The sequence below is a fragment of the Haliotis rubra genome, unplaced genomic scaffold, assembly GCF_003918875.1.
Source record: "Haliotis rubra isolate DU_JTF1 unplaced genomic scaffold, ASM391887v1 Scf15, whole genome shotgun sequence".
NCBI lineage: Eukaryota > Metazoa > Mollusca > Gastropoda > Lepetellida > Haliotidae > Haliotis > Haliotis rubra.
The window spans coordinates 32778-307420 of NW_025765447.1; the positions used below are offsets into that span (position 1 = coordinate 32778).

At 40.0% G+C, this 274643-nt stretch overlaps 9 protein-coding genes and 5 long non-coding RNA genes across 16 annotated transcripts; 9 read left to right on the forward strand and 5 right to left on the reverse strand.

The window, feature by feature from the left end:
- Positions 1 to 6960: 6960 nt before the first annotated feature.
- Positions 6961 to 15361, reverse strand: LOC124270126. The gene is made up of 3 exons (XR_006896683.1): positions 15253 to 15361; positions 12912 to 12916; positions 6961 to 6975 (listed from the first exon to the last, which is right to left on the reverse strand). It is a non-coding gene; the product is annotated as an uncharacterized LOC124270126 (long non-coding RNA).
- On the forward strand, positions 11691 to 20840 carry LOC124270125. Of its 2 annotated transcripts, none has more exons than XR_006896681.1 (7): positions 11691 to 11724; positions 12324 to 12533; positions 14445 to 14730; positions 15931 to 16005; positions 16977 to 17013; positions 17741 to 17785; positions 18913 to 20840. It is a non-coding gene; the product is annotated as an uncharacterized LOC124270125 (long non-coding RNA). The 2 variants fall into 2 exon arrangements; XR_006896682.1 differs by having other exon boundaries at positions 16977 to 17004.
- Positions 20841 to 46286: 25446 nt separating this feature from the next.
- LOC124270127 lies at positions 46287 to 61963 on the forward strand. 2 transcript variants are annotated; one of them, XM_046705145.1, is made up of 8 exons: positions 46287 to 46533; positions 49047 to 49206; positions 56264 to 56383; positions 57333 to 57560; positions 58897 to 59076; positions 59761 to 59898; positions 60802 to 60939; positions 61749 to 61963. In XM_046705145.1, exons 1-8 carry the CDS (start codon positions 46498 to 46500, stop codon positions 61946 to 61948), a joined length of 1200 nt encoding a protein of 399 aa, XP_046561101.1. In that variant the 5' UTR covers positions 46287 to 46497; the 3' UTR covers positions 61949 to 61963. The 2 variants fall into 2 exon arrangements, with proteins under 2 accessions (XP_046561101.1, XP_046561102.1); XM_046705146.1 differs by having other exon boundaries at positions 46291 to 46533; positions 49117 to 49206.
- Positions 61964 to 66942: 4979 nt separating this feature from the next.
- On the forward strand, positions 66943 to 83563 carry LOC124270128 (receptor-type tyrosine-protein phosphatase T-like). Its single transcript, XM_046705147.1, has 18 exons — positions 66943 to 67178; positions 67859 to 67926; positions 68483 to 68715; positions 72079 to 72166; positions 72795 to 72856; positions 73559 to 73595; positions 74290 to 74387; positions 75634 to 75759; positions 76399 to 76532; positions 77311 to 77446; positions 78022 to 78168; positions 78796 to 78895; positions 79472 to 79545; positions 80171 to 80302; positions 81439 to 81570; positions 82326 to 82468; positions 83201 to 83336; positions 83481 to 83563. The coding sequence occupies exons 1-18, from the start codon at positions 67051 to 67053 to the stop codon at positions 83550 to 83552; spliced, it is 2046 nt and encodes a 681-aa protein (XP_046561103.1). The 5' UTR covers positions 66943 to 67050; the 3' UTR covers positions 83553 to 83563.
- Positions 83564 to 86628: 3065 nt separating this feature from the next.
- Positions 86629 to 90076, reverse strand: LOC124270129. Its single transcript, XR_006896684.1, has 2 exons — positions 87134 to 90076; positions 86629 to 87032 (listed from the first exon to the last, which is right to left on the reverse strand). It is a non-coding gene; the product is annotated as an uncharacterized LOC124270129 (long non-coding RNA).
- An 845-nt stretch (positions 90077 to 90921) lies between these two features.
- On the reverse strand, positions 90922 to 99143 carry LOC124270130 (transmembrane protein 168-like). The gene is given in 5 exon segments (XM_046705148.1): positions 90922 to 91437; positions 91439 to 91749; positions 92472 to 92746; positions 94237 to 95670; positions 99062 to 99143. Coding segments are annotated over 4 exon segments (2094 nt in total). The 5' UTR covers positions 95508 to 95670; positions 99062 to 99143; the 3' UTR covers positions 90922 to 91200.
- An 8077-nt stretch (positions 99144 to 107220) lies between these two features.
- LOC124270104 (protocadherin-like wing polarity protein stan) lies at positions 107221 to 117912 on the forward strand. Its single transcript, XM_046705124.1, has 9 exons — positions 107221 to 107278; positions 109815 to 110243; positions 110622 to 110701; positions 112259 to 112416; positions 112533 to 112726; positions 113854 to 114096; positions 115182 to 115414; positions 116709 to 116886; positions 117566 to 117912. Exons 1-9 carry the CDS (start codon positions 107221 to 107223, stop codon positions 117910 to 117912), a joined length of 1920 nt encoding a protein of 639 aa, XP_046561080.1.
- Positions 117913 to 130660: 12748 nt separating this feature from the next.
- Positions 130661 to 131398, forward strand: LOC124270106 (neurogenic differentiation factor 1-like). Its single transcript, XM_046705125.1, has one exon. The coding sequence runs from the start codon at positions 130661 to 130663 to the stop codon at positions 131396 to 131398; it is 738 nt and encodes a 245-aa protein (XP_046561081.1).
- Positions 131399 to 143071: 11673 nt separating this feature from the next.
- On the forward strand, positions 143072 to 153756 carry LOC124270086 (thioredoxin-like). Its single transcript, XM_046705106.1, has 6 exons — positions 143072 to 143109; positions 147907 to 147944; positions 149513 to 149614; positions 151290 to 151349; positions 151911 to 151976; positions 153655 to 153756. Exons 2-6 carry the CDS (start codon positions 147924 to 147926, stop codon positions 153715 to 153717), a joined length of 312 nt encoding a protein of 103 aa, XP_046561062.1. The 5' UTR covers positions 143072 to 143109; positions 147907 to 147923; the 3' UTR covers positions 153718 to 153756.
- Positions 153757 to 162275: 8519 nt separating this feature from the next.
- On the forward strand, positions 162276 to 163664 carry LOC124270087. The gene is made up of 2 exons (XR_006896675.1): positions 162276 to 162343; positions 163425 to 163664. It is a non-coding gene; the product is annotated as an uncharacterized LOC124270087 (long non-coding RNA).
- A 4654-nt stretch (positions 163665 to 168318) lies between these two features.
- Positions 168319 to 170299, forward strand: LOC124270088. The gene is made up of 3 exons (XR_006896676.1): positions 168319 to 168380; positions 169311 to 169376; positions 170056 to 170299. It is a non-coding gene; the product is annotated as an uncharacterized LOC124270088 (long non-coding RNA).
- An 11557-nt stretch (positions 170300 to 181856) lies between these two features.
- On the forward strand, positions 181857 to 199282 carry LOC124270089. The gene is made up of 5 exons (XM_046705107.1): positions 181857 to 182323; positions 189870 to 190090; positions 194934 to 195091; positions 195843 to 196027; positions 198579 to 199282. Exons 1-5 carry the CDS (start codon positions 182017 to 182019, stop codon positions 198626 to 198628), a joined length of 921 nt encoding a protein of 306 aa, XP_046561063.1. The 5' UTR covers positions 181857 to 182016; the 3' UTR covers positions 198629 to 199282.
- Positions 199283 to 205685: 6403 nt separating this feature from the next.
- Positions 205686 to 211535, reverse strand: LOC124270090 (thioredoxin-like). The gene is made up of 6 exons (XM_046705108.1): positions 211457 to 211535; positions 211133 to 211173; positions 210691 to 210795; positions 207350 to 207409; positions 206568 to 206633; positions 205686 to 205840 (listed from the first exon to the last, which is right to left on the reverse strand). Exons 2-6 carry the CDS (start codon positions 211151 to 211153, stop codon positions 205775 to 205777), a joined length of 318 nt encoding a protein of 105 aa, XP_046561064.1. The 5' UTR covers positions 211154 to 211173; positions 211457 to 211535; the 3' UTR covers positions 205686 to 205774.
- A 38656-nt stretch (positions 211536 to 250191) lies between these two features.
- LOC124270091 lies at positions 250192 to 257560 on the reverse strand. The gene is made up of 5 exons (XM_046705109.1): positions 256147 to 257560; positions 255306 to 255529; positions 252568 to 252725; positions 252118 to 252302; positions 250192 to 251219 (listed from the first exon to the last, which is right to left on the reverse strand). The coding sequence occupies exons 1-5, from the start codon at positions 256448 to 256450 to the stop codon at positions 251170 to 251172; spliced, it is 921 nt and encodes a 306-aa protein (XP_046561065.1). The 5' UTR covers positions 256451 to 257560; the 3' UTR covers positions 250192 to 251169.
- Positions 257561 to 274643: the final 17083 nt, after the last annotated feature.

A 274643-nucleotide genomic window follows, 5' to 3' on the forward strand; every position in this document is an offset into this window, starting at 1 on the left:
GTCTGTCAGTCAGAATTGGTCCAACGTAAGGACGTCGAGCATGGAGCCCTGTAGCGTGTAGACGGCGTCGCATGGAGTCAGCGCTGATGACCCCCACATCAACCTTGAACTAGTGCAGCAGTCCTGGCAGTCGGCAGTTCAATCACTGATATGGACAAGGTCAATATGGCGATCCTGATGGAGCGTCGTAACACGTTGTTGCCAAGGTCATTGAAGGTCACTGGTGCTGCCTGTCTACTGATGTCGTCTATGGAGCCTACGATGGTGGAGTGGCCAAGTCCGAGTTGTCGAGCAATATCACTGCTGCTGGTGCCAACCTGAATCATGCCTAGTGCACGTTCTCTTTCGTGAGGTGTTAACCCGCTTAACACCTCACCCGCTTTTAATGTCACAGTCAGTATGATTTCAGAATGAACTTCGCGCTTTTTTCATGGCGTGGCTGCACGTTGATGCGTTTTGGAATTAAGATTCATACTGTGGACAGGAATTTGTTTCTAAAGCATTTTATCAATTAGACATGCCCTTCGACTTCATGTTAGTTATATTCATTGATCATTGTCATGCTGAAATCCATCTTGATGAAAATATCGACAATTTTAGACTGGTGCGTTTTCAATGATGTTCAGTATATTTTATACTTATGAAATTCAATCATATCTCCAAACATTTTGTTTTCAAACATTATAGCTGAAACATTTTAGAATTTATCATTGAAAATGATTTAGTGTTTCTCAGTTCTTTTCTGGCCAATCTAAAATAAAGGTTCAATGAAAAAGACGCTGTGACAACGTAACATTTCGTTATCCATGTGTTCACATGTTTAGGAATATCAATAGCATGCAGGAAGTCCCTTGTCCTGTTTCTCTCCTGAACCTATTCTTTGAAACGGGAGATGGAAAAACGTTTTCCGCAAACATACCTATTTATGTTTCTCATCCAATATTTTCTTGTTTAATCTTCTCGTGTACTACGTGGAGTCGAATCATGCCTGAGAGTATTCATATGTGTATGAGTCATTGTCCACTCACTTCCGGTGCTGTCATGCGCACTGATGTGGTTGACAAAGACGGTCACCCAGTCTCCATGAGCCATCGCCATGGCTGTCTGTCGCATATACACCAGCAACATATGTTTACCGGCTTCGTCGTTTTCTTAGGGGATTTTTCTTGAAATGCCAGGATGTAACATGGCATTGATGTCACTCTGGTTACACGTCCGTTGTAAGTGGTCAGAAATATCATAATATTTTATGTGATCAATGGACAAAGTTCTTCTGTCCAGAAAGTGGAATGTCATGGTTCGATCATCAGCCGCGTCATGCCAATATACGTTAAACTGTAACACGTGTTACCATTCCTGGCATCCCTGTGGGGACAAAACAGGCACTGGCGTTCTCGGACAAAGTAAAACATGTCTGACTGGTGTAGCAGTTAGACATCTCAGTGTGCACGTGCACATGTTTAGGAACATCTGTTTTTTTATAAGCGCTCATGCTGTTGATCACTGGCCTGTCTGGTCCAGACTCGATTATTTACAGACCGCCGCCATATGGCTGGAATATTGCTGAGTGTGGCATAAAACTAAACTCACTCACTTTTTATACGCAACATATACGGATATCATACACAATACACAAACAAGTTCCATTTGGATTCCGGGTTAGATTGTGTTCCTTGCAGGTGATACGGGTCTAAAGAGGCGACCAAGTGGATCGGATGGTCAAGTTCGACGACTGGGCTGGTTGCGTGGCAACGTTCACAATATCAATCACTAAATTGGCTGGCGGACAGAGGATTGGCAGGCTGAAGTCGTATATAAGGATTATTTGTTTTGGGTGTGGCATCAAACAGAAAAAAATACATATACTGGACAAAAATAATTAGGGATATACATGTATGTAACTTTTATTTATTCATTGACACACTGATAAAATATCAATCATAAAAATTCCAATATAAAATACTTATTTTGTCCAGTATATTATGTAAGCACAGCAGGTGAGCTACAGACCCTGTGACTTTAACAATCAGGATGGAGACGTTTTTCACTTAGTTTCCTGCTTCGTAACGAACAGGCGTCACTTTTTCGGAATTCTCCTTTAAACTGTTTATGTGCCTTGTCAGCCTTGTTGCTAATATACAGCTGTCGTGATTTATTACATCATCGCAAACTTTTGGCGTATAAAAGTTAGACAATTCTCGACTGTATTCACTAGGGGCCTATTGATCTGGATGTCTTTTGAACCATTCCCCATCTGAGCATCAGACTTCCATCAGCAAGTACGCACGACATATTCCTTAAGATGGTGAAGCTATAAAACCGGGATGTAAGATGAATATAATCATTGCAAAGTAAGGGTCCTATACAAAAGTGGCGATTGTGGTTGTTAGGGATTTCTTAGATACTGTCAGAAAATCAAATGAGAGTCGAAGTTGAGTTTTTGTCGTGCTGAACTACCATTGTATCCCTCACAAATATATACTGAGCGGAAAAAATAAGGGATCACATGAAAGCACAAGTGTTCCTTTATTTTTCCCCAGGTTTCTTCACAAGCGTTGTTTCGCTCAACTTGTGAAGAAACCTGGAAAAAAGATAAAGGAACACTTGTGCTTTCGTGTGATCCCTTATTTGTTTCCATGAGTATATAACGTCAAGGCCCAAAAATAATCACTATCTAAAACCTAGCGAAACTGATCCTACTGGGTCAGATGAAACATACATTGAAATAGGCGTGAAGGTTCACTAAATGGACCACTGATATTTAGAGATAACACCAAATGTTTAAGAAAATGTAATTAATTGACCAAGAGCCCAATGATCATCCGTTGTCGACATCGGATTAAGGCGGACACATTCATGTCACGTTTAACATGAACTTTAAAACACGTGCAGCACGCGATCTTCTGGAATCCTTAGCTCGACGTTAAGTCTCATCTCACCTCAGTGGAATTGAAGCACCTGAACATGTGCACCATGCAATCTTATGGAATCTTGTGCTTGACGTTAAAGTTCATCTCCTTTCATCTTTACTTTTCAACGTACAAGTACAAAACAACGCTTTCCGCAGTGTGCACATAACATCGTTAGACACACTGATCAATGTCATAAATTATCTACAAAACTGACGCAACGTGGTTCTTTGACTTTCCTTCATGGTAAACATCTTAAAACCTAAAATGGCTTCAAGTTCAATATTCTGGTCGATACAAAGCCAACACGTCATCACGTTATCTCAGCCACTCTGGTCTTTGTTGTTGAGTTTGTGTGTGCTGAGACATTTTCATGAAAGACAGAGTGCTCTGTAAAGTTTCTTCAGCAGCGTTTTAAAATGAAAATCAATGTAGACGACGTTATTTTAACATATCAAGCTAAGTGGCCTTCTGTTACGGATTTTAACGTGTGTTAACTTATGTCGTCGTTTAAGTAGCTTTGATGGAATAGTTGCAGGGTTTTTATTCTTTTTCTTTGTATTTTATCGGGAATTATCCACTAAACATGCAACAGCTTTAGTGACTTAGAATGGAGTGAGAGAATACAGTTTTACGTCGCTTTTAACAATCTGTCTGCAATATCACGCTGGGGGACAACAGAAATGGACTTTACACATACTGTGTACCCATGTGGTGAAGTGGAATCCGGGTGGAAGGCTTTCCCCGTCCGAATATCAAATATTCCACCATGCACTATCAGCGGTGAATCGAACCCGGGATATAGGCGGTCTCGAGCTCACGCTTCAACCAGAGAGAGACGGGGATTTTTTGGGATCTTTACAGTGGTACGCAAATATCTTGTACACTTTCATTTGTTATCTTTTTCGCCGTTGTTTCTAAGAATCAATAAACTGTAGGGCCTTCAAACCGCAGAGAACCTTCTAACCGTAGTTTTGAATGGATGTACTTTCGAGAACCTTCTATAGTTTTGAATGGATGTACTTTCGAATAATTGTCTTTGATGCTTCGCTGAAAAAGAAAATCTGTCAGGAAGAATCGCGATACACTCGCAAAAGTTTGAAAAATTCTGATCTTGTGTAGTTGTCTCCAAAATAAATAACCCCGGTTAGAAAAGTCTAGTGTGCTTTGATAACCTAAACGTAGAACAGGACAGTAAAAATGTTTTTGTGATTCACGCCTATTCTATTCACGCCACGCAGTTTGATTATATTGTATGTCTGGATACAAAACCTCATGGCACCAAGGCTGCTCGAGTTGTCTCCCCTTTCTCAAATAGAAAGTCCTTTTCGGCGTGTGTGCGTGTCTTGACTATATGCGTCTATACAATGTATTTTATTTTATTTTTTTATTTATAATATTATTTTTAGTTGATTAAGCGCTTGTGGTGTTATTTTCGACTTCTAGCGCTTGCAATTTATCGTGCATAAAGAAGAATGGGCAGATAATGCCAGTAAATCGCAGTGGGATACACCAGACCAGGGCTTCATCAACGTGTTTCTAGCCATGTCCACGGAATAGAACCCAGTCCTTGGGCGTACAGGAAGGAACGATTTCACCACTTGGCTATCCTATCTTTGCTATATGCTCATGCATCATTTGTCATGAATATTGGATGTGTAGCCTAGTGGTTGGAGCATTCGCTTGTCACGCCGAAGACTCAGGATTGATTCCCCACATGGGTACAATGTGTGAAGCCCATTACTGGTGTCCCCCGCCGTGATATTGCTGGAATATTGCTAAAAGTGTCGTAAAACCCAACTCACTGGATAAATGATGTTTGCATCCAGTGAATTTCAATGTTTGAACATTCCATCCACGTGATGGCAATGCACTGATGCGCACGTACAATATCTTAACCCGCTCCCTTTTTTGTTGCGCAATAATCCAAAAAGGTATGTTGCTGTTCAACACTTTGCATTACTCAAGCTCTATGACGGCGGTCTGCAAACAACGAACTAGACAGTTCAGTGATGGACATAATGAGAACCGACCTACGCAATCGGGATACGATGGCATGCATCAATAAAGTGCAACACACACCCGAGCCCACCCAGCCCCACCCACCCACCCCGATCCCGTTTGCCATCCGCATTTGTTATGTTTTCATCTCCAAACTAAAACCTCATAAATTTTTGTAAGAAGATATGATTATGTTTGTAACTGGAATAAACACAACATAAAAGTTATTAGAAAATGCTTTTTTCAATAATTTATGAAAATTAAAAATTTGGATTATTTGATAATCGTCCTTAAATTAGTTTATGATGTAGATTGAGTTTCTTTGTCTCAGAATATTTTTTTTAAGAAGTCTTGATAATGAAAGATCCAACTGAAATATATTTTATGAGTGCGCAAGAGTAAGAATATACGTTTTATCACACAGGACATATATTTCCACGGCTGTGGGGAAATTAAGATCAGAAAAAATTATTATTTCACGTCAAAATGACGGCGGCGGAAGATGGGAAACACAGTAAAAGTACGGACAGTCTTTGAATATCGTGCTCCGCTGAAGACAAATTGCAATCCTGATCTTCAGGATGGCAAAATTTATTAATAAAACTCAGGAACAATCTGCGAGAAGGATGGCCATGGAGTTCAACGTATCTACGTGTTCAACGTTCGTTTGTGCCTCCTTCGCTTTAGCTATTTTAACAAAGACTATTTTAAAATAAATACTGTTTTTGAGGCTATATTCGGTGCTTTCTTGAAGAGATCCACAACACATTCAAAGTATTGGACACAGCTCCAGTTAAAATCAATATTTTGACTAACATCGAAGAGGGAGCATTAACTTTTGTCATTATTCAAGACTATTTAGTTGCAAATTCAGTTTAGTTAAATATTGTGGTGACCAGCCCTGCACTGAAATCACAATGTGTATATATCAGTAACGCAATAGTTTGACATTTCCGAAAGTGCCAAAACTTCAGTCATAATTTTAAAAGACCAAAAAAACAAATATGAATATATCACCAGGTTACATTTGATCAAAATGTCCAATATCAGTATATATGAGTTCGGTGAATTCTTATCCGAGATTTATGTTAATAAAAGAATCACAAGTTTATAAATTTAGCCCATTTATTGCGAGAAGGAACATTGAAGGTTGTGTAATATATTCTCTGCTATACTTACAGACAATTACGCAGAATGTCGGGGTATTTCCAAAATGACCTTCCTAACCTGTTGACTGTGAAGTGACAATATAACTACAGTAAACGCACATAAAATCGCCATGACTGTGCATGGGATAATGTCGGCAGTCGTGACGATTGCTTGAACAATGAAAATGACAAATGTAAACAAGAAGTGAAATGCAACATATTTCATTTCAAAAACACACCAATTTAGTATTTTTTATAAACTGAAAGACTATGTATTCATATTTCGTTTTAGAAATCCGATGAGTAATTTTCTTTAGTAATATCTTCCACGCGGCATTTGTAATACAACGTGAACAAAGACGTCTATTGGACTTCAGAATAAACAAACTCGAAACTGAACTTGCGTACATTTTGCATTTCTTACCATAAAGACACATATCATCATATATCATTTTCCCAATCCCATAAACCGATGACAATCACGGGATTGTCTGAGCCATTTTTGCACACTGGAATATTGCCGCGTGCAGCGTTAAACAAATGCACACTTAAACAAACAAACAAACAAACAAACAACACACACACACAAACACACACACACACACACAAAACAACAACAAAACAACAAAACAAAAACAAATACAAGAACCCAGAACTAACGAGCAAACAACTCCAGCCTCACAATATGAAAAGGTGGTAAACGCCAGAACTATCCATCACTTCACCCCACCCATCCTCGATGATCTCCAGGGTATACGTTACGATCACTCTCCACTATAGAGAGTGATCGTAACGTATACCCTGGAGATTATCGAGGATGCACCCCACCTCAAGCTGACACGGCCTGACATACCTAAATACTGCTCAAAGTGGCGCTAGACATAACTCACTGTCAATCACAGCCACAAATCTTGTACCTACAGATATTGACATCTGTATCTTCTTTTGACGTTTATCGTTTTACGTTAACAATGATCAAAGGTGTTAATCCGCCTTTAATCCGTGTTAACTATCGTCTCTATCAACGTCACCTCTTGTTCTTCGCCCTTCGGCAATGTATCAGTAGTGTTAATAGACGGTTTCAAATAATTATTGTAATGGTGTATTTAATTGTTTCAACAATATGATGCTTCTAGAAAAGTTGTTATGATAATGATATTGTTTATTTGTATGTTATCATATCTAATTTTTAAATAACAGTTAAACCGATAATATTTTCCCCATTAAAGCACAACTCTTGTCGTTGTTTCATAGGAAATACATGAGGAATTACAACAGTATATACAAGGGTAATACACCGACTTATGATATGAATTACAATCAATAACACATGTGAACAACAATATGTCATTTTGCATATATGTAAATACATGTACATCCAAACGGGGTGAAATTGTTCCGGGTGTAAAATGGAAATTTAATTGTGAGTAAACCTAAATTTACACTACACAAATTTTAGATTTTTTGTCGACAATATATTCATTCTGATTAATATTTGGTAGTTTTCTATTTTTTTCTTCCCGCAGACATTTCAGAGAAACGTCATATCAATTATGTGTCCGTTGTAATTGTATAAGGAGAAATTTCCTTCATGCATGAACGAATGTATGCTTTCTTTCAGTCCTTTATGACGTTGAGATAATGAACACGTCAACAGGAGTTGCTATAAAATCTTAGCATGGTTACTAGTCGTACCCCATATAGCACCAAGAGCGCCGTCTGCCGGACGTTGATAAAACTTTCCTAAGTTTGGCAGTGAAATTGATATCGCGGATTACCCAAACATGTCTACGATAAACAAAGTGGACATGTCACTTGGTATGTATGAAATCTGAAATGATGCGTTGTTAATATAATACGCTTATTTGAAATGCAACTGTTCTTACTTCCGTTGGTGTCTGAAATATTCTCATATTCGCTACTTGGCCAAGTGAACAAATCAACCTCGTTTGGCTTCAAAGTTTGACATTGTTTTCGTCCTATTATGTTATTGACTACCTTATACAGTAGTGTTACTTCCAAAAATAAACTGTTTATGTGTAGCCATGTACATTTTGAAAAGCTCATTCCATAGTTGCAACTGAGGTGATATTTTGAGGGATTCTCGTCAAACTGATCCGTTTCGTACGACATCATGTGTGATATTTGGACAGTTTCATAGGAATATGATAGTAATTTTCAACAGAATAACAATTTAGCCCGAAATCAAGAATTATCTTTTGTGTGTAATGGTATTACTAATCATAGGGATATCACAGGAGAGCTCGTGTTTTCGACAACGTCACCAAATGCGTTCCCCAAACACATGTTGCTGCGATCAATAGGTGGAGATCGTTATACACGAATACACCTCACCATCATTCAGGCATAGCTGTTGCCATATGAATAGGGCCACACCCGCTGAACAAACACTTAGTCGGGTGGAACAGGTTGTGTCAATAGTGAACCCAGGGCACATTGGGCTGACACGAAGAAACCAGGGCAAGCTGTATACAAAAATGGCACTGGAAAGTACACAAAATTCATTATGTTGTCTGAATTATGAGTTGCAACAGTTGATCCTTAGAGTGCCATGTTTAGGAGTTCCATGTACACCAATTGCTATTGTTATGATGACATATAATAATGATGACATATCCCGGTGTCAGGAGTTTTCGACATTTTTATCTGCAATATCATTTAACATGTTTAAAGTTTATGTTTTACTAACCTTGAGTGATAAAGGATATATTCATCTATTTCACACAAAAATATCAAGTGTTTCCTACAAAAATAGCGTTGATGACATCATATCGGCGAAACTGTTGCTGCTTGTCACATCCAGGGATTTTGTATGGGTTTTCGATTTTTCATCTGAAGTGTTATTAATAATCTCGGGTAAATGATATTGATGTTTGTTTGCTTTTTATATAACTTTACTTCCCGATTTCCATTGTCAATAAAACTTCTCATGGCGTAGCGACTGGGTATCCATGTTTAATTGATCCTAAACTGCTTGTGCACTGTTGCTCTCTGGATATAGCATAAAATGCATCTTAATTTGAGAATATACCAAATGTATAAAATTTGATTTTGAATAAAGAGTTTGCCTGTGAAGAATACATCGTTTGGAATCGTAGATATTTCCTTGATATAATATTTGCTGTATTATTGCCATGCATCAATACAAGCCTCAAATTCTGGGCAAACCAGCAAGTATGTATGTAATCTTTATAAGCACCATGCATTATTGAGAAATTAACATGGGGCATATTTTGTTGATTATTTTGGGTCATTGAGTTATGTACTCGCTTGTGTTCATCTCATTTGGGTGTCCTAATTTTCATTTGAGTAACCAAATAAATTGTACCCACCTCACTCAAACTCAATTGGATATTTTGCCATTTTCCATTAATTGTAAAAATTGTAAAGGTTAAATGTTATTCACATTGGATATGTAATATGAGAAACGATAAGAAAAGACTGCAACTAAGTTGTCAAGTTATGTGTTGAAATAGAACCTCTTAATATACCTCAGTTATTTTATCTATGCAAGCTAAGATTTGCCATTTCTCTGTGTACGCATGTAAAATCAAATTGAGTATTTTCAAGTGTAGACTTAATAAGAATTGAGTTTTCACATAAATATTTGCATAATTTATGCAGATACGCAGCTTATCTGTACCTCTGTTATATTCCAGATTTGTTTAAAGCTATCTAGCACAATTGAAAGGTGTATCATTGTCTCATGACCAGATGACTACTATTCAAACTGTAATAGTTGCATGAACATTCAAACATGTTAGACTAGGTTACTAGACATGATCTCTGACAATATATTAGCTAGCTGTCATTGTAATAAGCACCCTCATTTGTCAATTCTCTTACTTCTCAGGTCACTGTTATGGTGTATGTGATACAATAAGAATTGCTTTGTCTGTTCTATTTACATTCTGGACACTCTGGGGCGGTGGGGTAGCCTTGTGGTTAAAGCGTTGGCTCGTCACGCTGAAGACACGGGTTCGATTCCCTACGTGGGTACAATGTGTGAAGCCCATTTCTGGTGTCCCCCACCGTGATATTGCTGGAATATTGCTAAAAGAGACGTAAAACTAAACTCACTCACTATGGACAAGCTATGCTGACAGAGGTGACACAATGGACTGGATGGACAGATTCCTTGACTTGGTTGACAACATGTCATCATTCCTTGTTAGCATCATGTAGATTGAATTTTGTTAGATATGCTGTGAAGTAATATAAAATCAAACAGTATCATGTGTTTACCAAGACATCCAACCACTGATCCGAACCACAATGCATGGATATAACACAAAAGGTATACTTCCATTTCCTGCCTGGCTCAGTACCATTAAACAAATCATCGCATTTTGATCATGGTAATCAGTACTTTGTTGAGAAAGTGTAATCCTAAATCTAACATTTGTTAAATATGACCACTTTGTAAATGGCATTACAATGTGTTTTCATACCTATCGGCTGTGGGACCCGTGTATCTTCATGTGTTTACCAAGACCAATTTGCATGGATATAACACTTATCAGCAGGGAACACACAGCCCGTGGTCCAGACAACCAGTTGTCCGACTTCCATTTTTGTGGAAGCCGTGGTGGTTGACTTTGTGTGCTGGCAGTTAGGTGCCTGACTTTGAGGGTGTGGGTTCGATTCCCGAATGGGATGCAGCAGTTGTTTATGTATTGATTTAACAAACATAGCAATATGAAACATATAAGTTTCATTTGGTGTTTGCTGAGCTCATCAATAATCACTGATGGAAATGAGATCGATTGAAAGTCTGCTTAGTAGATCAGTCACTCCAGCATTATAACATACTCAAATGTATGCTTAGATGAATTCCATGTTAAAAGACATGCAGGGGTTCAAATTTTTTAATAAAAGTTTAAAAGCCACTATGAAAGACTGCTACAGGGCAAGTGACTTTAAGAAAGTAACTTGTGTTGACTAATTTTCCACTTGTCCTGATTTTATGACATAATTATGATGATGTAATTATGAAAGAAGAAATCAACATGGTATTTGATGTTAATTTTTACTGGACTATTTATTGAAAAGTGATAAATAGCAAAGAAAGATAACTCTACTTTATTATCATTGCAAAATTTAATAGCTACATTTTGAGCAGATATGAAATTAAATCCAAGTTTATTTGCAGTTTGAAACCATAAGTGGAAATTGTCTAGTAGCCCACAGACAAGTAAGATACCATTATTTGATTGCCCAAAATGAAAACTGACTTGTCCCAGGCGTCGGGCGATTGGATTTTTTAACCCTGACATGTCTGAAATCATGGACATGGATATAAAGACAATGAGGATTTTAAACCGTCACAATTTCATACGAACTACAGTACATTGGCAGTATTTTTATATTTTATGGGAAAGGACGTTTAGAGTAGAAACATGACATGGAATGGTTGTTTCTCTGCCCCAGATGACATCATTAAGCTGAACAAGAAGCAGAATCGTGGTGGTAGAGGTCGTGGCGGCCTGAATCGGGGGTCCAGCCGAGGACGGGGAGGAGGAGGGGCAGGAGTGAGCAAGGTAAAACAGTTCCGCACCAACCTACAGAGAGGAGGAATGAGAGGACCTGGTGGACGGGGGCGACTGCGGAGGCTATCTGGAATTAGTCCCCTCAATAGAACACAGGTACTACTGATTGCATCACAAGCACTTTGTATGAGGTGGTAGATTGATGGGATGGTCCACCTCAGTTTTCTGGCTGTTTGTATGTAATTGTACCCCAGAAGTGTGGCTAGCTGTTCATAATATCAGCCACTAAACTGCCTGGTCCACTACTGATTGTTTGCCCTGTTGCCATTATATTGTGTGCTGGAATATTTCTGAGTGTGGTATTGTGGTATTTAAATGTTAAGATGATGATTGTAAGGGGGGTCACCAATTTGTTTCTGGGGTGTGGGGTGGGAGTGGGGGTGTATTCAATTTTGTACACATGGACAAGAGGGGGGTGTCATTGATTATGTAGATGGCATGGGGTGGTGGAGAAGTATCACTTATTTTGTACATAGATTTTAGGTGGGGGTCATTCACAATGTACATGCTTCTCCATAAAAATCATCATCATCATCATCATCATCATCATCATCATCATCATCATCTCCTAGCCATGGATTATGAACGGTCACTAAGTCCATGTTATACTATAGCAGACAAGATGTTCACCTTAACCCTCTATTACATGTCTTGATGTTGGCCTTAATCATATCTAAGATGTCATTGGCTTTCAGGAGCAAAGTTTGAAGAATTCTACAAATCCTAAGTCAACTAGAGGTGGCAAGTTCAACCAAGGTCAAGGTCGGCAGCAGCAACAACAGTCTTACAAGCAGCAGAGGCTGAAGGCCGTCTTAGCCCTGAAGAAAGCAAAGAACCAGCTTGCTCGAATAGACGCACAGGCAGCTGGCAGACAGAATCATGTCAACCAGCGCCGAGGGCTTCAGGTAATACCACAGTCGACAAATAGCTTCTCGTCTTGTCAGATGTTCATGAAGATCCTTGTGTGCACTTTACACTTTTATCACCTCTGGGATGCTGGGTGGTCTGCAGCAGCCATTACAGTATGAAGTGTCAGACTGGGTCACTGCAGGCCTACCAAAGAAAACTTTGCCACTGTGCAGAAAAACGCAGAAAAGCACACATTAACCGTGGAAATAGCAACATAAACATAATACCTCGCTACTGAAACAGTAAAAACGGCAACTATAAATCGCTAAAACTGCATAAAAATGAAGAGCCTGCAACTTGGATTTTGCGCATGCGCTCATGGAAGAGGAAGTCTTGACCGCATTGTGACATTTTCCAGCTTGGACAAAAGTTACATTCCCTTTTTAAGTTTCTATTGTGTTATTTGGCATTTATCATCATGATACTTGTGTGCACACTTGTTTAGTTTACTATCCATTCGTATGAAATGATTCACAGCAATTATTTCGACATATTTAATACTTTTTCTACGCGAGGCGATTCACGGTTGCTTGCAGAATTGGAAAGAAGCTTGATCGTAGTGTGCATGCACAGTAGAGGTCAAAGCTCGCTGATAAAGAATGTTGCAGTTTCATAGTCTTTCTGCCGTTTTTACTGTTTCAGTAGCGAGGTATTATGTCTATGTTGCTATTTCCACGATTAATGTGGGCTTTTCTGCGTTTTTCTGCACAGTGGCAAAGTTTTCTTTGGCAGGCCTGGACTGTGGGGATAGTGTGCCTTGAATAAATAGACCATCATATAGCTAGAATGTTACTGAGTGCAGCATTAAACAACAAACATTAGGCTCACTCTCTCTCTTGTCTTGTTCAGCAATATCTCTATCTATTTTTGGGGAGAAGTAGTGAAAGCCTTCGATTGGAACGATCTCAGTTAGAATATATGAGTCTAGGACATGTTTAAAAACTTAAACATAGTACCCCAGGGATCATTGTACAAACCAAGCTAAGGGCCATGACTACTCAGGGCTCCAGATAAGGGTCGTATCGGCGTATATACAGATATAAAATAAGTATGGGTAGGAAATAATAAACGTAGAAAACGTAGCAGATACGCACCACAGCAATGGTGTACGGTCTTAGAATGTATTTATCTGATAAAGTATTGTTTATTGATCTGTTTACACAAGAGAGCAATCTTGTGGTGCATATATGAAACGAAACACAAGATTACTGATGCTCCATTAAATTCCATTCGGTACTCTAAATGTACTCTTATTGTTTTCAAGTACTCCTATACTGAAAAAACAAGGAGTACGTACTCCTGATCATGAACAATTATCTGGAGCCCTGAATACTGTATGCCCCAGTTAACATATGGAAGTTCAGGGATGAGAATTCTCTGAGGAATTTCTCAGATTTGATCATGCTGGGGTCATTGGATCTGGCGTGGGGATCTGCAGCCACCTAGACTGACCCCGGCTCATTTTTCTCTTTTTTCACTCCTACCCATTCTCATCCCTGGAAGTTACAATCACCTTAGCTCAAAGATTTGTTCAACAAGGGACGGAGTCTTTAATTGCTTAAGATCAGAGGCCTTTAGTTGAATGTATACTAGTCCACTTTTCATAAGGATACTTTTACCTTGCTATGATGCACAAATGTCATCTATACCATGTCTATGCATATTTCAATAGAATCATGTCTATTTATCCCTAACAGAAGATATGGCCTTGCGATCCAAGTGGAGGCACTATGTTTTTGATTGTATGTTTGCAGTTTCTGATTTACATCCAATAAATCAATTGTTATGTCTCTGCAAAGGCAGTCCATTATTAATGGCAGATTACTGGATGTCAAATATATATATTTGAGATGTGATGACAATGTTTGTCAGTATTCTCAACTTTTCGTTGCTGTTTTCTCTTTCAGGCATCATCACAGCAGCAGCAGCAGCAATATCAAAACACTAACCGAGGCCGGGGCCGGGAGGGGCGGGTGGACGGGGTCGTCTCAATCGACAAAACTACAATGCAAGGGGAGGTAACCAAGTACAGAATCAGGTCGATGTCGCATCATATGGGTTTGCTTATCAGAACGTGAGTCGAGGGGGAGGTCGAGGACGTGGCAAACTACGTCGTCTTGGCAGCAACTACAGCAGCACCTTATCTCTCAACTCCTCTGTGTCAAGTGGCACTGTCAAGCAGAAGAAGAGGCAGTAAGTAGTGGTCAGGGCTCCCTATAAATTTTCAACATCAGGAGTACGTACTCCTTATTTTTTCAATATAGGAGTACTCGAGAACCTTAAGAGTACATTTAGAGAACTGAATATCAGTAATCTTGTGTTTCATGTCATATATGCACCACAGCATTTCTACTCTTGTGTAAACAGGTCAATAAACAATAAAACAATACTTTATCAGATAAATACGTCTGTAAATGATTCTAAGACCGTGGTGTGTATGTGCTACGTTTTCTAAATTATTTCCTACCGTATCGTGCATATTTGTTATCCGTACATACGCCGATATGCGAGACAGGTGTTGCTACTTTGGATCAATAAGCAAAGGTATTTAAAGAATTACAGGTGCACAATTTAGAGGCTATATTGGGTAATTGCGCAGATCGTTGTACCGATCATACTATTGTCTTTTGTAAAATTCATACGTACCTCCAAGGGCCTCTAAGTTGTGTGTGTTTGTTATTTGCATTTCAACTAAACTTTTCCACAAGTCTCCACGAGCTCCTTTCACGAAACAACCTTTACTGAGGTTAACCTCAACTCTCATTCTTTAACACTGCACTAAGGTTATCTTAGTGACTTGTAAACACCTTAGTGACTTGTGAACACCTTAGTGACTTGTGAACACCTTAGTGCTTTGTGAAAGGGGGTCCGGGATGAAAACAGTTTATGTTCGTCAGTGTATTATCAGTGTGTGTGGGGCGGTGGGGTAGCCTAGTGGTTAAAGCGTTGGCTCGTCACGCTGAAGACCCGGTTTTCGAATCTCCACATGGGTACAATGTGTGAAGCCCATTTCTGGTGTCCCCGGCCGTGATGTTGCTGGAATATTGCTAAAAGCGGCGTAAAACCATACTCAGTCAGTCAGTATTATCAGTGTGGCATTATAAAGATAGTGCCCTGTATTGGTATGTTAACAACTTAGAATTGTTTTGCATAATCGTGATGTATTGTGCGTATTTTATGCAAGTACACAGCTCACCTGGAACGCTGGTGGACATGACTTGTATCTCGATGACATGAGGAAATGGTTTGATAGCAGCTACAACTCCACCCATATGGGCTACTAGTATTTGAAAAGCATAACTTAGTATTGACATGTTCCATACATATTAGTACATGAATGGGAATTGAAGCATTTCATTTTTACCCTAAGCATTCATGTTTGATCTATTTCAGATGGCGCAGTCGGCCTGTTCAAGCTCCTTCATCACAGAATGATGGAATATTGACGATCTCCGTACAAAACCCTAGGTAAGCTTGACCGTGGGTCAGTAAGCGATCATTACCGGACAACAATAAGTCTGATGGCAGCGGTCACATGTGTCAGTCTACAGGAAATGAAAATTTATGAAACAAATGAACAATTGTCACTGCAAACTACAGAAACATTTATTTGATTATTTCCATCATTTTTACAATGGTGACATGAGCTTTATGATAGTGTCATCAACCAGGCTCTGAACCCATGGTCTTTCATATAGCCTCGTGGTTAAAGTGTACTTCGATCAGGATACTTGTCTGACTCAGTTCAGAGTTATCCCCAATAGCATGCAGCTGCTTAAAGCATGCCATTGTGTTTCATGTGTGTTAGTTGATGTTCGTCCAAGGTTTGCACAGATTTGAAAAGTGCTTGAATTTAACTATGTTCAAAGAAATTTACCACGATAGTACTTAAAAAGTGCTGGATTTTTTATCATGTCCTTGAAAAGTACTTGAAATTTCATTAACATATTTGTTGTGGTTGCACTGATGATCAATCAATTGTTTTGATAAAATTGTGTCTATTTCCTGGTTCCTTGAATCATAAAATAAGAAAAGGGCTCTTTCTGTGAATAGGGCATTCGCACTGCGTTCTGATAGATTGTTGTTAATGCTGGAAGCGGACAATGTCAAAACTAAAAGTGAAACTTGTCTGCGATACTTTGGGAAGAAAGTGGTGCTTGAAAACACATCATATGTCCATGAAAATTCTTTGAAAAGCCCTTGAATCTAATTGGCTGTATGAACCCTGTAGTCACTGGCTTGCCTGGTCCAGACTTGAGACCATGTGTACCTGGAATACTGCTGAGAACTGTGATAACTTACCAGAAAACCCACAACTTATTACTCTTGTGAGAAAGACTCAGGGCATGTTTGTTCGTTTGTGTGGCCAGTTCTGAGATATTTCTGCAGAATCGTTGACTATTTTGCCTCTCACTAACCAGTCTCACATTGCCTTTCAGCTATGAGTCTCCTCCACAACAAGAATCGGTAAGCCAGGTGTGTCACAATGTATGTGCCTGAAAGGCATTTTCTAAAGATGTGAGATATTTAATGGTCTCCTGTCCACTCTCCCTCCAGCTTCTGACTAATTAATACCTAAAAATTCTGGACATACAGATATGAGTCCTTTGATTTTATTAGTTAACCTAAATAATATTCCATATTGTACATCAGTCACTTAACTACAATATTGTATTCGTGAATAATTATTCATATTCGTTACCCAATATTCATGATACATATCATATTCGCCACACAGTGTATTTGTTGCATTCCAACAGCTTGTTCAGCTTGGCCTGATCAAGTGAATACTAATGCATTTACGCGTGACCGTGTCAAAACTGATTGGGTCTATTATTTTGAAGGGGTGCACCTCTGTCAGTTGATTGTCAATGTGTCCGAACAGCCGAGACATGGTCGCCATTTAACATTCTCTGCTCCCCTCTTTAATGAGGTTAACTCGACCTGCCATTTGTGCCATTTGACCTCCTGGGTCATGCATATGTAGAGTAGCTCAGGTCAAGCTGAACTAGCTGTACTAGATAATAGAAATGGTGTCGACAGTAACCATGGTCTGTTCAAGAGGCATTCTAGAAGTTGTCAGCAATGGGAATGACAAGTCTTTATGGATAATCAAGTATTGTACAATAAAGAAGTTGATCATCCATAAAGATTTGTCATTCCTAGTTACCATGGTAACTGACTATTGCTTTTGTCTTTACAGTCCAAGAAGTATAACTACAACAAAAGGCTCTTCGCACAGTCAGGGGTAAGTTGTTTGTTCATGCAGTGTTTTGTTAGCTATTCTTAGAGTGTCTAGGGCGGTGGGTAGCCTAGTGGTTAAAGTGTTCGCTCGTCACGCCGAAGACCCGGGTTCGATTCCCCATGTTGGTACAATGTGTGAAGCCCATTTCTGGTGTCCCCCCACTGTGATATTGCCAGAATATTGCTGAAAGCGGCGTAAAACTAAACTCACACACTCACTCTTAGAGTTTCTGCCTGGAGAGTGGATGGTCAGTGCTAGATCTCTTGCTGCACCTTGACAACGGACATTGATAGTGCTTGTTGAAATTCCAATTTTAAGCCATTTGATGCTTCATCCAAGTTTGCCTCCATCTTATGTGCTACAAATGTGCATGTGGATTTACATCCCTTAGTTTATTTACTGTTATGTCGATATGTTCGTGGATTCTGTCCATGAAGTGTTTTGGTTTGTTGTTGAACGCCACACTCAGCAATATTCCAGCTATATGGTGGCGGTCTGTAAATAATCGAGTCTGGGACAGACAATTCTGTGATCAACAGCATGAGCATCGATCTATGCAATTGGAATGCAATGACATGTGTCAACCAAGTCAGCGAGTCTGACCACCCGATCATGTTAGTCGCCTCTTAGGACAAGCAAGGGTTACTGAAGGTTGATTCTAACCCTGATCTTCACGGGTGTTATACAAAGGAAGTAGCTCAGAATTAAGACGAAGAGTACGTAAGTCCAAACTTCTTGAACAGGCTATCGTGCTTGTCCTTACCCAAGCAGTACAACAAGCATGGGTTGATGAAGACCAATTCCAACCCGGATCTTCACCAGGCTGTTCATGAAGTAAATGTTCATGAAGCAGAATCTCATGGTGCAACTGTGTAATTACTCTTTTGTCATTCTCAACCCCCTGGGGAGTATACAAACCAAGCTGCCATGTATGGTTAAAAGTTATTCATGTGATATGACCATGATCCTTTATCCATCACCATGTTTAACACAATATCTAAGTTGGTGGGTTTTGAGAAAGTGGTAAATGTCAGTGACCTGTTGAACACTGGATTTCTGCAACATTAAGTTGACTCACTGTGTGCAATTTGAAATAACCAACGAGCTCACTCCTTTATTCTTTAATTCAGACCAATGCTCCTTTAAATGAGAGGTTCCGAGACAGCTCCGGGTCTTCCAGCAATGGCTCCAGACAGGTGTTTTTGTGATCACTCACTCAGCATTCCTCTTAGGGAGCTTCAGGCCAAAGATGTCTACCAACAAAGCTGATGTTTCAAGGTCAAGGCTGTGCTACAAGATCACATCTGTTATTAAATGATCTGTGAAGCGTGGAAGCATCCGTTGCTATGGTTACAGGATTCCTGGCGTTCCTATGTTTTCGGAGATTGTGATACTGTCATTAGTACTGACAATTCTTGGAAAGAAAATGGTTTTATGCGTTATGAAACAAATGGTGCTAAAACATGAACAATATTTGCAACTTTGGCCGTTTTGTCAGTTAGACCAGAAGTTTAAAGGGAGGGATAAAAATGTTACATGACAGTAATGCTGCATAGCGTTTGTGCTGGAGTGTTTGTTGAGAAAAGTGATGATTCAGCATTTATGAAACTGGTTAATGTTTCACGTCATATCAGTGACTCAATCTCATTAAAATCAAATCTTGACTCTGATATCTGCATGAAGATCTGACAAACCCAATCTCCATCGTGGGTCAAGTCTATGAACCAAGAAATAACTTTGAAAGGCCAGTCTGAATGATGGATCTGTGAGTTCTAGGGCCCATCAGATTTCAGCCCTTTTGTCTTTCTTTACCACATTGTAATATATCAAGGGGACAACAAAGAACGCAGATAGTCCATCGCTGGTTCTCCCTGTTGTGTGAAGTTTCCACTGTGCTCACAGACAATGCATTTGATATCTGCAACAATAGTAGTGCCACTTTTATTATTTCATTCAGAACTTACTGTTTATGTTCATTTTTGAAAGCTTCTCTGAAATACTTGGTCTGGTAGTACAAAACTTTAAAAGCCTGAACTCTGCTAGACTGATTAGAGCCTTGCCTGACACATCCTTCCATGAGCTGGTGGTCAGGGCCCGTTTCTCAAAGCAATCGTAACTCAAATACTTTAACATAGACTTACAACAGTTGTAGCACTACGATCTCTTTGTTAAACGGACCCAGATCTTCACGCAGGATTATGAAAGATATGATTGTCTTGAGATTGATCTGTGACATTGTTGCCACTTTTAGAAGAAGAATACTTTTAGAAGATATTTATTTTGCCTTTTTTGTGAAATGTCACATGTGTACAAGGCTGCTCTTGCTTGATACAATCTATTCATATATGAATAGTGTAGTAGATTCAAGCTTAATCTCACAGTGTTTATTTTTGAAGGATTTTATCTTAATCATGTTAATAGTGAGGAAACTTGTGACCTTTTACTGTCTTTCGTCGAGTTTGTATGTAGTTTCTTAAACATGTTTAGAGATTGATTTTATTAAAGTTGATGAATTTGTATTCAACATTTGTACTTCACTGTTGTTGCAATCAGATTTTGAACATGGCAGCATTCTTATTGGTCAGTCAGAAGAATCAAATGACGACAGTATAGCTTGACTTCACAGGTGAATCACTGTTGTCATATAGTACTAAAATGTTATGGAATATCCAGTACTTTCATATAACTATAGCTAATCTGCATGTCAGATTATCTTCAGTAATATGAAAGAATCGTAGTCCTTACCAGTTTTAAAGCTGTTCAAAGTTGTTTTGTTGACATTTGATTATTCACATAAATCAGCATTTTATTCTGCATTTTTGATGCATGATTGATGAAAAGTTGGCTGACTGAAGCCTTGTCAGCATTAGTGCTTCTGTGTTTGGAAAGATTCCACTTTTTATATAAAGAACAATAAGGAATAAGATCTTAGATGATGTCGTTTTCATGAGTTTCAATGTGTTTTTTTCGAATGTTTGAAGTTTTCCAATCCAGAAGATTCAACTGGAACAGTTATGTTTGAATCGCGTTTGTTTTACTCTGCTGAATTGTACTTAACATTATTTCAGGGGTGGTGGGGTAGCCTAGTTGTTAAAGCATTTGCTTGTCATGTCTGGGTTCGATGGGGCAGTGGGGTAGCCTAGTGGTTAAAGCGTTGGCTCGCACACCCTGGTTCGAATCCCCACATGGGTACAATGTGTGAAGCCCATTTCTGGTGTCCCCCGCCGTGATATTGCTGGAATATTGCTAAAAGCGGCGTAAAGCCATACTCACTTACATTATTTCAAGCTCAGCATACATGAACATATGTTTTAACAATGGAGAAATACCTCCATTGATTTGTGATCTCTTGGGTTTTCATTTTCCACTCCTTTATAACAAAACAGGCCAGATGTATAGTGTAAATAAACATAGCTACCTTGGATTAAACGTGTTAAATATTATTAATCATGAATACAATCAGAGATAATGTTTTTCATAATCTTTGTATGGTTGTGTGACATGTTTGGGATAACCTTCCAGCCAGAGTGGCCTCCCTTTACCTGCCATGATGTTGGCAGAGCAGGTCTGATAAGATGTTGATGAACTGTCATAGTTTAAAACTGTCATACACTTAAACGATGACACTGGGGAACAGACATCTATTTTTTTAAATACTGAATATGTAGGAGAAATAGTATGTGTTTTCCTTATAAGCATAATCAACCATGATAGCCATAAGCTCAATTTGACATGTTGAGTGTTTTTGAGTCATAATTGGTTTCCTGTCACAACCTAACATTGGTCAGTGTTGGAGTTGGCAGGAAGCGCGAGATGCTTGACTTGTAAGGCCTCATCAACATCTCCTTTCCTCTTGTTCCTTGTGGAAGGGACATGCTAATACCATACACATCCTTGTATGCTAATTCTATGATCTGACATTGACATAAACAGATCATGAAGCTCAGCCCATGAGGGTCATGGGCATGGTGAAAAGCCAGTCACAGAGGGGCAGTTGTGTAGCCTAGCTGTTAAAGCATTTGCTTGTCATGTCTGGGTTCGATGGGGCGGTGGGGGTAGCCTAGTGGTTAAAGCTTTGTCTCGTCACGCCGAAGACCCTGGTTCGAATCCCCACATGGGTACAATGTTTGAAGCCCATTTCAGGTGTCCTCCGCCGTGATGTTGCTTGAATATTGCTGAAAGCGGCGTAAAACTAAACTAAACTCAGTCAGTCAGTCTGGGTTCGATGACTCTCGTAAGGCACATTTGTTGTGTCTCTGCCATGATGGAGTTGGAATGTTGCTAGAAATGTCATTAAACTCACCCACTAGAGTTGTGTCCCTTCTGTGGGAGAGGATGCTGTGATAGTGGGTTTGAGTTTGTGATACTTGGTTTGTAAGCATCACAGTTTTATCACTTCATGCTTTCCTCCCTCTTTAAGACGAAGCCCGTTGAGACTCTGGTTGAATCAACAGGTCGCCTGCATCCTATGGATGTAAGAGGCTTCTTCAGTTATTGACTCACGAAAATCCGGGGTTGAATTGATCTTCAGTAACCCATGCTTGTCATAAGAGGCGACTAATGGGATCGGAGGGTCAGGCTCGCTGACTTGGTTAACACATGTCATCATATCCCAATTGCAGACAGACAGACAGACAGACAGTTTTATTCAGTAAAAGGCCACTGGCCCAGAATACAGATAGATACATGGTTGCACATCACATATATTGCATAGATCGATGTTCTTGCTGTTGATCACTGGATTGTCTGGTCTGATTATTTACAGACTGCCGCCATATTGCTGGAATATTGCTGAGTGCGGCGTAAAATTAAACTCACATCAATTAATCATACAATCCGGCTCATCGACTTGCATGTCACTGCATCCTGATTGTTCAACATGTCAGATCAAGGGATTGTCTGGTCTGAAAAATATAGCTGAGTATGGGATTAAACAAACTGCAGGAAATACATTAAACTGACAGTTTGTGAATGAACTGGAATTCTGTCCGAACATGGGTTTTAGTGTGTAGTGCTGGATATCATCTGTCTAGTGTCTGGTTGTAGAAATCCCTTTAAGACTTTTTTATTAATTACTTGGTTTACGGATTTTTTCAAAAAAATTTTTTTTCACTTTCTTCACATTTTAGGCAGGTAATAAAAAAAGCCAGGAGTACTGCACTTTACCGGGCGCACTTTTCCAGATTAGTTAGCGCTGCTGGGGTTCCCTAACCCTAAACCCTAACCCCTAACCCTAAGGATCGTAAAGGGTGCCTGACCCTAAGCATTGTAAAGGGTGCCTAACCCTAAGGATAGTAAAGGGTGCCTAACCCCAAACCCTAAGGGTCATAAAGGGCGCCATACCCTAACCCTAAGGATCGTAAAGGGAGCAGCGAGGGCTGCGCCCGGTAAAGTGCATTCTAGCCAAAAAGCCTTAGTAGTATGTTGATAAAGAGTGCATACACCAACATTTACAAGTTGTGTGTATTCATCTCAATACTGGCAACTCAAAATATATCCAATTCATATTGTGATGTCATAGAGAGTTATATTCTTGACAGGGTACAGAATCCTTCATGTCCGTCATGTCGCTTGTGTGTTATATGCTTTTTAAATAAAGGTAAAGAATACCAAATTCTTTCATAATACCATACTACCATTATATCTGTCATGAAAAAATCTGTCTTCGTCTTTAGCTCATTTTGAGTAGTGTATATTGACAGATTATTTTATTGTCATCAGACCTTTGTCATTCACACAGTGGTGTGGTACTTACTTCATGTTGTCATCCACCACTACATGGATTTAATGAGGTATTGGGAGAGTCGGCAGGGGTGGAAATAACCCATTGCCCGACGCCCGAGTCCAGTGTTTTTTTCTGTCAGGCAAGCAAATTTGTATATCACACTGTACCGGTGTCCAGGTGATATTCCAATGTTAATTATGTTGTTTATTTAGAAAATCAACAAGAAAACGGTCAGTATAGTGGAAAAATTATCAGGACAAGTGATTTTACATGTGCCACTGTACCGGAGTACACTAACAATTTTAAAGTTATTTCCACCCCTGGTCAGGGATACACTTCGTGCAAATTCAGAAACAATGCAGACCAATTTTCTCAGACATAAAGCTTTGTCTTTTGAAGATGTATGTATGATAAGTGCCTTTATAGTCATGTTTTGGGCATTCCAACAAATCATGGGTAACTTGATGTTAATGTTTCTATCAGAAAGGATCAAGTGTTGAATTTCTGTCAGGTTATTTTCATTAGCTCATTATGCCACGGATCTAGGTAGTTTGTTGTCATGGTTTCTGTACAATAAGCATTTTATTTCAGATTAATTAAATTTGATTTAACTACTTGAACATGTGGTTGTCTGTCTTGAGTGAATACTTTTTAGATAACTATTTAATGAGGATATTCATCTCAAACTAAAAGATCAGAAACAGAAATCCCATCACCACAAAATAACTGTTCATGTGGTCATATTTTATGTATTTTATTTCAAGTTTGATTTTTAAATATTATATTTATTTCGTCATAATTTATATACTGTCTTTTGTTTTATTGTTCTCCAAGAGGATGGTTAGTATTTATTTTCTTAGTCATAAAGTTCCAATAATTTCAGTGAAAGGAATAAATACAATATGAATTTGTTTTTCCTGTATGAGTGGCCTAGTCACCATTCTCAGTCCAGATTTAAACATTATTGGTGCACCGTGTGAAAAAGATATTGTTATGGGTGGTTGGGTAGCGTAGTGGTAAATGGGTTCACTCATAGCTAGGTACATGTATCACCAACATCAAGATGGTCGGTGGGGTGCCTAGTGGTTAAAGCCTTCGCTTGTCACACCAAAGACTGGGTCTGATTCCCTAATGGGTACAATGTGTGATGCCCATTTCTGCCCTGATATTGCTGGAATATTGCTAACAGCGGCGTAAAACTAAATTCACTCACTCACTCCAACATCAAGTTGACACAAGGTGATAGATCACAATTTGATCTGTTCGAAGCGTGGTGTCTCCTATGTCCCTGGTTACAAATCTAACAATAACAATCTTGATGGTAGAACTGCACAGTATTTTAGATTTAAAATAAATATCACAAGTTCTGTCATTATCTCTTTTTAAGGTAAAAGCTACACAGACATTCAATTCTAATGTTTCCCATTGCAATTAATTAACAAAAGGGTCTTACTTTTTATGCTATATATTGTATCAGAAGGAAGGAATCCCGAACTTTCCAGCCTGTATTGGGGATTGATGTCAGAACCAGTTTTCATGTTTTTACTGCCATGTTTGTAGAAAATAGGATGTGCATGTACAGTCATCATCACTGGCAAATATATAGAGGATACTAAACGACCTCCCGTGTAATACCATTTTTATTAAATGAGTTGGTGATTTGGTATCAAACGAGCGAAAACGAGTTTGATGCTAAATCTTTCACGGTTTAATAAAAATGGTATTTCACGGAAGCGAGTTTATTATTCTGTTTATTACTCTCCAATAGAAACTGATAGAAACTGCCTACGAAGTGGGATGACTCTCAGCTGTCCACGAGTCAGGCAAGGCCTAATACCATTGTGACAGAGGTATTAGCATTGTGACGTCATAACTGTAAACCATTATGACGTCATACGTCTAGCGTTATTACACTAGTGTAATATTGCCGTTAAAATATTACACTGCAGTATCTTCCACGGGTGAGTAATAAACTGCAATATTTGTCAAAATACAGATACCTGTAGCACAGTTGCAATGCGATTTATTTGCCAATGCAAAGCCCTTTTGATGGGTATCATTGTTTAATCGGAATTTCAAAAAACTGTTTTCTACCTAAAATGCTAGTAGGGTAAACGTTCAGTGTTAATCCTTTGGTTCCATTTTTCTACATTCACTGATATGATATATCTCTTGTGATTTTCCCTTTGAATGACACAGATGTTAAGACCGGAGTCTTGACTATGGTACAGTCATGTTACAAATGGTCATATGCAAATACTTTTATTGCAGAAAGAAGAGAAGTTCCTCATGGATGTATATTTTTACTCAGACATTTGGTATTTGTTACTGTGAGCATATTACCGTTGGTGCCGTTGTAACTCTGGTTTTTGAGGACAAGGTATGGCAATGGTCATGTTTCACCACTAGAATAGGCAAAGGTCAAGAAGGTCACTTGTAGAAAGAGCACTTTTTTATGTGTGTTCAATATAGAATGGCCCATGTTAAGGTGACTTTGAACATCTTTGCCTTTGCTTGCAGACCTTGCTGATTTATAAAGTCAGTACTGTTCATTTACCTTATCCCTGTATTAAATGTTCTCAGTCGACTATGAACAGATAAAACATGTTGAATACCTGCTGCTAGAAGTCAAGACATACATAATTTATGCTGAAATAATATTCTCCCAAATCCCCTTGACACTTCATTTTGAATGTCTACTTTGGTGGTCCATACAAGGCCATTAACATACCTTTTCCTTTACTACACTGATTAAACTTCATGAATAAAGTCCTTGATTTGTAAAGGAGGGATGTTGCTCCATAAGAATGTTCCTTGGATTGTTGTCAATTCAGAAATGAAATAGCTATTGCCTTTGTCTCTGTAAGATATTGAAATAATTATTTTCAGAGTGATAGATGAATGGTTTCACGTATAGTTAAATGAATATGAGTTTTAATGTTGCAAGGTGTATTATTTCTGTATTTGTAGAGAGTAATGGTAGCCCCTCATTCAGCATTGAGTAGGGGTTGTTTGGTTTCATGTGAATTTGACCTCATATGGCTGGTTGCAGATATAACCATGTCACATGTTTTGTAAGTTTTGTACCCTAACACGCATTTCTTTCATTAACATTTGTTTTTGTATGATCATAGTCATATTCATAATAAGTCTTAAAATAAATATTTCATTTCCTCAAATTTGACTTTGGTTTTTTGGTTTCTGTTTCACTGCTCTCCAATCCAGTCGACACACCAAAAACTCTGCCCAATAAATTGGAGTGCTTCCACTGTGATTGAAGGACAACCCAATAGTCTAGAGTGTGCGAACTATACTGAACAGCAAAAGAGACGCAAGTCTGGCTTTTTGTCAAGTTTTTGAATAGAAGACAACCCAAATTATGTCTAATCATTTATTCTACAGAAAACACTGTCAATGTAACAGCTAAAAGTTGCTGTTGACATTGAATTGCAATAAGTTCAAATTGATCACAGTCCGTCAAATGGAGATACCCCTGAACGCGAAAAGTGACAGTCTCTTTAGTAGCGCATATAGCCACCTTGAGCTTGCACACAGGCTGTGCAACGTTGAGTTCACTAGAGTCTGAGAGAATGCCTGGTGCAACTGGTTCCGTTCAAACACCAATCTCTATTCCAATTGTGCAAGTGTGAGTGGCTGTCTACCTGCAGCAATCCTCCGTCCAATTTCGTCCCAGATTGTTCAATGGGAGCAATATCCGGGGAAAGAGACGTTAATCTTGTTCTGAGCCAGATAATCCATCGACACCCTTGCTGTGTGAGGGCTGCAAACGTCGCTGGTGTTGTTGACTTGCCAAAATTGGCCCAACATATGGCCTTCGGCAGTGGATTCCAGCAACCCGAAGACGATGCCTAATCGTATCGCTTGGCACTGCTCCCCTTGACCCAAGAACTAAGGCTGCTGTTACTGTTGCTGCTTGAGTTCGGTTCCTTAGACGAGTGACCCGGATGAATCGATCTTGCGCATGAGTTGTCACTCGTTGCCGTCCGGTATGAGGACGATCAGCAGCAACCTGCTTTGCTGATGACGTTGAGCAAGTCGTGTAATAGTAGTAAGATGACAGCCCAATTGTCTAGCTACAGCGGTTGCAGTGCTACCTCCGTGTAACTTTCCAATGGCCATTCCCCTCTGCTCAGTCGTTAGTCTAGACATTGTTTGTGTGGCGTGTACACCTCCTAGCGTCAATACTGAACTGTTTTTTTACACAAACCTTTATAAAGGATACCTCAGAGTGAAATGCGTGCTTTTCATCCATAACTGTCGATGCATGTGCTAAAATTATGGTTTTGCTGCACTGTTGGTGTGTTTGTGCGAACAGCCAGATGGATGTCAAATTGCATGACATCATCTCATCTGGGATCATTACGTCACTTTACCATGAACGTTCCATAAACATGAACGCTTACCTTCATGTGATTTCATTTTTTCGAAACTTGCGTTTCTTTTGCTGTTCAGTATATCTCTAACTGAAGGGCTGCCCAATAGTTTAGAGTGCTCCAACTATCTGTAACTGAAGGACAACCCAATAGTCTGGAGTGCTTCCACTGTGACTGAAGGACTGCCCAATAGTCTGGAGTGCTCCAACTATCTGTAACTGAAGGACAACCTAATAGTCTGGAGTGCTCCAACTATCTGTAACTGAAGGACAACCCAATAGTCTGGAGTGCTCCAATTATCTGTAACTGAAGGACTTCACAATAGTCGGAGTGCTCCAACTATCTGTAACTGAAGGACAACCCAATAGTCCGGAGTGCTCCAACTATCTGTAACTGAAGGACAACCCAATATTCTGGAGTGCTCCAACTATCTGTAACTGAAGGACAACCTAATAGTCTGGAGTGCTCCAACTATCTGTAACTGAAGGACAACCCAAAAGTCTGGAGTTCTCCAACTATCTGTAACTGAAGGACATCACAATAGTCAGAGTGCTCCAACTATCTGTAACTGAAGGGCAACCCAATAGTCTGGAGTGCTCCAACTATCTGTAACTGAAGGGCAACCCAATAGTCTGGAGTGCTCCAACTATCTGTAACTGAAGGACAACCAAATAGTCTGGAGTGCTCCAACTATCTGTAACTGAAGGACAACCCAATAGTCTGGAGTGCTCAAACTATCTGTAACTGAAGGACTTCACAATAGTCGGAGTGCTCCAACTATCTGTAACTGAAGGACAACCCAATAGTCTGGAGTGCTGCAACTATCTGTAATTATTAGCGTAAACATTCCCTCTGGGTTGTGTTAGCCATTTTCTCTTCACCTGGTGATGTGTTACAGACTATCCTTAAGGATAAAAAAATAAATATTATTTTTTAAAAAGAAAAGATCGTACGTTGCCTACCTGTCAGTAAGCCGGAAGTACCCGGTTACCTCCCTTGATCTGCTTTACCCATAATCCTCCGGAAGGAACTCTTCATTTTCCTCTGTAACCACGGTGAAAACACGTGTTGAGACTGTCCTTTTGGTTTGCTTCACAAGGAGTGGTTTTTCGTCGACTTCTTGTGCCTTACTTGCCTCTTTGGACTTTGAGGTTAGTATCGCTCGCATTTTTTGTTATACAATCGTACTTCTTTGTTTTGTCGGATATTTAATGTGCTATTATCACTTGTGACTTGGCTGTGTTTTTTCAGTATAACTTTTCAATTATGTCACAACGTAAGTGTGTGGGATGTCAAAAGTTCCGCTCGGAAAGGGACCCTCATTCATTGTGCGTTTCATGTTCCCCGGACCTGGCCTGTTCCCTTACGTCTCGGTGTCTCTTATGCCAGGACCTTTCCGAGATTGATTGGAAATCCATGAATGAGGCTCGTATCAAGGCCAAAAAACGTAAACTGTCCGTGCCATCTGAGCCTGTGAAAAAACCTAAGGTTGATAAACCCTCTCCTTCTGAGAGTCTGTCATCATCTCAAGGGATTGATTTTTCCACTTTTTCCAATATGTTGACCTCTCTCAAAGATGATCTCAGTTCTTCTTTTGGATCGGCCTTAAAAGATTTGGAACAGCGTAGCATGTCCAAGATGAGGGAGATTAAACGTTCCTTGACTAGTAGTAATACTCATGTGGCTTCTCCACTTTTTCATGGCTCTGAATCTGTAGTCCGTGCTCCCCATGGCGATCGTCCCATGGCCACGGCTACTCAGTCTGTCAATCTGTCGGAGTCCACGGGACGAACACAGACACAGCTGGCAATAACTACAACCGTCCCAGATGAGACCATGGGGTCGAGATCTGTGGGTCCGGTTTATACTGACGTCAGGGATGGTCCCACGGTTTGGGGCCATCCTGTCCAGTCACCCCCCTCTGCTAGGACCCCTTCAGCCATGGGTCATCCAGCCATGGCTCCTCCAGCCATGGGTCGTCCAGCCATGGCTCCTCAAGCCATGGGTCCTCAAGCCGTGGATCCTCAAGCCATGTGGCCCCCTGCCACCGCGGACCTACCGGCCACAGGCGCCCCTTTTGATGTGGAAAATCCGCCGATCATCCCACTTTTTCCGGATCTCTCGGAGTCTGATACTCAAGGTGTCTATCCCCTTACAGATGCCAAATTATCTGTGCATGAAGGCATTTTGACAGTTCCTTCCATGGACTTAGAGGCTGCTGATTTTACTCCTGGATGGTCTTATTCGGAGAAAGTAGGTTTCCTCCATCAACTCAAACCTTGTACGGTACCGCCTCCTGCGGCTATGGTGGACATGGATTTACCAGCTGAACTTGGATCCTCGGGCTCTCTGCCACCGCAACGCCTACCGCGACTATCCCTACCTCACTCTACGGTGGTTCGTTCTGCGTTTGACACTTTTAATGAGACTCTGGCTAAAGCTTCTCTTCAGCAATCCTTACCTAGAGTTGTTCCCAAACTATCTTATGTGATTCATGATCGTGTTTTTCCGTCGTCCACCCCTGAATTGGATAAGGATTTTGTTTGTCTCGATCCTAGGTCCTCCCGCACCATGTCCCTAAAGGTCCCTTTATCTCAACGGGAACTTAAAGATCTGGACCAAGCTGCTCGTTCTTCGGTGGACTGTCTCTCTTACATCAACTGGTTTGCGGCAGGTGTCCGTCAACTACTACCTCCCGTATTTACTGATTATGTAGGCATTAAGGAAGACACTATGGTGGCGATGTCTGCTCATGAGGCTGCCTTGGCACACTCCTTTTTTGGACGTCATCTATCAAGCGGTAGCGGACGTTACACAAGCGCAGGTATCCATTATGGGTAGACTTACAGCTCTGGAACGTACTCATTTGTTGTCTGGAGTTAGAAATATTCCAGATTCTACCAAGGAGGAGCTCTTTCACCAGCCCGTGGATTCGCCGTCTCTCTTCAATGGCAAATGTAATCAGGCCATCACATCTCAGGATGCACAGTTGTCCCGCAATCTAAATCAGCGACTTGCTTCTGCCTTGCTTGCGCAATCTCGACCATCACGACCTCCCCTTCGTCCAAGAAGAGGTTCTTCCACTGTCTCCTCCCGACCACCTCCTCCACGCTTTCAACAATCTGCCTTTGATAGAGCTTCATCTTCCCCGGCTCCTCCCCGTTCATCTTACCAGCGTGGTAGCTCTTCCACATCATCCAGAGCTAGGGGTCAGCGGAGTTTTCGAGCCTCCCGCTCGTTTTCTCGGAGATCTTGACTCGTCCTGTCCCGAAATCGCACCCTACGTACCTTACGACTTGGATATGTCCCTGGACGAGAATTTGATCATGGATTTCAACGTACCGATTGTGACCTCTCCTGTCGGGGGCAGGTTATCTCATTATCTGGACAATTGGCATCAAATCACCACCGATCCGTGGCTTCTCTCAGTAATTCGCCGCGGCTATCGGCTCCAGTTCGATCACCTTCCGCCGTTAACTTTTCTACCAACGGATCGCCGGTTTACCCTCAAGGAACCTCGACTGTCAGCAGCTCGGCTAGCCATCAATCAGTTACTGGACAAACGTGCCATAGTGGAACTTCCATCTCAGGATCTGTCCCTCGGCTTTTACTCACCGGTGTTTCTGGTACCCAAAAAGAATACGCCGGAAATGCGAATGATCATAGATCTAAAAGTGCTCAACAGACTTTTTCTCCAGCGTCCGCCCACGTTCACAATGGAGTCTCTCAGGAATGTCAGGAAACTTATTCAACCCGGTTCGCACTTTACCAGTCTGGATCTGATGGACGCCTACCTCCACATTCCAATCCATCCACGCTCCCAACGTTATCTCCGGTTTGCGATCAACGGCCGTCGATTTCAATTCCGGGTTCTTCCGTTCGGAGTGTCCATAGCACCTTGGCTGTTCACGGTGGTTGTCAATCCAGTCCTGCACTTCCTCCATCTGCGCCGTATAGCTATCCACGGCTATTTGGACGATTTCCTAGCTCGGCATGTCTCCACGCAGGTCCTTCTACGACACACTCAGTTTATTCTCCATGTGTTTACTCACTTGGGATTTCTCATCCACCCGACCAAATCGGAGCTCGTCCCTGTATCTCGGATCAAGTTCCTGGGTGCCCTCCTGGACGCGCAAACTTGTTTTATCCTGCCGGATCCTTGTCGTTGGCTCACCATCAAGGATCGCGTTCTTCTCCTATTAGAACTACCGGCTGTCTCAATTCGAACTTGGATGTCGGTGTTAGGATCCCTCACGTCTCTGCAGGACTTTACTCAACGGGGTCGTCTCAATCTCAGGCATGTCCAATGCTGGCTCAACCAGTACCGCTCTTTCGACCTCGATTCGGAAATATCAGTCATTCCCGAAGTCAGACGCGAACTCATCTGGTGGACACGAGACCACAATGTTCTTCCGGGTGCTCCCTTCCGCCTTCCACTCCCGGATCTCACCATCTATACGGACGCGTCGACCACAGGATGGGGAGCCCACATGGCTCATTGGACTACTCACGGTCCTTGGTCTCCTCGGGAGACCACGTATCACATCAATGTGCTAGAAATGTTGGCAGTTATTCGGGTTCTGAATCGGTGGTGGCGTCGGATTCACCACAAATCTCTCATGATTGCTACGGACAATACGACGGTAGTAGCCTACATCAACAAACAAGGGGGCACTCACTCCTCCATTTTGATGCACATGACTCGTCTCTTGTTTCAACTTGTGGATCTGTACAAGTGTTCCATCCGTGCTCGACACATCCCCGGCAAGATAAATCTCCTGGCAGACTCCCTCTCCAGGAAGGGTCAATCGTTACCAACCGAGTGGACCCTCCACAGCGACGCTTTTCGTCTGATCAGGGACAGATGGGAAACTCCCCATATCGATCTGTTTGCCACCAGCAGGAATTCTCAACTTCCGGTGTATGTCAGCCCGGTCCCCGACCCTTCCGCCTGGGCCGTCGACGCACTTTCCATTCCGTGGGACGACATGATTGCATACGCGTTTCCTCCGATAAAACTGATTCCAGATGTTTTGGCGAAACTCCTACAACATCGCTGTGTGCTTTATCTTGTGGCTCCGGATTGGCCGACTCGAACTTGGTATCCGTTACTGTTGGACCTTCTAGTGGACGAACCATTGAATCTACCTCCTTGGCACAATCTCCTGGCTCAACCGCACTCGTCGGTCTATCACAAGAACATTCAGGCCCTCAATCTACGCGTGTGGAAGCTATCAGGTCTTCCTTGGAGAAACAGGGATTTACCTCATCTACAACAGACGCAATCTCTCAATCTATTCGACCCTCGACAGCTCTCTTGTACGATTCCAGATGGAAACGGTTCTGTCAGTGGCGCCGAGAGCACCAGCTCCTCCGAACTGCCATCTCCATCCCTCTGATTGCTGACTTCCTCCTTTATCTTCGCGAACACAGGAAACTTAGGGCTGGAACTATTGAAGGCTATCGTTCGGCCATCGCCTCTGTTTGTAACCTGCAAGGTCTGGCTGTTGGGTCAGAAGTCTCCCTCCATCGGTTGATTCGATCGTTTCAGATTAAGGATCTCACCTCACCGTCCGTGTTCCCTAAATGGGATCTCTGTTTAGTTCTTCAAGCACTCACCAAGGCTCCATTTGAATCATTGGCTTCTGTTCCCTTGACCTTCCTTTCTTACAAGACTGCGTTTTTGATGGCGTTTGCGACAGCAGCTCGTGTGTCTGAACTACATGCTATTGATTTTACTTCTCTCCGCTACTCGGAGGGTTATTCAACTGTTACATGTCGGGCTCTTCCTGAGTTTCTCGCAAAAAAACCAGTCGGCTCATCTGGGACCTTTGGGGATACGAACTTATACAATACCAGCCTTACCGTCTACCTCTCGCTCGGACCGGAATTGACTTTTATGTCCCGTGCGGGCTCTTCGTTGGTATTCCAATCGTACAGACTCTTTTCGCCGTCAGCGTCGTCGTCTTTTTCTCCCCTGCAAATCAACTATCTCTACTGAAATAGCAAAAAACACCATCTCTGCTTGGCTCCGCAAGACCATTATGATGGCTTACCAACACTGTGACCAGGACTATGTTAATGTTCGTTTTTTCTCCTCATGAGATTCGGGCTCTTGCTTCTTCGCTCACTGCATGGAAATCGATTCCCTTGGAACAGGTTGTTGCTTCATGCCAATGGAAGTCTTCCAACACCTTTATCCGTTGTTATCTTCGCGATGTCGCTCCTGCTCTTGATGGCTTGCATTCTCTTGGTCCTCTGGTGGCGGCTCAACATATCACACATGCTTGACCCTCCCCCTGGAAACAAGGGGGGGGGGATCAGAACTCAAGTTCTTCAAGGTCATGATAACTCGACAATGCTTCAGATCAGGAGGTGAGATAGTTCGGAGTCATTGGTGTTGGTATGGTCATGGTACTAACATCTTCCGATTACTTCCTGTTGTGGGTCAGGTATAACATACTTCTTACTTATCTCCAAGCACTGACATTGACTTGATTCAAGTGAGGAATAACGACATTTGTCAAGATTATACAGGGGAAATATCTCAGAATCTTCAAATACCGGAAGTGACGTCACATGACCGGAAGTGACGTCATTCGACCGGAAGTGACGTCAATCATCAGGGAAGTGACGTAAATGTTTATAAGGTTCAAGTCTTTGACGATTAAACATAGTCATATACGTCCAGTCATGTCCTCATTCCTCACAAGAATCATCACTATCTCATCCTCACCAAATAATCTCTTCTGGGTGAAAGTATTGTCCATGTATGTGATTATGGATATTCCCTATGCCTACATTGTGGTGATTCAGAGGTAGAATAATCACTTGTTGTCTTTAGGGTTTAGTATGAGGCATCATGTGATTATTTGGGTTAACAAATATTCTCTCATGGGTTGTGGCTTCCGGTTATACCCACCTACCTTATGTGGGATTCTGGCTAACACAACCCAGAGGGAATGTTTACGCTAATAATTATGAACAAACAAGATGTTGTATGTAATTATTAGTAAACTTACCTCTGGGTTGTGTTAGCCATTTTCTCTTCACCTGGTGATGTGTTACAGACTATCCTTAAGGATAAAAAAATAAATATTATTTTTTAAAAAGAAAAGATCGTACGTTGCCTACCTGTCAGTAAGCCGGAAGTACCCGGTTACCTCCCTTGATCTGCTTTACCCATAATCCTCCGGAAGGAACTCTTCATATTTTCCACCCATGTGGCTTCTGGAATTATATAGCGGGGAGGTTAGATAGTATATCTGGGAAGGGTGTTCCGTGCACAACCCAGAGGTAAGTTTACTAATAATTACATACAACATCTTGTTTGTTCATAATAACCAGTCCAGAATTTTGAGACCAATTCATTTAACAGAATACATAATTAGTTTTCAGTATTATTGGTGTCCTCCCATTACGCAGAAACCTTAAAACAAAAAACATTTACGGTTCAATGAACAGATTAACCATTTTTAAGCTTGAAAAATGTAAAAAAGTATTAAATCACCCTGACCGGATGGATTAGTTGGGGACTTCTTGAAAGCTACTAAGAACTATAGGGCGGTGGGGTAGCCTAGTGGTTAAAGCGTTCGCTCGTCACGCCGAAGACCTAGGTTCGATTCCCCACATGGGTACAATGTGTGAAGCCCATTTCTGGTGTCCCCTGCCGGGATATTGCTGGAATATTGCTAAAACCGGCGTAAAACTAAACTCACTCACTCACTAAGAACTATATATCACCTATATTAACTAAGTTGTTTAACAAATTGTATGATAGTTCAGTTTTTTCCAAAAATGTTGGGGGGAAAGCATCATATGTCCTTTGCATAAATCTGGTGATAAAACAGATCCAGATAACTACAGAGGAATATTGTTGAAAAATTCTGTGTAGAGACAGGAATGAAAGTCAATTTGAACAAAACCAAAATTATTGTTTTTAAAAATGGTGGTCCTCTCCGTTCTTATGAGAAGTGGTTTTTAAATGGTGAACAAATTGAAGTTGTGAACATGTATAGATATATTGGGATTGTGTCCTAAACTGTCATGGACTAAAGCCCAATCATGTTTAGCAGCTCAAGCAAGTAAAGCTATATTCTCCATATATAATTACCAGAAATATTTTGGATGTATTAATCACGTTGACATTTTTAAGATATTAGATTCCATGATTACACCTATTCTGTGTTATGGATCAGAGATTTGGGGAACTACTTATTGCAAACAAATTGAAACTGTACATTTTAAGTTCTGTAAGACTTTTTTCAAAGTAGGCAAATATACCAACAATAGCAAGGTGCTTGGAAAGTGTGGCAGACTCTCACTGCAATATCACGATACCTCTAGATCAGTAGGGTACTGGTGCCGACTGATGGAGCAAGCAGCTGAGCTTCAACACCATAGACTTCCTTATCAAGCCTATCAAATGCTCGAATCTCTTGATGATAAAAATAAAAAATAAATCTACCTGGGCTACATACATAAGACTTATCCTTTTCAGTATGGTTTTGGGTTTGTATGGATCTCGCAAAATATTCGCTGCAGTAAAACATTTAATATCTATCTTCAAGCAGCGATTTTATGACAGCTTCCTTCAATGTTGGCGCTCGTCACATTGGCTCTTCATCTAACTGTAAATACTATTCACATTTTTAATCTTTCCTTAATGTTGAACAATACTTGTCCTGTGACCTCCGACTATATCAACGGAAAGGTATAGCTATGTTCCGCTGTACTAACTTTGAGACTTACAGTGGAAACCGGTCGTCACACAAATACACCCTATGATCAACGTCTCTGCCTCTACTGCCCTACTCTGCTGGCCTAAACTATGTTGATGACGAGCCCCATGTCCTACTTATCTTTGGTAAATATTGTGAAATAAGAAAGAAGTGTTTCACAACCCACCAGACCTACACTACAACAATCGAGACCTTTGTGCGTTTAATCACCTGGAACAACATACATTATCTAAAATCATTAACTACATTCCTCTCTGCTGTATTAAAACTAAGAAGTAAACCCACTACTAGAACTAATTGACCCTGTATTCCAATCGTTATCCTATATCCAGCATGTATGTATTCTTTATATTTGCACTATGTTGTATTATGGGCCAATGGACTACATTACTCATATAAACTATCTATCTATCTATCTATCTATCTATCTATCTACAAATAATACTCTATCGCATTTTACTTACATGGAAAGTTTAACTGTTCAGTGTCACAAGAATCTTTACCATGTTATTGACATTCTATCTAGATAGAAAGTCACGTGGCCCTTTTCACCACTACTTCATACCACTATAGGGGTGGCAGGTTGCCTAATCCAAGTATGGGATGTAGTACCGTTAGTGAGCGGATCAAGGAATAACACCTACAAATCACAATGGATTCGTCAAGGTTGAAGCCACTCTCGCAACATGGATATATAATAAAACACTCGAAACTCATAAACAATTCGTGTAAGTATATTCATTACCTCATTGTTTTCATCAAGCTCATATCATTAATTCTTCCTAAAACCAGACCGGATTAATTTCGGTGGACCGGAACTTGAAGCTAGCAACAATACTCTACTTACGCTAAATGTGTCAATTTCTTATGTTTATATTGTTCAACAAACAATAACTTTCCAAGGATAAAAAAAATAACTTACAGCTATCGTCTACGTATGATATGATACTGTCCAAGACAAAATGTATAGAATGAAGTTAGTTTTTGACCAATTATCTAAAAGAGCCCCAACAATTACATCATAATATTGAATCTGACGTGCTCTTTCAACCGACCTTCACCTCAAAGAAATTACCAAATATGTACAACAATGTTGACATATGACCTCACAACCGGTGGACGCTTTTTACAAAATGGCGGTTTTGCTAGAATCGGTTGGTAGGATTTGTCCAGGGACTGTTCCTTGATTCGGGGAACGTTTGCCCATAAATATGTGATGTTCTGACTATCTGCATATTGTTATTGTTTTCATTGTTTTCATTGTAACTAAGAGAGTAAGTCAGAAATGTCGATAATGTTACTGTCGTCGTTGTGCGTCATTTCGCGTCAGTCATGGCGTCATGCTGCCGATACAGCTTCACAATAATCAATATTTCGTCTGAATATTAACCAAATCATTGTATCAATTTTTAATTTCCTGTTTCTGACTTCGATACCCTTTCCCTGCATATTCTTAAGTATCGTCCCTTTGAAAAATGGGGAAAATGCTACACACTGTAAAATCAGAATTATTCTTTCTTTTTATGACATTTCAAACAAGTGGATCTTTACGAGCACAGCAAGCGTTTTCACACCCAATATGTTTAGATTGATTTCATCTAGACACTTGGCTTTGGTGACAAAGACCATTTGTTATTTGTTTCTAAAGTGTATGAGGAATTCAGTGATGTATTGTCGCAGGTGAGAGTGACATATACGTAATGAAACAGTCATCGATAGTTGAGCACCTCATACTTAACATCCAAAAATATATGAAGGGGTCGTTGTCGGCATGGGTACTACATATATTTATTACCCTAAAGATAAATTTGTCGAATTCTGATTAGTCGATAGCCAAAGCATACCAAACCATGTAGCACTCTCCTACCCAGAGTTCCATGCGGCAAGCCAGCATAGTACCTCTGCCACAGGCCAGAAAAATGTGACGATTCGTCACATCTTGCAATGTCCATTCAATATAATGTACAGATTTCTTTTACTCTTTTATTTTTGACGAGTCTACACATCTAACTAAACATCTTTAATAGAATGGTTTAGTTTCACTGAGAAAATATCCAAAAACATGTAACACTATTTCGATTTGCGTAGCGATCCTTTGTTTACATAGGTTGTACGGCTCCACGTGCAGTCATCGAAGCTGACGGAGAGCAAACGATGCAGCCGGTTTGATATCTAAATATGTACTGTCATAGACCTAACTGTCGCAGTTGTGGAAGAATATATATGTAACAATGTAAAACATTATGAAGAGAGCGCCGAAAAGCTTTCGTGAGTCCAGTCTCTTCTTATTATGAATATGCGCGTTTGATTACAAACAAGAGAAAAGTCCGGTCACGCGATATGCAAATTAGCCTGTGGCAGTGTAGCGCTGTGCCGGAGTGTGACTTTCCCGTCAAATCTGTCATGTGACACACTACATGGGTTGGTGTCCTCCCATTATGCAGACAGCCAGTTCGCAGACACCTTAAAATAACAACATTTACGGTTCAGTGAACAGATTATCTACTACCTGTTACCTACACATTATAATGGAATGGTCCAAATAAAAATAATAGGAACAAACTGAAGCTATATTATTTACTTTAAAAGATGGACGAAAAGACAGTAATTTGATTTTTTATTGCTGCAATATAAAAACAGTTTATTTTCATAAACATTTCGGTTTAACCTTCTAGTCTAACGGGAGTCGGCATCTTCATATTGAACACATTAGCTTAGCTATTAGAAATTGCGACACTGTTGTATCATATAAATCAAATAAAGATAAATGTGAACCTAAATATTATTCACATGGAATAAAGAAGTTATATGTTTTGCACACAATATTAAGATATATGAAGAAAGCACTTAATTACGATCTATTTAGATATAACTATTTAAAACATGACACATCATGTCAATGTGGCCATGGATGTGAGAATGTTTTTCATTACTTCCTTGAATGTCCATTGTACATTGTATACTACTCAAAGACATAACCTGTTACAATCTTTAGAAAGTATTGTTAAAATTAGAACACTGATTTGTATTAATCGTATCTTACATGGCAATGCAGGTGTTTCATTTACTGTAAATCGGAATGTTTTCAAATATGTACATATCTCTCCAACAAAACGTTTTCTCAGTTAACTTCTGTTGTATGGGGAGGGGGCTTTTCTATCAATAAACACAATCAAACCCCTCAGTGACAAACCTGTTTTTATATTCGATAGTAATTGATAGTAAAAACAATTTTGAGAAGAGAAACCATTTATCATTTAAAAACAACAAAGTTTTATTTACACACAATCAAACTTCTCAGTAACGAACCTGTTTCAAGGTCACCCTGCTCTACTCACTAGACAGTGGACAGTTCCATTATACCTGTAGGTGTTACCCTAATTAACCTTCTAGTTCAGTGTCTGTCAATTGGGTGTCTGTCAAATGGGTGTCTGTCAAATGGGAGAAAACCCATGGGTTGTACGAATGACCTTGACCTTAGATGGCATGTGGCTGCCAAACGGCTGATCGCTTCGACATTTTAGAGTTGCTTTATACCATTATGAGTATAAACAGAGTAATAAAATTGTTGCCATAATTTCTTATTTGTTTGTGTCAATAAATATATCCAAAAAGTTAAATGTTTCCAGTTGTCGTTTAATAAAACCTCAAATTCGATATTTTTTTTTCATAAACTAAGCCGTCCCGAGTTATCTCCCTTTATGACCGTTCAGGAAAAGTCATCGCGAAACGTTTTGTGTCTCATTCTTCCGATGATTGAATGTTGTTGTTTAAAGATAAGCTAAATAAAAAGATCTTAAGGGTAATAAATTCGTCACAGGGTGTTTTGAAAGGGTGTACAGGACTGTAAGAGTGAGACACAGCCGAAGGAAATACAGAACTTACAAGGGTCTTACAGTCCCGTACACCCTTTCAAAACACTGAGTAACTAATAATGTACCCCAGGTACGTTTTTGTATACAGAAACGTACATTTTGTACCCTAGCCAAAATCAGAATACAGAAACGTATGTATGTATACATACAAGTATGTATTCAGTACAGCAAAATTTGCATTCAAATGATGAATTACTAAAGTGGAAATATGTCCCGTAAGATGATAGCAGACATTTATTTGTAATGTCTAAATAGTGTCACATTGTATTGTGTGTATAAAGAGCGGAGCGATGAGGTAGCCTAGTGGGTGGGGTAGCCTTGTGGTTAAAGCGTTCGCTCGTCCCGTCGAAGATCCGGGTTCGATTCCCCACATGGGTACAATGTGTGAAACCCATATTGCTAAAAGCGGCGTAAAACCATACTCACTCCTTTTCATGCTTAATTTTGAACACTGTGGTGTTTATTACATTTTTGTTGTGTGCAGTAAGCCCAGGTGAATATCTGATGAATACATTTTACTTTTTCTATTATCATCATTGATGCAAAATATATAACAAATTTCAGATGAAGACGAGGCTATGTGGAAGAGAGGTGCCAAACCAATAGTCCATGCGTCATGTTACCTGTTCTGGACACAGACAGCTTTGACCTCGGCCAAGAAGTGCGGCCCAGTTAACCCTCCAGGTAGCCATGGCAACAAGAATCAAAACATATAAATGACATACTGAGATACATGAATGATCATTAAGTGAATTAATTCATTAATGAATATAGACAATACAATTCATAAAAAATCATACTGATTTAATTTTGTCATATTTGGTGTCTCCAGCAAAATTGAACTTGTTAAGGTATAAATGTGTATACCAGATGTATACTATTGATAATATGCTTATATCTATCAAATGGCTAGATATAAATCTGTATGAGTGTTTATGAAAGATTTTGATTGTATGCGAACGCCAAGATAGGATTTAGCATGATTTGTAATGATGATACGTGTAGATATAAAACAATGATATGTTTTTCAGATCGTGATACCGCTCCTATCAACTATTTTAATCAAAAACGTAGAGGAGGAGGGGATGAAGGTGTTGATTGATAACCTGCTAGTCAGGGAGACAAACAGGTATGCAGAGTGATACCTGCAAGGCCGCACTCTATCGTCGCAGAGCAGGGCTCGGGCGTGGAGACCCGTTGACGGGAAAAAATGCGGGCATTTCTTGGACTCTTATTGGCCATGGGTGTCGCCAGGATGCCAACCCTTTCATACTACTGGAATGAAGGGGACAACACCTTCCTTCGGGAGATCATGTCGAGGAACCACTTCAAATCAGCTTGTGGTTCCCCCATTACACCGACAACTGTTGCAGGTCATAAAACTATACAACACCTTGATAGGGGGTGGTTGACCTAGGGGATCAACTGATTTGTCTTTACGATTCCCAAAGTTTTAATTAACTTTCTTTTCACAGAATCGGGTACGAATATTTTGTTACATAAAAAATCATAATCACCACTCATAGGTATATTTTGTACTGCTTATCATTAATAAATTTTAATTAGACATTGAAAATGGTAGTCGCTGATGGCGACTTTCACAACTTTAAGAATTACTTTAACTGAATACATTAGTTTGGCAATTGGTAGTTTGGTACGACTTCCACTATATTTCCAGTATAATAATTCATCAAGTTTGAGCTTTTCTGGTGATTATTCGATCAAGTGTTCACTCTTTCGTTATCTTTACATTTCAGTTTTGTCTTTCAGATGTTTTTAAACACCAATGGTAGAACCATGCCCGTCAGGACTTCCACATGTCCCTCTTCACTGACTCATCGGGAAAACTCACGTGACTAGGACGACTGACAGTCTGAGGACTCAGCCTTAATCGAAGTGATGGAGGGACGAGGAAACAGTGTGTCATCTGTAGAAAGCGACAGGGGACCATAGATGGCTGTGCATTGAAGATCAGAACTTAGGCCTAGATTTTCGAAGCTCTCTTAGCGCTAAGATAGTCGTAAGTTAATGTTAGTATATAGCACTTACGACCATCTTAGCACTAGGGGAGCTTCGAAAATTTAGGTCCTGGATCCTGATCCATGAACTTTCGTAGCGCTACGACGTCCGTAAGCCAATGATAAACTATAGAGTTACGACAGGTCGTAACGTTAAGAACGCTTCCTGGATTGGTACCCAGACTACCTTGTTGGTGTTCGTGCCCATTGTTTCCGTCAGTATCACACATTTGTTCACATCGAAGAGTGGAAGGCTGTATGTACTGGCACTTGATGTTCCATCATATCAACCCTTCCAACAGTTTCCCCATCTGTTCACTGTTAAATCACTTAACAAATCACAAATTACTTCACTGTTAAATAACTATTGTGAGAGTATGACTTTCGCTGTTTTCGCAACATCATGTCGAGTATTATTGTATTATATATGTCAGAAATGATTGTTAATATATTACATATGATTTGATTGTGAGAGTATGACCTACACTGTATTTGCAACATAACGGTGAGTTATTGTATATATGTAAGAAATGATTGTAAATATATTTCATATGGTTTGATTGTGAGAGTATGCCCTACACCGTATTTGCAACATCACTGTGAGTTATTGTATATATGTAAGACATGATTGTAAATATATTACATATGATTTGATTGTGAGAGTATGACCTTCACCGTATTTGGAACATCATTATGAGTTATTGGATAAATGTAAGACATGATTGTAAATATGGTTTATATGATTTGATTGTGAGAGTATGACCTACACCGTATTTGCAACATAACGGTGAGTTATTGTATACCTGTATATTGTATTTATCCTACACGTCTTTCATTGAATTAAATGTGTATATAATGAGAGATTGGAATTGTTGTCTTATGTATCTGATTTAAAGTTACAAGTGTAAGAACTGTACTTTTGAACAATAACAAAACTAATGCCAACCACAACTGTTTATAGACCCGTGAAGATCCGGGGTAGAATAGGTCTTCAGCAACCCATGTGCTTGCCATAAAAAGGCGACTATCTTGTCGTAAGAGGCGACTAACGGGATCGGGTGGTCAGTTTCGCTGACTTGGTTGACACATGTCATCGGTTCCCAATTGCGCAGATCGATGCTCATGCTGTTGATCACTGGCTTGTCTGGTCCAGACTCGATTATTTACAGACCGCCGCCATATAGCTGGAATATTGCTGAGTGCGGCGTAAAACTAAACTCACTCACTCACAACTGATAATAGACATTTTTCTAAGAATAGATACAACAATCACTATTGCAAAATAATGACAGTAAGCGATAATGTGTTTGATTCACTGTGTAAGTAAATTAATTTTTTAAATAGAATAAACGTTAAAAATGGTATCTGAATTATTCTTTTCCTAAATATACAGGACATAAAAAAATTAATTTTAAGGGTCTTGAAATATGAGGATCCATATGAGGGTCTGGTATTCTATGTTGTCGAATACTGCTTTGTAGCAATTAATTTGAACACGTACAGCAAGTCACTGATATCAGTATATTCCAACTTCTCGGATTATTCATGCATGTATTATAGTACCCGTGTGGTTTTGAAGGTGAAACTCCTTAATTTCGATCTGATTATTGTGCGGAATGTGATCAGCAAAGGGTCCGAAGTTACAAGAACCTAGTTACGATTCATTTACAGGAATAACAGCGTGTTTCATATAGATGGGGTTGCCACAGAGAGTCGGTACGACTGAAACTAATAGACCGCCTCCGTGGTGTAGTGGTTAGAGCGTCCGCCCGGAGAGCGGAAGGTCGCAGATTCGATCCCCGACCGCGTCATACCAAAAGACGTTAAAATATGGTACTTGTTGGTCCCTGCCTGGCGCTCGGCATTAATGGGTACAACAAGGACTGGTCGTCTCGGAGTCAGTATAATGTGTCTGAGTGGGGTATTTATGCTTCACTGCGACATGGTATCTCAGTGGGCTAGCACTATAAAACCAGCTTACGTCTGGGCTAGTACAAGCAGCCGCACATACACATACACGCGCATGCACGTCGTCATATGAGCGAAATATTCTCAAGTACGACGTTAAACCCAATTTCACCTCACCTCGCTTGAAACTAATATCTAGTCATTTAGAAAGTTGAATTAATAGAATTATTTTATATAAGTGTTTACAAGTATCTAACTTATGTAGATAAACTTCACTTTTGAAACTGGTATAACGTAAGCGCCGAGTACAGTGATCACTTGCTGCAGATCTACAGCAATTAATGTTTTAGTGATGTTCTTCATTGATTACCCGCTAGTTTTAATGGGTAAGTTTACACAAAACTAAACCATGACCGAGAGTTCTATGATACTTAGCTAAAAGATCAAAGCCACTCTCCTACCCAGAGTTCCATGCTAAGTCATCGCTGCGCCGCAGTGTGGATCAAAGCCACCGATAAGTACACTTTTTGCATACGTCACACTGTAGTGACGTCATTTGGTCATTCTAGTCTGCCCCCATTCTAGTCATTGTCTAGTACAGTCTCCTACGGTGCAACTCCGTAGCACCCGTTTCTTGGTTTGCAGTTGCGTCACCCAGCTAACATCACTAGTGGAAACATTAGGCCTACGTTAATTGTTTTCGACGCAAAAATGTCTCAGTTCACAAAGAACAGCGACACGGCCATGTTAGGTAGCTCTAAGCCTAAGTCCACAGTACCACTATGTATATCATGGAATGTCGGGTGACTAGTCAGCTTCATCTGGATTTACTGTTCTAAACTTACGTTGGTAATAAAAATGAGACGTTCATAAATTGAGAGAGAGAGAGAGAGAGAGAGAGAGAGAGAGAGAGAGAGAGAGAGAGAGAGAGAGAGAGAGAGAGAGAGAGAGAGAGAGAGAGAGAGAGAGAGAGAGAGAGAGAGAGAGAGAGAGAGAGAGAGAGGGGTGGGTGGGGAAGAGGCATGTATAGGGAAGTGAAGTGCCGTAAGCAATTGTGAATCTTCCTGGCTACTGCTCTTTGTTTTAATTCTATTTTATCTATTTTATTTTTTTCCTGTTAAGCATATGGATGTGTAAACTTCCTAGTCTCGGTTACACCTGGAAGGTGTGTAAAATTACATTCCTTCATGTGTTTAATATTCATTGGAAGCTTAAGTCACGACTATACATAATGTTGGCGTGACAATGTCATGGTGGGAGTAATGTTTCGGGCCATGTCATGTGAGTAAGTGAGTTGAGTTTTACGCCACACTCAGCAATATCCAGCTATATGGCAGTGGTCTGTAAGTAATCGAGTCTGGACCAGACAATGCAGTGATCACCAGCATGAGCATCGATCTACGCAACCACTAGGCTACCGCACCGCCCTCTACGCAATTCGGATACAATGACATGGGCCAACCAAGTCAGCAAGCCTGACTACCCGCCTTTTACGACAAGCAAGTTTTATCATGTCATGATATATAAGAGTTTTAAAAATGCTGGTTATTTTACTTTAGTAAAATGATTGGAGTGTATTAAACGCTGTGACATTCAAATACCGAAATAGCGCCGTAAAACAAAACAAATGGCAAATAGGTTAGAGTTATAAAACATGCAATTTTCTAAATTTAACTATCTGTTGAAATACAGGAACGAGGAACGTTGTTATGCGACCTTTTTACGACGTAGCCAGTTCCCACGTGAAAGAATTGAAGTCAGACAAGGATGTACGTAAATTTATGTTTTAACAAGCAGCTGTGCTGAAGGCTCTATTTTTAGCTTGTTTTATTACATGGGTTCAGTCAGATCGATCTACCTTGAACATTTTTCATCAGTTAAAGGGGGTACTTTACTTTTTGTATAGGATATGAGTTAAAAAACAATCCGATTACATATTCAAAACTTGCGGTGTAGTGTTATTCAAGCCGTTGTCAGGGGGTAAAGTACAGCGCATTACTCACCCCTCACAAAGCGGATGCTCTGGAGGGGCTGTCAGTTAACCTTCCGGGTTGATGTTAAACGTGAGGTGCGAGGTGGGAACGCTTAAGGTAAGATTTTGTGTTTACAATGAATTTGGTAAGATTGAAATTTGATAAGGTGCTGTACAAATACAAGTTTTATCAGACTCCGTGGTGTAAATCGTATCTCTTTGATAATCTCACTTGCTTGTCGTAAAAGGCGACTAACGGGATCGGGTGGTCAGGCTTGGTGACTTGATTGACCCATGTCATTGTATCCCGATTGCGTAGATCAATGCTGATGCTGGTGATCACTGCATTGTCTGGTCCAGACACGACCACGTACAGACCACTGCCTTATTGTGGTCTGAATTCCAATTCAGGGTCACTACGTCATCGGGAGAAATGCGCAGAATTGTAAGTGTACTGTCATCAAACGAGTGGTACTGAAATAGGGCATTACAGAACAACAAACTGCAGCCTCCCCACAACTTGTTCCATCTACAGCTAACCCCACACACATCACACACACTGACTCATCACACTCACTGACTGTACACAAGGGCTGTCTGCTGGATATAGCCAGTTGTGTGGATTTAGAATGACATTCGCTGGCTGTAAACTGTCAATATACGGACGTGACGACACGGTTGTCTGATCTGATGCGCTGTGTTTACGCATCTAATCTAATCTGACTGACTCACTGACTGAGTTTAGTTTTACGCCGCTTTTCGCAATATTCCAGCAATATCACGGCGGGGGACACCAGAAATAGGCTTCACACATTGTGCCCATGTGGGGAATCGAACCCGGGTCTTAAGCGTGACGAGCCAACGCTTTAACCACTAGGCTACCCCACCGCTCCTCAAATCTAATCTAATCATTTTGTATAGTGCTGAAAGGTTCCAGGTATACTGTTCACTGGCGCTTTCACATGTTTACAGTATGTAAACAGTATATACACAGTGCCTCTTTGTTTAACAGTCATAGGCAATTTTGAAGAGATGGGTTTTAAATTTGTACTCATGAGTTAAGTGGATTACATTGGGGTAGTGACGTTGCTGCGAGGCGAGGTTCGTTACCTGGCACAAAAAGACTTGGATCAAAGGGTAAAGGATGTTTTACTACATGACCTACTTGAATATTATGAATACACGATGCCATTAAGGGGCGATGGGTAGCCTAGTGGTAAAGGCGTTTTCTCGTCGCGCCGTAGACCCGGGTTCGATTCTCCACATGTGTGAAGCACATTTTGTGTCCCCCCACCGTGATATTGCATGAATATTGCTAAAAGATGCGTAAAGACAGACTCACTCACTCACTCACTCACAATGCAATTAAGAAAGTGGTCAAATGTAACTGTACTTGAAGACTGAGAAATATTGGCCAAGGGGAGTTATCTCAGATTCGAAGGACACTTTCTTGGGTGTCTAAAATGCTCTCCTTAACATCACGTGTGTCATTGTTATTGTCATTGAGAGATACGATGTGAACCACCCCAGGGCTACACTGGTTATTCCAAACTGAAATTCAAGCTGGTGTGTCAATGTTAAATGGCCGATTGTATCGAACGCCGCCGACAAGTCTAATAGCACAAGGAAACCAACTTGGCCATTATCCATTATCATTGTTGGAGCCGAAATGGGTTCCGTTTTTACGTTTGGTTTCAACCATAGTCGAATATCGTTAAAAGAACATTTCTTGATCAGTTTCAAACAGTCTTGTCACAGTGACAAAATTAACTAACACAATATTTGTGTGGATATATGCCACTACAATGTTCACTCCACTGAAAGTCCTCCAATTTCGGGCTCAGAACCTATCAGTCAACCACTAATTCAATCATATACTCTCTTAATTCAATGATGAACTATGTCAATAATTGGGTGATGTTGACAATAACATGATGAACTATCTTAATAATGTGATGTTGACAATACAATGCTAAACTATGTTGATAATGTAGTGATGTTGACAATACAATTCTAAACTATGTTGATAATGCTGTGATTTGGGCAATACAATACTAAACTATGTTGATAATGTAGTGATGTTGGCAATACCATACTAAACTATGTTGATAATGTAGTGATGTTGACAATACAATGCTAAATTATGTTGATAATGTTGTGATGTTGGCAATACAATGCTAAACTCTGTTGATAATGTTGTGATGTTGACAATACAATGCTAAACTATGTTGATAATGGTGTGATGTTGGCAATACGATGCTAAACTATGTTGATAATGTAGTGATGTTGACAAAACAATACTAAACTATGTTGATAATGTTGTGATTTTGGCAATACGATGCTAAACTATGTTGATAATGTGATGAATGCTAAACTATGTTGATAATGTGATGTTGGCAATACAATGCTAATCTCTGTTGATAATGAGTGCTGTTAACAGTACACTAATGGACTATGTAAACAACTCACGGATGTCAACAATACAGTTATTATACACATATTTTAGCAAGAAAGTGAGCGAGGTACGAGTTACCAATAAAGTGGTTTTGGATCGACGATTTTAACAAAACACAGCGAATTCAATGGTCTCGGTTTCTGCTCTCGCAAATGTTTTAACAAACATGTACACAGATGAACTCGACATGTATCTTTGGAGCAGTGATGTGTATCGAGTATGCAATTCGACAGATATATTCCATAGGTGTCAACGCCCTGAAAATACTGCATCCGATCCGGAAGATCATGGGCTGTACGAGAGTCCTTGTTTTCCTGGCTAGTCTTTCTCTCGCAGGTACGTATTTACGCTGTTGTATAAATATGCATTCATCTCGCCATATTGTCAAGACCACTTGTTTGTGAGAGTAAGAATGAGAGACAGTATGCGAGAGAGTGTGAGAGTATGCGAGGAAGTGAGAGAGGATGTGCGAAAGACTGTGAGAAAGTACTAGTATGTGAGAGAGAGAGTGTGTGTGCGAGATATGAAAGAGAGAGTATGCACAAGAGAGTGAGAAATATATATACGAGAGTGAAAGAAACTATGCAGGAAAGTTAGAGAATATACGAGTGTAAGAGAGTATGCGAGAGAGTGAAAGAGAGTATGCGAGAGAATGAAAGACAGTTTGCGAGAGTTAGAGAATATACGAGTGTAAGAGAGTATGTGAGAGAGTGAGAGGGAGTATGCAATAGAGAGTATGCGAGGGTGAAAGAGAGTATGCGAGAGAGTGAGAGAGAATATACGAGAGAGTGAGAGGGAGTATGCAGTAGAGAGTGAGTATGCGAGAGAGTGAAGAGAGTATGCGAGAGAGCGTAAGAGAGTATGCGATAGAATGAAATAGAGCATGCGAGAGAGTGAGGTAGAATATACGAGAGAGTGTAAGAGAGAGTAAGGGGGAGTATGCAGTAGAGAGAGAGTATGCGAGAGAGCGTGAGAGAGTATGCGAGAGAATGAAAGAGAGTATACGAGAGAGTGAGATAGAATATACGAGAGAGTGTAAGAGAGAGTGAGAGGGAGTAGGCAGTAGAGAGAGATTGTGCGAGAGTGTGAAAGAGAGTATGCGAGAGAGCGTAAGAGAGATGTGTGAGAGAAAGTATACAAGGCAACGTATGGGCGAGAGATACGTGAGAGTGAACAGGCGAGAAAAAGAAGAAGAAAAACTAGACAAGTGGGGGAGAGAAAGCGAGAGAGAGGAAGCGAGCTGGAGGAAACAATGCATGAGAGAGTACGAGTGTGAGAAAGAGAGTTATGTAGTTGTGTAATTGTGATCACGTGTCTTTATCTGTGTCAGATGGAACCCCCGTTGTGGACCCGGGGGCATATTTGGTCCACCAACCCGTTTGCCGTGGGTTGCGCCCCTGTGTTGGTGGAGGACGGGAGGCTGGTGGTTGAGGGCACTGGTTCCAGGAACAGTGTTCCTTTGCCCAACACACCACTTCGCCCCTTACTTCACCTAGACGGGTGGTTGAACTGGCCCGGTTCAATCAATCGGCTGGTCACGCCAAGCCCTGTGCATGGTTACTATTTTTGCACATTTTTGAGTATTGGGTATTTGGTCGTTTACACTGTCAGTGTATAAATTCTGTATCTAATTGCCTAGAGTCCCATGCCAGAAGGCGGTGGCTCATGGGCCAATCTGGTTATATAGACCTCTGAATTCCGTGTTCTTTAGAACAGCGTCATGGGCCGAACCAGCCTGGCACTTATTCTTTAAGATATCATGGCTTTTCATGTCTGTATTTTCTGGAGTATGGCATCCCTGTAACCCTGGTATTGTTGTCTGGTATCCACTGCAATACCGTCCTTGTTGACACTCGATGGCGGGTGGGGGGCAGGGTTGCTGAATGATATTATTACACCATGGCTAAAAACACTCAATCTGGTTCATCAAAGACAAATAAGCGGAGACATCTTTCTTCATCATCTGACGAAGAAGTATCCCCTTTCATGAAAGATTCTTGGCCAAGATTTTTGGTTATTTCTACTGAGGATGGAAGTCCATTGAATATTAATCCTTTTGCCGTCTCCAAGGGCATCCAAGGTGTCTGCGGAGAGGTAAAGAATGTCACTCGCCTCCGAAACGGTTCACTTTTGGTGGAATGTATACGGCGACAGCAATCTGTCAATCTGCTGGGATTGCAGCAGTTTGTGAATAAACAGGTTGTTGTCTCGGTTCACAAGACGCTGAACACTTGTAGAGGTATTGTTAGAGACAGGTCACGTTGTTTATCAGACATGTCTGAAGAAGATATTGTGGCAGAGTTGACGGATCAAGGTGTTATTTCTGTGAAGCGTTTCACCCGGAAACAGGACTCAAACGTGATAAAAACAAATACTTACCTCTTCACTTTTGGTCTAACTATGCTTCCTCAATCTATTAAGGCTGGATACTGTAATATCGGAGTGGAGGTATATGTACCAAATCCACTCCGGTGTTATAAGTGCCAAAAGTTTGGCCATGGTGCAAGATCATGTACTGGCAAGTCTATCTGCTCACGCTGCAGTGGAACCCATGACAGTACCGATTGCACTGGTGACATCAAGTGCGCAAATTGCAGTGGTGAGCATCTGGCTTCGTCGAAATCTTGCCCAAAGTTTGAATATGAAAGCCAAATTCTTAAAATCAAATGCATGAATAACATCTCGTACTTTGAGGCAAAGAAATTAGTTAACGCTCAGTCAAAATCTTCTATTGGTCAAACATATTCGGCCACAGTTTCTTCTTCTGTTTCGCCATCTATTAAAAGAACAGTTTCAACTTCCTGTCAGACTGACTTATCCTGGGTAAATGCAACTCAGATGAACTTGAGTGACAATACTTCAGTATCACAAGATTGTCAACGCTCATCAGCATCCCAGACTGAGGAATCACAGCCAGATGATATTAATTCAACACAGGCAACAGAGAGCGTTGTCCACCTGTCGAATAAGGAAAAGAAAAAATTGAGAAAAAAGAACAGAACTCTTCAACATTTGGAAGATTCTCCTTCGTCGACACCTCCCTGTGACGGTTCAAAATCCATTTGAACCACTTGATATGGAGATCACTCACTCACATACAGGGTGTAGGAGTTGCACTTCCATGCGCCCACGATCTCCAGTTGAACCTCCTTAAATTTGTTTTATGAAATTACTACAATGGAATTGCAGAGGCCTTAGGAACAATTTTAATGATCTACAATTACTATCGCAAGATATTAAACCATCGGCTTTTAGTTTACAAGAGACATTCCTGAAAAGTACTGATAAATTTGAATTGCGTCAATACAATTCCTTTCATTCATTCTCCTCCAGGTGATAAAGCAGCTGGCGGCGCTTCTATTCTAGTGAGGCAGGGGGTGTTATCCATAGCCCGGTTACCCTAAAAGCAATCTTCAAGCTGTTGCTGTCCGTCTTACTTTTACAGATAACCTTTACACTTTGTTCTTTATATATTTCTCCGTCTTCAAGTCTTCAGCAGTCTGGCCTCCAAGATCTTTTGAACAGCTTCCTCAACCATTTATAATCATGGGTGATCTTAACGGACATAACCCTTTGTGGGAAGTACCGATACCAATAATAAAGGAAAAATTCTTGAGGACTTCATTTCAAACAATAATTTATGCATATTTAATGATGGATCTGTCACATATTTACACCCTGGTTCGGGAACTTATTCTGCACTCGATCTGTCTCTCACAGATCCAAGTATTTATAAAGAATTCGACTGGTCAGTTCATGATGACCTGTGTGGAAGTGACCATTTTCCCACAATACTTTCAGCTATAATCCCGACTGATGACCCACCTGCAACAAGGTGGAATTTTAATAAGGCCAACTGGCCATTATTTCAGACACTATGTGCTGACAACTTGAAATCAGAATTGTTTGCCAATGCTCCAGATTCGATTCAGCTGTTCTCTGATAAACTGAATAATATTGCCGATGAAACTATTCCTAAGGCTTCTGCTAAGCCACACATTCGTAAACCATGGTTTACTGACGATTGTAAACAAGCTAGGAAGTGTAGGAAGAAGGCAGAGAAATACTTTCGCCGCCATCCTACAGTCCACAATTTCAATAATTTAAAAATGAATAATGCCAAGGCTCGACGTACTTTTAAACAAAGTAAACGTCAGTCTTGGAAGAACTTTATCAAAGATTAATTCCCGTACACCAATGACGAAGGTATGGAACATGATACAGAGAATCAAGGGCAAGGTAGAAATTCTAGTGTTCATCATCTCAAAGATGGCCACGATCTGTTAACTGATAAAATTGATATTGCAAACAAGTTGGGTGAAACTTTAGCTAGACATTCTTCTTCATCCAACTACAATCCAAAGTTTCAGAAATATAAAGATCATCAAGAAAAAACGTAAAATTAACTTTCATTCTGATAATGGTGAAGATTATAATGAAGTATTTTCACTACATGAGCTGAATACTGCCTTAACGCAAGCTCATGATACGGCAACAGGTGCTGATAATATCCACTATCAGCTCCTGAAACATTTACCTAATGCTTGTCTTGAAACACTTCTGAACATTTTTGATAATATTTGGACGACAGGGCATTTTCCTCCTTCGTGGCGTCATGCCATTGTTGTACCAATACCTAAGCCTGGCCGGGATCATACAGATCCATCAAACTACAGACCTATTTCATTAACTAGCTGCGTTTGCAAGACCATGGAACGCATGGTCAATAATAGATTAGTGTGGTTTCTAGAATCCAATAATCTAATTACTAACATTCAATGTGGTTTTCGTAAAAATAGAAGCACTATTGACCATTTGGTTCGACTAGAATCATTCGTTAAAAATTCCATTGTAAATAACCAGCATGCTGTATCAATCTTTTTCGACCTAGAGAAAGCTTATGATACAACATGGAAACATGGTATTTTAAGAGATTTACATGACTTTGGTTTGAGAGGCCGTTTGCCTCATTTTATATCACAGTTTTTAGCTGACAGGCAATTTCAAGTGCGTGTTGATCAACCCTGTCTGACCATTATAATCAGGATCAGGGGGTTCCACAAGGCAGTATTTTGTCCGTTACTTTGTTTAGCATAAAAATCAATAGTCTCTCAAAAGTATTAAATGACTCAATAGATGGGTCATTGTTTGTGGATGATTTTAACGTTTCATGTCGTGGTAAAAATATGCATACAATCGAGAGACAATTACAGATGTGTTTAAATAAAATTCATAAATGGTCACTTGAGAATGGCTTTAGATTTTCACAGATAAAGACCAAATGTATACATTTCTGTCGGAAATATAAGCCTCATAAAGATCCCGAACTGTACTTGGATGGCTCTCCAATTAACGTTGTAAAGGAAGCCAAGTTTTTGGGACTGGTTTTTGACAAGCATTTGACCTTTATACCACATATTAAGTATTTGAAGACTAAATGCCTGAAGGCATTAGATCTATTAAAAGTCGTGTCCAATTCAAAGTGGGGAGGGGATCAAACTACTCTCCTTCATTTGTACAGATCACTCATCCGGTCAAAACTTGATTATGGCTCCATCATATATGGTGGAGCCTGTAAAAGCAATTTGAAACTACTGGATTCTGTCCATCACCAAGGTCTACGACTTTGTCTTGGATCTTTCCGAACTTCTCCTATTGATAGTATTTATGTTGAAGCCTTCTCTCAACCAACGCCGTATCAAATTATCTTTGCAGTATATTACTAAACTATCTTCTAATCAGTCGAACCCTGCATATAACTGTGTCTTTCATCCTCTCTATGAGGATCTGTACAACAAAAAGTCTTCTCTTGTTCCGCCTCTTGGTTTAAGAATTAAACCATTTCTTTCTGCTGCCGGCATTGAGCTGGAAAATATATCTCCTTCCCGTCTTCTTTCTTCTCCTCCTTGGCAACTGGTGAGGCCTGAAGTTGACCTAACTCTGACAAAGTTTAAGAAATCTGAAACTAATGAATTACAGTATAAACAAGAATATAATCAATTAAAAATCAAATATAATACATACAAATCCTTATTTACAGATGGGTCCAAGGACGGTGGCGCAGTGGCATGTGCCACTGTCATTGGATCCAGAACAATATCTTCTAGAATACCTGATAACAGCTCTATATTTACAGCAGAAGCAAACGCCATCTTAACAGCTCTTAAATATATTCAAAGACATCCAAAACATAAACAATATATAATATTTTCTGACTCTCTTTCTTGCCTTCAGGCTATTAAAAATCTTTCTTGCAAACATCCACTTTTAATTGAAATAATCGAATTATATAATGATCTTGCTACTGGCCAATGCGACATCGTCTTCTGTTGGTTACCCAGCCACGTTGGCATTTCTGGGAATACAGTGGCCGATCTTGCTGCCAAGGCAGCACTCAACAAATCTGTGACACCACTTCTTATTCCATATTCTGATTATAAAGCTTGCATTAGAACTTACATCCGTGATCTGATGCAGAAGAAGTGGGACAACCAAGTAGGTATTAATAAACTACATGCAATAAAACCTTATATTGGTTACACCTACTTGGGTTGTCAGTCCAGATTTGAGGAGGTCATTATGCGACGATGTCGCATTGGCCATACGCGTTATACTCACAAATACCTATTGAAAGGTGAGGATCCTCCGTTTTGTATCCCTTGTGATGAGAGAACCACGGTCAAGCATGTCCTGCTTGACTGTGTTGAATTCTCCATCATAAGGGATAAATATTTCAATGTAAAAACAATGAAGGATCTTTTTACAAATGTTAATTATCATTTAATTATTGGTTTTTTTAAAAGAAATTGATTTCTTTGATGAATTCTGATTAATGTGGTTTATAAATAGATATATTTTAAAGATTGGTAATTTAGATAAGTACCTTAGATTGTTAGTGGCTGTACCCTCAAAGGAGGTTAAAGTACTGTAAAATTATTGTCCTCCTGAGAGGGTACGTAAGTCCCAAAACTTTCAAAGTAGACTTTTCACATACCAAGTTTTTAAACGTAGTATTTTTGTTCATTTAGATTTCGGCTAAATTGTCTTACAATCACCAGCGGCTGAAGGGATGGTGTAAATCCAACTAGGGTCCATGCAGGTAGCAAAGGTACTGTAAGTCCCCATGGACCCTAGTATGGTGACCTACTTCCAGTTGTTGGTGATCTATAGCCCATTTTTATATTGTGTTGTCCCCTGTGGTTAAAATGTTTTAGACTCTATTACTAGTTTTATCTGTATATGTGATATTCTAGTTGTTTTACTGCCCTTCGTTGGCAGGTTTTTATAATATACATATATTTCATTTCAATATCAAATGTTCTCGTCACGATATGGCTGAAATATTGCCGATGTGACGTTAAATATTAACTCACTCACTCACTCACTGTGTCAGATGGGACGTGTCACTGTGACACTCAAAGAGCCTGCGACGTATTCCCCTCAACTCCCTGCAGCCAGGTCGGCGCTCGAGACATGTGTCAGGCGGGGTGGTTTGGTCAGTACTGTCAGAAACGTGAGTACACACTGGTACGTATTGTATTGCTGCGATCCCAGGAGCAGTTAATTGTGGAATGTCTTCCGTGTTCGCTCAACAAGGCAGGGTTTGAACAGGGATACTCTACAACATATAGTCTCCCTGGTTTGAGTAATTGCCAGTATTCGTAAGGTCGGAAGACTTCTATCATGAGGCAATACTGTATAGGAACCTTTGGTTGTGAGAAGTAATTGATCAATATAAATATAGATATATAAAGCCCCATGAAGATCCGGGTTGGAATTGATCTTCAGTAACCCATACTTGTCGTAAGAGGCGACTAGCGGGATCGGGTGGTCAGACTCGCTGACTTGGTTGACACATATCGTCGTATGCAATTGCGAAGATCGATGCTCATGCTTTTGATCACTGGATTGTCTGGTCCAGACTCGATTATTTACCAACATAGCTTGAATATTGCTGAGTGTGGCGTTAAACAACAAACAAACAAAACAAAGATATATGAAGTAAGTGAAACAGTTGGGGTTAAAGCCGCTTGATCTCAGTTCCAGCTCATGGCCTGTCCGCTTAATGTGGGAGAAAATCCCGAAGTCAGCAAGTCTCAGATGTATATTAGGTGATGAAACCCATGTGTTTACTGTTGACAAACCTAGAAACCTCATGGAGCGCTCTCTACCAGGGTCCCGATCCACAAAACGTTCGTAGCGCTACGACATTCGTAAGCCTATGATAAACTATAGAGTTACGACAGGTCGTAAATTTACGAACGCTTTTGGATCGGGAACCACTGCCTATATTTTCGAAGCTCTCTTAGCGCTAAGATAGTCGTAAGTTAATGTAATGTATGGTACTTACGACTATCTTAGCGCTAAAAGAGCTTCGAAAATATAGGCCCTGGACAAGAACACATGTACGTTAACACTAGCAGGTTATTCTAGCCATTACGGTCAGTTCGATCTATCAACAGGAAACATTGCTCTAAGAAGCCCGACCAATCAGAGCAGCACATACGTAGGAGGCAGTACCTATTTTACCTCCGATCTTGGCGTGGATGGCAATGCTAACACAAACTTCAATAGTCTGCCGTATACCTGTACACACACACGCTATGATCAACCCGCAATATGGAGGGTTTACCTGAATACCTCCGACACAGACAAGGTGCAGCATATCAGACTGTATTTAAGGCCAGACCGTAAGTATGCACATATACGTCCATATATATATCACATAGCCGAGCGACCGTCAGTTGTGTAAATGTATTTTTTTCTTACTGTATTGATAAAATTTTAACTTCTAATTGGTTGTTGTTTATGCAGCATGGCATATCAATCAAACTGTTGCTGTCCCTTGTCAACAGGTATTTGATGTTAACGTTGGAAAATAGCTGAATCATTGCCGATGCTATGTATTATGTTAAATCATTTCACTCACAATTGTTAGGTTGTATTCAGAGAAATTCAAGTCAGATCGACCTATTTAATCCTTAACCCTCCCGACAGAATTTGTCGGTGGGTGATACACCACAACATGGTTTATATTTTGTTAATAAAAGAAACAATATATTCGCATAATCATTCTGGGTGGGTCAGCGTTAGAAAATTAGTGTTTCCTGATAATGTTACAGCTTTGAGATGCTTTCCCGCATGTACCCCCCGTAGTCGCGTCGCTATGGAGGCTACGTAAGAAAACCTCATACTAATTATTGTTAGATTTACCACTGTCCTAACCGCAGAAGTTCCACATACAATAGACAACAAGCTCAGGAGTTTAGACTAACGCTGAGTCTCTGATTATATGTAATTTTGATAGACATAAATATCTAAATAGAAAAGGGGACCCAATGATATTAGAGATTCCAGAACCTAAGGAATCTAGACTTGCTTCATTTGGGGCTTTCGCAATGCAGATGGGCTGACTGGAAGGAAACGTAATGTGGTTAAGGGCTTGTGAGACAGACGAAGCAGGAATGTGCCTGGGTTCTCCTCCGTGAGCACAGCTCTTCCGACACCGTGGGTAATGCAGGAGGCTGCGGTGTTGGGGAGTCTCCTTATTCTCCGGAAAGTTCTTGGTGGGCTCGGCAAGGCAGCTCCCTGGGAGAAGTCCCATTCGCTGTCTAGGCTGCGTGTAGAGGGGGCAAGGGTACCTGAGCTGATGATGATCCTTACCAGCCTGACTGTGCCAGGACCACCAAACCTCTCTTCTGCTATTTATTGTAATCCGTAAAAACTAATAATATCAGAAAAAGTTGAATTCTTTGATCGTTGGGACCCGTGAAGGTCCGGGTTAGAGTATTGGCCTTAAGTAACCCATGCTTTTCGTAAGAGGCGACTAACGGGATCAGGAGGTCAGGTTCGCTGACTTGGTTGACACATGTCATCGGTTCCCAGTTGCGCAGATCGATGCTCATGTTGTTGATCACTGGACTGTCTGGTCCAGACTCGATTATTTACAGACCGCCGCCATATAGCTGGAATATTGCTGAGTGCGGCAAAAAACTAAACTCACTCACTCTTTGATCATCCTAACAGAACTGGCACGAAACGGAGGCATGGAGATATTTGTGGACAATCGGCTGTGCTTCAGTTGGGATGCATCCTCTCGCCCTCTAGAGAGACAAGACGTCATCTGCTCCCAGCCTCTGACAGGACACACAGTGTCCATACAGATACCCATAGGTTATCTAACGCTATGCGAAGTACAGATATTTGGTGAGTATAAGTGCCTACAGAGGTGTTGTTAACATGTCAACTGCGGATACGTAAGTCCCAAAACATTCAGAGTATCAAAAACATATCATATGTGAAACCCACTTTTAGAGTTAGATGCTAGTTTTATGTTCTGGTTCTCATGCTAGTGGTTTTTACCGTCATTTGTCGACAGGTTTTTATAATTTAAATGTATTTATCGTGCATTTAGACCTTGTTTTAGTCACGAAATGGCTGAAATACTGCCGATGTGACTTACAATTTTAACTCACTCACTGCAGGGTACTAAGAAAACGTGAACGAGTGAGTTTAGTTTTACGCTGCTTTTAACAATATTCCAGCAATATCACGGCGGGGGACAACAGAAATGGACTTCATACATTTTACCATAAAGGGGATAGAACCCAGGCCGTCGGCATGACGGCGTAACAACTATGCTACGACCGGACCTTAGAAAACAAGGTTATTCTTGCATTCTTGCATTAGCAAGAACGTTACAGGAAAGGGCCGGTTACTACGACTTTGCTACTACATTTCCAAGAGCGTTACAGGAAAGAGCCGAGTTTCCTTGTTCTGTTTGCAATGCATTTAATCATGAAATGAATACGATATCAATGAAGTGCTCTGTTATTTGATACGTCCACTGCGCCCTTCATTATCACTCGCTTGACTATGATACTTCTTTAGTTTGCAGTGACGGATGGTTTGCTGGCGACTGTGACTTCCAATGCAACTGTCTGGACACCACAGAGGTCTGTGACAAGATTACAGGGGACTGTCCCAGCGGATGTGCCTTAGGATTTAACGGCACAGACTGCTTGTCCCGTACGTGTTTATACGCTGGTAGCCACTTGTCCTCTAATAGAATCTTAGTCTCAATTTAGGCGTAAATATGTATACTTGAAATATTAAATTTGTTATTTTTTATTACTAACTGACCTTGATAAATGCGACATAATTTGCTAGTATGTAAAGAACGACAAACCCCATCTTATCATCATCAGAGTGAGCATGGTTTTATGTCACTTTTATCAATATTCCAGCAATATCATGGCGGAGACACCAGAAATGATCTTCACACATTGTACCCATGTGGAGAATCGAACCCTGGTCTTCGGCGTGACGAGCGAACGCTTTAACCACGAGACTACCCCCATCGCCCACAATTTCTGTTGAACTGACCAAAATATTTCAACATATCTACGCTGATTTCGTCTATGATCCTCTTCTAATGCATATTCTAAAATATGATGAGCCACTGTATGCAACGAATAGATGAGTGGATCTCTCAAAATGGAGATAAGCAATATACACAGTGTAAAATCAGAAATATGATGTGTTTTTTTAAACAGGTGTATTTTTCTGAGCACCGCGTTTTCACGCCTCATTATACGCTTGGTAATGGCGACAAATGCCGTGTCTTTGGCTTGATGACCGGGCGGTTTAACCATACTAAGCTATCTCATCGCCCCTCGCCATTACAAGTCTCTGTTAAAACCTAAGTGAACCTCTTCAGTCCTTATACGTCATCAGTATGTATGTGTCTATCACACTTGAAATCATTCGTCACCACTCGCCCCTTCCCGTAACCTCGCTATTCGGCTTGTCCCGGAATAACACGAGTTGGTCACGAATGACTTGAAACGTCAACTGTAGTAAATTTTGTTTTGTGCTTGACTGTTTGATTTGAGAATTGCGAGATAATGAAAACACATGTTATGTCTTCAGCCTGCCAAAGTGATACCTATGGGTTCAATTGTACCTCCGTGTGTGGAAACTGCCTGGATGATGATATCTGTGACAGGACAACCGGAGCATGTCCAGGAGGATGTAGCGCAGGATGGGATGATTACAGATGCATACGACGTACGTACAAACTATGATTACTATGTTTGGTTGTTGTTTAACGCCACTCGCAGCAATATTCCAGCTATATGGCGTCGGTCTGTAAATCGAGACTGCACCAGACGATCCAGTCATCAGCATCATGTGCATCGTTCTACGCAACAGAGATACGATGACATAAGTCAACCAAGTCAGCGAGCCTGAAAGATTGTAGGAAAAAAAGAATCAGGAAAAAAAGAAACGGAAAAAAAGAAACAGCAAAAAAAGAATCAGCTTATAAAAAAGCTTACAGTCAGTATATTGTTAAGGAATAACTGGCTTCCAATCAAGTATAATTGGTATAAAGAATCAGCTTATAAAAACACAACATCAGAGTGGAAGAGATATTGTTAAGGGATTGCTTCCAATCATGTATAATTGGTATATGGTTACATTAGTTTTGATAGTGAACACATTCTGCAAATTGATATATGATTATACATGTATTATATTATATATATAGATTATATTGGTTATGATATTGGTTCATTATTCCACCAATAAATGTGTGAACTGATTTTTTTTTCTAGCAAAAATTGATTCTTTTTTCCGATTCTTTTTTCACTGATGCTTTTTTTTTCCGATTACCAGCCTGAACACCGATCCCGTGAGACGCCTTTACGGCAAGCATTGTACGCTGAAGACCAATTCTAACACGATTCTTCTCGGGATTGCTATCAATGACACGTGTATTCATATATCTTTTACTGACACGTTTTAAATACTATATCAGTTTACAATGTAACCACAATATGAACAACTTAAATGGATGTTGCATATTCTGCTGCCAGCATGTTGGGACGGCTTCTACGGTGTCAACTGCTCCTCCCGATGTGGGCAGTGTCTGGATGGAGACGGCTGTGACAAGGTGACGGGGACGTGTCCTAGAGGATGTGCAGCGGGGTGGATTAACGACAATACCTGTCTACAAGGTGATCAGCATGACGTCTGTGAAACAGAGGGTGTTCATGACTTTGATGTTATCTATTAGTCTGTGTGGGCCAAAATGATACCGGCGAATCACAATCTAACTCCAAATCGGTTCATGATCAGGCATTCATTTAAGCGCGGAATGTAATGAAAACATCAGACCAACTCTGGAAAGAAGTTTCATAACCCCCGGGGATTTCATGTACATGTATTCCCTAACATTTCACTGTTAATGTTTGTAGCTTAAAACTTTACTGTTGAGTCTCATTTCATCCCTTAGGTCTTAGGAGTTAAAAACTTTGACTATTTACTGATGACACTAAGTCAAGCTAAGAGAGGGAATTCACCAATAATATTCCAGTTGATGTTTTGACAAATGACATCTGTATAGATTATCTTCATAAACTGTTGTCTACATGTTATGAGACTGGTCATGTTCCCTCCAACTGGGCCCAGGGGATCATTACCCCTACAGCGGACAACCTGAGAGACCCTATGTCTTATCGCGGCATTACACTAGTGCATCTAATTGTTATGATTAATAATTTGTCGTTGGGTGTTGATATAACGATACCAACGTTGTGTATCAATATTCCTTTTGTAGTTTCAAAAGTTACAGAGGTTGTTTTATTGCATTGTCCTTTGTATGCTGATGAGCGATTATAGAAATAACTTAGAATATACACCATCCCGCTGTTGAAGAAGAGCTTTGGGATATGGGTTTGAGAGTCGAATTGTGGTGGTCAGGGTTTCCAGAAATGTAACCGTTGTCCTAACCAATGTAAATCGATACGTTGTAAATGTTTTAAAGTGCTACTGAAGTGTAATAGCTTGTATGATAACAGGCTATCTTGTCCCAACAAATGAATTTTATCAGGATATACTCTGTACTCGCATTGTAAATTTGATGTTCTCTATTTCAATAAGGGCTTACTCATGAAATCCCTGAGCTAATATTTCAGTAATTTCATGAAATCCCTGAAAATTTTAGGGAATACATGAAATCCCTGGGGGTCACAGGGATTTCATGAAATCACTGACTCTTTCAGGGATTACGTGAAATCCCTGGTTTCACACATTCCCTGTAACATATATACTAACTAGCCATTCGTAGATGAAGGTTTTATTTTTTCTTATACTGAACCATGATCTTTGCTTATCTCCCTCTTCTATGCGAATGTTAGGGGAACACTTGAATCCTTTGTAGTTCCCTAAAGCGGACGTAAAAGTACACTCACCCACGAGTTACCTCCTTTTCCCGAGCAAACAGTCATGCGACCAGCCTTTCTTGTCACTCTCTCCCTTTTCGCCCAAGCGGATGGTTGGGCGAGCACTGGAGTCCCATATACGGCATATATCCTTTATATTTAGATCCTATTTATCGAAATTACGCTGTGTATGGTATTTGGCTATAACTAGCTTGTATTATATGTAAAAAATTATTTGTATTTTGTGACGTATTTTCATCGTAATGTAACTTGTTTACATTTCATGAAATCTTGCAGTGTTTGCAGGTTCCGGCTATCAGTGGCTGATCCTCACCCCCAATGCCCGTCATGCATTGAGTCATGGTCTTCCACCTTGCGTTGTACATATTGCATTGGTTTATTAAATTTACAATTTAATCAATATTTGTCTTACATCTATAGACGTGCGATAGATCGGGTGAGGGAATCACAAGTCACTGTTAATAAACCTGGAGATCAAGCCGGTAACAGTATGTTGTTTGCTACTGCAAAAATACATAATTCAAGTGCTATGTCGAGTACGTTGCAGGGGCAGTCGTCTGTTACGAGGTCGAAGAAGAGGTCTGCTAGGACTGAGTTGGCGCCCTCTTAGAGTAAGAAGAAGACTTCTTCATCATCTACAACACAGAAAAGGGCATCTATAACTAGATCAGCCTCGATATCAACGCGACCTAGCAAGTCAACTCATCAGAGGTCGTTTAATGAAGAGATCATCCCGCCTCATGAAGCAGACGTGTTTGATGAGCCTCAGATACTTCTGCCTGAAGTACCTACTAGACCTACTAGACTGGCGAAGCAGTAGACCACCACGACTACACGATCGTCTCCTGCAACTACAACAGCTCTCAGGCTGTTTGACAACCAACCACCAAATTCTCAGCGTAGTGAAGTAGAAGCACTCAACACCTCAGCATTCGCGAACGCTTCGTCTACGCCACATCAGTTCCAGACAACGCAGAACTTTGATCCAGGCAACTTTATGAGGCAATTTACTACACAAATGATGGCCATGATGGAACGACGGTTTGATGAGGAAGCGAAGGCACGAGAGCACCTCACGTTGACAGGCAACGCTCGCAAACCCTCGGACCTGCGCGAATCTGATACGCCTCACAGATCTACATCTGGAGACAGCGTTCACGAATGTTCACTTTCACGAAGATCATCACAATCTGACGATTCAGTCATTATGGAAGAAGATGGAAGGTTCGCGAAGGCCCCTGACACTACAAGAGCTACGTCTGCGAACCCTCAACGTTCGAGAACGTCTAGGAAGCCTTCTCCGAGATGCAGCCGTTCCAGATCTAGATCCCACAGCCCTCACAGACGTTTGGAGGAATGTTCGCGAAGGCAAAGTTCACGAGAGAGAAGTTCGCGAAGGCAAGGTTCACGAAAGAGAAGTTTCGCGAAGGGATGGATCATGAGATAGAGGTTCACGAAAGCAAGGTTCGCGAAAGGAAGGTTTGCAGAAGGAGGGTTCACGAAGACATAGTTCAACTTACCAAGAACTATCTGATGAACACGGTGACTACGTCTTTGAAGAAGCGGAGGTCACATCTTGGATAGCTAGACTTAGAGTCTCCCGCCAAGGAATTGGATAAAGCTTACACATATAAGTTCTGGAAGGACGACTTCGACTCGGCGACTATTCCTCCAATTGAGCCAATATCCAAGGTGGCTTCGAATCTACGCACGGCTTTTGGAAAAGCTACGCGATTCCAGAATCAACATCTGCCATCATTTAATGTGATGAAATTCCCTTTACATCACATGGACCCCTTTATGAGAGCGCCGGACTTAGACGACAATATGAAATTGGTTAACGACTCTTGGAACAAGACTTACAAGATGGAGGATAAAAAGTTGGCCCAATTGATACCTCAACGAGGAGATCCTTCTTCAGATTAGCGTGATCCGGAGCAATCAATGGGGCATTAGTTCCAGAACCCCAGTTCGGAAGAAGATAGAATTATATTATCAGCTCTGCTAACTCAGAAGAAGGACCAATACTTCATATCGGACCATTTGGCCTCAACGTCGGCGGTCTCACCTTGATATGGAGACAGGGTCTACTGGCATCTTGTTCCTGGAGTGACAGATTTACCCAACCGCTACTTAGAGCTCCTTGGGTGGCGCCTACTATATTCGGAAGTGAGATAGATGAAGCAGCTAAGGAAGCTTCTCACGACTCTAGGGAAGTCATGATGATCAAGTCTATAGATTCTCTAGCCAACGTCATTCGCCATACTTCACAGAAGTACAGCAGCAAGTCTAAATATTCCGGTATCCAGAAGGCTGAGGAGAAGAAATACTCCAGCTTCAGAGGAGGGAGACAAGCTACAAGAAGCCATCAACTCGCTTCTAACCAAGAATGCGGTAGAAAGAATAGATCAACATCATCTCACACCAGGCTTCTACTCCCCAATTTTGTTAGTACCCAAGAGGATTTTAAAGGGAAATTCAAGCTGATTTACAACATGAGAAAATTCAACCAAGATTATATACTCAAACCAGACAGGTTCAGAATGATCCACCTATCTCAACTCAGACTACTCGCCCGTCCAGCAGATTACATGGCCAGCATAGACCTCCAGGATGCATATCTGCACATCCCCCCATACATCCAGAATCAAGAAAATATCTAAGATTCCTATTCAGAGGGCAGCACTTCCAATGGAACGTCCTACCGTTTGGAATATCGTTGGCTCCGTGGTTATTGACACGAATAATCAATCCTATCGTCGCCTACCTACATCATCGAGGTCTAACTCAGTGCTTTTCAACTGGACGATGGCATACAGGTTCATCAAAATGCCAATCAACTCACACAACTAGGATGGCTAGTGAACCTGATGAGGTCAGAGTTAGAACCAAAACAAGATCTTCAATTTCTGGGAATAAGATTTATCACAACACAGAATCGAATTGTGGTACCAGAAGATCGTTGGGTCAAGATACAAGCCATGATTCCTCAAGCAGTCATCACTCCGTTAACACTACGAACATTGCAATGTCTACTCGGTCTACTAACCTCAGCGCAGGACTTGACTCGCACAGGAAGATTACAACTACGACCGTTGCAACGATTCCTGGCAAAACATCGGCACAGCGTCGACCCTATCTCGCTACCAGACAACCTCAAAACGTACCTGCTTTGGTGGACTCACAGGTCGAATGTCTGCGGAGGGACCTATACACAAGAGCCGGCTTTCGACACACATCTTTACGTAGATGCATCGATACAAGGATGGGGTGCACATGTCAACAACCAAGTTGCATCAGGGAAGTGGGCAAAAACAGAACAGCATCTTCACATCAATCTGCTGGAAATGAAAGCTGTGATCAAAGCCATACAACTCTGGTCGAGCTCACTGATCAACAGAATGCTGATGGTCCTCCCAACCTCCCCGCTGAAAACACTTCGGATTTCACAGTAGATCCAGGTGCATGGGCTTAAAATCAGGAGAGTGACAAGTAAGGCTGGTCACATGACTGTTTGCGCGAGAAAAGGGAGGTAACTCGTGGGTGAGTGTACTTTTACGTCCGCTTTAGGGAACTTCAAAGGATTCAAGTGTTCCACTAACATTCCCATAGAAGAGGGAGATAAGCAAAGATCATGAGTCGGGATAAGTATAAAATATCAATTTTACTTAAACAATTACATCTTTGTTTGTTGTTGAACGCCGAACTCAGCAATATTCAAGCTATATGACGGCGGTCTGAACCAGACAATCTAGTGTTCACCATCATTAGAATCAATCTATGCAATTGGGATCCCATGACATGTGTCAACCAAGTCAGCGAGTCTTGCCACACGATCCCGTTAGTCGCCTGTTACGACAAGCATGGGTTACTGAAGATCAATTCTAACCCGGATCTTCACTGGTACACAGATAAAGGAAGACATGTCTTGTCCATGTCGTCTTTTGATTATTGTTGTTTCCCTCTAGAAAACACCGCAGCTGTAGCTGCAGCAGCTGGAGGAGCAGTTGCAGCTGTCTTGGTCGTCGCTGTCCTTGTGGTAGTCATCATCTTATGGAGACGGTACATACACGTAGTATATGGAATGTCGGCCGTTCCCATTGTCGGGAATACACCTTCGTGTTAGTGAGGGGACAGGTGGTTAATCAATGTAATAATAACTGATGGAAGATTGGGGGATGATGGGTGGGTGATGGATGGGTGATGGATGATGATTGGTGGATGTTGAATGGATGCTTAATGGATTATAGATGGGTGATTGGTGGATGCTTGGTGGCTGATGATTGGTGAATGATTTGTTAATTCAAGATGGGTGATTGGTGGATGATTGATTAATTATAGATGTGTGGTTGATTTCTGATTGATGATGATAAATTTCGATTTAAAACATCAAAACGGAGAAAATCAAAGATTCCAGATTCTCATCTAGAAGAAGTCATTATATATAAAGTATAGCCCGTGTTTTATTCTGTATTGTCCTCTTTAATTAAAATGCTTTAGTTTAACTCGCTAGTTTTATATGCATATCTGTGATTCTCTAGTATTTTTACTGTCCATCGTCGACAGGTTTTAATCTTCAAAATGTTTTCACTTTTTATTGTATAAATTGTTTTCGTCACGATATGACTGAGATATTGCCAGTGTGACGTTAAACATTAACTCACTCACTCATTATATATACATATAGATATTCATTGTGTCATTATATGAAATTATTCATTGCTAAAACTGCGTGTTTCTAGGCGAGGACAGAAGCACGACAGGCCCGTGCTGCCCCTAGAACGTCTGGTTGACATGAAAGACATTGAAGGTAACAGATGGAATAGGTGCCACAACAACCCGTGTTAACTGGACAGTGGCGATTCTCATGTATCACAATAACCAAAAGGTTAAACAGTTTTTATTCGTGATTATGCATTGTATTGGGGTCTAAACGTATCTCGATTAATACCGAATACCTGCTTTCAGTACAATCTTGCTGCTGTTTTGCCCTTTACGACAATGGAGTCTATATGAAGTTATTCTCTTGCATGTTTTACATGTTTCACATTTTCTAAACGTATGTGTACTACTCTAAGGGAACACCGTATTTCCTCCAAAAATCGCCCGGTGCTTATTTTTTCAACGGCGCTTATTTTGTTTCACTGCTTTACCCCGGGCGCTTATTAGAGGAGATATGGTATACGTGTTTCAACATTGAGTATACATATTGATGATGGTTTGGTTATAACGTTTCTACATATGTCTGTGTAGCACTATACATATAAGGAAAAGGTTTGCCATGATATCAGCTGTCTATGTGGAAGAGGGTCCTGCTCTATATGTTTTGTGATGCGTTGTCGTGTTTATACCTTGTGATTATACAGGTAAGTATGATATGGGGAGGGCCAGTGCCGAACCACCATCGGTGTATGAAGCTGTGGCTGAGGCTGAGACTGAGGACGAGGATGCCATGTACTCCGATGAGGCTGACGTGGACGTAGACAACGAGGCTGACGCCACCTACTACAACTGGGTACCACCACACATGCCGCTGGATAAACTGCAACAGTGTATACATGAGAAGCGGAAGAAAGCTTCTTTTGAAACAGAATTTAAGGTGCGCATAATATACATTATAAGTTGTTCACTGGTCTCGACGGGGACATGGGTTGATGTATCCTCGATGTTTGTTTATGTTCCCAGAGCCCGAAGGGACCAGTGAACAACGTAGGGCCTATTTATCTTACCGAACACCTAAATGTTAATTCTGAATTGTTTGAAGCACGGGTACAAATCTTTTTGTAGCCATCGCTAGACTTTGCTGACAAGGATGGTTGGTTTTATAGTTTTAGGGCGACGTGGGCCAATAAGAGGCCTATTTGCGCCCAACACATTGACTTGATTTAATAAACAATCATACGTAATTTCATTGCCAAAAGGAATCGTTTAGCTAAGATAAAAGAAACGACAACACTATTAATTTGGATAGATGTATACATATATGGAATAACCTCTGCTTCATGTTACGGATTAAAAACCTTAAGTAATCACTTCCATTACTGAAACATGAAATACTCAATATATAACAAGTTTTATGGATAACAACTTCTTTATTTTCGTGAGTGCGACGTTTCGATACAGATTCTTGTACCGTTGTCAAGCAAGAGTGATACATGAAGTGTAGGAGCTGCATATATATACTGTATATAACAATGAAACAACATAATAGACAAAGGAAACAACATAATTGCCATGATTGGCTAAGCAGTAAGCAGGAATAGACACTACCTTCTCAGCGTCCTCCAGCCTCAACAGCCTCCTCCATGCCAACGGAAGAAAACAACCCACCGTCAACAACAACAACCCGAAATGTGTTATTTACAAAATAGACTGTGATTGTGGACAATGCTACATAGGTGAAACATCCCGACCCATCAACACCCGAGTCAAAGAACATCGCACCTCTGTTGCTAATTCCGACACCAAATCAGCTATCTCTGACCACATCAAAGCCAACCCCAATCATCAAATAGAGTGGTCCGACATCACCATTCTCGCCAACAACCAAACGGACTTCACTAAACGCAAGCTCACAGAAGCCATTCACATCAAACGCCACAAGCCTACCATCAACCGTGACCAAGGATACTTCATTCCATCTGCTTATGATCCACTCCTCCACCAAGCCCAGTCTATTGTATAAACATCGCATCCATTGTATAAACATCTCATTGTAACTACATCTCTGGCTTCCATTCACTATCCTTTATGTACTTACTGGCTTCTTCAGCTTACTGCTTAGCCAATCATGGCAATTATGTTGTTTCCTTTGTCTATTATGTTGTTTCATTGTTATATACAGTATATATATGCAGCTCCTACACTTCATGTATCACTCTTGCTTGACAACGGTACAAGAATCTGTATCGAAACGTCGCACTCACGAAAATAAAGAAGTTGTTATCCATAAAACTTGTTATATATTGTACGTCTCAACTTCTAAAATGCCACTCAAACAAGTCATGAAATACTCATTCAATAAAAAAGCAGTAGGTTCAGATGACAGAGTGTTAAAATGATTTAAAACCACAGAACTAAATCTGTCTAAGCCATTCGAGAGCCTGTCTAGATTACATCATATTTTCCAGATGAAGAGACAAAATCTAAAACTGCCCGTTGCACAGACCCATACATGATATTGGGGCCCAAAACTGTTTCTAATGAGAATACATCATCAACCTCAAGTACCGCACTTCTGAGATTTTGTCTTATGTTGTTATGCCCAGGGCATGTAATTAGATAATGTTCGATGTTTTCAGGCGTCTCCAAATTGCAATGGCCACCGTCTTATCTATAATGCTGACAAGGAAAACAGATTTAGAGTTATCTCCCTTCCATCGATTTGCATTCGCAAAACATCGATAATTTCCGTACATCATACGTGATTCAATGTTATTAGAGATTAAGAATTACTACCACGAAGTACCAAATGAGTTGCAATTGACAGCGGGGTACATTGACATGTTACTCGCTTGTAAGCGGGGTACACTGAAAATAACAGAAGAGCGCTCAGCCAATCAGAAAGCGACATTTATGTGCGAGGTAAGATAAAGTCTCACACACGTGCACTGACTACACTATATAAATGCAGTGTGGTTGAACTCACCGTTAAACTCATATCATTCCCCTTTTATTTTACTACACATTACTGTTTCTAGAGGACTATAGCCTTAGGCTAGTATTAATTTATCCTAAGTGATCTCATGAAAATTATTTGTTTTAATATTGATGTGATTTGGTTTTTACTTAAACTGTTTTACTGTCTTTTGTTGACAGGCATTTAGTAATAACTAACTTGCCTCATCGTGAAAAAAAACAAACTCACTCACTCCTACACATTCCTACTCGCAGCGTCCGTCTGTGCGCCACAGAATAGAGAAAATGTTATTTCTGATAGCCAGTGACCTACGTTATATTTACACTTTCTCAGTAACGTACATATTCTTGTATTTGTGGAGCTGAGTTCCATCCGCGATTCGATCACACTCTGTCAGAGTCAGGCAGAGTCTCATCACAAGCACTCAAAGTAAGCCATCTAACCCACTGAGCCATCGCGGCTTCCACAGATGTGGAAGTCTGACAACCGGTAGTCTTCACCATGTACTTTGTGTGTGTAGACCTCCGATATAAATTGGCACGGCTCACTAGACCGAACGAAAGCTATGATCACACAATACCATTCATGGAGTGGTCAACTGTAACATATGGTATATTTGGGCACTTTACCAGTTAAAGTACAGGTCCTAGTAGGCTACTCGATGAGGTTCCTGACTTCAAGAGTGTGGGTTCGAATCCCGAATATGACTCAACTCCAAAAGCACTAAAATCTGTACTTTACTGAGAAACTGTAATCCCCAAAATACAATATGTTACATTATAGTACTTTTTTAAATGGCACTGTGTATTCGCTGATGACTGGTATTCAACACCTGACCCCTGTTGTGTGTGTGTTATAATGCAAATATTTCACTAATATTTCACACAAAAATATAATAACTATGATATGAAATTTATATGAATTTACAAAAGTACCTATGTTGTGATTTTCCGTACACAAACGAGAGTAACTCACTCAGGTTGTAAAATACATGCCGCCAGACATGGACATACTGTAGACAATAGATAACGCCGACTTGCTTGTGAGATTATCATTACGTGGTCAGCGTGTCAATCAGGAAGTGACATGCAGCCGGTAACTGCAGGGCAAACCGTTATCTATTGTCTACAGTATGTCCATGTCTGGCGGCATGTATTTTACAACCTGAGTGAGTTACTCTCGTTTGTGTACGGAAAACCATAACATAGGAACTTTTGTAAATTCATATAAATTTCATATCATAGTTATTATATTTGTGTGTGAAATATTAGTGAAATATTTGCACTATAAATATTTGCACTATAACATGTGTACATTGCCAAGGCTATCCCATATGGTGTAAGACGGCCACACAAGGTTGGGAAAAGACCCGAGAACAAGAAGAAGAACCGGTTTATTCATTTATATCCGTGTAAGTATAGCAAGTGTTATATTCTCATGGTAAATAGATGTACATGTAACAGTCTAATAGACAAAACATTCCTTTCACGATCAGTTGGTCTAGCTTGGGCTGCTGGTGGTCTCTAGCCCGTATTTTGATAGCGTTAACTGGTAAATGATGATAACGATTTGCTATTCAATGTGGTTGATTCTATTCTATGAAATATTATCTTTGTTACAGGAATTTATCTATATAACTGTTCTCGTCAGTATTTGACTGAAATACTGCCGATGCGACGGTAATCTTCACTCACTTACTTGACTAGTCTGTCATACAGACCCTGAAACAAATATATCCAAGAAAGCCCATGCAAGTCTAGAATATGTGGCAAATCTAGATTTCCACAGTTCAATGAAGAGAGTCTCAGAACTCCTTTTTATTACACATTATTCTTTTATTATGAACTTTTTTCCCCTGTACATTATGTTCATTGCATAAACTAGCTGTTAGTATGTGACTTGACTGACTGATCGATATACTCTCTCTCTCTCTCACACACATACACACGCACGCACGCTCACTCACAGAAAAAGACATCATCAAAAGGACAAACAATGCTGACTTTAATTCACACATTGTCGTGATTATCGTTTTCTAGATGATGACACACGGGTGGTGTTAACCGGTGACGAGCATTACATTAATGCCAATTATATCACGGTAAGACTCATTGTGAATCATCATGTCTACATTATTTCATATGATCTTAGCTCTTGTGTGAGTTGCAGTTGCAATAATTCTACGTGTACATATTATTGTTAAACATCATTCAATATGTTCTGGTCCAATTCGCCCTCAGACTATACCCCACCTTCATTATCGACAAACATGATTGGTGATAGAGAAATATAAGAATGCATTCAATATGTTCTGGTCCAATTCGCCCTCAGACTATACCCCACCTTCATTATCGACAAACATGATTGGTGATAGAGAAATATAAGAATGCATTCAATATGTTCTGGTCCAATTCGCCCTCAGACTATACCCCACCTTCATTATCGACAAACATGATTGGTGATAGAGAAATATAAGAATGCATTCAATATGTTCTGGTCCAATTCGCCCTCAGACTATACCCCACCTTCATTATCGACAAACATGATTGGTGATAGAGAAATATAAGAATGCATTCAATATGTTCTGGTCCAATTCGCCCTCAGACTACCCCACCTTCATTATCGACAAACATGATTGGTGATAGAGAAATATAAGAATGCATTCAATATGTTCCAATTTTAAAAAAATCATTTAAGCGTCAAGGAGAACTTCAGATGAATTTGAACCTGTATTGTGTAATAATTAGAAAAGATCAAATATAATATGAAAGCAATGAACATTGTCTCCAACATATTTTTACAGGGACATAATGGGACGCCGAAGTACATAGCAACTCAAGGTATGTAACCCCACAGGTGTGTTTAACCATAGCAACACAAAGTATGTAATCATCACAGCTGTATGTAACCATAGCAACACAAAATATGTAACCATCACAGGTGTATGTAACCATCACAGATGTATGTAACCATAGCAACACAATGTATGTAACCATCACAGGTGTGTGTAACCACAGCGACACAAAGTATGTAACCATCACATGTGTATGTAACCATCACGGGTCTATGTAACCGTAACAAAAGATGTTTGTAACCATCGTAGGTGTGTGTAACCATAACAGCACAAAGTATGTAACCATCACAGGTGTATGTAACCATAGCAACACAAAGTATGTAGCCTTCACAGGCGTGTGTAGCCAAAGCAAAACGATGTATGTAACCATAGCAGCCCAAAATACTTTGCCAATTGAAACTTATCCTACAGGTCACAGTGGGGTAGCCTAGTGGTTAAAGCGTTCGCTCGTCACGCCGAAGACCCGGGTTCGATTCCCCACATGGGGATAATGTATGAAGCCCATTTCTGGTGTTCCCAGCCATGATATTGCATGCTGCAATATTGCTAAAAGCGGCTTAGAACTAAACTCACTCACTCACACTCACTCATCCGACAGATTACTAAATCTAAAAAATTAGTAAATAATATTGAGACTGGTTATTTGTTGGCGTTTAGCTATATATTGTATATAAACACAGGGCCGCGGCCGGTGACGGTGGCGGATTTCTGGCGAACTGTGTGGCAGGAGAAGGTGGAGCAGATAGTGATGCTGACGAGGCTGATGGAGAAGAATAAGGTAGGCTGGGTTGTCTGGTACAGACCAGTGAAGATCCGGGTTAGAATTGATCTTGAGCAACCCATGCTTGTCATAAGAAGCGACTAACGGGATTCGGTGGTCAGGCTCGCTGACTTGGTTGACACATGTCATTGTATCCCAATAGCGAAGATTGACGCTAAAGATGGTGATCACTGGATTGTCTGGTTCATGCCGCCGCCATATAACTTGAATACTGCTGAGTGTGGCGTTAAACAACAAACAAATCAATCCGTAGTGTGTAAGTTGTTATTTAACTGATATGCAGGATATACTCATTAGTTGAAATAAGGGAACGGGCCATTAAGAAAAGGGGAACATCTCTTTGTGTGCTTGCTTACGTCAAAAGATTTAAAGTATTTATACCTGATCGGGTGGTAAACTGACTAAATAAGTATTCTGTATGTCTGTGTCAGTATAGCCGTGAAACTCCAGATTGATCTTCAGTGACACATGCTTGTCGTAAGAGGCGACTAACGGGATCGGATTGTCAGGCTCGCTGAGTTGTTCACTGTTGACTGGTTGATGCGAGTCATCGTATCCCAATTGCGTAGATCGAATCCGGTGATGTCAGTCACTGGATTGTCTGATCCAGACTCGATTATTTACGGGCCGCCGCCATCTAGCTGGAATATTGCTGAGTGCGGCGTGGATTATATTTGCCACGTGCGTCGTACGATAAAGTTGTCTACGATTTTTAGGCATCGTGGGTGACCGCGGGCTTCGCATTTTGTGTTCTCATTGTTTACGGGCTTCGTGCGATTTCCTTGTGAACGGGCCGAGGTAAACCTGATTCGCTGTTTGACAAAATTGTAGAGGATACGGCGCCCGTAGAACCGTGCGATGATTGGACGGCTGCCGTCGCACTGCGACCGCACGGAAATGGAGTTGCGGGCGGTTTACGGGCGCCGTAGACCCATCGCAGGCCAAATGTGAGCCAGGCAAACAAACAAAACCTGTGTCAGTATCCGAAAGTAACCCTGTTCATACAATTGGATTGGTTGATTGTGCAGTTATCACCAGTTTGTTTTTACGTCACCCGGACAACATTGCTGACGTCATTCAAATCTTATTCTAATGAATGGAACAATGTGACGATGAAACGATGTCATACCTGAAAGTAGTTGGCGACATTCGTCAATTGCTGGCTGCTAAGACGACAGGACAATCTTAGTTACAATCAATCCTAGGCGTATGAACAATATTCTCTATTTGCGTGTTTCATTAGAAAAAATGTGAACATTACTGGCCCGACGTGAACCAACATCAGACTTATGGAAATGTCAAGGTCACTAACAAGGCTGTGGTATCTAGAGCGGATTACACGATCTCGACCTTCCTGGTAACACAGGCTGTAAGTAAACTGGAGTGAGTGAGTGAGTGAGATTTTACGCCCCTTTGAGCAATATTCCAGCAATATCACGGCGGGGGACACCAGAAATTGGCTTCACACATTGTACCCATGTTTGGAATCGAACCCAGGTCTTCGGTGTGACGAGCGAACGCTTTAACCACTATATATTGTATATGATTACATCATCATTAAGAAAAGTAAAATTCGTGTTTTTCAATATTAATGGCAGCGTTCGTCCAAGTTTGACGATGAATAATCGTTCAGAGGTTTCAGCTCGAAACTGATCTAGAAGCACAGATAGGAGTCATCATTTCATTTTATTTAGAAATAAGAAAGTTAAACGATCGTAAATATGGGACAGTGTTAACACAAATTCCTCATAAGGGCGTCTCTCATAGGTTTGATGGGCAGCCCGTTTCCTGAAGTATACTAATCATGTTGTATAAAAATATATGACAATCATTTGTTGATGTTTCCTTACAGTCTTTGAAGAAAAACAGAAATTATGTTTTTAACGAAAATTAAGGTAGATTTTGGATATGTAAGTGCAAACATTACAAAGAGCTGTGCACCCCCACCTTTTGGTATATAACTTGATTCTGGTGTCAATTGCTATGAAAGAGTGCATGTTCTATATAGACTGACGAGAGGACTGTGACTCACTACCACTTCACATCTTGGCCTGACCACGGAGTCCCTTCACCTCCTGCCCTCGTCAACTTCTGGAGACTGGTTAAACTACAGGACAAGGGACCCATGGTGGTGCACTGCAGGTAACTGGCTTGTATAGGTCAAGACATTTACTCTTGTCTGAAACAATGTCTGTTGTTTAAGGCCACACTCATCAACATTCCAGCTATATGGCGACGGTCTGTAAATAATTCAGTCTGGACCAGACATTCCAGTGATCAACATCATGAGCATCGATCTACGTAATTGGGATATGATAACATGTGTCAACCGGGTCAGCGAGCTTGACCACCCGATCTCGTTAGTCGCCTCTTATGACTAGCATGGGGGAGCACCTGTAGAATACAGTACCACAATTTCACGTGCAGACGCTCTCTGTTGTAGGTCACATGTCACTAAGACAAGCATGACGGTTGACTTATTCAATGTAAATGCGCATAGAGACGACATAACAGAACATTGACATGTGCTTAGGCAAAACCAGCAACAGTATGACGTCACAGAGCATTGGTTTTGGTAACAAATGGTCACAAATTACGTCAGAAGGTATTGTGATGTAATTTGTAAAGTTTGTGTGCTGCATTCTTAATAGACTAGTGGTTTCTGACTCGTCAGAGAGATGAACCCCAACCGGAGGTATAACAAGCCACAACCTATATCTTTATCATGGTACATATCTACCCTTTATGAAAAGTAAGGTTGTGGTCGCACAAAATAGGTATGGCACATGGTAACCAACATTTGTAAACATTATACATGACACCCGTGGTGACATGGGAATAGACTTGGCAAGTTCGATACATAGACACCCTAGTATTCAATACAGGTCATCATGTGTTGAAGTCCGTGTTGTATTACCAGCGCTGGTGTAGGTCGGACAGGAGCCTTCATTGCCCTGGACTACCTGGTGGATGAGGCTGAGACTGACCACAACGTCAACGTCTTCATGTGTGTCAGCAAGATGAGGCATAACAGGATGAACATGGTCCAGACACTGGTAGGTGATGAAGAGGGTGGGCTGGTGAGTGAGTAGATGGGTGGTGAATAACAGGATGGGTGAATTAGTGAGTGGGAGGGTGAATACTAGTAGATGGTTGAGTGAATTGATACGTGGACCGGGGGGTGAGTGAGTGGATAAATGAGTGAGTGAGTAGCTGGGTAAATTTAAATAAGTGCGTGAGTGGACAAATGTGTGAATGGATAAATGGATGAGGGAATGCGTATATTTATGTTATCTTCCACGTGACGAGTTAAAAGCTATTATGGCGAATACGTGAGTGAGTTGCAAGTTGCGCCCTTTTTGACCATTTTGGACATTAGTTCACTGTTGTCGCGAGTGTCAGGTTTTTCAATGTAAAGTGACGTGCTGTGGAGACAGACCCCAGAACATTATCAAGTGCAAATCTGGATAAGCACCCACAATCAGCGGATCCTGACACGTCAAAGAGACATAAACCTGCAAATCGACTTTAATCAGTTAGTATAATTCATAAATAGGCATGACATTATTGATACACATGACAAGAGAGTCGCTTTCACCCTAACTGAAAGAGTATTACCATACTTCCCCAGAAACAGTATGAGTTCGTCCACGACGTTGTCCTGGAGGCCATCAACAGTCGTGGGACACGGTACACGTCGTCGGAGTTTCATCAAACATTTGGTTCAGAGAACACGTTCTCCCCCCAGCAGGAAGCTGTACTCAGGAAACAGTTCCAGGTAGATCTCACTCCATAGCTTTTGGTTCTTAGCAATATCAATGTGACAAAACTCCAGTGCATATACTTCTATTCTGACGTGTCAGAGTGCCACGATTAGCAGAGCTGCGTCCCTTGATTCTGTTAGTTTTCATTGAAATGGGATAAATTGTAGCTTGAAACAATCATATTGTATCTGAGGATTCATAAAGTACTGTTCAATTACCAAGTCTTCTGTAAACATCAAATGGGCTCCAGAAAACAAGACAAAGGCTGTATATATAAGCTTATTGTTGAGCGTGGCGAAAAAGAACAACAAAATATCATTTAATATGTTAGTGACACAAGATGATTGTTGTTCCTCCTTGAAATTATTACTGAAATCACGGACTTGTTTAGCGATGCTGAAAATAGAAGGGACACTGGCATTTGGTAACTGAGTGTACCCCAAAGCTTTTTGAGAAAGTGGGGGTGGGGTGGTGGGGGTTGCACACTACATTTTCACGAGTTTCAATGGTCATTTAATAACATTAATTCAACTTTCAGGACAAAAGAGGGTGTGCGCACCCCTGCACCCCCTCAGGATCCGCCTATGTACCCTATTCATGTCCCAATCATCTATCATTTTACACAAATATCATATTTTCAGTTGCTCCGAGAACTAGCATCTCCGCTGCCAGAACATGAGACATCGCATGCCCTGGTGCCAGAGAATTCAGCCAAAAACAGGAGTCGAGATATCCTCCCTGGTATTTCCTTTGTGTTGAGTTCCCACTCCTTTATTTGCTTTGATCTTGGAGGCACGGGTTACACCATTCGTCTCAGAGTGCCACGATTGACAGAGTTGCGTCTCTTAGAAAGAAACTGACATCGGAAGTTCAAATCCCATATTCTCCCTGATATTGTTTCTAGGTCTGTCAACTACATGTCCGTGCACCAAAGCGATAAATGTCAAATTTCATTTTGTATCAGTGAGTGAATGAGTGAGTTTTACGCTGGTTTTAGCAATATTCCAGCAATATCACGGCGGTGGATACCAGAAATAGGCTTCATGCATTGTACCCATGTGGGGAATCGAACCCGGGGCTTCCACGCGAACGCTTTAACCACTAGACTACACCATCGTCCCCTAGAAACAAGGGCAAACTCAAAAACATTCAACTAGCTTTCACGCTGTGGCTTTACTCTGACAAGATGGGAATGTCAATATTAAACATGCAATAGCATATTCTCAGGGGATCATAATTCAAGTCTGAAATGATGTGTAAATATATTATACCAAAGATCCAACGTGTTTTGGAAGCAGGTCCCATGTGTTATTATAGGAAACAAGTCAAGGGCCTTTCTGTGCACACCGGTCAAGAAGCGGAATGACTATATCAATGCCGTGATTGTCCCAGTGAGTATACAAATCCATCACTGTCACCCGTTCACTACATAAGTATACTAAATTGCAATCATTATTGTCCTTCACAAACACGAAGCCCCTAGTGAAATGCTGTGTAGTAAGTCGTGATTTTTCTGAAGTCGTTTATTGCGGAAGTCGCTGTTGCTATGGAAAGTTTCCGCTTGTAAAAGACAAGTATATATACAACAAGTCTGTCTCACAATCCTTGAACCACATTATTTCCCTATCCGCCCAGCCCTCCCTGCCATGCTGAAACCCTACATGAAGCAAGACCCCCATCAATCTTCCATCTCACTCCGGCTCCTTTTCAATTTAAAAGGAATTATTTGTTTCTATCAAAACTACATGTATATACATTTACACTCTAATCGTTAGTCTAATACAGAACCAGCGCCTTGTTATAAGAGACCGATTCCGCTGGCTCATATGTGTCTTATACTGCTCAAAATATGTTAAGCACCACACGATTCCTTCATATTAGGGTAGTTGATCTGTTGTAGGTATGGATGTAGAAATATGAAAGCATGAAGTGATCCTTAAGAATATTTTGGTAGAATACATGTACATTGTGTGAATATCTCTGCCTCCTCCATATTAAACAAGGGATCACTTGCAGCTGTTCCAGTGCTTCTCCCAACCGTCCACCATGATAGTCACCCAGACCCCTCTCCCAGACACTGTAGTCGACTTTTGGAGACTGGTGTACGACCATCACCTCTTCACCATTGTCTGTCTGGATGACTTCCAGGTAAGACGGCATTGTGTGGGTGTGTTCCATTGTTGTTGAACAAGGCTATAAGTATTATTCCACAGTTTCTTTATGGATAGACAACTTCTATATTGCAATGGATGCGACAATTCAGTGTAGATGCTTGCAACGAAGAAGTTGTCAATCCATCAAAAATTGTCCATGTTTAGGGACAAAATTATTAAATGAAAAGCAGAGCAAGATCAGTTTGTCCAGATCAATAGATATAAAATATGTTGATTTTTCTATCACAAAGGATGACTATTTCAAAATTTCATTCAAAAAGGATCTATTTAACAATGCTAGGTTTCATGTAGTCGTTGACTGGTTTGAAAAAGAAATAGAATTATTTGAAAAAAATGGATTCATATGTTTTCCTTCTGAGAGGGTACGTTAAGTCAAAACATTCTAAGTAAATTTAGGCATACAACAACTTTTACCTGTAGATTAATGTATATATTTTAATTCATTTGTCTACAAACGCTAACATCTGACAGGATGGTGTAAATCCGGCGAGGGTCCATGTCGGAAACAAGTCCTCACAGTCCTTAGTGTGATGATCGATCTTTAGTTGCTGGCGATCTATTGCCTGTTCCTATAATGTTTCGTGGACAGACATAAATATTGTTTTATGGTTACATCCAGGTTTCAAGTGTAAATATGTGACAATTTAGTAATTGTACCCTCCTTTGCCGTCCTATTTATATCGTTTAAGTTTGTTTGTTTAATATATGCCGTTCATATATGGCTGATATGTCTTTAAATCTTAAATCACTTGGCAGGCCGTAGAGTAGCCTAGCTCCAAGGCTGTACTGAATGCTAAGCCCATGGATGTATAGTAATTCTATTCTTTAGAGGCAAGTCTGAAAGAACAGGAAGGACGCAAGACTGTTATTTATGTTTTTAAAATTTTTTTAGTTTAAAATATATTAGTCTATAGCCATCGAAGAAGCGCCTTCTTAATTTCTGCAATCATAATGATCCAGGCCACTTGGAGACCGAATAGTGTTAATTCAAGCTCGAAATGCTTTAGCACCAACCCCTCCCTAAACTGGTTCAAATATGTTAATATTTTGTAAACATATCGTTTTATATTTGACCTTGCTGTGATTGCACCCCCTACTATGTTGCTGTAGGAGACGGAGGGTGTGTATCCTGCAGAGGCCAAAGGATTAAAAACAGGGCCATTCAGCATTACTCACGTGGACAGTAGTTCACACAGGGAGGACTATAGAGAGAGACACATGAGCTTAATCCACAACAAAGAGGTTGGTAACAGAGTATAAAACAGATCACTGTACCTTTTGTGTAAATTGTGAGTTGCGGGTGCTTCCCGAACGACATGTCTACGCTTTACGCGAACACCTGGGGTCTTCACTGATTTTCAGTGAAAACTTTCAATAATTCCCCACCCTGTTTTTCCTTTCGTGCCTAATGGAGTCTGCTCCAGCGGATAATCGAGACTTGTTAGTTTCTGGCATTGATGTTTTATATTCACAAATACGAATACGATAAAAAACGAATTATGATCCTCCGAGAATATAATTTCGCATGTTCAATACTGACATTCCCATCTTGTCAGAGTAAAGCTACAGTGTGATACCTAGTTGAATGTTGTTGGGTTTCCCATTGGTTCTTAGGGGGCGGTGGGTAGCCTAGTGGTTAAAGCGTTCGCTAGTCACGTCGAAGCCCCGGGTTTGTTTCCCCACATGGGTACAATGTCTGAAACCCATTTCTGATGTGATATATTGCTGGAACATTTCTCAAAGCTGCGTAAAACCACACTCACTCACTTACTTACTATTGTTTCGTCAACTTCCAACTGCCAATGTGTTTGCATTTCCTCAGCAATGTGTTTCAGGACCGTAAGCAACCAGTCACCGTATTCAGTCTGTGTTTCAGGACAGTAAGCGACCAGTCACCGTATTCAGTCTGTGTTTCAGGACCGTAAGCAACCAGTCACCGTATTCAGTCTGTTTCAGGGCCGTAAGCAACCAGTCACCGTATTCAGTCTGTGTTTCAGGACCTTAAGCAACCAGTCACCGTATTCAGTCTGTGTTCAATGGACACAATGTCAAATGCTGCCTCACTTCTGGAACTGGTCAACAAGACAGACACGATCATCAGTTCATCTGACCACAAGCCGGTACTGCTTGTGCACTGCCGGTGTGTTCAACAAATGGCTTCAATTACATCAGCTGTTGATAACATGAAATGTGGTCATCACTTTGAAGAATATTTCACTTTTATAGGGTTGTGTATTACGTTTGTGTGTTTATTAAATGACCATTGAAACTCTCGTGAAAATGAAGTATGCAACCCCACCCCCCTCTCTCTCTCAACCCCTATCTCCAGAGTGTGCACCCCCCTTTCTCAAACAGCGCGTTTGTGTGTGTATGTGCGCGCGCGCATGTGTATGCGTGTGTGCTTGCACTGCCACACTGAGATGCCATGCTGCCGATTAATGTGGGCGCCGCAGGGCTGGTAACATTAGGCTTAAGGTAGCGTCCCAGATGAGTGTATGCACCCCTCATAAACCGACGTACAGGTGTCTACTGTAAGTGGGAAACATGAGATACTAGTGGCATATGCTAGGAGAGAGAGGGCGACATCTAAGAGACTAAGATATATAATCTCAGAGATTAAGAATTCAAGTCCAACTGGACAAGTCTAACTGACGATGTGTAAAGTAATATTACGTTTATCTATATTTTTGGACTGACGGTTTCTGAAAATCCTGTCGCGGTTGTACAAAGCTATAAGCGCTAAAGTGTTCGTAACTACCATACTTCAACATAGCCTTACGACAGTCTTAGCGCTAAGGAAATTATGTAAAACGGCACCCTGGTACGCAGTGATATGTTACAGTGTAATAACGTGCCGTTTTTTGTGAACCAGTGACGGCGCGAGCGCGAGCGGCGTCTTCTGCAGTGTCCTCAACATCATCAGCAGACTGAGGCTGGACGGGGACGTGGACATCTTCCTCATCATCAGGGAACTACAGCGTGTTAGACCTCAGTTCATACAATCATTCGTGAGTCATATGATTCCTACGATTTGATAAAGAGCTACATGTACATAAAGGTTGTACATGTCACAGTCACTTAACAAGGTTTACTAACACAATTAACTTCTTGTTGAAATATTTGTTGTTTCAAACAGTAATATTGGTTTTCAGGACGATTTCAAGCTATGCTATGAAGTGGTGAAGGAATATCAGCGTGCGTGCAATATCTACGAGAATTTGTGACCAGAAACGTCTTGAAAAGCATCCCCGATGGCAGTTGACAAATCTAAAAATGTTGACAACATCACTGAGTCCATTCATCAGCTGATTTAAGTTCCTGTCTGTTTCTTGTTTAACGCCGCATGTCCCAGCGCCAGTCTGCAAACAATCGAGTTTGGACCAGACAATTCAGTGATCAACAGCATGAACATCGATCTACGCAATTGGGAACCGATGACATGTGTCAACCAAGTCAGCGAGCCTGACCACCCGATCCCGTTAGTCGTCTCTTACGACAAGCATTGGTTGCTGAAGACCAATTCTAACCCGGATCTTCACGGGTAGTTTACATTCCTATCAGCGGTATGAACTATATGTAACGCAAACATTCCATGAACGCAATAAATATTCAAATACAACCCTTTGCCATGTGACCTTAAAGGACAATTTTAGCAGCTTGACTATGAAAGAAGAAAGAAAATGCAGATGTTTTTCAGGCGAAAAGGTTTAGCGTTCACATTTCGCATGCGTTTGTTCATTACGTCAGTATATTCATACATGGGGCAATGTAACGCAACACTTAATTTAATTCCCATATAGCCATTTTTGTTCAAATAAAAATTATGTTTGTTTGTATGAATATTTTGACCCATACATTCTAGATATGCACGTGCCACGAACAAAGGCGAGCATCACGTGCAATAAGTGTGCCGTCATTAAGCAAATATTAGATTTCAGCACACTGTTCTAACAGTTCCATAACTGGGAAAATCAATTCATTTCGTTGTCGATAAGCAAATATGTGGGCTCCCCAACTGACAACTGCTGAAAGACGGCAAGTTATTGGTATGCAACATGCTAGAAAGTCATTGGACTAATGATGGACTATCAGCCGATTGGCCAGAAAACATCAGCACACTAATGACGTTAAGGACCGCCATGGTTCGGGTTGACCACGAGTGATAACTCCTAGGGAGGATACAAGCCTTGTCAGAAGCACAAGATTTCATCCATATAACGCCAAGCTGTGTGTTAAATAAGGTGTGGCTTCCACAATGTCGTTTGTGAGAACGGTCTGAAATCGCCAAACATCGGCCGGATGTAGAACCAGACGACCCATCAGACATCCGTTGTTATCCCGAGAGCACAAAGCAGCAAGACAAGCTTGGTGTCACGCTCGTCGTCATTGGAATTTGACGTCATGGGAAGGGTCCATTGGTCGGACGAAAGTCGATTCACATATGCCGAGTGGAATATCTCGGAGTATGTACCATTTGACAGGTTGGGGGTGGGGGGTGTTTCCATCTCACATGTCTGTAGACTTGACCCTGAGACGATCAGACAACATCTGAGTGGACAACTGTACATCACTGACATCCTAGACCGGGTTGTTGTCCCACATTTCGATGACATCCCCTGAACACAAAGCCGACAATGGACGACAATGCTGGGCCTCAAGATGGCTGGTCAACGCGACACAGCAACACTCCTGCTATATAACTGCTGTTGGCAGAGAATAGAGTCTGGGGCCCGTTCCTCAAAGCGATCGTAACCCTAAGGTGATCGTAACTGTACTGTTTTTGATGACCGATGGATTATCAGGGCACTTGATTTCAATAAATCAAACCATGCATTGGAATTCACATGCTTTTATTAGCCAGCGTATTTTTTTACATCCTCTAGGGGGGTAACTCTCTTGCTCTTAGTTGTTTTTGCATACCGCTAAACAATAATACCGCTAATAGAGTTATAACACTACAGTAACTCCCATACTTTGACATAGACTTACGACTGTAGTAGCGCTACGATCGCTTTGAGGAACGGGGGCCTGGGCCAGATAATCCATTCACTGTTAGCAAAGAATAGAGTCTGGGCCAGATAATCCATTCAATGTTGGCAAAGAATAGAGTCTGGGCCAGATGATCCATTCACTGTCCGCAAAGAATAGAGTCTGGGCCAGATAATCCAATCACTGTCCGCAAAGAATAGAGTCTGGGCCAGATAATCCATTCACTGTCCGCAAAGAATAGAGTCTGGGCCAGATAATCCATTCACTGTTGGCAAAGAATAGAGTCTGGGCCAGATAATCCATTCACTGTCTGCAAAGAATAGAGTCTGGGCCAGATAATCCATTCACTGTTAGCAAAGAATAGAGTCTGGGCCAGATAATCCATTCACTGTTGGCAAAGAATAGAGTCTGGGCCAGATAATCCATTCACTGTTGGCAAAGAATAGAGTCTGGGCCAGATAATCCATTCACTGTTAGCAAAGAATAGAGTCTGGGCCAGATAATCCATTCACTGTTAGCAAAGAATAGAGTCTGGGCCAGATAATCCATTCACTGTCCGCAAAGAATAGAGTCTGGGCCAGATACTCCATTCACTGTCCGCAAAGAATAGAGTCTGGGCCAGATAATCCATTCACTGTCCGCAAAGAATAGAGTCTGGGCCAGATAATCCATTCACTGTCCGCAAAGAATAGAGTCTGGGCCAGATACTCCATTCACTGTCCGCAAAGAATAGAGTCTGGGCCAACCATTCACTGTTGGCAAAGAATAGAGTCTGGACCAGATAATCCATTCACTGTCCGCAAAGAATAGAGTCTGGGCCAACCATTCACTGTCCGCAAAGAATAGAGTCTGGGCCAGATAATCCATTCACTGTTGGCAAAGAATAGAGTCTGGGCCAGATACTCCATTCACTGTCCGCAAAGAATAGAGTCTGGGCCAGATAATCCATTCACTGTCCGCAAAGAATAGAGTCTGGGCCAACCATTCACTGTTGGCAAAGAATAGAGTCTGGACCAGATACTCCATTCACTCAAACAACGATCAAACGCATTAGGGTGGGACGACGCTGTTATCCAACTCACGAAGTCAATCCAATTCATAATGTTGTCTCTTACAGCAACCTCCATTGGTTGCTGGGTATATATATACTGGACAAAATAAGTTAGGGATATTGGTATTTTTATGATTTATATCTTATCAGTGTGTCAATGAATAAATAGATCATTATTCATAATTTCAAAATTTACATATATCCCTAACTATTTTTGTCCAGTATATATAACCTAGGATCCCCCAGTGTTCAAACACAGGTTATCACTTCAAATACCTGTTTATTCATCTTCAAGTGGAAAAGGTTATCAAATGTACAAGGACATGGCACGTATGAAAATAGATGAATTAGGAAGCTCACTTCACAAATATCAATACAGCAGTGATATAGTTTAGTGTTATATAAGAACACACTCAAACAGGAAGCTTGGGGGCAATATGGATTTCAGGTTTCTGGGATATATCTGAATACAAGTGGATGAAAGCGATGAGCAACAGGTATGATGTGTGTGGGTCGGTGCCATCTGAATGGTGGTGTGGGGGCCAATTAAAGTTTGGTTGTGTGTTTAATGACTCCTTCATTAAAACTGAAACATACATGGCAAGCATGAAACAAGTCAACACTGAGTCCAAATCCCCAACCTGGCTGCCCATCTTCCTATTGCCTTACCCTACCCAGGTACCTGGTGTAGCTCTCAAGCATGAGGTACAAAATATCTGACTAGATACATATGGATACTGGAATTAACTGAAGCCTCGTCTTCACCCAGGTATGTGAAAGGCAGAAGGAATGGCTGCTTCAGAGATATGCCAACATCAGTGACCTGTAGTTTAACCACTGAGTTTTGTTCTTGCACAAAATATATCATGAATGACTTACCCATGGTCAGGGAAATCACATGGTGAGCCTGGACCACCTGACCTGGTACCCAAGTCCTAATAATCCCAGTCCTAATATTCCCCAAATCCAGTCATATTATCCACCCAATCCCAGTCCTATTATCTACCCAATCCCAGCTCTAATAAACCCCCAGTCCTAGCTCGAATATCCCCCCCAAATCACTACCCTAATTAAACACCAACAGCCCCGACCCAAATCCAAGGCCTAATATCCCCTCAATCCAAGTCCTAACAACCCCCAATCCCAGCCAAACCACAGCTTACAGTCACTCAACATAGTCCAATATCACACTGAGTAAATATAACATTTACCTCATACTGGAATATTGGACATAGATATCATTATCACCAATGTGATGCCACTCACATCAAGAATGCTGAATCTTTGGACACATTTAAATCGTCTCTAAAAACCCACTTTTTTCGTCTTGCCTATTACTAGACTTTCTATGTTCAATTGTCTCTCTGTAAATAGTTTTAACTATTTTCATTTCTCCTATAGTATTGTAGCGCCATGAGCGGGTATTAGTACCTGGATGTAGCGCTATATAAATACCCACATTATTATTATTATTATTATTATTATTAAGTGTATCCCACTTTTTGTGCATATTGGTATATATGGTGTGACGTTACTCTACTGCTTGTGTACACTACATGTGCATTTTGAATAACCCCCCTGCACTTATCAATGCCATCTTGTTATCATGACAAGCAATCAAATCAAAAAGTCTGTCCATCTGATCCATTGGTCACCTCTTATAAGCTAAGGTTGCCGAGGATAATACTGACATGAATCCACGTTTCTGTATTTTGTATGTCTGTGTTGCTTGTCTGACTCCCACAACTGCTTCTAGAATATCACTCTAGTCGATACTAGCAAAACACATTAAAATTAAAATTGTATGCAATATAACCGAGATAGACACTCGACTCAACGTACATGTTTTACGTATGCTGACAAATGTATTACAAAGACCAAACATTTCTCATACTGACATGCATCAATTTTCAGATATGGAAATAACATAATTTACTGGCAAAAACTGAACAATCTGGAACCTTGCTTCTCCAACACAAACTTCAACACCATGAATACTGCATAAGGAAATCTCAACCAAGAAAGATGTAAAACAGTCATTGCTATGGTGACTAATAAGCCGTGCCAATGTTCACCAACATATCAATACATGGCACATTTTGGCAAACATTAACACATGAAAGCCTTTTGTAGCATAATCACAAACAAATATGGATATCCAAAGTATACAACAAGGATTGTTCCAACATATCCTTCAATATATCAACAACACATTTGTTCACGATCAAATCTGTAACTTCAACACTAAGGTATATACACAGATATGATTTTCAAGCAATATATTAAAAAGTCACTCTCTAATATTGACTGTCACTGTTTGGAGTTTTTTGACAAAGTTTGTTTCTGTGTTAGGTCAAGATAATATGATTAAGAGCATTTCAGTCAATTGTTTGTTGTTTAATGCTACACTCAACGATTTTCCAACATCATGACCAAGTCTGTAAATAATCAAATCTGGACAAGAATTGTGGTTCCTTAGAAGAATGAACTGTCCATAAAAGGTGTTCATGGTTTTACACCGCTTTTAGCAATATTCCAGCAATATCACAGCGGGGGACACCAGAAATGGGCTTCACACATTGTACCCATGTGGGGAATCGAACCCAGGTCTTCAGTGTGACAAGTGAACACTTTAACCACAAGGCTACCCCACCGCCCTGTGCCCCTTAAGAAGTTAAAGAACACCCACTATATATCGTAGTTAATCCGTCATGCATTGTGAGATTAACTATAAAAATATCAGGAGTTTTAAACTTCTTTTGAGTAAAATATTTTACATAACATATGTTACATCTACCATATAAAAACAATGAGACATCCTACATATCTCTGCATCCTTCAATTATATACATTCATTAAAATAACCATTGAACATTTTATCATGGTTAAGCCTTACATAAAAAAAATTCAAATATTTTTTGGTATCGTGGTGTAAGGCACATGAACTTTCATTTGGAGCCTTGAGTAATATACATTAAAACCACAATACAATGATAATACACAACTTTGCAATTGTATGAAATGGAAATTGGAAGAAAATATATCGTAACTATGCATGTATTAACACATATAGTCAATGTAATAAACAGTGTGACCTGAGGAAGGTAAGGGTACTGGTGACATGTGACATTGTGACAAGTGGCTGAGGCTTGTCAAGACTTTTCTGGCAATGGACGACCATTGTTTACCGTACAAATTACTTATAAAGGAAGAGGACTCCATTTGACCAGCGTCTTTAGATAGCGTCAATCTTTATCTAATTCTACTGTAATAGCAGCATCGACTCAGAATGATGAAATACACCCTACTATAGTTGAATCCATAAAAACAGAATTGGGACAAATTTGGATTTCTATCACTGCATAACAACGTTGACAGCAAACACCATTTCTTGCAGAATCTTGTTATTCTAAAGGGAAAAGGCTTGAGCAAATTGGCAATTCTAACAAACTTGTTGTTCTGGTACTAGTTATTCAGTTCACATTGCTATATATGTAAATAATCTTGAAAGAGACATTACGTCACCTCATGTGTTCAATCTACTGTCGCATGATCCATCCATCCATCTGACACTGTTTAACAGTTACTCTTTCAGAGCCATTACCCTCTACATGGTATGACAGAGACTGTCTGAGCCGCTTTTAGCAACATTCCGGCAAAATCATGCAGGGGTGGAAATAACCCATTGCCCGACGTCCGAGTCCAGTGTTTTTTTCTGTCGGGCAAGCAAATTTGTATATCACACTGTACCGGTGTCCAGTTGACTTTCCAATGTTAATAATGTTGTTTATTTTAAAAAGCAACAAGAAAACGGCCGCGATAGTGGAAAAATGATCAGGGCAAGTGATTTTACATGTGCCACTGTACCGGAGTGCACTAGCAATTTTAAAGTTATTTCCACCCTTGTCATGGCGGGGACACCAGAAATGGGCTTCACACATTGTGCCCATGTGGGGAATCGAACCCAGGTCTTTGACGTGACAAGCAAATGCCTTAACCACTGGCCTACCCAACCATCCTGTATTATGCTGACAGAAAGGATGTCTTAGTTTCTCATGGTGCAAATATTACCATGTCAACATGATCAAGATAGCTTTACAATGGAAAGTCCCTTTTCAAGATACTGGGGAAGAAATTTGTGCAAGACTTATAATTTACATTGAAACTATATTCCCTTTGTTCATTTGGTATACCCATATGTATATAGCACCAGTCATGTGCAGTTTCGTACATTATGAGCACATGTCACAATGCATTGCACATCAGGTGCAGAATAGGCATGTCATGTGCAACATTGCACATGTACAGAATAGGCATCAGTCATGTGCAACATTGCACATCAGGTGCAGAATATGCATGTGTGCAACATTGCACATGTACAGAATATGCATCAGTCATATGCAACATTGTATGTAAAAATATATATAAAATCTCATAAAATTATCAACATTAACCCCAAAATAGGACAAACTAGAATAATGATGATATGGCTAAGTTAAAATTGTGAAACACAAGTTAGAAAACCTTGTCAAACATGAAGTAACCCCCCGACATTTGGCTGTTTGATTTAAAACCAGTAACTAATACCATGTGATGTGCGTGGCACCTGTGTGTGCATATATATAAAACATGTATCAGTATGCATGAGGCTAGACAATACTACAGCCACTTCAATACAAACAAACTATACAGAATAACTTAAAACAGCCAGACAACATAAAGGCCATGACTCAAACCAAAATGTACATCATTTTCATGACAAATGTAGACAAAGTTACACCAGTAGTTAGCCAACCATCAATACGTGATACGTACCTAAGACAAATAATAACTTAAGTCCTGACCAGTTTAAACCCATGGCCTGTGTCAATCTCTTTAGGAGGAAGCCATCTCATCTGTTTACGACGCAAACAACGTAAAATACTCGTACACATACAACAAATAGCACCAAAGCTTGGAAGATTGACAGCTTTGATCAAAGGCTTGGTGATTTTGGGGAAATTGGTGTCCCAATATTGAGCAAAGTCTTCCGAGGTAGGTAGATGGAAAGTGAAGTCGGTCCAGTTTTTTGGACAGGACGTAGATGGCATGGGTCAGTCTGGCCTTGTCTGTCCAGCTGGGGTCAACGTCCTTGCCCACATTGTAGTTGACCCAGTCCTCTGTGAAACTCCCCACCCCTCTCGGTCCGCTGGACTCAAGGTCAGTGGGTTTTGAGTACTTGCAGGTTTGGATGGCGACAAATTCGTCGACACAGTTACGTACGTTGCGTGTCCAGGTGGTGTAGTGGCCAGCGTCCAGGACGATGATGAGGCGAGAACCACTGCCATCATTCTTTGCTGACCACCACTCCAGCAAGGTCTCGGGCTTCAGGTTCTTGTTGTCTGAAACAGTCATGTCAGCATTTACAGCAAAGAAAGTTAGTAAACATGATACAAGGCCCATAAGTAGTCAGTCAAGGCACTTCATCATGTTCATGAGACTTCATACCTTTTCGAATTGTGTCATGCTTGTCAGTTGACAGTAAGAAACTTATCATTCTTGCAGGAATAACAAATTTCCAATCTCCATCCCCAACTATTACGACTGTCAACAGCTGTGACAGGCATGGTTGTACACTTGGTCTGGTCTAGTAAAGTCATATTTGGCGTGTCTTGCAATTTGGAACCAGAACTGGTTCTTGAATATACGCTTGTCAACGGAAATCTGGTACCCGAATGTAAGCTGGGTCACGTCGCGCATATCGCAAGTTGGCATGCAACGGGAGCCGGAACCAGCTCAGTACTGGAAGAAGCGCCCTTCGAGACTTACAGGCCCTATACACACTAAATGTAATAAACTACCATTGAATCTTTCATGATTCGTAACATATTTTCTGCATAAAACTGTATTACTCGTTGGATTGTCTGGTCACGACATGAATATTTAGAGACCACTGTCACACATTCGTTCTACTGCTGAGCACTCACTGGATTGTCTGGTCTAGACATGAATATTTAAAGACCACTGTCACACAGCAGTTCTATTATGGAGCATGGTGTCAAACTTAAATAACAGAACCAAAATACATGTACTCAAGTAAACATTTCTGACATTGAAGCCTCACCTGCTAGTGCTAGATCTCCGTTCTCATACACCTCACCACTGTAGTACAGCAGGTAGGTATCAAAGCGTGGCCCATCTGCCGTCCGCCGCTCAAAGAAGGCATTCACCTTGCTCTTCAGGTAGTCGTCGCTCAGTCCGCTGGTGGAGTAGTCACAGCCGTAGTTGTCAACCATGTGGAAGCCGAACAACTTGTGGATGTGGTTGAGTGTGTTGGTGGCACGATTTGTCATGTCTTGGAGGGACGCCGAAGAGAGGAGCTTGGCAGGGCCATTTGGTCTGATATTGACAAACATGAATGTGTGAGTCAGTGAGTATGGATTAACACCGTTTTTAGCAATGTTCCAGCAATATCACAGCAGGGGACACCAGACATGAACCTGGATCCTCCGCATGACAATCAAACACTTTAACGACAAGGCTAGCCCACCACCCCATGAACAATGATGAATATGTGAATTTCATGAATAACAGATTAATTGAGTCATCTTGGTAACACTTTGAATACAGATAAACATAATATTGTTGATAAGCAAACAAATACACAAATTAATAAAGCGAGTGAGTGGGTTTGGTTTTACGCTGTTTTAGCAATATTCCAGCAACATCACGGCATGGGACACCAGAAATGGGCTTCACACATTGTACCCATGTGGGGAATCGAACCTGGTCTCAGCGTGACAAGCTAACCACTAGGCTACCCCACCGCCCCAAATTAATAAAGGCATATGTTGGCATACATAAGTCTAATGAATCATATAAATTGTGCTGAGGGGAAAAACCCTCCAATACACTTTAAGATGAATACAATTTATTTCACGAATATAGGGTAACGAATACGAATATTTATTCATGAATGCTCTGTGTTAATTAACAATAACATGCAAATTTAATATATATTTTGCTCAGGTTGAAACATTTCAATGATATTTTTGTAAGCCAAAAATAAAATACATCACTACAGTGCTGCTTATAAAAGTCATAGCCAGATGTCACTAACTTACACTATTGTATGGCTTGTATAAATTCCATTTTGCGTATCACACTTACATATATACATGATATATCAGATTTGCTTCAAATGAAAAACACTCTTTTTATAACATTCAAAAACATTTGATTCTAGTGACCATAAATTATGAACTGAATTCATGAAGGGACATGGTTTAATTAAACGAATATGCAAGCGAATCGTAACTGGACAAATTGTCAAAGAGCTATTGTTCTGAACCTGTCCTCAACATGCTCAATGCTTCTGTTTTGTTGCCTGAAACAAACTGCTGATAGAAAATTTGTGATTGACAATAACTATGACACTTGGATGAAATGGGATGCTCTGTCATGTTTTATCATTATATCAACCTTGCTGAGCTTGCACTTCAGTAGGCTTGTCATTAATGTCAAGGTGATTGAATCAAGAAGTGTCAAAGGCAGAGTGAATTAATGCCACTGCACATACAAAAGATGGGAGGCCGTCAGGAACACATCATGTACAACTGTGACTAGAGTGAGTTTGGTTTTACGCCGCTTTTAGCAATATTCCAGTTACATCACGGCGGGGGACACCAGAAATGGGTTTCACGCATTGTACCCATGTGGGGAATCGAACCCGGACTGTGACTAGAAAACAGTTTGGTCTTGTTCAAGCAGGACTAATTACAAATTTTGACAATTAGTGAAATATAGTTTCCACTAGCCTCGGGAACAATCTGGAGTACAAGATTTTCAAACATGTCGAAGAATGGGCTTGAAAATAAATGAATTCCTACCTGATGCTTGTGACTGGTGCAATGACGCCGAATCCTGTGCAGGTCCCTCCAAGGAAGTCCCCGAGTTCCGAGAACAGACTCAAGGACATGGCTTCAATGGGCAATACAATCCAAGCCAAGCTCAGACTGTACCCAGTCCGTGTCTCCCATCCAATACCCGTCAGAATAATCGTTGTAGTTAAAGAAAGGCATATCAGTCTGTGCGAGATCAGACCAAAATGGCGGATACCCTTGGATGCCATTATTCTGTTGTAACTTTGTTGTTCGTCGGCTAGGCTTATATATGTCAGGTTACATTCTGTTATCTTGCCCATCAGTTTCCAGCAAGATATGAAATAAATAACATGAAACAAAATCCATATGAAGGCAAATACTGCAAAAACTGGCACTACCACAAACCATTCCTTATGGTTGAAGCTCTGAATCCCAATCAAGGAAGCAAGGACCAGATCAAGGCCAAACACAAACAGAACAATCAAATAACGAAGCAACTTAGACATGTTAAAAAATGGCTTCCATCGCTCAATTGTGGTCAATGCTGAGAAATAAAAGTCAATGATTGGCTGGAATGAGTGACGTCCGATGAAATAGATCAGCGCGTATTTGTTCGGGGACATGTGGAATCCAGGAAAGAAGACAAAGACTCCAACACAGAGTAGACTCACGAAGCTGATGAGTCCAAGAAAAGATTTCATTCGTAATGCGATGAGGTGCATGGTGAAGGCAACGATCAACATGGACATGGGAAGCCCCTTAGATGTGTCCATTGCAAAGGTGGCAATGACAAGTCCCAGAGATTCAAGACCTTCTGACTGAGTCAGTATACATGCGTCCAACTTCACTAAATGCATGATCCTCCCGAAAATATTCCAGAACCACATGGACACCATACTGGTAAGGAACAGCATCTCCATAACTTCATGTAACACATCATCGTAATCATTTTCAGAGAAGGCGATAATCCCAACAAGGCATCCAGTCCAGATGTGGAACAGGGCGTTTCCGACACTTTGCATGCTGAAGTAGTACCGCAGGGCACAGGATATTCCGAACACAAAGAGTCCAAACAGCGAGATGACGGCGATGGCGGTGTTCTTGGTGTGAGACCACTGCATGTACAGCCCCAGGCCGAGGGCCACCAGGAGAATGATCTCGGGGATGTAGCCCACATACTGTATTGTGAACTGGAGCTTGAAATCTTTGATGTTCTGCATGACCTGATGGGAGAGGTGAACTAAATAGTACCTCACTGCTCGCACCCCCCTCAACATCAGTACTCAGCAGGCCATGGCTAACTTGGAATGTTCACAGCAGCCTGTGACCTTCAGTGAGACCTTGATGTGACCTTCAGTACGACCTTGATGTGACCTTCAGTACGACCTTGATGTGACCTTCAGTGAGACCTTGATACTATTCAAGTCCTAAGTCCTGTACCTGAAAAAGCAATGAATGCATGTAATTTTTTATCAATACTTTTACCATGTTTATCATATTTATCAGATTCTGAATTGCCATATCAGTCGTCTATGCCTACAACTTTTGGTCTAATAGCCAGACCATGGCCTGCACCATCATTGTTCAGAGTTTACAATATGGAGAATCTAACCAGGTTAGACTAACCATGCTAAACTAACCAGGTGGAATATAATTTTACCAGACTTTGGATTCGGAGTAGCAATTATTTATTGTAAACCCGGGTTTTTTTTGGCTGAAGTCTGTGTTATTTTTACAGCAAAATATTGAAATGCACAGGGTGCAATTTGGTATCTGTGAGGTTGCCTTTACAGGGTTATATGTACGTTGCAATAGTGCAACTGCAAGTCATAAATGCGTAATTCGAGCCTTGTAAGACTGACTGAGTTTGGTTTTACGCCGCTTTTAGCAATATTCCAGCAACATCACGGCGGGGGACACCAGAAATGGGCTTCACACATTGTACCCATGTGGGGATTCGAACCCGGGTCTTCGGCGTGACGAGCCAATGCTTTAACCACTAGGCTACCCCACCGCCCCCGAGCCTTGTAAGAACAACATTGTAACAATACATACTATAAAAGCTGGACAACAGTGAACATGGTGAGCTCTTGTACAAACTATTACAGTATACACCCACAGGTTTAGTTAGATATATTAATCATGTTAATGAAAGTGTCAGCTGCAGAATCGGCTCAAACCATCCACTTCCCAAGATGATCTATCAACCAGTGTCCAGAGTGTTTCTGTTGCTGTAACGTCTTGTATTCATTAAGGCTGTAACGATTCACTCGAATATTCGCTGAATCGAACCGTAGCCCTTCATGAATTCAATTCGTTATTCGTGGTCACCAGAACCGAATATTAACGAATATTTACGATTTTTTAAATTTACTTGAACCCTTATGTCCTTTCCAAAGTGAGATATGCAAGAATGGAACATGTACTAGCATTGCAGTAGTGCAAGTCATATTAGTTTGCCAAGACTGCACATGGTACTGTCGACTATAACTATTACATACCAAATTTGAGTCTCATGAGATCACTGGTTATTGCTGTGACAAATCAAAACTATCAACATGGACGTTCCATAAAGTGCATCAATCACATAACTACAGTATATATTCGTTAATAATCATTCGTATTCGTTACCCAAAATTCATGATACTTATCATATTCGCCACATAGTGTATTCGTTGCAGCCCTAGTGTTCATCTGTTTATAGATGTTGTCTGTATTCCAAAATCTGAGGTGAAGGTGATAGTCTGGGGGCACCCACTTTTTGTAAAATCTAATGAGATTGTGTGGCCCCATAAAAGTCATCACATACATCTGACATTGAACACTCAAGTCTGTACTGTCATTACTATTACTTGCTGTACAAAATATGATTCCAAGATAGAAAAGCCATCTGATATTACAAAAAACAACATGAAAATATGATTAAGAGTGTGTGAGTAACTTAAGATTTTTAGTCACATCGGCAATATTTCCGACATATTGTGGCTCAAACAAGTCATACCGGTAGATTCATGATGAACACAGTTAAATCATAAAAACCTGTCGATGAAGGACAGTAAAATAACTAGACAATCACAGATTGAGAAATATCAAAACTAGCATGTAACTTTAATATGATTAATGAGGGAAAATATTAGTACCAAATATTTTAAATCAACCTATAATTATAATGGAAACTGAAGTTTTATTTTGACTTTAAGTCGGTCAAGCACTTGATGTGTGTACACAATAATCATGATAATGACAATATGCTACTTGACCATTAATTACCTTGGAAGAAATGAAAATTACCGATCACTTGTGTCAAACTTGGAGTTTCAGTACATGAAAACGTTGACTGACATTACATTTATGGAAGTCAATACATTTACTGATTGTAATGTTAGCCCGACAGCTGACTGACTGAACAATATCGCGACTGTTTTACTGAATACAGATTAACCTTGGAATCACTGAGGCATTACCATGATTACAGAAATGTACAGTGAGGGTCACTTATGAAGGCTACTGGCAGGGCTGGCTATTGATATAGATCAAAGAGATCGATAATTGATAACAAAATATCGATCAATTATCGAAGACGTAATTTTGAGCAAAAATGCAAAAATGTCTGAAAGTAATGAATATATTTCACATCACTGGTGAGTGGTGACACGTATTTGCATTAACTATTATAGCATTGACAAAACAGCATCCTGAACATAACTTGGAAGCAGACCATTTATAAAGTCCAAAACTTTGTATATTGTGTGAGAAAATTCAAAAAAGTTCTTTCACAAAGTTAATGTACCATATTATCAATAACACAATTTTCAAATCAATAATCATCTGGGCCCTTATTCTAGAAACGTTCGTAGCCTTAATAATTCTTAACTTTCATCGAAGCCAATGTGTTAAGAATTGGGTTACGAACGTTTCGATAATAGCCACCCTGATTTATTGCAAAAGCTATCCTACTGTAGAAAGTGTTTGGACAGGCTGCTTTTGGATGTGATGCAGTGGTGGATCTCTTAGGAGATGTTGAGAGAAGCTTGTGCCCATGCACTCACCCCAGCAAACCTTTTGCTAGCCTGATGTCACTGGGTATTGTTTCACCTGTGTATGTTACAATAGAATTTAACAAACTACATGAATATATTGTAATTGTATGTGTTAGTAGTCATGACTTCTATAGGTAGGCTATGTCTTATTTGGTTTCAAAGTTGCCCCATCAATATGATTTAATTCACACAGTTATGTGTATGTCAAATCTGCCCAAACCTTCTGCATCGTCAGTGGTTTCTTTCGGCAAAATGTCACCACACCCTTTCGATGTAATTAACTCATTATAAGAAATATATGACCACATTTAGATATAATTATTTTTTTACAACCCTATAATAACTGTCAATAAACAATTAAACTGCATTGATCATGTTTACTTGAATTACAATCAACAAAAATAGACAATCTACTGAGAAAAAAAATAGAAAGCGAACTTGCAAAGACGGGCTGAAATGGGATTGGGATCATTGGGTTACTCTTACTTGCCCCAGCTTGTCCAGGAAGAATTTAGGCAATCAAGTGACAAATATTGAAAATCATCAGCAGAGGTATTCTTTATTTTGAATTTTCAACTGATTCATGCACTTTATATACATTGAAAAAGTCTGCAAGCTTTCAAGTGACTAAACACATCAACAAATAAGACATACGAAGGGAAACTAAGTAAAAAGGCGTGTCCCTAATCATGTTGTTGTAAAACATTATTTTCCACAATACACATGCTGCATGTTTAAGTTTCGGAGACCTGAACGCTGCCAAATACTCATCTGAAATAAATAGTCATTACCTGTTTTCTGTCACGCGTTTCTAATATGACTTCCGTACCTACAACAAACAAACATGTTAATGGCTGCCGGGGGGAATCCTCACGTTTGCAGGGATTTCCCCACTTCCGGTTGAATAAATCCGGACAGATCGTGATCAGTCCTAGTAACCAGGGTAATCCATCTTTGGAAAACATTGACGGAAAACCACCCAAACGAACATACTGCCTTTTTAGTCTTCTGCATATGGGCATAACAGACATAAATATAGTATTTTGATGATTTAATAAGTGAGTAAGCAAGCATGTTTGCACAAATCAAACATCCCAGATAGCATGCAGACGTTGGCCCAACGTTGGCAATGGTTTTGACAACATTGCCAACGTAGGGCCAACGTCCGAATGCTATCTGGGATAAAGAATGGTGTTTCCATCCCCATCGATATGTCATGATTGTGTATATTTAGACATGTGTGTCCACAGAGTTCTGGAAGGTACTTCAGGGTACTGCAATCCTATGACATAGGATTAAAAATAGGTTTTGAGCTATACTATGGTTCAAAAACCCCACACGAAGGAACAGTATTTCTCAAATTTACTTACGCCGGAAATGAATGTTCATCCGGCAGCCACATGAACTACGTTTTATATCTTCGTACCATCCGGCAGCCACATGAACAACGTTTTATATCTTCGTACCATCCGGCAGCCACATGAACAACGTTTTATATCTTCGTACCATCCGGCAGCCACATGAACAACGTTTTATATCTTCGTACCATCCGGCAGCCACATGAACAACGTTTTATATCTTCGTACCATCCGGCAGCCACATGAACAACGTTTTATATCTTCGTACCATCCGGCAGCCACATGAACAACGTTTTATATCTTCGTACCATCCGGCAGCCACATGAACAACGTTTTATACCTTCGTACCATCCAGCAGCCACATAAACAACGTTTTATATCTTCGTACCATCCGGCAGCCACATGAACAACGTTTTATATCTTCGTACCATCCGGCAGCCACATGAACAACGTTTTATATCTTCGTACCATCCGGCAGCCACATGAACAACGTTTTATATCTTCGTACCATTCGGCAGCCACATGAACAACGTTTCAAATCTCCGCACCATTTGGCTGCCAGATTTGCACACGTTTACGGAGGTGTTGAAATACACGAACACTCAACTATGTATTTACATATGTTTCATAAGTGTTTCATCAATTTTGTACACATGTACTGAGGGGGAGTCATTGATTTTGTACATTTTTCGTACCTGACAGAGGGAATTGTCAAGTTACATGATATAATCACTGTCAGCTATTCAATACGTTGGCAGACGAGTTAGATGCATTAGAAATAGGCTTTGCGCGGAAAACCTTGAAATCGTATATACTTATTGACAGTAGTGGGTGACCTCGCCTAGATGGCTACTACCAGGCCAACTGTCGTTCCTTTCCCGATTTCAGTATGACTACATTGTCCTTGTGAGTGAGTGGAGCGGGGAGGGGAGCGGAGTGGGTGAGTAAGTGAGTGAGTGAGTGGAGCGGGGAGCGGAGTGGAGTGAGTGAGTGGATGGAGCGGAGCGGAGCGGAGTGGAGTGGAGCGGAGTGAGTGAGTGAGTGAGTGGAGCGGGAGGAGGAGTGGAGTGAGTGTGTGAGTGGAGTGGAGCGGAGCGGTGTGAAGTGGAGCGGAGTGGAGTGGAGCGAAGTGGAATTGAGCGAGTGGAGCGGAGCGAAGTGGAGGGGTGTGAGTGAGTGGAGTGGACTGTACTCAATATTTTAACAAAACGCGACACGCGACAATGCGACAATGCGACAACGCGACATTTTGATTTCTGGCACTCCAAGGGTACGCAACTCTGCCAAGCGATTTGACCGCTTTTAAAATCATAATCAGAACATTCCATTTGTATGGCGTTTTCCCAAGAAGAATATCACGTTCAAAGTCGACCAAAACTGTATTTGAGGTGCTGGATGGTTAAGTGATATTATCATCTCATTCTACCTGGTATCCATCCACTGCTGGCTGAACAAGTTCATCAGCGTCGGACAGGACTGTACCAAGAATCTGTCTGAGGAGCCACACTGTGGAACATGGTGACCCATTCGTGGATATCACTTGATGTTTCTGCCGATGTGGCCTGAATTTTAACAATATTTGAGTTTTTTCACAACCTGTGAGCTTGATATGGGTGAAATGTCCAAAGTGATGAGTGTGTATGGTACTGGGATTAGAACCTATGATCATAGTATCTAGTGTGACTAAGAGACACAACTCTGCACAGCAAATTGCCCCGCCTTGAATGACAGGGCCACCGTGTGCCGTCATTACAATGAATAGTAGCGCTAATAATTTGTCTTGCTGCTTAAACGCACTTGATTGGCCAAATACATTAATTTACAATATATACAATAATTGTCAAAGCAACAATGAAAGATTTGCATTACGTTCAAGAAAAGCAGCCCCCATTATCATTACGCGTACTACTTCATTGTAAAAACCATTGGAGGTAACAAAAGACCACTGAAGTGTGAAATAGAGTATAACATTTCCTGCGCATGCGTAGACTCATTGACTTTCTACGCATGCGCACCGGTAATCGAAAAGGGTGACAACGCGACACGCGACAATGCGACATACTAGAGTATTGAATATGTCGCATTGTCGCGTGTCGCGTTTTAGTGAATTTTTAGGTTTCTTTTTACACATCTTAGATAGGGCGACGCACGACAACGCGACATATTTTGACCTTGAAAAGTGTCGCTATGTCGCGTGTCGCCCTTTGGAGGAATAGAAAAATATTATTCAAAACGCGACACGCGACATCGCGACAATGCGACAAATTGGCGAAATGTCGCGAAATGTCTCGATGTCGCGTGTCGCGTTTTGGTTTATTTTGCCTCACTTTACTTGTTTTTGAGAGGGCGACAATGCGACATAGCGACAATGTCCCTTCTCGGATTCCATAGTTAATGAATTGACAATAGTTAGCGCATCATGGAAATGGCTCACGTGAATCACTATTTTTACGTCAACAATACAACGTCAACCCTGAAATATTGACAGACCTCAGCCAGATGAACACTACCAAATGCATGTAGTCAACTGCATTGTTCCAACAGACATTGTGGAGCCAACAGCTGTGATCAGCAGAGCGTGTTTTAAATGAAGGAAATCTGTTGCCCAGATCTATAAATTGATTTTCCTATATACGTACACTAATATATTTATTTCTAGAAGATAAGGGTTTTTAAAACGCGTTTTCCCCCTTGTACGAGTCATATTCGCTCTGTATCGCTGGGTCCTTACACATGCCAGTAGTCTGTCTCATACTCCAGACTTTCCCTTTCTCCAATGCAACAGTCCAAAATGAAGTCAGTCTGGACTCCCTATTTTTCTGAATCTCCGAGCTCATTAAGGCTATGAACAGAGTATAAACAGAGACTTAAGATCATGGAAATCACATGCTCACAATCATGTAACACAATTTCAGCGAATGCCTGGTGTCATTATCAATTCATATCGATCATAAATCGTACAACCGAGTCTGTTTTCAGTAGAGACTTCTTGCAAGTGTTAAAAGAGTTTTGTCGATTATATTCTATATACATGTATCTATGAGACTTACTATATTTATAGGGGAGGTGGGGTAGCCTAGTGGTTAAAGCGTTCGCTCGTCACGCCGAAGACCCGGGTTCGATATCCCACATGGGCGCAATGTGTGAAGCCCATTTCTGGTGTCCCCCGCCGTGATATTGCCAAAACGGCGTAAAACTAAACTCACTCACACTATATTTATACAATACAGTCACGGTGGCCCAGTCACCTATGGCGCCAAAATACAGTGCAAACTTGTGTCCCTTAGGTGAGCCAGAAGTCGTGGGTTCGAATCCCGTTTCTGCATGTTTAAATTACTTTGTCATCACCATACACCAAAGTGAAACATGTCAGACTTGCACCAATTTGGGATTTCTACCAAAACTAAAATGATATAATTGAAATATTGTTCGAAGTATTAAATTCACAATACTCGCTGACTCTTGTAATACAGAATATACCATATCTAGGTATTGTAACCGAAAAGGTGAGTGAGTGAGTAGGCTTTTACGTCGCTTTTAGCAATATTCCAGCAATATCCATATCCAATATTCCTGCGGGTGGGCACCAGAAATGGATTTCACACATTGTACCCATGTGGAGAAGCGAACCGGGTCATCGGCATGACGAGCGGACGCTTTAACCACTAGGCTACCCCCCGCCCCATAACCGAAAATGAAACTCTGGAGATGTAAGGGAATTCCCCGTGGGCACATCTCAAGTTTGTTCACAACAGCTTAAGCAAACAAGAGTACATGGAGAATGAATTACGCTGACATGACATAAAAACGTCGTTTCTGCAAATATTGTCAGATGCTTGAACTCATATTGCGATTATGTTTATTGAGGGGTTGCGTTAACCGCCTAGGGTGAACTTGTAACATCTGTTGAAACAGATGAATAGCTTCCTTTGTAGTGATGACTGTTCCCGGCCTGCTAGATGATCATTTACTGAACGCCTCATTCATACAGTATGAAAGCGCAGAGAAGAAACGTAACCGCCCATTTGGGTGAAAGAATTTGATGCTTTGCGCTTGCTTTATAAGCTATACTTAAATGAAAAAGTTTGAAAGGTTTTTTTGGTCAAATTCTTTTTATTCATTTCAGTTCAGCAGGTGTACAGTTGATTACATTTATCATTGTTTTTCAGAGCATATACAATGAAGCGCTCATAAAATGGTGGACATGTCAGGAGTATAATTATGTCTGTAATACAGTGTGCAGGGGTTTCCATTTGGAATGAAATTTAGGCAAATTATCGTTCTTACATGCAATTATTCTTTCTACTTTGTACACATCCTTGACGATATTAGCAAAACAATCAATGGATAGTTCATTCTGTTTTATACTTGAAGTATGAATGTACTTTTTGGCCAACAGGATAATGTGTGTTGCTAGTAGTCTAGCTGAACTGTTGCGAAAGAGAATGTCTTGATCAGAAATGGGAACATCACAATGTGTAGGATTAATAAGGTTTTCAACTTTTCTCCAAAATTCCTGTACAAGATTACATTTTATTAACACATGTTGGAGGCGTCCTGGCTCAGATTGGCAAAAGGAGAAAATATTTGTTTCAATTATCTTCATTTGCACCAGCTCTTCTCTAGTATAAATGGCTCTGTTTATAAATCCATACTGAAAATCTAAAAGCTTTACATCCTTTGTGCATTTTGTGTGTTGTTTAAACACATTGTTCCATGAAATGTCTGTATTTAGTTCATTCTGCCATTTCTGACAAACTGTAGGTGGAGTGTCATTTTCTATAAGTTTGTCATAGAAAATTCTACATTCCTTCATTTGAGAAAGTAGGTCTTGAAGAGTTGAGTTTAGTGAGATATTTTACGGGATCAGATAAAAGAGTATTTTTCCAAAATTTGGGAATATTTAAAATAATTTTATTGTACTCTAAAATTAGATTTTTGATGCAGTAAAGCTTTCATTTCATTGAAAGATAAAAAACCCAGTTCCACCCCATATATCTCTTATTGTATGAATACCTCTGTTAAACCAACCTCCAGTCAAGACATTACTATTTCTAAATTGGTGATTCAACCACAAAGGTTCAGCCATGATTTCTTCTGGTTGACAAGTATTTATCTTATGTTGTTTATAATATTTACTCCAAATAGATAAAACATCATTCCAAAATGGGTTTATCAATCCTTGCATGACTGTGAATAAGTGCACCAAGAAGAAATATTTTGTTGAATGGAAATAAACTGGGATTGTGGGGTGACGTTTTATTTACATGCCTTCTGAGGCAAAGTTTGAAAGTTTGATAAACGCAGGTATCGGGCTGCTCTGAGGACTGTGTGAAAAAGACTCAACAAATAGTGTAGAAGGAAACCATTGTGTTTGCAACCAAATTAAATTATCCGTCTTTCACAGAAATAATAAAAATCGATGTTATGAATAGTGGTGGGTATTGCAGAGAATTTTCATATTGTGATATATTGCAGTTTGAAAGCATATATTGCTATTGCAATATATTGCAGGAAGTTGTTTTAACCAAAAAACTATTTATAATCGAATTAATGCTTGATTTATAAAGCAAAACACACCAAAACACTATGCTTGATTAAGCTTTAATAAAAACTTTTAATCATGACAAAGTAAAAATGTGAATAATATTTGGCACAAATGAAACAAGGAAAAGAACAATTTAACATCAACACAGTGGTTACTAGTTTCTCTACGCTCAAAAACATAAGCTCTGAGATTTTAGACAGCACCTTGACCTGGTCAGGACATATCAGAAATCACTGGTCATTAATGAGTAAATATTTAAAACATTCAGACCCAAAACATTACGAAAAACTTGAACAAAAATTAAGAACTCAACTTCAAACCGAACTTAACAATGCAGTTAAATATAAGTTTCACCACGATCATTCCCACCACCATTACCACAATCATCAACATCTTCATCACCACACCATGAAAAAACGGAAATATCCGAAGATTTCCGAGTCTTACGAAGTTTTCCGAATGCATGTCAAAATACCGGTTTTCGATCTACGTATCGCAACACGTATGTCTGAACCGGTAAATACCGGTAAACCGGTCATATTGCGCAGCCCTAGTTATGAACCAGTGACTGAAAATACACCTCTTATGTCCCTGTCTCTATCCTAATATTAATAGTGGTTCGCCATTGAGAATGGTAAGACAATGACCACGTCAGCTACATAAATTCACTACGTTGGTGAAATGTTAAGTGGGACCTGTATCAATTCGAAACCAGATTTACCCGTGAAGGTCCGGGTTCGAATTGGTCTTCAGTAACCCACGCTTGTCGTAAGAGGCGACTAACGGGATCGGGTGGTCAGGCTCGCTGACTTGGTTGACACATGTCATCGTATCCAAATTTCGTAGATCGATGTTCATGCTGTTGATCACTGGTTTGTCTGGTGCAGACTTGATTATTTACAGACAGCCGCCATACAGGTCGAACAGGTGAGACAAGAATGGATAAAGCAACTCTAAAAAGCGTCCAGATCCAGTCACACGTATCAGGCTCGATGAGATCTCCACTGAAGTCTTTCAGGTTCTCTGTAGTTATTGTGACCTCGGCTTGAGTTCTCTTCGATCTCAACATGTTAAAGGTTTGTGTTGTGTGTTCAAATACACTGAACATTATACATACAATTCTCTTCTCCTTATACTGTTTTAAATTCGGTTTCTTTTCTTTAGTTATATGTATTCATGTTAAGAAGACTAAATACATTTAGTTACTGTACGTAAATCTTACATCTGGAGCATCATCGCGTCACCACTCACAGTGTTAAGAGCGCTACAATACAGCATACAAATATATGAATACTTATCGTCGGGGCAAATGGTAACATATCCGGACACCGTATACTTAATAATATCTTGAAAATCTGTAATTTATATTTCTGGATCTTTTAAATACATAAATTTCATCACTTCAACTTGGACACCAATGACATAATGAAAGAAACATTGAGTGCGTGAGTGAATTTAGTTATACACCGCTGTTAGCAATATTCCAGCAATATCACGGCGGGGGACACCAGAAATGGGCTTCACACATTGTACCCATGTGGGGAATCGAACCCGGGTCTTCGTCGTGACGAGCGAACGCTTTAACCACTAGGCTACCCCCTCGCCCACTGAAACAAAGAACATCAGATGCTGCCATCATAACCTCCAGTGGCTGCCAGTAGGCTGTCGTTCACCAATTCGTACTCCAAAAGAATTTCGGATATTAAATTTGTCCATACATAAGAATTACAAAAAGGTATACGGACCTCTGTAAGCTTCAATAACACTTCGGCAATAGACATTAATGTCATATACGTACCTCTTGACCGCCACAGCGTTCACATTATACCTATGTGCCTGATACTGATACAGATCTCGACGGTTCTCCCGCAAGGTTAAAGCCAAATCATAAGCACTAAGTATGCACGTAATTGTATATAGTATGGCATTGCTTGCCACAATATTCAACCCTACGGGTGCTATTTCGTTGTGGAGACGTGAGCCGTTTGGATACTGTGATGGATACTGTTTTTGAATGCACATTTATTGAGTTTGAACTTTAAATATGGACAACTGGTTGTTCGTCTACCTTGTCTCTATCGTCATTGAGCCTATACTTTCAGGTAGGTAGATCCCAAGACCCACGAAGAGCCTTGGTTAGAATTGGTGTTCAGCAATTTTATAGTAAGAGAAGACGTGGCCAGTCTCCCTGCAATGGTTGATGCATGTCATCGTGTACCATTTACGTAGACCGATCCGGATTGTCTGGTCCAGAATCGATGAACAGTCAGTCGTAGTTTGAAGAATACGGAGTGCATCAACAATAAGTACAACCAAACAAAAATTGGTTTCAAATTGAATTTAGCGCTGTGAATTCCACATCTAGTCAAGCTATCTTTACATTGCAAAACACAGTATTGTTAAAACGTCCCGATAGATTCCCAAACTTGACGCATTCGGACCAGGTGGTTCATAAACAATATTCGTAGCGAACAGGGGTGATTTCTCTTAATTGATACCTATTTCTTGAACAATGTTAGATCTGGTTCGTTTGTGATAAAGGAAGAAAATATGAGATAACAACACCCAATTTGATAATGTGTCCCTTTGAATTACCCTCAGTTTTGTCCAACGGTTGCCTAATACCGATTACCGTTTTCATATGTGGTCTTAATCGTCACGCTACGATTCCTTCGCGTTCGCTCATGGATAATTACCTGTTTGTCTGCTTATGATTACAAATTTGTTTCAGATTTTTGAAAATCATGTTCTGTTAACAAAACAAAGTTATACTTTGCTTGTGACTTGGCAGTAATTACACCAGTTAACGGTTTGAGTGGAATGTCGTTGATGTACCAATGAAAAATGGATTGAGTACTTAGTGGGTGTATCAATGAAGATAGGATTAAGATGCCGGTGTGAGTAGGATTTAGATAATGTACCAATTAAAAGAGGATTGTGGCCTCGGTTTGAGTGGGATTTAGTTGATGTACCAATTATAATAGGATTGTGGCCTCGGTTTGAGTGGGTTTTAGTTAATGTACCGACCACTATAAGATTGAGGCCTCGGTTTGAGTGGGATTTAGTTGATGTACCAATTAAAATAGGATTGTGGCCTCGGTTTGAGTGGGATTTAGTTGATAATACCGATTACTATAGGATTGCGACCTCGGTTTGAGTAGGGTTTAGTTAATGTACCGATTAAAATAGGATTGTGGCCTCGGTTTGAGTAGGATTAAGTTGATGTACCCATTAAAATAGGATTGTGGCCTCGGTTTGAGTGGGATTTAGTTGATAATACTGATTGTGGCCCCGGATATGATTGTGGCCCTCGGTTTGAGTAGGATTTAGTTGATGTACCTGATTACTATATGATTGTGGCCTCTATATGATTGTGAGTTGGGGGATTTAGTTGATGCACCGATTACTATATGATTGTGGCCTCGGTTTGAGTGGGATTTAGTTGATGTACCGATTACTATATGATTGTGGCCTCGGTTTGAGTGGGATTTAGTTGATGTACCGATTAAAATAGGATTGTGGCCTCGGTTTGAGTAGGATTTAGTTGATGTACCGATTAAAATAGGATTGTGGCCTCGGTTTGAGTAGGATTTAGTTGATAATACCGATTACTATAGGATTGCGACCTCGGTTTGAGTAGGATTTAGTTGATGTACCGACTACTATAGGATTGTGGCCTCGGTTTGAGTGGGATTTAGTTGATGCACTGATTACTATAGGATTGTGGCCTCGGTTTGAGTGGGATTTAGTTGATGCACTGATTACTATATGATTGTGGCCTCGGTTTGAGTGGGATTTAGTTGATGCACTGATTACTATATGATTGTGGCCTCGGATTGAGTGGGATTTAGTTGATGCACTGATTACTATATGATTGTGGCCTCGGTTTGAGTGGGATTTAGTTGATGCACTGATTACTATATGATTGTGGCCTCGGATTGAGTGGGATTTAGTTGATGCACTGATTACTATATGATTGTGGCCTCGGTTTGAGCACTGATTACTATATGAATTTAGTTGATGCACTGATTACTATATGATTGTGGCCTCGGATTGAGTGGGATTTAGTTGATGCACTGATTACTATATGATTGTGGCCTCGGATTGAGTGGGATTTAGTTGATGCACTGATTACTATATGATTGTGGCCTCGGTTTGAGTGGGATTTAGTTGATGCACTGATTACTATATGATTGTAGCCTCGGTTTGAGTGGGATTTAGTTGATGCACTGATTACTATATGATTGTGGCCTCGGTCGATGCACTTGAGTGGGATTGGCCTCGTTGATTTAGCACTGATTACTATATGATTGTGACCCTCGGTTTTGAGTGGGATTTATTTGATGCACTGATTACTATATGATTGTGGCCTCGGATTGAGTGATTTAGTGGGATTTAGTTAATGCACTGATTACTATAGGATTGTGGCCTCGGTTTGAGTGGGATTTAGTTGATGTACAGATTTAGTGGAATTTTGTGGATGAGACAACACAGATAAACAGTTTAGAACTTAGGGGTTTCAACTCCTTCGTATTCCACGGGTTTATGTAGTACTAATGCTAATGTCCACCCTAGTCAAGTTGTCCTACCTTCGAGTTCAAACGACAGTTACAGACTGCCAATATTTTCTCCTTCCAGGTACCTACATCCAGGCTGAGACAGACTCACAACACAAGATCGTCGCCATGAATGAAAGGGGGTTGCCAATCACCGGCCAAAACTCACTGATTTTCCAGATCAAGGCGTGTTCTAATGCATATTTTGTTCTGTCTGAGAAGTACCGGTTTAGTAAACCAGACCAACGGTTCTTCCTAGTCATCTTGGGAGCGACGGCAACGTCCAGCGTGAACGGCATCCGAGACAGTTGTCTGAGAAGTTGCGACAAACCTTCAGCAAAGAAAGTAGGACAGTGGCTCCACTGCTCCACCTTCCGGACGTTCTGGCTAGCCTGGGATGAACACGGAGGTCTGGGTTTGGGAAGTGGCGCTGTGGCTCTACGGAACTCTCTCATGAAACTCAGATCACCACGTCCGTTCCCCCTCAACTTCCTCTTCCTCTGGGGACAGGGTAACAGAGTTGAATGGAGATTTCTTCTAAGTAAGGCCAGTTTTTGTTTTAAATCACAAGTTTGGTCCAGTTCATTTTCAAAACAATATTTAAAAAAAATGTTCCAATCCTTCTTCATGAAGAAAAACAGATATGAGGTAGAAATCGCACAGGTGCAGAAAACCATTTTAGAATGGCGATCGTTTTCAGGTAAGGAAAGGTGTTGTATAATATAAGATAAAGTATTCTAAGCTTCCTGAGCTTACTTATTAAGCTACATAGTTTTGCCAAACGAATTAATGACGGATATCCCCTTATTAAAAAACTGTCAGGAACTGTAACTGAGTGGAACATAAAGTAACGGTTGATTTCTGACGCTGCGTTTTGTTTTCCCCTCAGACAACGCTCCTCAGTTCGTGTTCCCGAGGCCATATGGTGGTTCAACAGTCGAGATTCCCGAAAACACAGATATAAAGAAGGTGCGTATGTCCCTAGATTTTAAATATTAGAAATAATAAAAACTATCTATATCATTGTGATACGGTCATATTATCCGGGCTCTTTCATGTACAGGGGTGACCAATAGGTCAACACCGCATAGTGTTTTAAGTTTGAAGAGCTGCACCAAAAATTAGCGCATTTATCTTTTAATTCTCAGTTTGTACTGCAGATGTGTCCATAATCAATTATATGGTCTCTCAGAATCATACACGAGAGTGTGGGTGCTTATGATTGCATCCGTGGCGCAGCTGACGAGTTTAAGCCGTGGTGTATTGATAGAGTATTGGAGCGCCAGTAACATGCATTGCAAGATTGATGCCTTCTAGAATCTGCCTTCAAAATGACGTATTATAAGGGTAATGCTATTTTTGAGGGCATTATCATTTGCAGAAGCCCCAGGTCTTCCATTAACTGCCCGACCAAAAGACCGAGATTATAGCTAAAATACATGGAATTATCATGAAACGGCCCTCCCATTATCAGAATTTTTTATATGTCATTTTAAACTGGTTCTGTTAACTGCAGCATAGTCTCATTTCATCAGATTGTTTATTGAAATTCCATGCATTCTGACTTTTTGTTTTGCGAAAGTCTATTGCCGTCATGTTTCTCCGCTGATGCGTTAGTGACAGCGGTTAGCAAATCTGTCAATATTCTATCGAAAGCAACCTCCAATTCAAAACAATTTCCAATAAGTTCATCAATATTTTCTTTTGCAATGACAGAATTTTCAAAAGACCGATTTCGAACATTGACAAATTCCGAAATCTTACTTTGAGATGATGTTTAAGAAAACGAATGCACACGATTTCTGTGAGGCCATCTCTGTTGATAAACAGTGTATGTCCAGACTTTCTAATAAGACGAGCGATTTCATTGGATGATATTTTCAGAAGAACTAATCAAAGTGAGTGTTACAAACACAACTAGCTGCGTTTGCGCGGTTGTTTCTCTTTGTAGTTCATGAAGTGTACAGTTAACCAAAGCTAACTAACAGTTAACTAACCAAAGCGTTTCTGTAATCCCCTTTGCGTATTTGGGACGATACAGATATATTTCTTTGCGTATTTTGGAAATTTCAATGCGTATTTTACGCATATACGCAGCTTATCTAGACTTCTGGCCCAGACCTTTTAAACAATAACTAAACCAAATCTGTTCTGTGAAGTCACTTGCTCACTCACTCACTCACTTTGCCATCTGATACTCTTCAGAATCTGACTTGAACATGATGCATGTTTTATCAGACCCCGATTTTTCGAAACAAACTTAAGTTTTTACTCAAATTTCAAACTGACAATTTGAACCAGCTGAATTTTTAACTCAACTGCATTTTTGCAATAAAGAAGCCCAAACATATTACGAAATCTATCCCCCAAACTCAAATTGTCTACAAAATATGAGTTTAATATCGATTTCAGTTCATTCTGGGAAATACATTTACAAACTCAAAACTCAAACTTAAGTAAAAAACTCAGACTTGAGTTTGTTTCGAGAAATCGGGGCCTGATGTATTCTGATTTATTGTTATGTAGGTGATACTCGATCTGAAGGCCACCGACCAGGACAAGGACATGTTAAAGTTTTCTGTTGTTGGGGAACACTCGTACACATTCAAGTGCGCAGGCTCGAGCCTCGTTCTGATGAATCCAGTGGATTACGAAGAGCAGTCACTGTACAACGTGCAAATAAGGCAAGTAATTAATTGTTTTGTAATGACGCCATGTTGTATTTGCATATCTAAATGACTTTTCTTTGTAATTTTATTATATATTTCTGAGATAAAATCAATTTTGATGTCTATTTCAGAGCGTTTGATGGGTCGTACGCATCGGTCACTCATCTCACTGTCATAGTTACTGATGTCAATGACAATGCCCCGGAAGTTGATAGAATTGACCCTATAGAGATACCGGAGCAACTACCGGAAGGCTCTGTCATTGGTGCAATAACATCGGCACGTGATGTGGACACCAATGACAAGATCACGTTTTCTCTAGAAGGTAACCATTAAAATATAAAGACGTTTAACTTGAAATAGTGACAGGCAACATTGTACATATCTTTATCAAACATTCCTAGCTGTTCAAAACTTTTTTTTTAGACAGTTAGACATTGAGTGAATATTGTTTTACAACGCAGTCATCAACTACAAGGCTTTATTACTACAAAAATAATCGGTCTCAACCACATAAACCCGTGACTTGAACCAAGGGCAACTGCCCACGACCTAGAGACACGATGTTCGACTGTCCTGTCCAAGTGGGCCACCTCTTCGGTTACTAGGTTACTAGGGAATAATTTATCTTTGAACCCCCAAGAGATTGCCATTAACACAATTGAGATAGAACTGTAAGACACTTGATTGCTTTTGCCACATTAAAAAGGTGTGTCAAGAAGTGAACTGGACGACAGAGAGAAATAAATGAGTGGTTTTACGCCGCTTTTAGCAATATTTCAGCAGTATCATGGCGGGGGATATCAGAAATGGGTTTCACACATTGTACCCATGTGCGGAATTGAACCGGGATCTTCGACGTGACGAGCCAACGCTTTAACCACTAGGCAACCCCATCGGCTCGAGAAAAATGAAATCGTTCCATTTTGATTTAGTGGTGTTAATATACTTCTTGAAAAGGGGACACATTTAGCCCAAAAGTGCAGAGTTGCGTCCCTTGTGCATGCCAAGTGTTCGAATCCTGGTGAACCCGAGTAAATCTCTGAGTATGTTCGCATCATGCGCGTGATCGTCGACTTCACTCAGGTGGAAAGCATGTGAGCCCCGGACATACTTGCATTAACCGATATTAGCTCTACGGTGATCGTAGACCAGTGTTAAGGTATGTGAGTTAAGATGGCTTTAGGACTAAGATCGCTTTGTGAAACTGGTCCGTCTGTTACTTCGGGATTTATACCCACATTAAGACGATACGCTATGATGATACTGGAAGACTGTTTCAAAGCGATTGAGACCGAACTAAAACATTCGCTTGTAAACAAAACATGTTTACAGAACATGTTTAAGCAATTAGGTCGAAAGCGATAAATGCTACCATTAAATAAGCAACGGCATATATGAAAACAGTTTATCCTCCATCAGGTTTGAATTCGGAGTTCATTTTGTCCGCAGAAAGAGATTCGTCATACTTTTCTGTCGACCCAAATACTGGCCTCCTGTACATAAGAAGGACAGTGGATCTCGAAGCGATGTCAGTGACGTCATACATTGCCAACATGACGCTAATAGTGACAGACGTGGTGGGTCACTCTACGTCCACGGCTGTCATCGTCATCGTCAATGACATCAACGACAACCCACCTGCATTTCTCCAGGACGAGTACCACATTAACATCAGCGAGACGAGCAGTGGAGGTACGTGTACGTTATTGTTTCTAATCTCCAGGGGGCAGCTGGGGTAGCCTAGTGGTTTATACGGTTTTGCAAGTGTATAATTCTGAAATCTTTAAAATATTTTTTGATAAACCACAATAGATTGGTATCTGTTCAGTTTCAAAGATATGTCCAATATTTCTTCAAACCCTAATTTTATCCACTGCCTACACAGCGTGTTGAAAGACACTAGATTAGATTTGAACCCTTACGGTGACTCTGCTGTGTTTAATTATCTGATGATCAAAACGCAGAAGCATTTCATTTTATTTTGGGAGCCATCAAATGTGTTTTCAAAGTGTTTTCAGTATAATTACTATGGAACATTGAACACTATGTGTATCCTGGACCTTTCCGAATTACCAGGAACTATTCGTAAAACAGGCCAACAACATATACTCTTAAAATAGTGGGGGAACTTCATTTTTCATTTACGATTGAAAAAATTAGGAGATATATCGAGTCAGTCAATATTGATATAATAATGAATGTTTTGAGAGTGCATCACCACCTGCACTTCCTTATGACCAAAGTTGTCTGTACAGTAACCGCTCTTGAGAGTTGATTGGTGTATGAAATTTGCATGTGTACGATTTTTGTTTAAAAAATAAAAAATATTAAAACCCGGGTAGACCCACACTAACAACTGTGTGATGCAAGATGATTGTCAAAATTAATGGTCCTCGGTGATTTATCGACCCTCTTGAAAACAATCAAAATCAAAATCAAGAATGGCACCCCATGCACGTGTATTGGGCTACTGCGTTGTGCACGTGCATTCCATACGTTGATTTTAGGGGGTGGTGATAAAGAGAAATGGGGGTGCATTCATAAGATCTCTGTCTTTGAAAATTTTGTTAACGCTTATACTTCCTATACTTCCAAATTGAAAGTTCAGGTACCCCTATATACTCGAGCTCGCTGTTGTAGGTACTATTTACCACTATGCATTTCCTTTCTCATACTGAATGAAATATTTATATCTATGCTTATTTTGTAATCTGAATCAACCTTCCCATTTTGCCGGTTCACTTAAAAAAATATATGGAACCAACTTATTTGCACAGACGTCGAGTTGATAACCTTCACCTTGTATGACCCCGACGTTGACCCTGACGCTAACATCAGCCTGTCCCTCCGCGACGTCAGTGACGTATTCTACCTGCAGGACAGAACGCTGGTGTGTGCTACCGACCGGCTGAAGTATGATAACCAGCCCCAATACACGCTGAAGGTGGAGGCAAGGGACAAGGAGAAGATGGGGAGACAGAACACGGCGACAGTGACGGTCGTTGTTGAAGTAGGTGTACGTTGACGTTTACTTGTATGTATTTGTAAGGGCGGTGGGGTAGCCTAGTGGGGAAAACGTGGTGAAGACACAGGGTCGATTCTCCACATAGATAAAATGTGCGAAGCCCATTTCAGGTGTGCCCCGCCGTGACATTGCTGGAATTGCTAAAAGCGGCGTAAAACTAAACTCAGTCACTCACTGATCCGACCGATTATTGAAACTGTTTTTTTTGTTGGCGCTTACTCTATATATTCTATAAAAAAACACAGGGCCGCGGCCGTTGACGGTCACGGACTTCTGGCGGAAGATGTGGCACTCTTCGTTTCGGGGTTTCTTGTTTAACGACTGTCTGTTGCAAAGCCTGGACCGGACAATCTGGTGATTCATAGTTTGACCCAGTCTATGTTACAGTAGTATGCTATTATCCAAGTCAGCGAACCTTTCCAATGACTCACCTCTTACAAACATCATATGTTACTGGGGACCAGTTATGATCTTGAAACCACTGGCGCGTGATGTATGTCAATTATACGATCCACGAAAAAATCAGTACACTGTTTTAGCTTTATTCCGCCTTTATCAGTGTTCGGAACAATTAATGATTTTACAGTGTACCACCATGGGAACTGAATAGCTGTAGAGCGTGAAACGTCACCGTGAAGTTTAAACTTCTTATATAGAGTAATGATGAATACGAATACACAATGCCATTTCGAAAGTGGTCATATATTTGGGATTTCACTTTCTCAGTAAAGTTTGATTCTAGTATCTAGTACTCCTGTTGGGTTGAGTCCCATCCGGGATTCGAACCCACATTCGATTCATTCATCTAATCGCCAACACACTAAGTCTGCCGTCTAACCCACTCAGCCAGCGCGGTTTCCACAGCAACCGAGACTTTGGTTCACATTGGTTGTGACGATTCCATCCATAGTGAACCGAAACGTGAACCAAGTACCGATACGAAAGAATACAAGAGTATAGGCTCCCAAACCTCTGTCAATACATGATTTACATTTTCATAGATCAACCCTTTCTTTACATGTTTGTGTTCGCTGGTCATGCAGGAAGACCTAGCTTCAACTGCAAAGACCAGATTTGGTGTTCATGTCCTTGGTATTCCTAGGATTCATTTGGTGTGATGATGTCGATTCTGAACAGTTTATATGATATAAATTTATATTCTTTCATTGATTTTTCTTGAATCTTTTTTATATTCTGTACTAGCAGATGTAATGAGACTTGAATACATTCAAGCTCGCAGTTAGTTATCCAGGTTGAAAAATACTTGTATTTTCTGGAGGTGTTGCCGGTTGTGAAACGCGCTCTCGCCTGGATGACTGGAGCCAATGGCAGACTACCTCGAGTGACCTTGTCCAGGAGAGTTCCACCCGGATCAGCAGTGACCGTCTTGATCGCAAGTCAGTCATGCTCGGGGACAGATGGACACGTCTTCTACAGAATTCTGTCGGTCAAAGATGGTAGCTGACTTTTGGTTTGCCTCTTTTAGATTAATTCATTTTTTATAAGATATTGTTTAAATAAATGGATGTTAAGGTAATATAAATTTAAGACACTTAGAATTGGTCTTCAGCAACCCATGCTTGTCGTAAAAGGCGATTACCGGGATCGGGTGGTCAGGCTCGCTGACTTAGCTGACGCTTGGTTGACAAATGTCATCATGTCCTATTTGTGTAGATGAAAGTACATGTACATGCTGTTGATCACTGGATTGTTTGGTCCAGATTCGATTATTTACAGACCGCCGCTATATAGCGTGAATACAGAAGTGTGCGGCGTTCATCAACAAACAAACAAATATGATCCGGTTCACCAGCGCGTCGATGCATTTGTACATTTACATGTTGGTGTCTGTCTGTTTGTCGTTTAACTCGCGAATTCCAGTACTCCATCTCAAGGACAGAGGTCTTTGAATCGAGTCAGGACCAGACAGTCCAGTGTTTACATCATGATTATCGACGTAACTGGGGTACGATTACATACATGTGTCAACCAAATCAGCGGGCCTGACCACCCGATCCCGTTAGCCACGCCGTACGACAAGCATGGGTTGCTGAAGAACAATTCTAACCCGGATCTTTATCTGGGATTTATATTAATGTGTACATTGTGAAAAGTCGCTAACCTTACCTGTTGCAGAGAAAGAACGCCAGGTGGCTGGAGCATACACCATTGATGCCAAGACCGGGCAAGTCACGACAACTGAATCATTCAACAAAAATGTCGCTGTGTACAACTGCCTCCACGTCCAGGCGTACGACCTGCATCAACCTGACCGATTCATTGACGGCTGGGTCAGTGTCGACGTGCACGCCGTCACTGATGATCCTCGTGACGACCTGGTAGGAGCGGAGTCGTGCAAGACACAGACCGAGCTCCTTCTTCTTCAGAGCATGGTCGGAATACTATCCTTCTGTCTGCTTGTATCTAGCTGCGTCATCGTATGCAAGAGGAAGTCACCAATTAAAGTTTACCCGATAAAGTAAGTCGCCAAATATTTTTCCATTTTTGTGACAGTGACGCTGGTGATGGGGAGGGAACCAGTCGCGTCTGTATGTGCAGAGTTATGTCCCTTGCTATCAATGACAATCGGCTGAATATTTCCGTATATTAGTAAATGTCTACAACATGGCTACTTGTGGCTATATGTCACACTCCGGCACAGCGATGACCAACATAACATCACTGCCACAGGCTAATTTGCATATCACGTGACCGGACTTTTCTCTTGTTTGTAAACAAACGCGCATATTCATAATAAGAAGAGATTGGACTCACGAAAGCTTTTCGGCGCTCTCTTCATAATGTTTTACATTGTTACATATATATTCTTCCACAACTGCGACAGTAAGGTCTATGACAGTACATATTTAGATATCAAACTGGCCGCATCGTTTGCTCTCCATCAGCTTCGATGACAGCACGTGGAGCCGTACAACCTATGTAAACAAAGAATCGCTACGCAAATCGAAATAGTGTTACATGTTTTTGGATATTTTCTCAGTGAAACTAAACCATTCTATTAAAGATGTTTAGTTTGATGTGTAGACTCGTCAAAAATAAAGGAGTAAAAGAAATCTGTATATTATATTGAATGGATATTGCAAGATGTGACGAATCGTCACATTTTTCTGGCCTGTGGCAGAGGTACTTTGCTGGCTTGCCGCATGGAACTCTGGGTGGGAGAGTGGCTATATGTAGCAATTTATTACTCGCCCGTGGAAGATACAGCAGTGTAATAGTATGACGTCATAATGGTTACAGTTATGACGTCACAATGCTAATACCTCTGTCACAATGGTATTAGACCCTGCTTGACACGCAGAAAGCTGAGAGAGTAATAACCAGGGCCTAGATTTTCGAAGCTCTCTTAGACCTAAGATAGTCGTAAGTTAATGTTAATGTATGGCACTTACGACCATCTTAGCGCTAAGAGAGCTTCGAAAATCTAGGCCCATGATACTGAACTCGCTTCCGTGAAATACTATTTTTATTTAAACTCGTGAAAGATTTAGTATAAAAGTCGCTTTCTCTCGTTTGATACCAAATCATTATCTAGTTTAATAAAAATGGTATTACACGGAAGCGAGTGAGTGAGTGAGTGAGTTTAGTTTTACGCCGCACTCAGCAATATTCCAGCTATATGGCGGCGGTCTGTAAATAATCGAATCTGGACCAGACAATCCAGTGATCAACAGCATGAGCATCGATCTGCACAATTGGGAACCGATGACATGTGTCAACCAAGTCAGCGAAACTGACCACCCGATCCCGTTAGTCGCCTCTTACGACAAGATAGTCGCCTTTTTATGACAAGCACATGGGTTGCTGAAGACCTATTCTACCCCGGATCTTCACGGGTCTACACGGAAGCGAGTTTAGTATTCTGTACACGAAATAAACATTATACTTTATGGTATGAGTATGGTTTTACGCCGCTTTTAGAAATATTCCAGCAATATCACGGCGGGGGACACCAGAAATGGGCTTCACACATTGTACCGATGTGGGGACTCGAACCCGGGCCTACGGCGTCACGGGCGAACTAGGCTAACCCCACCGTCCCCTGTGGCACGAGAACGCACCCATGCGGTCATAGAATCCACAAATATTTAGTACGATGCAAGAATTTAGTTGACCAACCTTTGGATATTGTGAGGGATGCCTAAAAATAGAAATAGTAACGTATAAGTACAACATTGTCAGAGTAGCAAAGGAATATTTCCCCACAATAGTCTGTGTCATTGCCAGAAAGCGATACATTTTTCGGACTTACATGAGAAAATGCAACAGGGAAAATGTTCAGCATTAGAACCCGTGAGGTCCGGGGTAGAATAGGTCTTCAGCAACCCATGCTTGCCACAAAAGGCGACTATGCTTGTCGTAAGTGGCGACTAACGGGATCGGGTGGTCTGGCTCGCTGACTTGGTTGACACATGTCATCGGTTCCCAATTGTGTAGATCGATGCTCATGCTGTTGATCACTGGATTGTCTGGTCCAGACTCGATTATTTACAAACCGCCGCCATATAGCTGGAATATTGCTGGATGCGGTGTAAAACTAAACTCACTCACTCACTCACTTCAGCATTAGACAAGCAGACTGACAGGATTTATTCAGTATAAAGGCCATATACCCATGAGTCCATAATTAGTTGCATGAATTGCTTATGTAGGTGAAGTAATCGATTGGGTTTCTGGTTCCCAGGATCATAGAATGAAATAACCGTCTAGGTCTGGGTGGTGTGTTGGGTCTGTTGGTAGTGAGATTCAGCAACCTTTCTTCGTGGCATTTGTTTCAATAACCCATTCATATCATTCTGGGGCGGTGGGGTAACCTAGTGGTTGAAGTATAACCCGCTGTGATATTGCTTGAATATTACTAAAAGCGGCGTAAAACTGAACTCACTCACTCTTTAAATTTTCTCGCTATATTTCCTGTTTCGCCGAATTGAGGTGAGGTGAGGTGAGGTGAAATTGGGTTTAACGTCGTGCTTGGGAATATTTCGCTCATATGACGACGTGCATGCGTATGTATGTGTATGTGCGACTGCTTGTACTAGCCCAGACTTAAGCTGGTTTTAGTGCTAGCTCACTGAGATACCATGCCGCAGTGAAGCATGAATACCCCACTCAGACACATTATACTGACTCCGAGCCGACCAGTCCTTGTTGTACCCATTAATGCCGAGCGCCAGGCAGGGACCAACAAGTACTATATTTTAACGTCTTTTGGTATGACGCGGTCGGGGATCGATACGCCGAATTGAAATCGAGTTTGATGAATCTCGGGCTTCGATTGTTTTCTATATTACTTTACCTATTTGTTGAAACTCTCTACAACAGCTATACTCTTTCTCTTTAATACAGCATATCAACATATTCTTAACATGTATTTCAGTTTGGAATGCCGAACTTGCACGCCTATTCAGCAGACACCACCATTAGGAACAATGGCAGGGTGTTAGATTTCACCTGTCAATCAAGGCAACAAAGTGAGGACTTGGTTGATGTGATTCCTTACCTCCAGCAAGACGTACATTTGGAACTATATACCGATTTACAACAGAGAAGGTCCGTGTGTCTTTGTTAACGTTTGTGAAAAGACTTGTAGCTATTTCACAACATACCTGTTGGATATCACAAAGAAAAACAACTTCACCTTGTATTAATGAAAAACTATTATTTCATACCATTTCACAATTGTAAATTCTTTTTAACTGGACGGTCATACAGCTTGACTTAGTGTGGTTCATAAAGTTTTGCAATGTAATCGAATGTTAAAAATATATGTTTTGCGTAATGCTATACGAATGCCTAATTTATACTTTATTACTGTGCCTAAGGAATATCACTGTGGTTGAATATCCAGGTAAAAGTATTTTATGGCCTACAAATACGTGCATATACAATTAATAAATAAATTATAAATAACGTGCAAGTTATTCCGTTTCATTAATTTGCCACAAGGTAATATTTTGCGTTAATGTTTGCATAGACCGAACTACTGATGGACTTCCGATGTACTTGATGTATTTCTTGATTGGTCCATAACAGAATGGACGGCTTGCATTGTTGTCTACTGTTCTTTTTGTGCTAATAATTAAACGAGTAGTCTGTTATTATTATTGATTCACTCATTCGACTTAATAAAGTGGGTTTTTTTGGCATTTAATTCGTTATAAACGTAAGAACCGGTGTGTAGTGTTTCCCCTAGGATTCAGAAAGGGCAGGGTAACTTCAAAGAAAAAGGCACTTCATAATCTAAAAGGGCATTTTGGTGAGGATTATTGAAATCCACACTGTGTTACTACTATTTTATCGACATTCATACGTCCATAAACGCAATAGTTTTTTTGAGTCAGTTCTAAAACTCCCACTTGATCTGATGATAAAAAGTACCTTAAAGAAAAGAACATTATAAATCTATTGCTGAGATAAAGAAAACGTGTTTGTGTAGCAATCAAGAATGCACTAAGAATGCATGTAAGCATGTGTATGAGCTATTCATTTTTTAGAACCATAACTTTCTCTGAACAAATTGTCAATTAAAAAGCACATTTGACGCGTTCGTCCGTCCCCTGTCATATTGACACACCCATCTGTTGGACAACCCCCCGGGGAGTGACCTGTACCTGAGATCACGTGACCATCTGGAGTAGGACAGTACGTACCTGTTTATGAAGTGTGACCTCACGCCCGTTCATTCACAACGACGTAACACCTTTGGCACGATTCAAATATAATCACTACTTTAAAACTAGAGATGAACATTTCGCTTTCAGTGCACGATAAATTGTCCTTTCAACCGATTGAAAGAAGGTAACATTATTACCATTTAAGCATTATTATTATCCCGGATAATCCAAGCTGCCTGTTAGGCGCTAGAAGGTTAATTGTCTCACGACTTATTTCTCGACGTGTACCTATTTCGACTTACAAAACCTTATGATACAGCCGGAACTGTACATTGAACTTTTAGCTGACATTGTTAACGATTCTGGAATAGTTTTGTGGCTTCTACTTTTCGTTTGGTTTAATGAAATGAAACACATTTGTAATATCTTAACAAATCTTGAAAACTTTCTTCAGTCGTTGTACATGTTTCGTCAGTGGTATATTAAACCGACGCTAATCAGAAACTGCTTACCTTCATAAAATTCTTTATTTATCAGTCTGGTTGTCACTGAAGGTATTGCTGAGTGCGGCGTAAAACTAAACTCACTCACTCACTGAAGAAGAATAAATACTATTTTAATTTTTTGCGTGTCACATAGCGTATGATACATACAGAAATAACTCGTCAATATTAATATATCAAACAAAGTTCTTTGAGATACACCTAACGTTTTGAACAAAAGGTTAGAACATACGAGTTAATTATGAACACAACATTGCACAACGTTTTTGGTGATTTTACAACATTAGCTTGGTGACTGAAATGAGGAGGCTCGGTGATTGATTAATTGTGACATTGCTCATAATATTGATCACTGGTTTGTCTGGTCCAGTCTGTTATTTAGAACCAACATTAAATCTGAGAGCGGCGTTATTCAAGAAACACCCAAGACTTTGTTCACAACCATTTCGTCAAATAGCGATATTTCAATTCCAGTTCCAGTTCCATATGGTAAATGACAATGCTACATGTAACTAATGTAGCACTTTGAGCGTACATTGACTGCTTCATACATACACTTTATTAAATAAATTGTATCATTGATCCTGCAACGATAAACGTCGGACAAGTTTAAAAGTCTGGGAGCTTACTGAATAGACAACAGTGTAATTGGCTCTAAATCAAATAGAGCTACGTTCCTACATACATTTACCTTAGTTCAGAGTCCAATATTGACAAATTTTATGGATAACAACGTCTTCTATTTCGTGACTGCAACAAGAACTTGTTACCCATAAAGTTTGTCAGTATTTTCCTATAACGTCTAAAATGCCTCTCAAAGAAGTAATTCGGAGTGAAAAGACAATATTCTCTACGAAGAGCACAGTGTTCTTTCGACCAATAAATAACCCTTTGCACACACTGAGTGAATTATACTGATGGCAATGAATGAGACTTAATGGTCACTCACAGCGAGGTGCTAAATACCGCCTCATGTCGATATCTCGACAATATCCGCGTTATATTAGAGGGTTTCGTAGTTATTGGGTCAATAACGCAGGCAGTAAACTGTCTCTTTATATGGGACAATCCTAGTTGTGTGTTCGATGTTATACGCGGTTCAGTGTTTAAGTCCACATTGATAGTGACGTACAAGTTAATATTGTTCCTGAATTCGTTCGGAAATAATGAATAAATTCTGATAACCTCTGTAAAATCGTAGTGATATGAATTTTCAATTATTCACATATTATGCCATTTCCCTATAGTCTTATTTATGTTTTACTTTTGAAAATTAAAATCTGTGAGTACTGCATAAATATGAAAAAGGAAAACACACACGCTACGTGTACAGTAAGTACAACCCTCGTTTGTTTAGTTGTAATGTTTGTTGTTGCGTTCACGGTCGCACTCTTTTGATACCGGAACCGACAGGGATATATGGTTTGTGATTTTTAACTATTTTGTTTATAGAAGACCAAAATCTTTGTTTGCTGTTTAACGTTGTCGTACGAAATATGTAAATAATCTAGCTTAGACTAGAAAATCCGGTGGATATTAAGATGACTGTCTGCAGATATCGGGGTGCGATAACGTTATTAATCATCCGATGCACAGTCTAACTACCCGATCCATATACATGTAGTCCTCTCTTACTAAAATACATGATATCGGGACCTGCTTTCTCCTGAGTCCCCAGAGGGTGATTGTATGTTACAGAAATATTCTGCATGAGTTCATTTAACATCTGGCATACTGAAAATGGTACATTAATCTCTCTTTCCTTGGTTCTAAATTAAACGAAGCATCCCCATGTTCCGGCGTACTACTGTAATATTACAATATATACTTGACGACACTGTAGTTATTTACAGACACACAGTCTACACGTGTTCCCACACATCAGCATGACCACTCTATTTAACAAATGATAATTTACAACTGACATCTCGTACCCCCAGCCGTGATTACACATAGGTGTAAACTACAGCCACCATCTTTGCTGGATTGACTGAAAAAATGTAATGTCACTGGTCAGAAAGTATTTTGAGATGAGCTGTTATTAATGTTTTAATATGGAAGACATATAAATTATACTATTGAAAAAAAAAGCAAAACATAGCATATTCGTAAACTTATATAGTATTACTTTATTTACGTTAGATTTGTATTTTCGGACCAATCGTGAAAACCTGACGACAGAAGTATTGATAGTATTATAGATTTTTGTGATTTCCAAACGTCGTTTCGGTGATGTTTTGTATTTAATGTATATCACAAGGCCACAATAACTCGGTGCGCCTAGTGGCTGCAAGAGTTGTATGATCCCTAGGGAGTTGAGATTGATAACACGATGTGCCGTTGAGACTGACATCCAATGATCGAGGGAAAAAATACCAGCGCCTTGAGCATGTACTAGTTGCCTGGATATGTGCGCTATTAAAATATCATATAATAATAATAATAATATCATATTTCTACTTCTACACATCAGTGGTAATTCCAATTTATCTAACTGGATTTCCCGGTCCCTCGATCACTTGATTGTCTGGTTTGACTATAGGCCGCCGTCGCAAGGCACTAACACTGCTCTACTGTGTCTGACAAAAAATACTTCCATTTTAGACAAATTTTGTGAATGGCGGGTGCTAGCCTTTCCACGATACTTGGTATTATAATATTTTCGTGATCAATACATATAATTATCACAGCTATTTTTCCTTTACACCAAACTTCCCATGAACGTCCGGGTTAGAATTGATCTTCAGTGACCCATGCTTGTCGTAAGAGGCGACTAACGGGATCGGGTGGTCAGGCTCGCTGACTTGGTTGACACATGTCATCGGTTCCCAATTGCGCAGATCGATGCTCATGTTGTTGATCACTGGATTGTCTGGTCCAGACTCGATTATTTATAGCTGGAATATTGCTGAGTGCGGCGTAAAACTCAACTAACTCACTCACTTGACACCAAACAAGGGTCAAGGCAGGGTATTCTTTAACATGTACATTAAATATTAACAATTATGTATGTAATCCAAACTGTTAGAATATTGCAGTGGTTATATATATATCTATACTATATGAAAAATCAAAACAAAGTTCCGATCATATTTTAAACAATTAAATAAAACCCCGACTGTTCATGTTTTACCTCCGCACTCCCTCCACTGCGGTGGGTACATAATAAAAGTTGATTATCTGTGTCAAGGAAAGTCTGGAGCTTCTTGATGTTACTATAGTTACGTAATCACATTTTTCAATTTTTGTGAGGCATCATATGTCAACTATTTTATGATGAATTTGATATTACGCAATATACACACTAAAAAATAATTCCTTATTGGGCATAGTGTTAAATGTGTGATAATTACCCCAGAACTGACTTACCTTGGTCTTGGGCGGAATTAATATATGACTGAATGAATGATGGTTATTTCCTTCAGTGTTGTCGGCGAGTACAAATACGACAAAACTGTTAACACACCACATTATACGTATTTTAAAAACAACAACAAAAAACAATGAAGTGCTAATCATACAAAATATTGGATTGAATGTTTTTTAATATATAATGCTGATATTATTTCACACGTACACATTGACACAATGCTTATACATATGACAATTTTATCGGGCACATGGGATATCACATTTTAGCGCTGAGTATGATGCAATCAGGGACATATCGGGAGTGAATGAGTTAAACATGCACTGTTATATATATTTATAACTTTATCTAAATATCTAAGATATTGAAGAAAAGAGGTTAACCGAAAATCATTTGTACGATACAGGAACAGACATGATCTTTATCATGTCCAGCCATCTGTAGTCTCTTTATTACATAGTCATATGTCATTCTTATATGATACCAGGGGCGGTGGGGTAGCCTAGTGGTTAAAACGTTCGCTCGTCACGCCGAAGACCCCGGTTTGATTCCCCACATGGGTACAATGTGTGAAGCCTATTTCTGGTGTCCCCCATCGTGATATTGCTGATATATATGTTACAATTGAAGATAAACTTTATAAAATGGCGAAAGAATAATGTGTCTCAGTGAACCGATCAGTTCACTATACAGTGCAACTTGTAACATGAATTGTTTAAATAAAACTCACACATGATCGGGGGGTTGGGCACATAGCCTGCAAGGATAGAGAGAGTATAATTATGATTAATCGTCAGAAGTATTATATATACCCCAGTAGGGTAGGACATGGTCTAGTTTCGCGAACACCCGGTGTCATCACTGCTTCTTGAGTGTGCTGTTTATTATTTATTAGGCCAATACAGTGATGTATGTATTTATTTTCAACATGTACACACGTGTCCCGTGACACAGTGACACACCCAGCTGGTTGGGGCCTCCCCGGGGACTCGCACGTTCGTGAGGTCATGTGACCATCTGTACATAGAATTGGCTTTTTCATAAACGTACCCAGACATAACATGGCTTTTTAATAAAACGTACCAAGAAATAACATGACCTTTGGTCCCGTTTACAAATGTGTGTATTCTTTGTATGTGAAGAAAATGCATATAAGACTAAACTAGAGCCAGACTATGATTACTCTATGTAAATAACAGTGTTGTCAAGTAGCACCGTTTAACATATACTTCCTGCTGTTTCATACTCAGGCCAAGTCAGGAGATTTCAATGATTTCAACAAATACATTTTATATACTGCTCACAACGAATACTGTAAATTGTATACACTGTCCGTGTGTTTGTAAACAATTCTTTATTAAAACACACAAAACAAATTATGTAAGCGTGAAAGTGAAATATAATTATAATCTAAAAATGTAAACAAAATGACTAATATGTTTATTTAATTGTTATACATGAAGTACTTTGTCTTATTTACTTTGTTCATTGAAAGAATTACGTAAATTGCTTTTCCGTTGAAATTTGAATTTATCTTAACACGTCTTCACTGTGGATACTGCTTCCGCTCGCACAAACACGCACTGTGTTAATGTTTATGTCAGTGGCGACAGATAGGCGTTAATGGCCATTATTACCGAGGTGCTAACTACAGCCTCATGTGCTGATGCTCGGAATATCGGGGTTATATTATAGGGGGTACTTGGCCCGTGCTGGAGCTACGCGCACATTTCAAGAAATCAAATATCTTAAATCCCCAAAAAAACCCAAAAAACCCAACAACCCCGTCTTACAATACTTTGAAGTACATGTACTCCCCACTCACCAAACAAAGAAAAAAGTAAACAACAAAACAAACAAACACAAACTAAACTAAAACTAAAACTAAAACTAAAACTAAACAAACTTTACAGCGAAACAAAACAAAGAGCAATTAAAAATACTAAAGTTTGGTCATTCTAGTGACGTAGATGAAACAATTCCTTCCAATCAATAACATTCACAGTAAGACCATAATAAAAGGAAAACGATATCTATATATACGTTGCATTGTGTTAGTCTTGAGAAAATCGGTGAAAAAGAATGTTTTAAGCAGTCAAAGAAGAAATTACATCTAGACTTGAGAAAATTGGTGAAACTTATATTTGTTTGCTCTTCTACCAAATTGGTGAGCTTTAAACACACCTATTTGAAAACACTACTTAATTCAATGCAAATAAATAGATATGCATAACATATCTGCTTATATAATGATACAAATAGATTATAAGTGAGATTATCTCTTTTTAGCGATCCATTCATATAATTATCATCACTAATTTGCCTTGAATGTCTAATGAATCGGTTTCGGCAGTGTTTCGGGGCTTTCTGGCGTTAACGTGTTATATGGAACACAGGTTTGCAGACATCAATGATTCTTATTATTTGCCATCAAATTATTTTGACACACGTACAATGGTGAGGTGAGGTGAAATTGGGTTTTACGTCGTGCTTGAGAATATTTCGCTCATATGACGACGTGCATGCGTGTGTATGTGTATGTGCGACTGCTTGTACTAGCCCAGACTTAAGCTGGTTTTATAGTGCTAGCCCACTGAGATACCATGCCGCAGTGAAGCATGAATACCCCACTCAGACACATTATACTGACTCCGAGCCGACCAGTCCTTAAAATATGGTACTTGTTGGTCCCTGTCTGGCGCTCGGCATTAATGGGTACAACAAGTACTGGTCGGCTCGGAGTCAGTATAATGTGTCTGAGTGGGGTATTCATGCTTCACTGCTGCATGGTATCTCAGTGGGCTAGCACTATAAAACCAGCTTCAGTCTGGGCTAGTACAAGCAGCCGCACATACACATACACACGCATGCACGTCGTCATATGAGCGAAATATTCTCAATCACGACGGTAAACCCAATTTCACCTCACCTCACGGAATTGGGTGATCAGGCCGCTCACTTTGTTACTCCAGTTCTAGATTGTTGCTCATGTCAATCACTGGATTGTCTGGTTAAGATGTGAATACTTTCAGAGTGCAATCATGTAGCTGGAATATTGCTGAGAAACAGAAAATAAACAAACAGGTATAAAGATATACTGTTTTCGCCTTTGTTCTCTCCTTGTTACTGATGCATATGGCGACGCGGCTAATTCCTATAACTTACTGATGATATAGTAGCTTATACATGTAGACTTAAATAAACTATCACCACTTTCACACATTCATCGTATTTCCGACATCGACATTGTACTGGAACATAAAACTCATCTCCAGTCACACATATGTTTGTATTTGCCATGAATGTTAAGTCTTTTGCGCAATGTAATAATTATTTCTCGATTAACAACATATGTGAAAAACTCAAGTCAATAAAGGTAATAATAATTAATTTGAAAAATCACTTACGACAGTTTACTTAATTACGTAATGTCCGTCTAGGATCAAAGGACCAGTGCGACACTGTACTTTGTTCCCTTCATGGGGTCATAAAAACAGGAGCTGGAGCCTCATCAGGGTTAAGTGATTGGTCCCATGTGCTTCAACTGCTGAAAAAAGGAAAATACACTTTTAATGATGTTTATTTATTATCAAATAAGTTCAAAACAGGTCATTTTGGGATTATCATATTACGAAGAATATTACAAAAATGACAAAAAATATTGTAAGTCCAATTCTGACATTAAATAAAATACATTCTAAATCAAAGAAAAGAATATTAATCAAGTATGTTACATCGTTTTATCTAAAAATATATGAAAAGTTAGGTCACTATGTCTCGGTGATGTAAATGTTGCTGGTGTTGTCAATTCACGGGCAACGGGGAGAGTTCTGTGGATATACAACTTCTTGCTTATCAATATGAACTTGCTTGATAACGGTCTTAGTAGCTACACCAAAACGTCGCTCATACTAATAAGAAAGAAGTGGTATATCGATGGAACTCTCCTCAATGTTCATCACACCAATTTCTAAATGTTCATCACACCAATTTCTAAATGCCTTTCAAAGAAGTTGCCAAGTCACCTTTTGATTATTACATCACGAAGGTTATTACAAGACTGACATTAACTAAATATTAAAAGTCCAATTCTAACTTTAACTGAAATACATTCGAAATTACAGAAAGGGATATTGGACATCGTTTGTATTACGAAATATACTAAAAGTCACTACATGTCGATAATATGTTGCTTCTGTTGATACATTGCGCCAATAATTTCGAAGATTATGACTAAAATGACCAATAATATTGAAAGTGCTGCGATGAACTAAAATGAATTCTAAATATAAAATGATAAATCCAGTATATAGATGCTTCTATTAAAAAAATATATTCAAAGACAAGCAAAAGTTAGGTCACTACATGTCGGTGATATAAATGTTGCTTCTGTTGATACATTGCCCCAATAACTGCGATAAACTGACTCCCTCTGTAACTCAACACCATCATTGGCACCATCAGGACATGCTGCCGTAGTTAGCACCTCACTGTTAATAGACACCGTCCCCGACTCCCTCAGATGGGCACTGATTGGTCAGTTGGGTGACCCTAGCCCACTATAATAACCTGAAATGAAAAACATTTTCATTCTGAAAATTTTACAAGACTTGATCACCTGTATTATAAAATCATGAACTCGACTTCATTTAACACAAAAAGCGATACTGACAATCTCGATGTTGATGAAAGTAACTCAGTATATGGAACAGGTTTGGACAAAATGGAAGAAAAGGCAAAACTTCAGATTGAAAATCTGGGCTGCACATCGCAAGAGACATTAGATGAAGAGAACGACACGGGCTATTTATCTGACTCTTCTGCATTGGAAGATCTGCCCCGGAGAAGAGGTCGGAAACGGAAGGACATGTGTCCGGACGATGCCGAGAAGAAACGAGTGACAGCGAACTTCCAAGAACGACAGCGCATGCTCAATCTCAACAGTGCTCTGGACAGACTCAGAGCATGTCTTCCGGATCAGTTCAAGGTTGGAAACCGTAGAACCTCCAAAATCAGAACCCTCAGACTGGCTGCAAGTTACATCAGAAGTTTAGGGGACCTTTTGAAACAGGATTCGATCATCCGCGAGTCAATGCCACCACAGCCGGGATTCGACCCCAGACTCCCGAGTCTGAATGACGTCACCAGACAGGGGGATGGTGGGGAGATCTACACACCTGAGAAGGATATTTCCTTCCCCCAGCAGCAGGATCCGCTGACCCACACAACGCCGGACTACAGGTACCCGTTCTATGGACATCATCAGTTTGGCTCCAGTCCTCACTTCAACTACAGCAGCCACACGACGTCCTCGCCACTACAGCAACATCCGGCGTTCTCACAACTTCCTCTACAGTATCTTCCCATGTATCCCCCCACAGTTCTACCCCCCGGGAGTCCACCCTCTCGCAACCACAGGCATGGTGGAACCGGTTATCCAGCCCCTTCGGTAAAGAGGTGAGTGTATATTGACAACTGGTTAGTTATTACCGGTATAAAGACTAACGGGATCGGGTGGTCAGGCTCGCTGACTTGGATGACACATGTCATCGGTTCCCTATTGCGTAGATCGATGCCAAGCTGTTGATCCCTGGATTGTCTGGTCCAGACTCGATTATTTACAGACCATCGTTCAATAGCTGAAATATTGCTGAGTGCGGCGTTGAATAACAAACAAACAAACAAACAAAACCAGCGTTAAGGATATATTTAAGGTGTATCTAAAACTTCTAAAGGAGCGTTCATAATTTTGTATGATAGTACAAAATCAATGACACCCCCACCCTAGGACATGCGTACAAAATTGATGACCCCCACCTTCCCAGAAAAAAATGGGCGACCCCCTTTCCTTCTTCCCTCGCTCCACATAGCTACACTAAACGCCAAAAAGAAACGTTACCCTCCTTCCTCAATGGCGGAGGTACCTATCTTCAGCTGGTGTTGTGATGCGTGGCTGTCCACTTCTTGGTCTATCTACGGTGACCCCAGTTTGTCTGAAGCCCTGAATAAGTCTTATAACCCTGATACGGTGGAATTCGACAGCGTTGGCAACAGCATTGTATGTCGCTCCCATCTGCAACATCCCAATGGCTCTTTCTCTCTCTTCAACTGTTAATAGTGGCATATTTCTCGTACTTGCGCATCATTTGATGTATTCTAGGCTCTCTTTATACCCTGTAGAACCAGTCTACATGTGAAATGGACGCAAATCTGCTTGAATATTGCTGGTGTTGGCGATTGGTATCTCTATGTTTAAACAAAAAATGGAAAAATGTTACTTTGCCAGCAAAAATGAGAACAAAGATAATTTTAGATATTCCAAAACATGTTTTCACAATATCAAAGACACGTTTTACTTGTTTTCACTAATGCAAATCACAGAAAATGTTTTAAAAGTCTGAAATCACAGGAATGATTATTTTACAATTTTACACACTCCACAACAGTTGTTTCTTGTTTTAATAGTTGAAAAATGGTGAATTTAAATGGTTTATCTTTGTCTCAAAGCAGAATTTCATTTAAACCTTTCTTTTGGACATCTAAATCACTGTTATTGGTTTATTTCGGCATGGAAGAAAATAGGACAATTTAACTCTTCTGAAAAAGATGCATTTCACCTAAATATGAATGCATTTTAGATTTATTTTCGTGATTTACATAAAGCTGTGTTTTTCAGCTTTCTTTTAAACTAATACCTTCTAAGATATCTTTGATAGTTTTTAGGTAATTCATGAATGTAGAAGGGTAACATTTCTTTTGGCGTCTAGTGTATAAATAATTAACGGTCTCTTGTGTCTAATTTCACTGCAACTGAGGAAGATTCAGCATCAACATGTTTTGGTTATATGTCGCATATATTTCCATTTCCATACAGGCACACTAACAGTAATTTGTCGTTTAATGTTTCCCAAGCCAATTATTCCTAGTTCTTACTATAATGAGTAAAGGCTGTCAGCGGGTTTTCTGACAGATAACTGTAAACGCTTTATGAATGGCAATTTTAGTAACGAAGGACACACCTTATACAAACATGTAGGTTACAGTACGACTTGTTTCATAATGAACCAATCATAAAGCGTATTCTGTTCTCATTTTACAGGTGCCACTGAAGACAATACAAGTTTCCTACCAAGGTGCAACCCCATCTTCAAGGCATATTATCTCTAGTGGTTAACGGGCGGACTAACCCGTTCAGTTCCCCGATGGGTGCAATCGTTGGTATGGCCTACCGTAATATGGACCCGTGAAGATCATCAGAACTGGTCTTCAGCAACCCATGCTTGTCGTAAGAGGCGACTAACGGTATCGGTTGGTCAGACTCGCTGACTTGTCATATGGCTGGAATATTGCTGACAATGCAAAACCACTCTATGGGAAGACACTACCAATTTTGTAAACATGTACGGTGTACCATTTTCCCCGGTGAATCATATATCATATGTATATATCTGGTTGTTTACACAATACAACAAAATAAAAATATAGACAAAAACTGTTTTGTAATTTTTCTTCACAAAATGGGCCCAGTGGCGTTATTGACATGGTCATTGTTTAAGGTTTATAGTGAAACATGAAAGCTTAGGAACCGTTCATAATTTATGACTAGGTGGTTTGGTGGGTGTGGGGTGATGATTTTGTGGGAGGGTGGGGTGGGGTGTCACCCATTTTGTTCTGGGAGGTAGGGGGAATCATCTATTATGCACATATGTACTAAGGGAGGTGTCATTGATTTTGTACATGGCATGCATGGGGTGTGGGTGGGTGTCACTTACTTTGTACATAAATTTCAGGTGTGTGTGTGTGTGTGTGTGTACGTGCTTCTCCTTAAAAAAGTCATAATCAACCCCCCCACCACCCCCCAAGCCATTAATATGAACGGTCCTTTTAAAAATGATTAAGCCATATTTTCGTTGTGTTTAAGTTGCTCAACGCGTGGGAAGTGGTTCATTTACATTGTGGTACTGAACTTAACTCATAGTGTTAAGTGTTTGTCTGTTGTTTAACGCCGCACTCGGCTATATTCCAAACAAATGGCGACCAGACAATCCAGTGATCAAAGGACAATCCAGTGATCAAAGCATGAGCATTGATCTACGCAATTGGGATACGATAACATGTGTCAACCATGTCACCGAGCCTGACCACCCGATCCCGTTAGTTACGTCTTCACGGGACGAGTGTTAAGTGGGAAATATTACCAGATCTCAGAATGCAATCTTGTAATGCTTAACCTTTACCTTGATATTTATCACCAAGCTTACAACCTGTGATAGAACTATCAAAGTAGCGTTATAAATCACCTCTCTTATTGAGCAGATACTGAGTTTATTGATAGTTGCATATTATACTGCTGTGAATAGAGATAATTTGTTATCTCACGCAGTTGAACTGAACGTTACAATGTTTTATAACATATGTTTTAGAAAGGTTTTGTGAACAATTGGTACGAAAACCGACAGGGACGGAACTCTAACAATGAGTGAGTGAGTGAGTGAGTATGGTTTTACGCCGCTTTTAGCAATATTGCAGCAACATCACGGCGGGGTATACCAGAAATGGGCTTCACACATTGTGCCCATGTGGGGAATCGAACCCGGGTCTGAACAACCCCAATATGTAAAATCAAGACAATATGTTGTACAATCCTTACCTCCACTACGTGAACGCGTTTTTAATATTAGTGTGTTATGGAGAGGAATTCTCTGAAATGATATTTATATCTGAAAGTCAACAGTGTTCCAGCTCTTTTACGACGCCATGTAATTAGTGAGCCAGGAAGGGATTGTTGTTTGTTTGTTGTTAAACGCAACATTCAGCAATATTCCAGTCATATGGCGGCGGTCCGTAAAAAAATCGAGTTTAGACCAGACAATCCAGTGATCAACAGCATGAGCATCAATCTACGCAATTGGGATACGATGACATGTCAGCAACGGACGCATTAGTGACTTAAGACATAAAATATATTTACCATTTGTGATGAAACGGAAAGACAAACATTTGCTGTGTCAGATGAAAACAGCTGTAATACCCTCTCTTTAGACCGTTTATCAATAGAGTCATTAGTGACAAATATGGTAATGGTTTCAAAACATCCTGTGTTGACAATCCTGGAAATGGATCAACAGTTCTGGTACAATGTCAGTTTAAGACAACGCAATCCATGAAAAACATTTTCTTTCTTTAACTGTCGGTTCTTGGCGCGTTGTTCTCTGTTCTGCTCCGTTTCTGAGGAAACATCAGTGGATAAAGAATATGTACCCGCTGCTTGTCGGTCAGAAGACTCCACATTTCTTGAGGCACAAGAAGCAATTGTCTCCTGGCGGTTGTGCCTATTTTGCCAACATGTGAAACTTGTTTTAAAATACCACTGATGTAGCTGCGTGATAACTCGTAGTGGCAAATTCGAACACAATTGATACTACGAGTATACTCGTGGTGGCAATCAACGTGTTAAAGTAAGCTTCTTTCTTTTAGTGCATTGTTCATCAATGGTGAGGGAATTCCGCGCCTTTTCACCAAATTAAGTCTTTGTAATTTTGTCTTCTTTCATTACATACCTGAGGACTTCCTCTATTAATCATCTCATTCTGATATTCACAACGCTTTTCAATTTTCCCCTACTCACAATCTGACCAAGTCACCGGCGATCCATAGTACTGAACTTCCTTGGCCTCACTGCTCCTGTCTTATTCTCAATCCCAACTACTGACTGAATATTCGTCAAAGTTCTGTATACTATAGACAGTCTTTTGTATTAGTCACACCCCTTACAAAATCATCCAGAACCAGCTCTTTTTCTTCTTCTGCTGTCAAATCTGCTAGGTCAACAAAGGAAGCCGTATGCTACACCAGGCGAGATAACTTTTGATGTAGTGAGGTTCATTCTTAATCCTGTACAAGAGGTGCCTCCCAACACCTAAAGTACTGTCGGAAATGCTAGAAAAATGGTTTTTGACTTTTATTCAAAATTCAGAGATATTATAATTATTTAAATAACAAAGAAGAAACATCTACCTAATGTAGACCGAGGGAACAAATTTTGAGACATGCCCTAAAATGTGTTTTTACATATGAAAATATCAAAAACAAGGGTTAGTGGAACGTTATTTGATATAAACATTAACTGCCTGTGTTATGTCATCAGCATGCACGGTATCGACAGGTGAAATGGACACCTGAGCACACGCTCAGTCAGTGTATTTAAATAATCAATTAATTAGAGAAGATTTATGATGTCCCGATGTGTATAAAACCAACTGTGTGAACGACACTTAAACTCCATGCAAGTACAAATTTTATTCAACTATAACAGATATTGGAATGAAGACCAGTAGAACACTTAATCCGAATCTGACGAGTCTGAATCCGTGTCCTAATGCACTGGGAATCACAACAGGTGTTACAACACTGATGTCCACTCCGTCACGTTGACGGTATTAGCGTTGAAAGTCAAAGACGTGGTCCTCTGCCTTCTGCCACACTTCAGGGGCTATCCTGCCAAACGAAGCATGAATCAACTCCTTCACTTGCGAGAGCTTGAATGTAGTATTGTTCCTCGCAACGAACCCTTTACAGTTTGCCCAGATACGTTCGATTGGGTTTAGTTCACAATGTCTCACAGGTGAACGTAACACAACGTGACCGTGTTGAGCAGCCAGCACATCGGCCCTGTACTGAATGAACTTCCAGTTCACAATGTCTCACAGGTGAACGTAACACAACGTGACCGTGTTGAGCAACCAGCACATCGGCCCTGTACTGAATGGGCTTCCTGTTCATGCGGATCTTCTCCATCAACTGTATGTTTGTACCTGCCGAACTGTAGTGAACACCACACGATGTGAGGAAATCCTGCATCGTCTTCTTCAGGCTACCCATTGTCGGTGTGATGCTACATGGTTCCCGCACATTATGGCAGCTGCCATTGTCCATCACCATGACAGTGGGCTGATAAAGATTGGGCAAAAGCTGATGTTCCATCCAATCAATGAAGACATCTCCGTTCATCTCCTGATGGTAATCTCCCTCCTCTTGATTTCTTTGTCTCAAAGACCAACTCGCAACCGTCGATCAAACCTGTGTCCCGGCTTCCTGCATGAAGTACAATCATTCGGTTGCCCTTCCCAGATGGTAACCCGGGGGCTCTCTGTCGGTCTGTGGGTAACCACATATAATCCGTAGAATGGTTCTTTCTGACCCAAATTTCATCCAAGTAAACTATCTGGAAGCCAAGGGCACGGTATTCTGCCGCAGTTCTCAAGTAAGAGGATCTACCTCGGCGAAACATCAAACTAAGGATTTTTACTGTAATACCAAATGTTGTCTTTCCGGGAAGACACCGAGGATCTCATGGACACAATAGAGTGCTTCTCCCTGAAGACAGCTCTGTCATCACCACGGGCTTTGTACTTGAACCCCATCTCATGGAGCGTTACTCACACATGTACATCAACATTGAAATGTGTTTCCATTTTAATATCCTAAGACAATGTATCCACTGAAATGAATTGATAACACTATACATATTGTTATGTTATATCATCACATGACTTGTGTTTATAAAGCATTCATCAATATATCATTCCGTAAGTATTAACACGTGTTTGAAATTATTATGGTAGTGTGATGCGCATCCACATGTTCCTGCTAATGATGTTAGAATGTGACAATATGGTTCTGGCAGGAGATGTAGTGAGCTCTGGCGTTTTATGCATACATATGTTCTGTCTTTATCTCTTTCAGGTGGACTCAATGAGTGGCGGAACCCAAGGTGGTCTCGAGGACAAAATGAAGAGTAACCAGTCACGTGTAATTTCAGTTCATAAAACGCTCTTCTGAAATTGATCCAATTCAGTTGGTGCCCATAACGAGCGAATTATGTCGGAAGGTACGATGGTTACTATATTTATAAAAGATATTGCTCCCTATTGCCCTTTAAACAGCTGTTTTGGTATTATTAAAATAATTGTTTATATTCAAATCATATATAAGTTGTAACTCTAGTCAAGTTCTTAACCGACCACTTTTATTAAGCAAATCTCTGGACCTGCTGAATGAATGAATGAATTATTTATATATCTACGTGTCACGCATAAAATTACAAGGTATACACATACGATAAATATACAATGAAATAAAGCATTAGTCAAAAGATATATACAGAACATTGAATGAGAATGAGATCCTAAATTCTTTTTGCGATCAGCCACTAATAATAATCTGTGAAATCATTCCAATTAAAGGTAATGTATGCAGTATATATTGTATCATTTTCTTTTGTTAAAGCAACAAGCAAGCGTCAAAGACTGTACATATACAGTATACTTATTTGAACTGTCATGTGTTACTTTAGAAGCCTATAACGGATAGAACAAACTAAAATTAGTAAGTGAGTGAGTGAGTTTAGTTTTTACGCCGCACTCAACAATATTCCAGTTATATGGCCGCGGTCTGTAAATAATCGAGTCTGGATCAGACAATCCAGTGATCAACAGCATGAGCATCGATCTGCGCAACTGGGAACCGATGACATGTGTCAACCAAGTCAGCGAGCCTGACCACCCGATCCCGTTAGTCACCTCTTCATGTAGCTCTGATGACGTGTGAGATGACCATCTCGTATAGAAGACTATAGTATCCAAAGTTTGCTATAGATAATTATTACAAACAGAACCTGTTTGTGTTTGAAAAAAAACCTATTGTGCTCTTAAAACAGAAGACAAAAAATACTGATCGCACCCCCAACCACTACACAAACACCCACACTCAGCGTTACGAACACATGAGCATCAACATTACAAGCGCTTCTATTTTGGCATCCTCAGACAATGTATCCACTGACATAAATTAATAACACCATACATTTTATTCTATTCGTGGCATGTATTTATGTATTTATAGGCATTCATCTGTAATGCCAGTCCGTACGTATTAACACGTGTTTGGAATAATTATTTATCATATGGTAGTGTGATGCGCATCTGCATGGCCTGCTAGTGATGTTATTTATATTAGGTGTGGCAACGAATGTAGTCAGCTCTGGCGTTTTATACATGCATATGTTATGTCTTTCAGGTGGACACACTGGTTGGTGCAAGTGAAAGTGCTCTCGAGGACAAGATAAAGCGCAACCAGTAACATGTAATTTCGGTCAATAAAGCTGTCTTCTGAAACTGATCCAATTCAGTTGGTGCCCATAACGAGTGAATTCTGAATGGTTCCTGAATGTAGTCATACACTTTTTACTCGTTTTAATTAGATGTCGAATATTTAATATAATTATATCTTTTATTATCACAATAAATCTATCATTGATACACACACCCAACTTCGTGTTTGATTCATGTTGAAAGTAGTTTTGCTGTCTGTTTACATGCTGCAGTGTGAGTCACCTGTATGACAGGATATTAAATAGTATCCCGTTAGTCGCCTCTTACGACAAGCATAGTCGCCTTTTGTGGCAAGCATGGGTTGCTGAAGACCTATTCTACCCCGGCTCTTCACGGGTCACTAAAATTAGTGGGCACTTTGAGTTCGTTGTAAGTTACGAGTAAAAGATATCAGTTAACCTCTGAAAAACATGTTGATCATAAATATGGATACACATATGGGCTCCGTTTCAAAAAGCTCTCGCAGCGCTACGATTATCGTATGCCAAAGTTACAGTATAAGAGGTACGAATGCTACGTGAAAGGTTACGAGATCTTAGGCTAACGAGAGATTTGTGAAACGGGGCCCTGGCTCGTAATAGGTTTAGATTATGAAATGCATTTTCATGAGGACCTTTTAACATTACAATCAGCTCTAGAAATTCATGGCTTATTTTCATGTAAGTACTGTACTATTTCCTCTAAATCTCGTTGATTATTCACGACATCGATCTGAGACAGATTTCGTACTGAAACATACATAGGACTGAGTCATACATTGATTGGATTCTGATAAGGCTGATGTCATGTCCGAGTTTTTCACCGATGCTTTGTGCTCTTTCATAGGAGTACATACACGCCTGCCTGTTTCACCTATATGTAGGTGCTGCCACATGTACATTTCAATTTGTACACACATCCTCTTGGGTTAGGGCTAGTTCCACAGCTTCCTTTACCACGGGCTTTTAATAATAGATTTTAGGGTTTTGCCAGATGGGAAGGTAGTGTCAATGCTGGCAGTTTTCTTTAGAAGTCTACTGATGTGACGACTGATGGATCCAACATAGGGAATATTTATGCAGATAGGGGATGGGTCAGGCTTAGTAGGAGGTTGATATCCATGTTCTAAGGTGTTCTTGATGGTGGTTATCAGAACATGTGATCAGAAATCTCAGCCATACCATCAATTGGGATGACACTGACATTTTGGCCATCAACATCAGCAATTGGCGGAAGAGGAAATTGATGGAGGCCATCTGGATCCACCGCGCCAAACCTGAAATAAACAGGGATCAGGGTGTTTTCCTACCAAATGCGTGGTGCATAGAATAACAAGCTTTCCATGTACCTGTTTTCCCATGTTCCCCTTAATCACTGTACATCCTGTGATATGTGTTTTCATATATGTGTTTTTCTATCACTGTTTTCATAAGTGGCTTCCAATCAGTCCTAAGAGGTATATCCAATCCTTTTCATGGTATGAATATACTGTACATCCATTGCAAAAACATATCTCTTTGAACTCTGTAAATCTCAGTCAAAACACATCACTTTATCTCTGTACATCTCAATCGGTAATACTGTCTCACTGGCTTCCTGCACACACTATATACTTTGCTCGTACCATATTCTGTCATTCGCTTGATGAAGGGGCAAGAAACGTCGTGTTGTAAATATGAAAGAAGTTGTAAATCCTTACCATACGTTGTTATGCCACTTAATCTCTTTGAAATCTGTACATCGCAATCAAAACATATCACTTAATCCACTCGATCTCTATACACCTCGATCTTTCATTCCATCTCACCGGCCTCCTGTACGCACTATATATTTTGCTTGTAAATCATATTTTGTCATTCACCTGATGAAGGGGCAAGAAGTAGCCCAGAAACGTTGTGTTGTAAATAAAGACGTTGTAAATCTATACCATTCGTTGTTATGTTACCTTCCAACTTCTAAATGCCCATTAAGCATCTATAGAAACATGCTGGATACAATACAACGTGTTTCATAATGAAGCAATCCCAAAGTATCCTTTTCTCATCTTACAGGTGTCACTGAAGACAATACACATTTCCTACCAAGGTGCAACCCCATCTTCAAGCCAGAGTATAGCTATGGGTTGATGGACTGGCTCGTTGAACCAACATGTTCAGTTCCACAATGTGTGCTTAGTATGTCCGCCATAATTGGTGCACTCTATAACATCGCTGGAATATTGCTGACAATGCAAAACCACTCTTTCTATCAGGGAAGACACTACTGATTTTGTAAACACGTTCGGTATACCCTACTTCCTGGTGAATCATATATCATATATATATATATCTGATCGTTTACCCAATACAACAGAATATATATATATATTAAATGTTCATTTTCGTTTATATTCTTCATAAGATGTGTCCATTGTTTGATTGACTGCGTATAATAAAGAGGAAACAAACAAAGAACAAACCAGTATTAGAAATACATAACGGGAATGTTGAAATTCCAGCGCATCTTCATTGTTGACGCTCATGGTCTACGAAAAAGATGACGAATGGCTGTACATACGACAAAATCTTGCTAAATATCTGCACGAAGTATCTCCTAAACTCTGTCTATGTCATGATCATATATTTATGGGGGCGGTGGGGTAGCCTAGTGGGTTCGATTCCCCACATGGGTACAGTCTGTGATGCCCATTTCTGGTGTCCCCCCGTTGTGATATTGCTGGAATGTTGCCAATAGCGGCGTAAAACTTAAATCACTCACTCACCCGCAACAGCTGGTGCATTATGATGAACATGGCGTGTATTTCCTTTCAGATGAGCCAGAAATATGATTCTTTCTAATGAGTCACAATTATGATAATTGTATATATGATTAATGATCTACGCAAATCACATGAAACCTATATTAATCATTCTGGACACACATATCTGAATACCCGCGAAGGTCCGGGTTAGAATGAACCTTCAGTAACCCATGCTTGTCGTAAGAGGCGAATAACGGGATAGGGTGGTCAGGCTCGCTGGCTAGGTTGACACATGTCATCGGTTCCCAATTGCGCAGATCGATGCTCATGCTGTTGAGGGGCGGTGGGGTAGCCTAGTGGTTAAAGCGTTGGCTCGTCACGCCGAAGACCCGGGTTCGAATGCCCATAAGGGTACAATGTGTGAAGCCCATTTCTGGTGTTCCCGGCCGTGATGTTGCTGGAATATTGCTAAAAGCGGCGTAAAACCAAACTCAGTCAGTCAGTCATGCTGTTGATCACTGGATTGTCTGGTCCAGACTTGATTATTTACAGATCGCCGAATAGCTGGAATATTGCTGAGTGCGGCGTAAAACTAAACTCACTCACTCACATGTCTGAATACATTACAATGCTGACGATACAAGTGTTAACAGAGATGTGGCAGTTGTTGACGATGCCGTGTACATCATGCCAATCCAGGCTAAAATGAATATAAAATTATATAGCGGACACTCAAAAAATAAACCACATAGATTTTAACTAATTCAACCGCAGATTAAAATGCAGTGCAGTGAAAATACTCTCTGAACATTAGTGTTGTTCTTTCATGTTGCACAGTTGGTCTATTTAATGAAACACACTCAACTACCTTGTACAACACGAAAGCATTTACATCCTGGCCACTCCCTTGTCCCTGGTGACCTAAGCTGGCCACAAGTGTCTAACGGTGGTGCACATGATTCTCCTCATGGGCACATTGTATGAAGCCCATTTTTGGTGTCCCCTGCCGTGATATTGATTGAATATATTGGTAAAAGCGGCGTAAAACCAAACTCAATCACTCACACACTCACTATAAAACACCTTTGCGATCACCGCGTTCTTCCCCAGCTGGTGGTAGTATAAGTAGGTTACTATGACTATTGTGTTTATGTATTCATGCATGCATACACTTCGCATCACGTGTATGTAGTGAAATGTGGCAAGGGTTTTGTGGCTATATATTAAAGGTATCTATACAGTCAGAAAACTAGGTCGACACAGGCGGACGCAGAACGAGTATCATATCCAGGTAAGTGATTATATTTTATCCCATTGCCTGCAGATTTTCTACCTTGAAGACAGTATTTGTGTATAGGACATGTCCAGGTAAGTGATTATATTTAACCCCATTGCCTGCAGATTTACTACCTTGAAGACAGTATTTGTGTAGAAGACATATCCAGGTATGTGACTATATTTTATCCCATTGCCTGCAGATTTTCTACCTTGAAGACAGTATTTGTGTATAAGACATATCCAGGTATGTGACTATATTTTATCCCATTGCCTGCAGATTTTCTACTTTGAAGACAGTATTTGTGTATAGGACATATCCAGGTAAGTGATTATATTTTACCCCATTGCCTGCAGAATTTCTACCTTGAAGACAGTATTTGTGTAGAAGACATATCCAGGTAAGTGATTATATTTTACCCCATTGCCTGCTGATTTTCTACCTTGAAGACAGTATTTGTGTAGAAGACATGTCCAGGTATGTGACTACATTTTATCCCACGGCCTCCAAATTTACTACCTTGAAGACAGTATTCGTGTATAAACCATGTCCAGTACCTCGCACACAAGGTAGCTGATATGTCATGCAATGGTACTGATGTTCGTGTATAAACCATGTCCAGTACCTCGCACACAAGGTAGCTGATATGTTATGCAATGGTACTGATGTGGGAGGGATCAGGTGGAGGGATCTTCTCACGAGTCGTTTTTCCCATCAGCCTTTCGATTGTGGAACAATTTATCTGCAGAAGTAACAAATAGTACTTCACTATCAAAATTCAAATCGAGCATTAAACATCCTACAGCTCAGCTCCACTGTACTGACGGTATTAGAAAACTCAACATACTACATACGCAAATACGTCATAGAGCTAGCAGGTTACTAATATGCTACGATCTGTATAGAGTAAGGGTAATCACAGATCCCACGCGGAGATGCTCAGCGTTATTTCTTAGAGTGTTCATTATACAATCAACATAGAAAGATCATGCTTAAAGCTATTTAAGATGTCTGTGATGGTAATTATGTGATTTTAGTATCTGTCCATTTGAACGTGATTGCAGATCTCACAAAGTATAAACATGAAATTATATTAAAAATTGTACATCAGGATAAAAGCAAATCAAAACGACCCCAGTAGGTTTCTTTCTATACACCTTTTGCATTATAATATTTCCCATGAACTGTCAATCTTCCTCTGTGTCTGATTCCAGTGGTTGCTTTCGCAGAGTTTTGTTATTGTAAATATTCTTGGAGAGAATTTTAGCAATATTCCAGCAATATCACGGCGGGGGACACCAGAAATGGTCTTCACACATTGTGCCCATGTGGGGATTCTGTGTCTGCAGCGAGAGTTTCTTTTCTGTCCGTCAACACCGGTGTGGATATGCAATTTGTAAAGGGAAATCAATATAACAAAGCAAATTTAAATATTCATTCTAGCACGACATTGTGTGATACTCGATTCTGACTTGCTGAGAGTTCAAGGGACGCTATTTAAAGTGACCGATTGTCCGCGTATGAATACTGTTGTGCAACTAGTATTATTAGCATCTGGGTGACCGGAAGCGGCATGGTGTGTGTGGGGTAGTAACGAATAAAGTATGGGACTGCCACGACGTGTCTCTCGTTTGTATATATCGTTTATTCGTTTTTTAGGCCATCGGCCCATGTGATGAAATCTGCCCTGGCGAACACTTCATTTGGCGACCAGGGTGCCGTTCCACTAACCGATCTTAGCCCTATGCTAATAGTAAACCCCTCAAATCCCAATCTTAGCGTGACGTTAAGAACGGCATACCGTTCCACTAACCAATCTTACCTAAGTCAATCGTAAAGTTAAGATTCAAAGTCTACGTTGCTCATGACCAACTTAGGATAGATAAAATCAATTGTAGAGAAACCAAAATGGTGGCTTTCCTATTCTATGTGAAAAATAAGAGCCATGACATGAATCTGTATATTTCTGTGATGTAAACACACAGTATAGTGAAGCCTTACAAATGTCAGGCCAGTCTGACCACTGTCGTCATGGGAACACAACCGAGCGAGTCGGTGTAACACATTTGTACAACAATATTGCAACGTTATGGTTAAGAATAGGGACAGCCGTGAAGTGAACAATGTTCTGAAACAAAAAGATACAAATATGTTTGATTTCACGTGCGCTTATTTGGTGGGGGATTGTAAAGGCAGGCCGCGTGTTATTCAAGACCACTGACAGATTCTAGATACGTTATAGAGGATGCCTCGTCACGCCATGTTTATTCTGATATACAAGGTTCAGGCACATAATAAAAGCTCTGACACAATTGACATTTTTTAAGTCCAGACTTAAAACCTGTTCTCAGTATATTACTTATAATCTCGGCTGTAAATACTGTCGTGTAAATTATCTGTACATAGCGCTTTGAGCATGCCCCAGGATGTGGAATATGCGCACTATAAATATGCATTTATTATTATTATATTATGCCTGATACCCAGCAGCGTTCACACACACTTGCACCTGAAACCAAGGTGCTCACTACCCTAATATTTTGCTCTAGGTTTTTTCTCCACGTTTACACTTGGTTGGAAAAATACCCATGAAGGCCCGGATTAGAATATTGAACTTCAATAACCCATGCTTGCCGTAAGAGGCCACTAACGGGATCGGGTGGTCAGGCTCGCTTACTTGGTTGACACATGTCATCGGTTCCCAACTGCGCAGATCGATCCTCATGCTGTTGATCACTGGATTGTCTGGTCCAGACTCGATTATTTATAGCTAAGATACATGGCGTTCACTAACATGAACGCTCATGTTAGTGAACGCTATGCATCTTAATTAGCTAGATTATTTACAGACCGCCGCGATATAGCTTGACTATTGCTGAGTGCGGCGTAAATCTAAACTCACTCACTCAGTAGGTTCGTAAACTACTTCCATCATTTGCTAGAATATGCAAAGGGAAATAACTCGTGCCTCGCACTCCTCTATCTCTCGCACGAAAGAGTCTCGATCTAAGCTTGGGTCGGATCGTAAGATCGGGACCGGCTACGATCGGCCTAAGATCGGGTAGTGGAACGGGTGTAACTTTTAGCTAAGACGATTGTAAACTTGGCGTAACTTGCTAAGATTGATCTTAGATAAGATCGGTTAGTGGAACGGCACCCAGGATGGAAACTTTAAGGTCACATGCAACGTAAAACACAACTTTGCAGATTATGATACCTTTCGGTATGGACTTACCGAAGCAAATAATCAAAAATGCAAATTCAGCTTATAAAATTGAAAAATAACGCGATGAAAAAAACCCCGCGAAATCGGAGTTCAAACGATTCACTAATTTTCCCCCAGCAGCTTGGGGGAAAAAGTGGTTTCAACAGCTGGGCTGCGCTGCGCTGCGCTCGTAGAGCATACGCAGTGAATAGGTTTGTAGTGATTGATTACTACAGCCGGTACTATGAGGTTGTTATGTTGAAGTCCATTACCTCACATGATATCATTAAACATTTAGAAGAAATGTTTGCCAGATTTGGACTTCCTCTCTCCGTCATCAGTGACAATGGTAGACAATTCATATCAGCCGAACTGATACTTAAATGAGTGTGGGATCATTTTGACACACACAGCACCTTTGTGGCCTAGTGCTAACAGTGAGGTTGAGAGACGGAATAGGTCACCCATGAAACGAATTTGCAATGCTCAAGCTGAAGATACAAACTGGAAAAGAGCCATACAGACTTACTTAATTTCTTACAGATCAACGCCACAATCAACGACAGGACAGACGAGAGACACGTCTTGACAGTCCCATACTTTATTCGTTACTACCCTATACAGGCCATGTCGCTTCCGGTCACCCAGATGCTAATAATACTAGTTGCACAACTTATTATCACCAATACATTACAAATACAATGAACTCTTTGACCCTTTTGTTTGTAAACAAACCAGACTCCGGCGCAGTGATGACTTAGCACAGGGAGACTCTATAAGGTATCCCCTGCTTAGCATAACATCACTGCCACAGGCTAATTTTAGCACCTTATCGGACTTTTCTCTTGCTTGTAAACAAACGCGTATATTCGTAAATAAGACATATTTTTATATATCAAACTGGCTGCATCGTTTGCTCTCCGCCGGTTTCGATGACAGCACGTGGAGTCGTACGACCTATGTAAACAAAGGATCGCTATGCAAATGGAAATAGCGTTACACGTTTGAGGATATTTTCTCAGTGAAACTAAACCATTCTATCAAAGATGATTAATAAGATGTGTAGACTCGTCCAAAATAAAAGCGCTAGAAAATATATACAATATATTGAATGGACTGTGTAAGACGTGACGAATCGTACTATGCTGATCGCATGGAACTCTGGGTAGGAGAGTGAAAACAAACATGTCGGCCATTGTTGATTTCTACCTCGACAGCAGTCTAAGTACACTTAGGATCATTATTATTCGTTACACTGGTGTAACAGATAATACTGAGCATAAGTTTACTTAGACTGCCTTGGCAGCACCTATGAAGCAGTTTTCTGTTTGTTTAATCGTAATTAACCTTAGATATAATTATTAAATCTGATATCTTAGAAAATAAATACAGTTCGCCCTACAGGCGTCCTCATACTTTAACTGTAATACTTCAAGTCAATTCTGTACTTTATTACACTATACATGGTGGTAGAGCGAAATACAGTGTTTCTTAATAATTGAAAACAGACAATTTATTACTAGTTGATATTTTTTATTACTAATATATATATTCAGACCCATGATATGTAAATAATTTATTAATGTTTCCTTTTGTTTCAGAAGTGAAAGAACGATGCAGATTCTTAAAACAAAGGTAAATTGTATACTAATTTGAAAACAGAGAACATGACCCTCTAATTATCCAATCAAACTATTCATTAGTGAATATGATACATGGTCTGACGCAGCGGGTAACCTTCGGTAAACGTAAACTTATTCTCAAGTAACTGTTTCTACGACGGTATAGGTTACATAGAGAATACTACACGAGGTCTCATTACATACGAATTATACGAAACGAGTGTCCTTCCTATGGTATCTGACCGAGCGAAAGCGAGGTCAGATAACATAGGAAGGTCACGATCGAAAGCGAGGTCAGATAACATAGGAAGGTCACGAGTTTCGTATAATTCGTATGTAATGAGACCGAGTGTGGTATTTTATTTATTAACCACGTCTTACATGCATTACATTGACAAAATAGCGTATTTTTGTTAATATTTTGGTTTCAAACCGAAACCGGTTTCATAAAGAGGTTGCGGAAGAGTTTTGTACTGTAGTACAATATTTGCATGATGTCACACTGTAATGACGTCACTGCCTTGGCAACCGACGTCACGATGCATGTCAGTTGTCATCGCCTCGTACAGCCTCCTACAGTAAACTACTCCGTAGCACCCCGTTTCTTGGTTTGCAGTTGCTTCATTCGTCTAACATCACTGGTGGAAACATTGCGTTTATGTTTTTCGACGGATATAATGTCTCAGTTCGACTCACAATTAAACAGCGACACGGCAACGTTCGCAATGTTTACATTCCCACAATGCATTTAAGTTGTAGAATGAATGAATTCACGTGTTTGTTAAGAATGAAAAAATAGTTACGTCAGAATGTGACCTCATTGAGAGGTCATCAGTTATCCAATCAAATCGTTAGAATCTCAGGTCAAGTCGTTACGACACAGGTCAACGCCATACGACACACGTGTGACGTACGAGATTAGTATGCAACTACCCATACGTTGACCACGTGGGTAATAAAGAGAGGATACTAAACGACGATCCGTGTAATACCATTTTTATTAAACGAGCGAAAGCGAGTTTGATGCTAAATCTTTCACGAGTTTAATAAAAATGGCATTTCACGGAAGCGAGTTTAGTATTCTGTTTATTACTCTCCAACATAAATTGATCGAAACTGCGTCGAAACTGCCTACAGTGTGATGACTCTAGCTTTCCGCGAGTCACGCAAGGTATAATACCATTGGGACAGAGGTATTAGCATTGTGACGTCATAGCTGTAAACCATTATGACGTCATACGTCTGGCGGTATTACACTAGTGTACTACTAATGTAAAAATATTACACTGCAGTATCTTTCGCGGGCGAGTAATACACCTGTATATAAACTGACGTGCAAAAGAAAGTATTTTTGCATTACTTTCCAAAAAGCGACGTAAATGTTTTGAAAAGAGTGGTTTTTTACAGTGATATATAAGTCACAGACTTTCCTATATATATCAAAACACCACAGATATCGTGTCCAATTGCGAAGTTGCCAGCCAAACACTTTTCAAATAATCCCAAAACACTAGGTGTGTACTTTCTTTTGTCCGTCAGTTTATATTAACATTTTCGTTTTCTTGACATAATGATTCACAGGCTGGGTTCGACGAGGCTCTGGCATCCAATTCAGGCTTGGTCGTCGTCGACTTCTCGGCTGACTGGTGTGGTCCGTGCAGAGTGATAAAACCTACACTTGAGGTAACTGTGTTCTTTGATCTTTAGTGAGTGAGTGAGTGAGTTTGGTTTTACGCCGATTTAGCAATATTCCAGCAATATCACAACGGCGGACACGAGAAATGACTGACTGACTGAGTTTGGTTTACGCCGCTTTTAGCAATATTCCAGCAACATCACGGCGGGGACACACAGAAATGGGCTTCACACATTGTACCCATGTGGGAATCGAACCCGGGTCTTCGGCGTGATGAGCCAACGCTTTAACCATTAGACTACCCAACCGCCCCACGAGAAATGGGCTTCACACAATGTACCCATGTGGGGAATCGAACCCGGGTCTCCAGCGTGACGAGCGAACGCTTTAACCACTAGGCTACCCCACCGCCCCTATTATGGAAGGAATATTCAACACAAAACCGGGCACTCTTCTTCACTTTGATAAGAAAAGGTATTATTTGGATACCCCGAGGAAAGAAATGTGCCCAAACGCATCATAATTGTCACAAAATACAATATTTCAAATCAAGATTAGAAAATGTCGAAATTTCATATAAGTTAGATAACTGCAACTCGAAGATACATTGCAGTGTACCATCATGTCTACAGTTTTGGTCTTCATGCCATATGCTTTGTTACTTGAAGTGATTTAGTTCATTTCATATTCACTGACAGTGTACATCTGCAAGATCATTATCAAAATTCCAGGAAATGTCTTTACGTTGTAAAGTGGACTATTCCCTGTATGTTGACTTTGTACGAAAAAAAAAGTTAAATAAGACTAGATATTCCAGCAATATCCCGACCGGAGTCACTAGAAAAGGTGCAACCCATTTCCCCTGCAACATGCATCAGTGAGTGAGTGGGTATGATTTTACACCGCGTTTAGCAATATTCCAGCAATATGACGGCGTGGGACATCAGAAATGGGCTTCACACATCGTACCCATATGGGGATTCGAACCCGGTCTTCGTGACGAGCGAACGTTAAACCACTAGGCTACCCCACCGCCCCTCGACAGGCTGAGCTGGGCCGTATTATCACATGATCTTTTTCACAATGACTGTAACATAGGCAGCGTGTCCAATCATTTCCATGTCCGATCTCTGAGCAGGAAACGAGCACTTTCAAAAGAATTTATCAGAGGCGCAAAAATTCAGATGATTTCACACTTGCAAAATACAAGAGGAAATATTCCGTCGATTCCATTCTCGTCGTTTACACGATGATAAAACATCGTGCACGGATTGGAATAATATTTTCTCAATTCGATATGAGAAAATATTATCGAGAAGTTTGGTTTTTTATTAGCCGATCTGATTCCTTTTCAAAGAAAAAAGGATTTTCTATACTCTGCTCATAAACGAAAGTACCTTAAACTTCTTAAACTTGAGGGGCGGTGGGGTAGCCTAGTGGTTAAAGCGTTGGCTCGTCACGCCGAAGACTCGGGTTCGATTCACCACATGGGTACAATATGTAAGGCCCATTTCTGGTGTCCCCGCCGTGATATTGCTGGAATATTGCTAAAAAGCTCACTCACTCACTCTTAAACTTGACGAGAGAACGCTTCAACCACTTACCGCCCCATGTTCTAATAACACGATACCTCGAACACAATTGGCGATTTATACATACCATGCTGTCTTCACTATATATGATAAAATCACTCATAAATGAATATTGCATCTGATATTTCAGACGATGGAGAAGAAATACCCAAACGTTGCGTTCTTCATGGTCAATGTGGACGAAAATTCGGTAACAAAAATGATATTTCTTGTCATTGTCGTTTTGTTTGTTGTTTACAATCCACAGCATTCACCAATGTTCCAGCTTCATCACGACTGTCGTAAAATAAAGCAATCAGACAATCCAGTGATCGATGTCATGGACACCAATCTATGCAAGTTAGATACGAAGACATGTATGAACCAAGTCATCGGGCCTGATTATCCGATCCGGTCTTACATAATGCTACCGGAAGAAATCCATGTCCTTCCGAAGGAAATGCGCTATTGAATTTTTTCAGCTAGAATGAGTAAGTGCGTTAATTTTTAGGCCGTTTTTAGCAATATTTCAGCAATATCACGGCGGGGGACACCAGAAATGGGCATTGTGCCCATGTAGGGGAATCGAACCCGGGTTTTCGGCGTGACGAGTGAACGCCTTTACCGCTAGACAACCCTACCGCCACTTTTCAGTTGCAAGTGTGAATCATTTTTAAATTAGTACAAGTGTGTAAAGTATTATTCATATAACGAGTACTGATTATATTATACTGGCGGTGTGTATGACCATTCCATTGTGTTTGTATACCAGGAAACTGCCGAGAAGTGCGACATTCAAGGTTTGCCGACGTTCAAGTTTTACAAGAACGGAACAGAAGTAAGTACAGAATGATGCAATACTGTAGTACGAAATCCTACGAAGTCAACCAAGCCTCAATTGCAGTATAGTTCAGTAACATGTTATTGGATATATAGAATAGCTCATTAACATGTCACTGGACATATACAGTTAACTAAGGGCATGGTGTATAGGATGACCTCTATTATAACAATAGTAGTTTCTAACACCTTTTCCAAATATGTTTAGAGTGAGTGAGTTTAGTTTTATTACAGCTATATGGCGGGGTCTGTAAATAATCGCGTCTGGACCAGACAATCCAGTGATCAACAGCATGAGTATCGATCTACGCGATTGGGTTCGATGACCAACCAAGTCATCGAGTACTGCTTAACCGATCCCGTTAGTCGCCTCTTACGACAAGCTGAAGACCAATTCTAACCCGGATCTTCACGGGACAAACATGTTTAGAATCTATTTTGCAGAATGTAACTGACTTTGCAAAATCATATGAATTTAGCCTTCGAATTCAGACATTATTAGAACAGTGATAGATTATTGATATGTTAACAGATCACATATATCTATTATTATTATTAGTAGTAGTTACGTAGTATAAATAATATTAATCAATTACAATGTCTGAATATATAGTCATTCTAACTCCGCCAGACGGTAATTGCATCAGTTATAGCCAAGCCATATGTTACCATGTCCCTTATCCCAATAATTGTCCATTGCAATACGTGAGTAGGTACTTCTGATTCAGCCAGATTTTCATTTTCATTATATCAGAAGTCAATTGTCGCAAATTAGAATGCTGGAACGGTCGTAGAAGCTATTCACAATTATATCCTTGCTGATATAACTCTACGTTTGAACAACCTTGCCTCTAGTTTGAACTGCACTGCTCTCTATCTTAACAGCCGGCGTCCAAAACAATTACAGGATCCTTCATACGAAACAGTTTAGTCAAAAGTATGATCAAGGATTCCTTATACTAGGAGAAGTCAAATTTGTTGTCACAGGTTTTGTCTGTTTGTTTGTATATAACGCCGCACTCAGCAATATTCCAGCTATATGGCGGCAGTCTGTAAATAATCGAGTCTTTACCAGATAGTCCAGTGCTGACCCAATTGGGACCAGACGCAAACTGGGATACGATGACATGTGTCAACCAAGTCAGAGCCTGACCAATTGATCCCGTTAGTCACCTCTTCACGTAGCTCTGATGACGTGTGAGATGACCATCTCGTATAGAAGACTATAGTATCCAAAGTTTGCTATAGATAATTATTACAAACAGAACCTGTTTGTGTTTTGAAAAACCCTATTGTGCTCTTAAAACAGAAGACAAAAATACTGATCGCACCCCCAACCACTACACAAACACCCACACTCAGCGTTACACACACATGAGCATCAAGATTACAAAGCGCTTCTATTTTGGCATCCTCAGACAATGTATCCACTGACATAAATTAATAACACTTTACATTTTATTCTATTCGGGCATGTATTTATGTATTTATAAGGCATTCATCTGTAATGCCAGTCCGTACCGTATTAATACGTGTTTGGAATAATTATTTATCATATGGTAGTGTGGATGCGCATCTGCATGGCCCGCTAGTGATATATAGAAGGTGTGGCAACATGGTTCTGGATATGTAGTCAGCTCTGGCGTTTATACATACATATGTTATCTCCCTTCAAGGTGGACACACTGGTTGGTGCAAGCGAAAGTTTTCTCGAGGACAAGATAAAGCGCAACCAGTAACCTGTAATTTCGGTGAATAAAGCTGTCTTCTGAAACTGATCCAATTCAGTTGGTGCCCATAACAGTGAATTCTGAATGGTTACTGAATGTTGTCATACACTTTTACTCGTTTTAATTAAATGTCGAATATTTAATATAATTATTTCTTTTATTATCTCCATAAATATGTCATTCATACACACACCCAACTTCGTGTTGGATTCGTGTTGAAAGTAGTTTTGTTGTCTGTTTACATGCTGCAGTGTGAGTCACCTGTATGGCAGGATATTTAATAGTAATAGTAATACATGTAGTCCCCTTTATATGGCGCTCATATCCAGGCACATTGCCTGCTCACGGCCTTATGTACATTACTATCCTCGGTAATAGGACACTATCATACTTTTCCGGATACATTTTCAACTCCCTAGGGAACATACAGCCATGCTGCCTGTTAGGCGCAATGAACTAAACACTCGCATTCGTCAGCACATCCTCTCAAGGGTACCCATTTTTACAGCTGGGTGAACTGAGACAATGTGGATCTAAGTATTTTGTCCAAGGATACTACATAATAAATGTGCCCACCTCAGGATCCGAACCTAGGTGCCTTCACCGGCTTTGATCGAACCTGGGCCTTCAGCGTGATAGGCAGACGCCTTACCACTGCACTATTGCGCTCCACACAAATGTTGGCTTGTGATTGCACTACGATGGTGATTTCTCTCTTATATATGAGTAAATGGTAAAATGTCACGTTAAGCTGCACCATTCGGACAATTCATTATGAAGACAGCCAGGAATACGGACAGAAGTATTCCTGAGATGACGTGAAGCCTTTACAGCCTACAAGGGGCTACTCTCAGTTTTCAAGACAACCTGGTTTAAAGTGGACATTGTCTGTTTCTCTCTCTCTCTCTCTCTCTCTCTCTCTCCTCTCTCTCTCTGCCTCTCTCTCTCTCTCCCTCTCTCCTCTCTCTCTCTCTCTCTCCTCTCTCTCTCTCCTCTCTCTGCGTTGTGCCAAAGTGCCACCACAACGTTCTCGTAGAAGACCCGGGTTCGATTCCCCACATGGGTATAATAATGCTGAAGCACATTTTGTGTCCCGACGTGATATTGCTGGAATATTGCAAAAGCGGCGCAAAGCCATGCTCACCCACTCCTTTACAAATAGAAGTAGTGTTGAGACGTCGGTCAAAGTGATGGTTTGACGTTCATTTTCGAGGTTTCCAGACAAGACCATTCCATCGAGTTAGTGCAAAGTGAATATGGACTTATCCGAAAACAGAACACCTGGCCAGCGACGTTTATCTCTGTTTTCGAAGTTGTGTACATCATTGATGTGTGTTGAACGGTCAATCGTCAACATTTTGGATTCGCTTGTTCCTGCCTCATCGTCTGTGAAGAAACATTGAACGTGTTGACCAGGGCCCTTATTTCTCAAAAGCGATCGTAGAGCTGGAGGTGATCGTACCTCCATAATTTAGCATAGACTTCCGACAGTCGCAGCTACGACGCTTCTTTCAAACGGCCCCCAGGGATGCGGTTGTACAAAGCGAACATAGCGCTAAGGTGACCGTCACTCCGATACGTTAACATAGACTTCGTGGACTCTCATTGCTAAGGGGGCGGTGGGGTAGTCTAGTGGTTAAAGCGTTGGCTCGTCACGCCGAAGACCCGGGTTCGAATCCCCACATGGGTACAATGAGTGAAGCCCATTTCTGGTATCCCCCGCCGTGATATTGCTGGAATATTGCTAAAAGCGGCGTAAAACCAAACTCAGTCAGTCAGTCACTCATCGCTAAGGGTGCTTTGTATAATGACACACAGTGCACTGCTTTCTGTCAGTTTCCAGCATGTCGGTACTGGTGTCGCCATTTCACCCTCAAACGGAGAAATAACTTCAAGTAAGTCATAACTTTATGTTAAACATACGATTAATAGAAATAATTGTCCACAAAGATTAATCGACCTTGCTTAAAAGCGTCATTTTCAGGAATGACACCCATTGCGTGCAAACTGTGTTTAGTGTTAAGTCTTGCATACATTTACGTTCAAAAGATGTTATATATTTTTCAACACTTATATTTGTTCAGTTACTTTGTTTAACAGTATTAACATTATTTTACTTTTCACGAGTTTCTAGTCACATTTATAGTCTGTCAACCTAACTTTTGGGACTGCATTTTTGGCAAATAACATTTTTGTTATTCGTTTCAATGTAAAAGTGTTTACATGTACCTTCATGGTTCTCCGTGACTGAGCATTAATGTCATTTATTATTGTATGTAACTGAGGGAAGAGGTCTTGCACACATTTCCCAGCATCAATACTTTTCCGGAACTTGGATCCGCTGGCAAACACCTACCTAGTCTGTCGTACAATACCCTCTGAAACAAATATATCCAAAAGCCCACACAAGTCTAGAAAATGTGGCAAGTCTAAGAGTTTCCTCAAACTGAAAATGAAGAAGGTCTCAGGGCTCCTTTTCATTATATTTATTTTATTTTACTATGAACTTTTTTTTCAGTAAAAATATGTTTATTTCAGAGACTAGGTGTTAGTCCTAACACCTACCCTAAACCATACATGTATTTCGAGACAGTGGGAGAAAAGAGGTTCTTTTAAATAGATTTCGTCTTGGGCATTGTGGTCTTGGTGCATATCTCAGTATTAGTAATAAAAGATATTTCTGCGAATTGTTGAGTGTGTAATCAGCTAGATAATGTGGCGCATTATCTAGTGCATTGCCAAAAAATATGTTAAATCATAAGGCGATGGTGGAATCTCTTACAGCTCTCAATATTGACATCTCATTGGCTGGACTAGTGTGCTCAAGGAATATCATTCTCCATGAAGTTCAGAGTCTCATTCTTGATGATATTATAGGGTGTGGCAGCTCTATAATGGTATAAAAGTTTAGAAACTTAGCAAACCTTTATGATGGGCAAGGTGTAAATGGGCCTGGTTGCCCGAACACGTTATCAGGTTACAACACTCCACTACGTGTACATGTATCCTCAGGAAACCCTCACTGAGGAAAAATAGCTTACTCAGCTGAAAGAAGACGTGCGACGAACTTGGTAAGTCCCCACGAACCTTGTGTCTTATAGATATATGTGAAAGGTTACTGTTATACCACAGTAAGTGCAATTGTGCTATGCAGTTACTGTTCTAAAGAAATGGAAGATGTCATATATATATTCTGGGAATGCAGCAAAGTGAGTTCCATCTGGAGAGGACCTGGAAAGTTGGATATCGCACAAAATGCAAAACCCGGTAACAATATCCAAAGAGAATGTTCGTTTTTGCTATATATCGAAAAATAACAATCCTTTTAAACCTTGTCATTATCCTGTCAAACAAATCATTTTAAACTTTAGAAAATAATAACAACATTCTAGTTGATACAAAAAGGAGCTCACTGAATTTTAGTGAAAGTCTGTCATTAATTGTAATAGAAACTACTTCAATAAAGGTTTGGTACAAAACTGCCATGATCTATTCTCTTGAATATATTGTTATGCAAAACCGTGTAAATTATAAGAAAATGGTGTTATGCCCCTCTGGCGGGTGTTATTAATAAAGCGTCTTTGTCTGACGGTGAGGGTGGTGGGGGTAGCCTAGTGGTTAAAGCATTTGCTTCTCACGCCGTAGACCCGGGTTCGATTCCCACATGGGTACAATGTGTGAAGCCATTTCTGGTGTACCCAGTCGTGTTATTGGTGGAATATTGTAAAACTAACACTCACTCACTTTTTGACCGTGAGTCATAAATACCTGCTAAAGTGGCAATCGTACGAGAGTGGCTTTTGAGGAGAGTTCACATGAATACGGAAAGCTGAAATGCATATCTCTCTACAACTTGCGGACATGTGTCTATAGTGACGGAATTAATCATTCTACAAAAGGCTCATGACAATGACATCTTAATGGTTTTTTTGTCTTTTGAAGACCTATTTTCACCTGAGAAAAGTTAAGCATCCCAACTTTTACAAAGTTACAAATGTTTCAGTTAGCATCAGTGATGTGCCCACCCCGTACATTGGTAAAGCTATTAATGTTTTTTTCTGTAAGATCATGTCTTGACTACAGGAAAACACGAAAAAACGGCCTTTTCTTCAACGTTTTCATAATTGCTATGGCACAATACACAGATCATGAGACCTGTTACAAGTAACGAAGCTGGAGAAAGGATCATGTGCGTGCATGTGGTCCGACAAAACGTTTATTTTGTAACTTGGGAACGTTGTTCAGTCAATATCTAGAGGATCACTTTTTTATGGATAGAGAGCTTCTGTATTGCAATAGATACGACATTTCGGTGTAGATCCTAATACCGTTATCAAACCAAATGATACCAGTGTTAGGATATACACCGAAACGCCATCTATTGCAATAAAGGAGTTACCTATCCATAAAGTGTTCCTCTTCATCACACCAACATCATCATAAATGCCACTTATAGAAACCAATATCTAGTGTACCCTCGACGGGCTTGTATAACTTTGCCTGCAGCCCACGTCGCATACATATCATCATACACAAGCTGACCCTTGAACATAGTTCAGACTGTCAGCGGTGCTATTTAGAGGTGCCAAGAAAACTCTAAAAACCCATATATATTGGACTATACACTGGTATATGACAATTAACAGAATAACTGGTGTTCCCGAAGCGGTGAACGAATTTTACCCAATCGCTGGCACTCTTCAACAGAAAAGGCAAGTTCATTTTTTTCTCATACAAATCTAAAACACAGGAGAATGCATTATAAGGCAAAAGGGAATAGTATAGACACTATTTCTGTTACCGGTGTATCAACTTTTGAAATGTCAACCTCATATCTGAGACATTGAACGTTATAACGTAACTTTAACTCTGATCAGGATTCGCGTGAAGCTCCTTGAAATTTGTTTGATTGTTTCTTGACAGACAGACAGACAAAATAGTTTATTTATGTGTTAAGTGAATGTACATGTCAAAAATGGCAACGGTAAAAGACATAGAAAAAATACAGACACCAGGCCAGATGGCCAATGAGACACACTAGACAATATGTGCATAAAATGTATAAAATATAAGATTAAAACATTTAGGAGTATCACTCATATGAAAGACCCTAAGGAAAAACAAAGAAACTTTATAGGGATGATAGCTTACGCCGATACATACGGCCCCAACTAAAGCGGCCAGTGGATTAACAATAACTTATGTTTGTACGAGGAATGTAGCTTGTTCAGTGTTTGATAACTGAGCAAAATTTGGGTGTAAGATAATAGATTTTCTAAACTTATCGTTAATACGGACCCGGGCTTAGGTACTGTCATACATGGACTGAACTGAGTGTAAGAACTTCCTGTTAATGCCAAGCTGCAGTAGTTTATACCAAAGACAGTGTCTGTTTACCTTATCAAAAGCCTTCATAGCATCAATATAGCAAAAACAAAAGTAGACTTGTTAGCCTGTTTTCTATTTTTTATAACTGAATAAATGCTATACAAGTGCTATAAGGTTCCACGCATTCCAGTAATATTCCAGTTATATGACAGTGGTCTGGACCAAACAATTCGGTGATTGGCTCGTGAGGATCGGTCTACGCAAATTGGCATGGGATACGATGACATTCATCAACCAAGTCAGTGAGCCTGACCACCCGATCCCGTTAGTCACCTCCTACGACAAGCATTGGTTGCTGATTCTAACCGTATATTTACGAGTGCTTCTTGAAGTAGTTATGTCTCTACGTCAGTCAGTCTTCACTACACTCCTTGGCGGTGGGGTAGCCTAGTGGTTAAAGCGTTCGCTCGTCAGGCCGAAGACCCGTGTTCGATTCTCCACATGGACACAATGTGTGAAGCTTATTTCTGGTGTCCCCGCCGTGTTATTGCTAAAAGCGGCGTAAAGATAAACTCACTCACTATACTCGTTCACCGCAGCTGTGAACGCTTAGGACCTGTTTCACTTATAACTTTCCCCACCCCTGTGACAACTGAGAACAGTAATGTTCCAACAACGCTGAACAACCCTTTGAAGTGATTATACACATTCTCAATACGTTTGTAAAGGCTTCATAGATAAGCGTCTACGGGTGACTGCACACAAAAACAGGTCTAACAAATCCCTTCCAATACGTAGAGATTCAGTGAAGAAGTAAATGCTAACGTTCAAATGTTTCAATTTTCTGTATACTCACGGGTCCTCTGTCGTTCCTTTGATCCAGTGAACTAAAGCTAGTATATGAGAGAGATAGATGACAGAGTACAGTCAGAACGGTACGTTGACAGGCAAGCAGTGAACGCAAATCGGGTAAGTACAGATACACGTATTTGCTTCCCTTGTATTAATTAAGATGTCAAAATATAATAAAAGATATTTGCATAACTAAACCATTATTTTCTTGAGATATTTTCTTTAAATATTCAACGCCAGAAAATAACTATTCTGGATACACCGATACAGATTCAATTGGGTGAAGTAACATTTAATAAATGATTTATATGAATGGGTAAATTAGTGACTGTTATACGCCACCATGTAATGCTTTTCTGTTTCAGATAAAAGAAAGATGAGGATTCTCGAAACGAAGGTAAAATCATCAGTACTCATTTTGTACACAAGCCTGCCACTTTCATCATCAATAAGTTGGTACACTCACCTCATACACCCCTCGATTATTAACAGACCGCCGCCATATACCTGGAATATTGCTGAGCGCGGCGTTAAACAGCAAACCAAACCAACCAGTCAATGAGTCTTCACATTTTGAAACTGATACCCGTATCATCATGTTGCTTCTGGCATGTTTCCCATTCAGTGTGTTAATAGTCACATTTATAATTTACAGGACGACTTTGACCAGATCCTGGCGGAGAATCCAGGCAAACTGATCGTGGTGGACTTCTTCGCCACATGGTGCGGTCCGTGTATAACCATAGCACCTTTCCTTGAGGTAACTTTGTCGAGTGAGTGAGTATGGTTTAACGCCGCTTTGGCAATATTCCAGCAATATCACGGCTGGGGACACCAGACATGGGCTTCACATTATTGTACCCATGTGGGGAATCGAACCTGGTCTTCGGCGTGGCGAGCAAACGCTTTAACCACTAGGCTTACCCCCACCTGCATGCATGCATGCATTATGTCATGTACATTATTGATGTTCAGCAGAGGCGATAGACTGGCGCTTTGTCTCTGAATATATTTAATTGTAATAGAAATTGAAAAGGAGCCCAGTGAGATGGGAGAAACCTGGGGAAATCTAGACTTGCTTCATTTAGTGCTTTTGTATTAAAGAAAAACCTCGGTGGGAGGGAAAATACTGCGGTTCAATGACTGTGAGAGGGGTACAATGGCAACAAGTGAGTGCAACACTGTATATGTATTGAGGTGGTTGTAGCCAAATGGTTAAAGCGTCCACTCGCCACGCCTAAGACCCGGGTTCGATTCCCACATGGGTATAATGTGTGAAGCCCATTTCTGATGTCCCCGCCGTGACATTGCTGGAATATTGTTAAAAAAGCGGCGTAAAACTAAACTTACTGTATATGCATTGCTGCTTAAACCTGATCAGATGTTGTGAAACTTGCGCTTCTCAAAACATGTATCTAAGCTCTAAAATTATTTCAATACTTGTACATCCAAGCACAAAATATGACTTTAAGAAGACTTTGTATCTACTTCAGTCTCTGTCGGAAAAGTACCCGGAAGTTGTGTTCTCCAAGGTGGACGTGGACAGCAAATGAGGTAGCAGTTGTCTCCCTTGGTGAAATTGTCGTTCTTGTCAGTCACCCCACCAGCTGAATATGTCGCTACCGTTGACCACTCTTAAAGTAATTGTCGGAAATAGAAAAAAAATGTATTTCTCATTTATATCCCAGTGGTAGGGAAATAGGAAACGTAGAAAAATTACTTTACTGAGGAGAGATTAGTGCAGAAAGGAGCAATGCGGTCCAAAACGACTTATTTGGAACAGACCATGGCTTTATGCAAATTAGTGTGCGACGATATTGCATTACAAAAGACACTTTGAAAAGCCCAATTTGAAATTAGACGTAGCTTCATTATAAACGATAGCTGATGTAAAAAATAATAATTTTCATGCTGAAACTATTAAGGATGTAGCTACCATGGAGTCTCACTGTTACTATATAAAGAAACAGATAGGAGGGGTCGTCTCAAAAGCAAAACCTGGACGGGTGTCGCAGACAATCGTTGGGGTCGGAGCTGGGGATAGAGATATCAGCTAAGATAATCTTGTAGGTCAATTATAATAAGATGTTAATACAATACATTCAGTCATATATACCTTTGAGATGACCCTTGTGCGTATAACACTGACACGCGGTACGTCATTTGTCTCCTCCTTTCCGAAATCCTCCTCCGCTAAATTGTTCTGAATCATAAAATGAATAATGTTCACACTAAACTCTTGAGTAACTACGCTAGGAATGGAACTCTGAAAATGTATACTGAGTATTTGTAAAACGTAGTGTTTGTATATGGTGTTTTATAACCATTTGATGAAAATTAAACAGACTTGTACATTCATCAATGATTCTCATTAATATGTTCCTGCCAGGACACGTCTGAAGCGTGTGCTATTGACTGTATGCCAACTTTCAAGCTTTACAAAGTCGGAAAACAGGTATGTTACAAGAACGGCAGATACAATCAAAATAATGAATTCAGAATATGTAACCATCATTTTGATTCATCATTGTTCTCACAGAATTTTTTGCCTTAAAACAAACGTATAATGAACTTCTAAAATCGACCTTATATTCGATTTAATATGCCATGCAGTAATGTAATTTCAAGCGTATGCATGTTGTCAATTTGAAACTGATTACATATGAAGCATTCAGAGACCCGTGAAGGTCCGGGTTAGAATGAGCCTTCAGTAACCCATGCTTGTCGTAAGAGGCGACTAACGGGATCGGGTGGTCAGGCTCGCTGGTTTGGTTGACACATGTCATCGGTTCCCTACTGCGCAGATCGATGCTCATACTGTTGATCACTGGATTGTCTGGTCCAGACTCGATTATTTACAGACCGCCGCCATATAGCTGGAATATTGCTGAGTGTGCGTAAAACTAAACTCACTCACTAACTCACTGTCTCATATTTCATTTAAAGTTAGAGAATTGAAATGATGTTGATCATTATTATCATTAAACGTGGCTGTCACATTTCACCCATTTCCTATGCCCATATTCTTCATGATATTCAGAATAAGATGATGATACATTAATATATTTTAAGTGAAATCTGCAAAAATGATATTATTATATTGTGGTGGAACGTAGACATACTTTATGGCAAAATTATATACCGTGGCAATCAACTCTTTCTTATATATGGTCCTTAATGTAGAAAACGCTGCATTTTGTTATCAGAGCAAATATCAAATGTACGTAATATAAGTATTATAAGATCAGAAATTGTGTCAATCATGAACCTGACCCGTGAAGTTCCGGGTTAGAATTGGTCTTCAGCAACCCATTCTTGTCGTTAGAGGTGACTAACGGGATCGGATGGTCAGGCTTGCTGACTTCATAGACACATGTCTTCGTATCTCATTTACGTAGATCAGTGCTCATGCTGTTGATCACCGGATTGTCATGTCCGATCATTTACAGACCGCTCTCATATGGCTGGAATATTGACAACAACTACACATAAACAGGTGAGCGTGCGCTAATTATGTAATCTTGATCCTTCTGCAGGTTGACTCACTGGAGGGAGCCGACAAGGAGAAACTGGAGAGCATGATAGTCAGCAAGATGTGAAGTGTGATCACGTGAATGTACAAGTCCATATTAGGAGAAAATAGACTACAAACACGTGAATTACCTCCTGCGACTCCCACCAGTGGCAGAGAGTAAAATATAGAAGAATCTAGATGCTAGGTTTCCGCCTTATCAAATGGCATGTTGTTTATGGTAATAAAGAATCATTTTAACTGGTACAGTGTTTACTCCATTCTGTTTGGCCATGATGAATGAGGCTGGGTGAATTTCTCACATAACTAGGTATTCATGGTTCCGACTTTCGCGCCAAGCTCCGCCCACCTTGGTTACTGTTGCTACGTCCCCCAAGCTTTGGGATGCCGAGCTGTCTAAATGGCGGATGCACTGGCAGGCACCGAATGCCTGTTGACAGTTACGGACACAATATCTGTTGCATTTTTGTCGGATCACGCTACTTTAACGTGGAAATCGCAACAGAAAGGCTTAAACTATTTCTCGCAAGTGAAGAGTGCCTGTGTATCAATTAACTACTGGCAAACAAAGATAAGTATAGCAACGACCTGACAATTGACCCGTATTAGCATGTATGAGTGCCGCCCACTGGCGCTTGCCATTGTTAGCGAAGGTGCCCAAGGTTGTCCGCAAGCAAGTGTAGTGCGATGGGTGAAGCAGGGAGCAAAACGTGTGCAGCTACGCGCGGAATCAATTTCATCGTCATGTAATGCACGTGCACTAGTCTACATCTTATCCACCTTTCACAAACCAAATGGGTGCTCATTGCCGTGCACCGCCTACTTCTCGTAAACGCGTTCTCTGCACCGGTCCAACTTATCCTTGTTTGCCAGTAGGTATTGTGTTAGGGGCGTTTTGTCGCATGTCAGTGCCTGTTTATCAGTTTACATGTCTCGGCAGATTCACCTTGCAAGACGAGTTAACCCCTTTCTAAAGGAAACACATGCAGCCATTTATGGAGGGTTAAACATTCATATATGCACATACTAGTGGTGTACATAAATAGATTGCATTTCAAAGGCTATAGGTTGCAGTTCTGTGTTGTCGCTATGAAATATCACCCTGCTGAGCTCTTAATATACAACAAACATCACCTTGCAGAGTTCTTGATTTAAACATCAACTTGTTGAGCTCTTGATATGAAACATCAACCTGCTGAGTTTTCCACCTTGTTGAGCTCTCGCTATGAGACATCACCCTTCTGAACTCTTGATATGAAGCAATGCCCTGTAGAGCTCTCGCTGTGAAACATCAGCCTTAGGAACATCTTTACTGTACAGACAAGCATCATTTTAGGATATGTCTTATAACTACATTGACCCGGAGGACATATGTTGCACAAAATATAATCATCATACACACACCGACATGACATGTGACAACGAAATGGCAGTGACCTTCTTGGACAAAACCTCTTTAATATCTGTTTATCAAGTCTCCCCGAACATACGCAGAAAGGAAGAACGAATTCCAGACAAGGCAATATAAATGTATCCGTATAATCCACATTTAAAGCTGACTGCTGGGCAAAATATAGTATACACTTGAAACCTGGATGAGACGAATCAATTTCTAATGTTATTGGGGCGGTGAGGTAGCCTAGTGGTTAAAGCGTTCGCTCGTCACGTGAAGCCAATTGCCGGTGTCCCCCGCCGTGATATTGCTGGAATATTAATAAAAGCGGCGTAAAACTCAATTCACTCACTCACTATCAAAGCAGGTATCAAAGCGTTAAAGACGCCGACATACTGCACACATAAGGTCCTACGATATCCGTATCAAGTTAATCACCATTTGGTTTCCTATTTGTTTCATTTTAGCCACCATGCTTCAAACAAGACTAATCCCTAGTCTTTGAACATACATAATTTTGATGTACACAAACGATTCCTTTTAAATTGAAAAGGAACTCCATTGAGAACCTGAGGAAATCTAGACTTGCTTCATGTCTAGTTTTAGCATTGCAGAAAGGACAGGGCGAAAGGGGAAATAATGAGGTTCAGAGACTGTGAGACAGACTTCAATCAAACCTGAGGGTGTACTAAAACTCTTACCCCTAACTATGGAGGTTTGAGGGCGTTAGAGTGAGAGTTTTCTCTGTATAGCAGAAGGAGAATGGACGCATACATGTTCTACACACATTCATATCCATGGTTAGATGTATCGTTGATACATTCCCACTGAATAGTCTTCGGACTTTGTATTGCGTTATTGAAAACCAGCTCGTTTATACATAAGACAGAATACCCTTGTACACTTCTTCCCTTTCTGTGGACTGTCGTGGACACAAAAGGCACAGATCAGTTTAGTGAATGAATGCTCGGGGATTGTGTGGAACCTGTTGGGTTACATTTTAGTAACGGGTATTAGCAGGACAACTGTGCTTTCAACTATGTGATATGTTTACCTCGTAAAATCGACTCAGGACAAAGTTTGGCAACAAAGACGTTATAGTCAGCATGGGATTAACGTATCATGTAAATGCATTCCGATACACTGAGGTATAAACTCACGCCTAACCGACCAAACCCTTGAGGGAGTGTGAACGCGTAAGTGAGACTATTCTTTTAAATCATCCCGTAAACGGTACGATGTTAATTTCTCATATTACACTCATATTTTCGCATTTACTTGACTTGATAACTATGTGATTTAGACTTAATATAGAACATAGTGGTATAGGCAAACAGGCAGACAGTGTAATCTTGTCAGAAGTACGAACAACGGTCATGTCCATTTAAGCTACAGGACACGAGTGACCCACTAGTGTTAGGTGCCCCAATTATCTCTGTAGCTTCCTGAAGGAGGGCCAGAAACCCATGATCAAGTCAAAACATTGATTACACGACAGTCTGCTGACTGGGTTCCGTCCTGTTGCGCAACTTAGTACAATAACCAGTCCAGACATTTGAGACCAATTCATTCAACTGGATACATAAATATTAATCAGTATTATTTGATACATCTAAGCACTTGTATACTGCAACACTACGCTCCTTTTAATCCTTGCTAACACGTCATGCAGCGTGCTCTGTCGTACAGCGTGCTCTGACAAACGCAAATCTGGAAATCGTAGAAATCTCAAAACTAGGCTCTGTCGCTAGAACAGTTTGGCGTTCTGGTACGGACTTGAATAATTATATCAATCACATTGTGCGTTACAGAACTACACTGAATAAGCGCAAAAAATCACATATCAGGTGTAACCAGTGAGCCAGATGACTTGTGAATCATTTTACGACCTCATCAAACAGGGGCAGTCTGTGACGTCTTAGTTAAGGTCATGCTGCCTACACTTCGCCATAAAATATAGCAATACGATGTTATTAAAGTTTAAGATTAAAATTAATTTGTAAATACCATTTTATTCTGAAACAAGGAATTGAAATTCAGTGTAACTATAGTTGTGTGTGGTGTCTCTTTTCACTTTCACACGAGAAAATTCGGATCTACTGAAAAGTAGGTCATTGTCTGAACAGGTTAATAAGACTCATGTTTCGGTTGGTTGAGGTATTGTGTTAGTGAACCCTGGTTATGTTTCTAGGCTTGTCAGCACCATGGTCGTGGGTTCCACCGGTACCGATGTGTGAGTGAGTGAATGAGTGAGTGAGTGTGTGAGTGTGTCTGTGTGAGTGAGTGAGTGAGTGTGTGTGTCTGACTGAGTGAGTAAGTGAGTGAGTGAATGAGTGAGGTTCTACGCCGCTTTATCTATATTCCAGCAATATAACGACGGGGGGCACCAGAAATGGGCTTCACAAATTGTGCCCATGTGGGGAATCGAACTCACGTCTTCAGCGTGACGAGCGGGCGCTATAACCATTGGGCTACCCCACCGACTCTGTCCCGCCCACTAGCCGTATATTTTAGTAAATATGCCTATAACGAGCAACAGCTATTAATAATGAACTAAAGTTAGTGGCATCTTGACTTCTTTACAACCGGGAGAGGGGGTAACCTAGTGGTTAAAGCCTTCGATCGTCCCGCCGAAGGCCTGGGTTCGATACCCCACATGGGCACAATGTGTGAAGTCCATTTATAGTGTCCCCCGCCGTGATACTGCTAGAATACTGCTAAACCCAACTCGCTCACTCACTCTTTAAAACCGTGTAAAGAGAAGGTTGGTGTAACGTATTTTCCATATAAGGAAATACATTTGTTCATTTGTCTAAAATAAAATTATGTTTCAGTATTACAACTCATGAGAAGATGAGACAAGTCAGGACACGGGTGAGATATTTCAATATTTTGTCACATTATTCGGGAATCCCCAACTGATAGAAAGTTCTCTGTTAATATATTACGTCGATGTTGATTCCAAAGTTATGTCAGTGACCCAATTGTGAGTTATCGAAAGAATGGATCTCTGGATCTTACCTCACACATAAATGTCGCTTTTTCTGATTGGCGTCAATGATGCCTTTAGCAATCTTCCAACTTATTATTTTCAATGTACCCTTCGATTTACAAATTATTTATCTAACATTTCAATGTACCCCGCTGTCAATGTACCCCGCTGTCAATGGCAACTCATTTGGTACTTCGTGGTAGTAATTCTTTATCTCGAATAACATTGAATCACGTATGATGTACGGAAATTACCGATGTTTTGCGAATGCAAATCGATGGAAGGGAGATAACTCTAAATCTGTTTTTCTTGTCAGCAAAATCTAGCGATGGCTACAAAAAGATTTGTACCCGTGCTTCAAACAATTCAAAATTAACATTAAGGTGTTCGGTAAGATAAATAGGTTGTTGACTGGTCCCTCGGGGCCCATGGGTTGATGTACCTTCGGGCTCAGGGAACATAAACAAACATCGAGGGTACATCAACCCATGCCCCCCTCGTGACCAGTGAACAACTTATAAGACTTCAGCTATCGTGACATCGTGTTCCTGAAGGTAAACGTCGACGTCAACAAGGTACAGTTATCTCCCTCTATCTCTTTACTAACGCGATTCAGGTGGATAATAACTCGGCCCATTCCCATAGTTAACAGACACAGCGACATACACACATAACCACGCACAAACAAACAGGCAGGGACACACAGACACAAACAGAGAAACACATAAACACATTGACACATAGAGAGACACACAAAAACACGCACATGAATACACTTTTATTTCAGGTGGACGGTAATCGCAAACTATTACCGAAATAGCACACACACGCGCGCGCACGCGCACAGACGCGCGCGCACACACACAAACACAGACACACACACCGGCACAGACATACAGACGGACACAAAGACGGACGCAAAGACACAAACGCAGACACACACGCATGCACAAATGTGCGCACATGTATGGGCGTTCGTATTCTCACATAGTGTTCGCAATGTACGTTTTTCACTAGCCGGAACGGATGATTGAAAAAAACTCTCATTAATGACATTGATGTAAAATGAAGTAAGTGACCTTTGTTCCAACCCATTTTGTTCTAACCCTAAGGTCCGGGTTAGAATGAACCTTCAGTAACCAATGCTTGTCGTAAGAGGCGACTAACAGGATCGGGTGGTCAGGCTCGCTGACTGGGTTGACATATGTCATCGTATCCCAATTGCATAGATCGATGTGCATGTTGTTGATCACTATATTGTATGGTGCAGACTCGATTATTTACAGACCGCCGCCATATAGCTGGAATATTGCTGAGTGCGGCGTAAACCTAAACTCGATCACTCACTCACTCCGACCCATTTAACGTTCAGCATTTTAATATTGCTTGATGGTTTATTTGAAACATAGCACGACGTACCAACTAATTAAGTTATAGCACAGTGTCGTAATGTCAATATAATTCTCCCCAGTCAATAACACTGATATCGCACAATTCTATAACAGGAGACGGCTACCGCGTGCAACGTCACCTTCCTGCCCACCTTTAAATTCTACAGGAGGAAGAGAGAGGTAAGTTCAGTCCTTTATACAGTACACCGGGGCGGTGGGGTAGCCTAGTGATAACCGCCGTGATATTACTTGCATATTGCTGAAAGCGGCATAAAACTCACTCACTCACTTCTACAGTAAACTACGGTTATACCGAACTCGAAGGAAAACTAACTGCAGTTTGATATAATCATAGTTCGTTATACGTATTTCGGCTATAATGCACATGCAACAAGTACAAGACAAGATTCGCTATATCTAACAATAATTGTGTAACTATTATTATTCGTTATACATATGTGTTCTATATGTAAGCAGAGTTTACAAAGTTTGACTGCCCATTTATACAATAACGCCGCGTGGTATTCCCCATACAATCCTCAGTGTCGCATAACAGGGTGGTTGACCAAGGTGGTCCGACTGTGTTGCCTGACCGCCTGCGTGTCGTCGTGTCCAACGGCATGGATATTTGGTCATGCTTTCAGTCAAAGGTATGTGAGCCGTGAAGAGATTCGGGTTAGAATTGGTCTTCAGCAATCCATGCTTGTTGTAAGAGGCGACTAATGGGATTGGGTGGTCAGGCTGGCTGACTTGATGACATATATCATCAGAATCAGAATTGCGTTTAAACAACGCAATTAAACAAACAGGCAAACAAAAAAATCACAGATGATTCATTACAAAGCATGCATGTTTTCAGGTTGATCAACTTGAAGGCGCAGACCAATCAGAACTTGTAACAAAGATACAGAAACATATGTGATCTATTCATGAGACGTTTAACTCCTTTGGTCACCTTTGGAAACATCATGAGAAGACAGCATCAAACAATTGAAGCTCCGGTGTTAAAAGCATGTTACCTCGTTGTTGGACGATATCAGCGATGTAGATCATTTTCAGATTCCAAAGGGACCTTCCCGTGCAGGAACATGCAAGAGACAATATATGGCTTTGTTATATTGAAATAAAACTTTAGCAATGCGCTGTATATTCTGATTTTGTTTTATGTATTTGCAATCTTAACACAGGATGTTCGTCCCGATAGGGATAATCGAATAAGAATTAAGATGATTGTCATCCATTCACGTTTTACAGTATTTAATTACAATTTTGAGTTTCTTTTTTGGAAGATTTGCATCCAATTACGAATAGTTACAATTATGATGAACTCCTAAAGTAGTTATTTGGAAGAAAATACCATTAGTTCCGATCTATACTGCCTGTGGTCTATAACAAAATCAGGTATCAAATTCTCTGTTTGGATAAATGAATCGTGAACCCCGAAATCGAACTCTTGATTGTCGTATAGATTTAATTGATATAAAAAACACTACTTTGTGCCACTTATTCGATAATCCCAAAAGATTTTAATCAGTAAATATTTTAGATGATTTGATAGGAAAAAATAACTTTAACGGCTTTGAAGTGTAATCTGACACAGTATATTTTGTGATTTTTTTCTTCACTTTAAACATTTATAATATTTCAGTGGTAAAGAAGAATTGATATTAGAACTAAGTCGCCAACTAAAGCACGATTAATCGGATTTCATCATTTGGGTTGACTTCATTGCACTTTTCTCAACCTAATCAAAACCAAAACCAAAGTTGAGATAAAGGCTTTACTTGTTTGTTAAGAAAGCGGTCCTATGACATAACAATTTTTTCACGATTGAATCAAGCGCTGGTATCAACCATGAACTACTCGCCTTGGTGTATACTGGCTATAACCAGGAACGGCTGATAGGATAAGGATAACCCTTACTATTTCCACTAAGTGAAACAATATCAGTAACAGTTACAATTTTAATTCTAATTGTCAATCAAACGTAGTGTGACTTCGTGCGTATAAGAGGACTAAATTTGGGACAAGAGAGATGTATTTGGAATAAAAGGTAAATATATTGAGGATATTTCATGTAACTAGTGCAAGACGATGTGTCTGTCTTCGAGTGAAAGTGTCAGGAATGTATAACTTGTTTTGGTCACTCTATGGCTGAAAAAGCATAATGTGACCTTAAATCTTAACTCACTCACTCACTCACTCATCGAGTGAAGTGAAACACGTGTTATTTTCAGTAGTGGGGTATAACAGTTTTCACGTTACGCGATGACGGTCACACCATATTTCACAAGATACATGATATATCCTATTTACTATATACTTTCAATGGGTTAAATTACGGAAAACTACATACGTCATAATTCGCTGTCAATTATTAGCAGATTTTGAAATAACGCCATTTTTTGAAAGTCGCTAACACCGATAATGATGTCATACGTACGTCAACACATGGACCGGGGCATCCATCCCAGGTGGGCGTGGCCGTGTCATCAGTTTGGTGTTATTGTTCACGCTTCTCTCTAATTTGTGTCTTACGCCACCATCTGCAACTTGCACTACTGTGTTGACAACTGAGACGCCTGTTGCGTACACACCCCGAAACTGAATCAGTCTGTAAAACAATTAAGTCTATAGTCGTATTTAAATGTTATCATCTAATTTCCAAATGTACTATGACCGCAGATACTATAGTATCTCCGCCGATACTGTGCACACTTCTGTCTAACTAGCGTCTGACGTCATCATCGGTAACTACCGTGTTGAGAACTCTGTCTAGCGTACACACCCAGAAACTGAATCAGTCTGTAAAACAATTAAGTCTATAGTTGTATTGAATTATTATTATCGCTTTTACACCGTCTTAATTTACTATGTCAAGGAATGGGAATGCAAGGGAATAGAATCATTACAACGCCAATGACAAAGAACAATACGCGAAACAGATTTATTTTTACATAAAGGCAAAATAGTGTTACAAATATATCAATGGATTACTTAATATCAGTGATGATTTAGTGATGTTTTCGATAAGTGACTTGGTTGACACATGTCATCGGTTCCCAATTGCATAGATCGATGCTCATGCTGTTGATTACTGGATTGTCTGGTCCAGACTCGATTATTTACAGACCGCCGCCATATAGCTGGAATATTGCTGAGTGCGGCGTAAAACTAAACTCACACACTCGATAAGTGTGCCCTTCCCTGCTCCGTCACTCTCACAATTTGCATGAAAAGACTGAACAAGAGTCTGTGAGAGTACACGTTTTACTTGATGATATTTGAACATACATCTAGTAAATTCGCATCAGTAAATTTGGTCCGGTATGGAAATACATTCAAATTGATCCAACTATATTGAACCTAAACTTGCATATTTCTTAATAGGAAACTACACAATTTAAACATGAGTTTACATGAATATCCATGAAATTTGATGGTTCATTTTATAGTTTATATAACCATTGGGCGTACACATATATATACATGCAGTTTTGTGAACTTGAATTACTGCTTCCAAGATCATGTGATCTTTCAAAACGTATTTGTTGGTCAAAGAGGATAAACATGGCAGATTTTATACGCTATAAGGTTCCATTGCTATTTCCCGTCATGGATTATAAACACGATTTCCCGGTTAACAGGCCCACATTGAATGTAGTTACGTCACGTGGTGTCCCCGTGAGTTGTTTACTGCACTGAGATTGGTGTACACCCTCTCACGCTCATTGTCACCTCTGTGATAATTAAAGCCAAATATCCAGTAATAAATCTTCGTGTTACAGTTTACGCAATGTCATTTATGATTAAGTTCAACTGATTCTTTATTGAAGATTTTTCTTTCTGTTTTCTTTCAAAAATCTTCATCACAACAGGTACAAAAGTCAGGAATGTTGTCTTATGAACGAGTCCAGTTCCCTGAGCTGCACTGCGTTATCTTGATTACGAATCAAAGCATGGACACTGTCCGTAGTATATATCAGAAAGTCATCAATATCCAGTCACGACGCCATGTAATTCCTGTTTGTTGCTGGTTGTTGTTGGATTCAAGATAGGGTTCCTGATATAACTGTATTTCTGAGTGGACCAATACACTGCATCACTATATCAGTTATCACACAACCAACAGTTCCTGTTTGTTGCTGGTTGTTGTTGGATTCAAGATAGGGTTCCTGATGTAACTGTATTTCTGAGTGGACCAATACATTGCATCACTATATCAGTTATCACACAACCAACAGTTCCTGTTTGTTGCTGGTTGTTGTTGGATTCAAGATAGGGTTCCTGATGTAACTGTATTTCTGAGTGGACCAATACATTGCATCACTATATCAGTTATCACACAACCAACAGTTCCTGTTTGTTGCTGGTTGTTGTTGGATTCGAGATAGGGTTCCTGATGTAACTGTATTTCTGAGTGGACCAATACATTGCATCACTATATCAGTTATCACACAACCAACAGTTCCTGTTTGTTGCTGGTTGTTGTTGGATTCAAAATAGGGTTCCTGATATAACTATTTCTGAGTGGACCAATACATTGCATCAATATATCAGTTATCACACACAACCAACAGAGCGACACTGGATATGGACACAGATTCAAGTTTGTTTGTTTGGTTGTTGTTTAACGCCGCACAACATGTCAGCTGTATAGCGGTGGTCTGTAAATACCGAGTTTGGACCAGTCAGTCTAGTGATCTACACGAGTCAACAGCGGACACAGTAGTGTATTAAGACACACAACTTGCCAGGAATTACACTGTGCAAGTTGATTCTCACTTTAGTTTCTGCCCATATCATTTTGGAATGAATGTCGATGATGCAATTAGGATCAGCTTAAGCGTACCAAACATTAACATTTAACTCAGTCATACTTTGTGCTGACTTTGTATCGATCATATCTTCCACCTTGCGTTTTGTAAACACGTTTTATCTCTATACTATAACTCTGACTTGTGCGTATAAAGAATACAAAGAAGTTGTTATCCATAACAGTGAGTGAGTGAGTTTAGGTTTACGCCAGTGATCAACATCATGAGCACCGATCTGCGGAATGGGGATACGATGACATGTGTCAACCAGGTCAGCGAGCCTGACCACCCAATCCTGGATTACGACAATATTAAGGAGTAGATTATATTCTGTATGGAATACCTACATTCAAATGCAAACAATAGCTCGATAAACACGTTGCATAGCACACTAGATTGTACACATTGAAAAGGGTCGCATTAATAAACTTACCTTTTCACAAATGTCACACGTTTCTCTTCGACATTGTAATCTGAGTGAGTGAACGAGGTTTAATCCATATCAATATCAAGGGGGGGGGGGGACATCACAAATATTCTACCCATTTTGGAAGTTAAACCCACGTCATTGCCATGACGACCAAACACTTTAACCTTAACACGAATATGACTGCCCTTCAAAAGTCATGACTTTGAACTTTTTGAAGTAAATGTAATTCCAAATATAGCATTTGTATAAAGTGTGTTTGGTTTAGTGCAGTCGTGCAGCATCCATCCGGATTCATTTATGGTAGACATGTGTAGAACATTTCCAAATTTGAAGCATCAGTGCCCCAAACTATGTCCAATACAATTCCCAATACAATACAACTGACCAGACTAAGCATATGTTTATGACGGGTGCTACCGTTGGGGCAGGATACGCTCACCTTTTCGCGAACACCTGGTGTCATTACTGTTTTATGGTGATTCATAAACACATGATCTGTCACCGTATCGCGTGGCTACGATTTCTGGATCGTCTGGTCCAGACTCGATATGTTTACAAACAACATTGTACAGCTGTAATACTGCTGAAACAAATACATATTAATCATTATATAGTCTGAATTGCACAACCGAGTCTGTGTTCAGCAGGGATGTCTAATGGATGTGAAGGCAAAGGGTATTAAAACAATAAAGCCGAAGGCACAACTCTCCAACGCGAATTTGGGATCCGTAGACGGCTGGATTATCCTTGACCCATTTTCTGAAAGAAGACAGTATTCCAAATTGTAGGTGTCTGGAATAACGAGGTTTTGCTGATAATAAACGTGGCCATGTACAAATCAATGGAAAAACGGACCCAGCGCCTGTCTAGACATTCATCCCAGTCCATAAAGATACACAGCATTGCCAGCTGTACAAAGTGTTTTGAACCACAGACAGCGCCTTACATCATTAATACAATTATTATTGTCTGATTGGTATTACATCGTTTGTGTAAATAACATGTCCTACATTATTGAATGCTAGTACATTATGGCCTTGTTAAATGAAGAAATAACCAAAATCATTCAAAATTGTGCATAATACCATACTTTTGCCATGTCATACCGCGTTGCGCTCTATGAATAAGACCCGTGAAGGTCCGGGTTAGAATTGATCTTCAGTAACCCATGCTTGTCGTAAGAGGCGACTAACGGGATCGGGTGGTCAGGCTCGCTGACTGGGTTAACATATGTCATCGTATCCCAATTGCGTAGATCGATGCTCATGATGTTGATCCCTGGATTATCTGGTCCCGACTCGATTATTTACAGACCTCCGCCATATAGCCGGAATATTGCTGAGTGCGGCGTAAACCTAAACTCACTCACTCAATGCACAATTTTATGTGTTAGTGTTTTTTTTGCTACGAGTAAAGCCAAAATGTGTCACGTCGTCGTATTGTCTCCAAATTAAATAATGTGGTTTTGTCGCCCAATTCAAACCTATCCCGTCACAGGATAAATATCATCGTATACTTTATGTTCATCGAGTTAAATGAGTGAGGGGGTATGGTTTTACGCCGCTCCCAACAATATTCCAGAAACATCACGACAGGGGACACACATTGTACTCATGTGGAGAGTAGAACCCGGTTCTTGTAGAACGCACGCTGCACCTGCTAATCTACCCCAGCACCCCGAATGATCAATGCATGCAGCCTAGTTTTATGTCAATACAACCTGTAAACATGCTTTCTTCACAGAAACCAGAACGAACGTCGCTTTATGATCAACCACTCTTTCAAAGAGAGTAATTTAGAGGTAATGTGGATGGTTGTCACAGATGGAAACGGTGGAAATCCCCCGTGTCCCTGGGATGACCAACAACTCACTCCCAAACTCCTCTACACCACGAAGAATAGGAAGACCACCGTTGGGGATTTATCAGGCGATTTCATGAATACAGCTGTTCTGTCAATGCTTCCACACTCGCACATCAGCTGGCCTATTATATGATACATGTAGACATCTTTTTGGACTCGTGAACATCCAGGTCAGAACTGGTCTTCAGCAACCCATGCCTGTCGTAAGAGGCGACTCATGTGATCGAGTGGTCAGGCTCGCTGACTTGGTTGACACATGTTGTATCTCATGTGCGTAGATCGATGCTTAATCAACATGTGGATTACTGAAATGTCTGGTCCGGACAGCCCACAGCCCACCCACATTGGTTTAAGCTACCTCCACTCAGAAATACAGTTATATTCAGGAGCCCACTTTTGACTCCCACAATACAAGGTAAGGGACCGTACATAAATTATTGCTTGGGGATGGTGGCAGTGGTGTGTGTGTGTGTGTGTGTGTGTGTGTGTGTGTGTGTGTCATGATGACTTTTACGTAGAAGCATGTACAAAGTGACCCCCCAGCATGTCATGTACAAAATCAATGCCCCACCGACTTCCGATGTTTCTCATGACATTTTTGCATAATATTTTTATGCACAAAAATGCTGAGCCCCTTAGTTAGTACATGTGCACAGAACTGATGACCCCACTTACCTCCCCAGAACAAAGTGGGTGACCCTACCCCCACCCAACCCTTCTGAAACTATCATCACCTCCCCAAGAAATATATTATGAAGGGTCCCTAAGATACATGTATTAACCGGCACGCTTGTTTCTTTTCAGATTTTCAGTACGGAGACGTCATGGGGTGATCCTTGTAAAACTGGGCAACTAAGATCACGAGAAGTCAAATTCAGAAGTTCGGTTCTCAATCTCTGCCCTTTAACCAGATGAAGAACAGCAAGTCAGATAGTGGTTTGTCACAAATGAACCAAATGAACCACATCAGCCCATGGACTCAACTTATGCCAAAAAATAGTTTTGCTCAGATGAGACGCATCAGAAACAAGAATCATGTCCTATGGAATGACCAATTTCCCTGCTTTTAACGGGAAAACAATTACTTGCGTTTGCATGTGTTAGTGGTGGGTGCCATTGGCCTGGAAGGACAGGCTCGCCTTTTCACGAATATCCACTATCCCTATTTGTTGATGATTCGTGAAAACATGCCCGTGATGCAGTCGCGATTGCGAAATAATATTTTGTTCTAGCAAAACAATTAAATGGAGTTTTTTCACACATAATTTGATTAGGAAGATGATTTGCATGCTAATGTGTTTGCAGTGATGTCCTAAATATGTGGAAACTACCAGAAACAAATGACCGAGTGTGTAATGGTTAGTTCTCCAGAACCCCTGCACTGAGGTGCTTCAGCTAGGCGCCCACACATCCCAGTTCAGATCGGTGACCTTGACGATATATTTCAGACCATCTAAAGATATCTAATCTACTTGAAATGATCACAAGTTTAGCAAGCATACTCTTCTCCATACATGCTATATATAGAAATGGGGGATAATCTGTTTATCGTACTAATCACTAAGTCCAAGGTAATACTTGGAATATATCTTGGAAAATTTCAATTTCTTCACAAAAAAAACTATATTAATTTCTGTTTCACTGTCATGTCTTCGGGTCATTCAATAATCTTAGGCTATATTAGATCTATACAGTGATCTTGTTACTGGCCAATACGACGTTGTCTTTTGTTTGTTGACATGGTGACATATGGTTAACACTATGAATGACGATGCTGAAAAAATATGTGACACTACTTCTTGTCAATACAGCGATATCAAACCTGTGATCAAACATCTTTTATTTATTGCAAGCAAACGGTACACCCGGTAGGTGTTAATAAGCCGTATGCAATGAAACGAACTATTGGTTTTGTTACATGTCCTCTGTACATGGCAAACTTATGCTAATACCAAAACACCTGCGTTCAAGATTCAGATCAGATTTAATGGCGGACGGATACATGCTAAGGGAGGTAACTCCAAGGTTGGGATGCCGCTGAGTACCACTAACAAACAGGTGTCACCTTTGTATTGTGTATTTCATAGGTTTCACCTACTTGGTTGTCAGTCCAGATTTGAAAATAAAATAATCTGAAGATGTCGTTTTCTCGTCATACACACGAAAAAAATAAGCTGAGGATCCTCCTTAGGGAATGGCGGTTCTGAATGCCCCAGACATGACTTGAACCATTTAGGAAATATTCATAGTTTTGATCTGATCATACATGAGTAGACGTGTAGGCCTTTTCCTTCATCTGCTTCGGATTTAGTATTTGAAAGAACCTTCATAATATCAAGAGCCGTTAAACATTTTGCTTTAAGATTAATGATATGTAGGATAAAAGATAATTTATAGTAAAATGCTGTATAAATGCAGTTTGCGTTTGTTACGAAAAAGAACACATAATCTTTTGGCTTTGGAAACCTTAGTACCGTTTTCCAGTGACCAGCTGTGTACTTATGAAGGCAATGCTGCAGTTCCATGTTGGTACCACGAACTGTAGACATTTTTCTATATCAAAGAAGAGAGAAACTACATGCTGCTTTTAAGAATGAATGACCATCATCTTACTATGTAATATCAACAGTTCTCAGCCAGTGTCTAAGAAAACCCTGTATATCTATGATGTAGTGATTTGATGCCAGGTAGCACACGAGACAACCGTTTACCATACGTCCCAAGGTCTTGCAAACACATTAAAACATTAAAACAATAGGTTTTGGTACTTGAATAACCATTGTCTCAAGCCAAGAAGTGGGGAATTCCCTGTTTCGAGATATTAGTGAATACCTAATGGGATTTCTGGGGTAGATCAACAGGCGCTGATGCTGAGTCATGAGCCTTCTCAAGAGCTTCTTGTAATTCGCTCAGAAAATGGACAAGTCGCAGATAGGCCCGGAGCAGAGTATCTACTGGTTGCTGGGTGCAAGTAAGATTACAATTATTAAATGAGCAAAGATGCTTGTTATGAAGAAAGTCCTCTTGCACCTGACCTTTATCAGAACTCCACCCATAAAGGAGTCTGTCCGTTTATATCTCCAACGAGTATGAAGAACTTTGGTTGTTGGTCAGTCAAAATTGTTGGTCAAAATCCTATATATTAAGTGTTGGTGATGGGGGAACATTTAACAAACACAGTGCTCTATCGATATGGAGAGTTACATTCAGTGTTTTACAATACTTTCTGCAAGGACATATCAGGTGTTCGATTATCTTCTACAATTTTCTCTACACTATTAAAAAGTAGGGGTCATTCCATGTTAGGGTGATATTATTTGAGAACCAAGTTGTATGATTGTATGTGTATTTAGAAAACGATTATTCCATTGAGAGCGTGTTAAGAATTTCGTGCAGACACCTATTGCCTTGCAAACGTTTTTCATTATATGCACGTAAACATGGTCGGGGTAAAATTCGAAAAATATTGTGAAACGTGTCAGTAGAATTCGAAAAAGTTTGGGGCAATTGTGACTGGCAATACACCTCCACATAGTATTCATGGAATTATCACTAAGCAGTTCTACCGTGACAAGATCCTCCATGCAAACGTCCCGTGTTGACAATAGAGTAGTTGGGTCCTATTACTACTGCAGTTTAAACGGTTCGTTAACTGTTTCTGCTGCGTTTCAACAGTTGTGTAAGTTTATTACTTGTCAGTCAATGTTTCCACATATTACAAACTGATACATGTCCCAACGACATCACTAATCCATTTGTCTGTTTCATGTATGTTTTGCATATCGATGATTTGGATATGATTGGATGCTTGGTTGATGGATCTTGCTTTTCTTATTTTGTTTGATAAAAATGCATTAAGTGTAGGTTATTGATATATAAATGTTTAAGCAAGAATTGCCCAATTAAATCAACGGACGGTGACAATGACGCATTGGCGCAATAAACAGATATTGATAATATAGAACCATTCTTCTCGTTTCCCACCTATATGGTTTTGAATACTATGAGATTATACATACTTTACACGCTTGTTTTCATAAACACTGTATCCCCGTAGCCTGGTCATGCCATATGGTCCCTGTGCTAAATCTTATAATGAAAGGGGCGGTGAGGTAGCCAAGTGGCTAAAGCGTTGGCCTGTCACGCCGACGACCCGGGTTCGATTCCCCACATGGGTACAATGTGTGAAGCCCATTTCTGGTGTCCCCGCCTTGATATTGCTGTAATGTTTCTACACGTGGCCTCAAACCATACTCACTCAGTCACTGTAATGAATTGCTTAGGTACCGCCAATGATTGCTGTCAGCAGTCAAAACAAATGGCAGGCATTTCAGACTTCTCGGGGACCAAACCAAATATGTTGTAATTAAATGTTTATAAAACAGAAATGCATATGCTTCTATGACTCGTATGTCCCAAGATACTATCAGAACACTTTTACTAAAGGACCAGTAATTTGCATTGTTGATCAAAATTAGTCGTTTTAAAGATTACAGCACCGACCCATTCAAACAAAACTGTCTCATGTCATGCGAAGGAAAAGGACGAAAAGGATTGCAGACGAGGCACTAATGGTCAGAAAGCTACAACCTTTTAAGGAACAGACCAAGAATGTCAATTATGCTAATTAGATGTTTAGATTGAACCAGCAGCTGGGCATTTCGCTCTGAAACTGAATTGTTGTGGACCCATAGACGGACTTGGTTCTGAATTGAAATCATGGCTCCCACAGCATCAAGTTTTAGAGGTGGATACTAGAACGCTCATTCTTTCCTGACGAAAGTCGATTAAAGCTCTTCAGTCATAGGTCCGTATTCATCGTCAACGGGAGAGCGTGGGAACGTTGCTGCATTGTGAACATCGTGCCATTTGGTGATGGTAGCATCCTGGTTTGGAGTGGTATCTGTGGCCAGCAGAAGACGGATCTCGTAGTTTTAAACAAAATTCGTACAACACAAGGATGGGGTCATTCTTCCAGTTCCTCTTCTTCCATACAAGCAACAAAACCCTCGTAAGATATTGTAGTAAGACAACGCCAAAACAACTCGCTCAACCCACATGAGTTTACCCCATACGATATATATGACTCACCGCTGAATGATTTAAAGGAAACTTAAAAACTTACACATTTTAACGCTATTAAAATATTTCAAAACCGGATAAACAAACTGAATGTCGTGTCTTGTAATTTCATTCAACCCAAAAATCTATCTATGTGCTGTACACAAACATCACTTAATCGCAAAATAACACCCACATTGATATCAACTAAACATTATATCATCAGGCAAATCAATTAATTCGGTTCAATTAACTGTCTGGAACTAATCGACCTCTAAAGGGCTTCTAAGCTCTCAAAATGGCAACCTAATCGACATGTAAGATTCCTTAAAACTGTGTTCAATATGTTTTCTTTACATTGAGAGAATGAAATAGTTTAAAAAAACGTATCAGGAACTATACTCTATTAGTGCAGGGGGCGGACATGGCATGGATCAATAGGCAGTTGCATATTGGGATTGGGATGTCGATATGCACTTAACATGTATGCATTCTTTCAAAGACGAGTTGAGGGGACGTTTAGACTGACGTTAGAGAAAGTTCCATTGGAAGATTGGAAGTCTGTATGTGCTGATGTTTCAGGGACTGTTGATAACCTATCTGCTGGAGATCCTACAGTTACCGACAGTATCTCACAGGTATTGTTAACATGATGTCTGAATCGTTTCTCCAGCAGTTGTTCTGCCTAATGGTTATGGTATCAGCTGAAAATCGCCAAGAGTTGTATTCTGTTGTACGTGGATATCGTTTAACCAATCCACCTATGTTGACCGTGCACTACACCCCTGACAAATGGTCCGCAGCATGGTGCCTCCAGCAGTGTCTGGCGTCATCGTGCGCAAGTGCTTCGTTCAGTCAGACTGAGGGTACTTGCGAACTCCACAGCCTGAAGTTATACGGTGGTAACGCAACATTTGAGGAAAGCGACGATTGGGTTTACATGGAGCCCAGCTCAGGTACGATTTTTTCTGCAATGTTTGACTATATGAAGATTCGGGTTAGAATGTTCTTCAACAACCCATGCTTGTCGTGAGAGGTGACTAACGGGATCGGGTGGTCAGGCTCGCTGACTTGGTAGAACAGTCATCGTATCCAAATTGCCTAGATCGATATTCCTGCTGTTGATCACTGGATTGTCTGGACAAGACTTGATATATTGCTGAGTGCGGCATCAAACCACAAACAAACATATCATTGTTACACCACTTTTCTTGCAAAGGATTCGACTTTACAACCATTCTCTAAATCACATAGAAAAGCTAAAGCAGACATAAATGAAAAGCAAATGGAACATTCTAAATTGAAATTCAGATATTTCAGTCGTTGACGATCTACAGCCTTTCATATATTGCATTAGTCTATAGTGGTTGATTTACATGCTAGTTAAAAATTAAAAACATCTGGATACAATGACCCTGCATCTGTGAAGTCAGCTTTCCTGGCCATCCCACCCTGTTCATCACCTCTTACGTCAAGCTTGAGTTGCTGACTTAAAATCCCACCAATGATGAAATCGCTATTTGAGCATGAGCTCCGTACTGAGCTTTCAGAGTTGCGTGACATCAGCAATTTTGATCGACCTAGCCACTGTATGAGCCACTACTCAGTTATTTCAAAATGTTAAGAAATTGTCACCGGAGGTTAAATCCCAGCTTATAACGATGCAGCGCCTTTCGCACCTCCGTATGTACGTCACTGCTCGACTTCCATTCTTTGTCTATGTGCTCAGTATGGTGCCGCTGGAGAATCTGATCTTGTTCTCTGTAAATTGTATTCACTCGTGTTTTGTTCAGGTGCTGTCTGGCACCCATGAAGGGCCACCTCCTCGTGGTGGGTGCTGGGTCACGCTAAGCGCCCTTCGACCCCCCGTTGTGGACCCGGGGGGATATTTGGTCCACCAACCCGTTTGCCGTGGGTTGCGCCCATGTGTCGGTGGAGGACGGGAGGCTGGTGGTTGAGGGCACTGGTTCCAGGAACAGTGTTCCTTTGCCCAATACACCACTTCGCCCGTTACTTCACCTAGACGGGTGGTTGAACTGGCCCGGTTCAACCAATCGGCTGGTCACGCCAAGCCCTGTGTGAACTACAATTGGGAATTGTTACACAAAATTTTGGGATTTCTATAATGATATTTTTCAGTTTTGGCCAATTTTTGATCTCATAATTTCAAATACACTATTTCATGTATGTTTTTGCCTAGAGTCGTATGCCCAGAAGGCGGTGGCTCATGGGCCAATCTGGTGGAAGAATAAATCTTTTACTTTCTTCTGCTGGAGTATATCATCCGAGTATCCTTGGTGCTGCAAGTTGGAAACCCATTTGTTTTTAGCATTGTCTTCATGATACTCCATGGTGGTTGGGGAGCTCGGATGATGAACCTTTAAACACTAACCATGGCTAACGAAACCCCTATTACCAAAAAGAAACGTCCTCTTGACACAGATCCTGAGGTTAATGACCAACGACCGTCCACGTCTATTGAATACTGGCCACGTTTTATAGTGCTTGAGACTGTTGACAAGTCTCCTTTAAAACTGAACCCTTTTGCTGTTTCAAAAGGCATACAAGGCATTGCAGGAGATGTAAAACAGGTCAAACGTTTGCGGACAGGTTCTCTACTTGTTGAATGCAGTAAGAGACATCAGGCACACAACCTTCTGTCAACTAAATCTTTTGTCGGCATTCCCGTATCAGTTTCGGCTCACCGAACGCTTAACACCAGCAAGGGTATTGTGAGAGACCGAGACCGACTGTTTGCTGATATGCTAGAAATTGATATTGCATCAGAGCTGAAGGAACAAGGTGTGCTATACGTGAAACGTTTCACTGTCCGAAAAAACAATGAGATCCAACAAACGAACACCTATTTGTTTTCATTCTCCACTCCAACTGCTCCTACTTCCATAAAGGCTGGTTACTGTCAAATCAAAGTGGATACGTACATTCCGAATCCACTGAGATGTTTCAAGTGCCAGAAATATGGCCATGGTGTAAATACTTGCACATTGTCTGTTGTGTGTGCTCACTGTGGTGAGAAGACACACACGACAGAAGATTGTGCAAGTAATTATAAAAAATGCACAAATTGTTCTGGAGACCATTCCTCTTTCTCTAAAGACTGCCCAATTTGGAAGCTACAGATGGAGATAAATAAGATCAAATTCACTCAAAATATTAGTTTTGCCGAAGCCAAACAGCTTGTCCAAAGATCTGAATTAAAAGAAACGTATGCCTCCAAAACCAGGACTCCATCTGAGGCAACACTTAAAGTAACTACATCATCTTCAAGCTGCCAAACAAATTTGACTTGGGTGAAAAGCACTTCTCCACAGATTTTCTCCACTGCAATATCGATTCAAACAGTAGAATCACTTCCTGACAGGTCCGACAGTCAACCAGAGCCAGATCATGATCATGGTACATCATCTCAGTCTACCACAAGGTCTCAATCGCAAGCTCATGTACATCACATTACTAAAGGGAAGAATAAACCTAAGCCTGATTATTCGAAAAAACAAAGTGGCAGAACCCCAAAAGGGTCTGAAAATAAAATTAACCTTTACAACAAATATGGATCACTTGAGGACATGGACGTGTCCGAAAATGTCCATTCTAGGGCACAAAGCTTGTCGCCCTCCAAAACAGTGCGGGGTAGATCCCCAATAAATCCCCCGAAAAGATAGTTTATTCCAACAACATCGTACAGTGGAATTGCAGAGGACTACGGCATAATTACAATGAGTTACAGTTATTAGTCCAGGATTGTATGCCGTCAGCATTTTGTCTGCAAGAGACATATTTAAAGCAGACTGATTCTTTTGACCTACGTCATTTCAATGCCTATCATTATTTCTCACCTCCAGGTGACAGGGCCACTGGAGGATCTTCAATCCTAGTCAAACAGTCTGTTATCCATAGCCCTATTACACTTTCTTCTAATCTTCAAGCAGTTGCAGTGCGACTCACTTTACGCGGTTGCATTTACATTATGCTCTTTGTATATATCACCGTCTTCAGTCATTCAGAAGACTGATCTTCAAACTCTCTATGACCAACTACCAAAACCCTGTATTATTATGGGGGACTTAAATGGCCACAACCCACTTTGGGGTGGTACAACTACTAATGCTAAAGGTAAACTGTTAGAAGAGTTCTGTTCAGATAATGATTTATGCATATACAATGACGGTTCCAACACCTATTTACATCCTGGCACTGGAAGTTATTCGGCGCTTGATTTATCAATCACCGATTCAAATCTACTGAATGAATTTGAATGGTCAGTTCACGATGACCTCTGCGGAAGTGACCATTTCCCTACAATTCTTACATCCGTTAACCCATCTGATATTACCCCATCTTCAAGATGGAATTTTAAGAAGGCTAACTGGCCTTTCTATCAAGCTCTGTGTTGTAACAGACTTAAACCTGAACATTTTATAGAAAGTCCTGATCCTATAAAGGCTTTCTCTGATGAACTAATTAACATTGCTGATGAGTGTATCCCCAAATCCTCTGCAATTCCACACATACGAAAACCATGGTTCAACAATGAGTGCAAACAGGCTAGGAAGGCACGGAAGAAAGCTGAAAATTATTTCCGTCGCCATCCTATGGTCCATAATTTGAATACATTTAAAATTTTAAATGCTAAGGCACGGCGTACCTTCAAGCAAAATAAACGTCAATCCTGGCGAACTTATGTATCAAAAATAAATTCACGAACGCCGATATCAAAAGTATGGAATATGATCCAGAAAATAAAAGGTAAGGGTTCTAAATCTAGCATTCAGCATCTTAAAGATGGAGACGAATTATTAACTAGTAAATCTGATATTGCAAATAAACTTGGAGAAACTTTGGCCAAACACTCTTCCTCGTCGAATTATTTACCTGAATTCCAAAATTATAAAAAACACCAGGAAAAGAAAACTTTTAATTTCAATTCAGATAAAAGGGAAGATTACAATGAACTGTTTTCTATTCATGAGCTTCATACTGCTCTTGATCAAGCTCATGATACGGCTACAGGTGCTGATAACATACATTATCAGCTCCTGAAACACTTACCGGATTCATGCTTAGAAACTCTTTTAAACATTTTTGATGATATTTGGACTTCTGGACAATTTCCTTCTTCATGGCGCGATGCTATTATTGTCCCCATCCCTAAACCTGGACGTGATCATACTGATCCTTCGAATTATCGACCAATCTCATTAACTAGCTGCGTTTGCAAGACCATGGAGCGCATGATAAATAATCGACTTGTGTGGTACCTGGAAACTAATAACCTCATAACAGACATTCAATGTGGTTTCCGTAAAAACAGAAGTACTATCGATCATTTAGTGCGTTTAGAATCTTTTGTTAAAAATGCCATTATTAAAAACAACATGCAGTGTCGATCTTTTTCGATTTAGAAAAAGCATATGACACCACATGGAAACATGGTATTTTAAGAGATTTACACGATTTTGGATTGAGAGGCCGTTTGCCTCTTTTTATATCACAGTTTTTAACGGACAGGCAATTTCAAGTTCGCGTGGGTTCTACCCTGTCTGATTGTTACAATCAGGATCAGGGTGTCCCACAAGGCAGTATTTTGTCTGTCACACTCTTTAGTATTAAAATAAATAGTCTTTCAAAGGTTTTAAGTGATTCAATCGATGGATCTCTTTTCGTGGATGATTTTAATATTTCTTGCCGTGGTAAAAACATGCGAACTATTGAGAGACAATTACAAATTTGTCTAAACAAAATTCATAAATGGTGTCTTGAAAACGGGTTTAAATTTTCGAAATCCAAAACCAATTGTCTCCATTTTTGTAGGAAATACAAACCCCATAAAGATCCTGAATTATCATTAAATGGCACACCCATCAAAGTTGTCAAGGAAGCTAAATTCCTTGGTCTCATCTTTGATTCGCATTTAACCTTTCTGCCACATATCAAACATCTAAAAGCCAAATGCCTGAAGGCACTCGACTTGTTGAAAGTCGTTTCCAGTTCAAAGTGGGGAGGGGACCAAACCACCCTCCTTCATTTGTATAGATCACTGGTCCGATCGAAACTTGATTACGGCTCTATCGTATATGGTGGGGCCTGTAAAAGCAACCTCAAACTACTTGATTCTATCCATCACCAGGGTCTAAGACTTTGTCTTGGGTCTTTCAGAACCTCTCCCATTGACAGTCTCTACGTTGAGGCCGATGAGCCATCTTTAAAACTTCGCCGTATCAAATTGTCCTTACAATATATCACAAAGTTATATTCTACTGAATCCAATCCTGCTCACACTTGCGTTTTTAATCCTCTTTATGAGGATTTGTATAATAAAAAACCTTCACTTGTCCCACCTCTTGGGATAAGAATCCAACAATATATCTCTGCTGCTGGCATTGAGTTGGAGAATATATCTCCTTCCCATCTTCTTTCTTCTCCTCCTTGGCAATTAGTGAGGCCACAAGTTGACCTAACACTAACAAAGTTTAAAAAATCCGAAACTAACGAATTACAGTATAAACAAGAATATAATCAATTAAAGAATAAATATAATACATACAAATCCTTATTTACAGATGGGTCCAAGGATGGTGGCGCGGTGGCTTGTGCCACTGTCATTGGATCCAGAACAATCTCCTCTCGTTTACCAGATAACAGCTCTATTTTTACAGCAGAAGCAAACGCCATCTTAACAGCTTTAAAATATGTTCAAAAACACCCTAAATATCAACAATATATCGTCTTTTCTGACTCACTTTCTTGCCTTCAGGCTATTAGAAATATTTCTTGTAAACATCCACTTTTATTAGAAATTATTGAATTGTATAATGAGCTTGCTACTGGCCAATGCGACATCGTCTTTTGTTGGTTACCCAGCCACGTTGGCATTTCTGGGAACACAATGGCTGATCTTGCTGCTAAGGCAGCACTCAACAAATCTGTGACACCACTTCTGATCCCATACTCTGATTACAAAGCTTGCATTAGAACTTACATCCGTGATCTGATGCAAAAGAAGTGGGACACCCAAGTAGGTATCAATAAATTACATGAAATAAAACCCTATATCGGTTACACTTATTTGGGTTGTCAGTCCAGATTTGAGGAGGTCATCATGCGACGATGTCGCATTGGCCACACTAGATACACTCATGCGTACCTATTGAAAGGCGAGGATCCTCCGTTTTGTATCCCCTGTGATGAGAGAACCACGGTTAAGCATGTCCTGCTTGACTGTGTTGAATTCTCCATCATAAGGGATAAATATTTTAATGTTAAAACTGTTAAGGATCTTTTTAGTACTGTTCATGTTCATTTAATTCTTGCTTTTTTAAAAGAAATTGATTTAATTAATGAATTTTGATAAATATGTTCTGTACATATATGTATTTTAATTATTGGTAGATTTGATTAGTAACTTAGATTGTTAGTGGCTGTACCCTCAAAGGGGGTTGAAGTATTGTAAAATTATTGTCCTCCTGAGAGGGTACGTAAGTCCCAAAACATTTCAAGTACATTTAGGTATACCAGGTGTTTTAATCGTAGTATTTTTGTCATTTTAATGTATGGCTAATTATCGGTATAAACGCCAATGGCTGAAGGGATGGTGTAAATCCAGCTAGGGTCCATGCAGGTAGCAAAGGTAATGTAAGTCCCCATGGGCCTTAGTATGGTGATCTACCTTCAGTTGGTGGCGATCTATAGCCCATTTTTACATTGTATTGTCTTCTTTGATTGGAATATTTTAGCTTTGTTCGCTAGTTTTATATTCATATCTGTGATTATCTAGTATTTTTACTTTCCTTCGTAGGCAGGTTTTTATAATATCTATATATATTCTATTTCAATGTCCAATGTTCTCGTCACGATATGGCTGAAATATTGCCGATGTGACGTTAAATTTTAACTCACTCACTCACTCAGGTGCTGTCTACTATGTACACGTAAAGTATTCATCAGAGGTTAGCTTTGATTTTGGTTTTATCTACTGTTAATGTTGAAAGTCCTCGTGTATTCATAGTTTTATCAACGAGTCTTGATATATTTCACATTAACAGATACATGGGTGAGATTCTTTTTATCTTCCAAAAATAGTTCATGAAACATTTTCTATTTGGAAGCAGTCATAAGCAGTGTCTTGGATGTAAACAATGCTGATGAGCAGCTTCAGGAGTACAGAGATGAGTGATAGCAATAGGTCCTGGAAGAGGGGACGTTGGATAGCCTAGTGGTTCGCTCGTCACGCCGAAGACCCGGGTTTGATTCCAAACATGGTTACCAATTCCTGGTGTCTCACGCCGTGATATTTCTGTGATATTACTAAAAGCGGAGTAAAACGGTACTCTCTCAGTCCTCGAAGAGAGTATTTGACTTCACTCCAAGGATATCTCCTATGAAACCAAAGTTTAGATGATAAATGTTTTTTCCATTAATACTCAAGCATTGCGCAGCTGTATTATGAGGCTCTTGTCATATTGGTTTTACATGATCTTACAGATGTGTTGACCTGGGACGGCTGGACAGTGGTGTTTCGGGGCCAGAAAGACACAGGGACGTCCATCTACTCAGCATGGTTGAACGACAACCTCTATCACGACCACCCTCTTCTACCACCTCGACTGAGACCTGGCTGTTTCTCACCTGACACATCTCGTCCATGTGAGGATCATTTCAGAAGCAAGATTATGTCTACATGGGAAACAGCTGGTATACAGCTGGTACGTACAGGTCTAGTCCGTCTACATACAAAAACATGTTATGCTCTATTTCTATATCATTTTTGTTTTTATCGGGGGAGTTCAAACCGGTATACCCACACTGTCCGAATAAGCCACCTATTTCCCCATCACACAGACAGCGATGGAACCCACTGAGTCACCTCGGCTTCCGCTGTTGCTGTTACTAGAACCTGTATGGTAACATGGTGCTGTCACCACTTTCTAAAAAGCATTGTGTATTCGCATACAAAGAAACGCATAGGCCAAAAATAAGGAAATGCTTTAAATGTATTTAAGTGCACAAACGTCGATTAAGCTTGAACATAGATCAAGGAAATTCGACATACGGATTGACATTGTTGTGATTGTCAACATTGATTCAGTTCACTCACCGCACGCTGATGGACACAAGGGGGCGTTCAGGTCAATACCTGGTGATACCACCCTTGCAACCGTCACTGCTCGACACTGTCTTGGAAGGGATTGCACATTCTTCGCCATTCCTCCTGCAACGCGTTGGCAAGTTCTGCAAGCGTCTAAGGACGATGGTGACGTTAACGGACGCGTCAATCAAGTTTGTCCCCTAGATGCTCGATCGGGTTCAGGTCAAGCGATTTTGAAGGCCAGGGAAGGACATTGACGTTTGCATCGGCGAGACAGGCACTGTTACACGAGTTGTGTAGGGTCGAGCGTTGTTGAAACAGCTCCCTCTTGTGGCGGTTGGGAGGAGGTGAGGTTGATGTAGCGACTTGCTGTAAGATAGCCTTGAACCACCACTAGCTCTGACCTCCCCGTGTAGGACATGGCTCCTCACACCATGACGTAAACTCCACCAAATATGTCCACCTGTCGAACGCAGTTCGGCGCAAATCGTTCGTGTTGACGTGGACACGTTGTCTCCCATCCCGTCGTTGCAGGAGGAAACGCGATTCATCGTTGAACCGAACGTGTTCCATGCGTTTCCCAGGTTCCATGCCTGTACCCTGTTGCACCATTGGGCACGTCGTTGTCCGTGTAGGCGTGTCAGGACAGGTCCAACTTTTGGTTGATATGCTCGAATTTAAACTTCTCTCAGACGATTTCTGATGGTTTGGTCGTAAATTCTTGTAAGACCAGGCACCAGCCCTGCAGTGTCCGTTTCTGCAGCAAAACTGTGACAAAGGTGTAACACCCAGATGAATCGGTCCAAAGCAGGAGTGGTCACTCTTGGTCTTCCACTTTTGGGACGATCTTGGGCCGAATTGATCGGATAATTGATGTCATAATCGAGATATGGTGCTGAGGAGGACGTTGAATTGTTTTGCAACCGCAGACTGGGACTCCCCTCCTTCCAAACATCCTTCCTTTCAGTCCGGAGCATTCAATCTTGACATTTCTGATGTTCGTAAATTTCGTAATGAAATGATGACTTTGGTTTGGCCTTTCAATCTTTAATCTTTATTCCGGTACTCAAACGGCCTCGGGCCTATTACACTATATACATTGCTTTATACACGTTCAAGGAACAATGAGACCGCCTCCGTGGTGTAGTGGTTAGAGCGTCCGCCCGGAGAGCGGAAGGTCGCGAGTTCGATCTCCGACCGCGTCATACCAAAAGACGTTAAAATATGGTACTTGTTGGTCCCTGCCAAGCGCTCGGCATTAATGGGTACAACAAGGACTTGTCGGCTCGGAGTCAGTATAATGTGTCTAAGTGGGGTATTCATGCTTAACTGCGGCCTGGTATCTCAGTGGGCTAGCACTATAAAACCAGCTTCAGTCTGGGCTAGTACAAGCAGCCGCACATACACATACACACATGCACATCGTCATATGAGCGAAATATTCTCAAGAACGACGTTAAACCCAATTTCACCTCACCTCAAGGAGCAATTCGCTTTCATGTGCAAATGCGTAGAAAATATATATGGACAGGTTTTCAATTTCTTTAGTATTTGAACTGTTTAGCAGTAGTGAAAACTTAACCCTTTTTGGATGGACATAATATTTTTCTCTTAGATATTTGCTCGAAGGTTAATGTAATTAAGACATAAAGAAGAAAATGATGCTCGTCTTCAATTGCATTTGAATTACATAATTGACAAGTTCTATGTTCTCTATACGTATTTACATATCTACCTTTCTCAATTAAAAGTTCATGAGATGAGCATCGGAATCGTGTTAAACTTACGCTATACCTTTTTCAGTCTAAGTAAACTTAGGCTCAGTATTATTCGTTACACTGTTGTACTGAGTCTAACAAAACCTTGTGGAAGGTCGCGTCAGGTAACCTTTGAGCGACCTATGACCGTCCAATCGAACGTGGGAGGGCCGCGCGGTTATAACCAATCAGACAACGGCTACTATTTAGGATTCGGCGGGACTTACAAAATGGATTTTCACTTCTCCGGTCGCCAACAGTGATCTCACAACAAATGAAAACCCGCATAAAACACAGATATATGACCTGCAGAATATATGCTTTTGGATTTCTGTTGACATGGTTATCATTAGCTAATATTTCCGCAAGCTGACATCCTTGAATGCTGACAAAACGCTATGTTCAGCGACTGTTTACTCACTGTTGTTACTCACTCGGAAGTGATCGTACGGAAAATAGAATTGGGAATCGGGTACAAATCTTTTTCGAGATAAAATTTCAAAAGGTATGTGCGAATGTCAGCTGTCGCGATTTGGTAAGCTGTGTTCTGATTGGTCAATTGAAAATGTTACCTGACGCACCTTCTACTAGGGTTTGTTAGACTCAGTATGGCAGTGTAACGAATAATACTGAGCCTAAGTTTACTTAGACTGTACCTTTTTACATTTAAACATGATATATAGAATTCGGTATGGATATTGTTTGTAAACATTAGGTACTTGTCACATTTGCTTGAAGTAGATAATTTTTCTTGACAGTTTTGAAAATACATATCTTTTAGTCTTTGAGTAAATGATTTGATGAATTCCGGATATATTCCAATTCTTGGTTATGCCAAATATCTCCAAATCCAGTAGAAAATAATAATTGTTTTATATCAGTCACCCAGTATTTGTGTCCATTTCTATCACATAAAAGCATCATATTATAACATTTCTTTGGTAAGCGATAGGTTGGCATGTGTAATAACTTTATCCAATACCGAATTACATTACAATAAGAGTGTATATATAAAGGAACCCTGCCACATTCTCCATAGATCATGATATATGGAGTGTTTTGTTTAACACCCAAAAACATTTTACAGGCATACAAATGTACCATTGCTAATTTTCCAAGTGTATGTAATCAACAAATGTCTGCGCCAATAGAATAGGAAATCTGTTTACAACAAATATTTTGAAAAATGAATTCATACTGAGATCACCAAGAAATATGTATTTGTGTTAGGATTCCTAGAAGTACTTTCTGTGCCTGCAATGCTGCATAGTTTGCATACAATGACCATGATAATTGATTAGTGAAGTATACACCAAGATATTTGTAAGATTTTGTAGTTTCAAGTTTAGAATCTTTATAATACCATTTTTCGTTTTTTCCTAATTTTCTACCATTTCTAAATACCACTACTTTTGTTTTATCCAAACTGTCAGCTTTGACTGCTCACAAAGTTTTCCAGTTCATATATTTGCCTTTGCAGGCCAATAATAGTGCTTGATATTAAGACAATGTCATCAGCACAAAGCAACAGAAATAGTTGGAAGATATCCGGATGTAATTGTACGCCGTGTGTACAATTATTCTCTATCTGTGTGGCCAATTCATTTATGAAAAAAGAAAATAAGAAAGGGATCAATACACAGCCTTGTCCGACTCCTACCTACTTGTATGTCAAAGGTTTCTGATATTACATTATTATTTCTGATACAAGCTTTAACATTCTGATATATTATTTGTCTTAAGAGATTATTCATTTTAGGGCTTAGTCCACTTGTGTTTAGAAGAAAGGTTTGGCCTTTCATAGTTGAAGTCTCTACTCATGTTTCCGACACATTGCAATTGCATTACGCGGAAAACGTTTTCTGCCCGCTCTTTTCATGTATCGCTTTCATTTTTAGGACAAACGTTTATAAACACATTTTAGGATGCGTTTGCACGCAAGACACACCAACCATGATACAAACATAGGAATTGTCTTAATGATGATTGCTGTCAAAACGTATGGAAATGAACAAAATGTTAGGTTTGTGCATAATTGAAATTCAATTTCGGTTTCCTGTGGAGTAGTAGTTTTTTTTCCAATTGAAAAAAAGTGTTTAATTGTTTATTTTCATCTATGAAGTAGTCGTGACAGAGTTATCTCCCTTTCGTTTTGTTTACAGCAGGCATCGTCTCCTTGATTTATCATAATGGATCACACTGTTTTCCCGTCCTGTCTGTAATAAATCAGATCACAAAACTCGTGGATATTGAATGTGGAAAATATTCCAACTCAATGTTTTTAAACGTTTGAAAATATATCGTTGAATATTTTTCATAGTCAAAACCCACTCGTTTTGTAATCTCTACATGTATGTTCATCATCTCATGAATTTATACTGAGAGAAACAAATAAAATATCACGGGAAAATGCAAGCGTCCCTTTATAATATTCCAGTTTTCATCACCACAGCGCTATTCAGAGCTGGTGGTGAAAACTGGAAAATATTACAGGAACGTTTGAATTTTTTCTGTGATCCCGTATTACTTTCTCTCAGTATATTGCCCACATACAGACACACACTGTGAGTTTTATGTTGTTGTTCAGCGTAGTAGCAATAAGACTACGGCAACCCAGTGGAAGAATCAAGCGTGTCTGCTTGAATGCGTGCATCTGTGTTATCATCTCACAAAGTTATCATACTATAATGGCTTCTCTTTCAGGTGAAAGTGTTACTGATGAAGAACAGTCAAGTTCGGAATGAAATTATCTTCGATGGAACCGGCACAACCAAGATGTCCTGGTTTACACCAACCAGGGTGATCAATTCAACATGGACGGATCTCACGACGTCAACCTTCAATGTTTTCAGAATCAGTGGGTATGTGTCAAATAATTACATATGATCAAGATTTGGAAATGAAATGAAGGGAATTGTAAATGAAATCAAATATTATGTTGAATAAAGGATTAAATTAAATCTTTTTATATAATATTCATAAAAATTCAGTTAAAGTCTCAATAAATGATACGGCAAAAGCAAACCGTTCACTGTGAAGAAAGGGTCAGTACCGAACTTCCGGGTTCCTAAATGCCCTTTCGTTCTTCATAAAAATAGTTCTTGTTCTGAGAGACTTAGGGTTTGTAAATACATTGTGAATTTAGGAAAGTGGTTTATTGCAATAAACGATATGTAGTTGTGACTGCTAGTAAATTTCAGCAGAACTGGTGTTCAGCAACCTATGCTTGTCGTGACCTTTGCTAGTCGGATCATCGGGATCAGATAGTCAGACTTGGTTGACACATGTCATCGGATCCCAATTGCATAGATCGATGCTCATGCTGCTGATCACAGGATTGTCTGGTTCAGACTCGAATATTTACACACCGCCGCCAAATAGCTGGAATGTTGCTGTGTACGGCGTTAAGCAACAAATAATTAATCAGTACCCGAGGAACATGGTTTCTTCACAGAGAGCCCACCACACACCGCCGCCAAATAGCTGGAATGTTGCTGTGTACGGCGTTAAGCAACAAATAATTAATCAGTACCCGAGGAACATGGTTTCTTCACAGAGAGCCCACCACACACCGCCGCCAAATAGCTGGAATATTGCATGGTTTCTTCACAGAGAGCCCAACACACGCCGCTTCCAGGTGAGCCACTCATACGCTTGGTGTCATGGCGATGTTTTATGGATGGTTGTCGTAGACGGAAATGACCACAGTAACATATGTTTCTGGGATAACCCGTCAGTCTTCCCCAAGCTGCTCTACACCATCATCAATCAGAAGGCGCCCATAGGGACGTTGACAGGTAATTCAGGACTGCAGGTGTACTGTCAAAACGTGTGACAGTGAGCATTGTTTTACGCCGCTTTAGCAATAGTTCAGCAATATCACGGCAGGAGATACCAGAAATGGGATTCACACGTTGTACTCATGTGGGGAATCGAACCTCGTCCTTTGGCGTGATGAGCGAACGCTTTAACCACTGGGCTACCCCTCCATCCCGGAAATACGTGTGTAGGCGCACGCATCCATATCACTTTAGTGCGTATATGGTCGATTCTTCAGTAAAATTGCACGTTGTGAATGTGTAACTGACTTAAATAAAACTAGTACTTGAGCCTTTCTCAGCAGAACTTTGCCCAATAGTGTTTTGACTGCAAGACAAATACCCAGTAGTTTTGCAACAATCTTATCAATATTATAAACTAAACAAGCGCCTTATCACTTATCAGTATTAGCCCGCTGATTTCATGTATTACTTATAGTGTGTTTGCAGTGAAAACGTACCGATGAATTTCACTTTAAACAAAACTGTAAATCAATAAAGTGAAATTAAGATTGCGAATCCTCATAATTTTACCTTGCCAATTGAACATTTTAAACTCAGAATTTTATTCATTTTGGGATAAAAGTTGTTTAACAAACGATCATAGTTTCAAATCGCTATTATTGGTTTGTATTACAAGACGGTAAGTGCAGTATTTGGAACAGTGAAACAAATGCACGTGCGGTACGTGAAGAGCGTTAACTTAGACCAACCCTTCTTGTTCTCGGTGTTTCATTTAATGAGCATACCCCCTTGTAATACAAATCAATAATAGCGAATTGAAACTATGATATTGGCAAACAAGGTTAGTTTCAACCATCATGTAGCTTTCATAGCATCAGTACAGACTTTCGATGTTTCTAATATACTCTCAAAAACAAAGAAACGCACCTATGTATTTTAACATATTTAATATGCTAACTAAAGAAGATAACACATGTAATTCAGGATCAGTTGCAGCCAACTTTCACAGTATAATAGATCAAATTCTGTTAACATGTATAGCTTATAAATACATGTAGTTCAATAAGTGGAGGCGTCCAGGCTTCCAAGTTGGGCGTTGTCTTCAGTATCTGTTGTGGCCATCGTGATTCCTCAGAACTGCACGTGCATATTGCGTACCACTCTTTGTTCTGGGCATTTCGATGCAAGTTGACGTGCATTAAAGTTTCCGGAGATGACGTTTTGCGCTGCGCATTCGATTCATGTCCATTTGGAATTTCATATATCAATATCACCCATGCGTTTCTTTTTTTGTGACAATATAAATATAGGGTTATCATACAAATTTTAGAAACAATGTGCCGTGGCAACCTATATAAGTCTGCAGGGCAACAGATAAGGGGCGTACAGGCGTAATGTACGCCTAAAAATCAATGAAGTACGACATAATATAACATTTCAAGCGTATCATGTACGCACATAAATACCTTTGTAAGTCTTACATTTATAAAGTTTCATAGCTGAAAAGTTGTTTAATATTAAAAATAACAAACCACATCACCAACTCGCTCCCACAAAAAACATGTAAGTACTCCTTCAAAATTCTCAGCACACCGCCACTTGCAATGTGAGGTGTAAGTACACCCGCACCCCAAAAGGTTATCTGGTGCCCTGTAAGTTATTTTCTTCTCTGAATGCTGCTTCCGAATCTTATCGATAATTAAATACCAAATATACGATAGATTGGTCCTAAATACGATATGCTTCTAGCAAGAAGCGATATGTGGGTTGGTTGTTAGGTCCGGGGACTTGGTTCATTGAGCGTCATCCTACTGTTACGTAATTGGTCGCTAATTGTGACTGCAACCGAAAGCCTCCCCTTTACTCAGGTATTAACATATTGCTGTCATATAAACAATCGCTTGTTGTCATCACTTTCAGTGATCCGTTCATATCATTTCATCACTACTTGACCCTTTTCGCCCAATGGAATCTGTGTCGACATGTACGCGAGGTTTAACAGTATAAAGATAAAAATACACGGTTATAACAGGGACTGATAGAGATACTTTTCTTTGTGTAGATGTGCGTCAGTTTACATTTCAAATAAACTCACACATGTTCAATACTCGTGTGTATTCAACAGCCCCATTCTGAATTTGAACGATGCCTAGTACACAGGTAAATTGTAGCGCAAATTGGGTTGCGCAACAAAGAGAAAATTACCAGTCTTCCCATATGCGAGCGAAGCGAGCAAAGGTTGGCTACGTGCTTCCCTCGCTTCGGTTCGAAAAATATTTTTAATATCAAAATAAAATATCGCCATCATCAAAGGTAGACACCCATTTCCTCGCAGAGTTGTGCTCTCAGATTTCCAATCTCATATTTAATAATTACTCACGTACAAAATATTTAATTCAATATTTTAAGCGCCACTCGTGGCATGTCAAATCGTTCTTTTTCTCTTTGTTGCGCACCCCTATTTGCGCTACAATTTGCCTGTGCCTAGTAGTTCCACTGCTGTAAAATGTTGCAGGTATCCATTCAACGTACGCTGCAGGTATTAACCATGCTTGCTTCTTTTCAGAGTTCGAGTACGGAGACATCATGGCGATTCTTGTTAAACAGGGAAACTAAGGTCACGAAACGTCTTTCCCAACAGTTGCTTGGTTCTAGATCTCTGGCCTCTACCTGGATGAAGAATGACAAGTCAACTGCTGATTTACCACAATGCCTTTACGCCTGGATGCAGAATTTCCTTTCCGACGCAAATTTTATAAGTTCTGAAAAGTGAACTTTGTGCGAAAATTACGTGCACGCTGCCCTGGATCTCCCCAAGACTGCAAAATTAGTTTAAATTACACAGAAATGTATAATATGAAATTTCTTAACGGATGGTATTAATTCAAGTGCAACTAATTGGGCAGTTTTAAAAAAAGGCACCGTTAAGTGTTGTGCGAAGTTTTGTTAACCGTTAAAAACTAGTTGTAAATTTCTCCGTTTTTTATCATATACAGTCAACTCCCGTTAATCCGACACTTGTGGTTGCAGATTAACATTTCGGATTAACGAGAATGTCGGATTAATGTATTTGTGTGAATATATCAATGTTTTCAATGACATGAACGTCATACTGTTGCAAAGTAATATAGTCAGCTTTACGTATAATTGTACATGGCAAAATGTAGATAATGAAGTTAGTTTTCTGAAAATATGCCTGAAAGATATCGTAACGTAAAATGTATATAACAAACTGTAAGCGACAGGATCGGATTATTGTGTTTACTCACATTCAACAATGTTGTACACGGGATTTTCGAGAGATCCTTCCTTGACATTCGTGACCAACTCGTGTTATTCCGGGACAAGCCGAATAGCGACTCGTGCCCCTCTGGAAGGATTTCATATTGGCGCATGAACATCAGAACTACTTTAAACAAGAACGATAACTCTATCCCTGTTTGATTCCAATGTTTCTAAAAATCACCGAAGCACATGTACATTGTATAGCTAGGTTGTTGTTTTTGTTTTTTTCCCACTTATTTATTTTAAATAAATAAACCTCTGTGATACAACTAAAAGAAGGAGAAAAACATATTTGTTAAAGACATATTCTAATGTAATTATTACCAGCTGTTCACCTTATATTTCCAATTATGTTAATTAATAGGGTTCTTAATAGGGTTTAATCATCACAAGTGGGAATTGTTTTATTGAATATACAAATAAAATAAACAAAATTCAGCTACATTAAATACCAAAGCAGATACTCAAAAATGACTTTAAAATCTTTCTCAAACTGAACATTCGTGTAACCTTGCTGTCACACCCCTGGTGGAATTTTAAATGAATTCGCTGAAAAAATATGAATTACCAAAAAACAGTCACACGAAAATATCCCCAGAGATATGAAATGTAAGCCCAATGTTAAAGATTAAGGTTGATTAGTTACATACAAATACGATATTATTGTTTTGAAACTGGGAGCGATTACAATTACATTTCCTAAAACTGGTCGAAGCGCACGTACAATCTCCATAACAAGCCCGCAAGATCGTCAGAAATACACTCAGTTGGACCCATGAGAGCAGTTATGTCAACAAACGCACGTGCGTGTATTTGAATCACTCGCATGATTCTTATTAAAAACTTCATAATAGGCAGCAAAATCCTTTCACCTACGTTTTTTGTACTTTCAATATGACGATATATATTTTTCATGATTTTTAAAAAAATGACATAATGCCATAAACGATTTAAGTACTCGTGATTATTTTATCAAAGCACTGCGCTCATTTACGCGCGTTCTGATTGGTTTGTCGTAATTTCGCACATAACAAGTATCGAGTGGGGGACGAGTCTTTCTTGGAGGTTACGGAAAAGGGGCGAGTGGTGACGAATGTCAGGGAACGTTTGCCCATAAATATGTGAAGTAAGTGGTCAGAAAGATTATGACCATCTGCGTATTTTTTTTTATTGTTTTCATTGTAACCAAGAGAGGAAGTCAGAAATGTCGATAATTACTGTCGTCGTTGTGCGTCATTTTGCGTCTAGTTGTCACGGACACTGTGGTAATTTCGCTTGAATTCACTATATGGTTGTAATGTACCTATTTTTATTTTTTATACAACATGCTACGATACTCTTTCCATGCATATAGTAAATGCATTGAGCCAATGCACGCAACGAATAAACGATTTGATCTATAACAATTTGAGAAAATGCTTCACAGTACAAAACTACTGAATCTTTCTCTGTTTACATTTCAAACAATCAGTTTTTCGAGCCCAGCGTTCGTTTTCACAGCCAATGTGTTTTGTTTGATTTCTTCTAGATACTTGATATTGGTGACAAACACCATTTGTTATTTGATTAGACAATGTATAAGGAATTCAGTTATGTATTTGTCGCTGCTGAATGTGAAATATACGTATCCAAATTTACCTTTGAGTAACCAAATAAATTGTACCCACCTTACTCAAACTCAATTGGGTATTTTGCGATTTTCCATTAATTGTAAAAATATAATAAAGTTTAAATGTTGGCCTTTGTTATTTGTATTTGATCTGTAATATGAGTAACGGTAAGAAGGACAGCAAGTTGCCAAGTTCATGTGTTGAAATAGAACCTCTCAAAATACCTAAGTTATTTTATCTATCCATCGATAGGCAAGCTGAGATTTTTGTGTGTACGCATGTAAGATCACATTTATTGAGTATTTACGAAAATTCAAGCGTACATGTACGCATCAGTCTCAAAAAGAAATTGATTTTTCACATAAATATTTGCGTAATTTACGCAGATCCGCAGCTTATCTGTACCTCTGGAATAGCTTCCAAGTACCGGAAGCGCGGGTAGAGTCCGTAGTGCTTGGCGAAAGGGGGATAACTGAGGAATATTCCCAATTTCACTATTGATATCCCTTGGCTTGGGACAGGAAATAAGTCTAAATCTGTAGCATCAATTACGTCTTAAGATGGGTGGTGGAAACAAAGCCCCATATAATGGCACAACATTTCAACGCAAATTGTGAGCGTTATACTTTCAATGTGAGAAAATTATATATTAAACGATTTGATCTATAACAATTTGAGAAAATGCTTCACAGTACAAAACTACTGAATCTTTCTCTGTTTACATTTCAAACAATCAGTTTTTCGAGCCCAGCGTTCGTTTTCACAGCCAATGTGTTTTGTTTGATTTCTTCTAGATACTTGATATTGGTGACAAACACCATTTGTTATTTGATTAGACAATGTATAAGGAATTCAGTTATGTATTTGTCGCTGCTGAATGTGAAATATACGTATCCAAATTTACCTTTGAGTAACCAAATAAATTGTACCCACCTTACTCAAACTCAATTGGGTATTTTGCGATTTTCCATTAATTGTAAAAATATAATAAAGTTTAAATGTTGGCCTTTGTTATTTGTATTTGATCTGTAATATGAGTAACGGTAAGAAGGACAGCAAGTTGCCAAGTTCATGTGTTGAAATAGAACCTCTCAAAATACCTAAGTTATTTTATCTATCCATCGATAGGCAAGCTGAGATTTTTGTGTGTACGCATGTAAGATCACATTTATTGAGTATTTACGAAAATTCAAGCGTACATGTACGCATCAGTCTCAAAAGAAATTGATTTTTCACATAAATATTTGCGTAATTTACGCAGATCCGCAGCTTATCTGTACCTCTGGAATAGCTTCCAAGTACCGGAAGCGCGGGTAGGTCCGTAGTGCTTGGCGAAAGGGGGATAACTGAGGAATATTCCCAATTTCACTATTGATATCCCTTGGCTTGGGACAGGAAATAAGTCTAAATCTGTAGCATCAATTACGTCTTAAGATGGGTGGTGGAAACAAAGCCCCCATATAATGGCACAACATTTCAACGCAAATTGTGAGCGTTATACTTTCAATGTGAGAAAATTATATATTCAAACATTCACAGTAACTGATTCTAAAATTCCGGTTTGTTTTACATAGGAAAAATGTGTTTTTCGTGTACAATTTCCATTTAACGAAATCCAAATTCTGCCATCTGTAAACTAAAGACTGTTAAGTTTTTTGTTCAGGCACACATATAATACATATCTTGGTATTCGAAAATACAATAAAACACGAGACAACATACATCTGCATCAATTTGCAATTGCTATTAGTGTCATAATGAGATCAGCACCGATAATATACTCTTCAACAAAAGTAGAGGAACTTCATTTTTATTTTACGTTTTAAAAAAATGGAAGATATGTCGGAGTGAATCAATGTTGATATGATAATTATGAACATTCAGAGAGTGCTTCATCACTTGCACTTCCTTATGACAATAGTTGCTTGTAATGTGATCGCTCTTGAAAAATGATTGGTGTTTGACGTGAAATTTTGCATGTGTACGATTTTCATTTTCAAACAGTAAAAAACAGCTAGAAACAAACACTAACAACCGTGTGATGCAAGAGGATTGTTAAAACTAATGGTCTACAGTGATTTATCGACCTTCTTGAAAACCGTCAAAATCAAACTTCCTTTCCAAATTGAAAGTACAGGTTCCCCTACTTTAACTTGCAAAAGCGATACCAGCGAGGGAAGTCAATCACAGACTCAATTGTTCAGTGTGGTGCAATAAAAGTGGCCGTGATCAAGAGCAATTCTACTGTAGCACTCGGCAATGTTTCAGCTGGAATACTGCCGAGTGCTACAGTAGTTATATCAAGACCTACCAGCTTAATAATGCAGGAAAACATGAACTGACGGAGATCGAAGTGATTGATACAACGTGGGAACAATACATGATGAAGCGGACATACAATCATTATGCGTCCTACTGAATAGGTTTATTTTGAGTGATTGAGTGAGTTTACTTTTACACCGCTATTAGCAACATTCCAGCAATATCACGGCGGGGGACACCAGAAATGGGCTTCACACATTGTACGCATGTGGGGAATCGAACCCGGGTCCTCGGCGTGGCGAGCGAATGACAGGGACTGGAAACCGTTGCTTTTGTTATTTCTTTTTTTTTCCCGCGGGTAACCGGATGATACTTTAAAAAGTTAGTAGTATATACAATGATAGACCTTTCTTAAAAGTGATCTCGGACTATCATTGTATATACTACTAAGTTCATGGCCACCTCGGCTGCGCCACCCGTAAACGCAAATCATAGAGCAAAGGTGTCTCATCACACTGATCAACAAAGATGAAATACCGTTTTGTCTTGAAATTAGTTTTGAAATGCAGTCACCTTTATGACCCCTTAACATTTTCGCTCTTTTTCAAAATGGCTGAAAAATATGTCCACCTAGTTTATTATGATCATAACAATTGCAAACATTTGAGGTTTGATTCCATCTCTTTAAAGTGTCAGGACTGAAAGAAAACGGAAGTCACTTTATGTTTCTATTTTTTGGCCTTTAATTTCAGCAGAATTAATCTATAATTATGTTTTTACGCACTTTGGAACCTCATATCAGGCAGTTACCCTGTTCGAAGAAGTATCCGAAATATCGGAGACAAACGTAAATTAGATTTATGTTTGACTGAACTGAAGTCTCTAAATTTCACTTGAAACCGAGCGCATAGTACGTTTATCTCCTAATTATTACACGACTACGAAAATACTCTAATTTGATTGGACAATAAATAAAATTAGAATTTGAATTTATTGATTGTCCAATGAAATTCGAGTATTTCATGGTCATGGTATAATATGCTGTACATCTGTAGTTGGCAAAGAAACTTCCATGTCACTTGTCAATTAACAACCTAATCTTGTACCTCAGTGTCAGTCACAATACCATGAAGGTTGCCTGGACTGCTGGGATACCTTATCAAAATCAGACGAGGACAATGTGGGGCATTCCATAACATCTGATGAGCATCCATCGTTCTTTGTTCTGCTTGTGTGGCTTGAAGAAAAATTAACTGACATGTGTCTTTTGGAATATGCATAAACATTGAAAATGAAAAAAATAAAATTGGTGAAGATGTTGAACTTTGCGCTGAATCTCACACAGTCACTTTGTTCTTGTTTGATGGGCCATGTCAGTGAGTGAGTGAGTGAGTTGGGGTTTACGCCGCTCTTAGCAATATCACGGCGGGAGACACCAGAAATGGGCTTCACACATTGTACCCAAGTGGGGAATCAAACCCGGGTCTTCGACGTGACAAACGAACGCTTTAACCACTTGGCTACCCCACCGCCCCCTCCTTTAAACAATATCATAAGGATAAATAGCCACTAAAAAAAGGCATGGCCTTGTGTGTGGCCCGACGTGATTTTAGTTTGACGTAACTTTGAACAGTAACCATTTTAGCCGCTACTATATTTGAACAATGTTGTCGCCGTAACACAAACGAAAGTCATACGGGGTCAATGTTAAATTGTACACCTGCACGTTACGAAAACTCTTTCGAAAGCTTACTGAAACCTTGAATGAGTGAGTGAGTTTACTTTTACGCCGCTTTTAGCAATATTCCAGCGTTATCAGGGCGGGCGACACCAGAAAGGGTCTTCACGCACTGTACCCATGTGGGGAATCGAACCCGGGTCTTCGGCTTGACGAGCGAACGCTTTAACCACTAGGCTACCTCACCGCCCCCTCTCTGAAAGAATGAATGTTGTTACCTCGGTCAAACAACTTTTGAGCAAGATCGGTATGGCGTTCTGTGTAGTCCTGGTAAAATGAACATGCTCGATTGTATCCCAAAACTTGTGAAATATAAACAGCAATGGTTGAAGCTGTTACAATAAACACTCAACATCAGTAAACATATAAAAGTTTTACTACCACAAACTACACTTGGTTTAAACATCGGGTAGTTGAACAGCGTTATAATTCTTCTACATTCTACTACAGTGTTATAGTTGCAGACAGTGTGCGAAATCGTTTTCAAATTTTGCTACCAAGTCGGGCTAGCTATGCCTGAAAGTTACTAGCCCACAAAATAATTCACTAGCCCGAAATTTGAATGTAGAGACGGGTTTCATCATAAAGCTGCTAATATAATGAACAGTTGTATCAGGCCATAATCTTGCATGATTTAAAAGTGTGTTATAACTTAATAAGTAGGAGAGAGTGATATATTTACAAAATGACCACATGAAAATTCACTAGTCAGTCGGGCCAGTGGCTGTGAAGATTTACTGAACAGACTGGATTTTTACTAGCCACGGGCTAGTGGGACAGTGACTATTTCGCACACTGGTTGCAGGCACATATTCCTTGGTGTTTGTTGTCTGCTTTCCACAAACATGAAATAGATCATGGAAACGATCATTTCATATTGCTGCGTATCTTGTCCTCAAGGGCCTCCTCGTCAGCACCTTCCAGTTTGTCGACCTGCAAGGAGATCAGATCACGTGTCGTGAGTGAGTGTGTGTGTGAGTATGTTTTTACGCCGCTTTTAACAATATTACAGCAACACCATGGCGGGGTACACCATGCTTCACACAGTATGTGGGGAATCGACCCCGTCCCTGGGCGTGTTGAGCGAACGCTTTAACCTATGGGCTACCCAACCGCCCTACGTGTCACATTTAAAAAACTTTCAATTGCTATGATGTATGAATTATCCAAATTTGTTGTCTTGCAGTCATGAAGAACTATACATTTTTTTTACAATACGTACCATACATATTGATAGCCTTATGGTTAAAGCGTCCGCTCATCGCGCCGGGTTCGATTCATGACATTGACACAATGAGTGAAGTCCATTTCCCCCGCCCTGATATTGCTGGAATATTGCTAAAAGCGGCGTAAAACTAAACTCATTCACTATAAACTAGAAATACGTTGCTTTAAATGTCACTGAGATTGTCTGGTCCTTATTTACAGACCGCCGCCATGAGCTGGAATATTGGTGAGGGCGGCATTAAACAACAAACTACATATTTATTGATCAGAACTGTTACAATATATAACAGAAAGTATTGGTCATTTTTTCAACAGGTCCGTTAGACGTTTGTTAATATATACATCTTTGAGATCAAATATTTTTAAGCACCACTGATAAATGGAAGCTAAATTTAGATTTAGGTGTAGTAATTTTTATTATTTTATGAGATACCTCTTGTCCGTTTTTGTAGAACTTGAACGTCGGCATACACGAAATACAGCAAGCCTTTGACGTTTCCTGACGAGAATACACGAAATTTGGGTGAATGTACAGGTAGATTCAATCACAAACCAAATACTATAATAAACAAAGTGTGAAATTCCGTGGTAACATCACATTCTACAAGTTCTCAGTGTATCTTTTCACGATTAATAATTATCATACTAAATTGTATCAATGGTAGCTAATATGTAGCTAAACCCGTGAAAGATTTAGAATTGCTCTTCAGCAAGAGGAGACTCACGGTTGGTTGGTTGCTGTTATAGCGGCGGTCTGTAATTAATGGAGACTGAACAGTCAATCCAGTGATCAACAGCTTGAGCATCGACCTACGCATTTGGGATACGTTGACATGTGTCAACCAAGTCAGCGAGCCTGACCACCCGATCCCCTTAGTCGCCTCTAACGTCAAACGTGGTTTCTGAAGACCAATTCTAACCCGGATAAACTTGGGTTGGCGTCTAACGGGATCGGTGGTCAAGCTCGGTGACTTGATTGACTCATGTCATCGTATCCCAATCGCGTAGATCGATTCTCATGCTATTGATCACTGGATTGTCTGGTCCAGACTCGATTATTTACAGACCGACGCCTTATAGCTAGTATATTGCTGAGTGCGGCGTTAAACAGCTGATAAAAATAAATAAATAGACTGAAAATATAATAAAAAAATATTAAAATATAATTATTTGACTGAAAATACCGTTAATGCTACAACGGAAAGTAACTCTTACCGAATTGTTGTCCACGTCTACCTTGAAAAACATAACTTGGAAGTATTTCTCCGACAATGACTGCAACATCAGATACTTAAATTATATTTTACATGTATTTTATGCAATTAACATTATATAGAATTGTGATGCGGTAGATTAACCAACATTCGATGAGGTCACATTTCAGCCGCAAACAATACAACAGCTCACAGGAAACATGCAAATTTTAGGAACATACAGCAGCTGGGATGAAACATACAACTTCATGGATACTACAACAGCTGAGAAGAAACATACAACCTTATGGATCCTACAACAGATGACATGAAACACAACTTTATAGACCCTAAAGTAGCTGAGATGAAACATACAATTCTATGGATCCTACAACAGCTGATATGAAACATACAACTTTATGGATCCTACAACAGCTGATATGAAACATACAACTTCATGGATCCTACAACAGCTGATATGAAACATACAACCCTATGGATCCTACAACAGCTGATATGAAACATACAACTCTATGGATCCTACAACAGCTGATATGAAACATACAACTCTATGGATCCTACAACAGCTGATATGAAACATACAACTTTATGGATCCTACAACAGCTGATATGAAACATACAACACTATGGATCCTACAACAGCTGATATGAAACATACAACTTTATGGATCCTACAACAGCTGAGATGAAGCATACAACTCTATAGATCCTAGAAGAGCTGATATGAAACATACAACTCTATGGATCCTACAACAGATGAGATGAAACATACAACTCTATGGATCCTACAACAGCTGAGATGAAACAGACAACCTTATAGATCCTACAACAGCTGATATGAAACATACAACTCTATGGATCCTACAACAGCTGATATGAAACATACAACTCTATGGATCCTACAACAGCTGAGATGAAACAGACAACCTTATAGATCCTACAACAGCTGAGATGAAAAATACAACTTTATGGATCCCACAACAGCTGAGATGAAACATACAACTCTATGGATCCTAGAAGAGCTGAGATGGAAACATACAACTTTATGGATCCCACAACAGATCAGATGAAACATACAACTTGATAGACCATACAACAGCTGATATGAAACATACAACCCTATGGATCCTACAACAGCTGAGATGAAACATACAACTCTATGGATCCTAGAAGAGTTAAGATGGAAGCATACAACTTAATGGATCACACAACAGATGAGATTAAACATACAATTCTATGGATCCTACAACAGATGAGATGAAACATACAACTTTATGGATCCTAGAAGATCTGAGATGGAAACATACAACTTGATGGATCCCAAAACAGATCAGATGAAACATACAACATTATAGACCCTACTACAGCTGAGATGAAACATACAATTCTATGGATCCCACAACAGCTGAGAGGAAACATACAACTCTATGGATCCTACAACAGCTGAAATGAAACATACAACTCTATGGATCCTAGAAGAGCTGAGATGGAAACATACAACTTGATGGATCCCACAACAGATGAGATGAAACATACAACACTATGGATCCTACAACAGATGAGATGAAACATACAAATCTATGGATCCTAGAACAGCTGAGATGGAAACATACAACATTATAGACCCTACTGCAGCTGAGATGAAACATACAATTCTATGGATCCCACAACAGCTGAGAGGAAACATACAACTCTATAGATCCTACAACAGCTGAGATGAAACATACAACCCTATGGATCCTACAACAGCTGAGATGAAACGTACAACTTTATGGATCCTAGAACAGCTGAGATGGAACATACAACCTTATGGATCCCACAACAGCTGATATGAAACATACAACTTTATGGATCCTACAACAGCTGATATGAAACATACAACTTTATGGATCCTACAACAGCTGATATGAAACATACAACTTTATGGATCCTACAACAGCTGATATGAAACATACAACCCTATGGATCCTACAACAGCTGATATGAAACATACAACTCTATGGTTCCTAGAAGAGCTGAGATGGAAACATACAACTCTATGGATCCTACAACAGCTGAGATGAAACATACAACTCTATGGATCCTACAACAGCTGATATGAAACATACAATTTATGGATCCCACAACAGCTGATATGAAACATACAACCCTATGGATCCTACAACAGCTGATATGAAACATACAACTCTATGGTTCCTAGAAGAGCTGAGATGGAAACATACAACTCTATGGATCCTACAACAGCTGAGATGAAACATACAACTCTATGGATCCTACAACAGCTGATATGAAACATACAATTTATGGATCCCACAACAGCTGAGATGAAACATACAACTTTATGGATCCTACAACAGCTGAGATGAAAAGATACAACTTTATGGATCCCACAGCAGGTGATATGAAACATACAACTTTATGGATCCTAGGACAGCTGAGATGGAAACATACAACTCTATGGATCCCACAACAGCTGATATGAAACATACAACTCTATGGATCCAAACACGGATATACAGATGTATACAGACACGTACAGGTGTATACAGACACGTACAGATGCATACAGACACGAACAGATGCATACAGACACGTACAGATGCATACAGACACGTACAGATACATACAGACACGTACAAGTGCTTCCAGAATGGTACAGGTGCATACATACACGTACGTACAGGTGCATACAGACACGTACAGGTGCACAGAGACACGTACAGATGCATACAGACACGTACAGGTGTATACAGACACGTACAGATGCATACAGACACTTACAGGTGCATACAGACACATACAGAGACATACAGATGCATAGAGACACGTACAGATGGATACAGACACGTACAGGTGCATACAGTCACGTACAGGTGTATACAGACACGAACAGGTGCATACAGACACATATAGGTGCATACAGACACGTACAGGTGTATACACACACGTACAGATGCATACAGACACACTCACAACAACTGGCAATAGTGACCAGTGTAACTGCACAATACCTACCAATACCATAGTATTACAGTATCTCGATACTTCCGATACTGACTTCAATATCCATATCTATCTACTCACGATATTGGGTGAGTGAGTGGTTTTACGCCGCTTTTTGCAATATTCCAGCAATATCACGGTGGGGGACACCAGAAATGGGCTTCACACATTGTACCCACTGTGATGAATCGAACCTGGGTCTTCGGCGTGACGAGCGGACGCTTTAACCGCTAGGGTACCCCGCCGTCCCCACGATATTGAGACCAGTTACTACACTGTATGGTCACAACACTGGTCTCTCAGTAGTACTCAACAAATTAAGACTGTCGACAAAGTTACCTTAAGGATAGGCGCAATTTTTACACACGGGCCACACCATGTCGCATAGAAGTCCACCACGATCAGTTTGCCTGGACTCCCCGCCAGGATCTGGTCAAACTCAGCCTGTAACCGAGAGATGTTTTAATTACTCCATTAAACAAGGCATTCAAGTACTACGTCTAACATTCGGAAATTTATACTTGTGCAGAAATACATAAGTAGTGAGTGAGTTTTAACACTTTGTCGCTTCTAGCAATAATATCCAACAATCTCTCTGCAGGGTGCACGAGGAATGGGCTTCACACATTGTACCCCTAATGGAAATCGAACCCGACGAGCGCGGATTTTAAGCAAATAAACCAATAAACATAAATAGATTAGTTTAGAAAATGTTAATTCCTTGTTTTCAGTTATATATTTAGAGCTTTCGGAATTATATATTTTTTGTTGCTGGTTTTACCTTTGTGTCTAGAACTCGCATCTTTTTTGAAATATCGATTTCTGGAACATAAAATAAATCCATGAGTTACATTAATCAAGTACATAAAAATGTAGAATGATGCAGATTTAATGCTGACCGACATAGTCATATTATTATGATGAAGAAAGTGATATATGCCTCCTCAAAAAAATGTTTTAATATCACGTGAAATTAAAATATTGTTTATTATTAATAAAGGTATTGTCAAGAATTACGATCGACAAGTTCACCACATCGTTGGCCGTTGTTGAAACGGAATTGGTAAATAAACCATAGAAGTAACGGAAAATAACATGAACTTACCTGAACCGGGTTCAAAGTGTCTGTGGTGCGATCCGTCAGCCCCGCCTCGCCACCCTCTTTTATACCTGACGTGGACACGCTGAAGAACACCTTTCATGGTACAGCCAATCGTTGATTATCGTCACTTTCAAAGCATAGCTTTTAATATTACCCAATAAATGAAGTTTTCCTGATCATGAATAATGTATTGATAAAAGCGCTGTTCTAACACGTATGCGTTCAAACCAGTGGAACAGCTGTAGTTGAACAATATGCATTCTGTGACGTTCACACAGTAGATGGTTCCGCGGGAAAGGATACTATTTCCCTGAAACTACACTCCATAAAAACCTCATGATTCACTAGTCTGATATAGTGGTTAGAGCCTTTGTACGGAGAGTGTTGCTACCTTGCCGACTCGTTACCTAGTCTGACTCATAGTCCCTGAAGACCCATGACGATCCTGGTTAGAAGAGGTCTTTAGCAACCCATGCTTGTCGTAAGAGGCGACTAACGGGATGGGGTGGTGAGGCTCGCTGACTTGGTTGACACATGTCATCGTATCCCAATTGCATAGATCGACGTTTATGCTGTTGATCACTGGATTATTTACACACCGCCGTCATATAGCTGGAATATTGCTGAGTGCGGCGTTTAACACCAAACCAACCAACCGTAGTGCTTGAATTGCGTTATTTCCTCTTCTGACCAGCCCTTTCTGTAATGCTAAATGAGCAAGTCTAGATTTCATCAGGTTCTGAATCTCCACTCTCATCGGGGCTCCTTAAGAAATCGTTGTTTTTCTTTCACAATGATAATTTGTGTATTCAGAAACTATGCTTTAGTCTAACTTGTTACAAAGTCTGGCGTTCGGCATTAAAAGTATGAAATGTCGACTGTTTGCTAGTGGTGTGACGATTCATCGATACGCATCGATGCATCGATCCATGGGCCGCCGATACAGTGAATCGATAGAAAGTTTTACATTGTCGTACATCCCGATACGATACTTCAAATGGGCCACGATACATTGATGTTTAACTTTGAATATTGCCGAATCGTGACATCTGTCAAGAAAAAAAGACATGATTAAATGATTAAAATATCTGGTTACCTAACTTATTTTCCCTTCATAAGTCAACGTTTTCTCGGAAATTCTTGCGTCAAGAACTGTGTCAGACAAAGCGCTCGCATGTTATTACAATTTACAAAGTCCGTCTATAAACTTAATTATCTCGTTTCCGAATTAACATTGAAAAGCGCTGGCGGAATTTGACGAAATACTTTAGAATGGTTTTGTTTTTATCTTAAGGTGTTTAATAGTTGGTGTTACAATTACAGATTTTAGTATCGTTATACCTATCGTATCGCCACCCTTATATCGGGATTCGTATCGTATCGCAGCTTCAGTGCACAATACTTTGGCAATATATCGTCGTGACTAAACTTTGAGTATCGTGATGTATCATATCGCAGGTTGTATGCCAATACCAGCACTACTGTTTGCCTGAGTCAGTGTTTTGTGTCTGAGTGCGATGTCCATGTTTAACAACGACCCAGTATCTCAGTTGCCTCTGGTAACCTGCCACACACTGATGTTCACTTTGCAATCGGGCAGAGAGTGAGTTTGGTTTTATGCCGCTTTTAGCAATATTCCTAATGTCAAGCCGAGGGACACCAGAAATTTACCAATGTGGGGAATGGAACCCGGGTCTTCGACGTGACAAGCGAACACTTTAACCACTAGGCTGAGAAATGGCGTCACCTCAAACATGACCATGGCATCATCATCAAAAACTGAATACCAGCCTCACACACGCACACACACACACACACACGCACACACACACACACACACACATACACGCACACACACACATACAAGCACACACATACACACGCACACACGCACGCACACACACACATACACATACGCACACACGCGCACACACGCACGCGCACATACAAGCACACACACGCACACACATACACGCACACATATGCACACACGCACACACACACAAGCACACACACGCACACACAAACACGCACACATACGCACGCACATACGAACGAACGCTGGAAAAACACACCTTATTTAAGATTTAAGATTTAATGTCGAGAAATGTTGAAATACGTTGTGATGCTTTTATCTAATGGGTAAGTGTCGTTTTACTCTGCAGTCATCAATATCGGGATATAACAACACTAACAGAAGGTGCATGTCTGTATTAGGTTTGTTTAGCTACCGACACAAGCAATTTGATACGAAGGACAACGAATCCCAACCTTGATGGCTGACATAAGTGATATTTTTAGAATCCATGAAATACAGGTTGCATTTATCAGAAACCCTCGATTATGTGGTTAGGCCAGTTTGAAAGCATTGCATATTGACAAATTCCCTGGGAATTGCAAACCGCGTGTCACACCGCTCTTTGGTGAGTCATGTGGTGCTGGTTATAATGGGAGTGGCACAGAATAACGTTCTAATAGGGCATTTGATAAAGAGTTGCCCAAGTCTCTAGGGCAATACCGTTTAGTTTAAATCATAATGTTTTAAATGGTTACAGCCAGATTGGCAAAAATGCAGCCACTCCAATCACTCATATCCAAAATTCACTCACTCTCTCACTCACTCACTCATCCACACACTCAATCACTCACTCACTCAAATTTGACATTATATTTTTCATATAAAAGTTATTAGGAAGTAATATTTCTTAGCAAAAGGAATATTTCTGTATAGACAACAATGTAATACCAATTATTGTGCATATTACAATGTTTTTTTGTAAAGAAGTTCAAAAACTGCATTTATGGCATGAATTTAATCATTTTAAATAAATTGGGGCATTTTGACTACCCCTGGGGCAATTTGTCCAAACCTGGGGCAATTTTAGCAAAAGTCTGGGGCATTTGACCAAATGTACTGGGGCATATTGTAGCTGGGTCAATGTGACCCCCCACTGCCTACCCCGCCTCTACTTGGTGTATTTGAATCTAGAGAGAAGGTATACCAGCTATGGGACATGAAATATGTGATACCTATTCAGCTTTACCCCGTGTCGACAGTCGGCCCACATATCTATATCGTTCCCTGTTGTCACATTTCACAGTGTAATGCGAGTTCAGGACACACAAATCATGCATGCAGAAACACAACAGTCGTAGACTACAGTGACCTTCTCATTTTACCATCAGTTGAAGAAGAAAGCAGATTCGTCGTATCTGAAATTATAAAACCCACATATATTTACATTCATCATGTAAAGCCTCTTCTTTATGCAAAATAAGAGTTAATCTATATCACAGTCGAGTCTGAGCGCAGTAGTGTGACACACAGTGAGGCTTATAGTTTTCGAGAAAAGTGTTGTTCTTTTGTCAAATGCTATATTAGGTTGTTTGTTTGTTTTTTAAAGCCTGAATGTTCTCTTGTACGTATAATTAAAACCATGACGATCTCGACTCATACTCAGGCCAGTGCAAATGTATACTGAAGGAAATAGTTATCCGTGTTCGAGAAGATCACGATATATTGTTGGTACGACTGTTTAAAACGTCTATTTCAAACAGTCGCCTCATTGTTGGCTAATGCGGTACGTTCTCGGGGAATTCATGACTAACCATGACTAATGAACAGCTGCGGTTATGACAAATACGTGCGCAATGGCCAATGTATAGTGCTTATGAAAAATACTTGATCAATCGCCCATGCATAGTGCTCATGAGAAATACGTGCGCAATGGCCCATGCGAGGCCTATTTGTTTGACCTTGATGTATCCTTCTCCCTGGAAATTTTCTACTCAAGTAAAGTGAATAGTTTTTAAATAAATGGTGCATCCATCGATCTATATTAACTCTTTACCATCCAGGCTAGACAACTGGATAACCAGCCGACTTTAGTTAGGTCTCCCTGTTTAAACGGGTTAACGTGTTAAGTTGGCTCGATACTGATGGCCATGTTTGTTCGTTTGTTGTTTAACACCGCACTCAGCAATATTCCAGCTATATGGCGGCGGAAAGTTTTGCTAAAAGTCGATGTTCAATTCCGAATATATTCTGAGTGTTTGTTTAACGACACTCTCGGTAAAGAAGGCTGTAAGGCTCTGGAACACTGTAAATAATCGATTCTAGTGAGTGTGTGAGTGAGTTTAGCGTTACGACGCACTCAGCAATGTTCCAGCTATATTGCGGCGTCTGTAATTATCATGTCGGGACCAGACAATCCATTGATCGACGCAATTGGGATACGATAAAATGTGTCAGCCAAGTCAGCGAGCCTGACTACCCGGTCCCGTTAGTCGCCTCTTACGACAAGCATTGGTTCCTGAAGCCAATTCTTACCCGGATCTTCACGGGTTCGATTCTAGACCAGAAATCCAGTCATTGACATCATAAGATACGATGACAGAGCATGATTATGAATCATTATCAGATAACAGTATGAGGCGTTTTGGTTGAGAGCTCGTTTACCCTTTTGCGATAATGTTGTGAACTATGTCTGACACTGATGTTAACCATAACGCGGTAAACGTGTTGACAGACCCAGAAACATGCGGACGAACTGGGATTCGAACCACCATCATGGGTTTCTGGCGTCCAAGGGACGGAACTCTGCACGCAGCCTGAGACGACTTTGCTGAACCTTAATTGTGAGACAAACCTGAACTGGGAAGATGTTAGATGGCTGACTTTGTGTGCTGACGATAAGGTGTCTGACTTTGAGAGTGTGGGTTCGAGGCCCAGGTGGGACTCAACCCCAAAATGTACTCAAATCTGTACCTTACAGAGATAGTGTATTCCTGATTATAACGTATGACATTTGGCCGTTTTGTAAGTGGAATTGTGTGTTCATTGTAAGAAGTTTGTACGTAGACAGTATATTGACAGTGTTGACATTCTTGCCTCTACTGCTAAATGTTCACAAACCCGTTAAGATCCGGGATAGAATTGGTCTTCAGTAACCCATGCTTGTCATTAGAGGCGACTAACGGGATCGGGTGGTCAGGCTCGCTGGCTTGGCTGACACATGTCATCGTATGCTAATTGCGTAGATCCATGCTCATGCTGTTGATCACTGGATTGTCTTGTCCAGACTCGATTGTCTACAGGCCGCCGCCATATAGCTGGAATATTGCTGAGATCGGCGTTAAACAACAACCAACAACCAACCAACCAACTATATGTCCACCAACACCCCTTTACCTTCATAACAAAACCTTTTATTCAATGTTACGTATGTTATTACTAGAGATGCAACGATACATAGATACATCGATGCATCAATTCTTTTTCGGTATAATTATCGATACATTCAAAACTGCTTCGATATTTAGTTTTGAAAGTATCGGTTTAAATGTGTTTATGTATCGTTTGCATTTTGCAACAGTATGTTTTTTGATGTTATGAGAGTTATAACTGATTATATTTCATGCACAAAGATGGGAAATTTAATCTCTGAGAATAAAAATTGTTCATCTTTTCATGGACAATTATACAATATGAAATTTTATTGTTCAAACGTAACTAAATTTACGCAATAATGCCGCGAAAATAGGTATCGTGATACGTATCGAATCGTGACATGGGTATCGTGATACGTATTGATTCATGAAACTTATGTATCTTGACATCCCTAGTTATTACATCTAAGCATATAATACACGTGGTGCTCACCCTCGTGTTCACCAAGATGATACAGTTCGTACGTACATCATACAAACCTGTACAAACAAGCATCTTCTAATTGTGTTTGTGTTGAGAATCCTGCAAAACTAGAATAGAACCGACAAAACCCTTTCCACATCCAGAAGAAATGTCTGCTAAAAGCAGAGTCGATTGTGCAATTGTGACAGTATCATGAGCTGCATATATTCGTTTCAGCAGTATTACAGCTGTATGATGTTGTGTGTAAACAAATCGAGTCTGGACCAGACAATGCAGTGATTGTCATCATGCGATAAGATGACAGAGCATGTGTTTATGACAGACAGACACTTTATTCGGTAATATACGGCCTTATGGCCCATTTTACAGTTAATATATAATGTATTATTTTTTAATGTCGCGTGAGCACAAATTGAAATAGTTATCTAGCAATAAATATATGTTTAAACAATGTTGCAACTGCATGTATAACAAGAGGATTGTGAGAGTTTAATAAATTTACCATTAACATATAGTTTTTATGGACATGTTTAACGTGTGGAAGATATTTCTCTCTCAAATCTTTATATTTATCACAAACTAATAATACATAGAATTCATCTTCAATAAAACCCAATTTACAGTTTGCACATTTAATTAGGTCAATATTGTCTTGTTTATACCTTCTGGAAAAATTGACATTAAAATTATGTAGGGAAAGTCTAAATTTACACATGGCTCTTATCAAATCCTTATTTTCTAATGATGTTACATACTTCTCTGGTTCTATAGCTGACTTAATCGAATTATAATGACATAAAAAGGATGAAGATGAAATGCTATTATGCCAGGTTTGATAATACAAATCTTGTAATCTTTGTTTTAATGAAAATAGAAATAACTCTTCATCACCAAAGTCTTGCGCAATCCAAACAAAAGAATACCCACAAGTAAACAGCAAAGATCTAACATTTGAAACCCAGTTACAACTGGTCTTACCATTATCATCAAGAGTTTTTAATAAATTATAGCATTGATAAGGATATCGTTGTCGTTCCATCTTTAGTAATTTACACCAATATTTAACCACTCTAACTTGGCTGAGAATAAAAAGAGGATAACGCCCTGTATCGCCTAAAATGTCCTTATTTGAAGCAAACTTCCCAACCCGTAAAAACATTTAAAATAAGATGATTGGACTTTCTCTATTGCCTCATTATATTTTGTGCCCCATATCTCTGCCCCATATAACAAAATCGGCGCAATTTTACCATCAAAAATAGATCACATGCTGTGGAAAGTGGAACATTTACAAGTTTTTTGAAAAATGCATAAACTGGAATGACAGCTTTAGAGGCTTGACATGCTAATTGTTTACAAGATACTGACCATGACAATCTAGAAGATATAACTAATCCTAAATACGTATAATATGTCTTAATTTCTAAAGGAACATTGCCATATGCCCAGTGTGCATGCTTAGCAATTTTACCTCCATTTCTGAATACAATGACATTTGTTTTTTGTAAGTTGACTTCTAAACCCCATTTCTTACAAAAGGAAGACAGTACATTTAATTGTTTCTGCAGGCCGTTAACAGTATATGCAAACATGACGACATCATCAGCAAAAAGAAGTAACATTAAATCAACAATATCCTGTGTCTCAAATACACCATAACTACACTCTTTATATACTTATGTTACAAGTTCATTAATGAAGAAGACAAATAAAGCTGGGCTTAATATGCAACCCTGTCTCACACCACTAGAAGTGGAAAACTCTTCTGTTCTACCAGATGAAGTTTTAATACAAGCCTTTGCAGAAGAGTACATATTACGAATGACGTTAAACAAGTTTCCATGACAACCTTTAGTCAGCAGTACATATAACAATTTCTTTCTATCAACGTAATCAAAAGCTTCTTTAAAAGCGATGAAAGCACAATAGAATCTTCCTTTCGGCTTACATAAATATTTTGAACACAGTGCTTGCAATATGAATAGATTATCAACTGTTGAGTAACTTTGGCGGAAACCGGCTTGACATTCTGATAAAAGATCATTTATATCTAACCAAATTCTAAGGCGCTTTTCTATGACAATGGTGAACAATTTACCTGTGACATTCAGAATAGAAATACCTCTATAATTGTTGGGGTCGGAACGTTTACCCGACTTAAACAAAGGCAAAATCATACCTATATTCCATGATTCTGGAAGGTAGCCAGTAATTAAGACTCTATTAAAAAGAAGTTTCAAATAAGGTACAATAAAATTTCCCGACATCTTGAAAAATTCAGGGGGTATTCCATCCTCACCTGCAGATTTACCACTTTTTAAACTCTTCAGAGCATCGACTATTTCCCTATCGGTTATTTCACCTGACAAAAGATCATCCGTGAAAGGCAAATCATTACAATCCTCACAAGAATGTGAATTAATATATTGAGAGACAAAACAATCAAAATCGTTTACATGAACATTTTCAACTTTCGGATTTAGCAAATTATTGAAATAATCGTACCAAGTATCAGGAGACATCGAATAACTTGAAACATTTCCACGTATAACTTTCTTTAATGTTTTCCAAAAAATCTTACAATCTCCATGTTCAGCAGACCTCTTTATATCATCACATATTTTGGCATTAAAGGAACGCTTCTTCTTTTCACAACATCTCTTATATTCAGTTTTGGCATCCACATACAACTTTCAGTTTAAATCACATTTATATCTTCTGAACTTGTTCAATAGAAAATATTATCTCGTTTTTAGTTTACTACAATCCTTATCAAACCAAGGTGGTTGCTCTGAATGAGATTTCCGGGTGACTGTATCATAGGCTCCTGGATTCACTGCACAGTGAATTAATATATCACTTAGATGTCTTACAGCAGTGTTGATGTTTTCCTCCAATAATAAAGTAAATGTGTTAAACATATCTGTGACATCTTTACTGCGGAGATAATTTTGATATAGAATTTGACAATCCGGAGGAAGCCTGTAACTCATCCTTGAATATGATTCAGTTTTTTGTGTATTCGGAATCTCATTTTTACTTACTGATGGGATAATATTCTTAAAATAGCACACCAATGGAAGGTGGTCCGACTCGGTGCGTTGACAAACTTTCATATCTACAATATTATCGAATATATTTGAAGAAAGAATAAAATAGTCAACAACACTACATCCAGAATGGGATATATATGACATGTTTCCAACGTTATCTGATTTAGTTCTTCCATTAACAATATGGATACCAAGTACCTTAAAGATATGTAGTAGGTTTAAACCATAATTATTAACGACAGTATCTAGCGAATGTCGGGGGCAAGAGAAGTCATCGGATTTATAGTCATCATCAACTGGTAAATAATCAACATCGTCATCTATGATGTAATCTAATTCACTTCCAGTCCTGGCATTAAAGTCGCCACACATTACGAATTCCGACAACTCGCCATAATCATTAATAATATCAAGCAGTTGTCGCTCTAGCATGTCAGTCCCACTCTCTTCACTGTCTGTGTACGCCGGTGACCCCTCGGGGTTCATGTAAACAAACACTAGGAAGAGCTGAAAGGGGGACAACTCGCTTCTTATTCTGAAAAAGAGAGCATTTTTTGCTTGGCAGTAAATTCTCTCAAAATAAGATGCAATATCTCTTTTAATACAAACTGCTAATCCACCAGAAAACCTTCATTTGGACACATTGTTTCAATGAAACTGAAAATGTTAAACTTTTTACAGAATGATATAAAATCAGGATACTTAACTTTTGATATAAGCCCATTTATTTTCCAAGCGCATATGGACGTTATGACATCAGTGTCACTCGGTGTATTGTCGCCAGTTATGATGTCACTAACATGCATATCTGTGTCATCATCACACAGAGTAGATGACGAAAGTGGAGTATCAAGTGTGACGCCAGGAGAGAAGTTTGTTGAATCAGGAGAGAAGTTTGTTGAATCTCCAGCAGACTTTGGTTTTGAATTTAAGTCGATATCTTGAGTATCATCACGTTCGATGTCCACTGAACCAGCTGAGTCGATGTCAATTGACGAGCTCATAAAATCTCGCACCACCTTCTCAGTCCCACTCCACGTCTCATTTCCTCCCTCTGTCAAACCATGGAAAATACGGTTACCTTGCCTGGATTGTGCTTCTGAGTTCTCTTGTTTTGTCTCTAAATCAGGAATTTGTTTTCTTAATTTGGCATATTCCTCCGGAAATGTGGCAAATTTTTCCCTGACGTCGTTACGAAACTCGTTAAATTCGTCATTTGACGATGACACCTGAGACTGAATGTTGTTGAGTGTCTTAGCAAGATCACCAAAGGTGACCCCAGCGTCTGGAGTAACACTATGACTTGTGACGTCAGAAGAGAAGTTAGTTGGATCTCCAGCAGAGTGTGGTTTGGAATTTAAGTCGCTATTTAGATTACTATCGTTATTACTATATGCAACTTTGATATTCAGACAGTCAGTTTCACTGAGACCCTAACCGTATTCCTATCCAGTGTGATGACTAGTCTCGTCTGTAGCACGATTTGATGAGACCCAGTTACGACGCTTTCCTACCTGTCTCAAATCAGAGAGTTAAAGTTAAGACATACACCAGGTCATCTATAATGAGCTTGTCATAGCTCATGTATGACACTTTCTTGTCATCCCTTGCTCTCATCATAAAGGGAAATAACTTGGATCTGGTATGTCGGACACGCTCTGTAAAGTCCTCGGACACTCTGAACTGTTTATTTCCTTTCAAAGTTTTCTTTGCTACTTCTAATATATCTGATTTGTCTTTGAAGAAAGTGAACTTGCAATCACAGGTCTATTCCCATTACGAGCATGCAGCCGATGAGCACGTTCAATGCTCACTGAACCAGATGAGTCGATGTCAAGTGACGAGCTCATAAAATCTCGCACTACCTTCTCTGTTTCACGCCACGTCTCATTTCGTCGCTCTGTCAATCCATGGAAAATGAGGTTACATCTCCTGGATTGTGCTTCTAAACTATCTTGTTTTGTCTCAAGATCAGAAATTTGTTTTCTTAAAATGTCATTTTCCTCCTTGAGTGTGGCAAATTTTTCCCTGACGTCGTTACGAAACTCATCAAACTTGTCATTCAACGATGACATCTGAGTCTGAATGTTGTTAACCTTTTTTAGCGAGGTCACCAAGGGTCACCCCAGCGTCTGGAGTAACACACTGACCTGCGACATTCTGAGACGATAGTCTTGTCTGAACCCTGCTATCAGAAGACGTATGTGGTGTTTTAGGAGGTCCTGGGTTTGATTCCACGTCTCCAGATACAATGAGTAAAGTCATTATCAACAACAACAACAGGCGACATCCTACACGCATCCCACCAGGTATCCGTATACCAGGGTAAAAACAACGTGGTCGTCGGTTGCGAGGACAAAAACAGCCAATTCTAGCTGTCCAGAGACTTATATCAACATTCATGATGAAAATCAAATACTTGGTTCACTTGGTATGCAAATATGTAGCAAAAAGTCCACTCCTTGTATCGCTATGATGGGCTTCAATGCGGAGCAAAATCGCAACACTCTCCATTGATTTGGTCACGTGATCATGAATGAATCACTATGAAATAGTGATGATACAGGTGTTCGCGAAAAGGTGAGCGTATCCTGCCCCACCGGTGGCACCTGTCATAAACATGCTAAATCTAGTCAATTGTTCACCTGAAATAATTCGGGAACGGATTGTATAAGTCAAAATAGGGAATTGCTTCGGACATCATTTTTCTCAATGATGCATCAAATTTAGAAATTGACCACATGATAGTAGCTGATACCGAATCATGCTGAGAATCATATCATATCACTAAAACATTTCCAATCACCAACATCATGTCAACATTTTGCCCACATTCCCAATTTTGTCTACGGTCTATCTTCAAAACATTTATACATTAAGTAACATCAATTACGATAATTATCCAACAGCAATCAATTCTACATTAACTCGACACATACATTGTGAAATCTCGCTCTATGTATTAGTTAATTGGGGCATATTTACCAAACAATAAATACTCAGACTTGTCTTTAAATACTCAGCCTTTAGTTTATCTATAGTATTGTAATGTTTGTACGTGCTATTTGAGACCGACGTAATTAAATTGTTCACTTTTTCTCATCATACTGAAGTGGCTGAGCTGTAAGTTATAAGTATACGTAGTACTACAAACATCGCACTTTTCGTTCTGATCATAAAGTCTGTGAATAGTTCCTTGTCTTACATGCACTTTGTACAACAACAGTTATTCAAATGACATTACACTTCAAATGTAGATTCCAAGTTCAAACCTGTTTCCGAAAGTAAACGGCAAACTCTATCAAGCAAAACACACACAAAAGCTTTCACAAGACCATAGGTTTTATTCTTGGGTATATTTTCTCTTCATCAAATATATACATAAGCATATACGCTTTTCATAGTATGTACAGGTGTTTTTAGCAATATTCCAGCAATATCACGGCGGGGGACACCAGAAAAGAGCTTCTCACATTGTACCCATGTGGGGAATCGAACCCGATTCTTCGGCGAGACGAGCGAACGCTTTAACCACTAGGCTACCCCACCGCCCCTTCAATGTGAGGAGTAAAACACGACTAAAACAGTTCTGTAAGCGGGAAAGATCTTCATCTGTCAAGCTTTCCCTGTCGAGAGTAGCACCGTATGAGCAAGACTACTAGTATTTGGTCATCTGCAACAAAGAAACATATAAAACCTAAATGTAAATGTGGAATGTAATCTTATTGGTATATTTGCATATTTCAAGTCCAACACTTGAGTAAGTATGATTTTACGACGCATCAAATAATATGTCGACGTGAGGAATCGGTATGACCAGCACACTCTTTAAACATTAGTGAGTGAGAGAGTGAGTTTGGTTTTACGCCGCTTTTAGCAATACTCCAGCAATATCACGGCTGGGGACACCAGAAATGGTTTCACACATTGTACCCGGCCAACGCTTTAACCACTGGGCCACACCACCGCCCCTCCTTAAACACAAGGTTACCCTACAGCCTTGTACCATCGATATCTTAGCAGTTGTAGATGAAAAGCATGTGTATAACCATATAAACTCGCGCACACACACGCATACAAAACATGTTCATCTGTATGACAGTTAATTTGTAGTGACAACTTCCAAGCGTCTTAGCCTTGATGTTAAATGCATACTAAGATAATAATTAAAATAATACAAATGAACTTCAATATGCTAATATTTACCTCTTTACCGAAGGGGCAGGATAACCGGTTCCACCATGCCTGTGGTTGCGAGAGGGTGGACTCCCGGGGGGTAGAACTGTGGGGGATACATGGGAAGATACTGTAGAGGAAGTTGTGCGAACGCCGGATGTTGCTGTAGTGGCGAGGACGTCGTGTGGCTGCTGTAGTTGAAGTGAGGACTGGAACCAAACTGATGATGTCCATAGAACGGGTACCTGTAGTCCGGCGTTGTGTTGGTAAGCGGATCCTGCTGCTGAGGGAAGGAAATGTCCTTCTCAGGTGTGTAGATCTCCCCACCATCTCCCCTGTCTGGTGACGTCATTCAGACTAGGGAGTCTGGGGTCGAATCCCGGCTGTGGTGGCATTGACTCACGGATGATCGAATCCTGTTTCAAAAGGTCCCCTAAACTTTTGATGTAACTTGCAGCCAGTCTGAGGGTTCTGATTTTGGAGGTTGTACGGTTTCCAACCTTGAACTGATCTGGAAGACATGCTCTGAGTCTGTCCAGAGCACTGTTGAGACTGAGCATGCGCTGCCGTTCCTGGTAGTTCGCTGTCACTCGTTGTTTTTCGGCATCGTCCGGGCACGTGTTCTTCCGTTTCCGACCTCGTCTCCGGGGTTCTGGAGCTAGTTCAGAAGAGTGGACAAAATTTCCCGTTTTGCTCTCTTCATGTGACGTATCAATACACGCTGATCCGAGATTGTCAATATGAATTTTGGCCTGTTCTTCCATTATCCCTAGGATGTTTTTATCAGTTCTTTCATTATCTTGAAACACCTGAACATCAGCTTCGCTGTCTTTCACAGATGAACATAAACTCATTTTGAATCCTGTTTTAGAAAATCAGTTTATCAACGATGTCGTAGTCAGTAAAGTTTCAGAATGTCAATCATATCTAATTCCAGGTCCATTATAGTGGGCTAGGAACACCCGACTGACCAATCAGTACCCATCTGAGGTCGTCGGGGACGGTGTCTATTAACAGTGATGTGCTAACTACGGCAGCGTGTCCCGTGCCGGAATTTGGACAGGAGGAATCAATTTATCCCAGTTATTGGGGCAATATCTCAGACAGTACAACATTTATACAACGGACAATTGTGAATTTTATATCACCGTGCCTTTGATTAGGATGAATAATCGCTTTCAGAAACGTAAGAGTAAATTTGAAGAGCTCTTGGTTAATAGACACTTTCAAGACGAGGGAAATAGTTTAATATGCGTGCGTATGTTTGTAGAATATATTTTGAAAACAATAGAAATAAATGAAACAAAAGAAGAAGAAGTATTCACAACAACAACTTTGATATCAAGTGAAAGATTATTACTGCAGAGGATTGATATCAATAAACATATTGAAAAACAAACAAACATATGTTATAGTGCGTCCATAAAACAGAAAAGAACTAGCAGCATTTGTAAATGCTAAAGTGATTATGAGAGATGATGACTTTTATGGAGAGGCATGTGCAATGTGTATGCCCCCTTCCCCTAAATTTTATGTATAAAGGAAGTGACCTTGTGTTTAACAAGTACAAAAACAATGACAACCCCCCTTCCCATAATTTTTTAGTATAATTTTAAAATATGTTTAGATACAAAATTACTGACACCCACACCCACCCCCCACCCCCCTAGTACATGTGTACAATATTGATGACCCCTACCTCCCCAGAGCCAAATGGGTTACCCCCCACCTTTAAAATGGTCATCACACCCCCTACCCTCCAGCCATAAATGATAGGTGCCTTAATAAACATATGCTAAAATGGTTTCTACTCACTATGTAAGAATGTCGTGACAAATATGGTATAGTACCTAATAGGTATCTGTATTCAAATATACATGTCGTCTCACATTGATCACATGCACATTAACAGGTATTCCCGAGTCGGTATTATATATTTGTGATCAGTGAAGTATTAACAGCTATAAAATGATTATATATGAATAGTTTTCAACAAAAGAAAAGAATGGAGAATTAATTATAGTATCTTATATGATATATAAATGTTATACTATAAAAAGGTCGATACATTCAAGATGGCGCTGTGTTGTAACGGGATCCACCAATGGATACAGCTGAATTTCCGACCCTCTGTTTATGGATCTATCATTATGTTTAGCACCATGAATCTAAGTGCTCCTGACTGGACGCACTACGTTACACACACCCCGATGTTACGTGGAGAAATGCTTGTATATACAGGGTAAACATGTCCAACAATTATTAATTAAATCGCATAGCCAAATTATGGCACCAACTATTAAAATGACCAGGTCTCCACTATTATCCTTGAAAAATCCCTTATTGGCCTATAATGTTCTCTCGCTAGTCACCACAGTAGTTACGTCATTATAAAATGTATATTTCACATGTATTATTATGTTTACATGTATTATCTCATATACTTATATATGTTTTTAAGTTGCATATGTGTTCACTCATTGTGAGGATGGCCGTTTGGCTTGTTTCCCTTGTCGGGGTAATTTGCATATATGTGTATGTGCGGTTGGCGAGCCATTATAACACGTGAGAAATTCAGTCATACTGATAGCCTTGAACGGTATGTTACGAAAGATGTAAATATGATTATTCTGCTTTCAAGAGGTTGATGAGCCTTCATAATACGGGCTATTATATACAGAAATATTATAACGATATCATATAGCGGCATGTTGTTGGAATGCAGTTGTACAATGGGGCCCGTACAATGTTTGTTCTGTGATGGACTGGGCTGACGAGCCATTTATAATGCAGTGTGTAATGATTTTACACTTGGAAGGGAGAATTGAATATAATTGTGTGAGAAACGTTTGTATTTATAATGCATATTGTTTTACATCACTAGTTATCTGTAAACTCCCCAGATAAGGAACGGTTGACTTCGTTGGGAGAACACGGTTCAGAGCAATTTGTAAAGTTTTTGAGCTCTGTTTACGTGTCGGGCAACAGTTCCGTACTGAATGATGTAAGGTGCACATGTACCAGAGATTGATGTGTGTTGTATAATGTATAAGGTGATTGGTTTTGATGTAAATAAACTGCTGTGTGTCGGCATTGCGACCTGGCCCAATTGTCATGAAATGTTTGTGTTGTATATATGTGTATATATACGTTCGATTGCATGGTGTGGAGAGGAGAATAATTAAACCGTATAGCCTTTCCAATTATGGAACCAACTATTAAAATCACCAGGTCTCCACTATTATCCCTTGACTCCTTATTGGCATATAATGTTCGTATTCCATACTTGTATATGAAATTTTAATATGAAATTAGGCATGTGTTGCATAGATATAATATTATACTAACGTTGAATATATTCCTATATCACATTGATCCAGTTATCGTTTATTGCATGTTATGATATCTCAGGTATATACAAGGTAAGCGGGTCTTCAGATGTTGATTGGTGATAATTAAGATGACAATAAAAACAATCCCCACCAATAAATGAGATACCCAATGCGTCCTGGTATATGCTACCATATGTGTTTACTTACAGTGAACAGGTTTGATCGTTTATAAAACAGTAATTAATTTGCGAAACACAAATGTAATTACTTATCCACTATCAATAAGACGGACTCTCACTGAAGTGTCGTTTCAAAAGCTGAAGTCAGGTGACTCCTCAAACAAAACTGAATATCATAAGTTCTTCAAATCTCGAACCCATGCAGAATCTTTTTAAGATTTTAATCTGAGGAAATCTAGAATATCAATTTAAAAATCAGTTGTAAATTTATGAATGGTGATCAACATAGATACACATGTCTCTGGGATTATTGTTCCATGGTCATTGTTCCGTGAACATGACTGAACACGGAAATATTTTGTGTGTGTTTTTGCTGCAAATATAATGGAATATGGAAAGGTGTATGGACCAACCAAATGTCTAATATTATTAAAATAACGACCACTGTACATCCTTAATGTCAAGCAGTAACGACATGATGACCTTTCATTGTTTGTTTGTTTGTTTGTTTGTTGTTGTTTAACGAAGCAATACTCCAGTTATATGATGGCCGTCTGTAAATAGTCGAGACTGGACCAGACAAGCCAGTGAATCTGCAGCTTGGGCATCGATCTACACAATTGAGATACATGTACTTTTTGTTTGTTACACATCTTTCTCCGTATTTCCGAAATTCATCATAATAAAGTGATTCAGCTGCTACAAAGTACAACTGATTCTGTATTCTATGCGTCATGTGCATTATGTGCGTCATGTGCGTCATGCACCCACGGTCTTCCAATGGCAACGTTTAGTTGAAATGATTGGATTACAACCTTGAAATATCATAAATATTAAACTCAACACACAAAAAAAACCCAAACACCATTCTGATTTTGTACAGTGATGAATTGATGATTTCTAAAGGTGATAATGAATGGGGAATTTGAATACAAACAAACATTCTACTGGGTCGTGAATTTCAGAAACGGTTACTTGTTTGCTGACACTTTATTGGCGGAATATCTTATTGTGATTTTGTTTCTGTTAATGTGACACTTGACATTTTGGCGAATGAAATGAAAAAAAATTAACGAGGTTTTGAACCATATTTCACTCATTATTATCAGATTAATGTCGAATGAAAGGTCAAAGTGACTCAAGGCAGGTGTTTATTACTTTAGCCTAATCTGTTTCATAATACCTATCTTCATCAGGGAGGAGGGCCGTGGAGTAGCCAAGTGGTTAAAGCGTTTTCTCGTCACGCCAAAGACCCGGGTTCGATTCGCCACATGGGTACAATGTTTGAAACCCATTTCTGGTGATATTGCGCGAATATTGCTAAACGAGACGTAAAACGAAACTCACTCATTCATTCATCGTGCCGTGATATTGCTGGAATATTCCTAAAGGCGACGTAAAACTAAGCTCCCACACCCACTCATCAGGGAAAAACAGGGATCAGTGTTGCCATATGTCTGCGATGCCATTAAGATTCAATGATGACAAGACAATATTGTTCTTAATCTCGCGTGAAGAAGTTTCAGCATGCTTATTGAATCGTGTTCCATGCGGTCGATTCCGAGACTAAGTTCACTTGTATTTCGGGCGAAAATGAGGCAACATTCAGACCCACCACGGTTGTATATATCAATGATAATGTGTCATTACTCATTTAATCATTTGAAATATTACCATCTGGACAGAATTCAATGACAATAGGTTTCCTTCATAACGGACCCGCGTGCAATGGAAAAGTGTTCTTGTTTTAATTCATTAACAAGTACAACTCAGCATTTAGCTCTCGTTTACAGGCCGTAGAAATAGTCCTCCTGTATTTATAACCCGTTTAGTTATTTTGTTAAAGAAGCAGAAAGAAAATTCGTCCATAAAAATAATCAACTGAACTAAATAATAAATGGCATTGCTCAAACTGTGACACCACGAAGATATATTACTGAATATTTGGCTTTAATTATCACAGAGGTGACAATGAGCATGAGAGGGTATAAACCAATCTCAGTGCAGTAAACAGCTCACTGGGACACCACGGGACGTAACTACATTCAATGCGGGTCTGTTTCACCGGAAATCGTATTTACAATGCATGACGGGAAATAGCAATGGAAGCCGATAACGTATAAAAGCTGACGAACAAATACGCTTTGAAAGATCATATGATCTTACAAGCAGTAATTCAAATTCACAAAACTGCATGTGTATATGTGTACGTACAGTGGAGCTATAAAACTGTAAATTGAACTACTAAATTGAATGGATATTCATGTAAACTTATGTTTAAATTTTGTACTTTCCTATTGCGAAATATGTAAGTTAAAGTTCAATGTGGTTGTATTAATTTGGGCGTAGTTCAATGCCGGACCAAATTTACATATCACCAAGTAAAATCTCTATGTGTTCACTCTCATACTTTTGATGCATTTTTTGCAGTATTTTGCCTTTTATGCCAAATTAATCTGTTTCCCGTATCTTCCAACTGCCAATGACGTTTCAATGATTATATTCCCTTCTATTCCTATTCCTGGTACAGAAATACATTTATAGTGAATCTGATGTCATATTAAGTTTACACGGTGGAAAGGCGAAAATGAATACGATGCTACAAAACTCGGTTGTTTTATTTAGGTTTTGTGTGTGTACGCAACACGCGTCTCATTTCTCAACACATCAACACAGTAGTGCCAGTTGATGGCGTCACACACTAATTAGACAGATGCGTGTACAGTAACACCAAACTGATGACACGGCCCCGTCCACCTGGGACGGCTTGCGCCGTGAGGGACGGCGTGCGAATGGTGGGTGTGCTTTGGGGGGAAGTTGGGTGGAAGGCATTCGTCACCACTCCCTCCTTTCCGTGATTGCTATTCGGCTTGTCCCGGAATAACACGAGTTGGTCACGAACGGGGTGGAAGGGCGACTCTTGAACAACAGTTTGTACATCATTTTGCGTCTGATTCTATCGTTATTATTATTTGTGGTGATGCACGGCTAGTAAGTTAGTTTCATTCTGTGATATGTTCTGCCTGGGATGACGATGATTATACACAATATAGGAGTTACTTTCATTCTGCGATAAATTCAGATTGGGAACATTAGCACGGTGGCGGATTAATAAAGCGATGACGATATGACGATGATGTTGATTTCACAATATATGAGCTTGTTTCATTCTGGGATATATTCTGCCTGGTTACATTAGCACGGTGGCGGATTAATAAAGCGATGACGATAACGATAACGATGACGACGAAGATAATGTTGATTATTCACAATATATGAGTTTGTTTCATTCTGAGATATATTCTGCCCGAAGACTTTGCACGAAATTGGATTGATAGCGCTATGCCGACAGTGTATGACAGAGGGGCACATGACACTATGCCAACCCGCGGGTGCTGACTGGTGAATGGGTAGGGTGGAAATGATAACAATTACTAGAACTGTATATGTAGCGATGGATGTAACTCACAGCGGATATGCCCGACATACAAGGTACATAATAATGTATGTGGATTATCCTCGAACACTTACTCATAAAGTACACCACTGTTTGTTCGAAGAAAACTCCCTATCAGAAACATGTGATGATTCCACGTGAGATCCATATATTTGCACAAAAGACCAATGTACCAATCAGGTCGAGGGATTTGAGAGGTCGGTGGGTTAGCTTAGTGGGTAAAGCGTTCGCTTGTCAAGGCGAAGATCCGGGTTCGATTCCCCACATGGATACACTGTGTGAAGCCCATTTCTGGTGATATCGTTGGAATATTGCTAAACGAGCCTTAAACCTAAACTCACTCATTCATCCATCGTGCCGTGGTATTGCTGGAATATTGCAAAGCGGCGTAAAACCATACTCACTCACTATGAAATAGAGCACTAACATGAATACAAATATGTATCAGGCTGCTTCTACCTTGTCCTGAAAACCACCCTGTCCCAAAATATATATCACAATGTGCATCACCGTTTAACGTGTACACGGCATTTTAGTGCATTAGACAATTTTCCCTCTTCCTCAAGAACAAGTGAATTTCCTCTCTGCTCGTATTGTTTTCTCCATATAATGTACGATGCAAATATTTGGACGCAAGAGGGACATATATGTCCTTCCTCCTCATCCCAATTGCGTAGATCGATGCTCATCCTGTGGATCACTGGATTATGTGGTCCAGACTCGATGATCTACAGACCGCCGCCATATAGCTGGAATATTGCTGAGTACGGCGTAAACCCTTCCCTTCCCCTTCAACCCTCACTTTGAAGTCGATTAAATTAAAAATGTACCGTGCACACAAATACACTTCACAGTTTTTAATTCAGTCTATTGATACCATCCGCTTTCATAGTAGGCAAAGCAAAAGTGCTGAAAATGACGTTTCAAAATTGACGTTTCAAAAAAGCGATCACAGATATCTGTTTTTCATCTAATCACCAATGGTAATTCTGAAAAGTCGCTGATCTGAATAATCCTAGAATCTGTAGGGATGTTTTAACAAATGCATAAGCACGAACGCCGACGTAAGCTTTCCGCCATATTGGATAGTGCTTACAAAATCACGTTTCGCGAAGGCCGGTATATTACAGCACGTATATATCTCACTGAGTCGCGACAAATACATCACTGATTTCCTCATACATTTTAGAATCAAATAACAATTAGTCTTTGTCACCAAAACCATGTGTCTAGATGAAATCAAAACGAACCATAGTGAGTGTGAAAACGAACGCCTTGCTCGTAAGACTGCGCTTGATTGAAATGTAAACAACGAAATATTGAGATTATACATTATGTGGCATATGCATGGAAAGATTATCATAGCAAGAAAATTATAAATAGATACAATGCAATGGTTTGAAAAATTCATACGAAATTGTCACTGAAAATAAAGAAGTTGACATCCATAAATGATCACCTTTATCTAAGTGTTTATCTAATCAGAATATTAATCAAATGTTATTATCAGTCATTTCAATTCTGTCGAAAGAGAGTCAACTACTAAGTTGTTGACGTATACTTTGAAAAGCAGTTAGGTAAGATATATGCTACTCAACATAGCAGTGTCGGCTTTCTTTGACGTTGCAAACACAACTAAATTTGTGTATTTTGTTCAGTGATTTCATTTGAAGATGTGGCTTGTACTCTGTTAAAAGTGGTACAATATTAGTCCAAATACATCTTCATAAACAGGAGAATATGGGAATCAAAAAAATAATTTACATATTGGATAGGGCCACCCATTTCGCTTTTACCAGATTTCGTATGTTGAATGATTTCAACATTTCTTGTAATTTGTGATACTACCAAATCGTTTCAGCTTACAATGTGAATTTGTGTATTGGAATAGCTTGTTTCATCTTGAACGAAACCTCCCGAAACCTGTGTATTTAACCACAGCACATTCTCTGTAAGTGGCCTGAGATACAAAGAGCTAGTGTAAAGCATAGCGAAGTATAGGGGTGACTATTGAGGGGGGAACAACTATTGCGATAGCGATAGTCTGTTACAACATTCTATTGCGACCAACTATTGCAATAGTTTTTCTCTCTCCTTGAATTGCCTCGTTTGAAGTCATTTCCCAAATGAATGTATAGTTTATATGAAATAAAAACAAGTTGAAGTAGTTTCAGTCTCTTTTAATGGTTAACAAGAAACTTGAAACCCAGGTCAAGTAAACAGTTATAACATAAACTCAATGAAGCTGCAAGTCTGCACCCAAACAATAACAAAAATATAAATCAACATAATAACTTAATAAAAATAAAGTCAATAAATAAACTATTGATAATCACGCATACTATCGATGCATGGATAGTGTTTCGTATTTACAATCGATTAATTGCTATCGGAGACCCAACAATTGCAATCCATCGGTAGTTGGATGCATCGTTACAGCCCTAGCGGAGTTATGTACCCTCGTCTTTATGCGCGTGTGACCTCTGGGGCCGTTTTACGACCAAGATGAAAATCAATGTTCGTCATTTATGGCAAGCCATTTTGTTTATTGAATGTATAACGTTATACATGAGCAAACAATTCCATTTGTTATATAATTATGTCGTTCAGATATCAGGTAGTATTGTGTTCGCTCATATTTTCAGTGAAGATAGCAAATAAAAAATATCGTCGTACAAGTGGTTTTATCGGTGTACGATAAAAAGCGGCAAAATTTAGGGTTTTTTTAATTTTAAGGGTTAAACAAATTTTGGACAACACCTCGCATTGTCTATTTTTCAAGCAGCCAAATTTTGCACTTGAATTTATACAAACGGATAGAAAAATTTAATATCCTACATTTTTGTGTAATATTATAGCTGTAGATAGATCCAGGGCCGCGCGAGAGCAATTCTCGCACAACGTTCACTTTTCAGACCTTATGAAAATGTTCGTCAGAAAAATAACTGGTCATCCAGAGGGTAAAGGCATTGTGGCAAATCAGTAGTGCGCTTGTCGATCTTCATCCAGTTAGAGGCCAGAGAACTAAAACCAAGCAACTGGTGGGAATGATGTTTCGTGACCTTAGTTGCCCAGTTTGACAAGAATCGCCATGACGTCTCCGTACTCGAAATCTGAAAAGAAAGAAGCATGGTTAATACCTGCAGCGTACGTTGAATAGTTAACAGCAACATTATACATCAGTGGAACAGAGGCATCTATCAAATTCAGAATGGGGCTGTTGAATACACATTGCACATGTGATAGTTTAACAGAAACTAATTGATCACAATCAGTTAGAACCGGGTATTTTTACCTTCGTACTGTTAAACCCCCGAGTACATGTCGACAGATTCCACCGGGGAGAGAGGCTCAAGCTGCGATGAAACCATGAACGGATCACTGACAGTGATGACTGCAAGCGATTGTTTACTACGTGAAACTAAACCTTTCCTATGACTTCTTTGATTGGCATTCTAGAAGTTGGGTAGATGAAGAATGAGGACTATTTTTATAGATATACAACTTCTTTATTCTATATAGGCGACCGTTTGACAAAGATTCTAATGTCGTTGTCAAGCAAGTGGCACATGGGAAGTATTTTGGGTGATATATACACGTGAGATGTTTGTACAAAAGGTGAGAGATGAGGCGAAAATGAGTTGTTTGCACAATAGAAGAGGTTGATAACACAGTATTAAGTAGGTTGATAGGAAGCCAGTAAAGAACATGTACATAGGTGTATACATACTAGGGATTAAGGATGTAAGTGAAAATACTGAAATAAATGTTGATCTGTGGAGGAAGCATTGAAGTACAGCATACAGTCTGTAACCCTATTTTGCAGGAAAATCCTGATTTAAAACTGAAAAACACATTTCAAAGAGTTCACTTAACGGTGTCCCGGGTACTTACATGTATATCACATCATATAGATAACAAAAAGAAGAAAGGTCTCACCTGTTCCGGGCGCCATATATATCCAGTCATTACTTTCCACAAATGTTGCATCACTATCGTATAACTTCTGACCGTGGAGTTCGCAAGTACCCTCAGTTTGACTGAACGAAGCACTTGCGCAGTATGAAGCCACACATTGCTGTATAGGCACCATGCTGCAGACTATTTGTCAGGGGTACGTGTAGTGCACAGTCGACATATAGACTAGTTAAATTTCTGAGAAATGTGAATGCATGAGGCATTTTTGAGTAAAAGCAAGCAAACAACATTTTCTGGGGTAGTTTTTCGTGCTGAATACGAATCTGTTGTTTGCTAAGCTCAAAAATGCCTAATGAGGTCACAAATTGGGTTCAAAGGTCAATGAGTGCAAAATTCAATTTTTTTTTAAAAGTGTTATATTTATCATTCTCCATCTATCCAATGAACTCATTTTACAATATATTGATTAATAATGTTACCACAGGATTTCAAAATGTTGGATTTCATGGAAATGCTAAAGGAAAAACGTCGTATTTTTGCAAATATCTCCCTTATGGAGCGACTTTTAGTTTTTGCGTGAAGAGCTACTTTTTACAAACATTTTTTGCTCAAAATGCAAAGCAAGGCTGAATCTTTTCCTTTTGTTGACAGAATTATATTCCAGGCAAACTGTTAAGGTCACAAAAATCGCATATTAAGCGCATAATTACTTCAAAGGTTAATGAGTGTGACAGGATGCGATAGGCATTTGTACATGTATGCCACACGAATGCTTTTATACTGCTTCACATGCATGTCAAATGAAACTGCTTTCATTCATGCAGTGAGTTTGATTAATGATTTTAGCAACATAATTACCCACAGAACAGTTCAGGAAATCACAGGAACAGGTGGGAACCCTATCCGATAATGTGTCAAATACATAGTATGAAAATGAAGGCAAAAGTGTGCTATGACTGAAGGATCGAGGCTGTACTAAAAGACTTTGCTATCACATGTTTGGTTTTAGGAATCTTTGTGCCGGAGGATTTTGTTAGTTGACGCACTGCACTGGTACTTTTTTATTCAAAAGGTGCAGTGTGTGTGTACCAGGAGAGGTCATCAGTGGCGGTATATACGTAGCACTGGTGTAAGTTTGTTTCTATTCACAGGCCAAGGTTTATCATTTGAGCTTTGTATCATATGTCAGGAAACCAGTCGGTCTAAAAATACCTTCTACAACCAGACAGAACTGGGCATCTAATCCATATTGATTGTCTAAGTAAATTCATGTGGGATGCCAAAAGGGCAGAAACTGACAGCAAATGAGCTGATATAGCCATGGCTTGGTTGTGTCAGGAGTTACGTCACAATGCAGAGAATGAACACGAATTTAAATTGTCTGCTGTGTTCATGAGGTACAAAGAATTAGCCAGTGACTCTATCAACCTATCATTTGATAAAGGAAACAAGTGCATTGTGGACTCTTGTCCCAGGTGCACGTTGCTCTGTAACTCCACAGTGATATCATGTCACATGTTGTGACGTGAGTGAAGAAGCAGAGTAGGCCAGTGTACATGCTTCTGAACATCTTACTTGGTGGCCAAAGTCATGTTTATAATGAGTTTGAAGAAGGTGAAATAGGCGCATCTGATGTTGAACGGGTTAAGAACACAAGGGTTAGAAGTACAGGGCACTTCGCACCAAGGTACCAAGTCCATCTTGTTTGATGTTCTCACAAAAAGTGTGTCCTGCCCCCAAGAAAAAAGAAAAAGAAAATCTCCCAAAGACCAAGTTCCTTGAAAACACTGCCCCAGTTTGTGGATCTAGTGCTTGGAGAACCCGGGTGTAACTGATGATGTGCCAAGCATTCTATATGGTATAGCTCAACTAGTTTTCTTGACTGTGCATGTTGATTGGTGAAGGGTCATACCCATACCAACATGTTTAGGTGGGGCTTCCTTGTCCCCGCAAACACTGTAGACCATGTCTTGCCCCATACTACGAACACCTGTGTTTTTAATCCGTTCAACATCAGATACACGCCTATTTCACGTTCTTCAGAAGGCGGTACACTCGCTAACTCTACTTCTTCACTCACGTCACAACATTTGAATCCCGGATCTGACATATCACTGCAGTCTCAGAGCAACGTGCTCCAGTGACATGAACAACAAATTTCATAAGTGACCCCAATGCACTTTGATAAAGGTCCCTTGAAGTCCCCTGTCTACTGAAATATGATGATGGGATGATAGAGTCTGACTCATTGGATAATTCTTTGTACCTCATGAACACAGCAGACAATTCAAATATGTGTCCATTCTCTGCACGGTGACATAACTCCTGACACAACCAAGCCATGGCCATATCAGCTCATTTGCTGTTAGTTGCTGCCCTTTTGGAATCCCACAGAAATTAACTTAGATGTGATAGCATGATTCGGCTGCTATTAAATCATTCACGTCTATAATACGTTCAAAGACCTTGTGTGCATATTTTGCATTTGTGCACACTTTAGAATGTATTATTATGGTAGAAACATGGCTCGTCTTCTGCTTGCTTTTAGAGCTGTGACAGAAAATACACAACGTCAAGTTCACTGTTGAAGTACCCCTGCGTAAAAAAGCGGTATCCTTCATCTGAAACACCAGTCTGTTCATTTCCTTGTGAAGCATTGGACTGTTCCTTGGCAAGTCTTACATTTATTTTTCCCTAATGTGTGTATGCTGAATAACAGAGTTTGTGCCATTTTAGATTAGGGTTGCCGTCAGGAGATTCTTCAAAGAGGAACGAAAGCCTGTCTACAGATAACCGAACTTTGCAATGTTTCAATTTGGCCTGAGCTGGGTGGCCTCAAAGATGGATTAGATGCCCAGTTCTGTCTGGTTGTAGAAGGTATTTTTAGACCGACAGGTTTCCTGACATATGATACAAAGCTCAAATGATAAACCTTGGCCTGTGAATAGAAACAAACTTACACCAGTGCTACGTATATACCGCCACTGATGACCTCTCCTGGTACACACACACTGCACCATTTGAATCAAAAAAGTACAAGCAGTGCATCAACTAACAAAATCCTCCGGCACAAAGATTCCTAAAACCAAATATGTGATAGCAAAGTCTTTTAGCCAATCCTTCAGTCATAGCACATGGCTTGTATGCATTTATGTTCCACTTTCGCCTTCATCTTCATACTATGGGTACACATTATAATAATAGTAAACATAGGGCATTTCTAACGTGCATATATCCATACTGAAGTATGCTCAGAGTTCAGCAAAGTTGGAAAGACATCAGGAAAAGGTGAGTTTTCAGTTTTGATCGGAAGCTAGAGAAGTCACTGGTGTTCCGGAGAGAGAGGGGAAGATCATTCCAGGCTGTTGAAGCTGCGTAGGCGAATGATCTGCCGCCGTAGCGAACACTGTTTGCTCTAGGAACAAGCAGAAGGTTTTTGTCCTGAGAACGAAGGGATCTAGCTGGTTTATATGACATAAGAAGATTGGAGAGATAAGCAGGAGCGCATCCAGACAGGCAGCGGTAGGTGAGGCAGAGGAGTTTAAAGCGGATCCGGTTCTCGATTGGAAGCCAATGGAGAGATTGAAGAATGGGAGAGATGTGGTCAAACTTCTTCGATCTAGTCACGACACGTCCCGCAGCATTTTGGATTCGTTGAAGTCTCTGGATTTGTGATTTGTTTGCACCGGCTAGGAGAGAGTTACAACAGTCCAGGAAGGTCATTACATGGGATAAGGTGAGAGTTTTTGCCGAATCTATAGTCAGGTATTGCCTAATGGAACTGATATTGCGTAGACCTGCAAAACAGATCCTAGAGAGATGTGGTATGTGATCATCCAAAGAGAGGTCGGAGTCAAGGATGACACCAACATCTCTTACTTTCTGTGAGAATGGAATACTTTCTCCATCAAAATCAAGAGCATTCAATGAGCACTGGGAGTAACGTTTTGCAGGGCCCAGTAGAATGCACTCTGTCTTTGAACTGTTCAATTTCAACATGTTGTCAAACATCCAGCTCTTGGTTTCCTAACATCACTGTTGTAGGTCGTTCAAGGCGGGTGTTGCTTGATCCATAGCGGGTAGGAAGACTTTGTACATTTTAGGAATCATCAGCAAAGTGATGGCGATCAACATGGTGGGCTTCCATGATTTCCCCAAGATCTTTGATGTAAAGACTGAACAAGACCGGACCTAAGACCGATCCTTGTGGGACACCACAAAATAGATGAGCTGGATTAGAGTAATGATCCTCTATCAGTACTTGCTGGTGACGGGACGACAGATAAGACTTGAACCAGCATAGAGCTGTGCCATCAATGCCATTATCAGATAGGGTTCCCACCTGTTCCTGTGATTTCCTGAACTGTTCTGTGGGTAATTATGTTGCTAAAATCATTAATCAAACTCACTGCATGAATGAAAGCAGTTTCATTTGACATGCATGTGAAGCAGTATAAAAGCATTCGTGTGGCATACATGTAAAAATGCCTATCGCATCCTGTCACACTCATTAACCTTTGAAGTAATTATGCGCTTAATATGCGATTTTTGTGACCTTAACAGTTTGCCTGGAATATAATTCTGTCAACAAAAGGAAAAGATTCAGCCTTGCTTTGCATTTTGAGCAAAAATGTTTGTAAAAAGTAGCTCTTCACGCAAAAACTAAAAGTCGCTCCATAAGGGAGATATTTGCAAAAATACGAAGTTTTTCCTTTAGCATTTCCATGAAATCCAACATTTTGAAATCCTGTGGTAACATTATTAATCAATATATTGTAAAATGAGTTCATTGGATGAATGGAGAATGATAAATATAACACTTTTTAAAAAAATTGAATTTTGCACTCATTGACCTTTGAACCCAATTTGTGACCTATTAGACATTTTTGAGCTTAGCAAACAACAGATTCGTATTCAGCACGAAAAACTACCCCAGAAAATGTTGTTTGCTTGCTTTTACTCAAAAATGCCTCATGCATCCTTAAACTCAACATTTCTTAGAAATTTGACTAGTCTAATAGGTTTTATTGCTATTTTACAAACTTTTTGCTTAATTTTAAGCACGGACGGTGACTTTTAGAATATCCTTTACAACATATCAAAAGTTTTGTTTTCGTTCGTATTAAACGAACGAGCATTAAACGATGTCCACGTACAACTGACAACATGTTAACTGCATATCGACATCCCAATCCCAATATGCAACTGCCTATTGATCCATGCCATGTCCGCTCCCTGCACTTATCAGAGTAAGGTTTCTTATACTTTCTTACACTATTTTATCACTGAACTTGTCTCAATGTAAAGGAAATATATTGAACATAGCTTTACGGAATTTTACATGTCGATTAGGTTGTAATTTTGAGAGCTTAGGAGCCTTAAACGAGATCGAATAGTTCCAAACAGTTAATTGAATCATTTTGTCTGAGGATATACTTTTACAACTGATATCAATGACGGTGTGATCTGGCGATTAAAACAAAATGACAAGTTTGAGTGAGTTTTGTGTACAGTACAGAGAATGTATGTGTACACCTTTCAGCCACTTTTTGAAGAATGAAATTACAAGACACGACATGCAGTTGGTTTATCCGGTTTTGAAACATATCTACAGCGTTATAACATGTACAGTTGCAATCACAAGCTTTTCATTTTCGATGAAGTTATTCAGGGGTGAGTCGGATGTGGCGTAAAGGACAAACTCATGGGTTGCTTAGGAGTTGTCGTGTTCAATATCTTTTCAGGGATTGTTTGCTTGTGTGGAAGAAGAACTGGGAGAATTACCCCACCCTTGTGCTGTACGACTGGCGTTTAAAACTACGAGATCCGTCTTCTGCTGGCCACAGATACCACTCCAAACCATGATGCTACCATCGCCAAACGACACTATCTTCATAATGCAGCAACGTTCCCACGCTCTCCCGTTGACGATGAATACGAACGCATGACTAAAGAGCTTGAATCGACTTTTGTCTGGAAAGAGTAAGCGTTCTAGTATCCGCCTCTAAAAGAAGGGTAGATGACTTCTTTTCAGAACAAAGGCCGATTGTGGGTAAAAAAAATTCACTTTCAGACCGAAAGGCCCAGATCTGATAGTTCACAATTACATATACCTCTAATTAGCATAATTAACATTCCTGGCCTGTTTGAATATTTTTGACCAGTAGTACCTGCACTCCCCGTGTGTTTCATACTGGTGTGCACAGGCTATATTCTTTTCAGTCTGTTTCTAACAATATACCTGGCTTTTCTCATCCATTTTTGGGAAAGCTGATTTTAGCCAGTGTGCACTCAGGGCAGAGTTATGTCTCCCCCATCAGATGCCTGTCCGACAGGGGAAGGGTGAGTACTGTCACCAGTTCCTGTTTCCTAATATAATATTGGGGCCGTTCTGTGACTCTTGCCCCTGATCCTAGTGACTGTTCTGCCTTTTGGGCGACAGTCGGTGTCAACTCCAGTCTTTGACGTCGACGTTGAGGTATCAAAGCTATTCCGTCGTAGGCCTGGAGGCAGGAATACCAAGTTGCCAACGTCTTCTCAATATCGTTCTTCCGCTTACATGATGTCCAAGAGCATTTGCTGAATGCTGTGGCGAATCTGTTATTCAGGACTATGAGACGTAGATACCTGTCTTTATGAAGGCTTGTCTTCGTCCCCTGACCCTGCTCATGATATGATCAGTGTGCCTCCAACGTGTCATGAAAATAGTGATAGTAGTGCGGGTACAGCCAAAAAAATCGTGAGACGTGGTTACGCTCCCATGTTCATCACTTACCTATTTAATCTAACTATAACAATATACGCGTGCAATACAGCGAGCTTACACGAATTCAATATTGCACTCCCTTTTCTGTGATTCACGTCGACGGGATCTACATTTTCCAATTTTCGGCAGTAGTCTGATCCTTCCATAAGCATATTTTCAAAAACATTTAAAAGTTACTACTTGGTAGTTGTTTCGTTATTTTTCTTTCGTGATCAGAGCCTGGCACTTGACTGATGACAAAGCAATGTGATTTTAATGGGGAAGTTGCAACAGTGACGTTAATCTGATCCTTCCATAAGCATATTTTCAAAAACATTTAAAAGTTACTACTTGGTAGTTGTTTCGTTATTTTTCTTTCGTGATCAGAGCCTGGCACTTGACTGATGACAAAGCAATGTGATTTTAATGGGGAAGTTGCAACAGTGACGTTAAGAGTTAGAATGAAACTCTATGTCTTGAAAAGGATGTGTATTAAGTATGGAACATCATACGCATGTATTGAGCTCTGAGATGTCATGATAGAAGAGAAGCAGCTCGTTCTTGGAACTCGTTGTTTCTCTCCTTCCACATTCTTTAATCTTTCAGGACATAAGGTCCAAATGCAGAAGTATGGGGTGCTTTTTATGTATCATTCACATTGCCATCTTTGTTAATTCAATCCCCCGTAAGCACGAAAATGTCAGAGCTCTGAGAAGGCGACAATAAACTTGCTCATGTGCAATGACGGATGCCATTAACATCACATGGGACAGTTTTGTCTGATGTGTCGGGGTTGTAATTAAATACTTACTTCCTAGTCTCTGTAATCTTTAGGAGTTTAATCAACAATGCAACTTTCTGACCCCTTAGTAAAAGAGTTCTGATAAGTCTGGGGGACTTAAGGTCATAGACGCACATGCATTTCTGTTTTATAAACATGTTTGCAACATATGGTATTAGTTTACTTAATCTTAAAGTCCTCGAGAAGATATGAGTTGTTTCAGTGAAATGCATTTAATTCGTTAGAAGGTTTACCGCAATCATGGGCGGTGTCTACGCTACAGGTTTGTTAGAAGTTTTAGCGCAGTGACTATACGACCTGACCATACGATGAAGATACAGTGTTTATCAAAATAGATATGTAATGGATGTATAGTGTCATAATATAGGTGGAAAACGAGAACAAATTGTTATATTTTATCAATATGCTTTCATTTGCGCCAATACGCCATTGTCACCTTCCGTTGGTGTGGTTCGGCAATTCTTGCTGAAACGTTTCTGAATCCATAACATGAACTTTACACACTGTTAAGAAAAACAAAATAGGAAAAGCATCGACCTACCATCCAACTTTTTCCAAAATATCGATCTGCAAAACATATCTGAAACTGAAAAAATGGGTTTGGTGATGTCACTGGCGCATGTATTATACAGATTAAAACCCGAGTTCGCTCGGGAAATATTTCAGTCACTTGTATTGTAAATACAATATGACATCTAACTCAGGAATTACATGACGATATGTCAGAGCTGGGATATGGTTCCCTTTCAGAGATAAACATCATTTCATCACTCCATAGGGGGCGGTGGGGTAGCCTAGTGGTTAAAGCGTTGGCTTGTCACGCCGAAGACCCGGGTTCGATTCCCCACATGGGCACAATGTGTGAAGCCCATTTCTGGTGTCCCCCGCCGTGATATTGCTGTAATATTGCTAAAAGCGGCGTAAAACTAAACTCAGTCACTCAGTCATCACTGCATATCACACTAATATTTAAAAATGCCTTGACACTGTAGAGGTAATGATATTGTTCACTTGAGCGATTGAAGGACTGGATTTCCTCATCGTTATTGTACAGTTGAGCACCGTTGTCTTGATATACATGGGACCAAGAAAAAATACATCAAGACATATAGGGAGTAATGATGCAGGAAAAGACGAACTGACGGAGAAAGAAGATGATTGAGATGAACGAGGGGTACAATACATGATGAAGCGCACGTACAATCTTTATGCGTCCTGCTGAGTATGTTCATTTCGAAAGAGTGAGTGAATTTACTTTTACGCCGCTTTTAGCAATATTCCAGCAATATCACGGACATCAGAAATGGGCTTCATACATTGTACCCATGTGTGGAATCGAGCCCGTGTTTCCGGCCAGACGAGCAAACGCTTTACGAACAAGGCTACCACGCCACCCCTCATTATTTAAGAGCATTGGTGGAATATTCTCCTTGACATTTTGGCCTTGATATTGCTGCAATGTTGCCAAAAGCGGCGTAAAACCTTCTTCATTCACTTACTCAGGGAGAGGGGCGGTGGAGTAGCCCAGCGGTGAAATTGGAAGCCCGTCACGCTGAGGACACTGGTTCGATTGTTCACATGGGTACAATGTGTGAAATCCGTTTCTGGTGTCCCCCGCCGTGATATTGCTGGACTATTTCTAAAAGCGTCGTAAAACTAAACTCACTCACTTATCAGATAGAAACAAAGATCATTGTCGTCTATGTCTGTAATGCCACTGAGAGTCCATGGTAGTATAACAACATCTTTTGTAATCCTCCATAAAGAAACTTTAGGCATGCTTATTGAAGCGTGGATATTTCCGTAATGCGTAATAATGGGTCGATTACTCCTGCACTTTCATTTCAAGCGAAAATAGGGCATATTGAGTACCCACCAAGGATCTATATATCAATACTGACGTGTCATTACTCATTTCCTCATGAAATAATTACATCTAAACAGAGTTTAATGACAAAAGTTTTTTATCACAACGGACACCATTAGCAATGGATCAGTGTTCTTGCTTTGATTCGTTAACAAGATAACACAATACAGCTTCGGAGGCCTGTTCTCGTTTACAAACCGTAGACATAATATTCCTGTATTTAGAACATGTTGTGATGAAGAGGTTTGAAAGAAACAGAAAGACAAATCGCCAGTAAAAAAGAATCAATTGAACTTAATAATAAATGCCATTGTGTAACACGAAGATATATTACTGGATATTTGCCTTTAATTATCACAGAGGTGACAATGAGCGTGAGAGGGTGTAAACCAATCTCAGTGCAGTAAATAACTCACAGTGACACCACGTGACGTAACTACATTCAATGCGGGCCTGTTTCACAGGAAGTCGTGTTTACAATGTATGACGGGAGGCAGGATCAGAAACTGATAACGTATAAAAGCTGTCCGGTTTATAATCTTTAACCAACAATACCCTCTGAATGTACATAAGATCTTGCAAGCAGTAATTCAAATTCACAGAACTGCATGGGTATATGTGTACGCTTAATGGATATATAAAACTATAATATGAACAATTTAATGTTAAGGATGTATTCATGTAAACTTATGTTTAAATGTTGTAGATTCCTATTAAGAAAAACGCAAGTTAAAGTTCAATGTAGTGGATAGAGTTTACAAAATCACGTTTCGCGAAGGCCTTACATGAGACACCATTTCACATGACGTATATTTCTCACTCAGCTGCAACAAATACACCACTGAATTCTTTATACATTTTTAGAATCAAATAGCAAATGGTGTTCGGTCACCAAAACAAAGTGTCAAGATGAAATCAAACAAAACATGTTGGGTGTGAAAACGAACGCTGTGCTTGTAAAGATCCGCTTGTTTGAATGTTAACTAAGAAACATTCAGATTATACTCTGTGTAATTTCTATAATTTTCAGACATCCATTCGTCATGCATAGGCTCAATAGTTTTTAGAGTAAGCATGGAAACAGTATTACAACAAGAAATAGCAAATTATAAATCGATACAATCCAATGATTTGAAAAATTCATACGAACTTGTCAAATTTTCAATGACTGACGCAGAAAGGCAACGATATTTAATGATAACAATAATCCGATTCTGTCGCATACTGTTTCATTATTATGATGTATATGTTTCGTATCTTTCAGGTATGTTTCGGTAAACTAACTTCATTATCAGCTACGTTTTGCCTTTTACAATATCATATCATAGATGATGGCTGTAAATTAGTTTTATCTTTTGGATTTATTGTTGAACAAGATGTACATGAGAAATTGACACATTTATCGAAGAACACCATATTCTTCACCTTTACACAGGTGTAAACGAAACATAATGCAACATATACGTAGTTCCATTTGTCTATTTACTGTTGTAATTTCATATACATAAACAGGTTATGGACTTATTATTTCTTATGATTCGCCTTGTGCGCAACGCTATTGTCACAAACGTTCAACGAGTTACTCCTCTTGTTGTCTTAAAGAACCACTAAACTTTGTTTTTGTTACTCTTTTAACCATTACATATGAAAGATTTGTGGTTAGTCTTATGCGGAACACCAATTTAATTATTTAAAAACTTGTGGTTAATTAATACCGAGCGATTAAAAGTGGCCAAAAGTCGCCTGCTTCCCTCTCGCCCGCCAACGAAACCACAGACAGGTTACGTAACTCTGTCGCCAGAGCACTGCAGTGACGTCATATGAGGAACGATTTTCAGTTAGTTGTATAGAAAATGTGTAGCACGCCCATCATTTTGATGATTTCTCGACATCAACGACGACATGCCGAATCGTTGCTTTGTCGTCAATTGCTCCTAGGGTCGGGCGATGGTGTCCCCATGCACAGATTTCCACAGGACCCCGCAGTTCGTGCTAAATGGGTTATGTTTGTGAGTGCGAAGCGAGCGTTGTGGAAGCCTGAAACGATATCTTACTTGTGTTCAGATCGCTTCACGGAAGTTAAAGAATCAAAACTACTTACTAGTTGTAGTAAAATATGCATATGATTGATGACCATAAAGATTTTCTATGACATAACTTGTAACATAACGATTTCTTCCTCGGAAGTGAGGTTGTGGTCGAAGTAACAATAATATTGTAAGTAGTATTATTGACACCAACCTCGCTGCCACGAGAGACATTGTTATGTTATACGCTATGTCATGCAAAATCCTATTGGCCGTCAATCAAATACATATTTTACTACCAGTAGAAAGTAGTTTTGATTTTTATAACTCGGTGAAAAAAAACCTAAATACCATTTATCCTCAGACTGGCGGATGTTCCCGACAGAGCGCCGCCATTTTAAAATTAAAAAATCTGTTAGAATTAATGAGATTATAGTTTGTTTTCATCAAGTTAGAAAATCAAGACTACTTTCTACTCGTAGTTAAATATGTATTGGAATCATAACCAAACGGATTTTGCATGACACAACTTATAACATAACGATTTCTTCCACGGAAACGAGGTGGGGGTCGAAGTCACAATACTGCGCGATAAATTTCTTGCTACATTCCATGGTTAATGTCCACTCACCAGTATGTAGATACTAGTCAATGTGCGTCTTTATATGGTCTTATAATCCTAATTAGTTTATTATCATACTTGTATGCATTTTGAAACTAAATAAAAGCAGACGATCTGCTGATACTTATAGTGAATTTATAACAGAACTGTAATATCTAGACATTATATAGTTTGCCAATGTGAATCATAATTCGCACACACACCCTAGTGCATGTTGTCTGTCTCATTTCACTTCACGGCGAAAACAATGATTCTGTTGAATGCTACGACAAATGAATAAAACAAAATGCAAATACTAGTATTAAAATTAAAACAGATTAAAGTTATAGGAACAATATCAGGCCATTACCTTGTTCGAGGAATGTATCCATCAATATCCACAAAACTGTTCCAAATGATGTGTCTTTTAACAGTTTAATATACGAAAAAGTGATAAATCTTTTCAGGTATTGGTGTATAGTCTCATTGGTCACCCAAGATAGCACACCTGGCAACTAATTGCATAATGTCCGCCTTTCTTTAAAACAGTAATTTCGTTAGCCAATAATGGGCAATCAATCAATGTATTGCCGGTTAATCCTTTGAAAGAAGGACGTTGTTTTACGCAGACTCCGACACGACAGAGTGTATTCAGTATAGATTAGTAAATCTACATACATAAACACTACCTTTTGACAATTCCGCTGTGTAAGATAAAAGTAATTAATCAATCAGCGTGTTATCGGTTAATCCTTTGATCGATGTTTATAATGTTGAATATTTACTCCAGACACAAGAAATGCCAAATGGGAACCTTTGTCGGGTAATCTAAGTGTGTTACCACTAATTATACCTGTTATAAATTCATTAACTGACCATCAAGTGAATGATGACAAATAACATGTGTAGGTTTATACCACCTAACACGGGTTACAACAAGGGAGTATTAATTGCTGTATTGCATGTGAAAACTTATGGGCCGACACTGTTTTGAGAATACAAACAGATTTTTACATGACATGATTAAATATCGAGGTAAAAAAACACAGAAATGGGATCAATTTGGATCAGTCATTTCACAAATAGGGCCTAACGACACCAATCGATTTTGACAGAATCGTCTATGAAAACAAGTTGTAACTCGGAAACTAGGCAAAGCAGGAGACAACATTAAATGACAGTAGATTGTGAGAACATATAGCTTTCATTTTCCACAACAATTGTCACGATTTCAGGTTTATACAACCCTGTAAACAAGATAATTTAACCCCTAAAATGTAGATGAATTCTGCATCGGCCCTCAAAGCTATTCCTCATATGACGTCACAGAGGCGAACCGCTCTGATTGGTTGAAATTTCGTTCGCGGGTGAGAATTGTGCACTGTTGTCAAAAAGGTCGATTTAAGTCAATTAAAGGTCGAAATGAGTAGTTTTAATGACGGGGTTTCATTTACAACGATGCCAGTTAGTGATTTATGTATTTGTACCCCCTAGGGTTTATGTGACCTCTTGTTGTCTTAATATAATCAATTCATATTTACGAAAATAATATATTGTGATGACCGAATATTAATCTGTTTGTTTCTACAATAATTGTACCCAAAAATATAAACAACAAGCAGTTGTCACTAAGGTGACATAACACTTTGTTGCAAATTATCAAATAAAACTTAAAAAGTACTGATAGTAAAGGTTGTTGCTTAAGATGAATTTAAATGTCAACAAAAACATTACAAGTCAACCTCTCTTGATATATTGTTCTGTAGCTGTTCAAACACAAATATTTTCAAGATTCACTTTGACCTTGACTATTTATGCCAAATAGTTATAAAGAAATTGCTTATACGAAAACATTCAAGAGAAGTCTTGAAAGTCTATGAAAAAAATCCAGTGAACCGTTCTTGAGATACCTTGCTGACAATCTTAACATGCAGGTTAACATGCTGAAATCTTCAGTGTCGCTGTGACCTTGACCAAAATTACTTGAAGGTCACCAAAATCAACTGAGCCCTGCGGCTTCCCTAGATAAAGCTTGGTGTCAAATATGAAGAAAATCCGGTGAACGTTTGTTTAGATATCTTGCTGACAAAGGTAAAGTCCACATGTGACCTTGAAGTGAAGGTCAAGGTCACCAAACCCGACTCGGGCCTTTCGCATACTGTCACGAACCCAGGTACCAAATATGAGATGAATCTAATCAACGGTTCTTAAGCGATTGCAATTCGTACGTATGTACGTACGGACTGACGGACGGACGGAGCCTAATACTATACTGAACTGCAGAAGAAACGCGAAACGATAGAGGTTTCTTAAATCACACACTTTAATTTCGCTCTAATTAACAATCACAACGGAGGATTGCGTTTAAATGTGACAATTATGGTTAACACATGTTCGAGAATCACATTTAGAGTTCACACAAACAAATTCACCAAAACTGGTCCCACTAAGATACCTCAAAGTCAGTATCGTGTTGGCCTCCATGGGCATCTAGAACACCACGGGGCCAACTCTCTGGTTCAGAACGATTGCACCCCACACCATGATTCCTGGACCACCCCACAAGTCTCTTTCAACAATACACGCATTGGAAAACCGTTTCCCATGCCTTCGCCATACTCTCACTCTGCCATCGGTTGTCGAAACAAAATATCGGCTTTCATCAGAAAAAAGCACAGTTCTCCATTCTCGATAACGTCAATTTCGATGCTGAGTTGCCCATTGCAGTCGGTTTTGGCGGTAACGAGCGGCGAGGACAGGACCACGACATGGTCTGTGACAGTAGAGGTTTCTTTCGTGCAAACGTCGACTTAATGTATCGGCACTAATGTGTCTCTTGTCAGTCCCAGTGGTCTGGCGAGCTGTTTCCGTGACTCTGGTGAAGCGATCCTGCAGATGATTGTGCACAATCTGTCGGTCTTGACCAGCGTCGTTTTTCTCAGACGTAAAAAACATAAAACAGGCCATGACGTCAACTAAAATGGTGAATCCTTTCAGTAATTTCATTACATTAGAAGATATGGCAGGTTCTCTGTTAATTATGTTCTAAAATAAGTAAAAAACACTCATCTACACAAACAGGAGAATATGGGAATCTAAGAACTAACTTACATATTATCTAGGGCATCCAAATCACTATTACGCGATTTCCCATGTTGTATGAGTTCAACATTTCTTGTAATTTGTGATACTACCAAAACTTATCCCATTACAATGTGGATCTGTGTACTGGAATAGTTTGGTTTATCTCATGAAAACCTCATGAAAATATACTGACCCTTATCCACAGCACATTCTGCCCTTATGTAATGCACTGCAGAGTTATGTCCCTTTATCTTTATACCTGTGTGACTCTCTGTCGTCGTTTGACGTCATTGAGGAAAATCACGCAGGCCATTACGGCACGCCATTTTGTATAATGAATGTATAACGTTATACATAAGCACACAAATCCATCTGAAATACACTCACGTCATTCAGGTATATGAGGCAGTATTGTGCTCCCAGACAATTTCAGTAAAGATGCCAAATAAAAACAATCGTTGCACAAGTGCTTTATCGGTTTACAATAAAAAGGCGGAGAAATTTACTGTAAGTATATTATTACACCACTTGTTTTTGGCTACTTTTCAAGCCGCCGAATAATTTGCACTTGAGTTTATATAATCAGATAAATAATTTAATATCCTACATTTTTGTGTGATTTTATAGCCACAGATATATCCAGGGTTGCGCGAGCGCAATTCTCGCACAACATTGTCTTTTCAGACCTTATGAAAATATTCGTCAGAAAAATAACTGTTCATCCAGGGGTAAAGGCATTGTGTAGTTGACTTGCCCTTCTTCATCCAGTTAGAGGCTAGAGAACTACAACCAAGCAACTGGTGGGAATGGCATGTCGTTACATTAGTTGCCCAATTTGACAAGAATCGCCATGACATCTCCATACTCGAAATCTGAAAAGAAAGAAGCATGGTTAATACCTGCAGCTTACGTTGAATAGTTAACAGCAACATTTTACAGCAGTGGAACAAAGGCATCTATCAAATTCAGAATGGGGCTGTTGAATACACATGAGTATTGAACATGTGATAGTTTAACTGAAACGTAAACTGATGTACATCTACACAAACAGTCCCTGGTAGAACCGTGTATTTTATCTTCATACTGTTAAACCTCGCGTACATGTCGACACAGATTCCATTGGGCGAAAAGGGTCAAGTAGTGATGACATGATATGAACGGATCACTGAAAGTGATGACAGCAAGCGATTGTTTACTTTGTGAAACCAAACCTTTATGATGTTTTGTAAATGTTCGATTATTTTTTATCGAATATTCCAGCGATATGACAGCAATATGTTAATACCCGAGTTTAAGGGGAGGCAATCGGCTGGTATCACAATCAGCCTTTTCGTCACAGTACGATGTCATCAAATGACCTAAGTCCCCGAACCTGACAACCAGCACACATATCACCTCTTGCTGGAAGCATATCGTATTTAGGACCAATCTCTCGTTTATTTGGTATTCGCTTACATTCCCGATTTGACATACGACCCGGAACCAGCATTAAGGGACGAATATCATTGTTCACATTAAACAATATATACGTATTCAGGTGATATGAGTGTGTGCGCATATACACGTATTGCCGGGAAGGTGGGGAAGTCTAGTGGTTAAACCATTCGCTCGTCACGCCAAAGGCCCAGGTTCGATTCCCCACGTGGATACAGTGTGTGATGCCCATTTCTGGTGTCCCCTGCAGTGATATTGCTGGAATATTGCTAAAAGCGGCGTAAAACTAAACTCATTGTCACACGTATTGACAGTACACCTGCAGTCATGAATTACCTGTTAATGTCCCTATGGCCGCCTTCTGATTGTTGATGGCGTAGAGCAGCTTGGGATAGACTGACGGGTTATCCCAGGAACACGGGTGACTCTGATCATTTCCGTCCACAACCGACATCCATATCACATCAGTGGTACACAGACCGTAAAGATGGCTGATCAGGAAACGACGTGTGTAAAGGTGTCTGTGAAGAAATTATGTTCTCATTAAGGTACTGTTTGTTGTTGGTTAAATGCACACTATTCCAGTTATATGGGAGTTGTCTGTAAATAATCGAGTTTGGAAAACACAATCCAGTGATCAACAGTATGAACATCGATCTACGCCATTGGGATATGATGAGTTGCGACATTTTTGTTCATGTGTATACTCCCTAAAGCATGTTCAATGGGAGCTCTCGCTACAGCATCCAAAATGGTCGATCTTTAATGAATAGACTGAATGCTTACCCCTCGATGCTGAAATAATTTGAAGTTGACGTCGTGAGATCCGTCCATGTTGAATTGATCACCCTAGTTGGTGTAAACCAGGACATCTTGGTACTACCGGTTCCATCAAAGATAATTTCATTCCGAACGTGACTGTTCTTCATCAGCAGAACTTTCACCTGAAAAAAAATAAATCTGATAATGTTGTAGGATAAAATTTCATATGCACGCATTCAAGCACGAACACACACTAATGGATTTGATGATTTGGTCTGTGACTGCGATTATATCATTGGCATGGGGTGTTACTCAGACTACCGTGAATTCCCGTATTTATGCCCCGCGCTTAAATACGGAAAATCACTGTTCTAGTGATGAATTATTTTAACCATATTGAAGCCAAGGGCTTAAATTCGAAAATGCGCAATATTTTGATAAAATAAAAACAATCGTATTTTTTAAAACTCTTTTATCAGGAAACTGGTCTATAAATACAAAATTGAATGACCACAAGGTTCAGTTTAACTGCAACTGCATGCACATCATATGAGTTAAGATGATCAATGTCTGTCACTAATAACTGCCCTGTTACTGGTGTCCAAAATGTTCTGTAAACGTGATAACATCGCAGAGGCACTACTAATGTAAAAACGTTGAGGTTCGCCATGCGTTTGGAAAGGGACGTCACTCTAAACACCCAAGAATTAAATCCTTATTTAAGCCCATGGGCTAAATTTCGCGTGGGCCTAAATACGGGAATTCCCGGTAAAGCTTGTCTTAACAACGTATGCTATGGATTTACAACTTCTTTATTATTTACATTACGACGTTCCTGGGCTTCTTCTTGCCCCTTCATCAGGTGAATCCAAAAAACCATACGTTGTTATGTAACCTTCAACTTCTAAATGCCCATCAAGTATCCAAAGGTTGTCTTGTTCGATCTAGAATGTTGGTGTCTTGTCAAAACCGATAGTTTGCTATGGCGTTGAACAAGCTGTGTGTACATGTACCTAATATATATACCGTACAGGATAGTGAAAGTCGTATCCATATATCAGAAGCTGACGTCATTCAAAGCTTCTTCAGAATTAACATCAGGAAAGCAAAAGGACCTGACAACCTTGACGGCATTGTGTTGAAGGAGTGCAGACTTCAACTGTGTACAGTGTTCACTAGATTGTTTCAATTTTCAGTGAATACACACGTTATTCCTTCGGTCTAGAAAACATCAGAAATTGTACCAGTTGCTAAAAAGACACATCCTAAAGAACTCAACGACTACAGGCCAGTTGCTCTCACATCTACAGCAATGAAGTCGCTGGAACGCATTTTGTTGAGACATCTCCGACAGGAAGTTGCCGACATACTGGACCCGCTTCAGTTCGTCTACAGGTCAAAGAGAGGAGTCGTTGATGCCACACTGTCACTCCTTAATACTGTCTATAAACAACTAGAGACACCTAAGTCATACATCAGGATCCTCTTCGTTGACTTTTTCATCTGCGTTCAACACCATCCAGCCACATATCATGATACAGAAACTGTTAGACATGGGCGTTAACTCATACCTCATCAAGTGGATCGAAAACTTTCTTGTGGACAGACAACAGTACGTGAAAGTTAACGGGGCTGTATCGAGTAAACGGACCACCAACACTGGTGCACCATAAGGCTGTGTAATATCTCCTGTTCTTTTCACCCTCTACACTAATGATTGTGCAAGCTCGAATTCAATCTGTTCAACTGTAAAGTTTGCAGATGATGCAGCAATTGTCGGCAAACTGAACGACACTGCTTCTGAAGAACTGTATAAAGAGGACATTTATCATTTTACGACTTGGTGTGCAGCAAACCACTAACTCTTAAATGTCACAAAAACAAAGGAACTGATAATTGACTTTCGGAGTAAGCCCACAGAAAAGCTTCCAGTGATAATCAACGGTGAATGTGTTGAGACAGTGTCGGAGTATAAGTATCTGGGAACCTTCATTGTCTCTAAGCTGAACTGGAACTCTAACACTGAAGCCCTATGCAAAATGTGTCAACAACGTCTTCATTTCATGCGTAAACTGAGATCTTTTAATGTTAATCCATCTGTGATGTCATCTTTTTATGCAGCATTTATTCAGAGTATTTTAACATTTTCCTTCCATTGTTGGTACGGGTCTCTCTCAGTTCATCTAAAATCTAAAATAGACAAAATTGTTAACACTGCAAGTAAAATCGCTGGAGTCAGATTTGAATGTTTATCATCGATATATGAGCGGCAAATCGTGAATCAAGCTGTCAAAATCATATCTGACCGTACTCACTACTTAAAATCGGAATACAACCTCCTCCCTTCAGGCCGCCGCTACAAAGTTACAATTGTGAAAACCAAGAGAGCCCGTACATCCTTTATTCCAAGTACCATATCTGTCTTAAATAAATGTGAAGATACCTAAATCAATGAATTTATGTAATTATGTTTTGTATCTCTCTAATGTGTCAGTAGCTCTGCTGACGTAACACAAATTCCTGAAAAGGCATTAAAGTATTATTCTATTCTATTCTATTCTATATATCTTAAGTAACATAAAGATTTCAATAAGAAATGATAAAATATCGGTTTTCGAATTTTGGTCTCCATTTTGGTCCCATCCCCACACACGAAAAATACGCCAGATATGTATGTATAACCATTGAATAACATCGTTATCATCATGATGGATGACCATGTTCGCCTAACACTGTCGTTTTGGCAATAATTGTGTACGTACCAGCTGTATACCAGCCGTGTCCCATGCAGACATAATCTTGCTTCTGAAATGATCCTCACATGGACGAGATGTGTTGGGTGAGAAACAGCCAGGTTTCAGTCGAGGTGGTAGAAGTGGGTGGTCGTGGTAGAGGCTGTCGTTCAACCATGCTGAGTAGATAGACGTCCCTGTGTCTTTCTGGGCCCGGAAAACCACTGTCCATCCGTCCCAGGTCAACAGGTCATCTGTAAGATCATGTAAAACCAAAGATCATGAAAGTTCAACTAAAAAGGATGTGCTGTTTTCAATCACCTGGTGGCTTCCATGTTCGTTCTGTATCAACGCAAATGAGGGTCACACCCGATATTGATAGTTTTTGTTTCATTGTCACACCACTTCTCTCATTGAGTATGTCTCTTGTCACCAAGCATGGCGACTTTAGGCTTCCCGATGCGCCAAACTAAGCAACAGGCATTGCTTTCAGTGAGTGAGTTAGTTTTACGTCACCTTTAGCATTATTCCATCAATATCACAGCGGGGGACACCAGAAATGGGCTTCACACAATGTACCCATGTGGGGAATGGAACCCGGGTCTTCGGCGTCAACCACTAGGCTACCCCACCGCCTGACATTGATAAGGACACAGCAGGCTAAACCAAGCGCTTTTGTACGATAAAAAGTAAAATAATGAAATACATGGTGATATTTTCACGAAACACTCCAGGATGGTATCCAGCCTCGGACCCTATTTTTCAGAAAAATCGTAATTTAAAACGATGTTAACATTTCAGAGAGATCATTTAACTTAACACTATCTCGGTCGCTTATAAGACATCATATAGACAAACATCAAAATCAAACCTGATCTGGGTTCCATATACATCCAGTCATTACTTTCCACAAATGTTGAATCACTATCGTACAACTTCAGGCTGTGGAGTTCACAAATACCCTCATTTTGACAGAACGAAGCACTTGCGCACGATAACGCCAGACAGTGTTTGAGACACCATGCTGAAAACGTTTTTGTTGGTTTGTAGCTCACGGTCCACATTGGTGGGTTTGTCAAACGATATCCACGTACAACTGAATAAAACTCTTGTCGATATTTAGCTGACGCCATAACCATTAGGCATAACAACTGCTGCAGAAAAGATTCAGTCATGATGTTAACAATTTCTGTAAGATACTGTCGGTAAGTGTAGGATCTCCAGCAGATAGGTCAACATATGTCACTGAAACATCAGCACATATATAAAGCCGATGTCTTCGAATGGAACATTCTCTAACATTAGTCTAAACTTCCTCTGAACTCGTCTTTGAAAGAATGCATACAGCATGTTAAGTGCATATCGACCTCGCCATCTCAGTAGGCAACTGCCTATTGATCCATGCTATGTACGCGCCCTGCATTTATCAGAGTAAGGTGTCCGATATTGTTTTACACTATTTGATCATTGTACTCGTCTCAATGTATAGAAACTATATGGAACACATCTTTATGAAATCTTACATGTCCATTTACTTGTCATTTCATAGCTTAGAAGCCCTAACGAGATCGATAATTCCAGACAGTTCCGAATTTACTGTTTTGTCGGAGGATATCATTTTACCCTTGATGTCAAAGTGGTTGTCATTAAAACAAGTGACAAGGTTCAGCGATTTTGTGTCCAGTACATAGTCTGTATGTGTAAACGTTTCAGGTTCATTGCTTCCTTAACAAAGAACCATTTTTTGAAGAATGAAATTACAAGACACGACATACAGTTGGTTATCCGATTTGGAAACATTTCAATAGCGTTAAAACATGTACAGCTGCAATTACAAGTTTTTCATTTCCATGATCATTCAGCGGTGAGACGTATAAAGTCGTATATAGCGAATGAGGGTTGGGTGAGTTGCTTTGGCGTTGTCTCGCTGGAATATCTTTCGAGGGTTTTGTTGGTTGTATGGAAGAAGAGCTGGGCGAATGACCCCACCCTTGTGTTGTACGACGGGCGTTTAAAACTACGAGATCCGTCTTCTGCTGATCCAAACCATGATGCTAACATCGTCAGATGACACGCTCTCCCGTTAATGTTGAATACGGACGCATGACTGAGGAGCTTGAATCGACATTCGTTAAAAGAGAGTAAGCGTTCAAGTATACGCCTCTAAAAGTTGATGCTGTGGGGTACATGACTTCAATCCAGAACCAAGTCCATCTGTGGGTTCACAGCAATGTATTCTGGTGCTGGTTACAGGAGGTGGCCCTGAACTCTCAGTTCCAGACCAAACTGTCCAGCTCTGCTTGTTCACAATCATATAAACATCTAATTAGTGATGTACAGCTGCAATTACAAGTGTAATCCCAAATATAACATATGTAACATCTAATTAGCATAACTGACATTCCTGGCCCGTTCTTAAAAAGGTTGTAGCTCCTCGTCTGCCATCCCGTATTTCATATAGTCGTTCACAGCCTGTATCCTTTTCAGTCATCTGTTTCTCAGAATATCGTTTGCTTTCTAAGAATATACCTGGCTTTCCTTTTTCCATTGTTAAGAAAGCTGCCTATGGCCAGTTATGGCCCAACGTTGAGGTGTCAAAGCTATTCGTCGTACGGCCTGGAGGCAGGAATATCAAGTTGCCAAAGTCTTCTCAATATCGTTCTTCCACTGACATGATGTCCAAGAGCATTTGCTGACGATGACGTCCCTGTGGCGAATGTGATATTCAGGAATATGAGACGTAGATACCCGTCTTTATGAAGGCTTATCTTCCACCCCTGAACCAGCTCATGATATGATCGGTGTGCCTACAACGTGTCATGAACATTGTGATAGTAGTGCGGGTACAGCCGAAAATTCGTCAGACTTGCAATTAGTCATGCTCCCATCATTGTTACGTAGCTATTTCATCTTGCTGTAACAATACAGACACGCGATACAGCGAGCTTACGTGAGTTCAGTATTGCAGTCCGATGTATGTGGGATCTAGGTTTTCCAACGTTCGGCACTACTCCATTCCTACCGTATACAATTTTTCTAAAACATTTGAAAGTGATCACTAAAGAATGTTCTAAATGAACTATTACTGTCATTATTTGGAATTTGTTTCGTGTTCAATATTATTTTGTATTCTTTCTTTCGTGATCAGAACCTGGAACATGATTGATGACGTCAGGTGAAGAAATGCGATCTCAATGGGGACGTTGCAACGGTGACATGTAGACTTGGACTAAAACAGTCTGTGTCTTGAAAAGAATGTGTATCAAATATTGAACGCCATACGTGTACATGTGGCCCATATGTATTGAGCTCTAAGTTAAGATTTTAAGTCACATCGGCAATATTTCAGCCATATCGTGACTAAATCAAGTTATAGATTTATAATAATTCAAAGTAAATTATAAACACCTGTCAACTAAGGACAGTAAAACAACTAGACTATCACTATCAAGAAATAAAACTAGCATCTCATTCTAAAATTGGACTTCAAATTAGGACAATTCAGTATAAAAATGGGCTATAGATCGCCAACAATTGAAGGTAGATCACCATACTAGGGACCTAGGGACTTACAGTTCCTTTGCTACCTCCATGGACGTGAACTCTAAGATGTCACGGTAGGGGTGATACAACTCGTTCTTCGAACACCATGATATCTCGTTCAGTTCATAAGATCCAACTGCAAAAGTATAAGGTTCTTTTATGTATCACTTAGCCTTTTTTCTCAATTCTTTGGATTGGCAAAATGTTTTCACACTCATTTCAGTTCCACAGCTAATATCTGCACTGCCTTCATGCCCCCACTGTTTAAATAATATCGTGTTTTAAGTGTATCAGGCTTTCACGGTCAAAGCCCTTTTGTACGTGATGCCATGATCAGAATTGTCACATCCAAAAATACCCCCTCGTTGGTTTTAGTTTTGCTACACTGCCAGAAAGTGTTAAAACATAGATATATGTTACATTAATTCCACTTTATAATTGTGTATGGTTTCTTTTGGCTTAGAGTATATTTGCTGGCTGTTATTGTTTAAGGTACACAGGGTAAGCAGACAGCGTACGACTGTAGACTATATAAACACGTTATACCAGTTAGGCGTACATATATAAAGCTTCAGCGTCATAACAAAAGCACGCAACCTACAGAACATATTGTTTCTAACGACAGCAAATAGTTACAGGCAATCTCTGAATGGCTTATTATTCCTTAATGAGCTTCTTACACAGTTCTTTTGTGTTTTTCTACTTGATTTAGCCGGAGAGAAACCATTAAGTCTTAAAAATATTGGCAACAGTCGATTAGTAGTGGAATAATCTATATCTACTTTAATAATACAGCAGGAAGGATAGCTTCTTGTCGTAAACAGTGTGTGAAAGTGTAGGAACTATTCGTCAATCTCAACAGCAGTATAAGATAATAAAAAGTCATGTGTTGGAGCTGAAGTATTAAGGTTTTTAGTCTAAAACTGCAAAATATCAGTTTTATCATGGACAGATATTTTGGCACGTTGGATGTTTTTATTGTATTATTAATCTTATTATCATGTTTCATAGGATTAAGTGGCCTGAGAGTTGATAGCATTTCTGTGACACAATTAATTTCTAAATTTCAGAGCAGCATATGGTACATTTATAAAATATTCTGATATCTTATTGGCTGCTGTGGTCTATTTGCAATAGTTCTGTAAAATGTTTGGCGCATGAGGGTTTATGGGTAATTGTTAAGGGAATTCATGCAATTAAAATCTTGTTTACAACTCTCTGCAAAAATTCAGTTTTGATATATGTGTTTATACATTACTATTATATAGATCCTTGCGCAGTTTAACATATTAATAAAACCCCGCTATTCATTGAACATTTGTCACATTAATGAAAGGGGGAGCCAAACTGGTTTACTGCACTTACGCCACGATGTGCCAACAGTATAAAAGAACCATTAAATGATGTCATTGCTGTTGTTGTGTATTGTTCAATTTTCCAGCTACATGGTGGTCTGTGAGTAATCGAGTCTGGATCAGACAATATTAGGCAATTGGGAAACGAAGACATGCATCAACCAAATCAAGGATCCTGACCACCCGATCACATGATTAGTCGCCTCTTACCACAACCATGGGTTGCTGAAAACCAGTTCTAAGCCAGGGTCTCGTTCCACAAAGCGATCGTAGCGCTAAGATGATCGTAACTATCTCATAACATAGACTTACGAATGTCGTAGCGCTACGATCGCTTTGAGGAACGGGGACCAGATCTGTACGGGTAACTGCATATGATGCAACAGTAATTGTTTGTGACACTTAATTTTTAGTATTATGTGTTTATGGAGTGTCGTGTCGTTATTTGTTGTCGAGATATATTTTGAACAAAACCCATCTATTCATAAAACGTTTTAGACAATGTCATAGCTCTGAGGATGCGACAAAATACGGAACTGTGTGGGCCATGATGGTTAGCTTACACATCACATGCGACAGATGACCAAGTCAAAACATTGATTACACAACAGTCTCTTTTCCTGCTGACTGGGTTCCGTCCTGTTGCGCAACTTAGTACAATAACCAGTCCAGATATTTGAGACCAATTAATTCAACTGGATACATAAATATTAATCAGTATTATTTGATACATCTAAACACTTGTATATTGCAACACTACGCTCCTTTTAATCCTTGCAAACATGTAGTGCAGCGTGCTCTGTCGTACAGCGTGCTCTGACAAACGCAAATCTGGAAATCGTAGAAATATCAAAACTAGGCTCTGTCGCTAGAACAGTTTGGCGGTCTGGTACGGACTTGAATAATTATATCAATCACATTTTGCGTTACAGAACTACACTGAATAAGCGCAAAAAACACATATCAGGTGTAACCAGTGAGCCAGATGACTTGTGAATCATTTTACGACCTCATCAAACAGGGGCAGTCTGTGACGTCTTAGTTAAGGTCATGCTGCCTACACTTCGCCATAAAATATAGCAATAAGATGTTATTAAAGTTTAAGATTAAAATTAATTTGTAAATACCATTTTCTTATGAGACAAGGAATTGAAATTCAGTCTAACCATAGTTGTTTGTGGTGTCTCTTTTCACTTTCACACGAGAAACTTCGGATCGGCTGAAAACTAGGTCATTGTCTGAACAGGTTAATAAGACTCATGTTTCGGTTTGGCCAGCAAAACATTTTCAGTATTTTCTTTTCCGATGTTGTTATAACATTTGTAATAACTTCCAGGTCATTGTAATCTTTCAAAAAGATAAATTAAGATCACGTGCACCAATGCAAATTCCTGGTCCATCTGTAATAGTTTCTTTGATTGGCAGTTTAGAAATTGAGAAGTCCAATAGTGACAAACTTTATGGATAACAACTTCTTTTCTTTGATAACGTCCCCAAAAAGACGTTGTTATCCATATTTTGTTTTAAGTTATCAAATAAAAGAAGTTGTCATTCTTAACGTTTGTCAGTATCATCTGTAATAGTGTTCTGAAAAGGAAGGATATTAACAATATATTGATGAACATCTTATTTATCGTAAGAGGCGACTAACGGGATCGGGTGGTCAGGCTCGCTGACTTGGTTGACACATGTCATCGGTTCCCAGTTGCGCAGATCGATGCTCATGCTGTTGATCACTGGATTGTCTGGTCCAGACTCGATTATTTACAGACCGCCGCCATATAGCTGGAATATAGCTGAGTGAATTAGTTTTCAGCAACCCATGCTTGTCTTAAAAGGCGAGTAAAGGGACTTGGTTGGCACATGTCATCGGTTCCCAATTGCGTAGATCGATGCTCATGCCGTTGATCACATGATTGGCTGGTCCAGACTCGAATATTTACAGACCGCCGCCGTATAGCTGGAATATAGCTAAGTGTGGCGTAAAACTAAACTTACTCACTCACTCTAACAGCGTAATCAAGCAAGTGATGATGTTCATCCATATATTCTTATCCTTCCTTGTGCCACAACTTCAAAATGTCTTTCAAAGAAGTGTTCTAAAATGTTAAGGGACTTAAGAGTCATAGAATACAGTACCTGCATTTCTGTTTGCAACATATCGTATTTGGTCTACTTTATCTTAAAGTCCTCGAGAAGATGTTAGTTGTTTCAGTGAAATGTATGTTATTTGTTAGAAGGTTTACCGCAATCATTTGCGGTGCCTACGCTACGGGTTTGTTAGAAGTTTTAGCGCAGCGACCATATGACCTGACCAGGCGATTACGCTCATCTACAATAGGTATACAGTGTTTATCAAAATAAATATGTACAGGATTTATAGTCTCATAATATAGGTCGGAAACGAGAACGAATTGTTTTATTTTATCAATATTCTTTCATTTGTGCCAACACGTCCTTGTCACCTGACGCTGGTGTGTTTGGGCAATTCTTGCTGAAACGTTTCTAAATCAATAACCTAAACTATTTTAGTAAAAGCAAATTGGAAATCCATGATCCATCGAACAAGTATCCAATTATTTCTAAAATATCGATCTGTAAAACATACCTGAAACAGACAAGTGGATTTAGTAATGTCATTGGTAAAAGAAATTATTATTCTGTAATATGTGAAAACACTGACTGTCAAGTAATAAATTTACCCAACATTGATGTTTCCTCAGAAACGCAGCAGAAACAGAGAACGGAATAACAAGAACCGACAAGCTACATTCACACATTTTGCCGTTCTAAACTGCAGGATCCATTCCCACTATTGTCAACACGGGATGTTGGCTTGACGGCAAATGGCACCACGTGTAAATCCAGGATCTTCTCACTGACGGTAGTACTCCTTAATGACCATGAATACCATGTAAAGGTGATTTGCCCGTCACACGGAACCCACTCCACTCCTGTGCAAACACCCCTCCCCCCAAAAAAAAAAAATAAAAAAAAATAAAAATAAAATATACACCAACCAAAAATAAAAAAAAAAGAAAATAAAATAAATTAAATAAAACAACAAAAAAACCAAATCAATAAAATAAAAAACATCAGAAGAACAAAAACCCCCAAAAACCCCGAACCCTCCCCCTAAAGAAGAAAACACACAGTGAGTTTAGATACACGCAACAACAACAACAACAAAAACATAGGCGGCAAAAAGAAAAAACAATCGAGTCTGGACCAAACAATCCAACAAACCTAAATTATCCCAGATTAGAAGAAATAAAGATAGTTCTGTCCAATGTTAACGGTATGAAGACGCTCATTACGTCTACTCAACACTCTGATGCGACTGTCAAGGAGGTCCAAAGCAAATAATGATTCATGCCAAAACAACGTTTGCCCAATGACGACTCGTCCACGCTTATGACATCAACGACGTCATACAGTAACATATTGATGCCTTGCTCGTGGTATTATACGTGGACATCGCGCATGCAGGCTCTGTCTGTGCAGCCATTTACGAACCGTCCGTCCACTCACTCTCGACCTGTAGCTCTGTGAATCTCACCTCCAATTGGACAGGCACCTTGGCCACTGTTTCGTAACACAATTGTTCTGATGAAACGGTCTGTGTTCAATAGCTTTTGCCCTTGGTCGACCAGATCGACATCCGTCATCAACGTTTTTGATGTCGATATCGTGATTGTAATCTACGAATTACTGACCGTGAAACGTTAAGAGCTTACTTGTCTTACCTTATTTACGATTATTTATGATTTTGTAAATGTGGCTCGTTTCCCTGATAGTTTCCATACAAGACAAGACTTCAAATACATTAGCTAACATAACAGGATGAGAGTCACCTTTGTAATTAAATTATAACTGACAAATCCTTTCAATATCCATTTTAAAGCTTTTAGTATTTATTTTACAATCGCAACTACAAATAAATTATATTTCCATAAATCATTATCAAATATCTTCCAGACAAACATCAACCGCCACAAACACATACAAACAGTGTGCGAAATAGTTTCCAAATTTTGCTAGGCATTCGGGCTAGCTATGCCTGAAAGTTACTAGCCCACAAAAGTATTCACAAGCCCGAAAATTGAATGTAGACGCGGGTTTCATGATTAAGCTGCTGATATGATGAACATTTTTATCAGGCCAAAATCTTGCATGATTGAAAAGTGTATTAACTTAACAAGTCCGAGAGAGTGATATATATACAAAATGACCCCATGAAAAGTCACTAGATGCAGTCGGGCCACATTGCAGCCTGACTGTATTTTAGTGAAACTTTATGTCATGTAGAGGAAGGAACTTGAAAACTGGCCAGTGGCTATTTCGAACACTGCATACAAAAGCGCAGACACAAACAGCAATAGCCAAAATAGGTAATTCCATAGGGGGGCACTGAGAAGGGGCGGTGGCGCAGCCTAGTGGTTAAAGCGTTGGCTCGTCACGCCGAAGACCCGGGTTCGATTCCCTACATGGGTACAATGTGTGAAGCCCATTTCTAGTGTCCTCCGCCGTGATATTGCTGGAATATTGCTAAAAGCGGCGTAAAACCAAACTCACTCACTCACTCTTGTCACTGACGCGTCACGTGTTAGCAAAACTAATCTTTGCTATCAGCAGAGTCCATGGGCTGATGTGGTTCATAGGGTGTTGAGGCAAACCAGTATCTGACTTGTTTTTCTTCAACTGGTTAAAGGGCAGAGACTGAGAACCAAATCTCTGCTGGACTCTCAGTTGCCCAGTTGTACAAGAATCGTCATGACATCTCCGTACTCGAGATCTGAAAAGAACACGCATGGCTGTTAACAGCTGCATCTCACGTTTGAGGGGTTCCGAATAGGTCTCCTGTATAGAACTGTATTTCTGAGCGGAGTGAGCTTAAACCGATGTTAAACAAACTGGACACCCAGGTTTGTTTGTTGTTTTACGCCGCACTCGGACTGTAGATAATCAAGTCTGGATCAGACAATCCTGTGATCAACATCATGAGCATCGATCTACGCAATTGGGATACGATGACATGTGAAAACCAAGTCCCATTACTCGCCTTTTAAGACAAGCATGGGTTGCTGAAAACTAATTCTAACCAGGATCTTCACCGGTCACAAAAGATGTCTACATTTATTACATAATATGCCAGCTGATATGCAAGTGTGGAGCACTACCAGAACAACTGTGATCATGAAGTTACCTGATAAATCCCCAACTGTGGTCTTCCTATTCTTCGTGGTGTAGAGGAATTTGGGTGTGACTTGTTGGTCATCCCACTGACACGGGGTATTTCCATCGTTTCCATCTATGACCAGCATCCACATTACATCTAACTTACACTCTTTGTAAGAGTGGTTGATCATAAAGCGACGTTCTTTCAGGTTGCTGTGAAGAAAGCAAGTTTTACACGTTGTAGTAACATACAACATGGATGTTTCCTTTGATGATTAGGGGCGGTGGGGCAGCCCGTGATTGTAGCGTGCACTCTTCAAGCCGAAGACCCGGGTTTGATTCGCAGGATGAGTACAATGTTTGAAGCCCATATCTTGTGTCCTTTGTCGTGATATTGCTAGAATATTGTTGGGAACGGACAAACAACATACCCCCCTCACTCATTTAACTCGATGGACATTGGGTAAACGATGATATTCTAGAAAAGGATAGGATGGGCGACAAAGCCACATTATCAATATGTCACATTGTCCTGCATTTTCAGGACACTTCAGATGGGTCGACAATACGACAGCGTGACACATTTTGGCTTTTCTCATAGAAAGAAAACCTATATAACACTATTCAAAGAGCGACAATGCCACATGTGGCAAAAGTGTGGCATTGTGGCGAAGTTTCTCTTGAATACTTTGGAATGATTTTGCTTCTGTTTTCAGGTTGACAAATCATTTACGTCCATGCTGTCATTACATAAATAGGACAACATATTAGCACAATTAATATAATGACCATTCAGATGATAATGACTGCAATAATGATGTAACGCGTTGTCTCTTGTCCTCCAATGTCCAACTGGCCATGTTGATCTTAAGTATCTGTCTGGACCGGGATGAATGGTTATACTGGTACAGGGTCACAGGGGTTCGAATCACTGTTTGGACAATAATTAAACAAATTAAAAAAGTCCAGACTTTTGCATAATAGTGTAGCGGTAGAATTTTTAAAATCTTTATTTCTTCACCAATTTCGTTCAAACATATAGTGTAGCGGTAAATTTTTCTAAAATCTTTATTTCTTCACCGATTTCGTTCAAACATTTAGTGTAGCGGTAAAAGTTTCTAAAATCTTAATTTCTTCACCGATTTCGTTCAAATTTGGTATATATGTTAATCATAACATTTAAAAACAACTTATGATTTCTATTTTTTAAATTACTTTCTAAACAGTGATTCGAACCCCTGTGTACAGGGTCATATTTATCACGTTTCCATTGATGGGTACATGGCGATGTGTACGTTCATCGAAACCTCGTTATTCCAAACACCTACAGTTTGCAACAGCGCACTCTTACAGAAGAAGGGAAAGGGGCATGCCCACCAGAGCAGTCTACGGAGCCAACATTCGCGATGCAGAGTTGTACCACGGCTTAAATGCTATAGGACCCGTGAAGATCCGGGCTAGAATTGATCTTCAGTAACCCATGCTTGTAAGAGGCGACCAACGGGATCGGGTGGTTAGGCAAGCTGGCTTTGTTGACATATATCTCATCGTATCTCAATTGCGTAGATCGATGCCCATGCTGTTGATCACTGGATTGTCTGGTCCAGACTCGATTATTTACGGACCGCCGCCATATAGCTGGAATATTGCGGCGTAAAACTAAACCCACTCACTCACTTAAATGTTCTACATGAAGCCTGCACGAAAATACTGTCAAATGCTTCACTAAACCAGACACGTTTTATACAAATGCTGTATTTGGGATTATATTTACTTAAGTCCTGAGTCCTCTGAGTCCCCCCACTCTCAGAGACAGGCACCTAAAAGCCAACACAATGGCAATAATAAAACCAGATCGGCCACCAGGGCTTCCAAAAATGTACGTTCGACAGGTAGTCTAGATCACGTGCTTTTTCTTTTACCCATGTGACGTGTGTCCAGTGTCTGCAAGTGGTCAGATAGAACGTTTATTTGAGATTACACAAGTGCATTTATGGAATGTGTTCTTTACTATAGTTATCTCAATTGATAAACTTGACAACTTTGGACCACTTTGTAAACGGCATTATGTATTCAACAACAAGACAAAGCCATCCCCAACAATGGTAAAATACTCTTCATGAATATGCCAACTAGTTATGATTATGTCAAATGTTACATTGTTCTTCACATTGATCTAATAATAATGCATCCCAAAACTCTCACAATCACTCTGTGGGGTAGCCTAGTATTAAAGCGTCAGATTCCCCACATGGGTACCAAGTGTGAAGCCCATTTCTGCTGTCCCCCGCCTTGATGTCGCTAGATAAAACCTCACTCACGCACTCAGATTACTATGACGAAGAACAAGTATGAAGAGGTATGTTTGTTTATGCGCTCTTTCTTAATGTGGACGATCTGATTTTCCGTACATATTATATACTCTATAATATCGAGCTATTTGTTTGCGTTTAAATGTAGGGATGTTCAATACAGAATATAATCTTCTCCTTAATGTCATAATTCCTTTCGATATCCTTATGTTCCTTGTTACTAGAAACATCATTATATACATACCCCTTGATTCTGAATTTATTGAAGGTTGACGTTGTGAGATCCGTCCATGTTGAATTGATCACCCTAGTTGGTGTAAACCAGGACATCTTGGTTGTGCCGGTTCCATCAAAGATAATTTCTTTTCGAACTTGATTGTCCTTCATCAAAAGCACTTTCACCTGAAAGAACAGCTATTGTTTATGATAACGTTGTTAGATAATACATATGCACGCATTCAAGCAAACAGGTAATAATCTATATCTGTCTGTAATACACGTGCATGCAATCAAGGTGCAAATGGATAAGACTATAGATAATCGGTGTTTGTGACTCAGATGATTTCATCACCCTGTAGACCCGTGAAGGTCGGGGTTAGAATATTGATCTTCAGTAACCCATGCTTGTCGTAAGAGGCGACTAACGGGATCGGGTGGTCAGGCTCGCTGACTTGGTTGACAAATGTCATCGGTTCCCATTTGCGCAGATCGATGCTCATGCTGTTGATCACTGGATTGTCTGGTCCAGACTCGATTATTTACAGACCGCCGCCATATAGCTGGAATATAGCTGAGTGCGGCGTAAATCTACACTCACTCACTCATCACCCTGTGTCCAGATATGTCATGGACAGTTACACTTGTGCCTAGTTTGGCTGATCTCTTTCATTTTTCAATGATCCGATGTTGACCAAAATACAAAACAATCATATATTATACATATTGTATTATATTGTTGTGCCTCTGTGCCATATAAGAAAGTGTGAGTGAGGGAGTGAGTATGGTTTTACGCCGCTTTTAGCAATGTTTCACGGCGGGGGACACCAGAAATGGGCTTCAAACATTGTACCCTTGGGCCATGTGGGGAATCGAACAAACCCGGGTCTTCGGCCTTTAACCACTAGGCTACCCCACCGCCCGATATGTAAGAAGGATGACAGGAACACTGCAATACATAACTATAAATGACAGTTCCCGAATTAGTTTTTGCCTGTTTCCTACGACGAAACAGATCAGAATACGTGAGACAATCGTTTTTATAAGCGAATACGATCGTTACGATTTCCATCTTAGAGCATAAACAGGCGTGTTGTTTTGGCAATGGACTAGACCTGTACGTACCAGCTGTATACCAGCCGTTTCCCATGTAGACATAATCTTGCTTCTGAAATGATCCTCACATGGACGAGATGTGTCAGGTGAGAAACAGCCAGGTCTCAGTCGAGGTGGTAGAAGTGGTTGGTCGTGGTAGAGGTTGTCGTTCAACCATGCTGAGTAGATGGATGTCCCCGTGTCTTTCTGGCCCCGAAACACCACTGTCCACCCGTCCCAGGTCAAGCTATCTGCAAAACCAAAAGGGAATGTCTCAAAGCCTAATATTACACTCGGTTTGGTGTGGAGTCCTAGATTTCTTCCAGGGAACGTTACATATCGTTATGGTGAGATAAGACACCCTCTCCGTGGAATTATATCGCAACTCCGGCGCAGTGATGGTAGGATGATGGGCAATGCTTTGCAAACCATTGTGCTGTCATCGATGGCAATGACGTCATAATCGAAAAACATAGAATAGCTAATATAATAGAAAGAATAGCTAAACCCTATACTACTAAAGCTATTTAGATTAAAACACGTTACATTTTCACTTTACATAAAATTAGATTATAGAATCTTGTCAACAAAGGACAGTAAAAAGGATAGTATGTAGTATCCTTGGTCTCTGTTGCATTCCGGGAAAGAGAAACAGAGCAAATGAATGCCACACAATACTGTCACTTTGGAAAGCTCAACCCCTGCCCTTGCGACCGTTCAAAAAATTAATCGGCTATTGAAACGCATAGCATGACAAGGGTCACGTCTGCACAACGTCATGAGGCCATTGGGATGGTCCGTGGGGGAATGTCTCAACGACAAGTGGCTGCACATTTCCACTGCCACCGGAACACCATTTCTGCACTGGTGAGACGCTACCAGAACACAAATGACGTCATCGATCGGCCACGTTCTGGACGTCCACGTATCACAACGCCAAGACAGGACATATGGATAAGGGTGACCCATCTCCGCCACAGGTTTCAGACTGCAGTGATGACTGCCCGAACCATCCCAGGACTTCGCCGTATCCACCCCAACACAGTTCGACAACGTTTACGTCATCATGGGAGCAGACCACGACGTCCCGCCATACGGCCTATCTTGGCACAACGTCATCGACAAGCTCGCCGAATGTGGTGCCGAAATCATGTCCGCAGACTCTTGTTTTGGTGGAGAAATGTTGTTTTTACAGATGAGTCCAGGTTTAACATTTCCCATAGTGATGGACGTCAACGTGCCTATAGACGTGTGTGAGAACGTTATGCACAGGCCTGTGTCTTGGTGGTGGTTCCGTGATGATTTGGGGTGGAATAACAGCACGCCAAAGAACTCCTTTGGTGATTGTTCAGGGAAACTTAACTGGTGTGGGCTACAGGGTTTAGATTCTTCGACCTGTAGCAATTCCTTTTCTGCAACGTCATGGCCCTGGGTTAACATTCCAACAGGACAATGCCCGCCCTCATACGGCAAGGGTTGCTATGGATTTCTTGCAACACCACAACGTTGACTTACTGCCTTGGCCTGCAAATTCACCGGATCTCTCCCCGATAGAGCATGTTTGGGACGAGATGGATCGACGTCTACACCGTCTTCCTCATCCGCCAGATAACGTCCTTGACCTTGCAACAGAACTTGAGAGATTCTGGCGTGACATCCCACAAGCCTTCCTTGCACGTTTGATAGGCTCTATGCTTTTGACATGGTCGTTTGCCCCTGTCCCGCTTGTGGACTCGTGACGTCATTGTGATTGACTTTTCAATTGAAATTCTCCCGACTTGTTATGGTCTCATGATCCCTCCATTAAAGTTTATATGTACCTTTGACATTGTTATCGTACTTATCAACTGGGATAATATTTTGACAATGCACAGTTTATTTATGTGGCTAGTATATTTCGTATAAAAGAGTTTAGGTAACACAATACGACATGCACCACAGTCATACAGTCATATCAGACCTATCATTAGATGCTGCATCAAAGATCTCATGCCAAAGAAGCGACAAAACCCTTTCCACATTCATAAGAAATCTCTGCTAAAAGCAGAGTCGATTGTACAATTGTGACCATCTCATGATCAGATATTTGTTTCAGCAGTATTACAGCTGTATGATGTTGTTTGTAAACAAATCGAGTCTGGACCAGACAATCCAGTGATTGTTACCATGCGATAAGATGGCAGAGCATGTGCTTATGAATCACTATGAAATAGTGATGATACCAGGTGTTCGCGAAAAGGTGAACGTATCCTGCCCCACCGGTGGCACCCGTCATAAACACATGCTAAGTCTAGTCAATTGTTCACCCGAAATGATTTCGGGACGTATGGTATGTGTCAAAGTAGGCAAATGCATCGGACATAATTTTGGTCAAATTTGGAAATTTCCCCCACATGTCTACCATAAAACTTATTGAAAGCTTTACTGAGGCCTTGGATGTTGTAACCTTGATCAAACAACTTCTGAGCAAGAGTGGTATGACGCTCTTGGAAATCCTGATAAAAATAGCACGCGCGATTGCACCTCAAAGGGTGTGAAATGTAAACACCTAGGGTTGGAGCTGTTGAAATATATTGCTCGACATGAAAGGGAAGTTGGAAAGTTGAAATCATCCCGTGTATGAAATAAGCCAAAAACCCAGCCAGACATCAGGGCCACCAGCCCAAACTGGATTTAACCAGACCAGACAATTCAAAGAAAATACTCAGTTTTTAGTTACAATGAATAATTTTATGAACCTGACACATGTATTTACTGTCTAATAGTCAATGTAGTTCGAGCATCAAGGGAGGCTTCATATTCAAGAGTGTACCCGTGATTTTTTTTCATGTGTAACTAAGGAATCGTGTCTCAGTTTGCATGACGCCAAAACGAAGGGGCCTGAAGCATACCACCTGGATTTATCTGAATTTTATGTCATGGCTGAGCTGGCGGACCGTACACCGACAGGCAGGTCTTACAAAATACCTTACCATAGGTATCATCGTCAAAAAGCCATGCAAACTCGTTTTTCCAAGTAGGAACATTTTCTTTACTCTTTTAGTTTCTTATTCCTGTTGCCTATTTTTTCTGTTTTACATGTTCTGTCTTCAAGTAAACCTAAAAACATACGAAGCATAGCAAAAATATGGCGACTTCTGTTACCATCGTTAAGGTACAGCTCTGCTCATCGATAGGTGTCGATGTTTTAGTGATAATATATGTCAACGCAGTGCTTTGAGCTTGCGATACAGTAGTTCCATGTTCAAACAGTAATTGTCAAGTCTAAATGTAACGCTCAATTTGAAAAAAGGATTTTAAGATATAGTGAATTTACTCAGATGTATGGCACATGTTATCCAAAAATTTACCAGGCCATCGGGCTGGCTGGTTGTAAATTTGGACCATCCGTAAGAAATGCAGCCCGTTTCGGGCGGTCGGACGGGTTTCACTTAATGTACTGAGTCATCCCTATTGCCTTGTGGAGAGTTTTTGTCACTCTGAATCTTTATGCATAGATCTAAATATGACACAGTTGAGGCGGCCTCACTTGTCTCCTTAATTTCAAGTTCAGGTGGGTAAATTAGTGGAAGGCAATTAGCTATTTGAAGGTTATTGAAAGATATTAGATCATCGATGTACCGGAAGCTTAAGTTAAACTTCTTGGCCAAATTACCTTGTTTATATTACGTCAGCCCAAACAGAAATTCCGAATCATACGCAAAAAGAAACAGATCTGCAAGGAGGGGAGGACAATTGGTACCCATGGGGATGCATACTTCTTGGCGAAATGTTTTACCCCCAAATTTCACAAAGATGTTATCGATGAGAAAGCCCAGCATTTCAAATACTGTTTTCTCGGTAAACTGCAAATGTCATTGGCTTTCTTTTTTGACAAATTGTTCTGAACCTCTGAGATAGATATGTAGGAAAATACCATATTGTAGACTGTGGTCCTCATAAGCTTTCATATGGCTGAGTAATGGCCAATAGAGAGGTTTGTCAATATGACAATATGTCGTAAGATGCATCTGGCGTTTGGGGGTTTGTCAGGATGGCAACCGTGGCCGATACATGGCATCATATCCTGATGCTTGTCGTAAGAGGCGGCTAACGGGATCGGGGTGGTCAGGCTCGCTGACTTGGTTGACACATGTCATCGGTTCCCAGTTGAGCAGATCGATGCTCATGCCGTTGATCACTGGATTGTCTGGTCCAGACTCGATTATTTACAGACCGCCGCCATATAGCTGGAATATTGCTGAGTGCGGCGTAAAACTAAACTCATTCACTCACTGATAGACATGAGCATCGATCTGGATTGACTTGTTTTGAAATATACAGACCGCGGTCTCTTCATATGGACAAAAAGCGTCTTACCTGAGTTGGGCTCCACATAAGACCAGTCGTTGCTTTCCACAAATGTTGAATCACCATCGTATAACTTCAGACTGTGGAGTTCGCAAATACCCTCAATCTGACTGAACGAAGCACTTGCGCAGGATGATGCCAGATAGTGCGTGAGACACCATATTGCAGACATTCGGTCAGATTTTAAAGTCAACATAGGTTGGTTTGTTAAACGATATCCACGTGTGACTGAGTAAAACTCTTGCCAACCTTCTGCTGAGACCATGACTATTAGGAATAAAAGCTGCTGGAAAATAGACTGAGAATTCATTTTAATCATTCCTGCTTCAGGTAACGGTAGATACTGACGGTACCAGCAGAAAGTCTAGCACATTGACAAATGTACGTTAATCGTTATAAAATATTTGATGATGCTTTTTAGTCTCAGAAAGGCCTCACAACTGTATCGGAGAAGAAACGGGTACGTAGTAATAAATGCTGTGCACACACATTGCATCCTTCTATGAATGTATCCATGTATACAAATCGTCGTTACGTATAATATTACTTAACAATATCAGCCATAGACCGATAGAATCCAGGGAATGGATTAGGTTGTTATATTGAAAGCTTAAGTGCGCCGAACGAGATCGATGTTTTCCACGGCAGTTAATGGAACCGTCTTAAATGTTTTGCCTGCAGATATCACTGGACCAGTGATATAAATGCGGATATATACTTTCGATTAAAACTATGTGACAAGTACGGGTGGTGTTTAAGCGTACTTAAGGAAAGTTATATATACAATATAGCGACGAGACAAAGTTCACACAAAAACACAATTCCATTACAGATACAATCTCACACTCGAAAGCAATGCATATGTATACACACATTTTAACATTATTGTATTGTTTATTTTTTAAAACAGTGCCTATGACAATATTGTTCACAGTTTAATACATGGGCTATAATAATACTAAATTGACGTTCAAAAGAAAGTACACACCTGATTCTTTGGTAAAATATTTTCTTGAAAACAGCATTAATATTTAAAAAGTGTTTTGATTCTGCCTTGTCACAAACATTGTACAAGGGCTTCCAAAACACCACAGATTTGTACCCAATTACAACATTGCCAGCAAAATATTTATGGTTTTATTGGGAATAGTCCCAAAACACCAGGTGTGTACTTTCTTATGCACGTCAGTATAGTTACATAAACGCGGATTATAAGACAGAAAGTAAAACACAAGCAATTGGTTATACACATATATATTTACTGTTTAGATTTTACGAATTCAGCTCACACGGCAGATCGGGCTTTCCTTGTACATCAA

Bases quoted from the DNA above. Each gene is read 5' to 3' on its own strand.
- LOC124270127 (XM_046705145.1), top strand. From the start codon at position 46,498: ATGTTAAACGTGAGGTGCGAGGTGGGAACGCTTAAG. The intron at 46,534-49,046 runs GTAAGATTTTGT...ACATGTACACAG, and splicing joins GCGAGGTGGGAACGCTTAAG to ATGAACTCGACATGTATCTT. The intron at 60,940-61,748 runs GTACGTACAAAC...TTCTGCTGCCAG, and splicing joins TGATTACAGATGCATACGAC to CATGTTGGGACGGCTTCTAC.
- LOC124270128 (XM_046705147.1), top strand. From the start codon at position 67,051: ATGTCGTCTTTTGATTATTGTTGTTTCCCTCTAGAAAACACCGCAGCT. The intron at 74,388-75,633 runs GTAGGCTGGGTT...GTGTTTCATTAG, and splicing joins GGCTGATGGAGAAGAATAAG to AAAAAATGTGAACATTACTG. The intron at 81,571-82,325 runs GTTGGTAACAGA...TCTGTGTTTCAG, and splicing joins GCTTAATCCACAACAAAGAG to GACCTTAAGCAACCAGTCAC.
- LOC124270104 (XM_046705124.1), top strand. From the start codon at position 107,221: ATGGACAACTGGTTGTTCGTCTACCTTGTCTCTATCGTCATTGAGCCT. The intron at 112,417-112,532 runs GCAAGTAATTAA...TGTCTATTTCAG, and splicing joins CTGTACAACGTGCAAATAAG to AGCGTTTGATGGGTCGTACG. The intron at 112,727-113,853 runs GTAACCATTAAA...TTTTGTCCGCAG, and splicing joins GATCACGTTTTCTCTAGAAG to AAAGAGATTCGTCATACTTT.
- LOC124270106 (XM_046705125.1), top strand. From the start codon at position 130,661: ATGGAAGAAAAGGCAAAACTTCAGATTGAAAATCTGGGCTGCACATCG.
- LOC124270086 (XM_046705106.1), top strand. From the start codon at position 147,924: ATGCAGATTCTTAAAACAAAG. The intron at 149,615-151,289 runs GTAACTGTGTTC...CTGATATTTCAG, and splicing joins TGATAAAACCTACACTTGAG to ACGATGGAGAAGAAATACCC. The intron at 151,977-153,654 runs GTAAGTACAGAA...TCTCCCTTCAAG, and splicing joins TTTACAAGAACGGAACAGAA to GTGGACACACTGGTTGGTGC.
- LOC124270089 (XM_046705107.1), top strand. From the start codon at position 182,017: ATGATGTCTGAATCGTTTCTCCAGCAGTTGTTCTGCCTAATGGTTATG. The intron at 190,091-194,933 runs GTACGTACAGGT...CTTCTCTTTCAG, and splicing joins AAACAGCTGGTATACAGCTG to GTGAAAGTGTTACTGATGAA. The intron at 195,092-195,842 runs GTATGTGTCAAA...GTTTCTTCACAG, and splicing joins AATGTTTTCAGAATCAGTGG to AGAGCCCAACACACGCCGCT.
- LOC124270090 (XM_046705108.1), bottom strand. From the start codon at position 211,153: ATGCGAGTTCTAGACACAAAG. The intron at 210,796-211,132 runs GTAAAACCAGCA...TCTCGGTTACAG, and splicing joins TGCGAGTTCTAGACACAAAG to GCTGAGTTTGACCAGATCCT. The intron at 206,634-207,349 runs GTAAGAGTTACT...TATTCTCGTCAG, and splicing joins TAGACGTGGACAACAATTCG to GAAACGTCAAAGGCTTGCTG.
- LOC124270091 (XM_046705109.1), bottom strand. From the start codon at position 256,450: ATGACTGAATCTTTTCTGCAGCAGTTGTTATGCCTAATGGTTATGGCG. The intron at 252,726-255,305 runs GTACGTACACAA...ATTTTTTTTCAG, and splicing joins ACACGGCTGGTATACAGCTG to GTGAAAGTTCTGCTGATGAA. The intron at 251,220-252,117 runs GTAATTCATGAC...CTTTCTTTTCAG, and splicing joins GGCCATAGGGACATTAACAG to ATTTCGAGTATGGAGATGTC.